Source organism: Cibotium barometz, chromosome 44, assembly GCF_041138505.1.
Source record: "Cibotium barometz isolate CiBa-2024 chromosome 44, ASM4113850v1, whole genome shotgun sequence".
Lineage (NCBI taxonomy): Eukaryota > Viridiplantae > Streptophyta > Polypodiopsida > Cyatheales > Cibotiaceae > Cibotium > Cibotium barometz.
This window is the reverse complement of record NC_141089.1, coordinates 32838339-33126696: the sequence shown is the minus strand read 5'-3', so window position 1 is coordinate 33126696 and position 288358 is coordinate 32838339. Positions and strand designations below refer to the sequence as shown.

The 288358-nt window shown below is 43.5% G+C and overlaps 2 protein-coding genes and 1 pseudogene across 4 annotated transcripts; 2 read left to right on the top strand and 1 right to left on the bottom strand.

Annotated features, from left to right (window-relative positions):
• Positions 1–59952: 59952 nt before the first annotated feature.
• On the bottom strand, positions 59953–260934 carry LOC147613227 (Pseudouridine synthase family protein). 3 transcript variants are annotated; one of them, XM_086782493.1, is made up of 8 exons: positions 260791–260934; positions 260478–260711; positions 206828–206863; positions 188657–188769; positions 169905–170053; positions 163888–164032; positions 118394–118807; positions 59953–61028 (listed from the first exon to the last, which is right to left on the bottom strand). In XM_086782493.1, exons 1-8 carry the CDS (start codon positions 260825–260827, stop codon positions 60567–60569), a joined length of 1590 nt encoding a protein of 529 aa, XP_086638619.1. In that variant the 5' UTR covers positions 260828–260934; the 3' UTR covers positions 59953–60566. The 3 variants fall into 3 exon arrangements, with proteins under 3 accessions (XP_086638619.1, XP_086638621.1, XP_086638620.1); XM_086782494.1 differs by having other exon boundaries at positions 60743–61028; positions 118447–118807; XM_086782495.1 differs by lacking the exon at positions 118394–118807.
• On the top strand, positions 95350–96591 carry LOC147613229 (uncharacterized; annotated as a pseudogene).
• LOC147613228 (uncharacterized) lies at positions 104736–108614 on the top strand. The gene has a single exon (XM_086782496.1). It carries the CDS (start codon positions 107769–107771, stop codon positions 108288–108290), a length of 522 nt encoding a protein of 173 aa, XP_086638622.1. The 5' UTR covers positions 104736–107768; the 3' UTR covers positions 108291–108614.
• Positions 260935–288358: the final 27424 nt, after the last annotated feature.

Sequence of the window (288358 nt, the reverse complement as noted above, 5' to 3'; positions counted from 1 at the left end):
TTCTTGCTTTGATGTGTTTCTCTCTCTCTCACACACACACACACCCCTTTCCCATGTTTTGGTTTGCTCTAGCTGTAAGCTGGCACAGCTCAGTACTCAAGTATGGAATAGCTAGTTTGGCCAGAGCCAGGAGGCACCTATACTACTCTCTTGGTTTTTCAGATTAGATATTTTCATATCCATAGGCAACTGCATCTGTTGGCATATTTAGCAATCAAATTGCTAGCAAATTGAAGAGCTATTTGTGTGTGCCAAGTCAAAATCTGTTTGCATGTGTCTGGTTTTGCTTGATTTGGTCCTGTCGTCCTCAGCGTTTGGTTGATGTGCCGTTTATGAGGTAATCTTTGGAGACCATATTATAAGAAACGGACCAAGGAAAAAGTGCAGTTACACTATATTTTTGGCCATGCATGGAGAGATGAGATGAACATTATGATGAAATTGTGAGCTGCAAATGAGTTGCTCCAGTAGTTTCTTCTTGCAGCTCCTATCACATGATGAGTGCTGCTGTGCTGCTGAGGTCAACTTGTGGGCCACCGATGCTGTATTGTCATGTGGATTGTTAATCATTTAGTGTTGTATCTAGGCTTGCATCTGTGATGAGCAGTGTGAATAAGATTGCAAGCTAATCAGTGGAAGAGAGGCATGTTCTCGCAGTGAGAATAAGAGTAACTAAAAAGAAATAATGCTTTTTTGTAAGAGGGCAAATTTATGCAAGTTCAAGAAGATCTCTTTCTGTGGTTTCTTCAGTGACTAGGTCTTGATGCGAAAGTGTGACTATTTTTGTAGCGTGGACATTCCTTGGATTTATTTGCGTGGCGTGATTTATCTACAAATTTTGCCATAAGGGATTGGCCTCTCTAATGCAGAAGCTCTGAAGGTGAGAGTATGCCGAATAAGTGTAGGCTGGACAAAGTAATTCCAGCATTAGTGTAGCTCTCAAAAAGGAGAACAGAGTTCAAAGCAGAAGTGTATGACAAACCTGAATGGCCTTGTGTGACTTAAAAGTATGGGGATGGGTAAAATTTTAGTTGGCCATGCCTCAGCCAGAGTGTTGTCCTTTTTGACACGAGCATCCATCCATCCATCCTGGCACTTTGATGCCACGTGGACATGACTGTCTAGGACAAGTGCAAACCTAAGGCAGGCCACCAAGCATTTTGTGAGCCCCTGGCCCCCTGTCCAGGGACGAGTCACTAGCGGCCCCACCTTTGTAACCCACTAGCGGTATGAAATGATGTACGAGTCTCTTGGACACTTATTAGATGCTTGTCAGGTGTCCGTGTCTACTAGGTATGTAGGACCTAGGCAGGAAGGAGTCTTTTGTAGAGTGTGAACTTCGGTCCCAGGAACACATCTTAGAAGATCATCAAAATTGCAGCCCTCAAGCACATGATCTTTGGCTGTGCTGTCCTACAGCCTGTAATGAAAAAGATAGACATATTTGAGGTAATCCAATTCACTCCAGATTCTGCCCTATTCTTATACTCATTCTTTATTGCAACAATCAAACCAATTTCAAATTTTCCTCCGAAAGGCACTACGTAGGTCACTGTGTGACCAATGTAATAATAGACACGGAGAGCTCAAATGTCCATGGCCAAGATGTCCACCTCACGTGGCAGTCGCCGGTGCCTCCTATGGTGTCAGAGGATGTCTTGAATCTGGAGTTTGAAGGGTGGAAGATCTGAATCTTTGAGGGCAAGGGTGTCTAACTCTATGGAAGGAGGTTGCCGGATCTCTGTCTTCACAGGTGCGCGCAGGTAAGGCATCTTGAAATCGATCACAGGGTGAGTGTATCCCATATCCTCCATGTGGCTAGTAGTGTCTGGGCAGGGAGAGATGCGCAGACATCAAGAGACATCGATGCAAACATACACACACAAAGGATAGTACAGCAAGAGACTTCAACCAGGACTCCATCACACACCTCTTCAACCCCTAGGAACAGATAGAGCTGATAGTACCCACCTCTAGTAACCACATCTAGTAAGTACATCCCCAAGCTTCTCTAATCACTATAGTGCATCACCCGAGCAAGAGGGCCCTTTATCTCATAATACACTAGGCATCTAAACAAGTTACGTTCCTTTTGGCTGTCTCTCTCCACTCAATTATAGCCAGTATATCCACCTCCAATCCTACTCTCCCAAGCCTAGTCCCCCCAGAGAGAAGTTCCATACTTCATGGCAAGTCTGATGAGTATGTCAGAGAGCCACTTGGGTTTTTAGAAATGGGTAGTCTCTTTGGTACATCCCAAGGCTAATCAAGATTAAGAACTTCAAGTTAGGTTAACCATAGCTAGGGGTTAGGTATCTAAGTGGGGGTTAGTACTTGGTAGCTTTTATGAGACATGTGCTATATTTGGCTCTTGGTTTATAGGAGGCCTATGTAAGTGACTTTATGAGTTAATTTGAGGGAGAGCTCCTCAGACCTAGACTCGACGCCTTGAGACTACTCCGTGCTTACATCCAATAGATGTGTACTTGTGGTATGGGGCACTAGGGACTTTGCACGTGGAGCCATGTCTCAGATATGCTACTAGCCCCATGTGTGCTGGGGGGGTGCACCTAAATGGCTCTGTGGTTGGACGGTGAGCTAGCTATGACAGTGTCTATGTGTGTATCGTTTTTATGCTTAATCAAGGGTCCATTAGCATGGGGACTTTACATTAGTATCATAGCCAAACCTGCTAGAATTAAGCTGGGAACACTCCAAAAGGAGAGGAGAAAATCCATTGCGTGGATCTTCTGAGTTCAAAGTTGTGGGCTACTTTTTAGTTTCCAAGGCCCGGTGGTATGGGACACCTATGATGAAAGACAGAGCAAAGTTAGAGGTGAGCAAAGAAGACACTAGACTCGACGCCTTGAGACTACTCCGTGCTTACATCCAATAGATGTGTACTTGTGGTATGGGGCGCTAGGGACTTTGCACGTGGAGCGCCATGTGTGCGGGGGGGGGGGTGCACCTAAATGGCTCTGTGGTTGGACGGTGAGCTAGATATGACAGTGTCTATGTGTGTATCGTTTTTATGCTTAATCAAGGGTCCATTAGCATGGGGACTTTACATTGGTATCATAGCCAAACCTGTTAGAATTAAGCTGGGAACACTCCAAAAGGAGAGGAGAAAATCCATTGCGTGGATCTTCTGAGTTCAAAGTTGTGGGCTACTTTTTAGTTTCCAAGGCCCGATGGTATGGGACACTTATGATGAAAGACAGAGCAAAGTTAGAGGTGAGCGAAGAAGACACTATGGTTAGGTATGCTCAGGTGGTTCTTGAAATAGATGCATATCTATCAAAAAAGCAAGAGCTTTTTGTCATGTTTGTGTGTTTTCTTGTTCTTTGACACTTCCGGTATGCATATTTTTGAGGGTAACACCTTGGGCCTTGGACGTTTTCTTGCATAGGAGGCTTTAACACTATTTTGTTGAGCCATATAGAGGGCTAGTTGTGCGTGGGAGTTTATGCTCTTGGGACTCTACTATGTGCTTTTTTTGTGTATGGCTATGAATAGTAGTACCTCCATATGAAACCAGAAAATGACTTTGGGAAGGTAACCCTAATGCATATACTGTGGCATCTGTTAAGAGAGAAAGGTGCATGGAAGAGAGAAAAAGGTGTGAACTGTAGCATGCTGAGAATGCTTTTAGACTATCGTACAACACTGCTTGCTGTACACACACAAGCATAAAGGCCTGCACACGTGTGTGTATACCGGGCGGCCAACAAGGCTGAATCTGGCTGGAGCATGGGTGCATGGGCACACTACAAGGATACATTACTTTTTATTTATTAAAAAAAAGCATGTGCATGTGTTAATGGCTTTTCTGCTAAAAAAGAGGAAAAGAAAGTTGAGAATTGGGTGCCTTATTATTTTGGTGATGCTTGCCTTCATGCTTGATGCGTGTGCTAAAAGTCGACCTCTCTGAGTTGTGCTTGTAGTAAAAGGTAAAGCTTAAGTGCTCTATCGACTCAAAGTGACCATCTTTAACTTTTGTTAACCACCTTGGTTAACATCATTTTTCAAGCGTGGGTATGCTTCTTGTAATCTATCATTATGTAACCACGCAAAGCGCTTATTTAGAAAAGATATATGGGATGAGCAAGCTTACGACTTGTCTAATGTCGGTCGTAGGGATGAGCTAGATATACATAGAGCTAGGAAGCCAATTGTGGGCCCCCAATTGTAAATGGGCGACTGGGCATTGTAAAAAATAAGCTCATGTATATAAAGGATTTTATGGAATATGAAAAGGAACAATCCCATTTGTCACAATTGAGTCTTGCTCTCTCTCTCTCACTCTCTCTTGTGTTTATGGTTGCATGATTGTGTTTGTGAATGCTTGCTTGCTTGATTGTGGTGTATGGATGGAGTTAGTCTAGCTTCTATTCTTTTCTCCCTTCTCTTGTCTTTCCAAGATCCCTCTTGCATGCACATTGGCATTGACTGGAGGTAGAGCTCTTCATAGCTCCCTTCTTCCTTGCTCATTACCTAGCTTGTGGATCTCCATTTAAGTGACACAAGTGGAGGTGGAGTGAGCCCCTAGCGGCCTCACATATGGGAGTTAACTTTCATAAGGGTTGGCTAAATGCAAGTCTATGAATCGACTTTTGCATGGAATCATTCTCTTCTTCTTTCCCTCTCTTGTGCAAGGTAGTATGTTTTGGTTAACATCTTTGTTTCCGTTGTCGGGGGTGAGCATTTAGCTTAGAGTCCTCCATACATTTCACTTGCTAGGACCATCACATTACTTGGTCAGAGTGCAAATCCACCGGTGGTTGCATGTTGGATGTGTTTGTTTGCTTGTTGTTTGATTTTGTTTACTCTTACCATGGAGCAATGGAGATCAATGGAGCATAAGGAGCGTCGAAGTCTTTATTAGATGCGGGAGACACAAGTAGGTGCTTGAACTTTGCTCTTGAGATTCATGCAATTTTGGTTTTGCTCAACATTTGTTAAGTTTTACATAATTATCTTAATCCTCTAATTAATCTCAATTAATTAGGTTTTTCTTAGGCATTCTAGGCATCATTGAGTAGGGCTCTAGCCTCTTACAGAAAGAAAAACTCAAAAAAACATATGGGAAACAGGTGGTTGCTCATGTTCCAAGAGTTTGATTTTGACATTTTACTACGGCCAGGAAAACGTCACATCATGGAAAATCATCTCTCTCGCATCGACTTCGGCCAAAAGTAAATATCACGTCATGGCAGATCATCTCTCTCTCGCATTGACTTGATGTTGCGGCCACCATAGGTATTGATGATCTTGCTCTGATAGTGTTCTATTTAAAGTGGATGCTACCCTAGACTAGTACGAGAATGTTCTTGCCTTGCTTTCTACAGGCCAATTTCCACCTGGTGCACAAGTCCTAATAAGGACAAATAGAGGCTTCTGGTGAAGAGAAAACCATTCTAGCTGAAATGGAGTGATCATAAAGTTGAGATATGTTCTTGCCTTGCTTTCTACAGGCCAATTTCCACCTGGTTGCACAAGTTCTAAGGACAAACAGAGGCTTCTGGTAAAGAGTAGACCATTCTAGCTGAAATGGAGTGATCATAAAGCTATGATATGGATTAATATAAGATTAAAGAGATAATCTCATACAAAGAACCATGATGCCTAAGTGAGTTAACCTCTCACCAAGAGGATGGAAATAGTCTTCGATAAGCCAAAAGTTCCAAGAACATATAAATTTCCAACAGAGAAAATGTCCAAAGATCATAAAAGGTCATAAAATTCATAAAGGGCCCCTTATATACTTGATCCCATGACCATGGTTCGAAACCTAATCTAAAAGTTATTGCTCCATTACAAACCATCCCCTCCTATGACTATTTCGTCCTCGAAATCGAAGGGTGGTCATGCACAAAAGACAAACATAAAGGCTATATACAAAAAGCCCAACACATGACCAAGTGTCACCATCGCAGAACCAATATCAATACATGAATCCCATGATTCCCGAGGTCAAATGGAAAAGATAAAGGACCCCAGTCGTCGTCGATGATGAGGCTAGTAGGGTAACCTCTAGGATCAAATGGAAAAGATATGAGTGTCGCTCCGAAGATGAGGTAATCCATACAACAGTGACTGCATAGATGAAATGTAAATCCAAGCCATGTAGACTCCAAAGCAATGGCTCTCGAACCACTTGGATTGAATGGAAAAGGTAGAGAGCTAATGTCAATGATGCGACTGGCCAATCCTCCCGAATCAAATGGATAGCCACCCATGTCGATGATGTAGCTCGCTATATATCCGCTTGGGTCAAATAGATAGCCAAAGTGTAGACCATCCAACCATGGAACAAATGTGTGACCACCTGGATCGAGAAGGAAGTATCCAAGGTGAAGTGGCCATGAGAAATGCCACCATCAAATCCATGGGCCAAATAACTACTCGGGTGAAGATCTGGATGCGAAGCATGTAAATCCACATAATGCGGCACATAATCAAATACAACACACCCCCCAAATGACATATACTGCATCCAAAAGTAATTGTCCTAGCTCCAAAGAAAATAGGATCATGTCAACACCCGTAGGAGCCAAAAGAACATATCTCAAGGTTGGCATCATGCGAGGGTAAGAGTGAACCAATGCCATCATCCCATGTAGCAAGCATCACACGAAAAATCAAAGACATGATCCAATGCATCAATAGGTATATGCATGAGTGAAACCATGCATCATCTCCTAAGTGTGTAAAACCCTCTATGTGTGTATGATGATCTAGGATAACAGTATGATCATCAGCATCATCATAGTCATCAATCACACTGAAAGATGAGGAGGTATCCCCATATGAAAGAGAAATGGTATCATATCCTAAATCATCATCTATGACATCCCCAAGGTCTCCAAGGTCATCCTAATAAACATGGTCTAACTCCATCAATGATGCCCATATGTGATCTACATCCCATGACAAATCTATCTCCAACAATATAGGATTTAAGGATATGGCTAGATAAAATGCAATTCTCTCAAGATCTATGTCATATGATCTACTATGGATATGATCAACGTGCATAATCCTACTACGATGTCTCACCTCAATGGAACCATCATCCCATGTAAGCTTGCATCACCACGAAAAATCAAAGACATGATCCAATACATCAATAGGTATATGGGCATGAGCGAAACCATGCATCATCTCCTCATGTGTAAAATCCTCTATGTGTGTATGATGATCCAGGATAACAGTATGATCATCAGCATCATCATAGTCATCAATCACACTAAAAGATGAGGAGGTATCCCCATATGAAAGATAAATGGTATCATATCCTAAATCATCATCTATGGCATCCCCAAGGTCTCCAAGGTCATCCTAATAAACATGGTCTAACTCCATCAATGATGCCCATATGTGATCTACATCCCATGACAAATTTGTCTCCAACAATATAGGATTTAAGGAGATGGCTAGATCAAAAACAATTATTCTCTCAAAATATATGTCATATGATCTACTATGGATATGATCAACATGCATAATCCTAATATGATGTCTCACCTCAATGGAATCATTATCACTCTCATGCACTATCCGTGACTGCTCAACAAACACATGAACTCTATCCACACGAATGCTGCCAGGAATGCTATGAATACTAGGAGTAGTGGTCGTATCAACGATATCTCCATAAATAAAAATCCTAGAAGAATAGTTTGACATATCTAACACTAAGAACTCATGTCTATGCTCATAGGTGTCTCTGTCACTCGTATGCGGAGTATCACTAACCCCAAGTGTGCTAATGGGTATACTAATCCCAAATGTGCTCATGGATGAATCATTAATAAATGCACACTATCCTCTAGAATGTCACCACCACAATCAACTAAAGTGTCCACATGATCCATAGGAAAGAAGATGGGCATAGAAGCGTCGATGCTTGGTGTGCTCACTGTTATCTTTGTCCTCAAGATCATGCCCACATAATCTAACTCACACACATCACTATCACATACATCATCATCATGTGCATATGTGTAAGTGGCATCATGTGCATGTATATCATTATGATCATGTGCATGTGTGTGCATCAGTGTCATCATGTGTGTGTGTACAATACATCATCATGTGTATGAGTGTACAATATATTATGGGTATGTGTATGAGGTACATCATCATCATCATCCGCATCATAATATAATGAATGGATCGGTCTATGTAAGTGGGAATCAATAGGACGATGGATAGTAGATGTCGTGGATGAGTCATAGAAACTATCGAGGCCCATGTGAACAACACTGTGATGGTGGCATATGTGTAAGCATGCACCACACATGTCTTGGAAGGACTCCACCATGACTCATAGGATGCTCCCGATGAATAACAATCATGATCTTCATTTGCTATGTAGCCATCCATATCAACATGTATATCATCAACATGGCTACACATTGTCCATTCATATCAAAACTTATCATAAGTCATGCCTTTGGTGAACTCATAAGGCAATCTCACCCATATCCTGAGACATCTCCACAATGCATCAAAATCCATAGTTGTGTGTACGCACCAAAACACAATTCACAACAAGTTTGAACACACCTCTTAAACGCAAGGAGTATAGGACGTATGACCCACGATGTGTGAACAAACCCAACTAATACTCAACATGAATCAATGTGTACTCCATGTGAAAGAATCCCCAAATGTGTGAATCACCGCCAAGAACACTGACAGTGTGTAAACACTCCTCATCAAACACCACACGTGTGAATAATCCCAAAATGTATGAAGGTACGTGAAACACGATGCATAAACAAGCCCAACAATCATCAAGCACGTGATCACCCTGAAAACAAACACAACCGTGTAAACAAGACCCACAATGCGCAAAAGCATGTGAACAGGCCCAAGATGCATGTACAAACTCACAAAAATACCCAAAAGTGTGCTCGAGTGTGTAAAAACCCAACAAAAATCCCAATGATGCAGGTTGCATGCGAAACACCCCTAAGACCCAAGTAAATGTGTTGTGGACCAAAAAGGTGAAGAGTCCAAAGGAGAGTGTGAACAATTCAAAAGGAGAGAGTCCTCAAGTGTAAAAATGTCACAATACTCACAATAGCTAGAGAGCTGTGAACTCTTGGAAGCTCGATGATGGCGGCCAGTTTTGTCTTCTCTCCCTTCTCACTGTGGCAGCTAGTTTTGTCTTCTCCCCCTTCTCACTGTGGGCGGCCAGTTTTGTGCTTGAGTTGGCCGAGCCTTCTGAGAAGGCTGTGAAGCTATTTTGTTGTTGTTGTTGTGTGTGTACGCTCCCTCTCGTAGCCTTACCCGCCAATGATGGTTAAACGTGTGTGCTGGCTGTGAACAGCTTCGTGAGGCAACTGCACGCTAAGCCTTGCAAAACGGCTATGAGGCGCTCTGTAACTTGTGCTGAAGATCTGCCTTGTTGATCTGAGAAGAATTGCTGTCAAGCTACGCTCTAAGAGGTGAACGCACGCTGATGTTGCTTTGCTACGAGTGTACCCAAAAAGATGGCCGTTGTAGATGCTTCCACCCACGAAGATGGAGGTAGACAGCCTAAACCTGCTGGCTCGGGATAGATTGCCAGATCATCGAAAAAAAGTGTGTCCCGCTCCACTGCTGGCAGTGGAGCCCGTTTCCCGTGGGTAATTACACCAAGGTAGACCATCACAGTCAAGGAGTTTCTCGTTCACAACCAGTTTGCTTATTTTCTCTCCTCAGTCGATTCTATCATCTCCTCTGATTTTGGCGATCCTCTTATTTTCGCAGTTAAGGAGTTTCTCGTTCATAACCAATGCACACAGTTGAGGAGTTTCACGTTCATAACCAGTTTTTAGGTCATGTAGTGGAATATATACCTTTTCATAACATGGCAAGGGTCACCTATATAGTCATTTTTTAATGAATATGTGCAAGAAGAAGGTTCCAGATGCAAATAAACATTCAATGGCTTTATTTCCTAAAAGAGTTGTTATTAGGGAAAAATGAGAAATAAACACATTAAAAAATGACGATCTCAATATAATTCCAAAGGTTGATACATGGAATTAATGTTGGTGAGATATTGGTCTTGCTAGCTAGTTACAAACTGATTTCCATCTAATGCGGACACCTTGTCGGACAAATCTCATTTCATATCTTCTTTCATGTATTGAGGAGATAGGTAGTATGTCTATTTGACATACATATCTATTACAAGGTGTTTAATTTTCTCTTACACACCATATTGAAGTACTTAAGTTAAATATATAGTGTAACCAAAATTGACCCAAATGTGGACACTTAACCTAAAATAATTCTTTACATACTCCTCTATAACAATCAAAGTACTAATATAATAACTATTTGCCACTTAGCAATACATGTTATCTTAAATTATTAAGATTAAGATATAAGATGCATATATGTATATTATATATAGGTATTAAGCATGCCACGTAGGTTTCACACCAACCTCTAAACATAGGGTTGCTTTAAATCCTAATAAGTTGTCCTTTAACAATTTGTTATTTGCATATAATTGATACCATAGTCTTGGAAAACATGTTTTTAAGTCACTTGATAAGGATTCCATGAAAGCCGAGTCTCCAAGTCTATATCTCTTGTATTGTACCATCGAGGCGTAACATAGAGTAGTGGATATTGTTGGCTATGTGCACATTGAGGCGTAACATAGAGTAGTGGATATTGTTGGCTATGTGTACATTGGGTAAATCAACTTTATAAATCCATAGGCTACGCAAGTTTGCTTGCCATGTCAAGTTTTCCTGTATAACAAATTGTGTGTATAGAAAAGCTTCTCCATGCAATGGTGTTTCACACATGAGTCCAAGCTTTTCCTATGTATGTATGCAAGATTTTCTTATGCGAAAAACAAAGTGTTAACAATATAACTCCAAACAATGTAATAGACAAACAATTGTTAAAATTACAGCAATGTGATGAGCTATGGTGGATCAAATGCTAGAATCAACATCGTTAACAAAGAGATTAGACGATAATTAATATGTGATTATTAGTGAGTAATTAATTGATAGCTTAATGTAGGCATGGATAATCAAAAACCAGCAAGTTCTCATTAGGCCAATGCCTCAATTTATAGAGTTTACATCCAAGCATCTAATCCCACTGATTTCTCCTTGATTCACTCCATCTCTTTTGCTTGATTCTCTCCACCTCTCCCAGAATATCACCACACCTCCTAAATCTCCTCATGCTACCCTTTATTCTCTCCCAGTAGATTCTTCTCACCTTTTCACAGGTTCTCTCACATTTATAGATTCTCTTTTACAGCCTCTAGCCGAGGGCTTGTTCCCGCACACACCCTCCTATTCACTTGTATATTTCAACACCTCCCCTCAAGTGAATACTCCTAGCACACTTGGACCCTATACCAAGTTTCCCTCTTACTTGATAGTCCGCGACCAGTGCCTCAAGTCCCTAAACTCATAGTCCTTGACACTCTCTCTCTCTATGTGTCCAAGGCTACTATAAGTGCCCGTGACCTTGACTAAAGTGCTCACACATACATCTACCACATGGCCTACATCATCGGTGGCTCAAATATGGTTTGTCTGAAGGGAGAGAGAGAGCTCCTCCATTGGCTGGGGGTGCAGAGGTTAGTTGAAAAAGAGGTGAAAATATTAATTTTCTACTAATCCTAATTAGCCAAGTCATTATAGCAAGATAATGGGCTCACAAATTGATGGATTCTAGGCTAGGCTCTGATACCATGTTAAAATTATAGCAATTTGATGAGCTATGGTGGATCAAATGCCAGAATCAACATCATTAACAAAGAGATTAGATGATAATGAACACATGATTAGTGAGGCTGATAGCTTAATGTAGGCATGGATAATAAAAAACCAGCAAGTTCTCATTAGGCTAATGCCTCAATTTATAGAGTTTACATCCAAGCATATAATCCCACTGATTTCTCCTTGATTCACTCCACCTCTTTTGCTTGATTCTCTCCACCTCTCTGAGAATATCTCCACACCTCCTAAATCTCCTCATGCTACCCTTTATTCTCTCCCAGTAGATTCTTCTCACCTTTTCACAGGTTCTCTCACATTTACAGATTCTCTTTTACAGCCTCTAGCTAAGGGCTTGTTCCCGCACACACCCTATTCACTTATATATTTCAACAACAATTGCATCTTGATTGTTAAGTGGTTGTTAACCAAAGAGAGTAGATCCATTTCCATTGATCACTAGGATCCAAACAAAAGAGTAGATGTGTTAAATAGTATTAGTATTGCAAAAAGTCAATAATTACTCAATCCAGTAATGGATACACTTCAAGAATACATTGTTGCATGGATGCAAAGCCCACTACCATAATTTGATTAATGTGAACCATCATGTGTGGTGTCAAGCATAGTTGTTTGCGGGACGCGTACTCAGCACAGGCATGAAAAGTACCGAACGGTGCAAAACGAGCAGTGCGAAACTGTTCCGAAATGTTTTTGACGTCGGTGGACGTTTCGGTCTAGCGAAACGAACATACCATCATACCATTTCGTACCATACGTCAGCAAAACGGACATGACAAAAAATGCCTGTTTTTTATCATTTTTTTATTGCATGTTTTTTTTCCGTTTTTTCGCGCATGTCTGTCGTTTGTTGTAGCCATTTTTTCGTGTGCCATGGATGATGGGCCACATGGCCTTGGCCCTTGGATCCCTTTAGGGCCTAGGCTTTCACCTCCATGCTAGTCTCTAGAGCCTTGGCTCTTGTCTCTCCCTCTCATCATTCAAGGCTCAAGCTCAAGCTCTCTCAAGCTCTCTCTCTCTCTCTCTCTCTCTCTCTCTCTCTCTCTCTCTCTCTCTCAAGGCTCTATCTATCTCCCAAGCTCTCAAGCTCTATCTATCTCCCAAGCTCTCAAGCTCTCTCTCTCTCTTAAGGCTCTATCTTTCTCCCAAGCTCTCAAGCTCTCTCTCTCTCTCAAGGCTCTATCTATATCCCAAGCTCTCTCTCTCTCTCTCTCTCTCTCTCTCTCTCTCTCTCTCTCTCTCTCTCTCTCTCTCAAGCTCTCTTAAGCTCAAGCTCTCAAGCTCTCTCTGTCTCTCAAGGCCTACTATTACCTAGGCTCTATCTATCTCTCTCTCAAGCTCTCTTTCCCTGACAAGCTCTCTCTCTCTCTTTAGACTTTGCCACTTTGGCAATGAGGTCTAGAGGAAAGGAAAAGCATGAGACTTTTGCCTTATACACCACCACCAGTGAGAAACCTACCGAAAATTCGGGGTCATGGAAATGGACGTGTAACTTTTGCGGGAAGGGTTACACAAGTAGCGTCACAAGGCTCCTTACACGTGTCCAAGCTTGGTGGGGAAGTGGCGCCGTGCAAGGAGATTCCCCAAGAAATTGCGGATGGTATAGTGAAGAAGTACTTGCTCATCCACAACCGAGCAAAGGTGGACGTGGGGGAGCTTCCATGTTTGGTACCTCCACATCCGTGACTCCTTTGCCCATCCCATCCGGCTCCGGCTCTATCTCAGGCGGGGTTCCAATTTCCAATTAAAGAGGCCAAGGGAGGAGAGCTCTCCGGTTTTGAGGCAAACCACCATTGGTGCAAACATCAACAACCTCACCTATGTGAAGGCGAAGGTGAAAGCCGCGAATGAAGGGATTGCACGCACGGTGATAGATTGCACTCTCTCCTTCAATGTGCTCAAGGTTCCACAATGGCACAAAATGGTGAAGGCCATTGCGGAGGTGGGGCCATCCCATGGTGAATGGCATGGTATCACCTACCATGAGATGCGCAGCACCGCGCTTGATGATGAGAGGCAAAGGATCAATGACAAACTCACACCCGTGCGGGAAGGATGGGCGAAGTATGGTTGCTCTATCCTCTCCAATGGATGGAGTGATTGGAAGACGAGAGGTATCATGAACATCCTTGTTTCATGTGCTCTTGGCACATACTTCTTATGTGTCGTGGATACCGGAAGGGCAAATGGCAAAAAACATCGGGGGACTTTATCTATCCTCACATCCGGCAAGCCATCATAGAGGTATGTACTATGTTCTATGTTCAAGCTTCTAACTTCTAAGAATGTCATTGCATTTGTCAAATTGCCATTGTGTTACTTGTAGGTCGAACATGAAAATGTCATTCAAGTTATCCACCCACAGACAATGCATCCAATTGCCGCAAAATGGGGCGCTTGGTACAGGCGGGGTTCCCATCCTTTATATGGACTCCTTGTGCCTCCCATTGTCTAGACCTACTCATGGAGGATGTGGGGAAGCTAGAGTGGTGCTCGCTATGTTTCGCGAGCAAAGCGACTTGGAGCTTAAGAAGCCCTCTTCCACGCGGTTTGCCTGTATGCGGCTTCTCTTGGAGCGGCTATATGACATGCAACTGAAGCTCCAGATGACCGTGGTCTCCTCAGATTTTGTCGGATGACTAAGGGAGGAGTTGGTGACTAGTGCAGACGAGGCCTGAGCCGTTCAACGGCTATGCATGAGAGAGTCCTTTTGGCGCGAGGTGTGTGCCATTGTCATTAGTGACTCCCTTGTATAGGGTTTTGTGCATGGTGTGTGCCATTGTCATTACTGACTCCCTTGTATAGGGTTTTGCACATGGCCGACATGGAGGGCTCCACATTGGGGCTCTACTCACCCACTTCATGGTGGCGAGAGGCTCTAGCGGAGATTCGTGCGACCATCGTGCTTGATGAGGAGGACCCGGACACTCCTATGGAGTGGATTAGGTAATCCATGTCCCATGTTTTCAAATCTCGTTTTCACATCTCTTTCTCGTTCCTTAAAGACTTAACCTTAAAGTGAAATTTTTGCATTCTAGGGATCCCACCGAGCCTCCACTCACTCTGCGACGCGATTCGATCGTGGCGCTTGTGGAGAGAGGAGGTGGCGATGGATGCATAGACCTATCCATGGTCTTGCGGCCTTGTTGCATCCTGCGCTTACAAAGTACCAAGGCTCTTCGCCGATGAGGAGCTACTTTCCGATCGGGATGCCTACTTGCCAAGGATACTTCCCATGCACGAGCAAAGAGACTTCCTCCAAGAGCTCATTCAGTATAATGATCAGAGAGGGGAGCCGCTTTCACGAACCCACTTTGCTCGAGTAGGGAGTCAATGGTCCAGCCACTTTTTTGGTGGAAGTCATTTGGTTATCAAATGGCTCACGTACAAAAAGTGGCTTTGAGAGTCTTGTCATAGGTGACTATTCAATATATGGTGTATACTATAGTCTCTAGAGTCCTAACTACTAACTAGTTCTTACATTCTAATTTCTAACTCTCTTATGGAATATATGGTGTATACTCTAGTCTCTAGAGTCGTAACTACTAACTAGTTTTGCGCATGGCCGACATGGAGGGCTCCACATTGGGGCTACTCACCCACTTCATGGCGAGAGGCTCTAGCGGAGATTCGTGCAACCACCGTGCTTGATGAGGAGGACCCCGACACTCCTATGGAGTGGATTAGGTAAACCCATGTCCCATGTTTTCAAATCTCGTTTTCACATCTCTTTCTCGTTCCTTAAAGACTTAACCTTAAAGTGAAATTTTTGCATTCTAGGGATCCCACCGAGCCTCCACTCACTCCGCGACACGATTCGATCGTGGCACTTGTGGAGAGGAGGTGGCGATGGATGCGTAGACCTATCCATGGTCTTGCGGCCTTGTTGCATCCTGCTTACAAAGTACCAAGGCTCTTTGCGCCGATGAGGAGCTACTTTTCGATCGAGATGCCTACTTGCCAAGGATACTTCCCATGCAGGACAAGCAAAGAGACTTCCTCCAAGAGCTCATTCGGTATAATGATCAGAGGGGAGCCGCTTTCACGAACCCACTTTGCTCGAGTAGGGAGTCAATGGTCCAGCCACTTTTTTGGTGGGAGTCATTTGGTTATCAAATGGCTCTTGTACAAAAAGTGGCTTTGAGAGTCTCGTCTCACAGGTGACTATTGAATATATGGTGTATACTCTAGTCAACCCATTGAACCCCAACTCAAACCCCAAAAGCTTTGTCGCTCTCTGCGTGCAAAGCACGCAACAAGACGTTAGCACTTGCAAAGAAAGAAGCCAAAAAATTTGATAGAAGAGGAAAGCGCGAAAGCAGAAGAGACTAAACAAGTCCCCAAACACTTCAGAACCTTTAAGAGCTCATTCGGTATAATGATCAGAGGGGAGCCGCTTTCACGAACCCACTTTGCTTGAGTAGGGAGTCAATGGTCCAGCCACTTGGAAGAAACCAAAATCATCTCTCTCCTCACTGAATTCTAGGATTGCTTTGCCTGGAAGTACACAGATATGAAGGGTGTACCTCCCGAAGTAGTCAAACACACCATTCCTATGGTTGATGGAGTGAGACCACCGGTCAAGCAAAGAGCTTACCCTATGAATCCAAAGTTCTCCAAGATGGTCTGAGAAGAAATTGATCAACTCGTAGACACCAGATTCATCTATGAAATTGAGCACACGGAATGGGTATCACCCATAGTGATAGTGTCCAAAAAGAACGGAAAGGTGCAAGTGTGCGTGGACCTCAAAAATGTTAATGCCGCCACTATACGGGATCACTATCCTTTACCCTTCACAAAGCACGTGCTCAAAAGAGTTGCAGGAAAGGAAGCCTATAGCTTTTTGAATGGATTCTCTGGATACAATCAAGTATTGATGATCGATCCCAAAGATCAATCAAAATAGCCTTTGCCTACTACTGAGTGGAGAACTTATGCATACCGTGTCATGCCTTTTGGGCTAACCAATGCCCCCGGCACCTTCCAGTGTCTGATGTGCATAGCCTACAAGGAGTATGTACGAAAATTCCTTGAGGTTCTTATGGATGACCTCTATGTTAATTCCACGTGGAAAGCACACCTTGAATGTTTATAGAAGGTGCTAGAAAGATGTAGGCTCTACCATATTTCCTTGAACCCTCTCAAATGCTAGTTTTAGGTTCAGCATTATGGAGTCATCCTAGGACATATAGTCTCCAAACAAGGAATCTCCACCACTGATGACACACAGCAAGGTGTGGCTCATCCTTGAGCTGCCACCACCAACCAACTTTAAGGGAGTCCAGCGCTTCATGGGATACGTTGGCTATTATTGGCATTTCATTTTCATGTATGTCGATATATCTCACCCCCTTTACAAACTCCTAATCCTCTTTGAGTGAACATAGGAATGTCAACAGGCGTATACCACCCTAAAGAAAGCCTTGGCAAGTGCTCCTATTTTGAGGTTCCCCAACTAGGACATCATATTTTATGTCCACATTGACACCTCCGCCTTTTCAGTTGTGCTAGCCCAACCCGGTGAACAGAAGATGGATTTCCCCATCAGGTTTGCCAGCCAGCCAACTCAATGAAATTATACCACCACTGAGAGGGAAGGGTTAGCCATGGTTTACAGGATCAAAAAGTTTCACCATTATCTTCTGGCAACCAAATTTATCTTCTTTGTAGACCATCAAGCTCTTCTATATCTGGTAAACAAACCGTGCACAGCCGGAAGAAGCACCCGATGGTTGTCGATCTTGCTTGAATTTAACTTCACTGTAACAGTGCGAAAGGGCTCACAACACGTCTTGGCAGAACATATGTCTCGCATTCCTAACGGGCGAGCCACCGGTGGGAGTTGATGACGATTTACCACACGCTGCCTTGTTCCAACTATGCTTAATTCTGGAATGGGGAGAGGAGGTTACACACTTCCTGGCCAATGGCCTACCAGTTGACCCACTCCTTAACAAAGACCGTGCACAGTGCCTCATTAAACAGGCGGCCCCTACCAATTGTTTGCAGGCCAACTCTACAAGGCAAGGGAAAGACAAAATTATATGATGATGTGTCCGAGAAGATGAATATGTCTTCCTTTTAGAACAAGCTCACTCTGCCTGTGCTGGGGGGCACTTTGCAGCAAATGTCACTGTACGCAAAGTCCTCACAATAGGGCTATAGTGGCCCACCTTGATGGTCGATGCAACAGAGTATGTCAAGCGGTGTGATGAATGCCAATGAGCGATAATTCCACGCTTTAAGGATAGAATGCCCCTTGAACACCATTGTGTCCTTGCAACCGTTTGAAAAATGGGACATTGATGGCATAGAACCCATTAGTCCCATGGCTTGATACACTCAAGCTCGATACATCACAGCTACTCGGACTATTGCACAAAATGGGTCAAAAAGCAAGGGCTACCCACACAAGGCTGATGCACAATCTACTGCAAAATTCCTGTATGAGTCAGTGATCACTCGCTTCTTCGGATGCCCTCTTGAGATCGTGAGCGACAATGGCACACACTTCATTAATGAGGTGATACAATTAATGAGGTGATACAATTCTTGGTGAACTTCTAATTAATTTTAGAGAATTAAAAATTGAAAAATGGTCAGTCATACAAAACAAAGGAGGTTATGGTAAAATTTTCTAAAATTGTGAAAAATAAGTTTTACTTTTTTTTTCAAAAAGAGTAATTCCCATCGTATATGTATTCTTAAAGTGTTAATTCTCATCCTAGGTATAAGAAAATGCATACTAAAAATATTTTATTAAAAAAGTGTTACTTTCTTTAGAATTAAATTCTATGCATAGAAGGAAGTATATTGAAATTGTTATTTTGATTATAAAAGTGTTATTTTCACCATAAATGATTTTTATGCATAAATGGATGCATAAAAGAAATTCTTTTATATTAAAAGAATGATTTTTATCATAAATGATTTGTATGCATAAACATATGCATAAAAGATAATTTTTATATTAAAAGTGTGATTTTCATCATAAATGATTTTTATGCATAAATGGATGCATAAAAGAAATTATTTTATAATAAAAGAGTGATTTTTATCATAAATGATTTGTATGCATAAACATATGCATAAAAGATTTTTTTTATATTAAAAGAGTTATTTTCATCATAAATGATTTGTATGCATAAACATATGCATAAAAGATATTTTTTATATTAGTGATTTTCATCATAAATGGATTTTATGCATAAATTAGATGCATAAAAGAAATTGTTTTCTTTATAAAAGTGTGGCTTTCATCAGAATTGAATTTATACATAAATAGATGCATAAAAGAAAGTTTTTATTTTAAAAGAATTATTTTTCATTGGATTTAGTTTTTATGCATGGGAAGATGCATAAGAAAAATTCTTTTATTCTAAAAGTGTAATTCCTACTAAATTGGATTTATGCATGGAAAGATGCATAAAGAATTTATTTTAATCCAAAAGTGTTATTCTCATCAAATTTGATTTTATGGATAGAAGGATGCATAAAGAAATCCATTTTTATTTCAAAAGAGTTATTTTCATCAATTTTGATTTTATGCATAAATAGATGCATAAAGAATTTTATTTTTAATTCAAAAGAGTTATTTTCATCAATTTTGATTTTATGCATAAATAGATGCATAAAGAATTTTATTTTTAATTCAAAAGAGTTATTTTCATCAATTTTGATTTTATGCCTAAATAGATGCATAAAGAATTTTATTTTTAATTCAAAAGAGTTATTTTCATCAATTTTGATTTTATGCATAAATAGAGGCATAAAGAATTTTATTTTTAATTCAAAAGAGTTATTTTCATCAATTTTGATTTTATGCATAGATAGATACATAAAAGATTTATTTTTATTTCGAAAGTATTATTTTCATTGAAATTGAATTTATGCATAGATAGATACATAAAAGATTTATTTTTATTTTGAAAGTGTTATTCTCATAAAAATAGAATTTATGCATAGTAAAATGCATAAAAGGTTTATTTTTAATTCGAAAGTGTTATTTTTCTTAAAATTGAATTTATGCCTAAATAAATGCATAAAAGGAATTTTAGAAAAGTGTTATTCCTACTAAAGTTGTCTTTATGTCTAATTAGACGCGTAAAGAATCTTTATATCAAAAAATTAAAATTCTCTTACATTCTATAAATAGATGTGATGAGATGTGATAGGAATCAGATATAATGGATGGAAGTGATATGAATCAGATAAATGAAAATGGATGAATGGATGTGAGGTCCTGTGAATTAGGATATGAAGGAATGTGATGGCATGTGAATCGTGATATGAGTGAATGATAAGGGATGTGAATGAATGACGACATGTGAATCGGATGTGAATGGATGATGTGGTTTGATATATGAATGATGTAGATTAATGTAGATTGATGTATGGATGATGTGGTTTGATGTGTAAATGATGTGGATTGATGTAGATTGATGTATGGATGATGTGGTTTGATGTGTGAATGATGTAGATTAATGTAGATTGATGTGGTTTGATGTGTGAATGATGTAGATTAATGTAGATTGATGTATGGATGTTGTGGTTTGATGTGTGAATGATGTGGGTTGATGTAGATGGATGAATGGATGATGTGGATGTGGATAAATGAATGTGGATGTGGATGTGGATGAATGAATGTGGATGCGAAAATGTATGTGTGGATGTATGAATGTGAATGGGGATGTGGATGTATGGATGTGGATATGCATGTATGAATGTGGATGTGAAAATGGTGGATGTATGGATGTGGATGTGGATGTGGAAATGGATGTATGGATGTGGATGTATGATCTGGATGTGGATGTATGGATGTGGATATGGACATGTATGTATGAATGCAGATGTGAAAGTGGATGTATGGATGTGGATGTACGAATGTGGATGTGTATGTGGAATAATGAATGCGAATGTGTGCAAAATGATGTGACGTCGATATGAGTAAATGGATGAGATGTGATGATATGTGAATTGGGATGTGAATAAATGATATGTGATGTGAATGAATCTGATGTGATGAGATGGAAAATGATGTGATTGGATGAGAATGAGTACACATATGAATGGAATGTGGAATAAGTAATGTGGGCTGATGAGGGATAATGTAGAAAGACGAGAGTTCATTATAGAAACTGTATTTGTGACCTGTTTGTAAATGATTGTTTTATGTCAAGAATGCTGGGGAAGCATCTTGACCATCTTGTGATTAAGGTCGTGGAGACCTAACTGATAAAGTTGCAACAGCTAACGGCGGAGAGTCAACGGAGGACGTCTCGTGTAGCATGGTCGGCCGAGGTCTTGACTAGCCTCGGTTTGATTTAAATGGTGAGCTTCCGCTCTACGGTGGATGAGGGACCAAGGAAGCGGCCTATGAGTGAAGCGCTAGGTGACCTGCGAAGGATCCTAGAGGGTGCTGACCATACGGTGCTCGGGCTCTGGGTCGCCGAAGATACCCACACGTGCGTCGGGGAAGATATTGGATCAAGGAGTAAGAGTTGTTTTCTGAATTCGGGTGTGGATCTAGTTGATTGACCTTGCTGGTCCTCAACGGATGAGTCCATGACTCTTTTATATGGATCTGTTGGTTGATCTTGCTGATCTTCCACGGAGATTCCATTTTGTTATGTGAATATATTATCGGTTACTATGAGCTAGGAACTATCGAAAAGGCCCCTATGTGAACAGGTGGTGAGCGTTCTGGTTGCCAATGATGCCATAAGTACACCGATGAAGGAATGATTGGAAATAAGGATTCAACCAGAGATTTTGAGGATTGTGATCAGTGACACAATGGTTTCATTAAAGGATTGTTTTAAAGGATTGTTTTAAAGATAGCTGATGTGCTGAGAAAAAAAGGCAATTTCATATTGGGTGTGTAAGTGGTGTGACTAGTTTTATGTTTGCATGAACATCCGGCTAGGGGGCCTGGGAACTCTTTTCCCTGGTACCCGGGACAAAACCTAACCAAATTCCTAATTGGATCCCATCACTACAGTGGTTGGGCGGTCGGTTAACCCATGGGACTGATGGGCTGGACTGATGGATCCGTAAATCGAGACTCAATTTCTGTTTAGTTCAATAGATGAAGTAAATCCAGGACAAAAATTGTTCTATGGAAAAGAATCAACGGTTGTGCCTCTCAATGAGGAAAAAAGCGTTGGTCTCTATGATCCAAGTACAGTCTTTTTCCCTGATCTGATTATGGGACTTACGTGTTCGGTCATATGAGCTCAGTTAGTTAAGGCTTTTGACTACGTTTTTAGGGAAAAGTTATCCTGGTGGAATCGCCCGTACTTTCCGGGCAAAGGAAGTTTTTCCAGGTTCGCTTTTGGAAAATCGATGGATTAGTCTCTTGTCCGGATATCCGTGGTGGGTGAGGCCCCGAGTGTGGGACCCTGCCCCGCGTAAGAAGTGCTACTTTCGCTGCTAGCACCCCTGAATTTGTTGCGTGGTGGGGACAAGGATCTTACAGTTGGTATCAGAGCAATTTGGCTAATGAGGATCAACCGAGAAGCCAAATATATCAATAACACTTTCAAAATAAAAATAAATCTTTTATGCATCTTTCTATGCATAAAATCAAAATTGATGAAAATAACTCTTTTGAATTAAAAATAAAATTCTTTATGCCTCTATTTATGCATAAAATCAAAATTGATGAAAATAACTCTTTTGAATTAAAAATAAAATTCTTTATGCATCTATTTAGGCATAAAATCAAAATTGATGAAAATAACTCTTTTGAATTAAAAATAAAATTCTTTATGCATCTATTTATGCATAAAATCAAAATTGATGAAAATAACTCTTTTGAATTAAAAATAAAATTCTTTATGCATCTATTTATGCATAAAATCAAAATTGATGAAAATAACACTTTCGAATTAAAAATAAAATTCTTTATGCATCAATTTATGCATAAAATCAAAATTGACAAAAATAACTCTTTTGAAATAAAAATGGATTTCTTTATGCATCCTTCTATGCATAAAATCAAATTTGATGAGAATAACACTTTTGGATTAAAATAAATTCTTTATGCATCTTTCCATGCATAAATCCAATTTAGTAGGAATTACACTTTTAGAATAAAAGAATTTCTCTTATGCATCTTCCCATGCATAAAAACTAATCCATTGAAAATAAATTCTTTTAAAATAAAAACGTTCTTTTATGCATCTATTTATGCATAAATTCAATTCTGATGAAAGTCGCACTTTTATAAAAAAAACAATTTCTTTTATGCATCTAATTTATGCATAAAATCCATTTATGATGAAAATCACTCTTTTAATATATAAAAAAATCTTATATGCATATGTTTATGCATACAAATCATTTATGATGAAAATCACTCTTTTAATATTAAAAAAATCTTTTATGCATACAAATCATTTATGATAAAAATCACTCTTTTAATATAAAAGAATTTCTTTTATGCATAAAAATCATTTATGATGAAAATCACACTTATAATATAAAAATTATCTTTTATGCATATGTTTATGCATACAAATCATTTATGATGAAAATCACTCTTTTAATATAAAAGAAATTCCTTTATGCATCCATTTATGCATAAAAATCATTTATGATTAAAATAACACTTTTATAATCAAAATAACAATTTCAATATGCTTCCTTCTATGCATAGAATTTAATTCTAAAGAAAGTAACACTTTTTTAATAAAAAAAAATTTATTATGCATTTTCTTATACCTAGGATGAAAATTAACACTTTAAGAATACATATACGATGGGAATTACTCTTTTTCAAAAAAAAAAGTAAAACTTATTTTTCATAATTTTAGAAAATTTTGCCATAACCTCCTTTGTATGATTGACCATTTTTTAATTTTTAATTCTCTAAAATTAATTAGAAGTTCACCAAGAGTATTTAAATCATTCTAATGTAAACATTTTCTACTTATCAAAGAGAAACATTATGAAAAACTTGATTTTATCCATTAATCATTCATCTAGGATAAAGAATGGTTGGATTTACTAAAGAAGAGAGAGGAATGCCTTTTTTCAATGAGGCATAACATCATAATCATTTTAGAGAAGATAAAAATCATAAAAAAACATAAAATAAAATAGAAAAGAGAAGAATCTCCAACTTACAAGGAGAATTTGAGAGCTTTCCTTTGGCTTGATGGTTTGAGGGATCTACTCTTGTTTGAAACAAGAGTGGCCACCAATCTTTAGAAGAGGGAAGGTCAAAAACTAATGAATTATGAGTAAATTCACAGTTTTTGGCTCTTGGGAGAAGCAGGGTAACAGTGCAAAAACACTATTAAGCTTCAACAAAGGGGGAGGCTTCTATTTATAGGAAAAAGTGAGCCTCTAACCAAGCAAACTGATTCTAGAATTTTCCAGATCAGTTTGGTAAATTTTTGACCATTTTTAGGTCAGTTTAGCTCACTTTTTGGATCTAGTCGAAACAGGAGAGAGGAGAGATAAAAATATCTCATTATTTGGGAGTTTAAAACTCTCCGCCACATGTGAAATAGGTGCCTCCTTCATGAGGGAAATTCCCCCATACTGAGGTGTCAAAAATGCATCGTTTCTTCTAAATATCTCTCTTTTTTAACTAATAACCTTGTCCTTAGTCAACTCTTCATCTTATGTGAGTATTTACTCATTTTTGGGGGGATTTTCTTTATTTCTTCCATTTATCTCCTCCACACATTTGGATGAATCTTATTGGCCCATAGAAACCTTAATTTAAAATTTCAAAAAAATCTTGACCCTCAGGATAAGGCCTCTTGAACATATTATACTTGATTTCTAATGCACCTTCTGAAAATCTTTTTGAACTTCTATTTCGGGGGAACTTATTTTAATAAGAAGAGATATTTTTCCATCCAAAAATATTTAAAAATTGAATTACCACTCTCTAAAAGATTTTCTCTCTCTAGGCCAAAACTGGTAGAAATAAGATCTTTTATATTTCTGAAGAGGGATTTGACTACAGGGGAAGATACTGGACATCCTGAGAGGCTGGGGAGGAATCTTACATTCTACCCCACTTAAAAAAGGTGAGATGTTCTCATCTCGCAGGTGGAGTATGATCTCTTTCATCTTCTTCTTCTTCTTCAATCACTTCCAGCGTTACTACCTTGGAAGTGGACAGCCGATCCTCTATTCTGAGGTGGAGGTCTTGCATTACCTTGGATTGAAATTGCAGGTTGGATAGAGGGTCTATCTCTGGGATTTCTCTGATTTTAGCGGATAGAACCCTGATTACTCTGGACAGAAGGGGCTGGAGTCTGGAATCTTGATCCCTGATTTTCCTGCCCTGAAAACCTTGATCCAAAAGGAGTTGGGCAATCCATGCTGCGATGTCCAAACCCTTGACAGTTATAGCATTTTACTCTCTTGTTCAAGGATGGAACTTCTGAAGTTGAAATCCAGGGGATTGAGTTTCGGGAAAAGGACATTTCTTCCATTCTAGAACTTCCCATATCTTGGGTTTGACCCTGATATCTCTTAGGCGGAGGAAGGTTGGAATCACCTTCTGGGAATAAAAACCTTTTGAAAGGTGATGGTGTTGGCTTTGGCGGGACTTTGACATCAAAGGCCTTGGCGAAATCCTTCGCCATCCGAACTGCTTCGGCCATGGAAACTGGCTTGGCATTCTTCACCAGGATATTTGAAGGTCCGTTCAGTCCCCGAATGAACCTGGCCATCAGCTGTTCTTCATCCAACGGAGGCGAGTATTTGAGGAGGAGGACGAATGCTTGGTGATATGCTTCAATAGTTCTACTCCCATGGGTTAACTCTAAGAATTCGTTCATCTTTGTTTCTAAAAAGCCGGGAGGACAGAACCTCGTCCTTAGGTAAATTTTAAGGTCAGTCCAGGTTTGGGTATTTCGGTCGAGACGGTTTGTCTCACAGTGGTTTCTCCATGCCACTCTAGCTGACTCCACTATCTTTAGCCTTGCAAGAGCCATTTTGCTCTTCTCATTGTACCCGGTGACATCGAAGTATTCTTCCATTGATTCGATCCACTTCTCCACAGCCTCGTCCAAGTTTTTCCCTTCTCCCTTGAAAGGTCTAGGCTACGAACTATGAAGAGTTTTACAAACATCCAGGTCGAGCTCTTCTTCATCGAGTTTTACGAACATCCAAGTCAAGTTTTACGAACATCCAGGTCGAGCTCTTCTTCATCGAGTTGGGGGTTAACATTTCTACCACGACGACCTCGATCCATGTTCCTATCAATACGAAAATTCTTGTTAAGTCTCTTTATTTATGATTCAATCCGATTTTTGATTCAACTGATTCCGGGGTTCTCTAAATAGGTCGGCTCCCCATACAGTCAAGGGATAAAGATACTCATATAGAACGCATTATCAGTTAACAATTCATTCAGAATTATCTCATTCATATCTTTAACACAATAATGGTCCATCAGATTGAATTTTTCTATCTAAACAATCCTCCATGGGGATTTCAAATTTTTAGATTTTTAATTTATCAACCCTTAACTTGATCCACTGATCAAAAGTAAACAGTAGTAATCTGCCAGCACAATCCACTAATCTCATAGTGATTTGCTAAAGTCATTAACATCATTCTAGCTACGAACATTATCACAGGGACTCGTCCCATTCATCCTCATTGTGGTTTTGCTCGGCTTATTACAAGAATCATCATTTTTCAATCAAAATCTAAATCAATTCATCAGTTCACATTCAGAATTTAAAAATCATATCAACCACATTCGAATTCATCATTTGGATAGCATTAATGCTTATAATTTTAAGTCTTAGATTTACTCGCATATACTGCCAGTAAAGAGCTGCAGTTATACCCTCGGTATATACGGGTAGTCATGGTTCTTGGAACTATAAGGTAAATACCATCATGTCTAGGCCTCAAGCAAGTTAGGGATCCCATACAATTGTGGTACTTCCATCTGAAGACCCAATTACCAATTACGAATTTCAGTTTGAATATCAAATTGTATGAATTTTATCACACAATTACACCCTTTTAGCTTCTTGATGCATAGTAAAATGCATAAAAGGTTTATTTTTAATTCGAAAGTGTTATTTTCCTTAAAATTGAATTTATGCCTAAATAAATGCATAAAAGGATTTTTAGAAAAGTGTTATTTCTACTAAAGTTGTCTTTATGCCTAATTAGATGCGTAAAGAATCTTTATATCAAAAAATTAGAATTCTCTTACATTTTATAAATAGATGTGATGAGATGTGATAGGAATCAGATAGATGTAAATGGATGGATGGAAGTTATATGAATTAGATAAATAGAAATGGATGAATGGATGTGATGTCCTGCGAATTAGGATGTGAAGGAATGTGATGGCATGTGAATCATGATATGAGTGAATGATAAGGGATGTGAATGAATGATGGCATGTGAATCGGATGTGAATGGATGATGTGGTTTGATGTATGAATGATGTAGATTAATGTAGATTAATTTATGGATGATGTGGTTTGATGTGTGAATGATGTAGATTGATGTATGGATGATGTGGTTTGATGTGTGAATGATGTAGATTAATGTAGATTGATGTATGGATGATGTGGTTTGATGTGTGAATGATGTGGGTTGATGTAGATGGATAAATGGATGATGTGGATGTATGAATGTGGATGTGGATGTGGATGTGGATGAATGAATGTGGATGATGTGTGGATGTATGAATGTGAATGGGGATGTGGATGTATGAATGTGGATGTGGATATGCATGTATGAATGTGGATGTGGATATACATGTATGAATGTGGATGTGAAAATGGATGTATGGATGTGGATGTGGATGTGAAAATGGATGTATGGATGTGGATATGGACATGTATGTATGAATGCGGATGTGAAAGTGGATGTATGGATGTGGATGTGGTACGAATGTGGATGTGTATGTGGAATAATGAATGCGAATGTGTATGTGAAATGATGTGACGTCGATATGAGTAAATGTGTATGTGAAATGATGTGACGTCGATATGAGTAAATGGATGAGATGTGATGACATGTGAATTGGGATGTGAATAAATGATATGTGATGTGAATGAATCTGATGTGATGAGATGGAAAATGATGTGATTGGATGAGAATGAGTACACATATGAATGGAATGTGGAATAAGTAATGTGGGCTGATGAGGGATAATGTAGAAAGATGAGAGTTCATTATAGAAACTGTATTTGTGACCTGTTTGTAAATGATTATTTTATGTCAAGAATGCTGGGGAAGCATCTTGATCGTCTTGTGATTAAGGTCGTGGAGACCTAATTGATAAAGTTACAACAGCTCACAAAGAGTCAACGGAGGACGTCTCGCGTAGCATGGTCGGCCGAGGTTTTGACCAGCCTCGGTTTGATTTAAATGGTGAGCTTCCAGTACGGTGGATGAGGGACCAAGGAAGCGGCCTATGAGTGAAGCGCTAGGTGACCTCTGCGCGAAGGATCCTAGAGGGTGCTGAACATACGGTGCTAGGACTCTGGGTCGCCAAAGATACCCACACGTGCATCGGGGAAGATATTGGATCAAGGAGTAAGAGTTGTTTTCTGAATTCGGGTGTGGATCTAGTTGATTGACCTTGTTGGTCCTCAATGGATGAGTCCATGACTCTTTTATATGGATTTGTTGGTTGATCTTGCTGATCTTCCACGGAGATTCCATTTTGTTATGTGAGTATATTGCCGGTTACTATGAGCTAGGAACTATCAAAAAGGCCCCTGAGTGAACAGGTGGTGAGCGTTCTGGTTGCTAATGATGCCATAAGTACACCGATGAAGGAATGATTGAAAATAAGGATTCAACCAGAGATTTTGAGGATTGTGATCAGTGACACAATGGTTTCATTAAAGATAGCTGATGCTGAGAAAAAAAGGCAATTTCATATTGGGTGTGTAAGTGGTGTGACTAGTTTTATGTTTGCATGAGCATCCGGCTAGGGGGCCTGGGAACTCTTTTCCCTGGTACCCGGGACAAAACCTAACCAAATTCCTAATTGGATCCCATCACTACAGTGATTGGGCGGTTGGCTAACCCATGGGACTGATGGGCTGGACTGATGGATCCGTAAATCGAGACTCAATTTCTGTTTAGTTCGATAGATGAAGTAAATCCCTGACAAAAATTGTTCTATGGAAAAGAATCAACGGCTGTGCCTCTCAATGAGGAAAAAAGCGTTGGTCTCTATGTTCCAAGTACAGTCTTTTTCCCTGATCTGATTATGGGACTTACGGGTTCGGTCATATGAGCTCAGTTAGTTAAGGCTTTTGACTACGTTAGGAAAAAGTTATCCTGGAGGAATCGCCTGTGCTTTTCGGGCAAAGGATGTTTTTTCCGGTTCGGTTTTGGAAAAATCGATGGATTAGTCTCTTGTCCGGATATCCATGGGTGAGGCCCCAAGTGTGGGACCCTGCCCCGTGCAAGAAGTGCTACTTTTGCTGCTAGCACCCTTGAATTTGTTGCGCGGTGGGGACAGGGATCTTACAGTTGGTATCAGAGCAATTTGGCTAATGAGGATCAACCGAGAAGCCAAACATGTCAGAACTTTATCAAGAAGCTAAAAGGGTGTAATTGTGTGATAAAATTCATACAATTTGATATTCAAACTGAAATTCGTAATTGGTAATTGGGTCTTCAGATGAAAGTACCACAATTGTATGGGGTCCCTGACTTGCTTGAGGCCTAGACATGATGGTATTTACCTTATAGTTCCAAGAATCATGACTACCTGTATATACCGAGGGTATAACTGCAGCTCTTTACTGGCAGTATATACGAGTAAATCTAAGATGGAAGTACCACAATTGTATGGGGTCCCTGACTTGCTTGAGGCCTAGACATGATGGTATTTACCTTATAGTTCCAAGAATCATGACTACCTGTATATACCGAGGGTATAACTGCAGCTCTTTATTGGCAGTATATACGAGTAAATCTAAGACTTGAAATTATAAGCATTAATGCTCTCCAGATGATGAATTCGAATGTGGTTGATATGATTTTTAAATTCTGGTTGTGAACTGATGAATTGATTTGGATTCTGATTGAAAAATGATGATTCCTAAAATTTGGTTGAAATGTAATAACCTGAGCAAAACCACAATGAGGATGAATGGGACGAGTCCCTGTGATAATGTTCGTAGCTAGAATGACGTTAATGACTTCAGCAAATCACTACGAGATTAGTGGATTGTGCTGGCAGATTACTACTGCTAACTTTTGATCAATGGATCAAGTTAAGGGTTTATAAATTAAAAATCTGAAAATTTGAAATCCCCATGGAGGATTGTTTAGATAGAAAAATTCAATCTGATGGACCATTATTGTGTTAAAGATATGAATGAGATAATTCTGAATGAATTGTTAACTGATAATGCGTTCTATATGAGTATCTTTATCCCTTGACTCTGTGGGGAGCCGACCTATTTAGAGAACCCCGGAATCAGTTGAATAAAAAATCGGATTGAATCATAAATAAAGAGACTTAACAAGAATTTTCGTATTGATAGGAACATGGATCGAGGTCGTCGTGGTAGAAATGTTAACCCCGAACTCGATGAAGAAGAGCTCGACCTGGATGTTCATAAAACTCGACCTGGATGTTCGTAAAACTCGATGAAGAAGAGCTCGACCTGGATGTTCGTAAAACTCTTCATAGTTCGCAACCTGGACCTTTCAAGGGAGAAGGGAAAAACTTGGAAGAGGCTATGGAGAAGTGGATCGAATCAATGGAAGAATACTTCGATGTCACTGGGTATAATGAGAAGAGCAAAATGGCTCTTGCAAGGCTAAAGATAGTGGAGTCAGCTAGAGTGGCATGGAGAAACCACTACGAGACAAACCGTCTCGACCGAAAACCTGGATTGATCTCAAAATTTACCTAAGGACGAGGTTCTGTCCTCCCGACTTTTTAGAAACAAAGATGAACGAATTCTTAGAGTTAACCCAGGGGAGTAGAACTATTGAAGCATATCACCAAGCATTCGCCCTCTTCCTCAAATACTTGCCTCCGCTGGATGAAGAAGAGCTGATGGCCAGGTTCATTCGAGGACTGAACGAACCTTCAAATATCCTGGTGAAGAATGCCAAGCCAGTTTCCATGGCCGAAGCAGTTCGGATGGCGAAGGATTTCACCAAGGCCTTTGATGTCAAAGTCCCGCGGCGGCCAAAGCCAGCACCATGACCTTTCAAAAGGTTTTATTCCCAGAAGGTGATTCCAACCTTCCTCCGCCTAAGAGATATCAGGGTCAAACCCAAGATATGGGAAGTTTCAGAATGGAAGAAATGTCCTTTTCTCGAAACTCAATCCCCTGGATTTCGACTTCAGAAGTTCCACCCTTGAACAAGAGAGTGAAATGCTATAACTGTCAAGGGTTTGGACATCGTAGCATGGATTGTCCAACTCCTTTTGGATCAAGGTTTTTAGGGCAGGAAAATCAGGGATCAAGATTCCAGACTCCAGCCCCTTCCATCCAGAGTAATCAGGGTTCTATCCACCAAAATCAGAGAAATCCCAGAGGTAGACCCTCTATCCAACCTGCAGTTTCAATCCAAGGTAATACAAGACATCCACCTCAGAATAGAGGAAGTCAAAGAGAGTTGTTCCCAAATCGGCCGTCCACTTTCAAGGCAGTAACGCTGGAAGTGATTGAAGAAGAAGAAGAAGATGAAAGAGATCATACTCCACCTGCGAGATGAGGATATCTCGCCTTTTTTAAGTGGGATAGAATGTAAGATTCCTCCCCAGCCTCTCAGGATGTCCAGTATCTTCCCCTGTAGTCAAATCCCTCTTCAGAAATATAAAAGATCTTGTTTCTATCAGTTTTGGCCTAAAGAGAGAAAATCTTCTAGAGAGTGGTAATTCAATTTTTAAATATTTTTGGATGGAAAAATATCTCTTCTTATTAAAATAAGTTCCCCCAAATAGAAGTTCAAAAAGATTTTCAGAAGGTGCATTAGAAATCAAGTATAATATGTTCAAGAGGCCTTATCTTGAGGGTCAAGATTTTTTTAAAATTTTAAATTAAGGTTCCTATGGGCCAATAAGATTCATCCAAATGTGTGGAGGAGATAAATGGAAGAAATAAAGAAAATCCCCCCAAAAATGAGTAAATACTCACATAAGAGGAAGAGTTGACTAAGGACAAGGTTATTAGTTAAAAAAGAGAGATATTTAGAAGAAATGATGCATTTTTGATACCTCAGTATGGGGGAATTCCCCTCATGAAGGAGGTGCCTATTTCACATGTGGGGGAGAGTTTTAAACTCCCAAATAATGAAATATTTTTATCTCTCCTCTCTCCTGTTTCAACTAGATCCAAAAAGTGAGCTAAACTTACTTAAAAATGGTCAAAAATTGACCAAACTGATCTGGAAAATTCTAGAATCAGTTTGCTTGGTTAGAGGCTCACTTTTTCCTATAAATAGAAGCCTCCCCCTTTGTTGAAGCTTAATAGTGTTTTTGCACTGTTACCCTGCTTCTCCCAAGAGCCAAAAACTGTGAATTTACTCATAATCCATTAGTTTTTGACCTTCCCTCTTCTAGAGATTGGTGGCCACTCTTGTTTCAAACAAGAGTAGATCCCTCAAACCATCAAGCCAAAGGAAAGCTCTCAAATTCCCCTTGTAAGTTGGAGATTCTTCTCTTTTCTATTTTATTTTATGTTTTTTTATGATTTTTGTCTTCTCTAAAATGATTATGATGTTATGCCTCATTGAAAAAAGGCATTCCCCTCTCTTCTTTAGTAAATCCAACCATTCTTTATCCTAGATGAATGATTAATGGATAAAATCAAGTTTTTCATAATGTTTCTCTTTGATAAGTAGAAAATGTTTACATTAGAATGATTTAAATACTCTTGGTGAACTTCTAATTAATTTTAGAGAATTAAAAATTAAAAAATGGTCAATCATAAAAAGGAGGTTATGGCAAAATTTTCTAAAATTGTGAAAAATAAGTTTTACTTTTTTCCCCAAAAAGAGTAATTCCCATCGTATATGTATTCTTAAAGTGTTAATTTTCATCCTAGGTATAAGAAAATTCATACTAAAAATATTTTATTAAAAAAGTGTTACTTTCTTTAGAATTAAATTCTATGCATAGAAGGAAGCATATTGAAATTGTTATTTTGATTATAAAAGTGTTATTTTCATCATAAATGATTTTTATGCATAAAGGAAATTCTTTTATATTAAAAAATTGATTTTCATCATAAATGATTTGTATGCATAAACATATGCATAAAAGATAATTTTTATATTAAAAGTGTGATTTTCATCATAAATGATTTTTATGCATAAATGGATGCATAAAAGAAATTCTTTTATATTAAAAGAGTTATTTTTATCATAAATGATTTGTATGCATAAACATATGCATAAAAGATTTTCTTAATATTAAGAGAGTGATTTTCATCATAAATGATTTGTATACATAAACATATGCATAAAAGATTTTTTTTATATTAAAAGAGTGATTTTCATCATAAATGGATTTTATGCATAAATTAGACGTATTTTTTTTAAAAGTGTGACTTTCATCAGAATTGAATTTATGCATAAATAGATGCATAAAAGAAAGTTTTTATTTTAAAAGAATTATTTTTCATTGGATTTAGTTTTTATGCGTGGGGAGATGCATAAGAGAAATTCTTTTATTCTAAAAGTGTAATTCCTACTAAATTGGATTTATGCATGGAAAGATGCATAAAGAATTTATTTTAATCCAAAAGTGTTATTCTCATCAAATTTGATTTTATGCATAGAAGGATGCATAAAGAAATCCATTTTTATTTCAAAAGAGTTATTTTCATCAATTTTGATTTTATGCATAAATAGATGCATAAAGAATTTTATTTTTAATTCAAAAGAGTTATTTTCATCAATTTTGATTTTATGCATAAATAGATGCATAAAGAATTTTATTTTTAATTCAAAAGAGTTATTTTTATCAATTTTGATTTTATGCCTAAATAGATGCATAAAGAATTTTATTTTTAATTCAAAAGAGTTATTTTCATCAATTTTGATTTTATGCATAAATAGAGACATAAAGAATTTTATTTTTAATTCAAAAGAGTTATTTTCCTCTATTTTGATTTTATGCATAGAAAGATGCATAAAAGATTTATTTTTATTTTGAAAGTATTATTTTCATTGAAATTGAATTTATGCATAGATAGATACATGAAAGATTTATTTTTATTTTGAAAGTGTTATTCTCATAAAAATAGAATTTATGCATAGTAAAATGCATAAAAGGTTTATTTTTAATTCGAAAGTGTTATTTTTCTTAAAATTAAATTTATGCCTAAATAAATGCATAAAAGGATTTTTAGAAAAGTGTTATTCCTACTAAAGTTGTCTTTATGCCTAATTAGACGTGTAAAGAATCTTTATATCAAAAAATTAGAATTCTCTTATATTCTGTAAATAGATGTGATGAGATGTGATAGGAATCAGATAGATGTAAATGGATGGATGGAATTGATATGAATCAGATAAATGAAAATGGATGAATGGATGTGATGTCCTGCGAATTAGGATGTGAAGGAATGTGATGGCATGTGAATCGTGATATGAGTGAATGATAAGGGATGTGAATGAATGACGGCATGTGAATCGGATGTGAATGGATGATGTGGTTTGATGTATGAATGATGTAGATTAATGTAGATTGATGTATGGATGATGTGGTTTGATGTGTGAATGATGTGGATTGATGTAGATTGATGTATGGATGATGTGGTTTGATGTGTGAATGATGTAGATTAATGTAGATTGATGTATGGATGATGTGGTTTGATGTGTGAATGATGTAGATTAATGTAGATTGATGTATGGATGTTGTGGTTTGATGTGTGAATGATGTGGGTTGATGTAGATGGATGAATGGATGATGTGGATGTGGATGTGGATGTGGATGAATGAATGTGGATGTGGAAATGGATGTGTGGATGTATGAATGTGAATGGGGATGTGGATGTATGAATGTGGATGTGGATATGCATGTATGAATGTGGATGTGAAAATGGATGTATGGATGTGGATGTATGGATCTGGATATGGATATGTATGTATGAATTCTTTTAAATAGATGCATAAAGAATTTTATTTTTAATTCAAAAGAGTTATTTTCATCAATTTTGATTTTATGCATAAATAGATGCATAAAGAAATTTATTTTTAATTCAAAAGAGTTATTTTCATCAATTTCGATTTTATGCCTAAATAGATGCATAAAGAATTATGCAAGACCTCCACCTCAGAATAGAGGAAGTCAAAGAGAGTTGTTCCCAAATCGGCCGTCCACTTCCAAGGCAGTAACGCTGGAAGTGATTGAAGAAGAAGAAGAAGATGAAAGAGATCATACTCCACCTGCGAGATGAGGACATCTCGCCTTTTTTAAGTGGGGTAGAATGTAAGATTCCTCCCCAGCCTCTCAGGATGTCCAGTATCTTCCCCTGTAGTCAAATCCCTCTTCAAAAATATAAAAGATCTTGTTTCTACCAGTTTTGGCCTAGAGAGAGAAAATCTTCTAGAGAAAGGTAATTCAGTTTTTAAATATTTTTGGATGGAAAAATATCTCTTCTTATTAAAATAAGTTTCCCCGAAACAGAAGTTCAAAAAGATTTTCAGAAGGTGCATTAGAAATCAAGTATAATCTATTCAAGAGGCCTTATCCTGAGGGTCAAGATTTTTTCAAAATTTTAAATTAAGGTTCCTATGGGCCAATAAGATTCATCCAAATGTGTGGAGGAGATAAATGAAAGAAATAAAGAAAATCCCCCCAAAAATGAGTAAATACTCACATAAGATGAAGAGTTGACTAAGGACAAGGTTATTAGTTAAAAAAGAGAGATATTTAGAAGAAATGATGCATTTTTGACACCTCAATATGGGGGAATTTCCCTCATGAAGGAGGCGCCTATTTCACATGTGGGGGAGAGTTTTAAACTACCAAATAATGAGATATTTTTATCTCTCCTCTCTCCTATTTCAACTAGATCCAAAAGTGAGCTAAACTGACCTAAAAATGGTCAAAAATTGACCAAACTGATCTGCAAAATTCTAGAATCAGTTTGCTTGGTTAGAGGCTCACTTTTTCCTATAAATAGAAGCCTCCCCCTTTGTTGAAGCTTAATAGTGTTTTTGCACTGTTACCCTGCTTCTCCCAAGAGCCAAAAACTGTGAATTTACTCATAATTCATTAGTTTTTGACCTTCCCTCTTCTAAAGATTGGTGGCCACTCTTGTTTCAAACAAGAGTAGATCCCTCAAACCATCAAGCCAAAGGAAAGCTCTCAAATTCCCCTTGTAAGTTGGAGATTCTTCTCTTTTCTATTTCATTTTATGTTTTTTTTATGATTTTTGTCTTCTCTAAAATGATTATGATGTTATGCCTCATTGAAAAAAGGCATTCCCTTCTAAGACCTCCACCTCAGAATAGAGGAAGTCAAAGAGAGTTGTTCCCAAATCGGCTATCCACTTCCAAGGCAGTAACGCTGGAAGTGATTGAAGAAGAAGAAGAAGATGAAAGAGATCATACTCCACCTGCAAGATGAGGACATCTCGCCTTTTTTAAGTGGGGTAGAATGTAAGATTCCTCCCCAGCCTCTCAGGATGTCCAGTATCTTCCCCTGTAGTCAAATCCCTCTTCAGAAATATAAAACATCTTGTTTTTACCAGTTTTGACCTAGAGAGAGAAAATCTTCTAGAGAGTGGAAATTCAATTTTTAAATATTTTTGGATGAAAAAATATCTATTCTTATTAAAATAAGTTCCCCCGAAACAGAAGTTCAAAAAGATTTTTAGAAGGTGCATTAGAAATCAAGTATAATATGTTCAAGAGGCCTTATCTTGAGGGTCAAGATTTTTTTGAAATTTTAAATTAAGGTTCCTATGGGACAATAAGATTCATCCAAATGTGTGGAGGAGATAAATGAAAGAAATAAAGAAAATCCCCCCAAAAATGAGTAAATACTCACATAAGATGAAGAGTTGACTAAGGACAAGGTTATTAGTTAAAAAAGAGAGATATTTAGAAGAAACAATGCATTTTTGACACCTCAGTATGGGGGAATTCCCCTCATGAACGAGGCGCTTATTTCACATGTGGGGGAGAGTTTTAAACTCCCAAATAATGAGATATTTTTATCTCTCCTCTCTCCTGTTTCAACTAGATCCAAAAAGTGAGCTAAACTGACCTAATAAAAATGGTCAAAAGTTGACCAAACTGATCTGGAAAATTCTAGAATCAGTTTGCTTGGTTAGAGGCTCACTTTTTCCTATAAATAGAAGCCTCCCCCTTTGTTGAAGCTTAATAGTGTTTTTGCACTGTTATCCTGCTTCTCCCAAGAGCCAAAAACTGTGAATTTACTTATAATTCATTAGTTTTTGACCTTCCCTCTTCTAAAGATTGGTGGCCACTCTTGTTTCAAACAAGAGTAGATCCCTCAAACCATCAAGCCAAAGGAAAGCTCTCAAATTCTCCTTGTAAGTTGGAGATTCTTCTCTTTTCTATTTCATTTTATGTTTTTTTATGATTTTTGTCTTCTCTAAAATGATTATGATGTTATACCTCATTGAAAAAAGGCATTCCCGTCTCTTCTTTAGTAAATCCAACCATTCTTTATCCTAGATGAATGATTAATGGATAAAATCAAGTTTTTCATAATGTTTCTCTTTGATAAGTAGAAAATGTTTACATTAGAATGATTTAAATACTCTTGGTGAACTTCTAATTAATTTTAGAGAATTAAAAATTAAAAAATGGTCAATCATACAAGGGAGGTTATGGCAAAATTTTCTAAAATTGTGAAAAATAAGTTTTACTTTTTTTTTTAAAAAAAAGAGTAATTCCCATCGTATATGTATTCTTAAAGTGTTAATTTTCATCCTAGGTATAAGAAAATGCATACTAAAAATATTTTATTAAAAAAGTGTTACTCTCTTTAGAATTAAATTCTATGCATAGAAGGAAGCATATTGAAATTGTTATTTTGATTATAAAAGTGTTATTTCCATCATAAATGATTTCTATGCATAAATGGATGCATAAAAGAAATTATTTTATATTAAAAGAGTGATTTTCATCATAAATGATTTGTATGCATAAACATATGCATAAAATATAATTTTTATATTTAAAGTGTGATTTTCATCATAAATGATTTTTATGCATAAAATGGATGCATAAAAGAAATTCTTTTATATTAAAAGAGTGTTTTTTATCATAAATGATTTGTATGCATAAACATATGCATAAAAGATTTTTTTAATATTAAAAGAGTGATTTTCATCATAAATAATTTGTATGCATAAACATATGCAGAAAAGATTTTTTTAATATTAAAAGAGTGATTTTCATCATAAATGATTTGTATGCATAAACATATACATAAAAGATTTTTTTATATTAAAAGAGTGATTTTCATTATAAATGGATTTTATGCATAAGTTAGATGCATAAAAGAAGCTGTTTTTTTATAAAAGTGTGACTTTCATCAGAATTTAATTTATTAGATGCATAAAAGAAAGTTTTTATTTTAAAAGAATTATTTTTCATTGGATTTAGTTTTTATGCATGGGAAGATGCATAAGAGAAATTCTTTTATTCTAAAAGTGTAATTTCTACTAAATTGGATTTATGCATGGAAAGATGCATAAAGAATTTATTTTAATCCAAAAGTGTTATTCTCATGAAATTTGATTTTATGCATAGAAGGATGCATAAAGAAATCCATTTTTATTTCAAAAGAGTTATTTTTATCAATTTTGATTTTATGCATAAATAGATGCATAAAGAATTTTATTTTTAATTCAAAAGAGTTATTTTCATCAATTTTGATTTTATGCATAAATAGATGCATAAAGAATTTTATTTTTAATTCAAAAGAGTTATTTTCATCAATTATGATTTTATGCCTAAATAGATGCATAAAGAATTTTATTTTTAATTCAAAAGAGTTATTTTCATCAATTTTGATTTTATGCATAAATAGAGGCATAAAAAATTTTATTTTTAATTCAAAAGAGATATTTTCATCAATTTCAATTTTATGCATAAAAAGATGCATAAAAGATTTATTTTTATTTTGAAAGTATTATTTTCATTGAAATTGAATTTATGCATAGATAGATACATAAAAGATTTATTTTTATTTTGAAAGTGTTATTATCATAAAAATAGAATTTATGCATAGTAAAATGCATAAAAGGTTTATTTTTAATTCGAAAGTGTTATTTTCCTTAAAATTGAATTTATGCCTAAATAAATGCATAAAAGGATTTTTAGAAAAGTGTTATTCCTACTAAAGTTATCTTTATGCCTAATTAGACACGTAAAGAATCTTTATATCAAAAAATTAGAATTCTCTTACATTCTATAAATAGATGTGATGAGATGTGATAGGAATCAGATAGATGTAAATGGATGGATAGAAGTGATATGAATCAGATAAATGAAAATGGATGAATAGATGCGATGTCCTACGAATTAGGATGTGAAGGAATGTGATGGCATGTGAATCGTGATATGAGTGAATGATAAGGGATGTGAATGAATGATGGCATGTGAATCGGATGTGAATGGATGATGTGGTTTGATGTATGAATGATGTAGATTAATGTAGATTGATGTATGGATGATGTGGTTTGATGTGTGAATGATGTGAATTGATGTAGATTGATGTATGGATGATGTGGTTTGATGTGTGAATGATGTAGATTAATGTAGATTGATGTATGGATGATATGGTTTGATGTGTGAATGATGTAGATTAATGTAGATTGATGTATGGATGATGTGGTTTGATGTGTGAATGATGTGGGATGTGTGAATGTATGAATGTGAATGGGGATGTGGATGTATGAATGTGGATGTGAAAATGGATGTATGGATGTGGATGTGGATGTGGAAATGGATGTATGGATGTGGATGTGGATGTGGATGTGGATGTATGGATGTGGATATGGACATGTATGTATGGATGTGGATGTATGGATGTGGATATGGACATGTATGTATGAATGCAGATTTGGAAGTGAATGTATGGATGTGGATGTACGAATGTGGAATAATGAATGCGAATGTGTATGTGAAATGATGTGACGTCGATATGAGTAAATGGATGAGATGTGATGACATGTGAATTGGGATGTGAATAAATGATATGTGATGTGATGTGAATGAATGATATGTGATGTGAATGAATCTGATGTGATGAGATGGAAAATGATGTGATTGGATGAGAATGAGTACACATATGAATGGAATGTGGAATAAGTAATGTGGGCTGATGAGGGATAATGTGGAAAGACGAGAGTTCATTATAGAAACTGTATTTGTGACCTATTTGTAAATGAGTGTTTTATGTCAAGAATGCTGGGGAAGCATCTTGACCGTCTTATGATTAAGGTCGTGGAGACCTAACTGATAAAGTTGCAACAGCTGACGGAGAGTCAACGGAGGACGTCTCGTGTAGCATGGTCGGCCGAGGTCTTGACCAGCCTCGGTCCAGCCTCGGTTTAAATGGTGAGCTTCTGGTACGGTGGATGAGGGACCAAGGAAGCGGCCTATGAGTGAAGCGCTAGGTGACCTGTGAAGGATCCTAGAGGGTGCTGACCATACGGTGCTCGGGCTCTTGGTCGCCGAAGATACCCACACGTGCATCGGGGAAGATATTGGATCAAGGAGTCAGAGTTGTTTTCTGAATTCGGGTGTGGATCTGGTTGTTGACCTTGCTGGTCCTCAACGGATGAGTCCATGACTCTTTTATATGGATCTGTTGGTTGATCTTGCTGATCTTTCACCGAGACTCCATTTTATTATGTGAATATATTGCTGGTTACTATGAGCTAGGAACTATCAAAAAGGTCCCTGAGTGAACAGGTTTGGTGAGTGTTCTGGTTGCCAATGATGCCATAAGTACACCAATGAAGGAATGATTGGAAATAAGGATTCAACCAGAGATTTTGAGGATTGTGATCAGTGACAAAATGGTTTCATTAAAGGATTGTTTTAATGATAGCTGATGCTGAGAAAAAAAGACAATTTCATATTGGGTGTGTAAGTGGTGTGACTAGTTTTATGTTTGCATGAACATCCAACTAGGGGGCCTGGGAACACTTTTCCCTGGTACCCGGGACAAAACCTAACCAAATTCCTAATTGGATCCCATCACTACAGTGGTTGGGCGGTTGGCTAACCCATGGGACTGGATGGGGTTAGGCTGGACTGATGGATCCGTAAATCGAGACTCAATTTCTGTTTAGTTCAATAGATGAAGTAAATCCCGGAAAAGAATCAACGACTGTGCTTCTCAATGAGGAAAAAAGCATTGGTCTCTATGATCCAAGTACAGTCTTTTTCCTTGAACTGATTATGGGACTTACGGGTTCGGTCAGATGAGCTCAGTTAGTTAAGGCTTTTGACTACGTTAGGGAAAAGTTATCTTGGTGGAATCGCCCGTGCTTTCCGGGCAAAGGAAGTTTTTCCGGGTTCGGTTTTGGAAAAACTGATGGATTAGTCTCTTGTCCGGATATCCGTGGGCGAGGCCCCGAGTATGGGACCCTGCCCCACGCAAGAAGTGCTACTTTCGCTGCTAGCACCCCTGAATTTGTTGCGCGGTGGGGACAGGGATCTTACACAACCACACTCCCCACTACACTGTCCACAGCCTTATGAAAAACAATCATAAGGTGGAGCAAAAGCTCCTTTATTACACAAGGACTTGCTCTACAGAGCTATAGCAGATCCAATTATTATCGCCCACCTAGAACAGATTGGGCTCAGCGGGCTGCCCATCTTGGAACCTTGGGGCCCTGATCTCTTCAATTGCCTCTATTTCACCAAAACCTACGGCGCAAATGTTGCCACTGGATTAGTGCTAGATGCTACATGCCAGACCCAAACTGTCCTCTTAAGTCTCGACGTGGTCCATGAAGCCCTGCACCTCCCAAGGATGGACTAGCCATACATGCGCTTGACCAATGCCACATGTCTGACTTGCGGCACCTACCAAGGCACCACTACCAAGGACGGGGTGGAGTAGGCTTGGTGGTGGTGCCTTGGTAGGTGCCGCGAGGAAGAGCTTGTCATGCTGGCTAGGGCCATGTCCTTTCTGCTAACCAGCCTCTCTACACTGGCCAGGGTCCACTGAGGCACACTCGTCTGATCAGAGTATCTGCATCATAAAGAGCTTCACTCCATATGTGCCAACCCACAGGGAAATCTCGTGACCACGTCCCTGATCATCGAAGTGCTTTACCACGCTGCAAGATGGGATGAACTGCCCATGGCCATTCAGCTGGAGGGGCTAGATGCAGTGCCAGTCTCTCTCCATCCCCCTAATTTCAATCCCACCTCTCCACCCCCAAAGCGCCATCACCCAAACCCAAAGATGCAAGAGCAAGTTCCACCCCAATGCGGCCCAGGCCCAAACACAGACGAACTTGCCGCTGAAGCCCACCACAAGGCTGCTGAAGGAAGTGTAACGAAAGGCATTTTTTGAACAGAACCTATACAAAACCCCACCACCTGTAGTCTCCTCTCCATTTCCCCTTCATTACTCCAAAGCTGGCCCATCTTCCCCCACCTTATCTCATAGAAATACATTGGAAACCCTCCGCCGTTGGGCGCGCACGGGGAGTTTCCACTCATGATGCCTATTTTGAAGGCATCCGTTCATCACATGGGGAAGTGCCAGACTTTGCCCAGGGCTTCTCCCACTTGGCCCACGAGCTTATTAGTCAGATGATGGACTGCATGTATAGGCAGCAATAGCTGGCAACAATAGATGTTGCTTGCAAAGGCCTAGGAGTAGTAGAGCCAAGAAGCTCTATACAATGCCACCATTGCAAATATCAACCTCCAACAACAAGCCCTAGAGGATAGAGACAGACCTTGTCCCAACGCCCTCTCCTCCCTCTCGGGGATTCAAAGAAAGCTGCACGTGACCCAGGAAGGCCCAGGAAACAGAGCAACAAGCACTACATGACTGGTCCCTTGCCCAGGCCACAGCACAGGACCTCTGCCAAAGAGCCACCCAAGCCGAAGAAACCCTCACAAATAACAAGCCCTAGAGGATAGAGAGCAGACCTTGTCCAATGCCCTCTCCTCCCTCTCGGGGATTCAAAGATAGCTACACGCGACCTAGGAAGGCCCAGGAAATAGAGCAACAAGCATTGCATGACCGGTCCCTTGCCTAGGCCACAACACAGGACCTCTGCCAAAGAGCCGCCCAAGCCGAAGAAACCCTCACAAAGACCAACCTCGACTTCCAGCAATACCGTGAGGTCACAGAGGAGGCCCTCCACCAAAAAACCACCCGATTGGAACCTGTAGAAGCTCGGACAACCCAACCCCCACCCACCCCATCTGGCCTTGTCCCAGTGGTGGCGGTCAAAAGAAAAGTCAACGTGTTGACGGGCAATCGCCAACATAACTTCCCCTCCTTGCCATTCCTCCCCAGAAACCATCCCAAATCCTTGAGCTAAATTTTCAAACCATCCACCTTAACTTACTCCAACATCATATATTCATCAATGAACCCCTATCAAGCCACCTTCTCCTATATCCTAACCAAACTCCCACCTCATAGCATCTCCCTCCTATCAACCCTCTTCTTTTAGGGACAGCTAGCTTTCGCCCACCCCACCATCTTTTTTGACCTCCCTGCCCATCCTTTCCAAGCAAATCTTATGAGCTGGGCCTATCTCCTTTGCTACGGCCCAACAAACCGAACCAATTGACCTCAGCGTCCCCGATGGGCTATGCCCTTACCCTCACTCCCCCCCAAGAAGAGCCAAGGCCCTTTGATTCATACATCGCACAAGTTGGGAAATAATCTATGTAGCCTACAAATCCCTCCTGTATGCTATGAGCTCTTGCCTTGTTCAGGTGTGAGGGTCTCTTTGTCTCTATTAACAAGATAGACAACTTTTGCAGGTTGTTTAAATTGGAGATGGGAAAGAAGAGGGTGGACAACTATTTCCAAGAGTTTAAAGACCTGGTGAACCATTGTAAGGCCCTTGAGGAGCCTCACGTGTTGGTTTACATGTTATACTTGTTCGGCCTTCCATTGGATCTTCAAAATGAGGTTCTTCAGAATCATATTCACTCACTCAATGACATATAGATATGCCAAGAATTTTGATAATACCCTTGCAGTCAATGTTACAACCCTATGGAGCTCCTAAACATGAAACACAAGTGATTAGTACAAATCCCCTAAGAGGGGTGCATGCCATCTCATCTCCCAACCATAGGTTCTATGCGTAACACCCTTGAGCTAGAGGCTAAGGTCTCACTCCCACAGGTCCATGCTAGTCTACCCAATAGAGAGAAGCCTTCAACATCCCCATCAATGCTTTGCCACACGCATGGCTGGAGTCTTGGTCGGAACTCTGACCAATAGTGAGGTTATAAAAACAATGACCCATGTTTCACTTATATAGTGTTCACTGCTATTATAAATAACCATCCAATTATAAATAGCTAGTACACATGGGTTAACTAATAATACACTTAGCCACCCGTATTACCTTGCTTTGTCCTAATCTGTGGGCTCCCCTGTTAGATTAATGGCCTAATCTAACCTTGAGGATTAGCACTAGGTACATAACATATTTCCCCTCCTCAGACGATTCCACTCTAAGAAACAAAATCTATCTACTAAGAAAGAAAACTAGGAAACCTATGTGGTAAACTAGCAAAAACTGAGTGTTACAACCCCAAGTCAAAGACGTTCCTAGTCTTGGAATCAAATAGGGGAAACTCAAACTGCATTTGACAATTGACTCCATAATGTGGCTCACCATTCATGCACTTTCCACTTATAACTCTACCATAAGAACTGACTAAGCCACTATACCTATAACTATCTCGGTGGAACTAAAGACAGGCCAACTCAAACTAGAGTCGGAGAAACATAACAATCCCTCAATCCAACTCCCAATGAATTAGATAATCTGACATCACATAGATAATTGTTGTAGCCAATCACGTTATCCATCTATTAAGTTTGGGTAATTCCTCGTACCCAAGGGATATAAAAAGTACCTTTCCTCTCTGAGAAAACCACAACATTATTAGATATCTCAACACTCGCATTCATAAATGACCTCTCAAAGTGTTCATAAATGACATTTGAACACTCCCATTCATAAATTATCACTAAAAGTGTTCCTATCAAGACTAGAACACCCATGATATAACTCTCTTTTTTTACCATATCCTCTTCCAAATGCATAACTGTGGAATCGATTATATAGTATATCAATTTTTTTCTAGGACTATTTACACCTAAAACTAGGACTATTTACAATTTTTTTCTAGGACTATTTACACCTAAAACTACATCTTCAAGTTTTAGTTCTTAAGGGAAATTGGGTAGGCACCTGTACTAAGACGTAACCTATTCAATATTATCATAGGCATATCTTGAACAATCAAATGATCTCTCGATGCTGAACATGTGCAATGTTCCACGAAAATTAATTTGTCCTAACTAATCAAATGATCTCTCGGTGCTGATGAACATGTGCAATGTTCCACCAAAACTAATTTATCCTGACCAATCAAATGATCTCTCGGTGTGCTGAACATGTGCAATGTTCCACTAAAACTGATTTATCCTCTCTACTGCTTGACAAATTGAGAGGAATCCCAATAACTTTAATTTTTGAGAAACCCTAAATTCCTCAAGAAATTGATGAAGTTTTACACACATAAGCATGGATTAGGGATAATAGAGTAAACTTGATCCCATTATGAAAGAAATTTGTCTTAATTTGATGAGACTACCTAAAAGTCCCAATTTCTTTACCAAAAATCAAGAAACTTCAAGAAATTCAAATGCACTTGTATGTTTCCATGAGCAATTCTTGGATAGGTGAATGAGAGTGTAGAGAAGCCTATGATAATGAAGGAGGGAACCCTAATTTTTGGAAGAAGGCAAGAAACCTAGCTTCCCATGCCCCAAACTTGAAGATCTAGCATGTATGAGTAGAGAGAGTTGTGGATGACAAGAAACATTCATTAATTTTTTAAACATTATGGAGAGAAATCCTTATTTTAGAGCAAACCATAAATCACCAAAACCAGCCCCAAATGAAGCATTGAAGATATCAAGATGAAGCTTACATGAAGATAGGAAATTTACATGTCTTGTGCAGTGATTTAGCAAGTAGTTAGCTCCCCATATTCTTCTCAACATGGCATGCTGTGGGTAGCTCTAATGGTGCAAAATTGTCACCCTTCTGTGGCCAAGAAGGATCTTCTTGAAGAGGATAATCCATGGCTTCATTATTGGTAGAGAAATAGAAGTGTAATGTGTAGCAGAGAGCCAACTTTCAAGGTTTCCATGAACTCTTCAAAGGGGAAAAAGGGGAAGAAGTAGGATACCCACTCTTTCTCATTTTTTTGAAAGTGGGAAAAAAACGTTTTTCCTACTCCCTTTCACCAAAAATTTACTTAAAAACATAGTATAACAGTCCTTTTCTACCCAAAAATGAATCTGACATCCATATCTTGCAAGATTACACTCAATCTTGGCTAAAAATCAAGAAAATAGTGAATTTTTCAAGAAAATCAAGAAAACCGGAAAATGTGTGCACTTATCCCAAGAATTTGTGGAAAAAACATGTGAAATCACTCAATTTTTTGTTACTTTCTCCTTGCCCTAGATCAAATCAAAGCTCTCATACCAATGTAAGCAAAGTACGCAAAATATAAAAATTACACAAAGTCCATAAATCCATAGCATGTGCATAGCTTCAACAAGATAGAATAAAAGGTATGGGTTTAAGATATACCGAAAAAAAATATATGATAATCCACACATGAAGGATCATGAGCCAGCTCCCATGAAAGCTCCAAGGTAGTACTCATGTGTACTCCAATGTGTACTCCAAGAACGACCATAGTCCAATTACAAAAAAATGAACCAAAAGTACTAACTATGAGCCCATGGCTTTATTTATAGTTGCCACCTAAAAATACTTATTATTCTTTTTACAATCTTAGCATTTAAAATATGCCTTCATTCTAAGTTGTGAGAATGTTTGGTCTTAAATCCACCACATCATAGTTTAACGTTGAAATTGCATTGACAAGCATAAAGTACAATTTCACAAAAGAGGTTAAAGACCTAGGTATCAATATTCAATCCTATGAGGACAACCGAGATTTCCTTGTAGCACCTTTATATAAGGAGTAGATGTGATCTTAGGTATGCCTTGGCATCATCAGTATAATCCACGAATAGATTATGATACTCATGAGATGTGGATTCAAAAATATGGTAAGTCTAGCTGCCTTAAAAGCCAAAAAGATGGTAAGTCCATTTGTCTTAAAAGAAGATGGTAAGTCCATTTGTCTTATAATCCACAAATGGATTACGATATACTCATGAGATGTCGGGTCAAAATAATGGTAAGTCCATTTGTCTTAAAGCCAAAATGAAAGAGAATTATTTCCTTTTCTTAGCCATATGCAAGCAAAGAGAGATTTGAGAAAGCAAGAGAAAACCTATTTTGTGCTAGTTAATACGGTCACTGTTTCAGAGAGACAACACCAACTAACCCTTCTCACCATCTATTTCTTTCCAAGTTCTTAGATGAACCACATGCCTAGCTCTATACCTGAGGATCACAAGATTGAGATATTTCTAGGTAATTCTTTACCTTGCAAAGCACCATATAGAGTGAATATGATTGAGGAAAAGGAAATCCAAAAGTAGGTAGAGAAGCTTTTAGCAAGAGGATTAATATGACCTACTAGTTCACCATATGGAGCACCTGTGCTTTTGCTGAAAAAGAAGGATGGTACATATCGTATGTGTATTGACTACCGTGCATTGAACAAAATTACGATGAACAACAAATATCCTATCCCTAGAGTTGATGATTTATTATACAAATTGAGGGGAGCTAGGGTATTTAGTAAAATTAACCTTAAAACTACATATCACCAAGTAAGAATGGCTGAGGAAGATGTGTATAAGACTACTTTTAGGACATAGACCAGTCATTATGAGTTCTTGTTTCAATGTTCTTGCAACTTTTAGTTGTATGATGAATTGGATCTTTCTCAAGAATCAAAATTTTATGATCATATTCTTTGATGATATTTTAGTCTTTAGCAAAAATGTTGAAGAGCATGAAAAATATTTGGAGTTAGTATTCTCTCTTCTAAAAGAAAACCAACTCTCTAGAGTTGTTTCTTTCAAGATCGGATTGAGTATTTGGGCCACATTGTTTCTACAAAAGGAATCCAAGTTGATCCTAAAAAAATTGAGAGTATTGTTACTTGGCCTCAACATTGTAACATACACAATGTTCGATCATACTTGGGGATTTATGTAGCTACTATAGGAAATTCGTAAAGAATTTTGCATATCCACTTGCCACTCCTAAAGAAAACTAAAACCTTGCATTGGTCTAAGTGACAAGAGAACTCTTTTCAAGCTTTGAAAGAAGCTCTCATAAATGCAGCTATGTTACAACAACTACCTAACTTTGATAGAGATTTCTTTGTAGTTATAATAGATGCTAATGGACATGAAATTGGGGTAGTTCTCATGCAAGCCGGACACCCTATAACCTATGAGAGCCGCAAGTTAAAGCCAACAAAGAGTAGTACTTATGATAAAGAGTTGACTATTGTCGTGCATATTCTAAACACTATTTTATGGGATTAGAATCTATAATACCCTATATTTAAGAAATTACAACATGGTGTTAGTGAATGAGTTTCCTTATAAAGTGGCCTTCTATGGTATCATGGGAAGGTGTATTTGGTTCCTAACTCTTCATACAAGGAAAGGATGATGTAATAGATGCATTATTCACCACTATAGGGTCACTTGGGTCTACAAAGGAAAGGGGGATGTAAGAGATGCATTATTCACCACTATAGGGTCACTTGGCTCTACAAAACCTATGACAAGGTGAGGAAAATATTTTATTAGAGAGGCTTATGGAGGGATATATGTGACTATGTTTCTAAATGCTTACCTTGCCAACAAAACAAGGACTCTACTCATAGGCCAAGTGGTCTACTTCAGCCCTTTCCTATTCCACAAGGTAAAGGGACTCATATATCTATGGACTTTATCAATCGACTTGCCTCTTATAAGGCATGGATTGAATTCCATTTTTGTGGTGGTGGATAGGCTTATCAAGGCAGCTCACTTCATTCCAACATTCATGGAGAATTTATTCAAGCTACATGGGATGCCTCAATTTATGGAGAATGTATTCAAGCTACATGGGATGCCTCAATTTATGGAGAATGTATTTAAGCTACATGGGATGCCTCAACAAATAGTAAGTGATTGAAACACTAAGTTCATGGGTACTTTTTGGAAGAGTTTGTTTGAAGGGATGAATACCAAGCTTACTCCAAGCACCACCTATCACCCTCGAACCAATGCTCAAACCAACTTGGACAAACAGAGAGTGTTAACAAGTGGTTTGAGACATAGTTGAGGCATTATTTCTATGACAAAAAATCACTTGGTATGTGGCTTTACTTGGTTGAGTTTTGTTATAACACTATCTCTCACTCAAGCATTATTAGTATGTCATTGTTTGAGACTCTACATTTGCAACCTTCAAACAAGATTAGGCCAACCTTCATACAAAGAAAGAGTTGGAGAGAATGCAAGTGTTGATGCAAATAATGCAAGGACAATATGAAGAATGCCCAAGAGAGGATGAAGTCTTATGCCAATGTGCATAGGAGGCATGAGGAGTTCAAAGAAGGGGATTATGCCTTCTTGAGATTTCCCAAGTCAAGACCTTCTTCTCTCAAGTGTGGACTAACGCAACAAATTAGCACATAGATTTTATGAGTCTTTATGGGTTCTTAAGAGAGTGGGAGAGGTGACTTATAAACTCCAATTACCTAACACCATGCCTAGGGAGAGATTCAAGATGCACTGGAAAAGGTAGTGGGAAGAAGGCATAAGGTTTTGAGGAACCTTACCACCATTGAAGAATTTCTCATCAAATGGATGGGTTTGCCCGAAGATGATTCTACATGGAAGCCTTTAGCTTACGTGCATGAGCATGGGCTTATTCTTGATGATCTTAGGTGATTTTTGTGCATTTACAGGAAATTATAGGTTGCTGAAATTTTTGAGATTCCATTTTTGGGGGCTTTCACACCCACATTTAGGATTCTTATCATAGTAGAATGGTTGGTTATGATGGGTGGTGTGTATACATATGCAGGTTTTAGCTCTTTTTACACTCACATGGACAGTTACATCTCGATTTCCAACCATGCTGGATTTTTTGAGATTCAAAATTTTGAAGGCTTTTTTGCACCCACATGTGGGATGCTTATCATAGAGCGGAATGGTTGATTATAATGGGTGGTATATACATATATAGTTTTTAGCTCTTACACTCATATATGGACTATTACATGTGGATTTCCAACCATGTTTTAGGGTTTTGTATGTATGGAGAGATCATGTGTATGTTTTAGGGTTTTGTATGTATGGAGAGATCATGTGTATGTTTTATACTTTTATTTAGGCATTGTTTTGGATTGTGTGTAGGAAATTACAGACCAAGAAGAGTTCATGGAGGAACATATCTCGGAAGCTTGGAAAGACATGCTCATGTATTTTGAAGGAAAGAAGCTCATTTTCATTGATGGTTGCCATAATCATTGTATATAGCTATGGTGTTTCATTCGATGTTGCCAAAGTATTGGAATAACAAGGCTATGGTGATTTATTGGTAGCTTATTTGGTGATTTTGAGGACAAAATCTTGTGGGAAGGGATGGATTATAATGAAGGGATATTTTAAATGCCAAGAGTGTAAATAGGATAATAGGCATTATAAGGTGGCAACTATAAATAAAGCCAATGGGCTCATGGTTAGTACTTTTGTAATTGGACTATGGTCGTTTTTAGAGTATATATGAGTACTAGCTTTGGGATTTCACAAGAGCTGGCTCATGATCCTCATGTGTAGACGCATGCAAAACGATCTTAGAAAATTTACTTAATTAGTCGCATTATTATAACTACTAGTTAGGATTAAGATCATTAATCTTATTCCATCAAGTCCAAAAAATAACAAAAATCATTATAAACCAAGCCAAACCAACTCTCGCGTAGAGGACAGGGCCCACAGTCCCACATAAAAAGACATGAGTCTTGATACGTGAGCTTATAGACGTAAGCCTAGATATCACGTGAGCCACGAGTTTAAACATGTGAGCTGTGAGCCTAGACATGTGAGCCATGAGCCTGTAGATGTGAGTCTGGAGGTATGTATATAGTACGACCCAATTATTACTATCTTAAAGACTCATACGACCCATGTTGTAATGAAGGGATATTTTAAATGCCGGATATATAAGCCATGAGTCTAGACACATGAGCCGCGAGTTTAAACACATGAGCTGTGAGCCTAAACATGTGAGCCGTGAGCCTGGAGATGTGAGTCTGGAGGTATGTATATCTAATATTTTATGGACCAATTATTACTATCTTAAAGACTCTTATGAACATAATGAAGGGATATTTTAAATGCCAAGATTTTAAATATAATAATAGGCATTATTAGGTGGTAACTATAAATAGAGCCATGGGCTTATGATTAGGACTTTTGGATTGTTTTTGTAATTGACTATAGTCATTTATGGAGTACACATGAGTACTACCTTTGGCTCATGATCCTTCATATGTGGATTATCACATGGCTTCCTTGGGTTAGACCTATATGTTATGTGGATTATCACATGGCTTCCTTGGGTATAGCTTAGACCTATACGTTATAGCTTTTATCTTCATCTTGTTGATATTATGCATGTGCCATGGATTTATAGAGTTTACATATTTTTTCCATTTTGTGTGATTTCTATAATTTCTTGGTTTTCTTGTAAATACCTTGCTTACATTGGTATCAAAGCCTTGATTTGATCAAGGGAAAGGAGAAAGTGACAAAAATTTGAGCGATTTTACAAGTTTTTTCCGTATATTCTTGAATCTATGCACACATTTTTTTGCCTTCTTGCTTTTCTTGAAAAATGTTGCACTATTTTCTTGATTTTGGCCAAGATTGAGTGTAACCTTTACAAGATATAGTGTGCGACTCGTTTTTGGGGAGAAAAGTCTTACACTATGGTTTAAGTAAATTTTGGAGAAAAGGAAGAGGGAAAATCATTTTTAAAATTTTTACTTTTAGTTTTTTTTTAAAATGAGGAAAAGTGAGTTTCCTTTCTTCCCCTTTTTCCCCCTTTGAAGCTTCTGATGGAAACCTTGAATGTTTGCTCTCTACTGCACATTATACCTCTGAACCATTCTCTTCAAGAGCTCTTCAGTGAGCTCAGTCTTGGCCATGGATGGGAGGCAAAAATGCATCGTTAGACTACACATTGTACCTCTCTTTCTTTACCAATATTGAAGCCATGAACCATTCTCTCTATTCAATGAGCTCAGTTATAATGGAAAAAAGTTTAGTTCTATTAGCCCTAATCAATGCTTATATTTGCAAAATTCCATCAATTTCTTACAAAATTTAGGATTAGGATTTCAAGGATTCCTTTCAATAAGCTTTCCATATGAGCATCTCTCATAGTCTAAATGCACTTAATCCATGTTTATGTGTTAAAGCTTTCATGATTAAAAGATGAGCATCTCTCATAGTGTAAATGCACTTAATCCATGTTTACGTATTAAAGCTTTCATCATTTTCGTGGGAAAATTAGGTCTTCTCATAAATTAGCATTTTTGAATTTTTTGTTCATGATTTTCTTGCTAAGATTGTTCACATGCTTCATTACATCTATGCCTTGAGTATTGTAGGAAAGTTGTGAAAGGCCTTGTTTAATGTAATTTTAAATTGGTGGGAGAAGAGGAGATTGTTTTAGGGTTTTTTTATCAATTCTTTTTGCATTGGTTGAATCTTCTCCATGGCCAACAAGCGAAAGGCGAGGCCAAGAAAGGTTTCCCACTCCATGGAAGACATGGAGGTTGAGGGAATGCAAAATCAATAGCAAATCACCATGGAGGACAATATGGATGCATTAGAAGAGCATGGTGATGCTATGGGATAAGCATCAAGAGAGCATGATAAAGAAGTTTATGTGGGAAGTGCTAAAAAGTCTTCTTCTCATGAGGCTAATCATCTTCCAACCAATGCTTATTCACATCCTTATGGATAAGCTGGACTCCCTCAATCAGAGCATTCAAGCCATGAGGTGTCAACATTTCTAATGAAATGTGTCAACATTTCTAATGAAATGCTTATTCACATCCTTATGGATAAGTTGGACTCCCTCAATCAAAGCATTCAAGCCATGAGGTGTCAACATTTCATTAAAAGCATTCAAGCCATGAGGTGTCAACATTTCTAATGAAATGTTGACATTCTAATGAAACACTTATTCACATCCTTATGGATAAGTTGGACTCCCTCAATCAAAGCATTCAAACCATGAGGTGTCAACATCACTACAAAGTTTGATGTAATGAAGAGCAAGATGAGGCTCAACCTACTCATAGGGAACAAGGGATCTTTCTCATGAGGCTACCATGAGGCTACTCTACATGTTGGATGCAAGAACGTCTCATGTGGGAGTTTCAAAGAGTGTTCCAATTGAGCCCAGTCCTTCACATTTGTATGGGAGGCCATACAATGCTCCTAATAAATAAATCTGTTGGCAATGGTTTTGGTGAAGCCAAGAGGGTAGTTGCAATGCACACAAACTCAATGTATAGAGGCCAAATAATGCTGCAAATGAATCTACAAGCAACGGTTTTGGTGAAGCCAAGAGGGTTGCAACCCATGCCAACTCAAATAAGCGCATACATGTGGAAGAAGATGCTTATGGGAATGATGCCATGAAATCCAATGATGCCACGGTTTTGGTGAAGCCAAGAGGGTTGCAACCCATGCCAACTCAAATAACCCCATACATGTGGAAGATGCTTATGGGAATGATGCCATGAAATGCAATGAGTATATGCACATGCAAAGGGTCACCTAAGGACATTGAATGGAGCTTCACCCTTATATCAAGAGAGAATACAAGGATTTTGCCCAATTTCTATCATCCTAGAATCTCAATGGCAAAAGCATAAACCTCCCAACAAGGATGACAACACTCCAAAGGTTCTCTTCCAACAACACTCCAAAGGACAGGGTCTCACTCTCCAAATTCAAGTGAAATGGATCCGCCCATAATGAATTTTAAGAGTGGACTATAAAGATGAACACCTATTTTCAGCTTTACCCAAAGAGTGAAGAGGGTAAGGTTCAATTTGCATCACTGCACATGGAGGATTATGCTCATCAATGGTGGAGGCACTATTGGTGCTTGATAGGTACATGGAACAATGGTATGGGCTTGCACAAAAGGGTGAGATAGTGAAAGACCACATCAAGAACTTCATGAAGCTTTCCATGTATAGGGAGGGACTGAATGAAGGCATGAGATTGAGGAAATTCATTCATGGATTGGACCCTCTCATCAAGGTGGATGTCTTAGCCCAAACTCCACCTTCTTTGAATGAAGAAATAAGGCTTGCAGAGGTTTATGAGCCCAAGTACAAGAGGTCTCAACCATTCTAGCTAATAAGAGCTTCCAAAAGCCATCTACTACCACATGGAACAATGGGAAAAGCTCTTTTTCCACATAAACCTCTTCCATATCCAAGTTCCCAACAGTGTTGTATGGGACTAGACACCCAAGGGTAGGCAACTCTCACTATGTTTTACATGTGGGAAGGATGAGGATGATGATGTGGTAATGATGCTTATGTGGATTTCTATGAAGAGGTGAAAGAGTCTATTTCTATGGAGAACCATGAGTTTCCATTTGATTCGGGTGGCAAATCAATCCATGTATATTCTATATTGCATGAAGTGCTCCACAAACACATGAAAAACCTTATCCCAATCATGTTCTTGTAGCATTGGAGCTAGTGGTAATATGAGCTTCAAATAATGAAAAACTTTGGTATATACTTTTGCCAATTCTTAAACTGCATCCTAATTATGAGCGAGTAGAGCAAAAAAATCCTTATCAGCTAAAAATCATGGGAGCTTGATGTGCCACTAGATATGCCCCAAAACTAGCTAAATTTATTTTGATTTTGTGGAGCCAACATGTTCTTGATGACTTTCACCTTCTTGATATCCATTGATATGCTTATTTTGGACATCACATGTCCCATTGATATATCAATCCACTTTACACTTCTCCAAGCATTTGGATAATCACTCTAGGTGCTCTCTATCACTTCAAAGAATACTTGCATACAATTTATGAGAAATTCATAAAAAATATCTTAGACCATACTTGAAAAGTGATATGAGCATTTTTCAACCTAAAGGTCCCTATTCACTCACAATATATGTTTTATCACTATCTTTAGGAGGCATTATAACTTGATTGTATCCTCTAAACGCATCCAAGAATGAAAACATCTCATGTGCAACAACATTTAATTTACTATTCTTCTTTGTAACAATCATAATGGTAGACAATAAATTCACTTTATCTGGATAAAACCCACTTTCAAAAGCCTAATTTCCTCCTTCACTTGGCATAATTCAAATTCATCCAATAACTTCATGGTCAACTTGATGCTAATAAAACTTCATATCTACACCTTTAATATCTTTATAGCTCTAAGCAAAAGTGTCCACATAGGATTTTAGTAAATCGTGAAGTTTTTGTTGAAAACTGCCACCTTTGGAATTGCAGCATCCCAATCTAGGTGACGTAACTTAAACTTAAACTTGCTTATAGGAATAATAAAAATTTGGTGATTCTTTTAAATTTTTTTAAAAGTAAGAACTACACTATCACCTTTGGAATTACATCATGATATGGTATTGGTTGTATTTTAGTCTTCTTATTGTGATCCAAATCTTTGATATATGAGGTTGAATTTCCACCGTCAACCTCAATTGAACCAATTTCCACAATTTGCCTCAATTGAATTAACTCCACAATTTGCTTCAATTGAACCAACTTCCAAACAACCTAAGTGCAATATTTGGAATGGAAACCAAACACAATAATTTATCGAAAGTCATGTTTAGCTTCATCTCCTTGAGATTATCCCACGGATCATATTATGTTGTTGGTTGCTTGGATGTATCCTTCTATCCATTGATCAGATAAATTGCTTGGATAAATAGCTTTAACAAACATCAAGAACAGCCAAATGTGTAATCCAACACCATCTCCACTTGTATCTGCATCGTCCTTCTTTCTTTCATTTCTGGAACGGTTAATACTAATTTCCACTACCACAAGTTCCCCCTTAAGATTGAGAAAACCAGACTTCTTGGAGATTTCTTGGACCTTCCCTAGCTACTACATCCCTAACACACTTTTGATCTATGCTAATAAAAGGAAATACCCTACATTGGATAGGACATTCTATACGTTGATTTTTATAGGATTGATGATAGCATTGGTGAATAACAAACACGTCGAGAGTTAATGAAAATATATATTACATAGACAACTACGAACACACATCAAGATACACAAAGAACTCACAAAAAGAAATGTATTGCATTACTCAAAGATTAAGTGCTTAGGTAAAGCATTACATGAGAACATATACTAGAAAAAAAGATAACTACTACTAATATAATGATGAGTCACATGTCGTGTCTATTGGAATGCCAAATAGTTATAGGTATTATTAGCATTATCAGTAATATAACTAAGGGTTATTATTAGATAGAGTATCCACATGAATAGCCAATAGCTGCTAGAATTTATCACTTATGTAATCTACTTCCCACAATGTCTTCCATGGTGGATATGTAAGGAAGGGATCTAGTGAGAGATAAGAAAGATGCACTCATTATACATGGAGTACACACATGTCTACTCATCATAGAGAGTAGCCACCTAAATACGAAAAGTTTGCCATGAACTAGCCATGAAAGCTTATAGAAGCTCCAAGAAAGGTAATGTGTATAATGTCAAAAGATTAAAAGGTTGCAATAATCCTAAGGACTGGTGTTCGAAGGCCCATCAAAAGTCACAATAATCCTAAGGAATGGTGTCCCAAGGCCCATATGCCCAATTCTCCATGTGTAAATGTGCCCTAGATCCTAAGGGACTAGGCCCATCCCCTATGTGCATCCTAAAATTACTTCATTTCAAACCATCCCCTCCTACAATGATTTTGTCCTTGAAATCGAAAGATGATTGTGTACAAACAAATGTATACAAGAGGCTATTACAAAAGCTAAAAATCGATTCCCACGAGTAGGCATTGATGCTGCGGTCAAACAGAAGACGAAAATGCCAAACACAAGTCACGCCAAAGTCACATGACCCCCGGGTTCAAATGAAAAGGATGGTGGAATACTATTGAAGATTAGATTAACTATGTAACCTCTTGGATCAAAGGGAACATCTTGAGATCAATGTAGTAATAGCCCCCAGATTGAAGGGAAAGCTCGCAAACCCATCCTCACGAGACGACTATAGCATGAATCTGGCATCCAAGGTATCCACTGAATAAACTCATTGGGTTAACACAGTGTCAGAATGTCGAGTGGTCTTGGCACAAAAGAATCACTGTGTAGGAGATGTGTCACAAATGTGTATCCAAAAGACATGCCAGATGTGAACAACATTGCAATAGTGACTTATGTGTAAGCGTGCACCACAAATGTCCTCCAAGGACTCAATCTTATCACGCCATGACTCATGGAATGCTCCTCTCGAGTGAAAATTGTGATCATCATCTACTATGTAGCCATGCACATCAACCATCTCAAAATTCTTGATAAGTCATGCCCATGGTGAATACATGTGACAATGTCACCCACATCTTGAGACACCCTCATGATGCATAAAAATCCATGGGTTGGATAAGATGTGGCAAGACAAGTAAAAAGGCTAGGTGCAAGGATAGGTGTGAAGAAGAGTAGACAAAGGCCAATGTGAATAGACGAATTGGTCTATCGTTATGAGTGTGAAAAGGGGAGTTAAAATCCTAAGAGTTAAAGATATAAGGGGTCTTCGGTGAAGTGACATAACACTTTCCATCTTTTTCTCCCTCTCCCTTCCTCTCAACTTGAGTGATAGCAAACGTAGCTTAGAGCTTGAAGCTCAATGATGGCCAAAGTTATATGATGTTCTTTTGTTGAAGTTCACAAAGTTTATGCATTCTTTTTATAAAAATTGCTCTATTAGTGTTACGTGTGCAGATCTCCAAGGAGCTAGAGTTAGGTTGAGGTTTGACTGGGTAGTTGGTTATCACACTTGTCTCACACACTAGATCAAAGAACACCATGTGTGCGACTTCCCGGGCAAAACACCACCACCTCATTAAGTGCATCCGATGGGCACAATCCGCTCAAAAGAAGCAGGGAGACTCCCACCTTGCCGTCGATCAGCTCCTCCTTCGCCTCCTTGAAGACTCCCAAATCAATGACTGCTTGAAAGAGGCGGGTTCTCCACTCCAAGGGTGAAGGCCGAGATCGAGAAGATGCAAGGGAACAATCAAAAGGTGAAAAGTGCTTTTCAAGGGATACTAACTTTCACACCCCATTGAAAACGTACGACACAGATCTTGTGGAGCAGGCGTGACGCCCCGCAGCCCCCCCCCCCCCCCGGGTGTCACGCCCCGCAGCCCCCCCCGGAGCCGTGCCGTCACGCCCCGCAGCCCCCCCCCCCCCCCCCCCCCCCCCGCGCGGTGCCGTGCCGTGCCGTGACGCCCCGCAGCCCCCCCCCCCCCCCCCCCCGCGGCCGTCACACCCCGCAGCCCCCCCCGGAGCCGTGCCGTGATGCCCCGCAGCCCCCCCCCCCGCCCCCCTGCGGTGCCGTCACGCCTTGCCCCCCCCCCCCCCTTGGGATTTCTATCCGGAGGGGTGTGGTGCTCTCGGGGTGTGCTAGCCCGCGCCGAAAAGTTTGCCTCTATATGGGTGGTGGTGCTTGCTTGAGACGGGAACGGGGCGGACCGCGGAGCGGGGGAAGGGTGAGGTGAGGCGTTTGGTCCCCGCACTGCTGTGAAGCTTGACCGTTATCGGCAAAGACGATGAGATCCACAAAGTCATCCACATCCTTTCCAAGAAGAGGAAGAACACCCTCTTCTCCCTGTCATGGCAGAAGCCCTTCTTTGCAAGAAATGTGCAACAAGCATAGGCACATCCTCACACTAGATCCTGTACCTTCAGTTGATGCATGTTCTGCTCTAACTTCCACGATTGTTGAGCAAAGTATATCTCACGTACCCAACTCTATAGCTTCCATGTCATCGTTTTGATCTCCCTCACGCATGGTTAAGAAGCTATCTTTCCTAGATCACATACATCTTCTTCTCCCTTTCAGCCTATGCACAAGCCTTTTGGATTTGAATGAAAATCTCTGCCACAACAAGTCGATGGCATCTTGAAGCTTCAGCTTTCTTCTTCCTGTATTGTGTAATGTTGACGTTTGTGTTCCTGTTTTCCAAATTGTTACTGACACTTATGTGCAAGTAAGGAACCCCAAGCACTAGTTCTGCACACACCAGTGGGTTTTAGGTAGATTTTGGGGTGCCTCAATGGCACCCCATTTGACCGGGCCCACAGCCGGTAGCTAGCCCCCGCCCGCAGGTGTAGGCGCCTATGTATAGACACCGGGCTATATACATGTGCAAACACGAGTTGGTCATGGTTGTGCCATAGTGGAGTTGGTAAGGCACATGCTTGGGATGAGGAAGGTACTAGGTTCGAATCCCACCTCCCACATGTCTATACATGCGACGTCTAGACATGTGTCTGTACATATGTTCGTAACATTTTGCACGGACCAATGTTTGGACATGGCACTTGGACTAAGAAAAATTTCCAAGTCCCAAAGCTGGATGACCGGCTACCGGGGTCAACGGGGTGCCCCATATTGAGGCACCCCGAAATTTACCTAGAGCCACACCAGTGCACTGGTACTTACACAAGGATGGTTGTGTTGGACACCCAACATGGTTGTACAAATGTAACTACTATTGTTTTGATGTTGCTAAGTCTTAATCTTCCATTTACCTGTGTTAAGACATTGTTGTAGCTTTGCAATGAATATCATAGGTGAAGATATCACCAAGATTAACACTAATCACATTGATTAGCACTAACCATCGCTGTTAACCACTTTCTTGATATAAATGACAATCATCAAATTGTTGCATATTTTGTCACTAATCACCTTGATTAAGCCCCAAACTTGATTAATCTCTGCATAAACCGCTAGTTTTCCAACAGTTTTGCCTGTGTGCAACCTTTCCATGCTTCTTTGCAAGAAAATTAGCAAGAAGTGCAGAAAGGATGAAAGATTGAACACTTCCTCATTTAGAACATTCTCACACAAAATTGATAGTCACATATGTGAGCCACCAAGTTATACCATGTAGATTGCTGCTGTTGCTGCTAAATTTACACGGCAAAATCAACAGTAAATTTTCCTCTATAACTATTATGCTGTACAAGTTTTCCTGCAGTAGTTCATGTGTGATCCTGATGCTTTTTAGATCAAATCAATGGGCCTCATACAAGAAATTATGTTGGAACTGACACTGGAAATCCACCCATAGAAAGGCCAGTAGCTTCACAAGAGTAAGGCCCACTTGGAATTTTGCTCTGCTTAGCAGTAACAAACCTGTCAACTCAGCTTTCATATGTTTAAATATCAATTGGCCGACCACCAGAATGATAAAATATGTTGGCATAGAACCACCCCACAATGCAAGTCCATCATGCAGTCTCTGTTTTCATTTCAGATAAAGAACCTGAGTATAGGTTCAACCTCAACAAAACGCATCTTGAGTATCTTCTAATTCCATTCTCTGAGCTGTTTTACGTTTTGAGACTTCTAGCCACCACTCACTGCATGCCTTTCTCACAGTATCCATCTCTGCTTCAGGAATCCTTCCACACTCAAGTATCTCAAGCCAGTTACTCCAAACTTCATTGGTGTCTTGCAGTAGAGTAACCATGTGTGGCAACAACACAGTCAGCCAGAATTCCTCCTTTCTTTCAAGGACCCTTGCAGACATTTTAAGCTTTGGTAGATCATCAAAATTTTTGGTACCCTTAGGTTGGGTCAAATTACTCCGGAAAGGATAAAATTCATTGCTTGCTAAGAAGAGTCCTTCTGAAGGAGCAAGAGGGAGTACCACCCGACATGGGCGTGACAAAGACAAAGGTATTATATCTGACGGAAGCACTTCTCTCATGATAGCAACAGCTGTTCCCACCATTTTTCTTATCTGCAATAAACATGCACACATTAACATTTATGATAAACTAGGTGCAAAAGGCTAAAGAACAAGAAATCACAAGTAATGTATTTGCAATTGTGGGACATTTCTTTTAAGTGTTGACAATTTTCTACATAGGTCAGCATGCCAATTATTTCTCCATAGATAACGAGCACACAACCGTAGAGAGCAGATTCAACCAAAATGCAAGTTTTATCACCACGACCAGGTGCATCATGACTTTCTTTTTGGGGGACAGGGTGCCAAGCCCCTCATGTTAATGATAATGATGATGTGCTGCTGATGATGACGATGGGGGACAGGGTGCCAAGCCCCTCATGTTAATGATAATGATGATGTGCTGCTGCTGATGATGACGACGGGGTGGACACTATCATCCTTCCTGCCTGGACTATTGACACTGACCTTCTACTTTAACTGACTTTGGCTTTAACTGATATTTTTATTTGAACACTTTCACTCGTGATCTCCACTTCCTGAAGAATTGAGCATCTATTCCAATGCTGTCCCCATGCCTGCTTTTCCCTTACCCTTAACACAACGGTGGGTCACCTGCCGGAACTGATCATGCCTGTTGCTATGCTGATCTGAGAGCTTACTGATGTACTGGTTTTGCATACATATCCTCAAGGGATGCTTCCCCTAGCTTCGCTTGTTTGCAGACCACTCCATCTGCTACCCTGTTGCATTCTTCTGCTAGAACTGTGCACCTTCCTTGAGACTATGCTTAGTGGGCGGAGCCTGAATGCTCAGATACCAATGTTGCATGCGCGGAAGCCTTTGTTGTACTGATCCACAGCCCTAAGCCTGATTAAGAGCATGATGCTGATTAAACATGATTAAGACAGACGAGAGAGAAGGTGAGAGAGATATTGGTGTCAGGGATTTCTTGTATTTATATTGTACAAAAAGGTGGCTTAATGAATGTACATGGTCAGGCCCTTGGTCAGCTCCAAAGGGGTGACTTCTGGCCCCTTTACATGATGATGAATGATGAAAAATGACTTGCCTTTTTCTGAATAATGATTGATGCTTATATATGATGTTGAGGACCAGGTCGGCCAGCTACCCTTGCTGTCGGGCGGAATGTTGGACAAATAATCATGACTTTTCTTTACTTTAAAGCTGCGCTTATGCTTTTGCATGTCCCACTGTATGACCATTGCCTAGGCCCTAGCTGCCTGTTGCTTGGGCATCACTGCTGGCTGCCGGGCAGCCGGGGGGCCAGGGAGAGAGAGTTCATGGGTGCATGAGTTACAAAATCTCAAAAAAACAACTAAAGAGTGGTGTTATCAACACTTCAACTAGCCCAACTACAGACCATCAATCTACTCCAAACATGCAAGCAGTAGGACAACGATGCTGATGCTTATCTTCAATTCCACACACACCAGTATGATACTAAATATTGTGTTCTTGCTGAAAGGAGTGTTCAAATTGATTTTCCAACATGCAAAAATTTATCCTTCTCTAAATATTTGGACCTACTGGACAACCAGTGAATTTAAAGATTGTATCAGCCTAAACATCCACTTTACACTAAACTTTGAACAAAGGGTTCTACAAGGTTCAGTCAATATCTGACCTGGTTATCCAAAAGACACCCACAATTTACCTTGTCATATCATATCATTTGTTTTTTCATATCATATCATTTGGTTTTTCAAGGATTGTCTGTGATCTTGTCATTTTCCAAACAAGCAACCAGACCTCTCTAATAAGGATGCCAATAGAAAATAACACTGAAGTTTTGAATAGATCAATTTAAAAAACAATGGAAATCCTTGATATTATTTTGTGCTATGGGTCCATTTTTGAATGCACAAAGATTGATTTTTTGTTTAAAAATGTCAATTATAGAGGTTGCAGATCCAAAACTAGCTATGGCTGATCAAGCATCATAACTGATCTGAGCAATGGCTGAGCACGGGTCTCAATGACCTTCGTCTAATGTGTGCATAGGCTAGGCAAACAAGAAGCATGTATTCCTCCATCTTGATCTCTGTAGGGCATAAAGGATGCAACGTCTATTCTATCATGTTTGACCTACCTGAAGCTCAAGCCTCAACCTGAAGATGATGGGATCAGGTGCAAATCAAGGTGATTGTACGTGTAGCCTGTGGAGGGCTTGATGCATGTGTGAATGCACTTGCCTAGCTCGCCTGAAGGTTGCATATCCAAAACCAGCTATGGCTGATCAAGCATCATAACTGCTGCTTTAAGCCTGAGCAAACAAGGAGCATGTATTCCTCCGTCTCGATCTCCTGTAGGTCATTGAAACCGGCCTTCAGAAATTTGACGGGCGGTGGAACAAACACTCGCACACAAAACACTTCATCACCCATGAGAACCTAGAAAAGGAAAACTAACAGGGGAGCTAGAATGCTCCTGCAAATAGTACAAGGACACCGATTGGCCCCAAAACGCAGTGGCACCGATTGGCCCCAAAATGCAGTGGCGTCCCTTGCGGTATTTCTTTACTTGATCAAATAAGAGTACAAAGTACAACTTGTCGAATCCTTTACCAATAGGATCCCTTTTAGCTTTTCACCCAGGACTTTCCAAATAAGATCTCTCGCTATTACAGCAAAGCATTCCATAGAGAAGGCACATTTGTACGACACCTCCCTGCTTGAAAAGGTCTTCTCCATCTCAACCATGGATCCCCACGAACCCTTTCCCAAATAGCAGTAGGGCTGTACCAAACCATATGTCCTTTCTATAGTCACAGCTTGCGTGTAACCTCGAGAAAACTAGAACCTGTTCACATGAATCCAAAGACATGCTTCCCATCTCAAGCCAAAGACCTGTATCTAATAAACCATAGACCTATATCCATAAACTATAGGCCTGTATCCTCGATACCAAAGTCCCGTTTCTTCTCAAAAGACCAATGTCTTGTTTCCATGACAGATAAATCCACATATGCACCATTGATCATGATGCCAAAAATCCAGAGAGAGATAGATAGAGGACGTGTCAAGCAATCCCTGAATACACATCGGTCCAAGACGAAGAGTAACACACATCTCTTCCAAGAACATCATCCTGTGCATCTTAATTGATCCTCTGTATCCAAATCTCATAAACAAAGCCTGCTTGTGAAGAGAGAGAGAGAGAGAGACTCCTTGGCTGTTAGCCCCTCGGTGCCTCCTTCAGCTCGCCTTCTTCCAAGAGAGATAAAGTGAGACCCACGCTGACTGCTTCCACACATGCAGCCAGCCACCTGGCGTAGAGAGCCTCCCATCTGACACTCGTCTGGCTGCCCAACTATCTGGAGAGAAATTCCTGCTTGATGCCTGCCTGGCTGTAGCCCATAGATGTAGTCGCCTGGTCGATCAGGAAGCTTATGATGCATGTCAGGAGGTTGTGGAGAGTACAGAGGAAAATCTGAATATTTCGTCCCTGTTTGTACAACTGCTGGACATGAATGTCTCAGCAGAAGTAGGGGGTTGCTAAATATGTGTGGACAAAATAGGAGTTGGTAATGTGTACATACGTGTGCATGGCGTGTGTGAAGTTTTGCTTTTGAGAGCATTGCCAAGTGTACAGAGTAAATGGTTTTGATGTGAGCATGTACAGGCCTGTCCGGACGTGGTCTACTGTGGTTGGCTGGAGATGGTTTCAGCTCCTCGGTCGTCTGAATTGTGTACACATCCAAGGATGAGTGGGCACTAGCAGGTTTTATTTGAAGGTATATCATCAGCACCTTGTCATCGCCCAGCAGCAGCAACTTCCGACAGTAGCACCCGACGACGGCGGCGGCAACAACAGCACCCAGCGGCCAACGGCAGCAGCCAACAGTGGCATTAGTATGTCAGCAACAGCAACAGCATCAACACGGCGGCAGCAGCATCAGCGGCAGCGGCGGCGGTAGTACCTCGCGGTGGCAACGGTACCTGGCGACGGCTGTACCCGGCAGCAGCAATACCCATGCAGCAGCACCACCATGCGCCACGCCATGGCCACACTTCCAATCCATCACCTTTCGCTCTTTTTAAAGAGGTGATGTGCTTTTTCTCCAAAAACGCTGAAGGCAACTTGGCAAAAACGCATGCCTCAAAAAAAATAATAATAATATTATTATTTTTATTTTTATATCATCAAAGGTTTTAAAAACCTTAAAACTTTTAAAGTTCCTTTTTGTCTCCTTTCACACTTGGGCTGGCCTCCAACATGGGTTTCCTTTTCACATCTAACTGATGCATGTCCACACTGTGCGTCCCGTGCCCACTTGCTCGTTGTCCAGAGGGAAAAACACAGGGTCGTAACATACCCCCCTCTTGAAAAATAGTAAGCGTCCTCGATTGCACTCAATAACATAGTAAGGCATCCAATGAAGAAAGAGTCCCCATATGACTAAAGCAATGCCCCTCCAGTGCATCTGGGTGATGAAACAATCATCCTGAACAATAAGGCCACACTGTCACGTTGAAGTGACAAACAACTCTTGCTTGTTCCTTTAGAACCTGTAGCAAAAAGTCTAAAATCAAGTGGAAACACATAATCTGTGTTAGCCAAAAACAAAACCATGCATCATTCTACATATGACAAACATATGCATGACACAGCAAACAATGTGCTCCTCAAGATGCTCTACCCACTCCACAATAACAGTCTCAGGGTTGCTTGCAAGCCTTACACCCATGTATATCCCGCAGGACCCACGACTGATAGTACAACATGAGCATATGAAAGCACTCAATGCATCTAAACTATACATCCACGAAGTACTTTCCACATATGTCCCTTTTGATGCTTTACACACTCTACACATGGCCATCCCGCAGGAGCCACACTCAGTGATACATCCACGAACATAATAAAGTACTTGATGTATCATATCAACATACATGCATCTCATCCTGACACATCCAGAGTATTGCCCAATGTATTCTCAAGGGTACCAGGATCCAACGGCACCAGAATACCATAATATCTCGGAAAGTGTATGCATACATGCACAAATAGAGTTCAATCCATATATCAATGAACCAAACCAACTCTAGGACTGCTCGCAAGACTTATGCCCTCCATAGAGTCTCGAAGTGTTAGCTTAGGTTGCTGCAAACTTTGAGCTCAACCAAACCATGCCATTCCAAATGAGACCAACTCCACAAATAGTATCATCTCAATATCCAATTGACCGTTCCTCTGGTCAAGAATAGCCAAAACCATATGACAAAGATCAATGTCCCAATCTTCCTTAGTCATACTTTAGTTCCAAAGGCGAAAACTATCCACAGTTGTAGTTATAGTTCATGGTGCAGCCGACTGTGAACCATACCCAACTTTACCATCTCATGTGACTAGTACACAATATCATAGAAGTCCCATAAGCAGATGTACTGTTAGCCTCAGTACCTCGGGTGAATACAAAGATGTCACCAAGCGACTCCTAGATGAAAAACTGAGCCTGTCTATAACAAGGGAGCGGAGGTGCTACCCCCCTCTTTGAGCATCAGGCAATGCTCTCCAGACCCATGCTCTGCTGAACTTGAATGAGCCGTCGCCAGAGTCAACTCCAACTCAAAGGCATCAAGATAAAGCTGCAATACCTGAGGTAAATCTGCTGAGTCACCCTCCTCCATCCACTTCGCATCCATCGGTGAATAGTTCTTTAAACTTCACAAGATAGCGATGGGAAACTTTACCTTGTACCTTTCTTTCTTATGTGCCAGTATCTGCTCTGGAATAAGAACCTCATCAAGTAACTCTGCTTCCAACTGAGCCTCACCTGATACATCCTCCACAGGCACCCAAAACCTGCTTGCACTCCACTTAAATGGTAAGCATAAGTTCCAATGAAGCATAGTAGATCACCACTGCTAGACATAGAAAGAAGCTGCCTTACGAACCCCATGAAGCCTCTGTGAAGATACCACTGGTGACAAAGTGTCAAAAGCCATAGCCTTCAATCCATCTTTTGCACCATAACACTTCAACTGCTTCTTGTTCCTGGCTGACTATTTCCTGTCCTTGGTGTCTTTTCTCCTAAACTTCATCTTCAGCTTTTGCTCTTCACCTCATATAGGCAAAGACACACAATCCTGCATTGTCTCCTATACTTCCTTTTCACTTTGCTCATGTAGAAGCTGTGACAACCACCGGCTCGCCTCCTTGAGAAAGTCGACGATATCCCAGCAATGGAACCATGAAACTAGCCTTTAGAAATCTGACGGGCGGTGGAACAAACACTCGCACACAAAACACTTCATCACCCATGAGAACCTGGAAAAGGAAAACAAACAGGGGAGCTAGAATGCTCCTGCAAATAGTACAAGGACACCGATTGGCCCCAAAACGTAGTGGCGCCCCTTGCGGTATTTCTTTACTTGATCAAATAAGAGTACAAAGTACAACTTGTCGAATCCTTTACCAATAGGATCCCTTTTAGCTTTTCACCCAAGACTTTCCAAATAAGATCTCTCGCTATTACAGCAAAGCATTCCATAGAGAAGGCACATCTGTACGACACCTCATTGCTTGAAAAGGTCTTCTCCATCTCAACCATGGATCCCCACGAACCCTTTCCCAAACAGCAGTAGGGCTGTACCAAACCATATGTCCTTTCTATAGTCACAGCCTGCGTGTAACCTCGAGAAAACTAGAACCTGTTCACATGAATCCAAAGACATGCTTCCCATCTCAAACCAAAGACCTGTATCTGATAAACCATAGACCTGTATCCATAAACTATGGGCCTGTATCCTCGATACTAAAGTCCCGTTTCTTCTCCAAAGACCAATGTCCTGTTTCCATGACAGATAAATCCACATATGCACCATTGATCATGATGCCAAAAATCCAGAGAGAGATAGATAGAGGACGTGTCAAGCAATCCCTGAATACACATCGGTCCAAGACGAAGAGCAACACACATCTCTTCCAAGAACATCATCCTGTGCATCTTAACTTGATCCTCTGTATCCAAATCTCATCAAAAAAGCCTGCTTGCCAAGAGAGAGAGAGAGAGAGACTCCTTGGTTGTTAGCCCCTCGGTGCCTCCTTCAGCTTGCCTTCTTCCAAGAGAGATAAAGTGAGACCCACGCTGACTGCTTCGACACATGCACCCACCTGCCGTAGAGAGCCTCCCATCTGACACTCGTCTGGTTGCCCAACTATCTGCAGAGAAATTCCTGCTTGATGCCTGCCTGGTTGTAGCCCATAGATGTAGTCGCCTGGTCGCTTTTTACTTGGTAGTAGCCCATGCTCAACTACCTAATCACCTGCCTGGCTGCCCATGCGCAGCAGTGCCCTGCTATAGGCCATGTGCATCAGCACCTTGTCAGCACCCAGCAACAGCAACTTCCAGGAGTAGCACCCGATGGCGGCGGCAGCAACAACACCCAGCGGCCAACAGTGGCATTAGTATGTCAGCAGCAGCATCAGCACAGCGGCAGTAACATCAATGCCGGCGGCGGCGGCGGTACCCGGCAACAATACCCATGCAGCAGCGCCACCATGTGCCACGCCATGGCCACACTTCCAATCCACCACCTTTTGCTCGTGCTTTTTCTCCAGAAACGCTAAAAGCAACTTAGCAAAAACGCTTGCCTCAAGAAATATATATATATATATATATATATATATATATATTATTTTTTTGTATCATCAAAGGTTTTAAAAACCTCATAACTTTTAAAGTTCCTTTTTGTCCCCTTTCACACTTGGGCTGGCCTCCAACATGGGTTTTCTTTTCACATCTAACTGATGCATGTCCACACTGTGCGTCGTGTGCCCGTGCCCGTGCCCGTTGTCCGATGGAAAAACACAGGGTCGTAACAGTCGTAAAGGATGCATAGTCTATTATTTCATGTTTGACCTTCCCAAAGCTCAAGCCTCAATGTCATGATGATGGGATCGGGAGCAAATCAAGGCAATTGTATGTGTAGCCTGTGGAGGGCTTGATCTCTGGATGTGTGAGTGCACTTGCCTAGCTTGCAAGTTCTTGGTTTTTAGGGGCAAGTACATTAGCATCCTGCATCCTATCTTTCAAACCATGTCTATATGTTATGAACCCATCTTGACGCAAGAAATTTGCTTTTATTTCTCTTTTATGGTTTGAGTCAACTTCCCATGCAAGTTTGGCAATATCTTATTGGCCACGAGCTTCACTTTTTTGTGCTATAAGGGTACACGCTTTATATGACATATTGGCCACAAGCTTCACTTTTGTGCTACAACGGCACACGCTTTATAAGACATATACTTGCAATGGAATTCCTCAAGTTTCTAACAAGAAGAGAGAATATGGGGTGGTGGTTTTGACCCCCATAAAGGTCTTCTAATTCTTCTGCCTAATTTTGTATGTTAGCATTCATGCCACCTGTACTACAATGGGGCCCAAGTATTTAAAGTGCTCAACTACTTCAATTGCTTGTCCAAGGCAAGTGATCAGTAGGCACTTTTTGAACTGTTTTGTTATAGAAATTATCCAAGATATTAATCAACTTTTGCATTCTTTTGAATGAAAGCAAACAGAACCACATCATCCGCATACATGAGTAACGGAGGTGCATATTGCCCCAGTTGAGGTCCATTGATAATTTCCTCTTGTGCAAAGATTCCCCTCTTCCCCGCGCCACTACACACACAAGAAAAGGTCCTTCATTAATCATAGAAGAAACGTCCGTGGAAAGCGAACTACAAAACAGCCCCAAACCAGAGCCTGATCCCTTGCAAGAGGTATGGTGAAGAAAAAAGAGAGGGGCCTCCCTCTCCAGCTGGCCGCTCTTGGAGGGAGGCTACATCGGGGGTGGGGGAGGAAAAAGCCACACTGAAGTGCCAGATCAGACCGTGACACCACCCTCTCTACTGGGGAAAGGACCCAGACTCCCAAGTGCGTAGAAAGGCAGCATGACGGTGCTGCATCCGCTCCTCCGAGTCGCCTGTGAGGCACTCCCACTGTCCTTGCAGGGTGTGGATGTTGTCTAGCCAAATAGAGCAATTCACCTTCACACACCACCCTCTTTGCCTGCCAGATATATGCCAAGCGGTAATACTTGTCTTTGGGACTCCAGTTCCCAGTCCATGAGTAACCTTTCGAAGGTGAGAGCTATCCCAGAGCCTGTGCCAATAATCTAGAAGAATATCATGGATTACACCCTGGGCCTGCCAATGTGCCGCAGCAGCTGGGGTACCGTCTAGTGCTTACAAGAGAATGCGCCAGCCCAGGCGGGCCGAGAACTGCAAGAAGGGGATGCTTCGGGCCTCTGGACAGCAAGTCAGGTCTACTCAATGACACTCTTCTAGATTTCACTGAAGGCACATCGGATCATGGATTACCTTCATAGGGGAATGGTCAATATGCCACCGGCGGTCATGGAAACCCACAATCCTAACCCATTGGGGTATGAAGGTAGTTCTCTTAAAGGTTTGCTCCTGTAAGTAATCGTCCCCCACCACGAAGGGAAGGGGGGGTAAATCCTCCTGGCTGTCACCTATGGACTCCACTAAGCCCCTGGAGTGGCGCACTCCCATGGACTCCACCTTCCAATTTTGTGTCGGTATCCTCCTTGCAACATGGTGTTGCCTCGGCAATCTCCTCATGTTCACCTTCAATGCAGTCCCAGTAATCTTTTCCCATCAGGAAATTTGTCAGTCTAAACCTCCAAGCATGGAAGTTGTTCTTGTCAAGCTTCTCTGCAACAATTTGGTTTATTTCATCATTCGACATCCTGTCTGCAACACAAATTTACTAAAAACAGCACTCTTGTTTTACCTGCACAAACTATTGTATTTTCTGCAGCGGTACTATAATGCACCCAAACTGTCACAACCAGTGACCTCAATTTGCATACATACACCCAATGCCAATTTAAGATCTCTTTGCAGTACACACAGTGTCTGCACAACCAATCGCCCTTCCTGCAGTTCCAAAAACAGAGTTCTGTAGATAATTGAAACTTACCCGCAATGCCCGTGAACACCTGCGAACTGAAAAACGGAGGTCTGGACGTGCCCGAAACGTATTTTCAGCCCGAAAATTTTGTCCAACGGACACGGACACTATAGCTGCCTTGTAGCTCTGCTCCCGCGAAGAAAGCTCCTCAATCGGAGTTCGTTTGTCGGTGCCTTCCAAAGAGCTCCCGACAAGGGTGTAGTAGCCAACACAAAGGGAGAAGAGTAGATGAAGCTCTTACCCTCGTACCGCTTCCTGTCCTTTTCTTGCTTGCCGCTCAGCCCTTAGCATGAACCTGGCTCTGATACCATGAAAAGATGTAGGGGAGAGGAGAGCTTGACCTCTTGCAAGCACACATACACTCACACAAACCCTAGAAGAGAACACACAAGGTGAGAGACTGAGAATTTTTCTTCTTCTTCACACAACAAAAGAGGTTGTGGCAGTCATAAAGGATCCTCCTCATCTCTGCACTGTCTAGCATGCAAACTCTATCGTATCGGAACAACAATGCGTTCCGAATAAGATATTGACCTCCAACCACCTTGATAAGTGGAAGGATCCTTGAGTTCTCGTAGCTCCCTGCGTGGACCTACTGCCAAAACCAACCAAAATACCTATCGGCAGGGAATTATAAAGGTCAGCCTGAATCTTGTTGAAACTCAAAAGATTCACCTCCCCAATCTGACTCAATGCATCTACCACCATGTTCAAGCTAGCCTTTTGATACCGAATTTCTATTTTAAAATCGTGCATCACCTCTGCCCACCGTGCCTCCTTCCCCCTCAACTCAGGTCTATCACGTAAATACTTGATTATGACTCATGGTTGGTCAAGACAACAAATTTGGATCCATACAAATAATGTCTCCAAATTTTTAATGAGTGAATAACCACTTATAACTTTTTCTCTTGAGTTGACCTAAGTATCATCAAGCTTTTTGCTTTCAAAAGCCACAAGTCGGCCCTCCTGGAATAAGGTGTCCCTAGTCGCAAAATCACTAGCGTCAGTCTTAGACATGAATGATTTGCCAAGACCCGATATGGCTAGAACTGGTGCATCTCTTAGTATGAACTTGATCCTTTTAAAAGCTTGATCAAGCTTCTCATTCCAGGTAATAGGAGTGTTAGAACTTTCGTCCATGTCCTTTGAGGAGCTTAGAAAGGAAACGGTTTCGTCTGAATACTCCCTCACTGACTTTTTAAGGAAGACACCGAATCCTAAAAATGAACGAAACTGTCTGATAGTCCGAGGTACTAGCCAATCCAAAACCTTCTAGATCCACTCAAGATCTATGCTCATCCCATCTATAGAAATTCCATGACCTAGGTATGTGATTTCCTTGCAAAAGAATTCATCCTTGGAGATTTTCGCATATCGTCGTTCACGCCTTTGAATCCCCACGACATGCCTGAGGTGCTCTACATACTCCTCCAAAGAAAGGCTATATATCAAAATATCATCTAAGAATACCACAACGAATTTTCCTAAAGAATCCCAAAAGAGATTGTCCATCATCTGCTGAAAAGTAGTAGGAGCATTCGTGAGCCCGAAAGGTAATACGAGAAACTCGTAATGACCATATTTGGTTTAAAAACCTGTCTTAAAGACATCCTCCTCGGCTATCCAGATTTGATGATAATCTCTACAAAGATCAATCTTCACAAAATACTTGGCTCCTTTAAGCCTATCAATTAGATCGTCCACTCTAGGAAGGGGATATCTATTCTTGATTGTAGCTTTGTTCAACTTTTTATAGTTGACACGCATACTCCAAGTTCCATCTTCTTTATGCTTCAAAAGCATTGGAGCTTCCCAAGGGGATTTACTATGACAAATTTGTCCCATCATAAGATATTTCGACAACTAGTAGGCAATCTCGTCCTTGTACTCACGGGTTGAGACCATGGAATCAACTCAATCCTATAGTCAACCGCCGATTGGGCGGTAATCCATGAGGTAACTCTGCAGGGAAAACATCAGCGAACTTTACTGTAATGTTTTCTAACTCTCGTGTCTCCCAAATATCTCTCACTCGATTTCAAATCAGAAGTAACATGAGATGAAAGAGGATCAAGAACACATTGAAACACTTCCTAATCAAAATACGAACTCTGTATAATATTATGGAGTTCTACAGAGTTTACAGGAGTAGAGAGTGGGACTCCAAAATCACCCTTGAGACTAAGTAGAGCATCCTCCAATACAAAAGGCAACGTATGATCCTTCCAGTTTACATGGACATCATGGCTATGAACCATTCTTTACCTATAATAATGGCTACAGTCACATCAACAAAAAATCTAGTCTATCCAAATAACTCTGGATAGATATAGGTAACTGGGTCACACATTTGTTCGAGATCTGTCTATGCCCCACCGCCAAGTTTACACGGTAAACGTCATCACTTGGCCAAGTCTCCACTCCCAACTTTTGCACCAATTTGGCATTAATAAAATTGTGAGTGCTACTAGGATCAAAAAGAATGTGTAGAGTTTTCCCCAACACTAATCCATACATGAGTATGAGATCGTTGGGCCCGAAAATTGCCATATTAAAGTTGCAATCCATGCAAGAACTATGATCAAGAATTGTGGTATGAACGGAAGCAATCTTAGGGTTACCTGTAATCTCGGTCAAATGAGCTCCCTTGAGCTTCTGCTTTTTCTATGCTTGAAGGCAGCTCCCTTTCCAATGGCTTGGGCCACAAGTAAAGCACTGACCCTCCCAAATGTTCCGGAGGTTCTCATCAATCCTCTGACTCTTCTTGGAATTGGGTTGATCCAAAGTGTGGGTCTTATTCTGAGTTGTGGGAACCTTAACAAACCTAAACTTATGTTTATGCGGTTTGGAGTTGCTTGAGCTTTTCTGCGTTGAGGAACATTCTTCTTACTCTTGTTAGCAATTGTTTCTTCATTATCTTTGGAAAACAGATAGCATCCTCGAGTGTTTTGCAACGATTGTTCCTCACCTGCAATTTTTGATCAAGGGACAATCCCCGCATAAAAAACCGAGCAAGGTGATTGCATCCATATGCGTTGTTGTCACCTGCAACTCTCTAAACTTGTGCAAAAAGGTGTCAAAGTCCCAAGACAACTTCACCACTTGAGCTACCACCTCGTTGGCGTGTGAATAGTCTCGTAGGCTAGTGTTTCTGTAGTAAGCAGTGATATCATGGCATATGCCAAGTGTCATTGTTTAATGTGTTTGAATGAGTCAAAAGATAAGGTTGTTTTCCTATAAAAGCATGTACATGGCGAATCTTCAACATCAATCAAATCTCTAATCATTCAGTTGTGCAACACAGTCTCTCTTTAGAGCATTGTCTTCTCTCTCTAACTCTGTCTCTCTACAGCTCACTTCTCTCTCTCTACACCATGGAGTTCCATCCACCTTAGCTGTGTAAGAAACCTAAACCTAACCCTAACCCTAATTTGCTGACAACTTCTGCTGGAGTTTTTGTATCTCGCTGTCAAAATAAGCTTTCTCAACTACCACTATCTCCTCCTCTTCCACCATGCTGGTATGGTGGCCAAACTCAGGATCATGGCGAGGTTCCCCAACATCTACCCTTGTATCTTCCCGTTCCCACTCATGGTCTGATAAATCATTGGTAAAGGAGAGGTGCGGGGGTATCACCATGGGTGTGAGAGATGGAAGAGAGAAAAAAGCAAGGGTGTATCTGTGTCACTGCCAAAAACATGGAGATGAACATGTGCTGATTCTGAATTTTCAGAAAAGCAAGGGAAGAAAAGTTTCAACCGTAGGTTAAAAGCTTGGGAATAGTGCATAAAATCACTTACTAGAAGTTTCCAGAGCTCTATGTACAAGAAGAGAGGTGCGTACTTTGTTCCACACCGAACATGGGAGACCCTCAAGGTGAGATAATTAAAGTACTATGTGCTCTTTTAAATAGGTGACAGCCTAAGCTTTTAAAAAAAAACTTAAAAGGCTTTTTCTTTTTAAAAATATGGGCGCCCCTTTCTACAACTCTCTAATAGTGGCCTCTTAACCTTGTTCTAGAAGTTTTTTTTTAATTTTAAAAGCAGCATGCTTTCTGTTTATGGTTACTTATAGCAACTCTCCTAAAAATACCAGGGCATGCTTTTCTCTCCTGGCAGCCTGCAACTCTCCTAAAAATACCAGGGCATGCTTTTCTCTCCTGGCAGCCTGCAACTCTCCTAAAAATACCAAGGCACGCTTTTCTCTCCAGCGCCCAGGACTTTCTGGTGCTCTCGGTCTCTGTCAGCACAAGGCCCGGTTTTGCATGAAAGTGATGATGAAAGTGAGGTGCATATACGGTTTCCCTCTTGGGTAAGTGGCAATGGCCTTCATGAAGAGCCTGCCAGCACATTCAAGCCCTTGCCAAGATGGTTGGATAATGCAGGACCAGATTTGGGACAAATACCTCGCGAGTTCACAGAAATTCAGTTATTTTTGTCTCTCTCCCCGCTTGATTTGGTAGATATGATTGTGGATGAGACTAATCACTATGCAAATGAGAAGAGAAACAAAGTGTTGGAGAGCTCTAACTCGACTCGCAGATGGGTACCTCTTGATAGACACTCGTTCTTACGCTTTTTAGGCGTTTCTCTTGGCATGGCTTTGCAATTTATGCATATGTGCATGTGCCAAATGAGTTGCGTACTGGCAGAAAAATATGTGTTTATTGGGTATTCCCTTGAGCAAAAGAGATATAGATGCTATAATCCTGCTACACGTGAATTGAGGGTAAGCAGGGGTGTTGTATTTGATAATGGTATGCTACTAAAAAAGATGTTGTTGGGACTGATGTAAGTAGAAACGTGGTTGCACAGAATGCAAGTCAGCAATCACAATCATTGAGTGGACCAGGAGAGTCCTCATCCATCGGTTCTGTTGATGGCCCATGGAGTGGCAAGTTGCATCATAATACCAGAACTGAAAATGTAGTTCGTACATCACATAAAGGCAAAGAGAAACTCGTGTTGAGTCCCCTGGTATGCCTGATATTTCTACAAGGCATTCTCTTGTTGATGGAGAGTCTAGTGGCTCGGAGATGAGCCTTGATGAGGAGCTTGGGATTCCAACAATGAGGACACCTGGTGTGAAGAAGGCTACGGAAGCCATGAATCCAAAGTTACGAAGATCTGGAAGAGTCAAAAACCCTGTGCAGAGGTTGACTCATGATGGTTATGTGGCACATCATTATGCTTATATGCATTGTATGGAATGAGACTTGGGATTTGGTGCCATTGCCTGAAGGCAAGAAAGCTATTGGTTGTATGTGGGTGTATAAGGTGAAACATAACAGTGATGGTAGCATAAGCAGGTAGAAGGCTAGATTGGTAGCCAGAGAATATGCGCAGACACATGGGATTGATTATGAGGAGACATTTGCCCTGCTTGCAAAGATGGCAACTATGAGAGCTGTGATTGCGGTGGCTGTAGCTAAAGGCAGGTTTTCACATCAGATGGATGTAAAAAATGCGTTCTTGCATGGTGACTTACAAGAAGTGTATATGGATCAGCCACCTGGTTTTGAGAATACAGGTCACCCGGAGTACATATGTAAGCTTCGTAACGCCTTGTATGGGCTAAAGCAAGTTCCATGAGCATGGCATGACAAGATTCCAAAGTATTTTGTCACTATTGGTTTTCATATGGTGACTTGCAACAAGAAGAAGTGTATATGGATTAGCCACCTGGTTTTGAGAATACAGGTCACCCGGAGTACGTATGTAAGCTTCGTACGGCCTTGTATGGGCTGAAGCAAGCTCCATGAGCATGGCATGACAAGATTACTAAGTATTTTGTCACTATTGGTTTTCATAAGGCAGATGTAGATTACTCTTTGTATGTGCGCAAGAGTGATAAGGGTATTGTGATCATCACCATCTATGTAGATGATCTTATTGTTGGGAGTGTCACTTGGATGAGATTGAGCATGTGAAAAGTCTTCTTAAAAGGAAGTTTGGGATAAAGGATTTAGGAGATCTACGCTACCTTTTGGGAATTGAGGTCATTCACACACCTGATGGTATTTGGCTATCACAGAGATAGTATGTATTGGATACGTTGTCCAAGTATGGGATGGGTGATTGTAAGTCAATCTTGGTGCCATTAGATCAAAATGGCAAGCTTAGTGCAGATGCAGGTTATGTGTTGAAGGATCCCACTATGTACAAGAAGATTGTGAAGAGTTTGATTTATGTTACGATCAGCAGGTCAGATTTGAGTTACACTGTTGGCTTAGAGAGCCAGTTTATGCAGGTTCCACGCAAACCGCGTCTTGACAGTGTGCGACGCACACTTCGGTATTTGAGGGCCACTATTGATTATGCATTGTTTTATGCAGTAGATGCAGCTTGAGCAGGTAGCATCTCAGACAATAGATCTACCAGTGGATTTATGTTTTCATTGGGGAGTGCTGCTGTGACATGGAGCTGCAAGAAGTAGCCCACAATTGCCTTGTCGAGTACATAGGAGCTACGGTGGCAGCGTGTGAGATAGCTTGGTTACGCAATCTTCTTGCTGATTTGGGGTTGCATGTGGAGAGAAAGGTTATCATATATTGTGACAATCTTAGCAGTATACAATTGGCGAGGAACCCAGTTTTCCATGCACGAACGAAACACATTGAGGTACATTACCACTTTATCAGGGAGAGAGTCTCGGCAGGCGACATCGACTTGACCTACGTCAGCACATAGGATCAGGTCGCTGAAATCTTCGCGAAGGCCTTGGGAGCTGAGAAGCTCCACAAATTTCAAGATATGCTTGGAGTTCATGAGCTGGCGTTGAGCTTGAGGGAGAGTGTTGAGATGTCAAGCTCAACATGAGCTGACACTCACGAGGCGCCTACTTGACCGTTCGACATTTACATCACTGGTGGGTTTGGTAGGGTGGCACCGATATATCTTTGCCGAAGATTCTACAGCTGGACTACACCGACTAGTCCACACCTACCCACTCCACTTAGCGTGTTCACATTATGGACCTCTTGTATATACTCTATTATGTGTGTTAGTCACTTTATCTTCTTTGTAGACCTCTTTTATTATGTGAAGAAGAAGAATTTTCAGCCTCACCTTCTGTGTTCTCTTCTAGGGTTAGTGTGAGTGTGTGTGCTTGCAAGAGCTCAAGCTCTCTTCTCCCCTGCATCTTTTCATGGAGATCCCTTATAGAAAATGGCAGAGTATTTCCATGGACTTTATCACTTGTTTACCATACACTTGCAGAGGACATGATGCCATTTGGGTGGTGGTAGACAGATTGACAAAAATGACAATATTTTTTACCCACAAAGAAAACAGTAACAACTCCTGAACTGGCACAACAGTTTGTTGAGGAGCTTTTCTTACCTTGTGACATAGTGAGTGATGAGACTAGAAGTTTGCAGCTACTCTTCCAGAGATTGGAAAACAAGCTAAGTTTGAGTTCCTCTGATCATCCTCAATCTGACGGCAGACGGAGAGGATGAATCAGGTTTTGGAGGATATGCTTCGTGCATGTCTACAGAGACCATCAGATTGGGAGAGGTACATCTTGATGGTTGAGTTTGCCCCCATAACAGTGCTAAGCATGCAACAACTAGCTATTGTCTGTTTATGGTGATGTACGGAACCAACCTAGATCTCTGGTAGCTATGGGACTTAAGGGTATTCAGAATGATGCAGCTAGGGACTTCTTGGCAGTGTAGGAGATGTTAGCCAGAGCTAGAGATTCTACTAAGAGTGCTCAGGATAAAGCATGGTTTTATACTAATAGGCAACATTCGCCGAGGGAGTTATCCAAGGGAATGCTGGTGTATTTGCAGATACAAAGAGTTCAGAGACGTTACAGATGGGGAAGTTATCCCCTTAGTTACCGTGGACCTTTCCAAATCCTTAGAAAGGTAGCCTATAGACTAGAACTGCCCCATAATGTGAAAGTTCATCCAATCTTTCATGTTAGTAGACTAAAAGAGATGCTAGGAGCGGAGGATAGCATTGTGACTCTAAGGAGCTTGTTGAGGTAGAGGACTTGTCCTATGTTCCACATGAACTAGAAGCTGTGATTGATTTCAAGGAAAGGCAACTTAGGAATAAGTTGATCCCTGAGTATAAAATTAAGTGGAAAGATAGGGTAGAGGAGGGATGTATCTGCTCCACTTTGTGCGTGTTCTTCATGAGGCTATGAATGGCATGGCCGTTGACCCGCTTCATAAGTGCTTCGCCTGGATGACCTCGGATTGGCAGGTCTAATCCACCAAGGTTAGGGAGCCCTGGGATTAGGAGATAGCAGGCAGATACAGTGGGCTAAGATTCTGAATTAATAAACTAGGCTACTCGCTATCTATAGCATGCTATAGCTATTTATAGCAACAGCTATCACTGTATATATAAGTAATGCCTTGGGTTATTATTCGTGTGTGTCAGTTGTGTGGTGCACTTCTGAGGAGTCTGTGCTTGGACCAGAGTTTCTACTCTTGCTATGGACATGGGAGATCAAAAATAGTCTTGCCGAGGGCTTTTGTGGATAAGCGTTGGTAGTATGGGATGCCAGTTTTGTCTGGCATGTATCTCTAGAGTAGGACCTTAGCCCCTCGATCAGGGGTGGATCAAAGTACTAATAATCCTAAGGTTGGGTGGTGCTCCCCTTCTATTTGGTTTTCTCTAATCTTGTATTGGATTGTGTTTAGGAGATCTTGAACATAGGGTGAGGGAGATGGATCCACTTCGACTTCCTTGACTTGCACTACAGTCATCCCAATAGACAGCAGCCGGAGGAGAGCATTCATCTTCGTATGGCACAGTACTCACCTGGTTTCAAGCACACGGATTACACATGGACTGGGTCCCTCCATTTCAGTATGATCCAGATTCCCAATACATTAGGCTTACACATGAGGACACGAACGGGGTGATCTCATCGTTTCTTGAGATTCACAACAGATGGTTTCATACAAAGACCAAGTTATCTCGATGCCTTCATGTCCCATGTCAGCCATTGGCCAACTTAGGGTATCATCCCATACACTGAGGATAGAGACTGGCACAGCTTCGCAGACACCCAGAGAGGACACGACATGTAGACTCTGTCAGACAGGTGTTGAGTCGGAGGAGCACTATGTTTGCCAGTGCCGAGTCTACTATGAGATCAGAGGGAGATTTCACTATCTATCCAGAGAGAGCTTTGGACCCTTATCCCAGATCATGGAGTACCCAGATCAAGGTGCCTTGGACTCTTCAAACTGGAGCTCAACCAACACAAAGAGTCACTACTCAGAGAATCTCGCCCCCAACAATCCTCCTCTCAGTTTACCATCACTAGTTTTTTCTAGCCTAGAGGGGTGGATAGGAAGGCACCAGAGCCCATCACATTGGGTACGAGAGCCTATAGCACAATGCCCCTGGCAGCAAGCCATGCGAGTCATCAGATTAGGCACGCACACTCCACAGAGCTATACACCCACGTCCCGTCAGACCCTGACCACCCCCAGCCCATCAGCCCTAGATTCAAGAGATCTTGGCCCGCCATAGAGTAACCTCATCCTTACGGTAGACCATTGACATCTCTAGCCTTCTTGTATCACCCATAATGGACATCCTGAAGGAAGGAACTTGACTCGGCTCGCTGAAGCTCCCGCACTCCCCCCCCCCCCCCCCCTTGCTCGCGCTGCCTGCACGCCTTTCCCCTCACCCACCCACGCGCCCCCCTTTCCCGCTTGCTTTTGCGCCACCCCTCCGCCTGGCTCTCTCGCGCTGAAGCCCGCCCCCATCTTCTCGCCATCGCGCCCCCCTCCCCTCTTCAGCGCCCCGTCCCCCCCCTCCGCCAGCCCTCGCTTTCCCCCCTCCTCTCCTTTCACACTGCTGCCCCCCCCCCCCCCCCCCCCCAGGTTTTTCCCCCCCTCCGCCAGCCCTCTTTTTCCCCCTTCCTCTCCTTTCTTCGCCGCCTTAACCCCCCCCCCTCCCCTTCCTTTTTTTCTGGTTTTTCCGCCCCCAGGGGGTTCTTTCCTTTTTGTTTAACCTTCCGCCTTCCCCCTCCGCCCTTTGTGTGCAGCTAGGTTCTTGCAAGTCTCTCCGCATTCGCTCCGCCTTCGCCCTAGCTTCAGACTCTGATGGAGGCTCCTCCCCCCCCGCCTCAGAGGGACTCTTCCGCAGCCTCCTCGACCGCCCCTGAGGATACCCCCATCAGGCTTTCTCTTTCGCCAGAAGAGGAAGCGAGCCTCGCCGCAGAGGTGGAACGCCTCCAGGCACATTCCACCATCTACCGTATAGTCGGCACTCGCCCCAGCGGAGGAGAGATCCGGGATCTTCTCCAGGCCCGCCTTCTGCAGATGTGGGCAAGATCCTGGACGTTCAGCTACTGGGCCGTGGACACTACCAGATCGAGTTCGAGACTGCCCAGAGCGTGGCCCAGGTCCTAGCCATGAGTCCCCTTGACATCAGGGGCCCTCGGGCATTCTTCAGACCTTGGCAGCATGGCTTTGACCCAGCAGCGGCCGAGTAGGGAGAGCGCCTTTTCCATGTTACAGTTTGCTTCCCTGGACTCCGCCGCGAGTACCTTTCGCTCCTTTCGAGGCTAGGAGCACTGGTGGGCTCGGTGCTCGAGACTGGCCCACTGCAGCTTCAGTGGTGGCTAGAGCAGCTGGGCTACCTTCGGTCAGAGTTTTGGTTCCTGACATCTCTTCCCTTCCGAAGGTCATTCAGCTACCTCAGATAGGGGGGGGATGCATTGATCAGAGAGTGGAGTTCTCTGGGCTCCCGAACCAGTGCTTTATTTGCAGACAGGTCGGCCACCTAGCCAAGGCCTGCCCTCGTAGGAGACCCCAACCTGTACCGTAGCAGCAGGCCCCTGATGGCCCGCCCACAGATGCGGCTCGGCAGGCAGCCTCCAGGACACCTGCTCAGCCCACAGAGACCTCGGAGTGGCAGCCTGGACAGGGGCGCCGTCGAGGGAGACAGCCCCAGCAGCACGCCCAGAGACCGATGCAACAGCAGCCACAGTCTCAGCATCACTGGGTTCCCGTGAGGAACAGCTTTGCTCCCCTCCAGGAGGAGACCCCAGCGCCGACTGAGGACCAGGAGATGCCAGCACCCCCTCCTTTGCCCCCCACCCCCACCCCCCCTCCCCCGTCCCCCCCCTTCCGCCTCGCTTCCACCTTCACCTCCTCCCGTCCCCGCTTTGGTTTCGGCACCGGCTCCTTTCCCACCCCCTTCTCCCCCCCCTCCTCGCCTCTGCTACTCGGGAGGCCCTGGCAGTCCCTTGGCGTTCACCTGCACTCCGGAGGGCTTTGAGCACCGACCTTGCTCGAGCACCGCAGAGGAGACTTACCATGCTGATTCGGGATTCACGGATATCCTCTATCCGCAGTCGGCTGAGTCGTCTCGACACTACACAACGCTCGGAGGCTTTTGATTACTCCTTCACACGGCTTTTTGGAGCAGAGGGCCCCCATGAGCCAGCACCCATCAGAGTGCATGTAGTGATACCTCCGGCCCGTGGGGAGGAGGCACTTGATTCAGCGGTGGCCTTCTCATTCCCTCTCTGTGGCCCATGCGACCGGGAGTGCACTGTGGAGCTCGCTCTTAGCACTTTGAAGACTCAGGCAGTTGAGTTTTCTCACCATGTGAGCGATCTGGAGGTGACAGATGTGATAGGCCGACTATGGGAGTTGGCTCATTTTTTCATTGATCCCGAGAGTGTGGATGCCTCAGGGATTCGACATTTGGTCGTTCGCATAGTGGCAGACTTAGCACGGGACCCTGGATATGTATGCATACACGAGGGTGCTCTGTCTGAGCCGGAGGCAGTCGCCATGGCCGACTGATCCGAGATTCTTGCAGCACACCGGTGTTGGGGTAAAGGCATTATGCCCACCCTTATAGTGTGTACAAGCCCATAAGTTATAGTACATAGTACACTTAGTACTTTTAATGTACTAAGTGCACTATGTGTACTAGTGCAATATACATGTGTGATAGGGGAGTCACACACTCATGCCTCATGAGTTGACTTATCCCCACAACTCTCTCTCTCTCTCTCTCTCCCTTGTTCTTCTCTGTGTATGTCTCCCATGAATGAACTCTAACCCTAATTCTGTTTTCTCCCCATCAACTGGTATCAGAGCTAGTTATTTTTCTAGGGTTTTGTCACTGCAGAGAACAGGCGCGTGCTGCATCAGAACTTGTCGCTGGTCGCCCTTGTGCAGCGCTGGTTACTGGTCGACTGTGTGACCAGTCGCAGACAGGTGGGTTGAGAGAGCAGCCAGCAGCGTGGACTGCCCCAGCTGCCCAGCAGCCAAGCGAGGGCTGCCCAGCAGCCAGGCGGGCTGCCCACTGGCGCTAAGCGGGTAGCTCTACAAAGCGAGCACAACGTAATCACTGGAGCGAAGAAACGCTAGGCGAAGTGTTGGGCGGACAAGCTGACGGGCGGAACAGAACGGACGCTCACTGGCGGGCGTTGAACCATTAGCGACCTGTGCTAGGCGAAGTGCTGGGCGGACAGGCTGACGGGCGGAACAGAACGGACCTGTCTCGTTTTGCGATTGCAGCCCATTCAATGCTGATCGCTGCCCAAACTGCAGCGCTAACCAGCCTGTAGTGCTGCCCAGGCAGCCAGCGTTACCCTGGCTGCTGCCCAACTGGGCTGCCATGCAGCCAGCACAGCTGGAGCAGCAGCGCCCGCAGCAGCAGCAGCAGCAGCACTAGGCGCAGCCAGCGCCTGCAAAGCAACGTGCAGCAACAGCCAGGCGCCGCCGTACAGCACAGCAGCAGCAGCAGAATCCGTATTGCAGGCAGTCCAAATACCACGCCCCCCTCCTGCAACAGAAATCAATCTGCAAATCTCAGAGAAATTCAAAATTTCATAGGTATTTGCCTCTAATTTTTGCAAATTTCTTATCAATTAAATCAATTGAGCAGGTACAGGTGCCCAATTGCTCAACTTTTTGAGCAAAATTGGCAAAATTGGGTGACATTGGTCACAATCAGGATAAATTTGCAGGAAATTGGTCAAATCAGGATCAATTTGCAGGAAATTGGATGTCGAAATTTGGGGCTTTTGATGTAATTGTGCAATTAAGCACTCATACATGCTGTATGATGTGAAAAATCGCACATTTGGGCAAAATTGCAGCAAATTGCAGCAAATTGCAGTGCAAATCAAGGGGCTTTTGTGCCGATTTGGTTGATTTGCATGCAGGCAATCGCATTTGATGCTGTGGATAATGTGTTGATGCCTTACAAGCACTCAATGTGCCTGTAAATCAAGGGGCTTTCATGTATTTGATGTATATGTGGCCAGGGGGAAGCATCGTGAACACTCTGGATGCCTTCATGTGCGTCAATGTACCATGTATGATCAGAAATTGATCTTAAATCAAGGGGCTTTTCAAGTTCGTATGCTTGTTGAGCTTGGCAAAGCAGCAGGCAAGACATTTATGCCTTGAATCCTCAAAAATCAGCTTGCAGTCAAGGGGCTTTTGCCCAATTTCTGTTCGGGACTGTTGTATGCAGTGTACAGGACTGTAAAAGTCTGATTTTCACTCATTTGGACAGCCAGGAGAGCACTTATTGCTATTGTACCTACTGGTACAGATTTGGCACAGCTTTGTGCATGTTTTGGCATGGCTGTACACTGTTTTGAGTGACCAAAAGGTTCAATTTCAGCTGCTGAACTTGCCGGTACAGGTTTGGTACATCATTGGTCAGCACTTGGTACTGCTGTACTGTACTTTGGAAGGGCAAAAGAGCACATTTAAGGTGCTGTCCAAAATCTGCAGCAACCAGATTTTGGTGTTTTCATCACAAAAAGTGGGAGAAAAGTTGCATTCTTGCTTCCGCATTGGGAGATAAAGCTTGGGAGAACATTTGTGAGCACTTTGTGTGCTTAGGGTGCAGTGTTTGCACATCTTGGGTGCAGTGTTTGCACATTTGCAGGGAGTCAGGCATTGACAGGTTGCATTTTGCTATGGCAACCACAGGTGAGAGCTCTTCATTGCTTCACATCAAGAAGCTTGAAGGCTCGCATAACTATGATATTTGGCAAACCCAGTGCTACAATGTGTTGCTCCAGAAAAAGCAGCACAAGCCTATCAAAGAAAGGGGTGTGATTCCCGCTTCTCTTACTGCTGAAGAGTGGGAAGATATGGATGAGCTGGCAAGATCTACTATCATGTTGTCTGTGTCAGACTCATTACTTTTCAGCATTCGTGAAGAGAAGACAACTTGTATGCCCAACAAAGTGCCTCAAGCAAAGTGTATTGGTTGAAGAAACTCATAGGCCTTCAGATGAAGGAAGGGGCGTCTATGACAGCCCATTTAAATGAGTTTAATGGTATTGTCAGCCAAGTCATTAATCAAAAGTTGGCAATGGACGATGAGTTCAAAGCCACTTTTTTGTTATGCACTTTGCCAGAGAGTTGGGACACATTCAGGACAGCCACTAGTAATTCGCATGCTATGCTGTCATATGCAGATGTTGAGGGTGCTCTTCTTCAAGAAGAGATGAACAGGAAAAACAACTCTGTTGGAAAGTCCAATGCAATGAATGCACGTGGGAGATCCCAGCAAAGGGGGAAAAGCCAAGAAAGGGGAAGGAGCAAGTCTCGCTCCAAAAAGGATTTGGAATGCCATTATTGTGGCAAAAAGGGACACATCAAAAAGCAATGCTACAAATGGAAAAATGATCAAAAAGAAAAGGGAAAAGGCAAAGACAAAGAGAAGGATGAAGCCAAAGATGTAAAGCCAAAGGGCAAAAGTGGAGTCAAGATTGAAGAAATCAATGTGTCACATGCAGGTGGCAGTGAGGATGAGGTCCTATTTACTTCTTCACTTGATGCCCATTCACTTCTTACAGGTGGTCATGGTATGCACTCATGGATCATTGATTCAGGTGCCTCCTTTCATGTCACAGGTTGCAGAGACTTGTTTGTCAGGTATACTGCTGGCAATGAAGGAGTGGTTTATTTGGGTGATAACCATGCATGCAAGATTCTTGGCAGAGGTGATGTGAGGCTTGTATTTTCAGATGGCTCACAACTTATGCTCCATGATGTCAGGCATGTGCTTGAGATCAAGAAGAATCTGCTTTCTACTGGACAGCTTGATGATGCTGATTATGTTACCACATTTGGTAGTGGAAAGTGGAAAATTAGTAAGGGCTCACTGGTTGTTGCCAGAGGCTCTAAGGTGGACACTCTTTATTTTATGCATGCAGGTGTTTGTCACCATGCTAATGTAAATGCAACCGAGCTGCCGGAAATTTCTATGTGGCATAGCCGGTTGGGACAGATGAGTGTCAAGGGAATGGAGCAATTGTCTCGTTTGGGTTACTTGCCTTCTCTAAAGTTTTCAAGTTTTCAGTTTTGTGAGCATTGTATATATGGTAGGCAACTACAGTGCCCCCACAAGAAAGCTCTTGGACAGAAAGATGCTCAGTTAGAGCTTGTGCATACAGATGTATGTGAGATGCCTCAGCTTTCTTTGGGAGGGGCAAAATACTTTGTGTCTTTTATTGATGATGCCACACGCAAGGTGTGGGTTTATCCTCTTCGTTTGAAGAGTGATACATTCTCAGTGTTTCAGAAGTTTGTTGCTCTTGTTGAGAATCAAATTGGCAAAACACTGAAGGCTTTGCGTTCCGACAATGGTGGAGAGTATACGTCCAAACAGTTTCAGGACTTTTGTGATGCTAAAGGCATCAAGAGGGAGCTCTCTACTCCTTATGATCCTCCACAAAACAGGACAGCAGAGAGGATGAACAGGACCATTCAGGAGAAGGTCCGTTCTATGTTGTCACATGCTGCATTACCTCATGGTTTTTGGGCTGAAGCTGTTATGACAGCCGTTCACCTTATAAATAGGTCACCTAACACGAGGCTTGGTGGGAAAGTGCCAGAGGAAGTATGGACAGGGAAGCCTCCGTCATACAAGCACTTGAGAGTGTTTGGTTGCGTTGCGTACGTGCACATACGCAGGGAAATGCGCACCAAACTTGATCCCAAGTCTCACAAATGCATATTCCTAGGATATGGTGACAGAGGTGAAATGGGGTATAGACTTTGGGATCCCATGAATAGAAAGATCATACGCAGCAATGATGTCATTTTTGATGAAACATGCATGTATAAGGAGCCTGCAAGGCAACAGGAGCCTGGCAGAGTCATCTTTGATGATGATGGACATCATGGACAACAACCAAGGGCTGTAAATCAGCCATTACAGCAGGAAAACCAGCCCTTAAATGGTGCTGAAAATGGTCCAAATGGACAGCCAGAGATGGCAGAAGATATCCCTATGGATATACCACAGTTAGAGGATATACCGGGCATTATATTTCAGCCTTATGGCATGGAACAGGAGCCACCAATGGGTGATATGCAGGCTGGACAGCAACCTGCAAATGATGGTCATTGGGTACGGAGGTCCACTAGACCCTCCAGAGCCCCTGACAGGTTTGTTCCAGGGGTTGACTACTTGATGCTCACTGACTGTGGGGAGCCCTCATGTTACAAAGAGGCTTTACAGAGGGCAGACAAGGCTCTATGGGAGCGTGCCATGAAGTCAGAGATGGATTCTCTGCATAAAAATGAAACATGGAAGTTGGTGCATTTGCCTGCAGGCAAGAAGGTTTTGCCATGCAAGTGGGTTTACAGGCTCAAAGTTGCACCAGATGCAAAGCCAAGATACAAAGCCAGGTTAGTGGCTAAGGGCTTTAAGCAGGAATATGGTGTGGACTTTGAGGAGATCTTCTCTCCAGTGGTCAAAATGACCACACTTAGAGCTGTATTAGCTTTGGTTGCACATGATGATCTGGACTTGATTCAGATGGATGTGAAGACTGCTTTTCTTCACGGTGATCTCCATGAGGAGATATATATGCAGCAGCCAGAGGGTTATGCAGTGAGTGGAAAGGAGAAGCTTGTATGCAAGCTGAAAAAGAGTCTTTATGGGCTCAAACAGGCACCAAGGGAATGGTATCATAAATTTGATACATTCATGAAATCTCAGAAATTCAGGAGAAGTGACATAGATCACTGCTTGTACACCAAGAAAGCTTTGGATGGCAGTCTATTGATTCTCATTTTGTATGTTGATGATATGTTGATTGCCGGGAAATCTCGTAAAGAGATGGATGCATTGAAAAAGAGGCTGCATGAAACCTTTGATATGAAGGATTTGGGTGATGCAAATCACATCTTGGGTATGCGGATACTTCGGGACAGAAATCAGCATGTGTTGTATTTGTCTCAGAAGGAATACATTGGCAAAGTTTTGCAGAGGTTCAATATGGACGGGGGGAAGAAAGCTAGTACTCCTTTGCCTCCATATGTGAAACTCAGTGCTATGGACAGCCCACAGTCGGATAGTGACAGGGCTGATATGGCCAAGATTCCGTATGCTTCAGCTGGTGGCAGTCTCATGTATGCCATGGTTGCTACTAGGCCGGACATTGCATTTGCAGTGGGAGTGGTTTCTAGATACATGGCCAACCCTGGCAAGAAGCATTGGGAAGCAGTGAAAGGTGTCATGAGATACCTGAAGGGCACACAGGATTTGTGCATTTGCTTTGGCAAACAGGATGCATTAGTGCATGGTTACACGGATTCGGATTATGCCGGTCATCCAGATAACCGGAAGTCTACTACCAGTTATGTGTTTACATTCACAGGAGGTGCTGTGTCATGGATATCCAGGATGCAGAAGTGCACAGCCTTATCTACTACAGAGGCCGAGTATATTGCAGCCACAGAGGCTTGCAAGGAGGCATTATGGCTATCTCGGTTAGTGGTTGATTTGGGTTATACAGGGGATATTCCATTGTTGCATTGTGACAGTCAGAGTGCCATTCAGTTGGCAAAGAACCCTGTTTTTCATGCAAAGACGAAGCATGTGGATGTGAAGTATCACTTCATCAGAGAGGTGATAGAGAACAAGCAAATTCAGCTTGTTAAGATTCACACGGATGACAACCCGGCTGATCTGTTGACGAAGAGTTTGCCTCCGGAGCGGTTTGCTCATTGCAGACACTTGATGGGCATTGGATGAGGCCAGTTTCAGCCTTGATATGGCCTTGTATATTATCATGTACATGCTGATTTTTTCTTTTCCTTTACTTAAGGGCACTTTGCCTTTAAGTGGGAGGTTGTTGGGATAAAGGCATTATGCCCACCCTTATAGTGTGTACAAGCCCATAAGTTATAGTACATAGTACACTTAGTACTTTTAATGTACTAAGTGCACTATGTGTACTAGTGCAATATACATGTGTGATAGGGGAGTCACACACTCATGCCTCATGAGTTGACTTATCCCCACAACTCTCTCTCTCTCTCTCTCTCTCCCTTGTTCTTCTCTGTGTATGTCTCCCATGAATGAACTCTAACCCTAATTCTGTTTTCTCCCCATCAACCGGGTGGGCAGATTCGTAGCCGCTCGGATGGGGACTATTCCCCATGCAAGCCGCTTGCGAAGGCCCGCCGTACGGCTGAGACAGCATCCACCTGTCACCATTTGGCCACCCGAATGGTTCACTTTTGCTTTCACACTATGTACATATTGGATTGGTGTCCATGGCTTATGGAATGTGCCTATGCATGTGATTGACACGTGTCATGCTGTATAGTTGGATATGATATTCCGCTGGGACTTGATGTTATCATGCCCGGAATATCTGGAGAACTTGGCTTTCCGCTGGGACTTGTGCCTTTGTGTACATGCCCAGAAACGCCTGGAGGACTTGGCTTTCCGCTGGGACTTGTGCCTTTGTGTACATGCTCGGAAACGCCTGGAGGATTGGCTTTCCACTGGGTCTCGTATCGCATATACTTGCCTGGAAATGCCTGGTCTTATATGGTTTCATGAACGGAAAATGTCCTTCAATGTCCTATCCAGTGCTTCATATGCATACCTATGCATCATTATTGCATAGCATCTTTATGTGCTTGCCTGCAAATGAAATTGCATGCTGTTTTCATGCCTGCATGACCTATGTGTAGTTCCGGGTTAGGGAACGCCCGCCCGTGAACCGTGCGTGTGAAATTGTCTGCTGACATGGTTGTGTGGCATGTGAACAGGTGGTAAGTATTTCCCAATCTAGGCTCAAATAGCCCTTAGGACTTAGCCAATATTTATAAGTGAGTGCGTTCCCATTTCATTAAAGTTTGGGCGCCCAAAAGTCACTTATAAATTATGACCGCTTCCAAGTTCACACTCACTGAAGTCCCGAGGCGGACAAGACTCAATGTCCAGGACCTGATCCTCCCCTTTTACTCATAAATGGGCATCTCCCCATGTCCCTTCACCTGATTGGATCCCAATTCACTTACTTATTAAGAGAAATTGCAGCCCATGTTGCATGTGTTGTGCATGTACATTTTCAGCCGGCAATGGCATTTGACATACATTTTGACCTGTGCCATAAATATTGTATCCTTCATGGGCTACATGAGGTATTCCGCGTATCTCTCATGCCACTCATGCCTTCGAGTGTGCTCGTGAGGGAGAAGCTATGGCTGAAAATGTATCAATGCATGTTGAGGGGCCAGCCATGCCTCATGCTTACAGGGCACATGTATCTATGCCTTATGCATCACCTTTTGGTCCAAAAATGATGCCAGTTACAGGGGCTGTCCCAATGGACAAACATGGCAGAAAACATGTTGAGATACACACACATGCATCAAAGTCTCGTGACTTTAAAGCTGGAGACAAATCTGTGAAGTTTGACACATATCATGGGGAATATGATGCATCAAAGGCACTTGCTTTTATTGCCCAGTTTGATATTGCTTTCAGTGAGATGAGGATTTCACTCAGAAATCCATGATCCGGCATGTAAGCATGTTCATGAAAGGCACTGCTGCCCATTGGTGGCTCACGGAGAAGCTCTCACCGAATCCTGTTAGATCATGGGAAGAGTTCAAGGAGAGGTTCTATGCTCAATTCTTGCCTCCCAATGCATTGAATGAGATAACAATGAAGTGGGATTGGGTAAAGTAAAATGAGGGGGAATCAGTAAATGCATATGTACAAAAGTTTTGGAAAGTGCTCTTGGAGGTGTCTCCATTTATGCATGTCACCGAGGCGGAAAGGAAGAGAAGGTTTCAATCGGGATTGCAACCCGTGTACAAAGCAGGATTACAAATGTATCCTGGTCATACCTTACACCAATTAATCGCAGCCGCCACCGCACACCGAGCAATTGGAACTCAAATTGAGTCGATCCAATAAGGCTAAACCCTCATTTCAAGGCAAAGAGAGGGCTGTCCAAAACCTGCAAAATGATGGACAGCCACCTAAAGGGGACCAAAACCAAGCCAAATCAGGTCCAAAAGCTGAAAATAAGTTTGCTAAAAAGCGCCCTTATAAGCTGGCAAACTTTGGTCTTAGTGCTGAGAAGGAGGAGCAATATATGCGTGAAGGCAAATGCTTTACTTGTGGCAGCACTGAGCACATGGCAAGAGCATGCCCAAATAAGAAGAACCAAGCTGAAAATGCTAATGTACCAAAGTCTAATGTGCATATGGTTCCGGATGTGCAGGGCAACACTGCACATGATAGCAAAGATAGGGTTGTATGTAAAGCTTGGGGACAGCTCAAAGATCAGCCCGCTTTGTTCATGTTTGATGATTGTGCATCTGAAAATTTCATATCCACTCAGATGGCAGCTGCTGTGGGTATTGAAGTGGAGGACATGGGTCCTCAAATTGAAGCAGGGGCTGCCTTTGTTGGTAGAGAAGTGCAGGTCATGCCTATTTTTGGCAAGTTGCGCATACACATTCAAGGCTATGTGGATCATGAGGATTTTCTTGTGGCGCCTTTGAATGGCTGTGATGTATTGCTTGGAAAGCCTTGGCATACATGTATTGATCGGTGCAAGGCTTACAAGACTAACAGGATCACCTTCATGCATAAACGCCGAGAACATGTAATTGATGCTGGTGAAGAGGGTGATACCATTCCCCTTGTATCTCATGTACAAATTAAGAAAGTAATGAAAAAGAGTATTTTTGCGTACTTGATTTTTGTACGAGATCCTGTTGAGGAAAATGATGTACATGTAAACACTCTTTGTAATGATAGGCTCAAATTTTTTCAAGAGCACAATGATTGTTTTGCTGATGAGTTACCACTTGTACGACCGGAAGATCATCGCATTGATCTTGTGCCGGGTAGCTCACCACTTAATAGGCCAGCCTATCGTGTAAGTGCATCCCAAAAAGAGGAGATCATGAAGCAAGTAAATGAGCTTCTTGAGAAGGGTTTGGCTCAGCTAAGCTCTTCCCCATATTGTTCACCCGTCCTCTTAGTTCAAAAGAAGGATCGATCCTTTCGTATGTGTGGATTATAGAGCTTTGAATAAGCTTACCATCAAGAATCGGTTTCCGATTCCATGCATAGACGACATCCTTGACAAGTTGGATGGATCGGCATGCTTTAGCCGAATTGATCTCAAGAGTGGATATCATCAAGTGCGTGTAGTGCCTGAGGATGTACACAAAACTGCTTTCAGGACAGCATTTGGGCTTTATGAGTATCTTGTTATGCCTTTTGGTCTTACAAATGCCCCGGCTACATTCAATAGAATGATGGATCGCATATTCCGTGGGTACAGGAAATTTACAGGTGTCTTCTTTGATGACATCCTAGTCTTCTCGAAGACCGAAGAAGAGCATAAAGCTCATTTGGCTATAGTTTTTGAAGAGCTCCATAAGCATAAACTCTTCATAAATGCAAAGAAGAGTGAGTTCTTCTTGTCAGAGATACATTATCTTGGGCATATTGTGTCCAAAGATGGAGTGTGGATGGATCCTGCAAAGATTGACGCAATTCGAAATTGGCCCGAATTGAGTTCGGTGCATGAAATCCGTAGTTTTCTTGGATTATGCTCTTACTACCGCAGGTTCATTCGGCACTTTGCATTGATTGCTTCTCCTTTGCATGATTTGACAAAGAAGAAGGCCGTGTTCAAATGGACTAATGTAGATAGAGATGCATTCCTCAAATTGAAAGATGCAACTACTCATGGTCCAGTATTGATCGTTCCGGATTTGCAAAAGCCTTTTTGTGTGGAATGTGATGCATCTGGAAATTGCATAGGGACTGTCCTTAATCAAGAGGGACATGCCGTGGCTTATGAGAGTCGTAGATTGCATGATGCAGAGCTATCTCTTGGCATTTATGAGAAATGATGCAGAGCTATCTCTTGGCATTTATGAGAAAGAGCTCTTGGCTGTAATTCATGCACTTACTATATGGAAACATTACCTTCTTGGGGCTGATTTCACTGTGAAGACAGATCACCAGAGTTTGACGTATTTTCTTACTCAAACTAAATTGTCAGAGAAGCATATGAGGATGGCCAATTTCCTCTCTATGTTTCATTTTCAGATCTTGCGCACCCCGGGAAAGAAGAATGTAGTGGCCGATGCATTGTTACGAAAGCCGTATAAAGCAGCTATCTCGGTTGCCTCTCATGGGGACTTGTCTACCATGCGTGATTTGTATCATGCGGATGCTGATTTTGCCACTATTTGGGCTGATTTGATGGCTGGTCATGCACATGCCTCATATGTGATCAAAGAGGGTTATCTCATGAAAGATAATTGCCCTATGTGTGGTGTCTGACATGAGGCAACAGGTTTTGGATGAGTGCCATGCTCCTCCATATGCTGGTCATCGAGGCATAATGCCTACTACGCACATGATTGAGCGGTATTTCTTTTGGCCAGGTATGCAGAAGGACAGAGAGGCACATGTACGTGCATGTATCACCTGTCAAAAGCTCAAATTTGATAGGCAAAAGGCACCAGGTTTGCTTCAACCATTGCCTATTCCCACGCAGCCATGGGAAAGTATTACAATGGATTTCATTATGGACTTGCCACGTACCCAACAGGGTAATGATGCAATTTGGACAATTGTGGACAGGTTTAGCAAGCAAGCTCATTTCTTGCCGGTCAAAAAGACCATCAAAGCTGAGCTTATGGTTAAAATATATCTTGCATAAGTGTTCAAACATCATGGAATGCCGAAGTCCATTGTGGGAGATAGAGATCCCAGGACTACAAGTCTCTTTTGGCGCGCCTTATTTGATAATATGGGCACCAAATTGGACTTCTCATCAGCTTATCACCCTCAAACGGATGGGCAAAGTGAGGCTGCAAATTCAGCCGTGTTGGATCTCTTGAAATGTTATGTGTCGGATCAGAAGTCTTCTTGGGAGAAGTACTTACCGCTTGTGGAATTTGCATACAACAACACGGTGCATGCATCTACGGGAAAGGCCCCATTTGAGATTGTTTATGGTAAGGTGGTTTTGCCACCCATCCTTCGCACAAAGGATGAGATATTTGCAGCTGATGAGTATGTAAGAGACTTGGATATTGCTTTTGCTCAGGTGCGGACAACCATTGCAAGGTCACAAGACAAGCATAAAAAGGCTGCCGACAAGCATAGAAGGCAATTGGATGTTAAAGAGAATGATTGGGTATTGCTGAAATTTGAGAAAGCAAGACTTGCAAAGAGGCCTGGCAAAGAGGGTGCATATCCTAAGCTTGCAACCAGGTACTATGGGCCTTTTCGAGTGATCGAGAAGATCAATGAAGTGGCTTTTAGATTGGCATTACCTAGTCATTGGCACATACACAATGCTTTTCATGTGAGTCTCCTTCGCAAGTATGTAGGGCCGGAGCCCAGTGAAATGGTCATTGAGGATCCACCAGAAGTGGATGAGCTTGAGGAGATCTTGCAACCAGAGCACATTGTGTATCACAAGGAACGCAAGCTTGCTGCAGGCAAAGTTGTGAGGCGTTACCTTGTGAAGTTTAAGAACTATCTTCCCATTGATGCTAAATGGGTAGATGAAGAGTTCTTTGGAGATTGCCCGCAGTTACTACAGGCATATTTGGATGCATTTCAGTTGCAGACAACTGTTTAGAAGCGGGGGGGAATGTCACCATTTGGCCACCCAAATGGTTCACTCTTGCTTTCACACTATGTACATATTGGATTGGTGTCCATGGCTTATGGAATGTGCCTATGCATGTGATTGACACGTGTCATGCTGTATAGTTGGATATGATATTCCGCTGGGACTTGATGTTATCATGCCCGGAATATCTGGAGGACTTGGCTTTCCGCTGGGACTTGTGCCTTTGCGTACATGCCCGGAAACGCCCGGAGGACTTGGCTTTCCGCTGGACTTGTGCCTTTGTGTACATGCTCGGAAACGCCGGGAGGATTGGCTTTCCACTGGGTCTGGTTTCATGAACGGAAATTGCTCATGCCAATGCTGCATTGCATAGCATCTTTATGTGCTTGCCTGCAAATGAAATTGCATGCTATTTTCATGCCTGCATGACCTATGTGTAGTTCCGAGCTAGGTAACGCCCGCCCGTGAACCGTGCGTGTGAAATTGTCTGCTGACATGGTTGTGTGGCATGTGAACAAGTGGTAAGTATTTCCCAATCTAGGCTCAAATAGCCCTTAGGACTTAGCCAATATTTATAGGTGAGTGCGTTCCCATTTCATTAAAATTTGGGCGCCCAAAAGTCACTTATAAATTATAACCGCTTCCAAGTTCACACTCACTGAAGTCCCGAGGCGGACAAGACTCAATGTCCAGGACCTGATCCTCCCCTTTTACTCATAAATGGGCATCTCTCCATGTCCCTTCACCTGATTGGAACCCAATTCACTTACTTATTAAGAGAAATTCGTGTTTTCTCTTCATGAGGATTTTTGGAGGCTGAAAACTCTGTTTTTCCACCATTTCTCTCCATTTCCAAGCTCTCCATAGCCATACCCAACTTGCTAGGGTGTTTTCCAAGCTTCCAAGAGTGTTTCCAAGTGTATTGATTAGCATTGTGTTCAACCAAGTTACAGCACCTCAGCAGGTCATCCATGAGGATCATCTCATGGAATGTACAGGGCCTTGGCGGTGCACATTATATACGTTATCCTGGTTGCTTGAGGCAGGAGCTTCAGAGATGCCTAGTTGGGGGCAGTATTGATATTTTGATGATGTAGGAGCACCATGTGGGTGAGAGAAGGATCCGGAGATATGGTTCGGTGATGCCTGGTAGATGGGAGACCTTTTGGTCTACAAGGTTTGGCCCCTCGGGTGGGCAAGGAGGAGTATGTATGGTCATTGCGGATGTATGGCGGCAGGCCATTGTGGATTGCGGGATCATTGTGCCTGGTAAAGCACAGTATGTCATTCTGAGGACGCATGATGAGCTCTTTGGCGTGCTCAATGTCTATGCGTCCAACCATGCTAGTGCCAGAGCAGAGTTCTGGACCCAGGTTACGGATGCATTGCCAAAGGCCGCACATTGGTGTGTCGGGGGGGACTTCAACATGCTTGAGGACCCGGCCGATAGGGTGGGAGGCAGTCATGTTACAGTGCACGGTACGGAGCTTGCAGCTTGGGAGCGATTTTGCATGACACTGAGGATCACTGATGCATGGCAGCATGAGGCCTTCTCCTGCTCTCAAGACAGTCTTAGTTTCTCTCGGTCGGATCGCCGAGACAGGGAGGGACTAATCTATCACGGATTGATCGCTTTTATGTAGGCGACAGGTTAGGGGAGCGAGGGGGCTCCGTTGGCATTCTCGCTGGCACCTCTTTTTCAGACCATGCGCCAGTTATTTTGACACTTGAGGAGAGCACACGGGAGACCAGCTTGCAGTTGAGGATCCCAGAGAGGGTACTTACCGATCCTAGTCTCGCTGAGGACATTGAGAGGATATGGCATGATAGTCAGAGCTTGACCAGGATGCAGCAGGCCAGTGTGCCCAGGGACTCATCGAGCTCAGTTTTTTTTTGCACGCTGCAGCCTTGACACGGCTGGGAGAGGCTCGCGAGTGGGAGTGTCGGCTGAGACGTAGCCTTGCTTCGCTTCAGCGCCTTCAGAAGCAGCAGCCTACATGTGAGTGGGTGGCGTCCCAGCTGAGCCATGCACGCCAGGAGGTTAGAGAGGCAGAGGAGCAGAGACATGAGTTTTACTATCACCGCTAGGCCTCTCAGTGGACGCAGCTTGGTGATAGAGTGACTGGGGAGTTTTTTGAGATTACTGGGCCCCGCCATGCTCGAGCAGGAGTCCGCCAGCTTGGGAGGCCGGACGGATCCGTAGCTACTGAGCCAGAGGAGATCAAAGCCATTGCCACTGGGTTCTATAGAGACCTGCTTGCAGCGGAGCCAGCCACTGAGGCTCGGGATGCTTGCAGACAGACTGTGTGGGCCCATGTGCAGAGGAGGGTCACAGATCGTATGCGTACAGTTTTGGGTGAGCCTCTCTCAGAGGTTGAGCTTGCTGAGGCCTTGAGGGCCCTTCCACGCCATAGTTGCCCAGGGGAGGACGGATTGACGCCTGCCTTTTTTATGCGCTATTGGGACCTTTTGGGGCCACCCCTCCGCAGGGGCTTTCAGTATGTTTTGGACACTGGGGTGATGCCACAGAGTTTTTCAGAGGGCTTGATCTTTCTTATCCCCAAGGGGGGAGGAGTATCAGATGATATTCGGCATTGGAGACCTATTACGATCCTCAATACTGTCTACAAGGTCTTAGCAAAGGCCTTGAGTTTGAGGATCCAACCCTTCCTGGGGGAGTTGATTCATGCTACCCAGACAGGATTCGTCAAGGAGCGTAGTATCCTTGACAACATTCTCACCTTCTGGGAGGCGACGGCCCGAGCTAGATTTCTTGGTGAGGACTTGGTCGTGATGCTTCTCGATTTTGAGAAGGCATACGATAGAGTCGATTGGGGTTTCTTAGAGGGCACTATGCTTCGCCTGGGCTTTGAGCCAGGTTGGATTCGAGGGGTTGCGGCTCTATATTTCACAGCTCGTAGCCAGGTGCTGATTGCAGGAGGACGGGGGCCGAGTTTTGAGTTGCCCAGATCAGTCCGTCAGGGGTGTCCTCTCGCCCGGTTTCTTTTTCTCTTCTTTGCTGAGGCTATGAGCATGTATCTAACGGCAGAGGAGGTTGGTTTGAGAGGACTCCAGCTCCCAGTCCGGGGGGAGGACCTGCTCGATGCTGAGTTTGCTGATGACACGGGTTTATTTTTGCATGGCCAGGAGGCCAATCTTCAGCGGGCCGAGCAGTCGCTACAGGTTTTTAGTGCAGCTTCGGGAGCATTGATCAATTGGCGCAAGACAGTGGCCTTTTGGATCAGTAGCGCTCCCACTCCGGCATGGAGCCCAGACCCGGGTTTTAGATGGATTCCTCCTGGCACAGCAGTGCGGTATTTGGGTTGCCAGATTGGACTTGATTTGTCACCTGAGTAGCAGATCGCCCCGCTTCTTCTGAGCATTCAGAAGAAGCTTTTGTATTGGAGTACAGCTCGGCTATCCTTGGCTGGGAGGGTGGTGGTGACAAATCAGGTGCTTTTAGCGACCATGTGGTACATCACGTCTTGCTGGATCTTCTCGAGCTCTTGCATCAGCCAGGTACAGAGGCTGATCAGGAACTTCCTTTGGTCTGGGCGGGATGGTCAGCCAGCCCGGGCAAAGGTTGCTTGGGCAGTTATTACACTTCCGTTGGCCCAGGGAGGCTTGGGTATTATAGATCCAGTTGATCTGAGTAGAGCCTTATTGGGGAAGCTTATTGTTCGGGGGCTGCTTCCAGGCGCTGAGCCTTGGAAAGAGCTTTTGCAGCGGTTGCAGGCTCGGGCTCCCCCAACAGGGGGCACTTGGGCACCAGAGATACGATGGATCTTCATAGAGATGAGGAGAACAGGCCTCAGTAGAGGATGGGAGGACAGATTTGCCTTGAGCATCCTGAGAGCTTGGGAGGTGCTGAGACTGGGGCTCTCTCAGAGACCTCCTTCTTGTGATGAGGAGCGGGCCAGACAGCCGCTCATCTGGAGCCCATTGGTTCGCACAGAGCAAGGTCATATGCTGGGTTCTCGACCTCGTCTAGCCTGGGGAGCATTGGCGGCAGGCCCAGCATGTAGTTTTGGAGACTGGCAGGCCTTCTGCAGTCTCCCAGAGGAGATCCAGGTGGAGAGGCTGAGTCACTTCAGAGGGGGGTTGATTATGAGGGATGACATTCAAGAGGCACTCACAGAGGAGTGGTTCACGTCTCTCGAGCCCGTGGCCCCACGGTGGATGGGAGCCTTTACTCAGTTGGAGATCCTGATTGCTGTCAGAGCTTGCACTGAGGATGGCAGATGCCTCTACTATGAGATCCAGGATGAGGGCAGGCTTCAGAGAGTTGAGGTGGAGTCGCCTTTGGTTGCAGAGTGCATCTTTCAGAGGATACGGGTGGTGGCCGCCGCTTCTCGGAAGTGGCATATTGACCCAGACCCTGCAGATGTGGACTCTGATTGGCGCATATGGGCATATGCAGCGCGCCCCTTGGCCCGGCTCCAGTGGGACCCAGGTGAGTACGAGTGGCATGATCCTTATGCATCCCTTGAGGTCACAGAGATCACCTTTTTCCAGTATACTGTTCGGTTGGGGCGACATATTTTGACGGCGAGGAGGATGGTCTCTCCAACTGCATCGGGGCACTGGCGGCTACAGGGACTCTCTCAGGAGTTCCTGGAGGATTTTTGGACCAGGATCTGGGCTAGTCGACAGGCACGCAGGATCTCGACTTTCCAGTGGCTGGTCGCCCCACAGGGGCTCTGCAGTTGGCACCTGGCTTGTCTACAGCGGTCTTCTGGCGGCCTGCATCCGATGCGGCCACCCTAGGGAGACACAGAGACATTGCCTATGGGACTGTCCTCAGGCGCAGCAGATTTGGCTGCGGATGCTATGCATTCTGGTCCCCCTTTCTCCAGAGGGTATGTATACGTGGGGTGCCGCTGCTTGGTCGACTTCGTCAGGGCCTGCTATGGGCTATGAGACGGAGCAAGACAGCCAGGCCATCAGATTCATTAGGGGCCAACCTCGCCTTGTTCCTTCACCGGACTTCTCGTCCGCCGGCTGGACACAGGAGAGGGATCTACAATGGGAGCTCCTCAACAGCCTTACCATATGGTTCACCTGGAGGGCCCGGTGCTTCAGGGCCTTTGAGGGGAGACTGGAGCCACCAGCAGAGGTTGTTCGAGGGATCTGGCAGGAGTTGATCCACACCCTGCGAGGACAGTATGACCGCATCCGGGGCGACGGATGAGGCGATCTTGCGGCGCTGGGCCTTTCACACCACTTGGCGGAGCGGCCCCTTCTATACCCTACACGCAGGGTCCCCCCCGTTGGCACTACAGGCCACCTGTTTGGCTTTTCCCCCTCCTATTGTATGATATAGCCTCTCAGTTCTTTGTACCGATACTTGTACTTTTCAGCACCTAGGGAGAGTCTCCCTGGCTGCCTTGCTTTGTTCTCTGCTGCTCTGTTTTCTTATGAGCAGAGAGGATCTTTTGTAGCCCTACGGGCGTTCTTTTATATAACTAATGAAAGGATCTTTTCTCGGAAAAAAAAATGGACATCCTGAAAGTTGATGGACACTATGTACACATCATTTTCGTCTTATAGACCCATTGGGTCTTTTGAAGACATTACTCTCTCTCTCTCTCTCTCTCTGTAACACCACGCCACAGTGGGCTAGGCGATCAGCTCCCACATTTACATATGGGCAGGAGATTGTGGAGTATACAGATGCATATACATATCTTGGGGTAGTATTCAGTGGGCCAGTGTTTTCGATGAGGAGAGCAACAGAGACTAGATTGACTAGAGCACATGCAGCCCTGGGTGGTTTGGAGAGGATGTGTTCGCAGGTTCAGTTTCAGGAACCGAACGAAACTTTGGCTTTTTGACACTCTAGTGACATCAGCTATGCTTTATGGAGTGCAGATATGGGGACCTTCAGTGGGCCATCACAGCGCAGGCGGATGGAGAGGTATGGAGAGGCCTTTGGTATCTATGATTGCTAGGATTATTAGAGCCAAGGCCGTGGTACCTCATGAGATTATTCGAGCAGAGCTGGCGGCTGTCCCTCTGGTGATTGAGGCTCTTACGAGATCAGTCTCCTACATACATGGCTTGTGGGATCTCCCCCGAGATAGATATGCACGCCTCGCCCTTGAGTCCTCCCGACAATTAGCTTTACAGGGAGACACGGCTTGTTGGTATGGACAGATGACATCTTGGTTCCAGGCACATGGTTTTAGCATGGACAGATTGCCTCCCTTCCAGTATTCTCTGGATGCACCCTCTCTGACTCTCACACGGACAGAGATAACCAGACTCATCCGTCACGATTTAGTTCAGCTGGACATTAGGAGGACATGGATACAGCCGACTGAGGAGCTGGGAATGAAGATGGCTTTCTACAAAGTGCATTTTCTTCGGCTCTCACAGCAGATGGTTTTGTGATCAGACCCAGTTACATGGATGTACACTTGTCTCATGCAGTACGATGTGCTATTGGTCAGATTCGCACATCCTCACACCAGCTTGAGATTGAGATTGGCCGATATAGAGGTATACCAGCTGAGGCCAGGATATGCCGAGTATGCCATGGGGAGCCAGAGACAGCAGAGCTGCATTATATATGCCATTGTACTGCATTCTACGACATACGTGGTCGTTTCCACTGTAAGAGGGTTTTGGACCACTTTCCAGAGTCATGGGGTACCAGGGTGTAGTAAGTATGTACACTCTAACAATGAATGGTGTAACTTAAAAAGGACAGTTTTCTGATTTTCTATATGAGTAGTGTTTGGGATTGTTCTTGCTTGAGCTGCGGAGATATAGAGATAGCCTGCTTAGGCGCACAGAGAGCCAGACTTTGAGGCACATTACAGACTTCTTTAGTCCAGTCATCACTGCGCCAGATGGACCACAGCAGCAGCAGGACATGGATACCGCCCACACCAACGGTACACTGATTGATCGTGCGATTGAGCTTGGGTGGTCCATACGCCCACGACTACGGAGGAGGGCATCCCAGCATAGACGGAGGTTGCAGCAGCGGATTCGGATTATTCTTGCGAGATATGCGGGACACCCAGTCAGGGTGCTGACCACAGAGGATATTGAGGAGATCCGCCAGCGTTCGATGCGGCACATATTATGAGATGGAGGCACCTCCATAGTGTACCCCCCCGTCCCATATGATATTGTATCCCCTCATTGTACTCCACTCACCTCCATAGCGTACCAAACCCCCCCCCCCCACTATATTCACACCCTATAAGGGTTTTTGTTTACCTTCCAGTTCCAGTTTCATTTTCTAGGTGCCAGTAGTATCATCTTTATTTTTCATTTTTTGGTTTTTTATCCAGACATTGTATCAGATCCACCATGATGTAACTTTTTGGTCTCATAGGTCATTATGGCCTTTTGAAGACGTTAATATAACATTTCATTTCATTTCATTTTCTCTCTCTCTCTCTCTCTCTCTCTCTCTCTTGCGAGGCAGACAGAGGTTGCAGCGGCGGATTCGGATTATTCTTGCAAGACATGCGGGACACCCAGTCAGGGTGCTAACCACACAGGATATTGAGGAGATCCGCCAGTGTCTGATGCGGCACATATTATGAGATGGAGGCACCTCCATAGTGTACCCCCCCGTCCCACATGATATTGTATCCCCTCACTGTACTCCACTCACCTCCATAGCGTAACCCCCCCCTCACTATATTCACACCCTATAAGGGTTTCTCTTTACCTTCCAGTTCCAGTTTCATTTTCTAGGTGCCAGTAGTATCATCTTTATTTTTTCATTTTCTGGTTTTTTATCCAGACATTGTATCAGATCCACCATGATGTAACTTTTTGGTCTCATAGGTCATTATGGCCTTTTGAAGACATTTCTCTCTCTCGCGCACGCACGTGCGTGCCCAGTATCGTGTGAGCCTCCACCCCTAGCCTCTGCCTCGCACGCCGCTTGCTCTGTCCGTGTCCCGCACCGCCCTCCCCCCCCACCCCTTTCTCCCTTGGGCTTGTAAGCCATTATGAGGACCAGAGATGCTTGGACCTGTACCTACTCGAGCTTTGCCGTCACCGGGGGACCATGCTCAGACGACACTCAGGGAGCTAGAGCCAGCAGGATGCCTCTTAGACATTAATACCCCCACGCCACAAAGTACCACCCAAGCTTCACAGGGTCTAAGAAATCATTAACCGGGATCATTTGGCCCCACGCACCCATGGCATCACTAGTGAGAGAGAGTGATGCCTCTTACGAGTCAACCGCCCCCACTCTAGGCCTTCCGCTCATCATCTGCCGATCCATGACATACTCCGCCGCAATGGAGAGGCCACTCCACATGCAAGGGACACCATTGCAACTCTATGCTCAATTATGGAGGGCGATGTTACTATCATGGGATGAGGAGATCCAAGACACATTCCCCAAGTATCTCTATCTATCTTGCTCTAGGATTTTCAGTACGACATGTACATGGGAGGCTCGGGTAGTACACCTGTATCCTTTCGGCAGCTAGTCTTTACTTTTTTCGTTTTGTCTTAACATCCAGTTTACTCATGGGTCACATGTAACAGCTTTTTGGTCTCACAAGCCCTTAGTTGTTTTGACAATGTTAATAGAAATTTCTTTCTTTTCATGTCTCTAACATCCACTTATTCAGGCCCTTGCTCAGGCCCCCAAGGCAGCAACATAATCCTCTCTCTCTCTGAATGGGGCTCTGAAACTGTACCCACCTGCTCGAACCTAGATCCTCGTCCAAGTAGATTTTCTCCCCCTTCAAGACTATCCTAGTATCTAAAAATGCTTGGCGACTCCCAAGTCCAGGAAACAAAGGACAACTGGACATGGTCGGGTGGTATCTTTTCTTACATCCACAAATGGGGAACCTTCCACCTTCAGTTTCTTTGCTAGTTCCAAAGCATCTGCCTTGGGTGAGCTACCCTCTGCCATACCTGTGATGCGAATGTGTAAGGCCTTAGTCTCCATCTGTTTCTCTTCTTTGAGTGTCTTGTGTATAATGTTCCTCTTCTCTTCCACTATGATGGGTGGGGCGGAGGCTCGATATTTCCTGACCACTGCTGTACCGCTTCATGTTTTACTACGTCGGCCCATCCCTGCACAAGTTCTTCTTTTGTTCCTACCATACTCTTTTGAATCTTTGCCTACACTCTTGGTAAGCTCTTCCATGTGTGTGAGTTCCCCCTTCTCCTTGATAGCGTTGGCATTCTTTGAGCTCGTATGTGAGACATTCCACTTGCACTTTCAGTCGGCTCACCTCACTGGAGAGTTCCTCAACCTGTAAGGTGTGGGCTTCCTTCATTTCCCCCAATGCTTTCTCAGAGGAGTCCTCTTGGATCCCCATTATGTCGTCCCAGATTGCCTTAAGGCCATATTTGAGTAGTGAGCCCAGAACTGGTTTATCCGTGCATGCATTCAGGTGAGTTTCCATTTGACCACAGGATCGAGCACGGTGGATTATATTATGGGACCCCCCAAGCTTGCTTCACTCATCTCCGAGTTCACCATCCCCACATGCCCTCTTGGAGCTGATCACACCTCTCTCTCCTTCTCCATTGCCTGTACACCACCCAACCCACCGACACCCCACCCACCTCCCACCATATCAAAATCCACTTCACACATGATATATGCCAACAACATTGATCATGGTTTGGTAGATATGGACCCATCAGTTCCCCTTGCCACCCTCACCTCCCAACTCACCAACACCATGCATTCTGCAGCCATAGCCAGCTTTCCATACACCCCCCGCTCCAATGCTAAGCCTTGGATGGGTACCATACCCTAGAAAGGTTGGTACAATGACAAGTGCCGCACCACATGTGCTTGTATCAAGTGAGAGGTAGTGACTGGTCAAGTCCTTGAGCGTGATGCTCAAAGGATTAACGGCTCTCTAAATCGCTGCAAGAAACGAGCATATGTGATAAAGCAATACTGAGAGATATACCAACTCTTCTTGAGCAGCAACTCTGAGGAGGCCTGGCATAGGTTGAGGGAACGACACCCACCCACACCCATCACAAATTCTCACATCTGGCACACTTATGCACATTCACTTTACCATATTCCCAATCAGCCCCCACTCCCACTCCCACACCCACCTGAACCTTTCCCCACTACATCCACTTTCTTCACATCAACCATGGTGGAAAAGGCCATCTGGAAACTCCAAAACGGCCGCTCTCAGGATCATGAAGGGATTAGATTGAAGCACCTATCACATGCCTTGCGCCCCTCTTGGCTTACATGTTTAACATGGCACTGACAAAAGCTTTCCCCACACTTGGTCATCACACATAATCTCACCCATACACAAAGCTGGGGACACTATGGAGCCCGATAATAACACGACCATCATGATTGACCATAGCTTGGCCAAGCTATATGGGTCCATGCTGTGGAGATAGCGCTCAGCTCATTGATAGAGAGAAAGAGGCATAGAGCACAAGAACACACAAGGTTCAGGCGGACCTTCTCCACCCTGGATCACATCTTCACACTCAGGAGCCTCATTGAGCAGGCCAAGGCTGATGGCTGACGCCTCTACTGTTGCTTTGTGGATTTCTGCAAAGCTGTGGTACGGTGCCACGTGGTCGCCTACTACAGTGCGTACAGATCCTTGGAGTTCCTTCAGACATGATTTGGGGCATTATTGCTTTATACGAGTCAGTGGTTGGGAGCGTAAGATGCCTTGGAGGACTCTCAAAGGAGATATCTAGTACTATTGGGATGAAACAGGGTTGCCCGCTATCCCCCACCCTCTTCGGGCTATACATTGACGGTATCACATACTTGAGTGACAGAGGAGGAGGTGGAGGGGCATCCCTAGAAGCCATACTTGTGTCTATTCCCTTATATGCTGATGATATAGTGCTTATTACAGACTCACAAGAGGGACTACAGAAGCACGTGGATGCCCTACAGGACTTCTGTTTGCAAAGGGGCTTGTCAGCTAACCTTGTCTTCTATACTTCCCTTAGTGCAAGGAAACATACAGAGATCACCTACATGGGCAGCCAGGTGGAGGTAGCAAACTCATATGTCTACTTGGGGGTCACTTTCACAAGCTCTGGCAAACGCTTCTCCATGAGACAGGTATCACAGGACAGATTGACTACGGGATACGCTGCACTTGCCCTTCTAGAAAGACAGTGCCACCAGACACACTTCCCAGAGCCCATGACGAAGGGCTTGCTTTTTGACGCACTAGTGACTCCAGCGATTATGTATGCATCCCCATTTTGGGCATGAGCAGCAAATTGGCAACGCATAGAGCGTCCACAGATTTTGATGCTATCCAGATTCATATGTGCCAAACCATCTGTCCCTCGCCATATCATTCAAGCAGAGTTTGCTACAACACCTATGGTGGTAGAGGATACTAGCCATGGATTCGTCACGATTACCATACCTGGCACTATAGTCTTCTCGGGCGATAGCGGAGAGAGGGATGCATCCATCCTGGTATGCTTCTGTCCTCACAAGGTTCACCACACATGGACTACAGATAAGTAGACTACCCCTATTTCAGTATGGCCCAGACTCCCCCTATACCAAGCTCACACACATGGATAGAAACTGGGTAGTTCGATGTGACTTGAGTCATGGTGTGCTTTCTACAAAATCACGGCAATGGGAATTGATATCTATGGGCTTGTAGTAGAGTCTGAGAAGCATTATATTTGTTAGTACCCATTGTATTATGAGATCAGGGGGACATTCCATTGCCTATTTAGAGAGGGTTTTGGGTCATTATCTCCGGTTATATGGAGTATCCAAATCAGTGTTGTTCCTGTTGGAGATCCGACAACACAGAGAGTTACTATTCAGAGATCCTCAACCGTAACACCCCCATCTCAGTCTACCATCAACAATTTTTTCCGCCACAGGAGGAGGACACTCAGACAAATGAGGCCACTATTGGCATATATGATATGAGTTATGCCACATCTGATATGAGTAGTGCCACATGTAAACATGGCTAACCAAGGGCACTTTTCTCCTTTTGGGTTTTTCCCCTTGAATATTAGGTGTGAAAGGACACGACATGTATGGTCTTTTGATATTGTGGAGTCAACTCTCTTTGCTCCACATATTTGAATCTCATCTTTCTTTGAGCATCAATCGCCATCTCTCTCTCCCTCTCTTGAGAGGGCTTGCTGCTGTGTGCATCTCTTGTGTCTCTATTTTCCATGCAACCCTAATCCAACAGTGGTATCAAAGCGAGGTTCCCCTTCCCTACATGCGCTGGTCCGTACCTCTCTGCAATTCCGTCCGCGAGGAGCAACTCCGTCGACTATGCACTTCCGTTGCCTGCCCGTATGTCGCCTTCCGCATTCCGTCCGTGCGTGTGCCACTTTTGGCCAAAGATTTGGGTCAAGTTTCCGTCACCGTGCAGGTTCCGTTGCCCAACCGTGAACGTTCCGTCTAGTCGCCGTCTTCCACGCCGTGCCGTCGCTTGCTGTGCCCGTCATTGACTTCACCCGACGCTTTCTACGCTACACCGCCTACAGTAGCTCAGTCCAACGATGCCCAAGCGATGGCTATGATTGCTTTGTCAATAAAGCAATCAATCATACCGCATATTCGGTCTTGTAGGACCTCACGGCGAGCTTGCGATGTACTTGAAACCATGTATCAAGCACAGAATGAGACCAAGGTTGCATTTCTCAAGAAAGAGCTTGAGAACTTGGACATGAATGAAGGTGATAGTATGGCTGATCATCTTACGAAGATCCACGACCTTCGCGAGTAGCTGCTCAATATTGATGAGGTCATTTCCGAAACGGAGTTGGTTTCTAGGACACTATTATCTTTGCTAGAAACCTACTTGAACTTCCACGCATCGCTCACTCTATCTATACGGGGTAACCCTAAACCAATCTTGTTTGAAGAGTTGGTTGGTTTGTTGCTACAGGAGGAGTAGAATCAGAAGAACAAATCTTCCAGTATGCGTGGTGATGGGACTTTTGCTGCCCAAGACAAGGACAAGGAAAAAGCCAAACATAGTTTTCAACCAAAGGATTCGGGACAGCCTTCACAAAAGGGTAAAAATGATACAGGTAAGCCCAAGAAGAAGGAAAAATGTCACTACTGCAAGAAGCCAGGTCATTACTTGAAAGAGTGCAAAAAGAGGCTTGCAAAGGAGAAGAAAAAGGAAAGCGGCATGGCTGAAGATTATTCTTCATCACCTGTAGGGAAAGATGATGCATCAGTAAATCTTGTGCAGGATGAGTCTGGACTTTCATTACTTGCAGTTATGATGCATCATTGGAGCATGTCTCTCAGTGTCAATGAAAGACACTACACATGGTACTCTGACAGTGGTGCTTTTAAACACATTACCTCAAGGAGGGATTTGTTTAAGAAACTTATGGCTATCCCTAAAGGCAAGCGGGTAACATGTGCAAACAATTCTTCTTCTCTAGTTCAGGGTGTTGGTGAGGGATGTATTGTATGTGCCAAGGATTAAGAAGAACTTGTTGTCCGTCTCCTCTTTTGCTAAAAGAGGATATGCAATGAGCTTTGAGGACGACAGATGCTCAGTGAAAGACCGTGAAGGTGGCTATGCATTGGTCACTTCCGGCACATTGTACCATGGGTTATATTAGCTTGACAGGTTTGACAGGAGAGAGCATGATGCTCATGTGGTTACCACTCTTACACCTGCCATGCATGAGGCAAAATTGTGGCATGCCAGGTTTAGGCATGTGAATTATGGCAGTTTGATGCTATTGCAAAGGCATAAAATGGTTTAGGATATGCCTCATGTAGAGCTGCCACCAAAACATGTATGTGAAGGATGCATATTGGGTAAGATGCAGCCACAGAAATGCATTCCCAAAAGATGGATCGACAAGGGCTGGCTGGAAATTACAGCTGTGATGTGTGTGGTCCTATGCAGACACCATCTTTTGGAAAGCATCTATACTTTGTAACCTTTATCGATGACTACTCCAGATTTGCTAGGGTGTATCCCTTGAGGGCAAAATCTGATGTATTTGCATGTTTTCAACATTTTGTGGCACAAGCTAAAAATCAAACAGGTTGCAAAGTGCAGACCCTCCGTACAGATCGAGGAGGAAACACATGTCCATTGCTTTCAAATCATTTATGGCAGAAGAAGGCATAAACATTCAATGCACGATGCCATATTCTCCTCGGCAAAATGGTGTTGCTGAAAGAAAGAACAGGTCTTTGATGGAAATCGCTAGATGCATGGTTAAAGGCAAAGGATTGCCTCACAAATTTTGGATGGAGGCAATAATGTGTGCTACACATGTGTTGAATGGATGCCCTACCAAAGCATTGAAAACCATCACGCCATATGAGGCCTGGCATGAAAGAAAACCTAAAGTTGATCACTTTAGAGTTCTTGGATGTATACCATATGCACATGTACCTCAGCAGTTGAGAGGTAAGCTTGATGACAAAGCAGCTAAGTACATATTTGTGGGTTATAGCAGTGGTAGTAAAGGCTACCATCTCTTTAATCCTTCCACACAAAGGATTTTGGACAGCAGAGATGTTGTATTTGCTGAAAATTCAGACCAGCGATTGGCTGAATTTTTTGGACAGCCACCTTCAGGCCCACATAACATGTTTGAAGGACGACTCCCATTGGGAATTGATGGCACAACAGATCAGCCATCAACTTTGCCTAATGGACAGCATTTAGGTGCTCAATCAGCCCATAAATGAGCTCATTACACCTCAAAATGTGGAGGAAGCAGTGGAGCAAGAGCGGACAGCAACGGAAGAGGCTAGAGTTGTGCCTCGTTGGCTGCTCCGTACTTTACAGGAAAGCAAACTTTCAGCTCCACTTGGTAGCAGCACTCGGGCTAGTTCACGTAATGTAAGCGAACACGCAGATGTTGCTTGCATGAGTACACTTTGTGATGTAGATGAGCCAAATTCATTTGAAGAGGCTCATGAGGATGAGCATTGGATGCAAGCCATGCAAAATGAGATGGATTCCATAAAAACAACACTTGGGATTTGGTTGATTTGCCTATTGGCAAGAAGCCTATTGGCACAAAGTGGTTTACAAGTTGAAAAGAAAGTCTGATGGTACCATTGGCAAGTACAAGGCCAGGCTAGTGGCGAAAGGATATGCCCAACAAAAGGGCATTGATTATGATGAGACTTTCACACTTACTTCTTGTATGGCCATAGTTAGATGTGTTGTTGCATTGGCTGCCCATCATGGATGGAAAGTGCATCAATTGGATTTTGCCTATGGGCGGATAAATAAGCGCCTATAGGCGGTGAAAATTGGTAACTATGTTCATCGATCTTTATGGAAGGTGCTGAAGTGACGTGAACCTGCGCTGCTGCCCCCGCCTGCCCTCTGTTACCTCCGCCTACTTCTTTGCTGCTCCCGCCTGCCTCTGCTGCCTTCGCTTGCCCTTCTGCAACCTCCCTTCGCTTGCCCAACTTCTTCCCTTCGCTAGCCTTTCAGTCCTGCCTGCCCTTCAGCTGCCCCCGCTAGCCCCTCTGCTGCCCCCTGCTTGCCTTCGCGTGCCCCTTTTGCTGCCCCCGCCAGCAGCCCTTTTGCTGCCCCGCCTGCCCTTCAGCTACTTCGTCAGCCCTTTTGCTGCCCCCCGCTTGCCTTCGCCTGCCCCTTTTGCTGCCCCCGCCAGCCCCCCTTTTGCTGCCCTACCTCCCCCTTTGCTGCCCGCCCCCTGCCTTCTTCGATCCCCGCCTACCCCTCTGCTGCCCCCGCCTGCCCCTTTGCCCTTGCTTCCCCAGCTGCTCCTCGCCTTTGCCCCCCTTCCTCTGCTCCTGTTTTCCTAGCAAGTCGCTGGGAGTTTTTTCGAGGATAGGCATACCTCTGCAGGTCATTGCTCTCCCAGGCCATGAGGATACAGATTTCCTCATTTTTTCTATCATGCCTGGTGGGAGATTGAGGAGATGTAGTATGGACGAGATCATACCAAATACTAGGCTTAGTCCAATGAGGATTGTTGGTCGCTCGGGGAAGCACTGGTTCATTGCTCCTCAGATAGTGATTCATGGCTCTTGGTGTTTGTGGCTATATGGTGGCAGTCCTATTAGATATCTTCAGTGGGATCCAGGAGAGTGGGAGTGGATTGATGCCTTCGATCCTTTGAAAAGCCTTCCTTTTTTCAGTTTCACTGTTCGGGTGCCAGGCTTCTCCTCACACGACACATGCATAGGATCCCTACTCTCAGGCCTCATCGGGAGAGCTATGATATTTCTCCAGTGATACAGCGTAGATATTGGCATAGACTTTGGCATTCATACAAAAGGAGCCAAATCTCTCATTTCTTTTGCTTATTCTTACATGGTGGTCTCCCCACCAATCAGTGGAGATCAGTTTTCGGTGTAGCACCTTCCTGTCCTAGATGTGCGGCAGATTCTGAGTCCGTATAACATTGTCTGTGGGGATGCAGCATTGCACAGCAGATTTGGGGTCATGTAGCCCAACTTATGGGCAAATTGAGTAGCCATGCATGTTACTTGGAGGGCAGTTGCTTGGCTCTCCCAGTCCGGTCCGCAACTTTTTTATGAGGGCAGTCGTACAGATTCTATTTTTTTCATTCGTAGAGGTATTGCCCAGCATGGATTATTGCAGGATCTTCCTCACTCTGATTATACACCCCCTAGACAGAGGATTGACACCAGTTGGGAGATTATTGCCAGTATTACAGCATGGCACATCTGGAGAGCTAGATGCACGGAGGCTATTGAGGGTGTCCAGATTTTTGGCTCTCAGTGCATTAGTACTATATGGGGTGATATCATCCACACTCTTATGGCTACCTCGCATTCAGGGGCCCTCTCGTTCTGCGCAGGCGAAGCGTGTGATATTTATGCGCGAATGGGACCATGGCATCTTCTTTTCTTCGAGTACCACAGGTCTTACATGGCATCATGATGCTCCTCAGTGGTTGAAATCACCTTACATATTGGGGTGATTCTATTCTCTTCCGGCTTATAGCTGTGATTGTTGTATGTTTTTCTCATACTTAATAGAAGTCTCTTTCTGGAAAAAAAAAAAAGTGCATCAGTTGGACATAAAATCAGCTTTTCTCAATGGGGATTTGCACAAAGAAGTGTATGTAAATCAGCCCATTGTTTTTGTGATGCATGGTCATGAAAACAAAGTATGCAAGCTTTGAAAATCACTTTATGGTCTCAAACAAGCTCCTCGAGCTTGAAGATACAACTTATTTGACCATCTAGGGATTTCGCAATAGTCCAACGGAGAGCACCCTCTATGTGAAAGAGGATCATGGCACTTTGATTATGCTCATTCTTTATGTGGATGACATGTTGCTAACTGGGAATGACATGGATAAAATTTCAGCATTCAAAGCTGAATTGCAAACGTCATTTGAGATGACAAATTTGGGATTGTTACATTATTATTTGGGCATACAATTTGTGTAGACTTATGTGGAGATTTATGTACACCAATCAAAGTACATTCAAAAGTCGTTGCACAAATTTGGCTTTCAAGATTGTAAGCCCATCTCTACTCCGATGGAGCCAAGGCTGAAATTGAGCAAGTATGATGTTGGAGAGCCTTTTGATATGAGTGTTTACAGCCAGGCTGTGGGCTGCCTCATATACTTATGGAACACACGCCCGGATATTCAGTTTGGGGTTTCCCAGTGCAGGAAATTTATGCACAGCCCAAGTACAAAGTATTGGCAAGCAGTCAAGCAGATCTTCTGCTATCTTTAGGGCTCCCTGGATCTTGCATTGGTATATCCAAGGGGGGCATCTTGCAGTTACATGCTTACAGTGATTCAGATTGGGCTGGTGACTATGATACACAGCAATCCACCAGTGGGAATAGTTTCTTTTTGGGGCATTCATGCATTTCATAGTTGAGTAAAAAGAAACCCACTGCCACATCTACTTGTGAGGCTGAGTACACGGCAGGCTTTACAGTCACAGTAGATTGTGTATGGCTGAGGAGATTGATGATTGATCTTCGTGAGTGTTAGCAGACACCCACCACCATACTAACAGTCAAAGTGCTATAGCCGTGGCACGAAACCCACTGTTCCTCCCGGCACGTACTAAGCACATAGAGGTTCATTATCACTATGTCAAGGAGAGGATTCATGCAAGGGAGATCTCATTATCTTACTGCTCTACACACGACAATGTTGCAGATCTGTTCACGAAGACATTGCCTCGAGAGAAGTTTGAAGCTTTCCACAAAGCTTTAGGTTTACTCTCCTATAGAGAGTGATCTGCTCACACCTTGTACAGGTTCACATTGCCACTACAGGGGGGAGTTATTAGCATATATGCTATGAGTTATGCCACATATGATATGAGTAGTGCCACATGTGAACATGGGCTAAACCAAGGGCACTTTTCTCCCTTTGGGTTCTTCTCCTTGGATATTAGGTGTGAAAGGACACCACATGTATGGTCTTTTGATATTGTGAAGTCAACTCTCTTTGTTCCACACATTTGTATCTCATCTTTCTTTGAGCATCGATCACCATCTCTCTCTCCCTCTCTTGAGAGAGCTTGCTGCAGTGTGCATCTCTTGTGTCTCTGTTTTCTGTGCAACCCTAATTTTGTGTCTTTGTTTTCTTTGCAACCCTAATCCAACAACCACTGCAGTACCACCAACGAGGGGCCACCGTCTCACCCCTCGACTGGAGTAACCCTGCCTCGTGTCACCACACTTCAGAGCGGCAAACGGCCTCACCCTCCTTGAGCACCCTAAGCTCATCAGCCCCAGATTGATGAGATTTTGGTGGCTCCTGTTTCCAAGTATTCCACTGCTTCTCCAATCACATTTGTGTTTCATTGTGGCCCATTTCTTACCAAAGCTCCTCACTTGAGGTGGATCTGAAGGAGTCAAACCTTTTTAACTGTGCGAGAACTTTGCCAAGTGCTGGTCATTTGCTGGGATCGAAGGCTTGGTAGGTTTGAGGTGTGGTTTGATACATTGCAATTGACTATATTGTCATTTCTAACAATTAGTCTAGATCGGGTTCGCATTAAAGGTCCCTGGTGTTTTAGAATCTAGCCTGAGAATTGTTTTAGACGAGCTTTTTTTTTTAAAAAGTCATAGTAGTCTTTTTTTGTGTGCTGCTAGTTTCACATGTCTAGGTCTAGACTCACCGCTCACGGCTCACGCCTATAGGTTTATGTGTCTAAGCTCACGTTTGTAGGCTAGAGTCTGCAGGTTCACGTGTCCAGGCTCACGGCTCAACCTTCTTGCTCCCCTTCCACCTCCATTCTCTCCTCCCTCTCTCTTCCCATCTTGCCTTGCCACAACTCGAACTTTGCCCCCACCGAGCATCTGTAGCTGCTACCTCGTCCCAGCTTCTCCTTAGCCCTGCAAATCTAAGAATCCTCGTTACCCCCTTGCCGATGTTGGACATCTTTTATGGACCCCTACCACACATCGATGGATAGCTCCCTCTCCACACTCACACCCCCGTATTCTCTATCCACGATGATGAGGATGGTGATCCTCCATGATGACGATGACAATGATGATACATACACATCTACATTTACCTAGGGACTAGTGTTAGTTCTTTTTTTGTTATGTTGTCTTTTTATCCATGATGAGATTCCCTCGACACGTTGTACACCTTTTGTCTCATAGACTCGTTAGGTCTTTTTGCAAGACGTTAATATACCTCCTCCTCCTCCTCCTCTCTCTCTCGTTAGGTCTTTTTGCAAGACGTTAATATACCTCCTCCTCCTCCTCCTCCTCCTCCTCCTCCTCTCTCTCTCTCTCTCTCTCTCTCTCTCTCTCTCTCTCTCTCTCTCTCCCCCTTATATTGTTTGTATATGGGCTCCACCGATCCATGATGATTCACAGTTGTATCCAGACACATGCACACTTTTTCTTTTGTTTCTTTTCTTCCGATGACCGGAAGAACACAGTTGTATTATTTTTTGTCTCATAGACCGACTTTGGCCTCTCGTAGACGTTCATATATCTTTCTTTCTTTCTTTCTTTCTTTCTCTCTCTCTCTCTCTCTCTGTGGTGTGAGCCTTCGCCACTAGCCTCTACTCACGTGCCACCTGCTCTATCCGTGTTTACACCCCCACCCCCCCCTTTTTCTCCCCGTGTCTCTTCTGTCCATGCTACAGAGAGTTACAGAGAGGAACTCTTGGTCCTGAAGGTGATCGAGGAGAAGCGAGAGGAGTGATCCATGTCCAAGGCTTTCTCCCTAGAGATTGCGGAGGCAAATGCCAAGCTCCAAGCCGAGCTCGCTGAAGCAAAAAAGCCACTGGAAAAAGGGGTGGAAAAAGTACAAGCCACCAAGGAAGTAGTGGCAGACGAGGAGGAGGCACTAAAAGAAAGGCTCGCAGCAGCTACTTCAAGCTTAGTGAAGGAGGTAAAGAAATAAAGAAACATACACCAATGGATGAAAGCAAGGGATCATGGTGGACACTCTTCAAGAAGACAAAAGAAGGCAGCGCAAGGCCCTCAATGTGAGGGTCATGGGTCTCCCAGTGGGAGCATCACCTCAAGAAGACATGCAAAAACTATGTGGAATAATGAGGATAAGTGAGGTTCCACAGTCCACCATACATAGATGCTTGGAGGGTGGACAAGGAGACATCCAAAGAAAAGCCTCTTATCGTGAAGTTTCGGGATGCACAAAAAAAAGAGGGATATCATGCAGAAAAGGAGAGAGCTCAAGAAGGTCAAGGTGTATCTTGAAGATGACCTTACACCAATCCAGATGGGGGCAACACATGGCCTCACCATTTACAACCGTCTCACTAGATCGTCATCCCCTAGGGGACTGACTTGCTTTCCACACAAAGGCGGATCAAGTACCATTGATTATTTAATGGGCACACTAGGTTTGATACCAGATATCCTAACCTTTCAGATCCCACCCAAACCCTTGGGGGCTGATCATGTTTGCCACCATAGCCGGCTCCTTCCCAAAGAATCACTATACCAAAGTCCATTTTGATCATGATGCAGATGTGGTTTATGGCTCCAACCTTTACTATCACCTCTCAAACATAGACCTTATCGAAGTGAGAAGCTGGAGACCTTCGAAAAAGGAGAGGCAAAGCACGATGGCCTCGTTCGGGAATGACAGAGCGGCCATGGAGTCCTCCTGGGGGTATAAGACCAGAGAATGCTGAAACTTGCCACCAATAAAATATCCCTGAAAGCTGTAAGCACCAGACCAGGGAAAGGAGGAAAGGGAGGGGGGGGTGGGGGGCGATGGAGCTGGGGCAGAAAAGCAGCTGGTCAGGGTAGGGATGTGGCGAAGAGGAACAGGGCAGAAAAGGCACTAAAAGAATGGGAGGTAAAGGAGCTGGGAGGCGTACAGGCAGGAAAGGAGGCAGCGCTAGGGAAGGCGAGGAGGCGGACAGGAGGGCACGGCTGCGCAAGAAGGAAGAGGAGAGCACAGATGGGAGACGCCACAAGGGGAGGCGACGGGAAGGCAAGAGGCGGAAAGCTCTGGCAGGCACCACAGGGGAGGCAGAAAGGAGGATCGGGACAAGGACTGCATGCGGAGGGGGAGTAGGTGGGCGGCAGCAAGTGTGATGCGAGAAAGCGCAGGGGAAGGGGGAGCTGCGCATAGGTTCTTGGGGCAAAGATGAAGGCCCGAGGGGGGGTGGGGGGGTTTGGTTTCAAACAGAGGCGATGGCGAGGAGGGGTGCTAGGAGCGCAAGGGGAAGAGCTCCAGCTTCAGCTCGTGGCATATCTTTTAATGTCTCACGCGCACCTTTCTTCAAAGAAACGGTGGCTGAGATTGCATCATTTCATCCTACATATCACCCACCCTCGTATGATGCATTGCGCAAAAAGTTGCTGCAAGATGAGGTTAATAGCATAAATGAGGCCATTGTTCCTATGAAGGAGAACTGGAGCATTTATGGCGTCTCAATCATGGCAGATGGGTTGAGTGACATTCATAGCCACTCTTTGGTGGGTGTGCTTGCAACATTCAGAGGCAAGCATCTTTTCATCAGCTCCACAGAGTGTGATGTGCGTCAAAAAATGGCACTTGTGCTTTGTGAAATGTGGAGTGAGGCCATTGAATATGTGGCCCCCCACAATGTCGTGCAATTGTCACTGACCTTGAGTGCACAAACAAAGCTGCTGGTGCATTACTAGGGGCAAAGTATCCTCCTATATCACTCAGAGTCCATGCATAGCATATTGTTTAAATAACTTGTTAAAGGACATAAAAAATTGGCATGGGCTAAAGAGGTCATTACCTTTGTTACATGGCACTTCTCCAGCCATGCACTTTATCACAAGTTTGCCACAAATTAGCTGCTAAAATACTCGGATACACGCTTAGCATACAACTTGCTTATTCTTCGACGTCTCTACAGCAAGAGACTTGTCACACCGACCCTCCTGTTATTACGGAGCTCCAATTTGGGGGCCCAGCAACATACATCACAGATCTCAGAGAGGGATGGATGAGGGATAGAGGCAAACAGAGCGACCACTGATTATGATAATTGCCCGCATGATTCAGAGCAAATCATCGGTACCACATGAGAGTGCTCGGGCTGAGCTGGGTGCCGCACCAGTAGTGACCGAGGCCCTATTCTAGGCAGTTACCTTTTTATAGCGGCTATGGGAGCTCCCTCCGTAGAGGTACTCCCGACTGGCATTGACCTCATCCATACAGTTGGCAGAGGATGGAGATACTCATTGCTGGTATGCTCGGATGAGATCATGGTTCGACCTACATGGTTTGCGGATAGAGGCACTACCACCCTTTCAGTACAGCCTAGATTGTCCATTTTGGATCTAACCCGCTCAGAGCAGCACCGCGTGATTAGGATGGATATCATCAGAGTGGACAAAGAGAGGACATGGACTAGTCCCCTTGAGCCCTTAGGCACGAAAATGGCTCATTACAAGAGCCATTTTCTACCTCTCTCACGTGGCGTACTTTTCAATCTCATTTAGTTCTTACAACAGTAAGACAATCAGTTTATTGTACTTATAGTTTCATTTAGTTGTTCTCTTTGATGAGACACCAACTTCAGATGTACTCTCAGTTTTGGTCTCATAGGCCGTTATGGCCTCTTAGAGACGTTAATATATCATTTCAGTTCTCTCTCTCTCTCTCTCTCTCTCTCTCTCTCTCTCTCTTGGGATGTATTAGGGTGATATGAGAGCTCTCTACTCATGTACCTAGATCAGATTTTATAGTTCAATATTTGTTATCTTTCTTTATTACTATTTTTTACCCAGGATGATGTACCTCATGGATATGATTAACCTTTTGGTCTCATAGGTCATTTTGGCCTTTTAAAGACGTTAATACAACTTTCTTTCTCTCACACACACACACACACAAACATGCGTGCGTGCGTGAGGACGGGCGGGCGAAACAACGCTAATAGAACTTTCTTTCTTTCTTTTCAAGTCTCTATTTTGCAGTTATTCTTTGATCAGATGTACTCATTTTTACTCTCATAAACCCTTTGGGTCTTTCTAGACGTTAATACAATATTTCTTTCTTTCTCTGCCATGTCACATATTCCCTCAATACACTGCCCTACAAACACACACCCCGCACAAACACACATGAACCATGCACACAATTATTAGATGCATACCTGATGAAGCATAAATGATTCTCCGTGTACAGTCAATTTTAGAAAGCACAAACCTTCATAGGTCTCCAACTCTCCACATGTAAAAGAGAAAATCTTTCTGAAATGGGCACTGAAAATCTTATCAGCCCTGTCAAGCTCGTGAAGCCACCGAATTTTGGGAGGTGCAAAAAAAGCTTCAGTAGCTGCATGTTTTATGAAGCTTGGAGTGGAAGTAAGCAATGAAGGAGTTTGTGGGTTGCTTGCCAAGGTCTCAAAATGCGATTCATCATCACCAGAATCAGAATCAAGTTCTGAAGAGGACAAGTTCTTTTCCTTTTCAATAGCAACAGCCTTCGTTAGCTCACTCTCACTAAAGAGAGCAACTTTTTTCCGGTAATGTGAACGCACAGTGTAATTATGATAAGGAAATCGGCCCTGCAATGTAATGTTAGCATTTAGCTTCTCATACCATTTTGAAAATTTCTTTTAACCCTTTTGTCCATCTGTATAATAAGAAATTTTGTGTAGTGTCAAGAATAAATTAAGCACCATTAACTGTTTACTGCAAAAGATGTTGTGCATTTGTTAATGGTTAGTGAGTTAATCTTGATTGTTGGTATCAACAACATAATTATGCAAGTAAATGGGTTTACAAGAGAAACGCTAGAAAATTAAAAAAATAACAACGCAAGCAAGCTAAAAGAACTTCAATGTCTTTCAAGCAAGGGCAATATTTAATAGCCATACACCTCACAAGTATGCTTACAAAAACCTGTCAAGGTGTGCAATTCTCACACCATCATGAAACCACGTAGCTCTAGCTTCTAGGTAGTCCAGCAAAAAATAAATTCTTCAACATCAAAAGCAATGAAAAGGACAAAGAATGATTCCCCACAACTAGACTCTTCAACACAATTATCACATCTTTTGGCATGTCATGCCCTTTACAATTGTATCACGTCTCAACATACTTTAAACTTCCTTTTGTCCCTTCTTTACTTCATTTCTCTAACTTGAAATATTTTATCCTAACCCCAATTCCACCTTTCTCTGGTGATCACTTCCAACTTTTAGCTTGTACCCCCTAAATATTTTTCCAAAATAAATTCGCAAGCTCCACTCTCCATCTCGAAATCTAAGATGAAACAAAGGCGTATCCAAAATGCGTTATAAGGAAACATGCTACTATGATAGCATGCAAGAACTCAGCAACAAATGCCATGCAACATTTGCAATGATCCTAGGCTAGACTACATAGGTGAAGGCATCTGAAAAATCAAGTATAGGTCATACCATCAACGCTGTGTATATCACACATCTGCTTATCATGTCTCCCTTGCGTAACATCTCTAGTACTGTAACCTACCACCAATCCAGCTCTAAAATAAACCTCATTTGTTGTGATCCTAGGCTAGAGTCCACATGAGACAAAGACATCTCGAAAAATCAAGTATAAGTGATACCATCAATGCTGTGTATATCACACATCTGTATATAATGTATCCCTTTCATAACATCTCTGGTACTATAATCTAGTACCGATCATACTCCATAAGATAAACCTCAATCTAGGTCTATAAAGAGATCTCTACTCTACAGAACCCAAATTTGCACCTTGTAATCACCAGAAAACCTAGTGCACCTCAAGGAAAATATGGCACAACGGCCCATCCTCACCATGCTGACGACAATAAGTTATCCATGGTCACAAAGACACCTCATCAGTATAATCTTCTCGACAAAAGTCAAGACATGCTTCCCTCGTGAGTCAAACTCATTAGAAAATAACTACTCACATGAACCTACACTGAAAATGTAAGATTCCTCCCCAGCCTCTCAAGATGTCCAGCATCTTTCCGTGTAATCAAAGAAAGTAGGTGACTTAGCCTATGAGCTTCTTCTGCCTCCTCATCTCAAGGTTCATAATGTATTTCATGTAAGCCTTATAAAGAAATATGTGCCAAGCCCAAATCATATGCTCGATGATGAAATCCTAACCTCTTCAACCCAAGGACAGATGGAACTCCAACCTGAAGAAATTCTCGATGTTCGAGAAAAGATTCTCATGAACAGAATTCTCAGAGAATTATTAGTAAAATGGAAGTTCTATCCTTTTGAAGATGCCTCCTGGGAGAATAAAGCCGATCAGTTGCGGGATTACCCCAGTTTGCGAGATGAGGACATCTCGCATTTTTCAAGTGGGAGAGAATGTAAGATTTCTCCCCAGCCTCTCAAGATGTCCAGCATCTTCCCGTGTAATCAAATCCCGTATAAAAGATCTTGTTTCTAACTGTTTTAGCCTAGAAAGAGAAAATATTCTAGAGAGAGAATATTCAGATTTTTAATATTTTTGGATAGAAAAATATCTCATCTTATTTAAATGAATTCCCCTGAAACAAAAATTCAAAAAGAACTTTCCAATGTGCAATTGGAATTAATTGGAATTGGGTATAAAGGACCTTAGCCTAAGGGTCTAGATTTTCAGAAATTTTTAGATTATGGTCCAATTAAGGCTTTTGTGGGCCAATAGAATCAATCCATGTGTGGGGAGGAGATAAATCCAATTTATAAAAAAAATTACCCAAAAATGAGTAAATGCTCACATAAGATGAAGAGTTGAATAAGGACAAGGCTAATAGTTAAAAAAGGGAAGAGATATTTAGAAGTAAATACTCACATAAGATGAAGAGTTGAATAAGGACAAGGCTAATAGTTAAAAAAAGGGAAGATATTTAGAAGTAAATACTCACATAAGATGAAGAGTTAAATAAGGACAAGACTAATAGTTAAAAAAGGGAGATATTTAGAAGTAATGATGCATTTTTGACACCTCTGCATGGGGAATTCCCCTCATGAAGAGGACACCTATTTCACATGCTTGAATGAGTTTTAAACTCCCAAATAATGAGATATTTTCATCTCTCCTCTCTCCTGTTTCAACTAGATCCAAAAAGTGACCAAAACTGACCCAAAAATGATCAAAAATTGACCAAACTAATCTGAAAAATTCTAGAATCAGTTGGCTTAGTTAGAGGCTCACTTTTTCCTATAAATAGAAGCCCTCTCCTTTGTTGAAACTTAATAGTGTTTATGCTCTATTACTCTACTCCACCCAAGCCAAGAATTGTGAATTCATTAATAATTCACTAGTTTTTGACATTTCCCTCTTCCAAAGATTGGTGGCCACTCTTGTTCAAACAAGAGTTGAACCCTCAAACCATCAAGCCAAAGGAAAGCTATCAAAGTCATTAGTAAGTTGGTGATTCTTCTTTTCTTTCATTTATTTTATGAATTTTTATGGTTTTAAATGGTTTTTATGCTTTATGTCTTCTCTATAATATTAGGCCTCATTACAAAAAGGCATTTCCCTCTCTTCTCTAGTAAAACCAACCTTTCTCTATCCTAGGTAAATGGTTAATTGATTAATGTCAAGTTTTTATAAATGTTGTTTCAATTAAATGGACAAATGTTTACTTTAGGATAATTTCAATACTTTTGGTGCACTTTTAATTAGTAAGAAATTTGAAAAATGATCAGCCATACAAAGGAGGTTATGGCGAATTTTTTTAGAAATTATTAAGATAAAATTCATCTTTTATTTTCCTAAAAGAGTAATCCTTATGGTTTCTATATTCTAAAAATCATTTTTCATGCATAGAAGTATGCATAAAGGATAAATTTTTTATATCAAAAGTGTTACTTTTATCATTTTTTATTTTTCATGCATAGAAGTATACATAAAGGATAAATTTTTATATCAAAAGTGTTACTTTTATCAATTTTTATTTTCATGCATAGAAGTATGCATAAAAAATAAATTTTTATATCAAAAGTGTTACTTTTATCAATTTTATTTTCATGCATAGAAGTATGCATAAAGGATAAATTTTTATATCAAAAGTGTTACTTTTATCAATTTTTATTTTCATGCATAGAAGTATGCATAAAGGATAAATTTTTATATCAAAAGTGTTACTTTTATCATATTTGATTTTAATGCATAGAAGTATGCATAAAAGATAAATTTTTATTATAAAAGTGTTACTTTTATCATATTGATTTTAATGCATAGAAGTATGCATAAAAGATAAATTTTTATTATAAAAGTGTTACTTTTATCATAATTGATTTAATACATAGAAGTATGCATAAAAGATAATTTTTGAGATAAATGAATATTCCTCAAGAAATCCATGTTTTTGAAATCTGTAAACAAATATCCGTCGTAAGAAATTTAGAAAAAGAGAAATTGAGATAGTACCTTTCGAGAAAGATAATTTAGGAAGATCTTTTCCAGATCTAAACTCTGATTCAGACTATTGACCAAGACCAAATTCCTTCATCAGTTTCAATCAATGAAGAAGTGCCCAGTTCAGGGAAAATGTACTCCAAATCACCCCGAATCTGAAACTAAGTTAAGATTTGTGATTTTGATCTGAGGATCAAGTTAACAGAATTCGAGGAATTCTGTTTGGAATTGAAAACTGGATCTAGAAGTATTGAGATACGGATTTACGATATACTCATGGTATTCAAACGAAAATCAATACTGTAAACTTGCATAGAAACCCTGCCTTCTTAAAAGACTGTCTTACGCCAGAATGCTGGAGGGAGGATTTGGCATATATGTTTATCTAAGGGAAGTTCGGTTGCAACAGCTGGCGGGGAGTGTTCGAGGGACAGCTCACGCGGCAAAACCTGCCGAGGTCTTGACCAACCTCGGTATGGTTAAAATGGTGCGCTTCCGGTACGATGGACGAGGGCGGACGAAGGGAGTGAAGTGCCAGGACACCTAAGGAGGATCCTGGAGGGTTCTGACCAGGCGATGCACGGGCTCGAGGTGCCGAGGACATCCATGCGTATGCCGAGGAAGATATTATATGATGGACCTATGTTTTTTGTAATCTATCACTGGATCTCGTTGTTGACTCGCTGGTCTCAACGGAGAGTCCAGAGTGATATTGTTTTTGTTGAGAAACAAAGACTCAATGGAAATTTTGAAGTATGACATGTATAACCCGTAAATTGTTTATCAAGGATTGTTTTTATTAAAGTTTTAATAAAGAGGAGTGTGTGCGTATCTGTTTTCTAAAGCTAAAGTTAAGAAAGGCAATTCAATTATGGGTGGGTAAGTACTTGTTTGGTTCCACCAATTCCAGTGGCAGGGTAGTGGCTAACTCATGGGCCGGATGGAGTTAGGCTGGAATCAGTGGAGTTTTAATAATCAAACTAAAAAATCTTAGGATTACGCTAAGATTCGAGTAGTTAGACGATTCCCTGATAAATTTTTCAAATAAGTGGATCAACGGCTGTGCCTGATCTTAATCAGGAAAAAAACGTTGATTTTACTAAAATGATCAAAATTATCAGCGATAGTTTCCTTCTATCTGATTTTATCAGATAGAAGGATAGCTTAGATTTAGATCTCGTTAGAAAAACTCGTTAAGAAAAAAAAAATCAAAAAGGTGGAATCGTCCCCGCTTTCCGGGCATGGGAATTTTTCCCGGTTTCGGTTTTCGGAGTGACCACCAGCCTAGTCTCGTGCCCGGATATTCGAGGGCGAGGCCCCGAGTGAGAAACCCTGCCTCGCGCATAAGGGGGCTTCTTCCATTGTCAGCTACCGGGAGACCGGTGCGCTCGAGGGAGCAGAGGGATCTCACAGAAAAGATGACTAAATAAACCGTCTCCCTGAGATCTTGTGCACTACATCCAAGAAATATGCTCAATCATATACATGATCTAAGGTTACTATTGGTAACTCAAAATAGGCAAGATCAATGATCGTGCACGAACATAATAAGTAACTACAAGTAGTCACAATTCTAGTCATTAGCACTCAATTGTATCACACACACACACACACACATTGAAATCGAAGCAAATGCCTCATGAAATTCCTTTCTTGAGGCTTCCTAATTCGCGTATATCTATCCAGGACTAACCAATGTTATTCTTGGATGCACAAAGGAACTCTCCATCATGACAACCCTGCCACAAAATTAAGATTAGATAAGTGCATAGTATACATAGCACTATCAAAGTCATGCTATCGATCCTTTGCATCCTCTCTTGACTCACACCAAGTAGCCTGCAATCACTAGGATCCCCACCAAAGACGTGGGTTCCCACTTTGCAACATACGGGCAACCCACTTTGCAACATACGGGTCACGGAATAAACACCAAAAGTTCATCCGCATTCAAGAGTTCACCTAAAGAAACTCAAAAATGTAATACCAACGGTTATGTGTGAATGTTCCTCGGCACCGTCTTGTCAACAACAAGCTCGTCAACACTTAAATATGAACTAGCAATAGTGCACTAAAAGTACACAAACTACTCAAGGTAATACTACAAAGATAGAAACTACTCAGCACACCACCATTGGGGCCACAAATGGGTTGAACACCCCCCCCTCCTCAATATTGTTGTATATTATTGGAATATTTAACCTGTGTACAGAATTCCAGGGGCTTTCCAGCCAAATTTCCATCCAATGCAAATAATGAATACATGTAACCCAAACAAGTATGTGTTGGTGTAGATTGTCGATACTAGACTCGTAAAAAAAGAGTCAAAGTAACCTGCCCACCAGCCTCATATACTTGGAGCTGAGTGAGCGTGTATCTGAAGTTTTGAGACCACGCATGAACAAGCACTCTCATACTAGAGCCTGGTTCACTCAACTCACAGAGACTGTAACCTCTGGTACATAGAAAGTCTTCGGGGTATGGGTACATAGATAGGTACTCACATAGCACCAAGTATACCACCAGGCACTCAGTACTCATGTAACTACTTGGCCTCCAAGCTCTTTTCACATGATGAATCTCATGCCCAGACACTTGGAAAGGTTGGACACATGGGAACAGGGATCCTTCGGTTGACACAGGAAAAAAGAACACCATCATTGGTCAAAAAGCAAGAAAAAGCAAAAAAGTCAAACTATGTTGACCAAAAGTGGAAGGCACCATTGGAAAGGGGACATCGAACTGGATCAAAAAGTTAAAAGCCGCTCTTTCAAAAGGCAGATCTAGGGCCAAAATGCAAGGCCCTGAAGATTGTAAAAGCACAAATCAAGAACTTTGACTGTTATTAATATTTAATAAAACAAAAGCAAAGAGGCGAAGTAAAAGCAAAGAGGCAAAGTAAAAGCAAGAAAATAAAACGAGGCAAAGAAAAAGCAAGGCAAGGCAAAAGCATGGACCCCCGTGAACTATATAAGAAGCTTGTACCTCCACGGTGAAGCACAGAGAAATTTTTGGAGCTGATACCTTGGTGGAGATAAACCTTGTGAAGAGCAAGAGAACCTTCCCTCTCTACTTCCTCACGCCACCCATCTCCACCACCACCGCCGACGGCAGCCACCCTTGCAACGCCGACCTCCGCACCTACTCCACCTCCCTGCGCCACCAATGCGCCGCCCTGAAACCACCACCAACAGCTACCGACAGTGCCTCTATGTATGCCGCCGCCCTGTTTCTGCACAGCACTGCCTTCTACTTGCTACTCCGCCTAGCTCAGCCACCAATGCGCCGCCCTGCTCTTCACCTCCATGTGCGCTTGCGCCGCTGTCGTGTGTCGTGAGCCACCTCTCAGCTGCCACCTACAGCTGCCTCTGTTGCTATCGGCACCAGACGCCGCCTACACTACTTCAGCCAACAGCACCAGCAACCGCTTGTGCCACCCTGTGCAGCACTGTGCCGCCCAGCCAGTGTCATCTCGGTACAGTCGCGGCCATCACCATCATTGTGCAGCCGTTGCCTCCACCAAAGCAGCGCCGCCGCTGAGCTTCTGCCTCCTTTGTGAAGAAAAGTTTTGAATTATTATTGGTGCAACTTTTTCGCCTTGCCAATACCTTGGGTACTTGATTTTTCTAAGCCTCCTATTGAGTACAGAGCTCTTGTCGGAATTTGTGAGCATCACACTTGGTTCCAACATTTGATTTTGGTACTAGCCCGGTGTGTAAGACTTTTCTGAGTCATCCTCATGGTGAGCTCGGCATCACATATCTTGTGCCTCGACATCAACTTCAGCCTGACCTCGACATCGGCACTTTGTTTGATATTGTATTCATTTGTTGTATTGGTCCTAGCTTGGAAAAGCCCGTGGATTGGTCCTGAAATAAATTCCTGAAGAGGGGGGGGGCTTGTTCCCCGCTCAGCGTGGTGTACTGTGTGAAATCCTTATACCCATCTTTCTCACCCCTTCTCTCTCTCTATCTATATCTCTTGTACACGTGGTTGAATCTAGCACTACACGTTCCGTCAGGCTTACAACTCAACAAGTACACGGGTGTCGATGCACGTACTCGAACAGGTACACGGGAGTGATAGCAAGTACTTAAACTAGTACTCCAATAGGTGTAGATGCAGTAAATTCCTAGAACCTTTAAATAGGAGGTCTTCCTGAGCACAAAATTGGCTCAGTGGGAAGCCTAAAATGGGATCCCTAACAATGGGTTCCACGTCTTGGTCACACTACGGACAACACGAGGCCTAGCCTCCTGTAAGTGACACCAATCCAGGTTTTAGTATGGGTGACACGAAGTTCCCTGGCCTCCCGTACCTTGGCACGAAACAGGAAAAGTCCACTCGGGCGGCCAAATGATGACACAAGGTTACCTTGGCAACACCAGCCAAAGAAGGCTCTTTGGTCTCCCAAGTCAATGGTCTCTACAATAAATTCTTATTTATAGATCAGGGGTTTTACCAACAAGGAAATCACCCACCTAAAATTGGATTCACTCAAATTTCCAGAACACTAATCTATCAGATATCATGTACCAGATGGGACCCAAGATATATGTCTCGAGGGTCTGTATCTCCATCTGAACCTCCCAAGAGATCAACCACTCTTGGGTCCCCTCCCTCAGATCACCCGTGCAATGGTCCAGATCTACTCCTTCAGATCAGTGTACCATGAGTCCGGATAATCAAGGACTCTGGTCCAAGTTATTCAGCTAAGGCATTATGAGCGCATATAAATCAAGAAGCGATCAAGAAATCTGCTTCTCCCTACATACTGAGACAATTCTCATTCCACGGATGGTTTCCTGTCATGGTTGTGTATAGGCCACAAAACCTTGATGAGGGAAAATAGCCCAGAGGTCTCTAGAAGGAATCATGAAGGAAAAATCAAAATTATTCCACTCCAAAAAACGGACATCTACTCAAATCAAGTCACTCCCCAAACAATCACTCCATAAAGTATGACGGCAAAAGGTAAACGCCTTGCCCGATGAGAAAAGGGTTTGGTGGGGCAGGGAAGCACAATATATCCTATAGAAGCAAACCAAGCTTCCCCATTGGCCTATGCTATAAAACATAATGTCTGCCAATGCTTGCTTTCCCCCTATGTCTGCTCCATCTACCCCATAGGTGCCTGAGGAGTGAAAGAAGGTGCAATAGTAAATAAGTCCTCCCGTCGTGACCACAAGTGCCGACCCCAAGTGCCTATCTTACATCCTGGCCAAGTTCCCTAGCACTGATCTGCTCTTTCTCATGATCAAAAAGATCATCTAAGAAAGTAAGGGAGGTAATCTTTGCCATGGAAGGAGAAAAGAGATCCTTCTGCTACTAGAATGTCATGATAAAATACATGTTGATTCTAGAAATCACAAAAAAATGGGAGAAACAAATACACTTTACGTGTGAAAATCTGAGAATAATGGTGAGGAAAAAACTTACCCCTGGAGCGTGCACAGAGGAGGTTTGCAAAATCTGCCTCCTAGCGCTTTTGTCCCATGCTTGAACGAAGGAGTCAACCTCTAGCTTTTTTCGGAAAATAAAAAACACCCAGACTTCTTTTTTCACGCCTCTCTTCTAGAACCCCAAAAATGGAAAAAGTTGACTTATTTAGAAGGTTTCTAAAAAATAGCACAGATGCTTTCGGTTTTTTTTTTTTTTTTAAGAAACACTTCCAAAATGGCAACACACAATTTCTCCTCCCAGTGGCCCGCTCAGTCAATGCATGCAAGCCTGCTGTCTATACTTGCATACACCTGTGGATATTGGATGCTGCCTTGACCGCTTATCTGTTGGCCGCACTTGGCTTGCTTTTTTGTTTGCCGCCCTTGTCTCTCTTCCCCTCGCTGCCTGTTGCGAAATGCTGCCCTGCTGCAGCTTCGTAGAAAGCTAGTTTCTCATGCTTTTCTTTGCATGATAACCAATATGCTGCCCACATGTTTACAAAGCATTTCAAGGGTATCATCTGAGTACATAATCGCAGCCCTGCATGGAGTTAAACCAGAGGGAAAACTGGGGTTCCATAAGGGTCTTCTGCACATTCCTACAGGCATGATTCTCCTTGTTCCCCTCTCACAGAATCCATGTAACCTAGCATGTCAGCAGAACCCTAAACATCATAAGCTTTCTCTTGGGATGAAAAGTTAGGCATGGCATAGAGAGAGAGAAATTCAAAAACGAGTATGCATCAAATCAGCCTTAGTAAAGAAGCAAAAGAAGAAAAAGATCTATTAACGTCTTGTAAAGAATGAAGGGAGCTAAAGAAGCTCAGCTGAAACAATTAGGGTTTCATGTGGGAGACACACACAGAGAAGAAGGGAGAGAGAGAGAGAGAGAAAGACATGTGGGGATAAGTCAACTCACAAAGTATGAGTGTGTGACTCCCCTATCACACATGTATATTTGCACTAGTACACATAGTGCACTTAGTACATTAAAAGTACTAAGTGTACTATGTACTATAAAACTTATGGGCTTGTACACACTATAAGGATGGGCATAATGCCTTTACCCCAACAACCTCCCACTTAAAGGCAAAGTGCCCTTAAATGAAGGAAAAGAAAAATCAACATGTACATGATAATATACAAGGCCATATCAAAGCTGAAACTGGCCTCATCCAATGCCCATCAAGTGTCTACAATGAGCAAACCGCTCTGGAGGCAAACTCTTTGTCAACACATCAGCCGGGTTGTCATCCGTATGAATCTTGACAAGCTGAATCAGCTTGTTCTCTATCACCTCTCTGATGAAGTGATACTTCACATCCACATGCTTCGTCTTTGCATGAAAGACAAGGTTCTTTGCCAACTGGATGGCACTCTGACTATCACAATGCAACAATGGAATATCTCCTGTATAACCCAAATCAACCACTAACCGAGATAGCCATAATGCCTCCTTGCAAGCCTCTGTGGCTGCAATATACTCGGCCTCTGTAGTAGATAAGGCAGTGCACTTCTGCATCCTGGATATCCATGACACAGCACCTCCTGTGAATGTAAACACATAAGCGGTAGTAGACTTCCGGTTATCTGGATGACCGGCATAATCCGAATCCGTGTAACCATGCACTAATGCATCCTGTTTGCCAAAGCAAATGCACATATCTTGTGTGCCCTTCAGGCATCTCATGACACCTTTCACTGCTCCCAATGCTTCTTGCCAGGGTTGGCCATGTATCTAGTAACCACTCCCACTGCAAATGCAATTTCCGGCCTGGTAGCAACCATGGCATACATGAGACTGCCGCAAGCTGAAGCATACGGAATCTTGGCCATATCAGCCCTGTCACTATCCGACTGTGGGCTATTCATAGCACTGAGTTTCACATATGGAGGCAAAGGAGTACTAGTCTTCTTCCCCCCTTCCATATTGAACCTCTGCAAAACTTTGCCAATGTATTCCTTCTGAGACAAATACAACACATGCTGATTTCTGTCACGAAGTATCCGCATACCCAAAATGTGATTTGCATCACCCAAATCCTTCATATCAAAGGTCTGATGCAGCCTCTTCTTCAAGGCATCCATCTCTTTACGAGATTTCCCTACAATCAACATATCATCAACATATAAGATGAGGATCAATAGACTGCCATCCAAAGCTTTCTTGGTGTATAAGCAGTGATCTATGTCACTCCTCTTGAAATCCTGGGATTTCATGAATGTATCAAATTTATGATACCATTCCCTTGGTGCCTGTTTGAGCCCATAAAGACTCTTTTTCAGCTTGCATACAAGCTTCTCCTTTCCATTCACTGCATAACCCTCTGGCTGTTGCATATATATCTCCTCATGGAGATCACCGTGAAGAAAAGCAGTCTTCACATCCATCTGAATCAAATCCAGATCATCATGAGCAACCAAAGCTAATACAGCTCTAAGTGTGGTCATTTTGACCACTGGAGAGAAGATCTCATCAAAGTCCACACCATATTCCTGCTTGAAGCCCTTAGCCACTAGCCTGGCTTTGTATCTTGGCTTTGCATCAGGTGAAACTTTGAGCCTGTAAACCCACTTGCACGGCAAAACCTTCTTGCCTGTAGGCAAATGCACCAACTTCCATGTTCCATTTTTGTGCAGAGAATCCATCTTTGACTTCATAGCACGCTCTCAAAGAGCCTTGTCTGCCCTCTGTAAAGCCTCCTTATAACAAGAGGGCTCCCCACAGTCAGTAAGCATCAAGTAGTCAACCCCTGGAACAAACCTGTCAAGGGGTCTAGAGGGTCTTGTGGACCTCCGTACCCATTGACCATCATTTGCAGGTTGCTGTCCAGCCTGCATATCACCTATTGGTGGCTCCTGTTCCATGCCATAAGGTTGAAAGATCATGCCCGGTATCTCCTCTAACTGTGGGATATCCATAGGGATATCTTCTGCCATCTCTGGCTGTCCATTTGGACCATTTTCAGCACCATTTAAGGGCTGGTTTTCTTGCTGTAATGGCTGATTTACAGCCCTTGTTTGTTGTCCATGATGTCCATCATCATCAAAGATGACTCTGCCAGGCTCCTGTTGCCTTGCAGGCTCCTTATACATGCATGTTTCATCAAAAATGACATCATTGCTGCGTATAATCTTTCTATTCACTGGATCCCAAAGCCTATACCCCATTTCACCTCTGTCACCATATCCTAGGAATATGCATTTGTGAGACTTAGGATCAAGTTTGGTGCGTATTTCCCTGCGTATGTGCACGTACGCAACGCAACCAAACACTCTCAAGTGCTTGTAGGACCGAGGCTTCCCTGTCCATACTTCCTCTGGCACTTTCCCACCAAGCCTCGTGTTAAGTGACCTGTTTATAAGATGAACGGCTGTCTCATACCAGCTTCAGCCCAAAAACCATGAGGTAACGCAGCATGTGACAACATAGAACGGACCTTCTCCTGAATGGTCCTGTTCATCCTCTCTGCTGTCCCGTTTTGTGGAGGATCATAAGGAGAAGAGAGCTCCCTGTTGATGCCTTTAGCATCACAAAAGTTCTGAAACTGTTTGGACATATACTCTCCACCATTGTCGGAACGCAAAGCCTTCAGTGTTTTGCGAGTTTGATTCTCAACATGAGCAACAAACTTCTCAAACACTGAGAATGTATCACTCTTCAAATGAAGAGGATAAATCCACACCTTGCGTGTGGCATCATCAATAAAAGACAAAATATTTTGCCCCTCCCAAAGAAAGCTGAGGCATCTCACATACATCTGTATGCACAAGCTCTAACTGAGCATCTTTCTGTCCAAGAGCTTTCTTGTGGGGGCTCTGGAGTTGCCTGCCATATATACAATGCTCACAAAACTGAAAACTTGAGAACTTTAGAGAAGGCAAGTAACCAAAACGAGACAATTGCTCCATTCCTTTGACACTCATGTGTCCCAACCGGCTATGCCACATAGAGATTTCCGGCAGCTCGGTTGCATTTACATTAGCATGGTGACAAACATTAGCATGCATCAAGTAAAGAGTGTCCACCTTAGAGCCTCTGGCAACAACCAGTGAGCCCTTACCAATCTTCCACTTTCCACCACCAAATGTGGTAACATAACCAGCATCATCAAGCTGTCCAGTAGAAAACGGGTTCTTCTTGATCTCAGGCACATGCCTGACATCATGGAGCATAAGCTGTGAGCCATCTAAAAACACAAGCCTCACATCACCTCTGCAAAGAATCTGGCATGCATGGTTGTCACCCAAATAAACTACTCCTTCATTGCCAGCAGTATACCTGACAAACAAGTCTCTGCAACCTGTGACATGAAAGGAGGCATCTATCAATGATCCACGAGTGCATACCATGACCATCTCCTGCATGGAGTGAATGGGCATCAAGTGAAGACATGAATAGGACTTCATCCTCACTGTCACCTGCATGTGACACATTGACTTTTTCAATCTTGACTCCACTTTTGCCCTTTGGCTTTGCATCTTTGGCTTCATCTTTGTCTTTGTCTTTGCCTTTGCCCTTTTCCTTTTGATCATTCTTCCATTTGTAGCATTGCTTTTTGAAATGTCCCTTCTTGCCACAATAATGGCATTCCAAGTCCTTTTGTAGCGGGACTTGCTCCTTCCCCGTTCTTGGCTTTTACCCCTTTGCTGGGATCTCCCACGTGCATTCATTGCATTGGACTTTCCAACAGAGTTGTTCTTCCTGTTCATCTCCTCTTGAAGGAGAGCACCCTCCACATCTGCATATGACAGCATAGCATTTGAGTTGCTAGTGGTTGTCCTGAATGTGTCCCAACTCTCTGGCAAAGTGCATAAGAGAAAGGTGGCTTTGAACTCATCGTCCATTGCCAACTTTTGATTGATGACCTGGCTGATAACACCATTAAACTCATTTAGATGGGCTGTCATAGACGCCCCTTTCTTCATTTGAAGACCTATGAGTTTCTTCAACCAATACACTTTGCTTGAGGCACTTTGCTGGGCATACAAGTCCTGCAATCTTTGCCACATTCCCCAGGCTGTCTTCTCTTCACGTATGCTGAAAAGTAAAGAGTCTGACGACACAGACAACATGATGGTGGATCTTGCCAGCTCATCCATATCTTCCCATTCTTCAGCAGTAAGAGAAGCGGGCATTACACCCCTTTCTTTGATGGGCTTGTGTTGCTTCTTCTGGAGCAACACATTATAGCACTGGGTTTACCAAATGTCATAATTATGTGAGCCTTCAAGCTTCTTGATGTGAAGCAATGAAGAGCTCTCACCTGTGGTTGCCATAGCAATATGCAACCTTTGACACAGTCAATGCCTGACTCACTGCAAGATGTGCAAACACTGCACTAAAGCACACAAAGTGCTCACAGTTGTTCTCCCGTTTATCTCCCACTGCGGAAGCACAAATGCAACTCTCCTCCCACTGAATGTGATAAAATCACCAAAATCTGGTTGCTGCAGATTTATGACAGCACCTTAGATGTGCTCTGTTCCCCTTCCAAAATACTGTACAACAGTACTAAGTGCTCACCAATGATGTACCAAATCTGTACCGGCAAGTACAACAGCTGAAAATGAGCCTTTTCCTCACTCAAATCAATGTATAGCCATGCCAAAACTTGTACAAAGTTGTACCAAATCTGTACCAGCAAGTACAGTAGCAATAAATGCTCTCCTGGCTGTCCAAATGAGTGAAAATCAGACCCTGACAGTCCCCACCACTGCATACAACAGTCCCGGACAGAAATTGGACAAAAGCACCTTGACTGCAAGTGGATTTCTGAGGGTTCAAGGCATAAAAGTTTTCCCTGCTGCTTTGCCAAGCTCAACAAGCACAAAATCTTGAAAAGCCCCTTGATTCAAGATCAATTTCTGATCATGAATGGTACATTAATGCACATGAAGGCATCCAGAGTCTTCACAATGCTTCCCCCTGGCCACATATACATCCAACACATAAAAGCCCCTTGATTTACTGGCACATTGAGTGCTTGACAGACATCAACACATTGCCCAAAGCATCAAATGCCAGTGCCTGCATGCAAAAGAACCCAATTGGCACAAAAGCCCTTTGATTTGCACTCCAATTTCCTGCAATTTTGCCCCGAATGTGAGATTGCTAACATCATACAGCATGTATGAATGCCCAATGGCACAATTACATCAAAAGCCCCAAATGTTAACACCCAATTTCCTGCCAATCGACCCGGAATGTGACCAATGTAACCCAATGTTACCAATTGTGCTCAAATCTGAGCCATTTGGACCTGTACCTGCTCAATTGATGAAAATGGACATGCAAATCCCAAAAAATTGAAGCAAATACCTCGTACAAATTTAGTAGGCGAGATTTGCTAACGGGCTTGCAGCTAGTTGCTGACGTGACGGGAGCATCGTTGAAGGGCAACAGACAACGAGCTCCTCAGGCGAGCTACATAAAGTATGTGCAAACGGGAGCATTTGTGTGCAGACGGACCGCTCTGTGGACTGCAGCTGGTTGGAGCTTCTATACACAGAAGCCTAAGCTGGTTCGCCTATCTACATATGGAAGCAGCATGCGGACGTTGGCATGGTGGTGGAGGGGACAACGACGGGAGCTAAGCCTGCATGAGGGGAGTTGCGCTATCAAGGTCGGCGACGATGGAACGGAGTTTCTCCCGCACGGCGCCCGAGTTGCGCTATCAAGGTCGCCGACGATGGAACGGAGTTTCTCTCGCACGGCGCCCGACACCTCCAGCTGCGCGCGAAACTCCTCAAAGTGGGCTGAGCGCTCCCGTTGTGGCTGCAGCACCGACTACTGGCTGGGCAGCGTGGCTCTCCCCACACTAGTGCTGCTCTCAGAGAGGTGATAGATCACTGGGGCTGAGCGGACGAGCGGCAGGATTTCACAAGCAAACACAAGCAAGTCCCTCCAGAGCACATAAGGTGCATACAGGTCCAACCACAATAGCTCGAAGGCGGGCAGGTCCAAGCAGTCCAGCAGGCAATTCCCTCTAGGAGAGACCAGCCCTGATACCAGTTGAAGGGAGCTAAAGAAGCTCAGCTGAAACAATTAGGGTTTCATGTGGGAGACACACATAGAGAAGAAGGAAGAGAGAGAGAGAGAGAAAGACATGTGGGGATAAGTCAACTCACAAAGTATGAGTGTGTGACTCCCCTATCACACATGTATATTTGCACTAGTACACATAGTGCACTTAGTACATTAAAACTACTAAGTGTACTATGTACTATAAAACTTATGGGCTTGTACACACTATAACGGTGGGCATAATGCCTTTACCCCAACAAAGAACCAACACATCTATGAGACAAAAGGTGTACAATGTGTCCATGGAATCTCATCATGGAAAAAAAACACAACATAACAAACAAAAAAAAACTAACACTAATTCCTAGGTATTTATGTAGATATGTATGGATCATCATTGTCATCCTCAATAGGGAGGATCACCATCCTCATCATCATGGATACAAAGGGGATGGAGAGGATACAGGGGGGTGAGTGTTGAGGGAGCTATCCATCAATGAACCTGGTTTTTGCGACTCCATGGAAAGAAAAACATAAGCTTATTGAGACCGTCCGGCCATCATGATACCTTCCGCATTTAGGTCGCTCTAATACCAAGCATTACAACCCCAAACATCTCCTAAACAAAAGACAATTGATTAGAACAAATCTCCTAAGAGAGGTGCATGCTAGCTCACCTCCCAATCGTAGGTTCTATGCTTCAAACCACCCCCGAGTAACGGGTAAGGTTTGTCTGACTCCCACAGATCCACGCCGACCTGCCCCATAGAGACCTTCAATATGCCGGTCTATGCTTTGCAAATTGTCACATGTGTTGTAACGAGCCTCCTACTTTGTTCTTCAAATTGATCATTGTCTTGCTCAAAACTGTTCCATACGTAAGTTGGTAATTATCAAATAGCTCATGAAGTATGAATTGTGATTTGTTTATCTTTTCAGTAGCTAATTAAACTAGAATGCTCATTTCTATTTATGGGTGGGCATTGGCCAAAACGCCGCAAGTTTTCAGTCAAGTGGTCATAGACCAAATGCCCACATGATTGGATTAGCACTCGGGTGGTCAAATTGACCAAAACGCCTAGATGAGTGATGAGTGGTTTTGAAGGCGAAACTAGATGCTCAAATCATTTCAACAAACCATGAATGCATGAATCTTTACAACGAAGCCTTCTTGGATCTGAAGCATGCACCTCCTAGAATCTAGGAGAGTTGCTATTTTTGGCACACTCGATGGAAATTCTGTTCGCATCAATACCTCCGTATTTTCGCAAGGATCAAGAGTTACTGAAGCACCTTTGTCAAATTCTTTATCAGTTGGGATATTTTTAGCATAGAAGATTATGGACGAATCACCTCTTAAATTAAGACATGTGGAATCTAGAACAAGCTTAGTGTCCCTACACTTGTCATTTCACCCTACACTTGTCAATTAACGTAGCCACTTGTCATTTGAAGCTTATTCTTTCCATTCTAGAGCATTGAAGCCTCAAACCTAAGAAATGAAGTACTCCCTCATCATTGGGAGAACACAATTCTCATCTATCGTAAGGATTTAGGCACTTTGTGCCCATGGTTTGATTCAATAAATTCCTATAAAGAGGGAGGGGCCTATTCCCCTCTCAGTGAGGTCTCGTTTCTCTTTTCTTTGAATCCTACTTGCTGTGTGATTGTTGATTAAGTGGATTTGCTACAAGTAGTTCTTTAATTTTGTCACTTTCACTTATCCATGTATCAGAGCTAAGTCTTCTCTCGTGAGAACTTTCCCGCGGTGACAATTTTTTGCCAGCCCACAGATTACATTCACCAAGTCAGGAGAAGGAGAGAAGAGTATTCATCAACAGTCTGGAGGTTCTCAGCGTGCATCAAATTTTAAGGAGAGAGAAACATTTATTCCTCATAAGGTTCTAAGACATTTTGCATTATCCCCACAAATAGAGTACCTATTTTAGATCCCGGACTTATCAAAGATTATGGATTGGGCGGCAAAGAATGTGAGCACACACGGCATCCCACGCATTCCGATTGTCTGTGAAGCATTCGAGCACATTGATAGAACATGACCAGAGTTTAGTGAAGAACCCTGTCACTTAAAACTTGGTGTTGGTCTCGATGGAATCAATCCATTTTCGCATAATCAACAAAATGGTCAACTTGGCCGGTAGTATGAAAAATTCAAAGGTACAAAGAGCTCGAAGTAGATCCACAGATTCAAGATTTGATGGAGAGAAGAGCTAAATCCAGAGCTGAAGCTAAAGTTTTTGAAGACTTTCTTACTAAGAAAGCTGCTACAATTGATGGTGTTGTTGCAGCGAAAGCATACCTCAACATGAAAGGAGTCTCTATTTCAGAAAAGTAAAAGACCATGAAATTTACTTCACCCACCACCATCAAAGGAGTTAGTCAAGCTGTAACCTCGAATAATACCCAAGCCGCCTCATCTTGTCCTAAAATCCTCACAAGGACAAGAAGAAAGCCAAAGAACCACAAATGTCCATGGTGACTGATTTGCCTAAGGCTGTTATGGCGAAAGGAGGTAGCAGTTTATGAAGTAACTTCACAAGTAGCTGCCAAGCAGGAGTTCAAGCCCGGAGAAAAGGGCGTCAAGTTTGATACTTTTTATGGTAGGAGAGATTCTCAAAAAGATGTTTCTTTCATTAGCCAAGTCAATGCTCCTTTTGGTGGTGATGTCACAATCCTCCAGAGATCTATGCCATGTGGAAGGATTTCCTGGAGCATGATGGATTCACTCATGTAAGAGTTGGTGACTTTAATGAGTGATTAGAGTTGGTGACTTTAAGTCAGTAAGAAGAGTTGGTGACTGTGACTACTGTAGTTATGCATTCATGCAAGGGTTGGTGACCCTAATGTCTACATAAACTCATGAAAGAGTTGGTGACTCTGTTTAGTGAGTACGTTAACTCATGGAACGGTTGGTGATCTTGGTGAGTAAGGTTGGCTCATGCAATGGCAATGGCTCTAGTGAGTACAGCATTTGGATCCAGCATGGGTGGTGCCCATGGTCGCGAAAGTTTGTGTGTACAAGATGGCAAGTTGGGAGATTTAATCCAAATCATCGCACACAAGCATTTGCATGTGAAGTGCACTTGCATGTGTGACTTGTTTTGTTTGTCTCGACATTGCATGGTATTTTGCATGTGAATGTCCACAGGCATCGAGGACACATGGACACCCGTGGACGCACTTGTGCACACTTGTTTGGGACTAAGGCGGTGAATTTTATGTGTTTTGCAAGTGGTAAGTGTGCACACTCAATCTTATTTAATTATTATTTCTTTGTTTACTAAAGTCTATGGTTGCAGGATGTGTATGTGATTTATGATGTCTGTGGTAGATGTATTCATTCATGCTCATGTTGTGATGGATGTTGAATGTATGCTGTGATTTGAGCCATTGGTTTTCTGTAGTACACGTGCACGCCTTGTGACATTGGTATCAGAGCAAGGTTTCTTTCTTTGCTTGAGAAAGGACAATTTTTACGCATACCGAATTTTTCTTGGCTAAGCATACAGAAGACATAACATGAGCACTCAAGCTGAGGCTCCGGGGCAAGAGAGGGCACATGCTGAGGGATCTATTGGAATTGCATATACAGGTCTTGTTGATGTAAGGTCTGAGTTGGAGGCCTTGAGGCGCAAAGTTAGACGATACCATGATGAGACTATGCAGTGGAGATCTTTGAGAAAGGATCCAGATGTGCAAAAAGTCTGGAGTACAAAAAGGAAAATGTATCCAGATGTGCAAAAAGTCTGGAGTACAAAAAGGAAAATGTATCCAGATGATGCAACCTTTGAGGGCATGGCAACAGAGATGGGATATAAAGATCCTCGTGAATTGGCCAAGTCTTATCTAAGAGGACAAAGGGATGCATCCGAGGACTCCGGCGGAAGAAAGTGTCTCACCCGGAAGCACATGCAGATTCTGATGATTCAGAAGCGGCCATATCTCATCCTCATCAAACTGCTCCACGCCGAGAGCGTTCTCATCATGCTAATTCCACCCGATCTACGAGTGCTACTCGGGATAGTGGAAAGAGAGCTCGACATGAGTCTCCTATGGCTAAAATTGATGGACATGGCAGATCTCATTCAAAGAAGAAAGCCAAAGAGCTTAAGTCAGGGGATAAGGACATCAAATTTGAGAACTTCTTTGGGAAGCTGGAAGTTACCAAAGCTCTTGCTTTTATTCAGCAATTTGAGACAGCTTTTTGCTATGAAGACTTCTCTGAGAAGTCTAAACTCAGACATGTGGGTATGCATCTAAGCGATGCAGCTAGTGATTGGTGGATGGTAAAACTCTTGGACCATAGTGTTGCTCGCACATGGGCTGAATTCAAAACTCAGTTTTATGATCGATTCTTAGCACCAAATTTTGCTAAAAATGTGCACAAAGAGTGGGATTGGCTGAAATAGGAAGAAGAGGAGTTGGTGTAGACTTAAATTGCCAAATATTGGAAGATACTGCTGGAAATTACCCCTTTCATGACACTCTCTGATGATGAGAAGAAAAGAAAGTTTGAGTCTAGGTTGCATCTGCAAACCCTTCAGCAGTTACACATTCGGCTACTGTGGCAGAGACGTTGCACATCAAACTTGATAAATCTAAGCCAATTTCAGATTCTTTCAAGGCCAAAAAGAGGGCTGGTTTTGACCAGAAAGAAGTCAGACAGTCCTTAAAAAGTGATCAGAAAGATGCCCAGGGTACAAAGGAACGTCCATTCAAGAAGCCGTGGGGTATAGTCACAGGGGATGGAGGGGACGGACCCTTCGAACGGGGGGACGCCGTCCCGGGAACACTGTAGGACGCGGACGGACAGGGACGGACGGACATCCCCAACTGGGCATCCCTCACAAGGGATGGCGTTCCGGGGACAGATCCAAGAGAGGACGGTTGTGGGGGACGGCTGCATGGGAACGCCGCAGGTTACTGTTTGGGCAATAGTCACATTTTTTACCTTTTTTTTGGCTCTTTGGGAGGGGCTTTTCATGGGCCTTTACGGAATGCCTTGGCATGCTCGTATGGAGCCAAAGAAATCATACAAAGAAAAGAGGATCTCATTTATGCATAGAGGTAAAGAGATTGTTATAGATGTTGGTACTCTAGGAAGTACCATACCTATTGTTAGTCATGTGCAGGTGTACGGGTTAGTAAGGTAATAAAGAAAGCTGCTTGCTCTTACTTTGTTTTTGTAAGAGAGAGTGTTGAGCATGAAAGAGTGAATGTTGATCAACTAACTCGAGAGCGAGTAGAGTTCTTGCATCGTTATAGTGATTGTTTTCGTGTTGTGTTTCCTAGTGAATTACTGCCTAAGCGTCCTGAAGATCACCGTATTGATGTGATACTTGGCAGCACACCGCCCAACCGACCTCCATAAAGGGTAAGTGCTAGCCAGTAATAAGAAGAGATTATGGTGAGAGTAAATGACTTGCTTGAAAACGGATTAATACAACCTAGCTCATCTCTTTATTGCTCACCTGTGTTATTGGTGCAAAAGAAAGATAGAACATACGGGATGTGCGTCGATTATCATACCCTTAACAAGGTCACAATAAAGAACAGGCTCCCTATCCCGTGCATTGATGACATTCTTGACAAGTTGGAAGGAGCAGCTTGTTTTAGCCGAATTACTACTATAAAATTTAAGTGGCAGCACAAGATGTATATAAAACTACTTTCCGAATGTAGTTTGGGCTTTATGAGTTCTTGGTAGTGCCGTTTGGACTTACCAACGCACCAGCCACGTTCAATCGGATGATGGATAGGATTTTCAAAAAGCATGGACAGTTTACTGGAACCTTCTTTGATGATCTCATTGTGTTTTCCAAAGATGAGGAACAACACAGCGAGCACTTGGCTATTGTGTTCGCAGAGCTTCGTAGTCACAAGCTCTACATAAATGGTAAGAAGAGGATTTTTTTATTTTTTTTAAATGGGATCGCGAATGACCGTGTAGCTCCCCGAACTCTGCCATGCGCCCCTCCGGCTCTGTGCCTGTGTCGCCCCATCCTTCCTCCGCCTCCCATTTGTCCTCCACCGCTATTCGCCCCTGCCTCTGCCCGCCATCATTCCTCCGCCTCATCCCTCTGTGCAGCGCATCCTTGCGCCGCCTCCCATCCTTCCTCCTCTGCAGTTCGCCCCTGCCTCTGCCTCCCCTCATTCCTCCGCCTCATCCCTCTGCGCAGTTCATCCCTTCGCCTGTGTGTCCAGTTCCCCTCCCCTTGCTTCCCGTTTCTTTTTGCTTTTCCCGTTTCCACCCTCCCTCCCTTTCCTTCGCCTCCTTGCCTGCCTCTTCCCCTTGGTTCGGATTGCTCCTCATCTGGGTTCAAGTCGGCCTTCTTCAATAATTAGCATCATGGCTAATCATTCTCCCTCGGCCGAGCGAACCATTGTCTTTTCCAAAGCCGAGCTCGCGGTCCTCTTCGCTGAAATCGAGAAAGACTCCAAAATGACCCTCATTCTTGCCAGAATCTCTAGATCTCACCCTTCCCGTCTCCAGGCTCAGGATTGGGTCCTGGCGGCTCTGCCTTCCGACCTCACTCCACACTTTCGAGATGTAAGGTTGCTTGGAAGAGGTTTCTTCCAAGTGGATTTTGATCATGAGGACGCAGCCTCAGAGGTTTTGAAGGGCAGCCCTTTGCCATTGGGCCTGAGAAAGGTTTTTTTTATTCCCTACTCCAGCTATATTGACCTTGTTGAGGAAGACCGGAACCGTTTCCCGATTACTCTCAGATTCCCAGGTCTTCCTCGCGCATAATTGCCTATGCTAGAGGCCATCGGGTCTGCCTTTGGGTTGGTTCTCTAAGTGACCCCCCTCCACGCTTTGCCGACATCTTCTGCCCAGGTGGTCACTACCTCGGCGTATGCTGTCCCCAAGGTCATGGTTCTTGCCCGTGATTGTGAGCTCTTTGAGGACTATGTTTTGCTTCCGGGCCCTAGTGGTCCTTGGAGCAACGTATGGAGATTGCAGGTAACCCCGATAAGTGCCGGGTTTGTCACAAACAGGGTCACTTTGCTCGAGATTGCCCTTGGGCTCGGGGTCGCAGGAGGCCTTGCAAGCGTGCTTCTCAGGCGCCACCTCCATTGGATCCTTCCCGTCCTACAGTCCGCTAGGTGTGGCGAGCTGTCTCGCACGCCCACCCCCTTGGTGCGATTGATGGGAAGACCACCTCGGATCTTGTACCTCAGATAGATGATGTTTCTGGGCAGAGGGATGTATCGGCTCATGCATCTTTGCAGGGAGATGATATATCAGAGATTTTGTTGAGTCCTCTCTACTTAGAGGGGGCGATATGTAGGATGTTCAGCGTAGTGGGGATAATGTATTGCAAGATTTTCATCATGATGCCATTGCCGTTGATGCCCCGCAGGGCGCACAGGTTTCTCGTACATATGTAGATACTGTGCAGGGCCTCGAACAAGAGAATGTCGCTGGACTTTGCCTCGTGAATTATCCCATCCTCCAACATTATGAGAGGCATCCTGACACTGCCCATCGTCTTCTTAGATCGGGGGTCAAACCCTCTTCTCTTCCATAAGAATCGTCTCATGGAATGTTCAACGCCTTGGAGGGCTTCCCATCCCTGGTAGTAAGCACCTTCTGAAGGACCAGCTTCACCCTGGTGTTACAAGAGGGTCTATGAATATACTTTTGTTGCAGGAACACAAATTGGATAGATCTTAGTGTGGCAAAACTAGTAAGATGCTTTTTGGCCACACCTTCTGGTCCTCAGCTATTGGGACTAGAGAGGGGGGGTGTTTGCATTTCAATGGCAACATCTATTATGCCTCATGTTATTGGGCACAGTGTAATCATCCCTGCTAGAGCGCAGTGGATCTTGATCATGCATGAGGGTCAGAAATTGGCAATCTTGAATATCTATGCACCTAACGTGAGAGGTGAAAGGGTGGCCTTTTGGGACACCATTACAAATGTCATTCCCCAGGTTGATCATTGGATAGTGGGAGGAGACCTCAATATGGTTGAGCAACCTTCTGACAAGAAGGGTGGACGCGAAAGGGGTTTACACCCTTTGGAGCGAGCCTCATGGGAGAGGTTCACGCTCTCTTTCTTTGGCAGGGATTGCTAGACTGAGAATGACTTCCAGAGAAGGCCAAATTCCTTATCTTTCTCTTGGCATAACCGCAGGAGCGGGGATGACAGCATCTTTGCACGTCTGGAGAGATTTTATGTGGATGATTGGTCCCTGGACAGAGGAGGCACCATTGCTAATATGCCTGGCACCACCAAATCCGATCATTGCCCCGTCGTTTTGTGTCTCAGGGAGCCTGGGGCTCGCTCGACCTCTCCCCGTGTCCGTATCCCTGACTCTCTTTATCTAGATGCTGACATCTCCCTTGAGATCAGAGAGAGATGGAGATCATGGACGGTCCTGATCCTCCTCATAATATTGCGCTGGCTCTTGAGAGGACCAAAAGAAGAAGGAGACTCTAGACAAAGAGAGCTATTAGGCGTAGGATTGCTACTCTTTAGAGGGAACATGAAAAGCATCCACATGCGTCTTGGATTACAAACCTCTTGACCTCAGTTAGAGCAAAGCTGCAGTTGGCCATGGACAGGAGGGCTGAGTTCGTGTTTCATGCGAACGAGGCTTTTTGGACTCAGATGGGTGGCAGATGTAACAAAGAGTTTCTTTCAGCACACAGGCCTTCCCATAGCAGGGATTCTGTGAGGTATTTGCAGGATTCACAGGGTGAGGTTCAGATTGAGCTTGATAAGGTAAGGGGTATTGCTTCAGATTTTTATCGGTCTTTGTTGACTGCAGAGATGCCCTCTCCTCCGCGAGATGTGGCACGGCAAAAAGTTTGGAAGTGCATGTCCAGGTAATTACAGATGCTATGTGTTCTTCCCTGGATGCCCCTTTCTCGAAGGATGAATTCCTTCACCCACTGCATGCTCTTTCCAGTGGTTCCTGCCCAGGGGATGATGGTCTTTCTCCCGCCTTCTTTATTCTTTTTTGGGATCATATTGGAGATGTTATCACTGTTTCCCTTCAGTAAATTTTGTTGTCGGGTATGATGCCGCCATACCTCACGGAAGGGCTGATGCACCTTATCCCCAAGAGTGGGGACAAGACTGACATCAAGCAATGGAGGCCTATCACTCTCCTTGGATCTGCATATAAGATCTTAGCTAAAGCCTTGAGTATAAGGTTGCAGCCGATTCTCCAAAGGACTATCCATGATACACAGAATGGGTTCCAACAAGGAAGGAGTATATTTGATAACATCTTTTCCTTCTGGGAAGTTGTCGAGTGGGCAAAGTCTAGTCAGCAACCTCTTGCCATTCTTTTGCTTGATTTTGAAAAACCTTATGACAGAGTGGATTGGGATTTTTTGGAGGGCACTATGGCACATATGGGGTTTTCGGACTTCCCAAAACTGGATCAGAGGGGTGTCTTGCCTATACAGGGAGGCTCATAGCACTGTTTTAGCTTGTAGGGGGCAAGGCGAGCGTTTTCAAATTTCCCGTTCGGTGAGGCAGGGTTGTCCCCTCACCCCTGTATTGTACCTCATTGTAGCTGAGGCTATGAGCAGGTTTCTTCAGGTTGCCCCTGGTGTTGTGGGTCTCAGGCTGCCTTTATGCACGGAGAAAGAGTTTCTGGACTCTGAGTTAGCAGATGATACGGCGGCGTTCCTTGAGGCTTCACATGCTTGTTTATGTGCTTTCCGGACAGCCTTGGAGGCCTTTTGTTTGGCAAGAGGAGCTACTATCAATTGGCATAAATCAGTTGGTTTTTGGATCAATGGTTCTCCTCTTGCAGATTGGGATACAGATGTTGGTTTTAGTTGGATTGAGAGAGGATGCTCTGCCAATAGATACCTTGGTTGTCGTTAAAAGAAAACTTCATCACTGGAGTAGGAGGAAGCTCGACTTGGCCTCCAGAGCTTTGGTGGTTAACCAAGTTTTCCTAGCCACGGCTTGGTTTATTGCTTCGTGCTAGATTTTTCATAAGGGCTACATTGGCCAGCTTCGTCGCCTTATTCGGAAAATTCTTTGGTCGGGGCTTGATGGAAATGCACACACTAGGGCCACAGTTGCTTCGGAAACCATTATCAGGCCTAAGCAGGACGGGGGATTGAATATCATTGACCTTGAGGTACAATGTAAGGCTTTGCTCTGTAAGCTTGTTGTTAGGGGCTTTCTTCCGGGCACTGAGCCGTGGAAGGACTTTGTCATGCAGCAGATCACGAAGTGTGTTCCTCTTCGCGGAGGTGATTGGACTCTCGCCTGATGCTTTTTTTTTCCGTATGCAGTTCACCGCTCCCCTTCGTCCCCCTAGTTAGGTCTCTCCTACGGGCCTGGGACTGCCTGAGGAGTATTTTGGTACACATCCCCCCGCATTCAGCGGAGGAAGTTAACTAGCAGCCCATTCTGTGGAATGATTTAATCTTAGATGTGCATGGTAGGCCTCTTGGGGCGGCTATGCATATTCTTTGGGCTGGCTGGGAGACCCTATGCCCCACAGGGCTGGCTTGGAAGAGGTTTCAGAGCCTTACCGAGGTGCAGAGACTGGATTTCACGCAGCATTTGAGAGGCTCTAGCCGAAGGATTGCACAGATTGATGCAGCCATTCCCAACCAGTGGATTACTGGATCTTTTTTGGAAGGTCGTCATCATTCTTGGTTTGGGGTTTTCTCTAGGACAGGTGTTCCTCTTCAAGTTATGGGTATCTCCTTGCCTAGGGAGGATGATGTACCAGTCTTTTTTTCTGTACAGGATGGATGGCAACTGGACAGATGTGCTGTGCAGGACCTTATTGAGGGCCCCCAAATTCGTCCAGTAAGAGTTGTTGGCAGATTAGGGTAGCACGTCTTTGTTGACCCGAATCCCCCCCCCCCCCCCCCCCCCCCCCAGGGATGACCACATAAGAGTGTTAGCCTTTGGTTGTATGGAGGCTGCCCTATCAGACATTTGCATTGGGACCTCGGTGAGTGGGAGTGGACGGATGCTTGTAACCCTTTGAAAAGCATGCCTTTTTTCAGTTACACGGTGCAGAATGCCAGACATCTTATCTTGGGACACATTCATAGTGTCCTACTCTTAGACCCCATTGGGAGTCTTACGGCATTTCGATTGACATTCAGAGGGTGGCATTCTTATAGGAAGCCACAAATTTCCTCCATCTGGGTTTCCCTTCATGGTGGTCTGGCCATCTATCAGTGGAGGTCTGTTACTGGTGCTTGCCTAGCATGCCCTAGATGTGCAGGAGTTTCGAAGTCAGTTTACCATTGTTTATGGGAATGCAGGGAAGAACAGAGAGTTTAGTTTGCGATTGCACACCTCTTTGGTAGGATTAAGAGGGATGCTATCATTTCTTTTGGTTCTATCATTTGGTTGACATAGTCTCGGCCTCAGCTGAGGTTCGAGGGGACTGATAGGAGCTTGGCCATTAAGGTTAGGCAAGGAGTTGCTCGGCAGTGTTGTCTTCAGGATTTGCCACTTTCACACTTTGTCCCTCCGGCACAGAGGTTAGACAGTTCTTGGGAGATTATTGCTAGCATCTCAGCCTCGAATATCTGGAAGGCTAGATGCACTAAGCCCATTGAGGGTACTCCCGTTCTTATTTCTCAATGTCTTTGCAGGATTTGGAGTGATATTATTCACACCATTATGGCTACCTGGGCCAGAATCCAGGGATCTTCGAGGGCTGTGGAGAGGAAGTGCGGCCAGTTTATGAGAGAGCCCATTGGTATCTTTTTCACATCCTCCAATTCGGGACCCTATTGGCAACACTGGGCTCTTGATAGGTTGAGATCTCTGCCTTGCTTGGTGTGATATCTCCATTTTGTAAAAATTTTCATACTTAATATAAGTCTCCTTTCTGGAAAAACAAAATGGTAAGAAGAGTCAATTCTTCTTATCGGAAATTCACTATCTCGGTCACATTGTATCAAAGGAAAGAATACACATGGACCCAATCAAATTACAAGCAAGAGAGCATTTTGCAGTGATGGTAAACTACATGAATACCAAGATCAGCTCTCATGTGGTCTATCTTAGATATTCAAACAAAAGTTTGGCGCCTTCTAGTCACCTTGGTTACTTATTTAGGAAAGATAGGAACCATGGGAAGGGACTGTAAATGTTTATTCAACAAAACGAGAGTAGTAGGGTTATAATATCTATACCCTTTCTGCTCCAAAGCATAACCAATGAAGATGCATTTCTCTGTCTTGGGATCCAACCATGTTCTCACTTCATCAGAAACATGCATGTATGCAATACACCCAAACACTTTCAAGTGAGACACATTTGGATTTATGCTTGTAAACGTCTGTTCAGGTGTCATACGATTTTCTGGTCCTAGTAAAAGGTTTTATTAATTGAAAAGCCATAGTTTCTATTCAAAGCAAGAATGCATTCTTTACATCCATCTGATGTAAAGACCATTGCTTTGACGCAGCCACTGCTGTCACAACTCTCACTGTTGCCATCTTGGCAACTGGGCTGAAAGTTTCCTCATAATCAATGCCATATGTCTGCGCATATCCTTTGGCTACCAATCTAGCCTTGTACCTGTTTATGCTTCCATCACTGTTATGTTTAACTTTGTACACCCACTTGCATCCAATGGCTTTCTTGCCTTCAGGCAATTGCACTAAGTCCCAAGTTTCATTTCCATATAGTGCATCCATCTCCTCATCCATAGCTTTCTCCCAACACACATTTCCAACAGCCTCATCAATGCATGTGGGCTCAACAACCTGCACAATCTTTGCCATATATGCATAGTGATGTGCCACATAACCATCATAGGTAAATCTCTGCATAGGATTTTTCACTCTCCCAGATCTTCGCAGCTTTTCATTCATGCCTTCCATAGCCTTCTTTACACCAGGTGTTCTCATAGCTGGGATCCCAAGCTCCTCATCAAGGCTCATATCTGAGCCACTAGACTCTCCATCAACATGAGAATGCCATGCAGAAATGTCAGGCATACCAAGGGGCTCAAACACTTTCTCTTTTCCTTTACGTGATGTACTAATCACATTTGCAGGACTGGTATTATGACGCAGTCTGCCACTCCATGGTCTATCAACAGACCCACTAGATGAGGACTCTCCTGGTCCACTCAAAGACTGTGATTGCTGACCTGCATTCTGTGCAACCACACTTCCACTCACATCAGCCCCAATAGCTTCTTTTTCAGCAGCATACCAGCTGCTCATCTCATCAAAGACAACATCCCTACTTACCCTCAACTCACGTGTAGCAGGGTTATAACACCGGTATCCCTTTTGCTCAAGGGAATATCCAATAAACACACATTTTTCAGCTTTCGGATCCAGCTTAGTTCTCATCTCATCTGGCACATGCACATATGCAATGCATCCAAAGACTTTCAGATGAGACAAATCTGGTTTTCTGCCAGTAAACCTCTCCTCTGGAGTGCATGAAATTCTAAGTTTTCTAGGATTATGCTCGTATTACCGATGCTTCATTAAGCACTTTGCTGAAATTGCTTCGCCATTACATGATCTCACCAAGAAAACGACAGCTTTTCAATGGGGTGATGTACAAGAGAAGGCTTTTCATGGTTTAAAACAAGCCATCGTGTCTCGACCGGTTTTGCTTGTGCCAGATTTGCACAAGCCATTCTCTGTTGAATGTGATGCTTATGGAGATTGTTTTGGTGCCGTATTAAACCAAGGACATGTTGTTGCATACGAAAGCCGTCGATTGCAACATGCGGAACTTCACTTGCAGGCTGTGGCCATGTTTTTGTCCAGTTTTTATGTTTTATGCAAAGTGATGATGGATATGTGTTAAGGCTGTGGCCATGTTTAAAGGTTTTAATATGCATTGATGGTATCAACAAGTGTGTCAAAGGCCCTAGTCTCCCGAGCACTCCTGCGAGTCACATTCAGTAAGCAAGCGCATTTCATTCCAATGCGAGAGACCATAAAGCCAGAGCATACGGCCAAGATATTTTTTGGCCTAAATCTTCAAGCATCATGGCATGCCAAAGACAATTGTGGGGGATCGTGATCCTCACACAACTAGTCTCTTTTGGAACGCACTATTTGATTATATGGAAACAAAGCAGAATTTCTCTTCGACATATCATCCAACAGACAGATGGACAGTGTGAAATTGCAAATTCAGCAGTGCTTGATTTGCTGAAACTTATGTTTTTGACTACGAATCAGACTGGGAGAAGTATTTACCACTTGTTGAGTTTGCCTAAAACAATACAGTGCATACTTCTACGGGTAAGGTACCCTTGGAAATTGTGTGAATGGCAAAGTAGGTTTTGCCTCCTATACTACGCACCAAGCATGAAATATTTGCAGCAGATGAGTATGTTAGGGATCCCAAGACAAGCATAAGAAAGTTGCAGATAAACATCAGAAAGAGTTGCAGTTCAAGGAGGGTGATTGGGTTTTATTGAAATTCCAAAAAGCTCGCCTCTGTAAGAAGACAGGCAAACAGAAAATGTACCTCAAGCTATCTTGCAGGTATTATGGGCCATTCCAGATCTTGGAGAAGATCAATGAGGTAGCTTTTCGATTGGTGTTACCAAATCATTGGTAGATGCATAATGCCTTTCATGTCAGTCTCTTGAAACCATATGTTGGTCCACATCCTTTGGAACCGGTAGTGGACGATCAACCGGAGATTGATGAATTGGAAGATATCTTGCACCCTGAGCAGATTGTCTTCCACAAGGAACGAAAAGTGCCTCGTGGCAAGCTTGTTCGTAGATATCTGGTTAAATTCAAAAACTACCCCGCACTTGTTGCAAAGGGGGTTGATGAAGAATACTTTAAGGACTACCCGGATCTCCTTATAGCATATATGAAAAAAATTTACAAAATGGAGATTTCACACCAAGTAAGGTGGAGATCTCAACCAATCAGGAGCCCTGTGCTGCCAATAGGGTCCCGACTGAGAGGACGTGAAAAAGATACCAATGTCCCACTGTCTCATAAACTGGCTGCGCTTCCTCTCCGCAGCCCTCGAAGATCCCTGGATTCTGGCCCAAGTAGCCATGATGCTGTGAATAATATCGCTCCAAATCCTACAAAGGCACTGAGAAACAAGAACGGGAGTACCCTCAATGGCCTCGGTGCATCTAGCCTTCCAGATATTCCAGGCTAAGATGCTAGCAATAATCTCCCAAGAGCTGTCTAACCTCTCTGACGAAGGGACAAAGTGTGAAAGTGACAAATCCTGAACCAACACTGCCGAGCAACTCCTTGCCTAGCCATAATGGCCAAGCTCCTATCAGTCCCCTCGAATCTCAGCTAAGGCCCAGACTGTGTCAACCAAATGATAGAACCTAAAGAAATGATAGCAACCCTCTTAGTCCTAACCAGGGGGGATGAAGAGGAGCGGTGAACTGCATCCGAAAAAATAAAGCGTAAGCTGAGAGTTGAGTCACCTTTGCAAAGATGCATCAACTGACACATCCCTCTAACCAGAAACATCATCTATCTGTACATGATCCGAGGCCTTCCCATCAATCGCACCAGGGGGGCGGGCGTGAGAGACAGCTCGGCACACCTGGCGGACTGAAGGACAGGAAGGAACCAAGGGAGGTGGCGCCTGAGAAGCACGCTTACGAGGCCTCCTGCGCGCAACCTTGAGCCGGAGGACAATCTCGAGCAAAGTGACCCTGTTGGTGACAAACCCGGCACTGATCGGGTTTACCTGCAATCTCCATACGTTGCTTCAGAGGGCCACAAGGGCCCAGAAGCAAAACATAGTCCTCAAAGAGCTCAATGTCACGGGCAAGAACCATGACCCTGGCGACAGCATCCGCCGAGGCGGTGACCACCTGGGCAGAAGATGTCGACAAGGCGTGAAGTGGGGGCACTTGAAGAACAAGCCCAAAGGCAGATCCGATGGCCTCTAACATAGGCCAACATGCGCAAGGAAGACCTGGGAATCTGAGAGTAATCGGAAAACGGTTCGGGTCTTCCTCAACAGGGTCAAAATAGCTGGAGTAGGGAAGAAAGAATATCTTCCTCGGGCCCAATGGCATAGGGCTGCCCTTCAAAACCTCTGAGGCTGCGTCGTCAGAATCAAAATCCACTTGGAAGAAACCTCTTCCAAGCAACCTGACATCTTGAAAGTGAAGAGCTAGGTCGGAGGGCAGAGCCGCCAGGACCCAATCCCGAGCCTAGAGACGGGACGGGTGAGATCCAAAGATTTTGGCAATGAGGGTCGTTTTGGAGTCTTTCTCTATTTCGACGTAGAGGACCGCAAGCTCGGCTTCGGAAAAAACAATGGTTCACCCGGCCGAGGGAGAATTATTAGCCATGATGCTAATCGAAGAGAAAGGCCGACTTAACCCGGATGAGAAGCAATCCGAACCAAGGGGAAGAGGTAGGCAAGGAGGCAGAGGAAAGGAAGGGAGGGTGGAAAAGGGAAAAGCAAAAAGGAAAGGGAAGCATGGGGGAGATGGCTGGACGCAAAGGCGAAGAAGGGCGGGGGAAGGGCAACACAACAGGGCTGCGCAGCGGGAAGAGGCGGAGGAAGGAGGGGAGGCGAAACAGTGCAAACTGGACGGCGAAGAAGGGCGGGTAGAGGCAGGGGCGAATGGCGATGGAGGAAGTATGGGAGGCGGAGTGTGGATGGGGGCGAAGCAGGCACAAAGGCGGAGGGGCGCAGCGATGGAGGAAGGAAGGGAGGCGGAGGAAGGAGGGGGCGAAGCAGCCACAGAGGCGGAGGGGCGCAGGTCAGGGTTCGAGGAGCTAGGCGGTCCTCTACTGAGATCTGAGTAAGCCCCCTATATGGACGCTCTTCAATTGAGGACAACTGATTAGAAACCGAGGGGGATGTCACAATCCTCCAAAGATCTCTGCTATGCGGAATGATTTCCTGGAGCATGATGGATTCACTCATGTAAGAGTTAGTGACTTTAATAAGTGACTAGAGTTGGTGGCTCTAAGTCAGTAAGAAGAGTTGGTGACTCTAAGTTGGTAAGAAGAGTTGGTGACTCTTGACTACTATAGTTATGCATTCATGCAAGGGTTGGTGACCCTAGTGTCTGCATAAACTCATGAAAGAGTTGGAGACTCTGTTCAATGAGTATGTTAACTCATGGAAGGGTTGGTGATCGTGGTGAGTTAGTTGGGCTCATGCAAGGACGATGGCTCTAGTGTGTACAGCATTTGGATCCAACATGGGTGGTGCCCATGGTCGCGACAGTTTTTGTGTACAAGATGGCAAGTTGGCAGATTTAATCCAAATCATCGCGCACGAGCATTTGCCTATGAAGTGCACTTGCATGTGTGACTTGTTTTGTTTGGATCCAGCATGGGTGGTGCCCCATGGTCGCGACAGTTTTTGTGTACAAGATGGCAACTGGACATTGCATGGTATTTTGCCTCTGAATGTCCACAAGCATCGAGGACGCGTGGATACCCCGTCGACGCACTTCTGCACACCTGTTTGGGACTAAGGCGGTGAATTTTATGTGTTTTGCAAGTGGTAAGTGTGGACACTGGACCTTATTTAATTATTATTCTTTGTTTACTAAAGTCTATGGTTGCAGGATGTGTATGTGATTTGTGATGTCTGTGACAAATGTATTGATTCATGCTCATGTTGTGATGGATGTTGAATGTATGTTATGATTTGAGGCATTGGTTTTCTATATTACACATGCCCGCCTTGTGACAAGTGAAGATTATTTAGAATCAAGATAGCAAGAATGCACTTGAAGGATGTTGCCTTGAATTGGTGGCTCAAGATTGTCCATGAAGAGAAAGAACCGAAGACATGGAAGGAGTTCAAGGAGATGTTCAATAAGAAGTTTTTACCTTTATCCTTCAAAGCTAATGTGCAGCAAGAATGGGATGAATTGAAGCAAAAGCAAGGGGAGAATGTCGAAACTTATATCAATAAGCTTGTTGCAACCTCTCTCAAATCCACATCGCTCAATGAAATTTCTTTTATCCATGGCTTACATCCAACGCTTCGACGGACGGTCAAGATAACAAAACCGAACACCTTGGAAGCAGCTCAAGATACAGCCATAGAAGCAAAAGGATTGCATATGCCTTGGACAATTGGGAAGTCTTACAAACAAGAGTCCCAAAAGAAGAAGGCCAAGGTGTTTGACCAAAATAAGTCAGAAGAACAAGTGCAGAAGCGGAAGAATGGTAGTAAACCACCTCTACTATCTAGAAGGAAGCTGTCGTATCAACAACGGGCAAAATATCCCAAGGAAGGAAAACTCTTCGACTATGGAGAAAAAGGACATGTGGCTAGACAATGCCCAGTAAGCCAAAGAAGAAGAATCAACCGCCAAAATCACCTCAGGTGAATGCTCTCCTTAAAGAACTCGTGCAACTACATGATACTTCTTCAGAGAAGAGGAAGGTGTTTATGGCTTGGGGTGAGGTTGCCAATCAACCTATTCTTATCCACTTTGATACTCGTGCTACTCACCATTATATCCATCCTTGGATCATTAAAGCTCTCAAACTACCTACGGAGAGGTTTGACACTCCGAAGACATCAGGTGTTGGCTTTGAAGGGATACGATCTTAGATCACTCCAATCCTTGGGAAACTTACGATTGAGATAGGGGAGTATGTACATCATGAGAATTTTGTTATGGGTAATCTCAGCAATTGTGATGTTGTACTTGGTATGCCTTGGCATAGGAGAGTTGATCTAGCCATTGATTGCGACTGAAGCAAGTTTAGGTTCCCTTTCAAAGGCAAGAATGTATCTTCTAATGTGAGAGTTGAAGTTTCCAAAGCAATGAAATCGTCTGATTCCTCGTACTTGCTTTTTGTAAAACACTCTAAAAGTAAAGGGTTTGAGCCTAAAGAGTCCCTCTCTAGTTTGGAAGAGGATTGATTTCTTCAAGAGGCATGAAGATTGTTTTTCAAATTCTTTACCAAATAAACTACCACCAGAGACGCCAGAAGATCATCAGATCGGGAGTTCCGGCCACCTTACCGCGTAAGCGTAGCCCAGTAGGAGGAGATTATGACGCAAGTAAAAGAGTTATTGGAAAAGGGTTTGATTAGGCCTAGCTTTTCACCCTTTTGCTCTCCAGTATTGTTAGTCCAAAAGAACAATGGGTCTTGGCGCATTTGCATGGAATCTCATAGTAGTTAGGGGGTTGTTTGAAACGGGTTTCCTAAAAGTTTCAAACGCGTTTCAAACGGGTTTCGTAAATCAGCCCGAAGTTTCCTACAAGTTTCCTACGTACAGGTTTTTGCATGTACAAAACCTCAAATATATATTGTATAAAATACGTAAAAATAACACTAAATGTATAGAATAAATGGAAACATCAATTTGAAGCCTATAGTCTATAGTCTTTGAATCACAAATAACAAAAACCATATAATCATCCATCATCAATGTCAAACCATACATGACATTGTCACACTACATAGGTTAAAACTTGAGCTACACTTTTTTGCCTCAATTGATAAATGGCACAAATTTATCTAAGGCTATGATGAAGTGGGTGATTGAGTTGTAGGAATTTACTTTCTCATTCTTGGTGGAAGAGAGTACCAGGGCTACCTTAGCTGATCTACTGACATATAAGGAGAGTCCTCTTCTTATAATGTCACATCCATGATCATACATGAATCATGACGAATCAATAGTCATGGCCCAATGCCCATAAACAATACATAATAAATCATGATAAGCCACATGGCCCATGGACAATGGCTCAGGCTCTTGACTCTCAGCCTAGCTAGTAGCTAGTCCTGCAAGTCCTCAATCTCCTCATCCTCATCATCGTCAGACTCAGACTCACGGTTAGAATCTGAATGAGATGTGGAGGAAGACTCAGCTGCTGCACTGGAACTAGCACCTGCTGCTGTAGATGAATGTGCACGACTAACACGTGCAGGTACTGTGACCTCCTCATATAGCATGGCATAAATGTCACGCTTCTCTCAAGGAATCTCTGGGACTTCTTTCACTTTCTCAATGTCGATTTTATCAACATTGACTTGGCGAGGCTTGATGGGATTGCCTACCTACTCAATTAGGCGGAGGTTGTAATGACAAAATACCAACCGCTCTAATTGAACAGTGGACAACCAATTCCTTTTCTTTGTATGGAAGAGGGCCCAAGTGCTCCAATTCCTCTCGCAAGGACCCGAGCTACAATCCTGTGATAGGACTCGAATGGCGAGGGATTTCTGTCATAATTCATGCAACAAAAGAAGTTGAAGCCCTTATTAGAATTTAGAAATAACTTATAAGTATACTACAAGTGGATTCTTATGCAAGATTCAAGAACCAAGAGTCAAGACTCACCAAGTTAGGGGTGTTGATGCCATATTTCTCCCACCATGACACTGGTTGTAGCTGTGTCTCCCGCATTTTGGCCGTCACTGAACCAAATTTAAAGCTACCATTTCGGAAAATAAGTAGCTCATTCTCCAGCTGTCTTAGCAAGTCCACATCCCCTCCTGTGTATCTCTCGATGTACTGCTGCCATCCATCCTCAACCTCCTCATTATTGTATTGCTCCTCATTTCTCCAAAGAGGATGCAATATGTGGCCAACTGCATGGATTGGTCTATGAAACCAATCCCATCGTGTGTTCCACACGGCTCAAATGTCCTGAACCCTTAAAAAACAGCCATGAAATGTATACAGTATAGTGTCATAGACATGATATTATACAAGATTGAAGAATCAAAGAGACTAAGAGTGCATGCATAATACAGCATACCTCTCTATTGATGATAAGACAGTGCAGCGGTTCAAAGCTTCACCAATTCTATCCATGAACCTTGTATAGGAGTCCCAAAGTGCTACCCTCCATGTCCGTGACACGAAGAACACTATAAATAGGCTGAATGGCCTTTATGAGAGCTTCAGCCTCTTGCCACCAAGTGTCTCTCATGACAACACGTACAAATGCAATGCCTTGGGACTATCACGATCATCCCAAGCCACCCACTCCCTGGAAACCATTGTGCGTAGGAGTCCATGGCGGACTCTCCCCAGCCTCTCAACCACAATGAATGTGTATGCAAATCTAGTGGTAGAAGGTTCGAGAAGCTCTAAGTCACTGTGTGCCCGATACATAGCAAGCACCTTTGGCCTCTATCACAAACTTTGCCATCATGCGCATGGTTGTTAGAGGCGACAGAGGCATTAGGTATGGTACGTGCCTCGAAAGACTCGTATTTTTTAGAGACGTTAGAGGCGTCTGTTATATATATATATGTATATATATATATATATTATTGATAGATAGATATATAGTGAAAGTTGAGAGAGAGAGAGAGAGAGAGAGAGAGAGATTAGAGTGTATATGTATGAGCCTTCAGGGAGGGAGAGAGAGGGTGTGTATGAGAGAGGGAGAGAGAGTGTGTGTGTGAAAGAAAGAAATCTGTATTAAACGTCTACAAAAGGCCAAAATGACCTATGAGACCAAAATAGTCCATCCTCATCATTTGCATACATCATCAAGATTCAAGGGTACAAAGTACAATGAAATGAGCTGAAATGAACCGGTAGAGTATAGAGATAGCTCCAAAAGTGGGTATAAAAAACATCATCATCCTAGTGTGTTTGAAGTTTTAACTTTGAACTTTGGGTCTGGAGAAAGGCTTAAGGGAGGGAGGGAGAGAATGAGGGAGAGAGTGTGTAAGAGGGGCTGCCTTGGGTCCTTAAAGCCCCCGTCTAAAGACTCAAGCCAGCGAAAAAAAAAAAGTGGACGCCTCGATCAGGCAGTCGTACGCCTCGTAACAACTATGATCATGGAAGAGGTCTCAAAGATGTCTGACACCCAGAGGCGCGCCTCGTAACAACTATGATCATGCGAGAGGTCTCAAAGATGTCTAACACCCAACCTATCTTTGCCACATCCTCGATGAGGAGGTCCAAGCTATGAGCAGCACATGGAGTCCAAAGAATGGCAGGAAACTCCTCCTCAAGCATCCTTCCCATGGAGACACAGTTTGAGCCATTATCAGTGATCAACTACACTATATTCTGTGGCCCAATCTCCATGACAGCCTCTCGAATGTGTCGCCAAATGTACTCACCTGTCACCACTATGCCTGCCATGTATGCATCTATGGCACGCAAGATAATTGTGCCCTTGCATGATGAGACAAGGATGTTATAAACATTCCTTTTTCTAACATCCAACCATCCATCACATAGAAGAGTGCATCCATACTTTTTCCATGTTTCCTTGAGAGGCTCTACCTCCATCTCCACAGCTTGTCTCTCCCTTTTGAGCTCCCGTGTGCGCAAGGCTGCATAAGAGGGCCCCTCCCACTCACATCCTATGCAGCTAATTGCCCTCATGGCCTTTTTCCATCATGCGGTGCGCACAATATTGAAAGACAAAGCACATTGTATGAAGAGCTTTGTTAGCTCTCCGGTGGCCTCTTGCTTTGCCTGCATCTGTAGATTGGCTTTGATGCTCCCTCTTTGCAAGGCCTTGGCAATGGGGATGGGAGTCCTTTGTGCCCGTGGTGCAAAGCTACCTTCTGAAACCTTTTGTTTCTTGGATACACTTGTACTACCTGTAGTTAACACATCCACATCTTCCTCATCTTCATTCCTCTCCTTTTCTGTCGGTAACTTCATTTGGCCTAATAATTTGGCTCTCTTCCACTCTTGTAATGATGCCTTGATAGCATCCGAAACAAGTGGACAAGAGCTAACTCCCTTCCCTGCTAAACCTGTGAAATGGGCCTTAACCCGGTCTATGCTGCCACCGGACTGCAACCACAATACTTGCACTGCCATTTGGAAGCACCTCCACCCTTGTAGGAGGCCGATTCGATCACATGGGTCCACATATCATCTCTTGTGCGAGGCATTTTGTTGAAGGAGTGTGCTTGCAGAGAAACCCCCAATTTTCAAACCACTTCAATTGACAAAAATCAGCCATGTAATGGATTACATAGCTACTTAAGACCCTTGGGCAAAGTCTAAGGCAAACGTTGGACACTTAATGGGGTCTCTGTGAAGAAAACCCCCATTTTGTAGCATCTCCATCTTGCCCCAAATTGGCTAAAATTAGCAAGCAGGATTGATACAAAACACACCTGGTTGTAGGCATGCGACCCGAGGGAGGAAACATGGAGGTTTGGGGCAGGCCGGGCAGCGCTTGTATTTGATGTTGAGGATGAGGGAAAAGCCGCACACGGAAACCAGAGAATAAATTATCCAAAGACTCGCCTGATGTTGACGTGGGATTTTGGGGAAAAAAAATGTTATAAAACTTGTGTGAAAGAAACGTGTTTCCTACAAGGAAACGTTTCCACGTTTCTTTCCTTGTAGGAAACGCGTTTCCTAACTACTATGGTGTGGATTATAGAGCCCTCAACAAGATTACTATAAAGAACAAGTTCCCCATACCTAGGATTGATGATATCCTAGACAGGTTGGATGGATCCAAAGTGTTTAGCAGGATAGACTTGAAGAGTGGCTATCATCAAATTAGGATTGCTCCAGAGGATGTGCACAAAACAACGTTCAAGGCTACCTTTGGGCTATCTGAATTTCTTGTGTTACCCTTTGGTCTCACCAATGCCCTTGCCACATTCAACTGGATGATGGATAGAATATTCAGACCCCATCCACAGGTACTTTCTTTGATGATACCTTGGTACATTCTAAAGATAAGGAAGAGCATAAAAGCATTTGGATGTTGTTTTCCAAGAATTGAGAAAGTACAAGCTTAATGCAAATAGCAAGAAGAGTGAGTTCTTCCTGTCACAAATTTACTATTTGGGCCATATAGTGTCCAAAGATGGGATTCGGATGGATCCTGACAAGGTCAAGGCTATTATGGAATGGCCAGAGTCAAACAGTGTGCATGAGATTAGAAGCTTTTTGGGACTATGCTCTTACTACAGAAGGTTCATCAAGTGGTTTGCAGTGGTTGCCGGACCATTGCATGTTCTAAATAAGAAAGTAGTGGAGTTTAGGTGGGCCAAGATGGCTGTTTATTGTAGAATGTATCACGACCCTATGAATTTGTACAAGCGTATGGGCATGGTGGTTAACATGCAAGACACAAGTGTGCAGGACATTTATTGAATGTTTACACTTTCCCGCTTTGTTCAGGGGTAGCACATAAGCGGGGCAAGGGTGACATTAGGAATTATTAAAGTATTAAAGTCCCTTTCATAACCCATGGGGGGAGGACAATGGTTTGGAGGGGACAAAGGGTTAAAAACCCAATAAAATAAAAGAACCCCTTTTTGGGGAGCATCGTGGCCCATTTGGGGGGTTACGTTATTTTTGCTGGACTTTCTCTTTTTGGGAAAATCGAGCTGCAGTTGCACGTCTTTTTTTTTCACGCTTTGGGAAAAAAAATAAGTTGGCGGGCAGTTTTGCAAGTGGCGCACAGTGGATGAACAGCACGTGGGGGCTCTTTCTCTCTCTGGATGGAGTCAGTTGCTGCTGCACGGCGGCTGGGCTGCAAGAAACGGAGGGCTGAACAGGCCGTCGGGCAGGACTGTCTATCTCTCTCTCTCTTGTTAAGAGTCGGGCAGCCACAGGGCTCTTCCGTTCAACAAAAGGTCGGCAAGCTGAACTGCCTTGTCTCTCTCTCTTGCTGCGAGGAGACGGGGCTGGACTGAGCACGCTTTCTCTCTTTTGCGTGGATGCAAGTGAGCTGGCTGCAGGAGGCGCACAGCAGAACTGCAGGATGGCTTCTCACGCATTCTCTCTTTTCCTCTTTCTTCCGGCTCGTGGGTTGTTCGGGAGTGCTACTCCTGGTCTCTTGTGAGAGGAGGGATTTGCAGCCTAAGAGGGCAGAAACAGGAGTAAATTTAGCATGTTTTTGGGAAGAGTTTACGGGCTATGTATGGCTGTGTTTTTGGCTATGTGCATGGGCCAGTTAGATGCGTATTCAAGGCCTCATGGTGTATTATCTTGGCTGATTAGCGGTGAATAACAGTGTGGTGTTTTGGGGAACAGGGCTATGTGAAAACCTCTATGCTAAAAGGTCCAGAGGATTGGCAGATTGGACATGCATATGTATGGCCATGATGTATTCAGTTAAACTCTTCCATTGAATTTGAATAAAGAAATACCGAAAGGGGTGCCAAGCTTTGGGGCCAACAGGTGTTGTTGTTCTTTTTGTGTAGTAGCACTCTAGCTCCCTTTTATTTGTCTTATTTGTTGGATTACAATTGTGTTTGGGTGACTGCTAGTCTACCGCACTTAAAAGCATCGTAGATGGGCCAACTATTTGGCACAATTCCTGGAAAAGAAAATAAGGCAATTGACGCTTTGTCAAGAAGACCCCAGATACATGCTGTCTCCATAATCTATCATACAGATTTCAGTGTTATGAGAGATATGTATGCTTATGATGATGATTTTCAGCTCGTGTGGGACAAATTGCAACATGGTGAAATAGTGACTTCTTATGCCATCAAGGATGGATTTCTCTTAATGCAACACAAGTTATGTGTGAAAGAGGATTTCACGTCTAAAGTGATGGAGGAATGTCATGCTCCTCCTTATATGACTCATTGTGGTATTTTAGCCACAACTCAGCCCTTGGAGATATATTTCTTGTGGCCAAGTATGAGAAGAGATCTTGAGCAGTTATATTAGGAAATGCTTGAATTATCAAAGGGTCAAGTTTGATAGACAGAAACCAGCTCGACTTCTGCAACCACTGCCAATTCCCAACCAACCTTGGGAGAGTATTGCTATGGATTTCATTTTCATTTGCGATATGGACCATCATTGACAAGTTTAGCAAGCAGGCCCATTTTATTCTAGTGAAGCAAACTATCAAGGCTAGGCATATGGCTAAGTTCTTGATCCAACAAATCCTTAAGCATCAACGATTGCCACAATCCATTGTGGAAGACAGAGATCGGAGAGCTACAAATCTTTTGTGGAGGGCTCTCATTGATACCATAGGTAGTACGAGCCCATATAAGTGACGAGTGGTTTCGAAGGCGAAACCAAATGCTCAAATCATTTGAGCAAACCATGAATAGGTAAATCTTACAACAACGAAGCCTTCTTGGACCTAAAGGATGCAACTGCTAGAATCTAGGAGAGTTGCTATTTTTGGCAGACTGCAGTGGAAATTTTGTTTGATTCAAAACCTCCGAATTTTCGCAAGGATCAAGAGTTACTAAAGCACCTTTGTCAAATTCTTTGGGATATTTTTAGCATAGAAGGTTATGGAAGAATCACCTCTTAAATTAAGACATGTGACATCTAGAATGAGACAAGTGTCCCTAAGTCATTTCACCTTACACTTGTCAATTTAGCTTAACACTTGTCAATTAAAGTAGCCACTTGTCATTTGGAGCTTATTCTTTCCATTCTAGAGCATTGAAGCCTCAAACCTATAAATTGGAGCACTCCCTCTTCATTGGGATAGCACAGTTCTCATCTATTGTAAAGATTCAGGCACGTTGTGCCAATGGTTTGATTCAATACATTCCTGCAAAGGAGAAGGGGCTTGTTCCCCTCTCAGTGAGATCTCGTTTCTTTTTTCTCTGAATCCTACTTTCTTTCATTATTTGTGATTGTTGATTAAGTGGATTTGTTACAAGTAGTTCTTCAATTTTGTCACTTTCACATGCCCCTACGTTACATGCGTAGCTGGAGTCTTAGTCGAACTCTGACCAATAGTGAAGTTATGACAATAATAGCCCATCTTTCACTTATATAGTGCCCACTGCTACTATAAATAACCATCCTATTATAAATAGCCAGTACGATTTATTAATAATAACCTTAGCCACCCGTATTAGCTTGCTTTATCCTAATCCCAGGGCTCCCCTAACCTTGCTAGATTAGGTCGCTAATCTTGAGGATTAGCACTAGGTATATATCAGTTAATAAACATCAATGACTTTATCCCGGATATTGACATTCATGTCAAATCCTTACCTTTCTTGACCACTTTCTTTAAATCATGTAAGAACTCCCACATATGGATTATCAACATACATAATTGGATTTATTAAATATTACTTCAATGATTTGGATGTATGTTCTTTCATGATTGATGGAATTCAAGATTAGCAAATAAAAAGCGTATCTTTGCAAAAGACTTTTTAAAGGTGGATTGGATTCCTCCCTATATTGGATTACTGGATTGTGCATTCAGCATATGAAGTTCTCCTAAACGTACCCAAAAGCATCTTTTCAATTTTTGCAGTTCGACATTACCAATGGTAATGTACTAATTACAGCACTCTCCAAGACTTGTACAATAGCTTTTTAAGAATAAAACCCCTTACACTTACATTGCTACTTCATTTGATACTTTTTACCGTAAATGGAAAAAACCAGTTACAAGATTCAACCTGGTCATATTTTTCCTGAAGCTTGAAAAAGATTCAACAATAACCAATGATGGGTATTAAATAGTTTCTTTATTAAATGTGGTGATGTATGGAGACAAGTTAAAGGGATTCTTATGAGGTTTTCTTGTTCCCCCATCTGCTACAATCTCTATTTCTTCTGGTATGAATTCTCATTCATCATGAGATTAATAATATTGAAAAGGACACCTCCTAGCACGTTTTCAATTTTTTTTCGGATTCATAGATGCTATTGGAGTATTCAATAACTCATCCATTAGGCAATTTCTTTATCCAAATGCTAAGAGAAGCCATGAAAACCATATGTGGATCTATCCTCTATCCTTTGAAGCAATAGAAGAATTACCAAATCCATTCTTTTTTTGAATCTATTTATATAGATCGAGGAGGATGGCCAAGTCTTCCTTACAAAATTTGACAAGACCAAGAAACTACCATGATACATTCTCCTCAACTCGAACCGACCTGTCATATAAAGAGATTCTCTCTTATATATCTGCACACCGCCTAGGAATAGGGTAGGTACCACTTCGCTTTTCTACTATCACCCTACACTGCACCACGTGCTAGAAAAATTGGGCATGGATTTGATTCACCTACCAGGTGTAATTAAACCAATCCAATGCTTATAAATATTACCTATTTATTATAAGCATAATAAGATTTTTCTAAAGTTTTTTATTCTTCTTCTTCTTCTTCTTCTTCTTCTCTTTGCCTATCATCTCCTAACCTACAAATTGCCAATATATAGTCACGAGGGGTTGCATTGATCAAGCGGGGTCGCCAGCCAACAATCCAACAATTCAATTCCTTGATCAGCACCTATAAATATTAGGGTGAGGTCGACTTAAAAGAAAACACTATCTGCGTTGCTGAACTTCTACGCATTGCACTCTAGAGTTGTTGGATGCCCGGGCTTCTCTCACTGATTACTTGCATGCAGGCCTTGATGCTGTGCTCGATTGTGCACCACAGTAATACAAGCTTTTTGAGGTATGTATATGCATGAATATGTTTCGTTTTTTCTATATCATCTTTTGCTTGTATGTATGCCTTAAATGAACGAATCTCAATAGGATTTCTTGAAGAGTATCATAGTCATTTGTAGGATATTTATCATGTCTTCATTATACTGAGGCTCCTGTACGTCTTTTAAATAGTCTTTGAAGGCCTTACTTGAGGAGGAGGAGTAGGAGGAGGGGTATCATCATTGAACAACTTAACGTTTTTGATAAACTTCATTTCATGGTGCTAACAAAGACCATTTACAAGGACATTAAGGCTATACCTACTCCTTGGCTTACTAATAATTAGGTATAGACTCTTACTACGGTTTTCCATTGAAAGGAATTATCATTTAGACCCACGGATCGTGTGTGTGTGTGTGTGTGTGTGTGTGTGTGTGTGAGAGAGAGAGAGAGAGAGAGAGAGAGAGAGAGAGCGCACAAGTTTCTTGTTTCGATAAAAAGACGAACAATACCTCAAGTGAAGATAGAATAGTCCGAAATTTAACAATGCGCTGCTGTACTTCTTCTGCACGAGTATATTGTGTGATGCCCACTGCTATAGCAGGAAGAAGATAGTGATATGTGCGACTACAGCAGCCCCTCCTTGGATCAAAAGATCTGAAAATCCAAAGTTGGGCACCTTAGAGTGCATTCACTGAATCTACTTTGCTAGAACTTTGAAAACAAATCTCCCAATAAAAAAACAAAACAACGAATGGCTTTCCAACAAAACACAAATATATAAAAGATAGGAAAATTCGTGTTTTTGTGCGCACCGAAAGAATTATTTTCTTACCTGCACCCAAACGTAAATTGCTTAGAAAGTTGCAATGAGTCTCAAATCTCACAGGTGAACCCAAAGCTTACTAGCATGTAAAATCAAAAAGCAATAACGTAGGTTCCAAAGAACAACAAAACAACTAACAGAGAAGTGGCTTGGTCGGAATTGCTAGGACATTAGGAAAGGCGTCCGGATGGATCGGAATGCAATTCAGGGCAAGTTTGGGTGGTGCAGAATTGACAGAAAAATATAAAATGTTAAAATCATGGTCCATTGAGCTGTTGAGCTGTCTGCAAAATCATGGCATAGCCTGGACAACTCTATTGTGATGGAGCAAGGATCCCTTTTAGGCAGTTGTCCACCTTTTTGCAGATTTTGACTAGCTTTGTCCCATGTTAATGTTATTCTTTCATTGCATCCATTTCACATTAAGTTGCTCGGAAGCCAAAAGCTGAATATATGAGGAGTTGTAAAGTTTGATTTAGGTAGATTTCAAGCCCATTTGGAACATGGGTTGAAAACCCAACTCAAGATTTTTTTTTTCTTCTCCTCTTCATTAATTCTCATGAAGGGAATCACCTCGAGCAATACCTTCCAAAACTTTTCTAGATGGATTTCCCATAATTCTCACTCAACCAATCCCACCTTTTGTGTATGTTCTTTGAAAAATTCGAAGGCACAAACTCAGCATAAAACTTGCTTTTAAATTCAGCCCATGTAGTGATGGTGTTGTTGGAAAGCTTCTACGCCAATCACCATAGGGCAGCAATAGCTTTCATGTACATTCCTACACGTCTAAGATTTGATTTTTTTGAGAACTCTCCCTCATGAAAAGCAAACTCAAACTGGGAGATAAAAGATAAGGCTTTGCTAGAGTCATAGTCACCATGATAGTTCTCAAACTTCACGGATTTGTCTCATGCCTTGAATTCTCTAATCCTCTTCCAGTGTGATGAGTAGCCTCTTTGTCAATCTCAGCTCTCCTCTTGCCTTTATCTACATGAGAAGTAAAACGCTCTTGTTCCATCCTCGTAGACTCCGAAAAATAAGTTGGATCCCTGTGATGAGTACCTAGGAGTGAAGAGGCATAGCTATGCGATGGAGTATCACAAGTAGTAGAGGAAGGGCAAGAGGTTACTAACACCTCTTTTCTCTCAAGGCGAATGGTAGAGTTGAGCTTTGCAGAGAAGGTCCTCCAAGAGGATTCAGACGAGGTCGCTTCTTGAACATAAGATCACGCTCCCTTCCCTCCAATACATCACCATTGTTTATAAGAAAAGAAAGCTCCATCTCTCTTGGCTTCACACCCAATTCCATTGCAACCGTTTCCATGGCATCATTGACAAAATCTGGCAAACTCTTCAATTGGGCATCCTTCTCACTGTGATATGCAGCGGAAGTCTTTGTATTGGGAGATCCTGTCACACAAATGCTCACACCGTCTTCTGTATCCTGAGTTTCGTGAGTTTAGCAATCCACTTTAATACTTCAAACTTTAAAGAGATGAGAGAGAGAGATATGAGAACTGTACACCAGATTCGGTCCCAAATTACCCACTGAAGGGCCCCCTATCCCGATAATGAGATAGTATTTGCTTTATTACTTTAGAGAGAATGATTGTGGCCTGTAGATAAGCCAAACACAAGATCTCGGAGGATCGGAAGCCTGGCTGAACTGTACACGGCTGTAGAAACACCTCAATGAACTGATCTCGAGCTTATGCACTCTTCCCAAGGGCATGAGGAAGGGCTGCACACCTGAGGCTGAGAAAAGAAGGCGGTGGACTGTTCTAAGCTATGTTAGAATGCTATAAATAATTATGAATGATAGAATACCTTTACCAGATGACTGGTGTATGCCTAGATGATGCACTAAATGCTGGATACTGATGTATACTGGTGAATCAAGGCTGAAACTGCTGGGAATCTACAAATGCAGACTGTAGGGCTGAATACTGTTGTGAGACTAATGCTGGACTGAAATGCAGGGCTTTATGGCTGATGCTGGATAGAAACGTCAGCAGACTGTAGGGCTATTGTAGATCTGTAAACGCAGACTGTAGGGGACTGAACTGCATGCGGCTGGTTTATATGCAGAAAACGCAGGTGTGTTTGCTGATTCAGGCCTGTAGATGTACTGTTTGGCTGCGCTTATGATTGTAGGGACTGCTGAACTGCATGCGTTGGAGAACCAGGGCTGGCTGAAGCAAACTCAAGTACTCCAAGGGCTGGATGAGACTAGTCTAGTGCTGAAGGCAAGGGTACTCCTAGGGCTGAGGAGGAAAGCTCTTAGCACACTGAAGACTGAATTCTGGGATGTTCTAAATGATGCACAAGCATATGAATGCATATTATGCAGGATACAGAGTGCTTTCTGATGCAAACCCTAAGGCTTCTACTGACTCTACATGCATGAATGATTCTCTCCAAGTGGGTTAAGGGACTTGACTGACTGACTAACCCGCTAAGGCTGAGGAATGACCTATGTAGCTCGTGCCTGACTTATCCTGGACTGAGAATGTACAATGGGGTCACGGCGTATGACAAATATCATCCTACTGGGTTGTAATAATGTACAAATGTTGCACTGATGATGATGAACAAGTTTGTCACCATGCACTGAGTGCAGAGTGCATGTGACATTCCCTCCTGCTTAGTTTCCGGCAGGTTCATGGCTTCCATGTAGTCCGCCAACAACTAGGGGTACTCCTGGAAGAGCTCCTCGTCTAGCCATACAGCTTCGTGGGTACCTCGATCTTGGAATTTGGTATAGAAGTGACGTATCCGTCGACTGGAACCATGCTTCCATCGATGAAGAAGAATCTGCTCGGGCTCAATAACTTCTGCTTCGTCTACCACGTCTGGCTGCTGTTCATCTGAAACATCAAACACTTCTGGACCAACATATGGTTTTAGCCAAGAAACATGGAAAATATCATGCATTGTCCAACTGGTAGGCAACTTTAACTTCATGGAGACATCACTTAACTTCTTAACTATTGGAAAAGGGCTAAAACTACGGAATGAAAGCTTGGGACAAGGTTTGCCCACTTGTTTCAATCTTTGTTTCATGATATGCAAATAGACCCAATCCCCTTTCCTTGAAGTGGACGTCTCGTCTAGACTTATTTGCTTGTCTGCTATATGCTTCCTGAGCTTTGGTCAAGCGGTCCTTGACTGACTCAATGATCTCGGAAAATGCTTCCGTGGTTTTAGTAGCCTCTAAAGATGGAGACACCATTCTCGTCAAAAGAGAAGAAAAACGACGACCAAAGGCTGCTTCATATGGAGTCTGTCCGACATTGGATGAATGAGTGTCGTTCAAGATAGCTTGGACCAATGGAAGATAATGTTCCCATTTGGACTCCTGGTCATGACAGTATTACTTGAGAACATCAAAGGCCAACTGGTTATAAATTTCTGTTTGGCCATCTGTCTGCGGATGGAATGCACTAGACAACTCCAACTTAGTTCCGAAGTTTTCAAATACTGCTCTCCAGAAATGCGAGGTAAACTTGGAATCACTATCTGATGTTATGGTGCTAGGCAAACCACAAACTGGATACCAATGCTTGAGAAACAGACGGGCTACGTCCTCCGTTGGGGCCGTACCCAAACCTTAGCCCGACATGTGAAATCTCATTTTTCATGACACGTGAGTAAACACTTTAAACCTTATATAGATTAGAAATTTCAAGCTTTTTCTAAATGAAAAGACCAAACGATCTAAAAAAGATTGAAGCATTTTTTAAATAGTTCAAAATGTAATACCCATTAAAACTTGGGGTAAAATGACAACACTGATTTTAAATAGTTGCCTTGGGAGCCAATGAGGTGATAGATCAAGTGGTGAAGGTGTTTGCCTAGGACCAAGAGGTCCCGGGTTCAAAACCCCCCTTGGTGCTTCCTCGGCCGCATCACCTACGGGTGGATAAATAAGCGCCTACGGGTGGCAGCCGTCTACTACGGACGGTGAAATTTGGTAACTATGGGAGGATCTTGGGCCAAAGGCCAGTTGAAAAAAAACATAGTTGCCTTGGGAACCTTGGACTGGAGGACTCATGGATGCCATGGCACAGTTGTGGGAAAAATCCGTTCCAACCCTTTGGAACACACATACACCATTTCCCATCCCTGCCATTCCTGTTTTCGTTCCCCAGTTCACATTGTTATTGTTTCATGATTGCGTATATATTTTTACATCATGGCATTCCATTTCCATTCCATAGCCCTATTTTGTACTACATTTGCGTTCCCATTCCTCGTTCCATGCAACTATGTGCCATAGTGAAGCTTTAAAGGCTGGAAACTTTAAGTCATGCAGTTGCTATAGTGTGTAGAGCGGAATCTTCATTGGCAACTTAATTTTATCTAAAATGATTGCCCCTATATTTTCTCTTTAATCCCCATCTTAAGCGAATTTCTAAACTATGCACGCGACTTTGATCCACAAGACCTCAATTGTTGGAAACTGGGCTGTATTTTGATATCCTATGTCGTTTACCTTGAGTACGATATATACTCATACAGATATCTAGCAAGAGTTATCTTTTGGCTATGCAAACGCTAACTTGCAGCTAGTGAATATGTTCACGCAGAAAGAGCAGATGTGTTTCTCTCTCCAGTAATCAAGTTTCATGTCTTCGTCACTTTGATATTCTAATATCATAGTTATTGGGGAACGTCGTTCCCCCTCTAGGGAACAGGGGAACGCCGTTCCCCAGTCCTGGACGTTCCAAAACATTCAGGAACGTTCCCCCACAAGCAACGGCCAGGGGGAAACGTTCCGAAACATTCCCCTTGGTAACAGGCCTAGAAACCCTTTATAAAAGGGCAAAATGTTTTAAAAAATGAATTTTTCCTCTATTTTTTCCACTCAACTATGCATACATAACATAAATTTTCAAAGTTTTAGCCCTACTTAAAATTCATCATTTTAAATAACCATTTAAAGATATCCATTAGTTTTGTTTGCTGACATGGCATTCCCCCGTTCCCGTTCCTGTTCTTGGGGTTCAAAACGTTCCCGTTCCCAAGGGCCAAAACGTTCCCCCCTTCCCGTTTTCTGGTAACTATGTAGAATCCTATGTCCTTTACCTTGAGTAACATATATACTTATACAGTCATTTCGCAACTCTCCGGTAACCAAGTGCTATGTCTTCGTCACTTTGTACTAATGCATAGTTTGGCAAAAGGATACAGAGCAAAATCCTACAGTCTGCAGTTAGGTATGTCGGACTCAAGAACATGCACATACTACCAGCTTGGCAGTCAGAGGCATCAGTCAACAGCTGCATTTTCAATTTGCTTCACTCAGAAGCATAGGAGACCGTGTCGAGCCCTCTCAGCCAATGGTAGCAAGGCATAGGACATATCTGATATACGAGGCTGAACCCAGAAAGGTGATACACCAGATGAAAGACAAAAGAAAGTGTATCGACCATCTTCAAGTGCTAAAACTTTGAATGTGACTCTAATGAAGTTTACAAGCTGCAAAAAGGTATTATATTCATAATCTAGCTTTGAGCCATCAAACCTATGACTGCAAGTTGGAGCAACAGCATTGAAACAATCGATGTAGGGACGATACAGAAAAAAACCAACAGCATTGAAACAATCAATCTAGCTTTGAGCCATCAAACCTATGACTGCAAGTTAGAGCAGCAGCATTGAAACAATCAATGTAGGAAGGATACAGAAAAAAACTAACTTGTTAACTGGTACAATACCAAATATCTGTATGGTATTTGGAAGATACTGATTTATTCTGTCTGCAACGTCAACTCCATCCTCGCCATTTCCCCGTGTCCCTTGCTCGACCTCCATCTTGAAGGAAATAACTGTCGACAAAGAGTGTACCTGAAGGAGACCATCATGAAAAAAATAACCCTAGCTGCAATATGCATCCGGGATCTTTGAACCATAGCCGTTCCAATAATTTGGTGCAAGAAACCCTCTTGTTAAGAAAATAATTAGCACAATAATCCCAAATTAAAGAAGTTTGCAAACAAACTTAATCTTTTGCAGATATAGCTTTTATTAAGTACGAGAGATGGTACAACCAATAGTAATAAGTATATAAATAAAATATGTGAGTACGTCAATCATGGCTGAGCCAATCAATTTTGCCGGACTTTACCAGACCAGCCTGTACAGAAGTAAGACAATGGTATCCGAGGAGAAAATGGGCTGTACCCTTTTCTGCCTTTCTTTTAAATATTGGTTCCAGACACCTCTAACAATGTGATCAATGTCTGCCCAAAACGAACCAGAAATTTTGGAAGAGAACAAGGCATGCACTCAATAACTCGTACACATCTCACCTTCCAGACATGCCATGCAGCTATGCTGGCTTTCATCAATCTACCATGCTGTGTAAAAAATTATTGGACTTTGAAGCATGGCCACGGTCAGCGCTCACGGAGCAGCACAGAAGCGGACAGCAGCCATACACGCACAGGCGGCCTCAGACGTGGCCGGCCCCCCCCTTCTCTCCTTGAACCCATGCATACCACTATAAAGGTGAAGCCTGGAGGGTTAGGAAGGGCCACGGGCTTATAGCCCTTATATATCATGGTCAAGAACCATCGTATGCGCATGTAGAATTATTGCTTACACATGGCAGCCAGGTGGCAAGACAGAACCGCCGACACCCCCCTTTCGTCCAACACGGCTGAAGCCATTTTTGGCTTACGACAGAGGCACTACTAGCACGCTCGATTACTGATTACGATGGCAGTTATGATGGCCATGCTGGATGCCCATAGGTCTTAAACTTAGTTGGGCTTACAATGCTCCTTACAATGTCAGATGTTGACATGGCCCCTTTTCTTTTGCTTGTATCAGCGGCAGGCCAGCAGCGTGCAACGCAGAAGGGGTGAGGGGAAAGATAAGGCTACTACGCTCATCGGGCTCGGGTTGTCTGACAACCGTGGATTTCACCAAGAGCTCAAAGGAGGTATGGGACAACTTGTTTGGTAATAAATCGTTAACCTCAGAGTCTTCCTTGAGCAAAAAAAAAAATCTACTTCAAAACTTTTGAGCAATCTAGGCTCTATAATACAATTCCTCTCTAGCTTGGAAGTTGCAGTGGATGAAAATGATGAAATTTGTTCTTCTATCAAGTAAAGAAGAGGTTACAAAATTCTGTGAAACCTTGATTGTACTAAGGGTGGTTTGGGAAATGACTTATGATGTGATGATTGCAGTCCACATACATGAAGACCACTGCAAACAGCAATCTGAGATTTCCTTTGAGTCAGATAGGATCGTGTTCACAAAGAGAAAAGGAAAAATAACTATCACATGCAATTTATGCAAGATCCTCAGACATCATGAAGATGGCCAAAGAGCAAAAGAAGATGCATGCAAACCTGGTGTGTGGGTCATGGGTTCTCTAACCACGTGGTCTCCCAAAATTGATGTGTGAATGTGTCAACCTTTCCTTGTATGTGTGTATTCCATCTTTGTAATAAGCCTTGAATCTTATAAAAGGCTCCATCATTCCTGCATAGCCCTGTTTAGATCTAAAGGGGGGGGTGTTGAAAGCAAGCCTTAAATTTGAATACAAATGTTGATTGCATGTAAACAGCCTCTTAGTAAGTGTTTGTGTGTTTGTGTGTAAACCACCTCTTAAAGGGGCACATAATATCTAGATATTTTATGTGGACTGATCTAAGCAATGATGTCAGCAATAGTGCCATGTGTCAACTCCATGTGAGTGTGACTTAGTCAAAAGATAACCCCCATGGGCTATAAAAATGTACTCACTCCTAGTACTTTCATATCATAGCAATCACATCAATATAGTACTTGAGTTTTGTGCAATCATTGTCTTGTTCTCTCTTTCACTCGACCATGGCTGCTCCACTGTTTCAGCCACCAAAGCTGAACCCTAACCCTAACCCTAAAATATCAACATGGTTTCAAAGCAAGACTCTTTCCTTCTCTCTCTATTGCCTTCTTCCCCTGTTGCCCGCCATGTTCTTCTGTTGTCGCCCTTCTTCAAATACCTAGCTTAGTTTAGCCAAGCCCTCAGCTCAACCAAGCACATGACGACTAGATGCCAGAACGAGATTTGTATATGGGAGAGGCAACGATGCCAAATGACCCATTGGACGGCAACGATGCCAGAACAAGATTTGTATATGGGAGGCTACGATCCGAGATGACCCATTGACGGCAAGTATGCCAAATATCTTGGTTTTTGGCAGTCATTGTTGTGACCAGATGGTCCAGATGACTGTATTGGATTTCGCAGTCAGGCGGTCATTGCGACCAAATGGCCCAAATGACTTTATTGGATTTCGCAGTTGGGCAGTCGTTCCGACCAGATGGCCCAGATGATTGTATTGGATTTCATAGTCAATCGCTCAATGGGACCAGATGGCCCAGATGACTACTAATGAATTCTTGGTTGGACCTTTAAGATCATTGGAGGATATATAATGCTTTCCATGACAGTTTATGAAAACCATAAAAAGGAGGATCCTATATTGAGGGATCCACCAGGGGTGAAAGAGCCAGAGCAGATTGAGTTTCATTCCGTGAGAAAAAGAGGAAGGCAGTGGTCAGAAAGTTCCTCTTGGAATTTGAGAATTATTCGCTGTTGGTTGTGAAATGGATGCCAGAGAAGTACTTCAAGGACTATCCAAATATATTACGAGCTTATGAGGAAGTGGCTCATCCGGACATATTTGAAATACAGGTATATCGACGTCTTGCGATCAAGACAGATTCAAGAGAGGGAGGAATTGTATCTCTAGCCCTCTTCATCATATATATATATATATATATATACATATATATGTATATATGTATATATATATGTATGTATGTATATATGTATATATATACATATATATGTATATATGTATATATATATATATATATATATATATATATATATATATATATATATATATATATATATATATATATGTATGTATGTATGTATGTATGTATGTATGTATGTATGTATGTATGTATATGTACATATGTATATATGTATATATGTATATATATATATGTATATCTATATATATATGTATATATGTATATCTGTATCAGGCTTACTTCGTATGAAAGGTACGATACGGTACGGTACGATAAAATACGGTACTAATTGGTACCTTAAAATTTTTGAGGTACGGTACGATATTAGTACGTTTTTTTTTTTAATACTTCCTAAACTTAAAAATTGTAGACAAGAAGTTACAAAATAGTAGGACCATGAACATAATGTCATCATGCCATTAGAGTACAAAATTGGTACAGAAGGATAGGCCAATAACTCATGGCATGGGCGACCGCCAACATGCGTACATACATGACACTACATACTACAATACATCATCAATGGGCTAGAACGAGATAGATGCCCAATGCCTAGAGAGCTATAACATATCAAAAGTCTACATCATCACCAACATCTGCATGATCATCAACATGATCACTACTAGAGTGTCCATCAAGAGAGTTCTCTGAAGAGGACTCTTCGAAGGTGGACGAGACACTCTGGGGATCATTCTCGCTAAGTAGGTTGCCGTCATCATCAAACAAGGACTCTCTAGGCAGTGGGGTATCATCATGAGGGGGCAATGGAATATCATCATGAAGGCGGGGATTGGAGCTCGAGGATCCCCGCCTCACATATGTGCGAAGGCCACCCTCTGCCGATGTCGAAGGCGGAGGCCTATGAACTCCAACTGCTCGGTCCCGTCCATGCTGACTCCTCGTGCTGCGAGTATCTGCTGCCACAAGCTCACTATAGAGCTCCATGAAGATTGCCTCCTCCTCCTCATCAGGTTGTTGATTGACACTTGCAAAGTTTTCACTCGTCAACGTGAAAGTGTCAACATTGACCTACACATTAAGGCACAAAAGTTAGTCTGTACACAAAACTTAAAAGTTATGAGTCATGACAAGTTAGAGTCTAGACTTGTCACTTACCTGCTTGGGACTACCCATACTAAGAAGGCCCTGCATCATGGGCAAGTTAGTGCGGCAGTAGACCAACCGCTCCAACTGTCGTGTGCTCAGTCGATTGCGTATCCTCGTGTGGCCGCTTCATCATGTGCCGATGGTGGTGCTAGTGGTGGTGCCGGTGCGTGTGTTGATGATGCTCCTCTACTTGAATTTGAGCCGCCGCTCATCTTCCACGAAATGTCATCGGCAATGCTTTGCGGAATCTCCTTGCATGGGGCAACTTGTCCCCCAATCTTTGAAAGGTGCTGGAGAAGCCTTGTTGCACCACTGGTGTATGACTTGCCGCAATATCGGCATGTCCAATGATGGGAGTTGGACTTCTTGGTGTCCTTCTCCACATCGAGGCAATGCAAATCAAAAGCCTCATGCTTCTCCCGAGGCATGATGGATAAGACAAGGGCTAAAGCGTGGAGTAGAGGAGAGAGCGTAGAGTAGATGAAGTATGGGAAGAGCTTGGAGGAAGAGAACTTGGAGTAGAGGCTCAAGTGGGATGGAAGGAGCTTGGAGGAGGGTGGAGGAGGGTGGAGGGGAGGCTTGGAGTAGAGGCTTGGTCCTTGAGGCTTGGAGTAGATGGAGGGTGGTGGAGGAGAGGCTTGGAGTAGATGGAGGAGAGGCTTGGTCCTTGAGGCTTTTATAGAAGGACTCAGGAGAGATGCCCATTTTGAAAGGAAAACAGCCAAGAAAACGGGCAGAAAACGATCAGAAAAAACGGGCAGAAAAACGGCTATTTCCAACGGGCAGAAACAGGGCAAAATCGTACCCGACCGTACGGATACGTACGCTACCGTATGGAACGAATCGTACGTACGATCTGATCTGTACGACGTACGAAACTAAGCATGATCTGTATATATATATATATATGTATATAAATATATATTGGACTGGAATTGACCATTATTTTGCTAATATAATGGTTACTTGGACATGCTCTAGTTTGGGTGGTAGCGATGCCCGATTGCCCAAGGAGCAAAATTAGTATATGGGAGGCAATGATGCCAGATGACCCATTGATGGCAACGATGCCAGAACGAGATTTGTACATGGGAGGCAACGATGCCAGAACGAGATTTGTATATGGGAGGCAACAATGAAAGGTCCATATACCATCATTCCCTGACTTTGGCAATCCAAAGATAAAATCCATAGCAATACTCTCCCATAGAACATTCAATGGGTGCAATAATCCTACCAGTGTTTGTTAATCAATCTTGACCTTCTGACAAACCAAACATTCTTGAATCATAAAGTTCAATGTACTTTCTCATAGTAGGCCAATAGAAGTAGCTCTCCAAAGCTTGAAGTGTAGTCAAGGTGTCTCTATGCCCCATGTAGGAAGGACCGTGACACTCTTCCATTACCTTGGCCTGAATTCTCCGTGTGTCACACGTAACCTGGGTTTGCATTATAAGAAAATTCTACTTGATAAAATAAAAAGTCACCAAATCTCTAATTTGCAATCTGTTCCAAAACATGGTAGCATAAGGATCCTTCATCAAAGTGAAATCCATATGTACCCCATAGAAACCACATGGCTCAGGGGTCTCCGAGATAATGCATCTGCTTCCTTGTTGTCTTTCACATTCATAGGCCACAACATGGCCTGCTTGGTTCAAGACTACTCCAATGCAATCTTATCATGTTCAACCACAAAAAGGTTGAACATGATAACCAACACCAGTCCTTTGCTAGCATAAAGTCTTAATGCTTCAAAAGGGTTCTATTTCAGCTTTGGTTCACAAAGATTCCACAACTTTATTTGTCAAAACACACAATGGGCTAAGCACCACTGCAAACCATTCATCGAACTTCCTGGCATGATGTCAATCTGATGATCTTTTGATCTCTCCGGCTTCTTTGCCTTCCGTTCCCTTACCTGTCCTGAGGAAACTGCATCTAAGAGAACAGGCCTAGGAGTAGCTTCCTTGTCTCCTCCATGAAAAATAATGTGGGTAGCTCTAGATCCTTTTGCAATGGTGACTCCTTTGGCCCCAATTGAGGCCGACACAAGAGAGTGGCAAACCCTACCCAGAGGCGGGACCATCGGTCCACGTCGAGAGCCAAGCCGTGTTGGCGGCATGTTGGGCTAGCAGGATCCAGGAGGATACCGTTGTGTCAGAGAACCGTTTTGAGAAGTTATCTTAGTAGCCCCTAGATGGTGATGGCTCCCCCTCTATTCTTTCAAGGGAACACCCCCCTTCCTTTTCTAGAGACTATTACCTCATCAGAACCCCCCTCCACGTTTTCAGCCTTCTGTAGGGATCGCTGACCCTCCAAAGCATGCAATGGGCCCGGCCTCGCAGCCATCTCCTCCCCCGAACCCTTCTACCCACATCAACCCCCCCCCCACCTCTCCAGAGCACTCCTGCCGCCTTCCTATTGTGTCTAACCCAGAGCGGCAACGGCCGGCCAGCTCTGTTCGCTGCTTAATTTGTCATTTTTCGGAGCTGGTAGAGATGCCCATCGCTGCCCCTCCGATCCGGGCTCTCCCTCCGGAGTTCCCAGGCGGCCCCCCCACCAGGGTACATACAGCAAGTCGACTGTAGTTTTTTTCCAATGCCTCCCCATTGATGGCGTTGGCATGTTCAAGGAGACGGTGGCTCCCATCCGCATTTGTGTCATGCTATTCCGCTCCATGATGTCCACCCCAAAGAGTGGAGCGATGATCTTCTCTTCCCCTTGAGTGCAGCACAAGGGACAGACTCGAGCACGGAGTAAGTGTCCACCGCTATACAAGGACAGACCATTGACCTTTCGCATGTGGTCAACTCAAGCACCATTGTCACTGGATGGGCTCAGTGGGTGACCATCATAGGAGAGGATTGTGTCGGCTTCCTGAATGTCTACGCACCGAACATGGCAGTAGGCAACAGAGTCACCTTCTAGAGTACGGTTCATCGGTCCTTGCCGCAGGCAAATTTTAAGTGTATGGGTGGGGACTTTAACATGCTAGAGTCGACCGATAACAGATTCGGTGGTGGCATGGCTACCATATCAGGTACGGAGTACTCAGCTTGGGAGCAATTGATTTTGGCTCTGAGGGGACAGGACCATTGGCATCTTCTAGAGTTTGGCCGTAGTCTCGAGAGTCTTTCTCCAGATTTGACAGGAGGAATACCGGCCCCAACCTATCGAGACTCAATCGGTTCTATGTTGACAAGTGCGCTTGTGGGCGTGGCGGCATGATTGGCATTTTGGCTAACACTACAATTTTCGACCATGCACTGGTTATTCTCACCCGAGATCAACCCTGGAGACAGGACAGACAGGTGAGTACCCAGTTCCACATAGCTTCATTCGGGACCCAAAGATCTTCAGCAGGATAAAGGGGATTTGGGAGAGGCTTGATTTTCACTCAGAAGCAGTCGCCGTAGAAGCCCTGGATGGAGGTCTTGGCAAGACTAGTAGTCTTTTACAGGAGGCAACGCAGAGAAGATTGGCTAGCTTCCGAGAGCAGCAGAGGAGTATTCGCACGGGTCTTGCCTCTCTACAGCGGCTCCAAGAGAGTGCACGAGATAGTCCGTGAATTGAGGGTCAACCGGTTGGCGCCACCCATACAGAGCTCAGATCCATAGAGGAGCACCGGCGGGGGGAGTAAAAAAACCATGCCACAGCCTCTTTTAGACACGGGCGCGAGACAGCGTCATTGGAGATTTCTTTGAGATTGCAAGCCCACATAGACGGACAAAGAGGATCTGCAGGTTGAGGAGCCCAGATGGATCCATTGTTACAGACTCCCCTCATATGAGAGCCATTGCCACAAATTTCCTGAGCACTCTTCTCACCGGTGTTGGATGCGAATGAGCAGGTGTCGCGGCACACAAGAGAGGTGGTCCCTCACGCTCTCAAGACTTTCCTCCTCACCCCCTTCACATCTGAGGAGTCGGCAGAGGCTATAACGACGTTACCGAGGGGCCATCTTCCAGCCTCTTTATTTCTACGGCATTGGGATGTCATGGAAGGTGGCCTCAAGTCTACCTTCAATGAGATAATGGTTACAAGAGCCATGCTCGAGAGGTTGTCGAAGGGTTTGATCCACTTGATACCCACGGAGGGTGGTGAGACAGATTGGAGATACGATAGTGGAGACCCATCACCCTCTTAGGGACTACCTACAAAATTCTGGCCAAGGCCATCAGCCACCAGAGATTGCAGCCCTTTCTCCCCAACTTGATTCATCATACACAGACCACTGTCGTTCAAGATCAAAGTATTCTGGACAACATCTTAACCTACTGAGAGGCAATCATGTCGGCTAGGATGCAACAGCATGATCACAAAGCCTCGCTGATTAGGGTGTTGAGACACGATGGGAGACATCCATCCTGACCCCAAGCTACCATCACTCAGTTCTTCCGACCACAAGAGGACGAGCCATGGATAGCCTCATCAAGCCAAACATTCTCAAGTGCTTGACACGCCAGACCCCACTTTGGTGTGACTCTAGACCGGGCCACGGTACTACAACGAGCCCGACGTCCCAGACTCCTTCAACCTCGCCAGCAACAAACACATCGGCACCAGCATGGGGAGATCTTGGAGAGGTACAAAACCACCTTCCCACGTCCCAGGGATCTATAGGGCCTTCTACAGGCTAACCCCATGCTCGATATCCTTGATGGCCCCCTCCCCCTACCAGGGGGTTAGCTCCATACGTTGTTTAATGATGATGGTCCCACTATGTATCATATGGCTCGGATTTGACATTCCTAGCTCATAGTTCTAGTTTTTTGTTTTCTTTTGTACCATGATGAGATTATATGGCACTATTGTATCACTTTTTGTCTCATACACCCACTGGGTCTTTTCAAGACGTTTAATATAACTCTCTCTATAAGCCGAGCGGGGCGTGCAGTGACAAACCCAACCACGTGTCCAAGAAATAAAGATATATATAGAGAGAGCGGAGAGATAGAAGGGAATAGGGATATTGCTCAGTACACCACATTGAGCGGAGAACAAGCCCCGCCACCTTTCAGGAATTTATTCAAGAACAATCCACGGGTACACTAGCCAGGATCAATACAATCAAAGAATACAAAACAAACAGATATGCTGATGTAGGATATCCAAATCAATGTCGATGTCGCAAGATCTCTGATGCCAGGCACACCACGAGGATGACCCACAAGTATCTCTCACCGCGCTAGTACCAGATCCAACATCCAAATCAAAATCCAATGAATCCAAGACAAATCCGGATCAAGTCTAAGTCCAAAATCCAAGTTCAAATCCAAATCCAAGTCCAAATTCCATGTCCAAGTTCCATGTTCATGTCTAAGCTTCATGCCCAAGCTATATGTCCAAGTTCCATGTTTATGTCCAAGCTTCATGTCCAAGCTATATGTCCAAGTTCCATGCCCAAGTTCCATGTTCATTTCCAAGTTCCATGCCCAAGCTATATGTCCAAGTCCAAATAACTCCGACCTCATACACGAGGTATAGAGGAGATGTGTATAGTTGACGAAGTATTTGTTGTCCAAACTTTATATTCTGTTGTCCAATCCGGAATAGAGACAACCCACAAGAAAGCTTGCAGCACAGAGATGGATGCACCCAGACAAGTCTATGGCAGCCACCAGGTGGTACAAAGCTATGGTAGGCATAGACGGTGCTGAGAGGTACAGGCAACATTGACGGCTGTATGGTACAGCCAGATGGCACAAAAGCAGCACGTCCAAGCGGCAAAGCTTCAAATGCAACGCACAACAGATTTAGGCAACAGGGGTTCAGATGGCAACGCACGATAGGCAAGAGCAGTAGGGGGTATAGGCAGCGACCAAGTGGCTGCTCTGGCCCTGAAGGCGGCTCGTGAGACTGAAGGCAGCAATGCTGGTCAGCGCACAGCCACTGTTGGCGCAAAGGGCTGGTAGTATTTCTGTCTGGCGGCATTGAGGGTTGGCTGATGGAGCAAGCAACAGCAACAGCACTTGAGTGGCTGAGACAGGGCATACTGGTGGCTGGCGGCTGTAGTGGCTACGCAATACAGCCAGGAGTTGGAGGCGGATGCAGTGGCAGAGGTGCTGGCGGAGGCACACAATGCTCACAGCTCCAACAGTACATATGGTGGCGACGGGGGGCTGCAGCAGCAGTTCACAAGCGGTGCATAAATGATAGGAGGTTGGTGGCGGTAGAAGAGACTCCACGTTTCTTGATGATGAAGATGGCGATGAGCTTCTTCATTCTACGATGGAGGCCACCCCCTTGATGTTGACGATGAAGGAAAATCCCTAGCCTTGTTCAACGATCTTCATGTCTTGTCCTTGATGATCTTCAAGCTCTTGATGAAGCTCCTTCAATCTTAATGATCTCGTTCATGGTACTACAAGAGAAGTCCAATCCTTTTTATACTTGTAAGAGACCCTGCTTTTTGCCAAAAAGCCTTCATGCTTTTGCTTTGCCTTTTTATGCTTTGCTTTTCCTTTTTTGCCTTTGCTTTTGCTCTTTTTACTTTAATTAATAAAATATTACTCAACTTTTGGTGCTTTTCTTTTCTGGCTTTAAGGCCTTGCTTTTTGGCCTTAGAGCTGCTTTTTGAGAAAGCACCTTTTAGCTTTTTGGTCCAGCTCAGTCTTCTCCTTCCAATGGTGCCCTAGGCTCGCGGTCAATCTTGCTTTTTCCTGCTTTTTGACCAAGATGGTGCTTTTTCTTAATCAAACCTTATGGACCCTGTCCCCATGTCTTCTTCCACCTTTATGGTGTCCGGGCATGGATTTCATCATGTGAAATAGACCTAGGAGGGCCAAATAGTTACACTCTCTCTCAACTTGTGCACAGCTGGTGCACATGTTGTAAGTATCAACGCGTTTGTCACGGTCTTTCCCTTGGTAATTTCGGGAGGAGTATTTTCCAAGAAGCATGCAACCTTCTCTAAGGGCTACTCCAGACATCATAGGACACAATGACCCGCACCTATGGGGAGCACTTCCTGGACCTTGGCAAAGCTCACGGACTAGCCATCTACAATGGCTTACCCATTATAGATGGCCCTTCGCTTAGCCCGATGGCCCGGCTCCAGCTCTTTCAAATGCTACCCCTTCGCACATAGCCCCAGTATAGTGGACTACTTGATGGGCTCCCTCTCCTTGATACCACTCATCTCGAACTTCACCATCTCGCCTCGCCCTATTGGAGTCGCAGTCAACCATGCATATCTAGCCTTCTCCCTCACATTCCAGTACACCACCCAGCCCCTGTTCTATAACACTACCACCATCCGAGATACCACTTGTAAGCCTAGTAGGGCATGTCATTACAGATTTAACCACGTATCCAAGTGATATAAATAAACAAAGAAGATAGAGAAGGGTAGAGAGAAGGGATAGGGGATTTTGCATAGTACACCACAGTGAGCGGGAAACAGGCCCCGATCCCTTTCAAGAATTTATTCAGGAACAATCCATGGGCACGCTGGCCAAAATCAATACAACAATGAATACAAAAGCAAACAAATATGCCGATGTACAAACCCAAGTTGATGTCCATGTCAAGGCACAAGATCTCTGATGCACGGGGATGACCCACAAGAATCACTTCCCGGTCTAGTACCAAATCCAATATCCAAATCCAAATCCAAGTTCAAGTCCAAATCCCTTGTCCTGTAGTCGAAGTACACAGGAGATATGAAGAAAAGGCGAAGCTTATGATGACCAGCTGCAAAACTCTATTGCCCAATCTGGAGTAAACGCAGCCCGCAAGAAGTCGTTTGGTGGAGAATGAACCAAGTTGGGTCCTGGAGGTAGCACTGTATGTTCAGTTAGTGGCCCAATATAGCACGTGGCGCAGCCCAAAGGGAGAAAAGGGGGGGGGGGTGGTAGTGATCAAGTGGTGGTGCTATATAGGGCACGCGGCAGGTGGCCCACAAGCACTAAAGTGACAGCAAGTGGCAGCAACAGCAGCTGACGGTGCTCGCGGTGGCTGGCTGGCAACGTTGCTGGCAGCAAGCGTAAAGGCACAGTCGGCAACATTCAAAGGCGCGAAGGTGGCACTAGCAACGGAACAGGTGCGACAATAGGGGTGTGGCAGCAGGCGGTGCTGGCTGGTTACAAGTGTTCAACATGACAGCTGCACAAGAGACATCATGGAGGCGGCCAGGTGTTGGAAGCGGCTGGCGCAAACAAACTGAAGGCGGCACACGGCTCCAGCGGCAAAGATGCAGCTGTACAGCAGATCGATGAAGGGAAAACCAACCAATCGGCAAAGATGAAATCCATGTTCAAGGATGATGTTGATGAAAGGGCCTAACTATGTCGATGAGGTTGATGCAAAGATTTTATCTTCAAGGATGAGGATGGAGATGATGATCTTCACTCTCAATGATCTTGTTCCTGGGGCTACAAGAGAGGTTCGAGCCTTTTTATACTTGAGGAGAACCCTGCTTTTTGCCAAAAGAAATGCTTTTGCTTTCCTTCTTTTACTTTGCTTTTACTCTCACCATGCTCCTGTGGAAAAAGGAAGGGTGGAGGGGATGAGGTTCTAGTGGGTCACGGAGGGATGCCATATGTGGGGTGAGGTGTTCGGAGTCGGTGGGCGGTGGTCCTAGAAGATCCTCCAAGCGTGCTTGTAATCTTGTCCCAAGAATAGCTGGTATTGTTCGTGCTCAAGCTTGGCTAGGTGGCCTTGCTTCTTCCTCCTTATCGGACATCGCAAGACCGCTTGTACCTGTCGGTGAGGCAGGCTCGGGTCTCACAATTACTCCTCGTCATACCAACTATTCTATGGGATAGTTCCACAAGGTGGTATGGGGTGGCTCTGGTATGTGGGAAGGCGGTTGTGGGGCGAATGTGTGTAGGGTGGTTGCGAGCTGTGTGGTGAGCTCATCAAGTGTGATGTGGGGGTTAAGGTCACAGAGGGTGTGGTAACTGTGGTGGGGGTAGATGGGAGAGTTCCCTCTAGTGAAGTAGTGTAACTATTTGGCCCTCCTAGCTCTATTTCACATGATGGAACCCTTGCTCGGACACTTGACAAGTGGAAGAAGGAATGGGGACAGGGACCATAAGGTTTGCTCAAGAAAAAGCAAGAGTCTTGGTCAAAAAGCAAGGAAAGAAAAAAGTCAAACTGGGTTGATCGCGAGCAAGGGACACCACTGGCAAGAGGAGACTGAGTCGGACCAAAAAGCTTAAAGCCGCTTTTTCAAAAAGCAGCTCCAAGGCCAAAAGAAGAGCCCCGAAGTTAGAAAAGCAAATTTAAAGAACTTTTGACAAAAGTTGAGTAATATTGTATCATTAAAAAGCAAAAAGGGAAAAGCAAAGATAGGCAGGATGCACAATGGGAGAGCATAGGATGACGGTGGACTAGTCGGCTGAGAACTTCTCTCATGAAAGGGACATGCTGGTCCCACTCTTGGTTCACATGTTTAACAGGGCCTTATGCGAGGACTTCCCCACTAGTTGGTCCTCCAACACCATTGTGCCCATTTTGAAGGCAGCTGATCCCCCATGGACCATAGCAATTACAGGACTATCATGATTGGTCATACTTTGGCCAAGATCTATGGGTCAATTTCGGAGCATGAGTTGAGCAAGTGGGCCGAGGAGCAGACTCTGAGCACTAGGGCAGGCAGGTTTCAAGAGACGGCACTCCACATTGAACCATATCTTCACACTACGGGCAATCATTGAGGGGAGAACCCTGGGGCATCAGATATACTGCTGCTTTGTGGATTTCCGCAAGGCTTTTGATACCATCCCACGAGCTATAGATTGATGAGGAGATTGCAGGATATTGGGGTACCAGCAGAGATGGTTTGGGGGATTCTCGCACTCTATGAATCTGTCACTCGCAAAGTATGGGCCCAAGGGAGAGACTCGGATTATACATAGCAATATCGGGGTGAACCAAGCCTGCCCCCTATCTGCCACTCTATTCACGCTATACATTGATGAGATATCTAACTGCATAGATAGACAGAAAGGACCAAGAGCATGACTGGTAGGAGTCTTGATCCCGATCCTACTATATGCAGATGACATTGTCCTTATATCTGACTCGTCGGAGGGGTTGCAGAGGCACTAGATGCATTACAGGCCTTTTGCGAGAACCGCGACTTCACTGTGAACCTTGGGAAGACCAAGGTTGTGATCTTTAACAGTACCCCACAGTGGATAGACAATACTTACAATGGGGAGGCCATGAAGCATGTCACTGTTCACATCATATGTATAGCTTGGGATCACTTTTTCTAGACCGAAGTTCTCTATGCCGAAGGCAGCTGACGCCAGATTGGCATGTGGCTATGCAACCTTGGCTCACTAGAGAGGCAGTGCTCACAAATACAGTTCCAGGAGCCGAGGACGAAACTTTGGCTATTTGACACGCTAGTCACACCTACACTATTGTATGAACCTCCCATCTGGGGCCAGCCTATACCACACGAGGAGATGGAGGGGGGAAACTATGGCTATTTGACACACTAGTCACACCTACACTATTGTATGGAGCTCCCATCTAGGGGCCCAGCCTATACCACAGGAGGAGATGGCGGGGGGAAACCCGCTGAGACAGATATGGAGGATGCATATGATGGATGGAAGCTGATGGAGAGGCCCTTTGGTTAGGATGATCTCATGCATGATTAGGAGTAAGCCATCACTGCCACACGAGATTGTGTGGGCAGAGATGGGGGCTGCAACGATAGTGACAGAGGCTCTACTCTAGACAGTGACACACAGTGCTAGTCTACGCAGGTGAGCACTTGGTTCAGTATACATGGCATGCAGATGGAAGCACTCCCGCCTTTTTAGTACAACATACAGGCACCCTCCTTTGATCTCAACGGGCTATTAGGAAGGACATTGTTAGATCGGATACTTAGAGGACCTGTCGCGCACCCACTCAGCTGTTGGGGACGAAGATGGCCTTCTACAGAGATCACCTTCTTCACTTGACAGAGGATAGCTTTATCATACACCCACGCTACATGAACGCACATCTGTCATTTGGAATGAGAGCTATCCGCACCTCATCCCACCAGTTGAGAGTGGAGACAGCCAAATATGGGCCCGGGATGGCTGCACCAGAGGATAAGATGTGTCGACTTTGCCATGCAGAAGCCGAGACAGTGAAGCACTGCATATGCTGATGTCCGATATACTATAAGATCTCCAAGATCATGGACTTCCCGAATCAAAGATGCCTAGGGATCTTCCTTCTCGAACTTCACAAACATAGGGAGTCACTATTGCAGCCCAAACCAGCATCACCTATCTGAGGACCAGCGCAAAGAGCTCTCACTGATTTCTTCCAGACCAGAGCTCCAAGTGCACACCCACCCACCCTAGCTGGACCCAAAGGAGTGACACTGGACAGAGCTCCAAGTGCACACCCACCCTAGCTGGACCCAAAGGAGTGACACTGGACAGAGCCATCGAGCTATGCAGAGGTCAGCAACCATTCAGCCCCTGAGATCATCTTCCTTGCTTGACACAGGATGGTTTCATCATACGCCCGCGCTGCATGGACACACATCTGTCAATTGGGGTGCCATTTGCGATTGGACAAATCCGCACCTCATCCCTACACTTGAGAGTGGAGACAGCCAGATATGGGCCAGGGGTACTTGCACCAGAGGATAGGATATGCCAGCTTTGTCATACAGAGGCTGAGACAGAGGCCCATTATATATGCCGATGCCCGGTATATTATGAGATCAAGGGGAGGTTCCACCACCTCTTTCAAGAGGATTTGGACCACGTTCCAAGATCATAGATTTCCCAGACCAGAGATACCTAAGGCTCTTCCTCTTGGAGCTCCGTAAACACAGGAATTCCTTATTGCGGCCCAAACTAGCTACACCCACTCGAGGACCAGCACAAAGAGCTCTCACTAACTTCTTCCACACTAGAGCTCCAAGAGCATATCCACCCACTACACTCGACCTCCAGGTTGATGGAGGAACCCGTCCGAGAGGAGTGACACTAGACAGAGCCATCGAGCTAAGCAGAGCCTGACGCCCCAGACCCAGTGGCCACTTTCTCCCGTCAGCTCAGCTTTACTACATTGGGTACCATGATGCAATGCACTATGCAGGATAATTTAGGGTGCTGTGAGAGCTTGACACTCTTTATATTGGGATCAGTTTTGGCATTTCAGCTCTTGTTCCTTTCTTTTATTTTTAGTACCCATGATGATGTATTCCATGCGCATGATGTAATCTTTCGGTCTCATAGGTCATTTCGGCCTTTTGTAGACGTTAATATAACATTACATTTCATTTCATTTCATTTCTCTCTCTCTCTCGACTGGCAGAGCAGCACGGATCCCCCGAGAGGAGAGGGTATGCAGATTGTGCAGAGAGGAGGTGGAGAGTGAGGAGCATTATGTATGCAAATGCAAAGCATATACATCCATTAGAGAGAGATATCCCATTTTATTCAGAGAGCCACATTCCCTACGCCAGCTCTTTGAGGCAACAAACCAGCGCATACTGGGGAGATTCATTCTAGACACACAGCATCACAGAGAGACATTCATTACACGCTCAGACAGCTCCAGAGGGGGGACGACAGACACAGATTACTACATTTTTTCAGAGATCCACCCCACTCCCGGCCCCTACACGAGCAGAGACACTCAGAGCCCGCAGGAGACAAAGGACACCTGGCTTTTGGACACCACGCCTATACCAGAGAGAGATGACAGAGATCAGAGCTCAGTTTCACAAAGAGGGTGCGGAGCGACTGGCTCGCTTCAGAGCAAACCCAGGCATGTTCTTCAAGGAGCTGTGGACACCCCCCTCATTGATGTATACCATTTTATACCCCCAGTATGGTACAGGATGGAGCTAGCCAGGTTGCGTATCATGACTGTATACTCCATGCATGTAGCTTTGCATTCTCCTAGTAGTAGAGCTCCATCCCCTCCCCCACTCATCATACTTATTGCACACCCAGATTCAGCTCTTTAGTTCAGTACTTTTTCATTTTGTTGGGATGACAGAGGATACCCCACACAAGTACACTGATTTGTCTCATAGGCCGAGTTTGGTCTTTTGGAAAACGTTAATAAAATCTTTCTTTCTTTCTTTCTCTGGTTAATGCACCTCAATAATTGCACAGTTAACTCACTAATTGAGGTAAGAGGCGTCCGCATGTAACACCTTGCACTTGGGTGCCACGTGGACACTCAATGTGGTCCCGAGAGTTGTTCTTCATCATTGAGTTATCCTTCATCATTGAGTTATCCTTCATCTTCATTGCTGTCATCCAGTCTAGGTCAGCTTGCACACCCACAAGCCTAGTGTGTGACACCTCTACCATGAGAGCACAACAGACAAGGTAGGAGCCATCCTGATTATGCTCATGTGTCCTCCTTAGCCTGCTGCAGAATCATGCCTTTCATTGCCTTTCTTGCACACCAATTAAGGATGGAGACTTCAATATTCACAGCATTAGCCCAAAAGGCACGGGGAAACCCACTCACATTGAGCATGCTCCAAGCCAACTCACAAATTGCAGGTTCTTGTGCTCTGTGATTCCATCGACCAAGCATTGGTGTTCGATCTCATGCTCCTTGCAGTGGACAATGAAAACCTGTGACATGAATTCTCCATCTTTGACTAAGCCAGCCACCTTGAAAGTAGTGTATGTTTATTTGTGGACTGTTGTAAGCCATTTTTTGAATTTCTAAAATAAGCGACTTTTCTTGGTGGTAGTATTCCCCTATAAATGTGAAATAAGGTCCTTGGTGAGTCTTCATTTTCTCTCATAGGGAAGCGCACCGGTGTTGCTTGCCCTTCATACAAGCTTCACAAACCCCTGGGTTATCATGACTAAGAGGTAGGCCTGCGGCTAACTTGTCCCTCTGCATCTCCCCAAGAGTAGCGACTCAAGAGCCCAAACCCTTATGTGACAGCTTGCTAGGCCCTACATTTGCGTGTGTTGAGTAAGTAAAGACCTTCAAAAGGTCTTTGTGGATCTGATGCCTCTAGCAACCACCTTGTTGATGCTGTCCAAGATGACAGCACCCTTTAATAAAAGTGAACCTTGCAAGCTGGTTTGGTGTGCCTTAACCAGATTGTACATCTTCTAGTACTGTGCACTTAGCCGTCACATCATCTCCTGTTAGCACAGTTCCATTCAATACTTGTACTTCATCCCCCTGCTCCATTGGGCAGGTAAAGCACTATGCATTCCATTCTGTATCCATTCTTGAAAAGGTTCCAACTCAAACATCATGGGAACTGGAATTTCACGTTTTATCTTGATTAATTAATGGGCATATCAAATTTAGAAGTCTTTGGAAAAAAGCATTAATGGACACATATGGCATGTTATGTGTCCACGAGCTTAACCGTTGTATTTCTTGAGATTACTTCTCTATAATGTATACACATGACCATGTGTTATTATGTATAATAAAATCAATAATTTAAAACAATGTACAAATCCATTTTAGCCTGAGAATATTAGCTCTCATCTAGAATATAATTTGCCGAAGCTAGATTGAAATAAGAAGAAAAGACAGTGAGATTACTACCCCTTTATCTGTGCGACTGCTGCGCATCCAGCGGATCTTCTCAAGGGAGCCAAAATTACTTTCAAGAATTCCTCCAGCCCTAAAGATGGCTTTCTCCAGCTCTTGTTCGATTGCTATAGTGAAACAAAAAGTAAGAACGGATAGCAGAAGTTAACATCATGGAATTTGCAACTGAAGCACAGATAATAAAAAGATGAACCATGGCTTTGCACTTTTCAAAAATGTGACACAAACTGGACCTGAATAAACCATGGCTCTCATTAGTGCACACCCTTTTGTTTAGCTCGATGATTTCAAAGACCATCAAAGTCTGTTGCACTTCTTTTCAATCACAAAACCCTGACACTTTACCTCTTCAAATAGACATTCTCAATCAAAAGAGACATTTTCCGGATCATACTTCTTTGACCAACACCTTCAGATCTCAGTGTACTTCACCTATTAAGATCTGTCAACCACCCCTAGCCTTAACGTGCTGAAAGTGCAATAAAGTTAAAAGTTTTGGAACATCAACCATACATATAGGGGGGACAATGCCAAAATTAGGGCAAAATGGCAAAGTTTTGGCAATATCTGCAGACTTGGGGAAAATCGGCAATATAAGGGGAACAAAAGGAGGGGAGAAGAAGGAAAGAGGAAAGAAGCTGAGGACACCGCTCACAAACTGCAAATTTGCAAATACAGGCTACAAATCTATGCTCGCATTTGCAACAATGGCAACAATTTCCTTTTCCTACATCAGAGAGGAAAACAAGTCAAACCGGCCAAAAAGTTTTTCTTCAAAAAAACAGGCATGTTCCAGTGAGGTTTCAAATTTATTTGGGAAAATTTGGGCTAGAAACGATTGTCCCCTTTGGTTCCTTCAAAAGTCATTTTTTGTATGGTCTATATGGAAGTCTCTTTTTTTTTTTAAGTCATTTTTTTGTGACTATGAGCTCCTCCTTTGGGCCTTGAAACCCCTGTTAGGTAGCTGTCCAGCCTTTTGCATGATTGGGAAAGCCTTGTCCAAGCCTTTGTGCATGAATGCATCCATCCTAGAATAGATGACACATCAGCCCTCAGAAAGCGTGATTTTACAGTACACGATGTGGTTTTGACACGTCACCAACAAGAAAATTGGGATGCAGGTACAGCGATCAAAGTAAACGGTTGAATCAGGCCGATTTTCATGACGAATTCTGTATGATAATGCCATTTGGTCTAACAAATACCCTAACATTGTTCAACAATTGATAATGCTGCATATATTTAAATATAATTATGCATATCCTTTCTTTTTTGAGTAGCCTAGAGGTGCAAAAAACAACAGCAAGGATCTTTCTCACCAGGCCTTCTTTGTGAGGTGGCAGCACGGCTTCAACTCGACGTCCAATCCTCTGGCTGGGGTCTCAAGCTTTCCTGTTGACTGTCTGCCTCAAGTTCATGACCATCAAGGTAACTGGGAATAATTTTTGCCTTTAGTTCCAACTGTGTTGAACGACTCTTTTTCTTTAGCTATTGGCATGACTCTATACTAGGCAGCAGTTGGAAGACCGTTCCAGTCTTTTTTGACCACGACGTCGTCCTCAGTGCCTGAAGCTAATAGGTTGACGGAGTCTTACCAAGAGATTTTGGAGTCTGTGGAAGACACATTGGCTGAAGTGCAAGAGGCGTATACTCGATAGGCCAACAAGGACAAAAGAGAGGTGGCAGCACGGCTGCAACTCGACGTCCGATCCTCTGGCTGGGGTCTCAGGCTTTCCTGTTGACTATCTGCTTTCCAAGCCTCAAGTTCATGACCATCAAGGTAACTGGGAATAATTTTTGCCTTTAGTTCAAGCTGTGTTGAATGACTCTTTTTCTTTAGCTATTGGTAGAACTCTATACAAGGCAACATTTGGAAGACCGTTCCAGTCTTTTTTGACCACGACGTCGTCCTCAGTGCCTGAAGCTAATAGGTTGACGGAGTCTTACCAAGAGATTTTGGAGTCTGTGGAAGACACGTTGGCTGAAGTGCAAGAGGCCTATACTCGATAGGCCAACAAGAACAAAAGAGAGGTGGCAGCACGGCTTCAACTCGACGTCCGATCCTCTGGCTGGGGTCTCAGGCTTTCCTGTTGACTGTCTACTTTCCAAGCCTCAGGTTCATGATCATCAAGGTAACTGGGAATAATTTTTGCCTTTAGTTCAACCTATGTTGAATGACTCTTTTTCTTTAGCTATTGGCAGGACTCTATACGAGGCAGCATTTGGAAGACCGTTCCAATCTTTTTTGACCACGACGTCGTCCTCAATGCCTCAAGCTAATAGGTTGACGGAGTCTTACCAAGAGATTTTGGAGTCTGTGGAAGACACGTTGGCTTAAGTGCAAGAGGCCTGTACTACTCGATAGGCCAACAAGGACAAAACAGATGTGGTTTTCTCAAGAAGATATTGGACATATCTACGGGTAATGAAGCGAAGGTTGAAATAAGTGGACAAGCAATGCCCAAAGTTATCGTTTTGCTTCGGACCCTTCCCCATTCCCTTACCCCCATCCTTCTATCAGTTACCAAGAGAACCACCAAATGGCTATAAGTACAATCCCTCCCCAGAGGGAACGCCAGTCAAGATAAACAAAGGGGAGGATGCACTTCTCCTCCGACTGGCTACTCTAGGAGGAGAAGGCTATCTCATACAATGGGGGGAATGGAAAATAGCCACACAAGTGGTCTGTAATGCCAAGTGGACTCACCGTCACTATCTGTAAGAAAGGGACCATGCCGCCAGATCCTGAGGAAGGCCTCCCGACGGTTCCTCATGCGGAATAAGCCGCCCTAAAGCTGCCCCCACTAACCACGGAGGGTAAGAGTGATATCGAGCCAAATGCTCTCCGCTAGCGGGGTAAGGGTGCCTTCGATGGCTTCGCTACATCGAGCTCTCCATATATGCCAAACGGCTATACTACTGTAAATCTCCCATATCTGGCAAGAACCTGGGGTCCAACGATCAATAGGCGGAGCTGGAACTGGCACAATGGAAATACGAAGGTGAGAGACCTGAAGGGCTAGTCCCCCACCTTCCTCCTCATACGGCATGATGATCTTGGCCTCAATGGCCCGAGCAACAGTCCCGCATGTAACAATACGGGCGACTGCCCAATTCGTAGTGAAAATGCGTAGGATCCTCTACCAGACTTGTTGGGCCTTTGGGCAATCCCAAAGACAGTGACGCTAAGACTCCTAGGGATGGCCACACCTCTGACATAATGCTAGTCTACCCCCAATGGCCAACCAGGTCCCAACTGCTAGGCTCCTATGTGCCAGCTGCTCCCACATGCAAAGAGTGATCTTATATGGCTGACAGCCGCTTGCAAAAATCTACGAGAAAATGCAGCAGAAGGCCGTGGGACTGCCAATGTTCCACAGCAAGGAAGGGGGTACCAAGCGACTCCTCTCTGTCCTTTGGATCCTGCCATGTCCACTCTCCCAAGTCCCACTCCAAACTCGTAATAGGCCGGCCCTCCCACATCCATAACCGCCATGGCCTCTCTCTAGCCACCTTAGCCAATGGAGGGTCGATGTGCCACTCAGTGCGTGAAAACCAATCACCCTCGTTGCAAGGTGCATCCCTTGAAGTCCTTTAAGGGGGTCTCCAGTCTCTCTAGTCTGCCACGAAGCCTAATACAGAAGGTGAGTAGAGCAAAGAATTCGTCCATGCCATGATTTGCCAGAGGTATACCATGCCTAGTGAGCACTCTCAGCTACTGCAGAGGAGAAGCATCCGATATTGAGACCAACCACTCTGGAGGGATGGTCGATGTTGAGCCTAAGTCGGTCTCTGCCCTGATCCCAAGCAGGCCTCTCTCTTCAGCCTCTAGCATAGCTGTCTGAATGCAAGCCAATCTCCGAGTGACCTAGCGGGGCCCGTACTCAAGGCTTCCCATAATACATATGGGCGATGAAACCGATCCCGTCAAGTGGGAAAGACTCCGTTGGACATCCACACGCTTAATAGCACAACTTTAAAACCACAAATATGAAATGGACAACTTAAAACAACTTGAAATTTAAATGAACAGAAATGGAAAGATGGACACCAGCACTGGGGCCGGAACGGGCCGACCCCCCCCTCAATATATGATATATTTATTGGGAGTATTTAATGAATACAATGCTCCATGGGTTCTGAGAACCAGATAATGTCCATGTACATATGAAAACAGTACCAAACAAGTAGGCTCGGATTTCGATGAAGAAACTCGAAGCAGAACGACCACTAGTGTGGCCCAATCGCTACGGTCCTGTGCTTTCACTGGACTCCGCGGAGAGCGCCTCACTGGTGTTCCGAGACCACGCACAAACAGGCGCTCTCGTACTAACGCCTGGCTCTCCCGATCTCAGCACCTTTGGACCGAGGTTCGCCAATACAGCTTGGACAACCCGGCACCGAACAGGTGTTGGCCGAGCGGGATGAATCTTTTATCAGATTTAAACATATAATACTTTACTCAAATCTGAAATTCACTTACTTGTAGATGGTTGATAGAAAAACCCATACTCGAAGTATGAAGAAGCCTCCCAGGAGAGGCGAAGTTCCTTTGATGAAGACTCAGTCGCCTCGTGGTGAACCACCAAGGCAGGTACCACCGTAAAAGAAAACCACAGCCGCCTGCTGTGCGAGAATAGGTATCCACTTGCAAGGGCGGATAGAGACCTGGCTTGTATGGAGAAGCAACCTGCTATAAGGAAAGATGCCGCCTGGCTACAACAAGTGCAGCCACCTTATAGAATGTACAGCCTCCTGTATGGAGAAGGGATCGCCTGCTTGGGAGAGGGGTGGGCGCCTGCAGGAGAAGAGGAGTAACCCACGGAAGCTGGTCACACAGTCGCCTGCAGCAAGAAAGGCAACGTAGCCTTGCTAGAGATAAAACATACACAGCCGCCTGTAAAGAGTTTGGCGCAGGCAGCAGCAGCATAAGCACCCCCCTGCAGAATTCAACGCAGCCACCAGCAATAATATTCAGCCGCCTCAAAGAAACATGCGCAGCCTGTGTGTAGCACACCTGCAGTCTGTGCTGGCCGCCTGTAGGAAAAGAGGCGCAGCCTGTCAGTAGTAGCTGCCTGTGGAAAACATGCGCAGCAGTTTCATGGCCGCCTGGGGAGTATGCGCTGCTATTCTGTAGGAGATGGCAGCCGATTCTCACGTAAGATGAAGCGATGGGTGATGGATCAACGCCAGGTAGATGCGATGGCTTCAACGCTTGAAGGGGACTCTTTTTTTTAATAAAATTGAAAGTGGAGTTAACCTTGGTCATACCCACGTTTGCATGTGGGGAATTAGTGGGGGTAGGTGACCATGCCCACCCCCACACTCACTTAAAAGTGAGGCTCCCCACCTTGGCCCCAAAGTGGGTGCCCAAAGGGGGTGCCCACTTTTAAATAAGTGTGAACCCCTAACCTTATAAATCAAAGGGTTAGAATATAAAACATTAAAACAACATGTACCATATACTTACCACCTGTTCACATGCACTGAAACTTGTCAGAATACAGGGCAAACTTCACGACTCACTGGCAGGCGTCCCCGCTCAGTAAGTAACACGTCAGGCAGGCAAACACACAAATACATGTCATGCGAAAACAGTTTCAAGCATGCAAATCATGTGTGCATGTGCAAAAAGTAACATGGACATATCTCCCGTTCATGGAACATGTACAAAATATCTGTCGGCACAAAACTGGCACGACATAAAAACATAAAATCCTGGTCTTCCTATGGAGTGACAGTCCCATAGGTAAGACACAGTTCCAGGCACGAGTTTCCCTAGGTGTGACAGTCCCATAGGTAAAACACGGCACGAATACTGGCTCTTCCATGGCGTGACAGTCCCATGGATCGAACACAGTCCAGGTCATACACGGGTGGCACTGATCTGGCTCCCGTCCATACGACACCATCCTGCTAACACACGGGTGGCACCAGTCTGGCTCCCGTCCATGTCAGCAAAATACTGGCCTCTTCACATGAGACACCGGCCTGGCCTCAAGTGAACGAGACGCAAAAACTAGGAATGGACCAAATGGTCGGCCAATTGGTGACACCCCCCCGGGCTTCTAAAGAGTTGACCTCAACTGAAAAGCCTCAAGATATGCCTGCAACAACTGCGGATAATCTGCAAAATAATCCTCATTTACCCATTTGGCATCAATAGGCAAATAATTCTTAAACTTCACAAGGTATCTCCTGGAAAGCTTTCCTGCAGGTAGCTTTCTCTCCTTGTGAAAAACAATCTGTTCTGGCTGGAGGATCTCCTCAAGCTCTTCAATTTCTGGCGGATCTTCTGTGACAGGCTCATCAGGATCTGGCCCCACATATTTCCGAAATAGACTCACATGAAAAGCATTGTGAATCTTCCAATGACTAGGTAAAGCAAGCCTGTAGGACACTTCATTGATCTTCTGAATCACCTTGAAGGGTCCATAATAGCGAGGAGAAAGCTTAGGATATGATCCTTCTCGTCCTGGCCTCTTCCGAAGCCTAGCCTTCTCAAATTTCAGCAATACCCAATCACCTTCTTTGACTTCCATGTCCCTTCTATGCTTGTCAGCAGCCTTTTTATGCTTATCCTGAGATCTTGCAATGGCTGTCCGCACCTGACCAAAGGCAACATCCAAGTCACGAACATATTCATCAGCTGCAAAAATCTCATCCTTTGTTCGAAGGATGGGTGGCAAGACCACTCTGCCATAAATAATCTCAAACGGAGCCTTTCCTGTGGAAGCATGGATTGTATTGTTGTAGGCAAACTCAACAAGTGGAAGATACTTCTCCCATGCACTCTTTTGATCTGCTACATAACACTTCAACAAATCCAACACAGCTGAATTTGCAGCTTCACTTTGGCCATCCGTTTGGGGATGATAAGCTGATGAAAACTCAAGCTTAGTACCCATATTATCAAACAAAGCCCTCCAAAATAGGCTTGTAGTCCAGGGATCTCTATCCCCAACAATGGATTTAGGCATACCATGATGCTTGAAAATATTAGCAAGAAAAAGCTTTACCATATGATCAGCTTTAATGGTTTTCTTGACGGGCAAGAAGTGAGCTTGCTTGCTAAACCTGTCCACAATAGTCCAAATAGCATCATTCCCATGCTAGGATCTAGGCAAATCCATAATAAAATCCATCGTGATACTTTCCCAAGGTTGCGAGGGAATAGGCAATGGCTGAAGCAAACCTGGAGGCTTTTGCCTATCAAATATCACCTTTTGGCAAGTGATACATGCACGCACATAAGCCTCAATGTCTTTACGCATGCTTGGCCAAAAGAAATACCTCTGAATCATGCGAGTAGTAGGCATAATACCTCTATGACCAGCATAAGGTGGAGCGTGACATTCGTCCATAACCTTTGGACGCAAATCCTTCACCACACATAGGCAATTATCCTTCATGAGATAACCCTCATTGATAACATAAGAGGCATGTGAGTGACCAGCCATCAAATCAGTCCATATATGGCAAAAATCAGCATCCAAATGATACAAATCTCTCATAGCAGATAGATCTCCATGAGAGGCCACTGAGACTGCAGCAATATAAGGCCTCCTAGATAGTGCATCGGCCACAACATTTTTCTTTCCTGGAGTATGCACAATCTGAAAATGAAACATGGAAAGAAAATTTGCCATTCTCATCTGCTTCTCTGAAAGCTTGGTTTGAGATAGAAAGTATCTCAAGCTTTGATGATCTGTCTTGACTACAAATTCAGCCCCAAGAAGGTAGTGTTTCCAAATCTTTAAGGCGTGAATTACAGCCAAGAGCTCTTTCTCATAGATATCCATATGAAGCTCAGCATCATGCAAACGACGGCTCTCGTATGCAACTGCATGCCCTTCTTGATTTAGGACAGCTCCTATGCAATCACCACAAGCATCACATTCAACCACGAATGACTTGTGCAAATCAGGAACAATCAATACTGGACCACATATAATAGCATGCTTGAGCTGCAAGAAAGCATCCTGTTCCTTTGAAGTCCATTTGAAAGCAGTTTTCTTCTTCGTGAGATCATGTAGAGGAGTGGCAATCATAGCAAAATGCCTTATGAAACGCCTGTAGTACGAACATAATCCCAGAAAACTACGTACTTGATGTACGTTTTGCAATTCGGGCCAATTCCGAATAGTCTCTATCTTTGCAGGATCCATTGTAACTCCATCCTTGGATACAATATGTCCCAGATAATGAATCTCTGAAAGGAAAAACTCACTTTTCTTGGCATTGACGAAAAGTTTATGCTTCCGCAACTCTTCGAACACTGTGACCAAATGAGTTCTGTGTTCCTGCTCATTCTTGGAGAAAACCAAGATATCATCAAAGAAGACTCCTGTAAACTTGCGATGGGGTCGGAATATCCTATCCATCATACGATTAAAAGTAGCAGGAGCATTGGTGAGACCAAAAGGCATTACCAAGAATTCATATAATCCGAAGGCTGTCCTCAATGCAGTCTTATGGACATCTTGTGGCACCACGCGTATCTGGTGATAACCACTCTTCAAATCAAGTCTGCTAAAGCAAGCTGAGCCATCAAGCTTATCCAAGATATCATCAATACGTGGAATAGGAAATCTGTTCTTGATGGTAAGCTTGTTCAAAGCTCTATAGTCTACACACATACGGAATGATCCGTCCTTCTTTTGAACAAGAAGCACAGGAGAGCAGTAAGGTGAGGAACTGGGCTGAACCAAACCTTTCTCTAAAAGCTCGTTTACCTGCTTCATAATTTCTTCTTGTTGTGCAGCACTCACTCGGTATGCGGGTTTGTTAGGAGGAGAACTACCTGGCACAAGATCTATGCGATGATCTTCGGGCCTTTGGGGAGGTAATTCACCTGGCAACGAGTCAGCAAAACAGTCGTTGAATGCATTAAGAAAATTCAGCCTATCATTAGACATAGCATCCACATTTTGTTGATTTGGCACAAGACTATCACGCACAAAAACCAAGTACGCTGAAAGACTCTTTTTCATTGCTTTATTAATTTGGATGTGTGATACAACTGGGATGGAATCCCCTTCTTTGCCGTCTTTGCGGGGCTCAAGCCTATGGTGCCATGGCTTGCCCAACAATACATCACATCCATTCACAGGAGCAACTAGAAAATGCTCATTATCAAGATAGCCCTGTATATGGATACGCAACTTCCCAATCAAAGGGGTAACCTGCACCTCTTTACCAATAAATGCAGCTTCGGCTTCAATCTGAGGTCCCATGTTTTCAACCTCAATACCCAATGCAGCTGCCATTTGCATAGAGATGAAATTGTCAGTTGCACAGTCATCAAACATGAAGAGTGCGGGCTGATCCTTGATTTGCCCCCAAGCCTTGCAAACCATACGCTCTTTTGCATCATGACCTGTATTACCTTGCACATCAGGAACTGCATGAACATTTGCTTTGGTGTGCTTGTCCTCGTGCTTTGGTTTGCGATCTGGGCATTGTCGGAACATGTGGTCTTTGCTACCACAAGAAAAGCATTTTCCATCCTTAGCATATTGCTCTCTTTGCTCCGGAGTTAATCCAAATTTGTTCTTTCTTGGGCCCTGTTCTTTTGATGTGTTATTTTCAGCTTTACCACCCTTGTAAGGCTCCCGGAAGTTCTTTTTAGGTGGCTGTCCACCCTTTTGCTGATTTGGGACAGCCTTGTCCTTCCCCTTAGAACCTCCTTGATCTTGCTTGATCTTGAGCACCAATTGCTCTGTAGCAAGGGCAGAAGCTGTGAGTTGTTGCAACGTATGTTTTGGGTGCAATTCAATACCCGATCTATATGCAGGTTGCAATCCAGAACGAAACTTCCTCTTTCTTTCATCCTCTGAGATTAGCATGAAGGGAGTCACTTCCAGCAACACTTTCCAAAATTTGTTAACATACTGTTGCACACTCTCATTATCTTTTTGTTCCAGCCTGTCCCACTTTTGAGTGAGAGTTTGATCCGCATTGGGTGGCAAGAACTGAGCATAAAATCTATCTTTGAATTCCTTCCAAGTAGAGATGGGATCCTTGGTGATCTTTTCAGTGATCCACCAATGGGCAGCAGTCCCTTTTAGAAACATGCTAGCATGGCGCACCTTCGACTTTTCTGTAAAGTCCTCATCGCTAAAAGCAATGTCGAACTGTGCCACAAACGCTAACACCTTAGAAGCATCATGTTCACCATGAAAGACATCAAATTTGACAGATTTATCACCTGCTTTGAACTCCTTGAGCTTCCTGGCATGAGGCTCATGGTCCTCTCTTTTTCTTTTTCCCTTATCCAACGGGGTAGCCCTGTCTGCATGGGCTCCATGGGCCGTCATAGAAGCTTCATGGGGCACGGTGGCATGTGCTCCACGAACTCGAAGCTCAGATGCATGTGACTTACCTGCATATGGCATGGTCTCTCCATGAGACAACTCAGAAGGCAAAATTTTTCTGGAAGTAGACCTGTCACCATGAGATACATGTCTGGCATGCATGTGACTTTCGTGCCCTCCATGAGCACTGGCATACATATATCTGTCAGGCTTAGTGCCTTGTGGAGAGGATGCATGTCGAGAGGTGACAGGCGATCCCCGTGCATGTGACCACTAGAAAGCCGGACCAAAAGATTCAAGATCAGAGGCTGACAAAACCGCTCCTTGGAGGCTACAGGAGCTAACTGTTGAAGGCCTGCCTAAGATGATCCCAAGCACGCAAGATATTGGCTCCAAATCTGTCCTCAAATGCTGGGGCTAAAGCCACATGGCCACATTTCTGTGAAGATCCATCTCGTGCTCTGGGGCCAAGGGCCCCCAGGGTCGGAGTGCGGGAAAAGATCCTATCGCAAGAGGAAGTCCTTCCAAGGTTCACCATCTGGAAGAAGACCACGAACAAACAACTTGCCCTATAGGGCACGGCTCTGAATGGAGGGGTCAATGATGCCCAAGGCCCCTCGCCATCGCGGCTGAATGATCACTCTCCAGGCCACATTGGCCCTAGCCGGTCTTCCATCGCTACCATCCCATAGGCAGTTCCGGATCAAACATTGAACCTGACCTATACATGACCACGAGAAAGACCGGCATGAGGTAATGTACCACATGGTGCAAGAAGAACCTCATTCGCCACCACCATAGTTTCCAGGCGTTTCATGAAACGTGTTTCAAAAACGTTCCATACATTTTCTAGAAGTTTCAAAAACGTTTCATACAAAAAGGTGGGGTACAGGCCTCAAAATTTATATACAGGTTTATAATATGTTAAAAATATGTTGCCTTCCCTGCAAAACAATATTAAACATGCATCATTTACACATTAAAACATGTTTACAAACTAAAACTAAAGAATCTGGGTGACCCAGTTACACTGGGCACCCAATTGAGTCACTAACCAATTGGCAACATCAAGAATCAAGATCTGGATTTCATCATCAATAATGGCAACTACTCAATAATGGCACTCAAAGTGATCACAAAAAGTTTGAATCCTAAGCTGATACAAAAAAAGTAAACTGAAGCCTAAAATACACAAAGTAAAGCATGCTGAAGCCTGAAAGATGCAATCATGCATGAATGATGACAAATAGTAAACTAGAGGAGCTTGATAGTCCCAAAGACTAGAGTCCTCAATATGGAGTGTGGGCACTGCCAACTAGGCACTCAATCCTCAACATCCTCGATGTCCTCATCAGTACTCTCCTCGGTAGACTCAATGTCACTCTCAGAAGAGAGTGATGCTGGCTTAGCTGCCGCACTCGTCTCAGCTGCTGCACTAGTAGTAGCACCTTTTGATAATGCTACTGTAGATGTTCGTGTGCCATGAGCAAGAGCCATCAACTCTTCATACAACATGGCATATATGTCGCGCTCCTCGTGAGGAATCTCTAGGACATCTTTCATCTTCTCAATGTCGATTTTATCGACATTGACCTGACGAGGCTCTATCGGATTGCCCGACTGCTCAATTAGGCGGAGATTGCAAAGGCAATACACCAACCACTCCAACTGAGCCGTAGACAACCTGTTCCTCTTCTTTGCATGGAAGAGGGCCCATGTGCTCTAGTTCCTCTCAGCAGGACCCGAACTGCAATCCTGTGAGAGGACTCGAATGGCGAGACGTTTCTACCATTAAAATACAGAAGCTTTGTAAGTACAGGGTACTAAAGTCTAAGTATAATCATCATTGATCAATGTATTATGTAAATAACAGACTTGTCTTTTAGAGTTGTACTCACCAAGTGAGGGCTACTAATCCCATACTTCTCCCACCATGAGACTGGCTAAAGCTGTCTCTCGCATGCATGCACCAAATGCGTGGCTGGCATTCTGATACATTAGCCGCTCATCCTCCAAGCATCTCATGAGCTCCACGTCTCCTCCTATCCATTTCTAAATGTAATCTTGCCATCCATCTTCCAACTCTTCATTAATATACTGGGCCTCACTACACCAGAGGGTGCAATATGTGGGCAACCACATGGATTGGTCTATGGAACCAATCCCACCGGTCATTCCAAACCTCTCGAATGTCCTCAACCTTGAAAATTAGCCATGAATGATCAAAGCTATTAGCTCACTCCTACAGGCTACGATAGATCATAGTACGATACAACTTACAAGTTACAACAAGAAGGCAACTAGTTGGAAGTTCAGTACTTCTCATATGTCAAGCGAGTGCATCGGTTAAGAGCCTCTCCAATCCGGTCCATGAACTCGTACAAGAGTGTTGCCCTCCATGTCAGTGATGCGAAGAACACTATAGATTGGTTGAAGAGCTCTCAATAAAGCCTCTACCTCCTTCCACCAATCTTCTTGCATCACTCTACATGCAAAAGCAACTGCCTTCGGGTGCTCATGGTCCTCCCAGCTCATCCACTTTCGACTAACCACTGTGCGCATGAGTCCCTGTCCGACTCTCACTACCCTCTCAACCACAATGAACATATATGCAAACCTGGCTTGTGAGGGCTTTAAAAGCTCAAGGTCACCATTGGTACGAAACATTGCCAAGACCTTGGGCCTCTTGGTAACAAACTTCACCAAGCTACGCGCAGTGTCAAAGATGTCAGCAATCCACCTAATCTTGGCAAGATCTTCAATGAGCAAGTCTAGGCTATGGGATGCACATGGAGTCCATACAATCTGCCAGAACTCATCCTCTAGCATCCGTCCCATAGAGACACAGTTGCTACCATTATCAGTGACCACTTGCACTATGTTTTGTGGGCCTATCTCCATGATAGCCTCGCGGAGGTGTGACCATATAAATGCTCCTGTCACCAGTGTCCCAGGCATAGATGCATCAATGGCACGCAAAAACATAGTGCCCTTGCAAGAGGACACCAAAATATTGTACACATTCCTCTTGCGTATATCTGACCACCTGTCACATAACAATGTGCAACCATACTTGCTCCAAGTGGCTTTTAATGGCTCCATCTCCACCTCCATTGCTTGTTGCTCTCTTCTGAGCTCTTTAGTGCGCAAGCTCTCATAGGAGGGTCCCTCCCAGTCACATGCAATGCGGCTCATTGCCCTCATGGCCTTTTTCCATCGTGGTGTGCGCACAATGTGAAAAGACAAAGCACATTGGATGAAAAGCCTCGTGAGTTCCCTAGTTGCATCCTTAATTGCCTGCTTTTGCATGCTTGCTTGAATGCTTGCTCTCTTTACTATTTAGACAGGCTTTGGGTGCTGCGGGCAAAGAGGTTCGTGTTGCCGTGGGAGTGGAACTACCAGCACCCCTAAATCCTGCTTGGCTCTGTGCATCTTCCTCTGAACCCAACCGTGTTCTCTTTGATGCCTCACATGTATCCTCACTAACCTCAATATCCTCAAGCACAAGCCCACGACCGCCTCCTGCCAGTTGCTGTCTTTTCCATTCTTGTAGCTCGGCTTTGATGTTTGCAGGCACAAGTTTGCATGCACCAATGTCTTCCCCAGTTAAACCTGTGCAATGGGCCTAAACACGGATTATGGACCCTCCTGAGCGAAGCCCGCAAAAATTGCATTTCCACTTTTGTGTGCCTGAACCACCATATTTAGATACGGGAGTGACATGGGCCCACATGGCATCCTTAGTGCGAGGGCTGGATTGGCACCCTAGCATAAAAACCCCCAAATTTCAAAATCTGTGTATTTTTTACAAAATCGAAGAAAAAAAGCACAAATTAGCACAACCAACCTGAGAGTTGGCGGGCACGGAACCTCGAAAGTGCGGGAGGAGCTCGTAGGAGCTGATTTGTGCAAGGCAGAAGCTCCTTCAATCAATTTCCTAGTCGCCTGTAGTAGACGTTTTTTCGAAAAAAGTGCTCTCTGGATAGAAAACGTTGAAAAACGTAGGTTTTCCCAGGCAGCATGAAAGAAACGCGTTTCATTCCAATGAAACGTTTCGTTTCATTCAGATGGAATGAAACGCGTTTCATTGCAACACTAGCCACCACTACCTAGCTAGCTAGGGAAAGCCTGGCTGAACTCCAGTATAACAGCTTCTTCCGAATGCTTAGAAGAAGGGGGGTGAGCTGCTGCTCAGGGGAGATGTCAATGCCAACCTGATAACGAACTGGACTTCCCCTCGGGATCTACTGAAAAACCTCAACTGGGCGCCAAGTCGGGGCAGGCGATGCCAACCCAAAATCAATATGACTTGTGCCAATTAATATGTGCACACTGGATGCATGACAAAAAATCTCAATCGCATCGGCGAGTCTTTGGAGGTTCCCCTCGGCCCCCGACAGGTATGTTGTGTCGTCGGTGAACTCGAAATCAAGAAGCTCCTCTTGCACTCGGATGGGGAGCTACAGTCCCTGGAGTCTGGTCTCATGGGCGGAGAGAAAACTGCTCATGGCCTCAACGATGAATATGAAAAGATAAGGTGCTAGGGGGCACCCCTGGCGGACTGAGCATGAAAGCAGAAATCTGTCACCTCTAGCACCCTGAATAGGAACCTAGCTATAAGAAGCTGAGTAAAGTCCCTATACACCTCGGACCCACTCCTCCAAGAAAGCCATCTTGCACATTGTCCCTTCCAGAAAGCCCCAATCTACTCGTCATAGGCTTTCTCAAAATGGAGAAGGAGCACAATCATATCCTACCGAAGTCTGCAGGCATCCTGGCCGATGCGGTCGCCTCTTGAGTGAAAAGCCAGCCTTTCCCAAATCCCCTCTATATGTTGCATGCGCGGAAGCCTTGCTATACTATCCACAGCCCTAAGCCTGATAAACAACATTGATGCTAATTAACACATGATTAAGACAGAGGAGAGAGAAGAAGAGAGAGATTGGGTGTCAAGTTTTTCTTGTATTTAATATGGTACAAAAAGGTTACATGAGTGCTTGTACATGACTTAGGCCTACGGTCAGCCCCATAGGCGTGACCTTGGCCCTTCTACATATCTTCTATTGATGACTAAGAATGATGGAATGACTAAATGACTGAATGACTCTACTGAATTATGACTTATGCATATATACTTTGGTGGGACACTAGTCAGCTAGCTAAAATGTTGTCGACCTGTTTGTGTGGACAAGAATTTTACCCAAAATCATGTAATGTTGCTGCACTTATTAATTGTACTACCCACACCTGCTGCCGCCTTCTATAGCTCTGGCCGCATGCATGCACAAGACCTATTGCCAACCGACAGATGATTGCTGCCAGCCGACAGGCCTCCATGCAATCCCATGATGATGCTAATAATGATGTGATGCTCCTGATGTTGATGACACTCATACACACACAGATACGGAATCGTTTGAGCACCATGCAATTAGAGCCGCTTGTATATTGCTGTGCTACCATGCGCATGGTGGAGAAGATGCATGACATGGAGATCTCCAAACAAGTAGAGATCTCCACAGTTCAAAGTTCGATTCATGATTCATAGCATGTCATGAGTGATGAGTCGTGACTAACAATTTATAAATATTTGCTTTCAGGTGAATGTCGATGAGTTCATATTGGTAAACTCAATTCCACAACTTTGTATTCATGGATTCATCAGTTTGAAGCTACTTTGCTACTGGTAGGAAGTTAGCCATAGAGAAGGTGGTGTTAGCTAGCTGCTACATCGCAGGGAAGCCATCTATTGGTGGACTCATTGGACCCACGCCAATTTGAATTATCGAGTTGCTGCCTCCTATGCCTGGGACCAATTTGTCGTTGCCCTCAAGAAGCGGTTTCTACTGCCCATTATCTTGAGCGACTCCAGGAGTATCAAGGATCGTGCCAAAAATGCGCTGCCAAACCTCCAGTTTGCAAATAAAGTCATTCACATGGCTTTACAATCACAGAAATCAGACGAGGACAAACAAGGTCGATTCCCCTACGGTTTGGACACACAAATCTGTGGGATGTGCGCATGTTTGAATCCCAAACTTTTGATCGGGCACTTTCGCTTATGCAAAGAGCCGAGATGAAATACAACGGCGGAAAACCAAAGACCTCCTAGCCCAGAGTAGCCAAGGCAGCTACTACCACTGGCAAGGGCCAAAACCAGACCCAATGAGGGTCTACCCCATCTCTCTTCTCTCTCCTACCATCTCTCTCCCTTCACTCTTTTGTCTCTCTCTCCATCTCTTTCCTACCATCTCTCTCTCCCTTCACTATGTTCTCTCTCACTCCATCTCTTTCCATGGCCCTCTCCCACCCTCCTCTCTCTCTACTACCATCTCTCTATCTCTCCCTCTCTTCTCTCTACCATCTCTTTCTCTTAGATTCTTTCTCTCTTCTCTCTACCAGTCAGGGTGCTGACCTCAGAGGATATTGAGGAGATCCGCCAGCGTCCGATGCGGCACATATTATGAGATGGAGGCACCTCCATAGTGTACCCCCCCGTCCCACATGATATTGTATCCCCTCACTGTACTCCACTCACCTCCATAGTGTACCCCCCTCCTCACTATATTCACACCCTATAAGGGTTTCTGTTTACCTTCCAGTTCCAGTTTCATTTTCTAGCTGCCAGTAGTATCATCTTTATTTTTCATTTTCTGGTTTTTTATCCAGACATTGTATCAGATCCACCATGATGTAACTTTTTGGTCTCATAGGTCATTATGGCCTTTTGAAGACGTTAATATAACATTTCATTTCATTTCATTTCTCTCTCTTGTCTCTTGTCTCCTTCTCTCTCACCCTTCCTCCCTCCTTGTCTTCGGCACCCTTAACCCTCTCCCCTCTTCTATGTCATTAGTAGTCTATCACTGTCTCTCCCTTTCCAATCTACCCTGGGAGCCTCTCGCCCCAAGAACTCGAACAATGGACCTCGCCTCAAAAGGCTTTGGTTGGCAAGACAGGTGCTAAGTTCAGTTCCGAAGAGCACGAACAATACAAGAAGAAAGGCAATTTTTCTTTTGTTATACAAAAGGACATACTTCTAAGGAGGCATATGCCCTAAGAAGACCCCTGCTCAGACCACCATCTGGGCCTCGATAGTAATAACAATAATAATAGCTAAATCAAATTAAAAAGGGTTCAGATTTGCATTTACCACCTGCAAACCCATATAAAACCACATGTTTTCCCGAACATAGTCAAACACACGCATCCTTGAGATTCCCAACCATCCCTCAGTCCCATAGCCATTCACAGGCAGTAAATCATTTCCCAATGATCAAATACGCAGTGTGAACGCATAAACATATGTCAAGGACAACCTCCCATCTTTTAAGCTCCCCACCCCCCCCCCCCCCCCACAGGATCGCGCATTGCGTATCTTGAGCACCCACAGAAAATTTGCCTTCAGGCAGGACTCACTTTCCAGTGAGCACACATGATGCGCCTACAGGGGAAGAAAAAAATTTACTACTAGAAGGATTTACCACCCTGAAAAAAAAAACACAGGAAACCACAGCACGTAACGAATCCATGAGAATACCCCATTGTGGATATTAACCAATCCACAAGAAAACCTAGCATGGATACATGGGGAAACCCCAGTGTACATTGATAAACACCTTAGGGGAGACCTCTGTGTAGCAAAAATGCCCAGCTATGGGTTAACCCCAGAGTAGCAGCAATCCAAACTCTATGAGAAGCTCTCATAGCCATAATCCAAGAGGAATAATGTCCAGCTGGTGACACTCTATGCTCTCTATGTCATTAATACACAGGTGAAACCAAAGCAGGCACAAACTACTACTACAAAATTTTCACTGGAGAAAAATGTAAAAAAAAGTGTACTTACTTTGTCCAGCTGCTGTAGATCGCTGAATTTGAAGACCTATAGAAAAAGGAAAAGTTAGCCACTTGAAAGAAGTCAACGTACATACTTTTACTTTAATCAGAATAAGAGACTTCAACAATGCCAAAAACACACATTGTGATCAAAGTTAAGTATACGTATCTTAATGCATTAGCAAGTGATTGTGATTTATCAGTGTGTGTGTGGGTGTGTGTGTGTGTGAGAAAGAGTGTGTGTGTGTGTGATCGCGAATCTGTGGAAAGTCTGGAGTCTGCAACGCCGCCTACTCCCTGTGCAGCGCCCCCTTCTGGCTGCTGTCCTTCACTGCCCACTGCTTTACAGTGCTGGCTCTTGTCATCCCTCGCTGTCTCTGCAGTGTTGGTTGTGCTCTTCACGTCTGCTGCCTCTCCAACGTCAAATATCCTACCTCCTCCCGCCAGTAGCTGTCTCTGCAGTTTCTTGCGTGTCCTTACGTCTGTCTCCTGCTGTTCGTTAAACCTACCTTTTCTCTTCTTTCCGGGTGCGGCTGTGTGTGTGTGTGTGTGTGTGTGTGTGTGTGTGTGTGTGTGTGTGTGCGCACCCTCTTTTTGCCCTCTTTCACATACTCGTGTGGTGTGTATATTCTGTGTAAGCAGTCTCCCTTTTATGTCTACGTCTTCGGAGCGGATTTTCTCCTACAAACGTAGGAAAGACATGGGAATCCGGGTAGATGAAGATGGCCGATGTTTGCATGAGAGTGTGTCAGAAGAATTTGCTCAAGCAAGGAAGAGTCCCTTGCCAAACCTGAAATTTCAGATTCCAACGCAAAATCTCATGGACCTAATGAAGCAGTACAAGCAAGGAAGACATGGGAGGGTCCCTTGCCAAACCTGAAATTTCAGATTCCAACGCAGGATCTCATGGACCTAATGAAGCAGTATAAGCAAAATTCAGTCATTTTGTTTTTCCCTGGCAAGATGCCTTCCGCCCAAGATGTGGCTCAGTGGATAGTCTCCGTCTTGAAAAAACATGCTGTGCAAGGAGTTTTCTTTGGTGCTCGGGAGGTTTGCTTTCGGACAATGATGCAAGAAATCAGCTATTGGAGATATCTCATCTTATGTTCAACACACAGATGGTGCATGTGGTGCCTTGGTCGCTCACGAGGGATTTCCAAAGTTCGATAAGACATAAATGCCCGGTATGGGTCGACGTTGTCAGCTTCCCCCGCACATGGAAACAATTGCTTCCTCGAATCACGGCAGGATTGGGGAAAGTAGTTTGCACCCCCCCCCCCCCCCCCCCCCCCCCCCCCAGAATGAATGGAAACATGAATCGATTTTGCATCTTGTGGGAGACTCACAAACCCACCCTTCCAGGCATTGTCATTGACTCAGGGGACCCTGTGATAGGAGAAAGGCCTTTCAAATTAAAATGGGGAAAATTTGTAGGCGCGTGTTTCCAATGTGGGAAATTTGGACATGTGCAGTCAGAATGTCCCGAACTGCAATTGCAACCACCTCCCTTGGCTATCCCTAAAGGCCAGATCTTGTCACAACAAGGCACAATATCCATCAGAAGGGTAAATCGCCACATGTTACACAAACTCAAAACAATGTAAATTAAAAGGCAAAGGAAAGCAAGTCTTAGTATCTCAACCAGTACCTCTGGCATCTACCTCGAAACAAAAGGGCAAAATGCAGGTCTCAGAGGCTTCGGAGGGTTGGACCTTGCCAAAAAAGCCTCTTAAAGCAAAGCGACCGATAATTGAAAGAAACTATATGGTTCCTACATCTACTGGCAAGCAGCCAAATGTCTATGTGAACCAGGGAGATGATGGTACACCCATTGCTAATGATTGGGCAAAAATTGCAAAAGGCATAGATTAGGATGTCCTCACAATTTCAGGACAGCAATCCTATCTTGAGGAGCATTCTGATGCTTACTTTCAAGATGATCTTGGTAATGATGTTTTGGATCCGAGTGACATTCCCATGAACACTACGTGACGTCCTATAATTACACTTTCATGGACTCGTACATACTCTACATTGTATATACATGATTTGACCAATCAAATAAATGACATATAATGTCCGTGGGTTATGCAAACCCAAAAAATGGTGACTTTTACGGTTGTATGTTGCTAGCATGAAGCCAAATGTGATATCTTTGCAAGAGCACAATCAACATGAATTTACTAGTCAATTGGGTTACTTTGCGGGATATAGTATTTTTTATGCGAGCACAGGGGACTACTCCGGTGTGCTTATCATGGTCCGCAATGAACCACACCCAACTCTTGCATTCAATGATCCAGTTGGACGCTGGTTGGTTGTACAATTTTTGTTGCATGGGGAAATTTTTGAGTTTACTACAGTCTATGCACACACAACGTCAGCCCAGCGGGCTGCCTTATGGGCTGAAATTAGAGCTTATCCATGGTTGCACAATGCCTTTTATCTGTGGTGATTTCAATAATGCGCCCTTGTTGGGAGATAATTCCTCAGGGCACTCACATATGCTAGCTTTGGAAAAGGTTGCTTGGGCAAACATGTTTGATGAAATACATTCACTAGATTTATGGCCACATGTCAGACAAGGGATGCCTGGTTACACTTTCTCACATTCAACCATATTTTCTTACCATGCATTGCAACTATCAGATCATGTTCCGCTATGGATGGGTCTCTATTTTGGACTGCCAATAAATGATATGCCCTTATATATAACAAACGGCTCTCTTACATGACGGCTTCCAACAAATGGTGAAGGATATCATCCCTTCACTAGCCGCTCAGATGTTTCAAAATCCAGATGTTGCATGGTATAGATTTGTGACCCGCATGAAAGCTGTTATTCAAGATTATGGCAAAAGTTTTTTGTATGAACAAAGGTAAATGGTAACAAAAGCCAAAGTCAAATGGTATGAACAAAGGTAAATAGTAACAAAAGCCAAAGTCAAATGTCAGGTCTTGCAAGAAGTAGCTAATGCACGCCCATTACAACCTACTGAGGAAGAATCTCTTTGTAATGCTAAAGAACAACTGGCTACAAATGACAAGAGAAAACTAGAAAAATGGAAAGTGAGAGCAAGGGAGAAATGCTTGTGAGATAAGGGTTGCTCCTCTAAACAATTCTTCCGAAAGCTTCATCATGCCCGACAAAAAGATAACATTAAGAGGGTTAAAATGGACACAGGAAGATGTGTTGAAATATGCACCAAACACATCCCTAGAAGGATGGGGCCAAATGGACCATGTACATGTGAAAGAGACCAAATCACTTAGCTTGTGGGTGAAGCTTCTCTAGCACGTAGTTTTGTGTTTAGCCACTTGTTTTGATGAAACCACTAGGTGGTATTGAGTTGTATGGAATCTATAAAAGGGCACTTGCCTATGAAATAATCAATCAACTATTTTGCCCAATATTGTTTTCTCTCTTGTGTGTACACAACCAATCTACTATTTCTTACTTATCATGTGTTTTAACTTAGCTCTAGTCTTTGATCCACCATAGCCAACTTGCACATGCTTTTCAATATTTCAACATGGTATCTTAACTTTATGCAAAGTCTTATGACCCAACTTGCAAGCATCTCACTAAAGGTGGATAAAGATATTGCCATTACAGTGCTACGCAAGTCATTGCCCCCCAATTTCGACAACATTGTGACAACTTTGACCAATATGCCTATCACAAAGCTTGTTGATGTTGAAGCTTCTCCTTTTGGAGGAGGAGCAAAAGCTGAAGTTCAAAGCAAAAGAGGACACCTTGTCCACACTTCACCAAATGTAGTGGCTCTCTACACATCAAACAAAGGCTACAAAGGAAAGGCTAAGTACAACTCTTCAATCATTTGTGGTTTTTGTCACAAACCTCGACACATTGAGAAAGATTGTTTCTTTCGGAAGAAGGCTCAAAAGGCCTACATTATGCATGAAGAGTATGGAAATCAAGAAGAAGAGCATGGAGAACCAAAGGAGAACAACAAGAGGCATCACGAAGCCCTCACAATGCATAGTGAATACCTTCTCTAGATCATGTCTTGGGCCCGGCCCCAAACTCTTAATGCCCAACTTTACATAAGTGTTGTAAATCTTTGTAAATCAGCCATTAAACCTCTAGCCCAACTACTCCTAACTAGCCTCAAGCTAAAATTGCCATCCTAAACTTGTGTGGTCATGGTAAGCAATCATAGTAAGAGGAAAATCATCTAGCATGGATGTTAGATAAGCATAAGTTGTGGTGAGTCATCAAAGGTTAGCAATACCATTGTAATGATTATGTGTTTGAAGGGGGGTGTTGAAATATGCACCAAACACATCCTTAGAAGGATGGAGCCAAATGGACAATGTGCATGTGAAAGAGACCAGATCACTTAGCTTGTGGATGAAGCTTCTCTAGCACATAGTTTTGTGTTTAACCACTTGTTTTAATGAAACCACTAGGTGGTATTGAGTTGTATGGAATCTATAAAAGGAAACTTGCCTATGAAGTGATCAATCAACTATTTTGCCCAATATTGGTTCATGTACTTCCAATACTATCCGTGGATGATGCGCATACTATGGAAAAGCCTTTTGTTGAAGCAGAATTACAGCACGCTTTGCATAACATGAGGAGATGGAAATCCCTTGGTTGGGATGGACTAATCGTGGAATTCTTCGTGTAATTTTGGGACCAATTGAAAGTGCTATTGCTATATATGATAAATCTTGTATAGGAAAATTGGGAATTGCCTTCCTCCAGGAAAGACGGAATGTTAAAACTCTTTCCAAAAAAGGGCTTGTGTGAGTCTTTTGCATATTGGAGACCCATCACACTCATGCCAGTGGCATACAAATTGGTTGCAAAAATGCTGGTTAACCGCCCCAAGGGCTTCTCTCTCTATACGGAATTGCATCTAGCACAATATGGGTTTGTGCCTCGCAGACACATTACAAACAACATTGCGAATGCATACATTGACATTGAGTATGCTAAATACACAAAACAACATGTGGTTCTAATGCAAATAGATATTGAAAAGGCCTTTGATACAATCCAATGGAACTTTGTGGCAAAAACCATGCGTCGTAAGAGCAATATTGTTTATTGGCTTTATCAAGAAAGCCGGGCATTGGGCATTGTGGAAAGAGAACTCATAGAGGCATGGAGCTTAGACAAATCGGTGCGCCAAGGTTGCTCCTTGAGTGCATTACTATATGCCATTGTCACACACCGACTGCTTTTACGCATGGTGGACTAAACATCCTCAACATACATATACATATCCTTGCACAGAAAGCCACTCTGTTGTCAAATTTTGTAGCACCGCAGCAGCCTTGGTCATGGATGCTTGTGTTAGAATGAGATCCTCGGGCTCTAGTGACTAGACTACTACACACTAGGAGGTCATGTTTGGTTGTTTTGTTGGAAAGATACCCGGCTGCCCATACAACACACACATTATTCAAGATTGGAAGAAAGTATTACAACATGTGACATGGAATGGCCGTGACATGGTTCAAGGGAATTCACCAAGGGCTGAAAGCATACATTGGACTGTGGCTCTTGCACGCCCATTGGCTTTCACACAGCCAAGAACAGCTTTCTTCTTGGCAAAAAATGGCATAATTGAGATCCATGATGTGGTGGACCAAGCTCGAAACATTAAGTCCTTCCCTATGGCTCGAAGTAATTTTATGCATTATAGACCTTTGTGGATATTTGGAGTGCTGACAATTGCGCTCCAGCCTTAAGTTGCGTTCTTCTCCTTGGTAAGGTTCTAGGTTCTGTGGACAATTTGGACCAGCCAAAACTGATTCTTGTTCGGATAGCATATGTCAGACACCTTCTCCTTCTTCATGCTCTTCTTGCGATAGACACTACATTGTCGTTATGCGAGCCAGGATGTTGATTTGCAGACTCTCACTTTTCTTTGACTGTTTCTGAGGAACTCAAGTATGGGTCCTTTTCACACTCACCATTGTACAGTGTATATTTCTTCGTGGGTTTTCACCTCGCACTGAGGTTTCCCTACCATCTGCTCTCTATTATTCGACCAAGACCTGGTAGTAACAATCTGCAAGAGAGAACGTAGGACAAGAGAACACTAAATAGGATATGTGATCATGGAGTCCTGCTACTTGCTTCCATAATTAACCATTGAAGCTTATCAATTGCAAGTAGAGTTGATGACAGCAAAAGTCTTCATGATGGAAGCGTCTAGAGTAGTGAAATCTTCAATCTATCACGATACTTCACGACAAAAGTCCTCAAGAGGATAAGGGAACCCTAGGAAAGCTTCCCCTATGGTTCAACTTGAGAAAGGAATGCTGAAATCAGGGCAGCCAAAACACCAGAAATTACAGCAAAAGAAAGGACTGTTTTTCTGAATTTCAATCATCGGAAATGTGTAGGGGAGTGAATACCACGTGGAAACACACTTGGAAGCTTGGAAAACACACTAGCAAGTTTGGATATGGAGTTGGGAAGGAGAAAGTGCAGAAAATACAGCCAAAGAGGCTCATGAAGGGAGGCGCCTACTTCTATAGAGAGAGGGAAGAGAGATGATGAGTTTCCACCCTGGGTGTTAGGCAAAGAGGACAAGTGACTTGTGGTGCAAGCTGGGATAGACACATGGTTGGTTGATCTCTTTGAATAAAAAGGATAAGGTCTGTGCGGTGGGCATTGAGTTTTGTCCACCACGGGACATCAATGTGTGCGAACACAGAGCTAATCATAATTTATAAGTGAGTTTTGGTCACCCAAAACTTAATAAAGTGTGTGCACACTCACTTATAAAGTAGTGCTAGTTTCGAAGGCTATGTTTTGACCAATACTTACCACTTGTCACATGCCACAACCATGTTAGAAGACAGTTTCCTACGCACGGTTCATGGGCGGGCATCCCCTTACCCGGAACTGCACATTGATCAAGCAAGCATGAAAACAATATGCAAAATCGATTGCAAGCAAGTACATAAAGATGCTATACAATGCAGCATTGGTATGGACAATCCCCCTTCATGACACTATACCAAAATAGAAGTGTTCCAGGCAAGTACACGAGGTAACAAACCCAATGGACACCAATTCTCCAAGCATTTCTAAGCATGTACACACAGGCACAAGTCCCAACAACGGAACGCCAAGTCCACGGTATCACATGAGTGGCATCAATCTTCGGCATATGCAACTACCATGGATGCCAGTCCAATGTACATACATAATGAGAAAGCATGGGTGGACGAGTTGGGTGGCCAAATAGTGACATCCCTCCCACAGTTATCCACAACAGAAAAGCATCCAAATATGTCTAAAGCAAGCGCGGGCAATCTCTAAAGAACTCATCATCTACCCATTTAGCATCAATGGGAAGATAGCTCTTGAACTTCAAAAGGTGACGCCTGACAACTTTTTCCTGTAGGCAAGCTTGCGTTCCTTGTGATACACAATCTGTTCTGGCTGCAAAATCTCTCAAGCTCATCCACTTCTGGTGGATCCTCAATGACTCGTTCACTAGGCTCTTGCCCTATATACTTGCGAAGGAGACTCACATGAAGAGCATTGTGTATAAGCCAATGACTAGGCAATGCCAACCTGAAAGCCACTTCATTGATCTTCTCGATCACTCAAAAGGCCCATAGTACCCGGTTGCAAGCTTAGGGTATGAACCCTCCCATCCTCTTTGCAAGTCTTGCTTTCTCAAATTTCAGTAATACCCAATCATTCTCTTTGACATCAAATTGCCTTCTATACTTGTCGCCAACCTTTTTATGTTTGCTTGTGACCTTGCAATGGTTGCCTACACCTGAGCAAAGGCAATACCCAAGTCTCTTACATACTCATCAGCTACAAATATCTCATCCTTTGTGCTGGGTGGCAAAACCACCTTACCATAAACAATCTCAAATGGGACCTTTCCCATAGATGCATGTTGTAAGCCCAACGGGGTGTGTCGTGACAGATTCAACCACGTGTCCAAGAGATAAAGAAATAGAGACAGAAGGGAATAGGGATCTTGTACAATACACCACACTTAGCCGAGAACAGACCCCGTCCCTTTCAAGAATTTACTTAGGAACAATCCACGAGCAAGCTGGCTAGGATCAATACAACAATGAATACAAAAGCAAACAAATATGTCGGTGTAGAAACCCAAGGAGTCAATGTCGAGGCACGAGATGTCTAATACCGAGCACACCACGGGGATGACCCACAAGAATCTCTCACCGGGCTAGTACTAGATCACATATGCAAATCCAAATCCAAGTCCAAGTTCAAATCCAAGTCCAAGTCGGGGCCCTCAGATATCAATGATCAGCACGTGTACTTTCCTTGCAAGCTGTAACTATTTGGCCCTCTGAGCTCTATTTCACACGATGGAACCCTTGCCCGGACACCGTACAGGTGGAAGGCGGCATGGGGATAGGAACCATAAGGTTTGCTCAAGAAAAAGCACCAGTCTTGGTCAAAAAACAAGAAAAAGAAAAAAGTCAAACTAGGTTCACCGCCCGTGAGCCAAGGGCACCATTGGAAAGAGGAGACTGAGCCGGACCAAAAAGCTAAAAGCCGCTTTTTCAAAAAGCAACTCCAAGAGCAAGGCCTTGAAGTCAAAAAAGCAAAGCACAACTACTTTATTAAAAGATCGACTTTACAAACTGAAGCGCTGCCTTCAATCCATCATCATCAACACCAAGAAGTCTTCTCTACACTGAACGGATTTCCCTACTGTTGACATAGCTGTCGGCTGTGGCTGTACAGATGTCGTACCTGCTGTGTGTGAACCTGTTGCACCTACTCAGCCTTGCCATACAGCTGCTTCGTCTCTGCCGTCCAGCTGTGTGCCTGTCTACACCACTGCAAGCACTGTCCGTACTGAAGTTCCAGCACCAGCCTCTACTGTACTTGATGTTGGTGATACTGAACAGGTGGGCTGAACCCTGAAGCTGCCTGGCCATACTGTATCTACAGCAAAAACAGCAAAAACCTAACCCTAAAATGACTGCTGGTCGAACAGTGTGCCACACAGAGGCATGTTTTGCTGATTAGAGGCCGCCATATTCCTATGCTCACTGCCGGTGGGAGCCATGCCATGTACCTGCTGTTGGTGATTGTCTTCTAGCCGATTTCTACACCCAGAGCATCTGCATGGTATTGCTATCCATCAAAGAGTGCCGGACAATTGGTTACCTTCTTCCCTCACTACTGTTTGGAAGACCTCTCGGCTGGACAAGTCTTCTACATCAGAAGGACGCCATATCTACACCATACTTCTTCTTGAGAGCCTCGGTGATTCTTGGATTGCGCGAAAGACACTTGAAGGTTGCCATCTTTCTTGGCATTCACCCGAAGACTGGTTGAGTGTAGTGTGTCAGGACCATGGAGCATATACTTGGAATATATGGATGTACTGGGAACATATAGATATACTTGGAACATATGGATGTACTGGGAACATATAGATATACTTGGAACATATGGATGTACTTGGAAAAATATGGATATGCTTGGAACACTTTCAATCCACAGTTGAGGACAATTGCAATGTAAGAGGGAGGGAATGTAACTATTTGGCCCTCCTAGATTTATTTCACATGATAGAACCATTGCCCGGACACTAGACAGGTGGAAGAAGGCATGGGGATAGGGACCGTAAGGTTTACTCAAGAAAAAGCACCAGTCTTGGTCAAAAAGCAAGAAAAAGCATAAAGTCAAACTGGGTTAAACACGAGCCAAGGGCACCACTGGCAAGAGGAACCACTCGCGAGAGGAGACTGAGCCGGACCAAAAAGCTAAAAGCGGCTTTTTCAAAAAGCAACTCCAGGGCCGAAAAGCAAGGCCCTGAAGGTAGAAGAGTAAAGTTGAAGAACTTTGACAAAAGTGAGTAATGTTTTATTATAAAGGAGAAAGCGAAGGGAAAAAGGCAAAAGCAAAAGCTTGGTTAAGCTATTGGCAAAAAACAAAGACCTCTTCAAGTATAAAAAGGCTTGAACCTCTCTTGTACCATCATGAAAGAGATCGTGGAGTGTGTGAAGACCATCTTCATCGTTATCATCATCATCATCAAGCTTTTGAAAAGCACCCTCTTTCTGTGCAACCTGCACCTGTGCGCACTGCTTGCCTCCGCCAGAACCTTTGCCTTCTCCTAGCGGGTTTTCAAGGCTGGTCGCTTGTGTAAGCCCAGCGGGACAGATTCAACCATGTGTCCAAGAGATAAAGATATATAGAGAGAGGGGGGGGAGAGAGAGAGAGAGAGAGGTATTAACGTCCGTAGAATGCAACACGAGGGCATATACGACCAACGGTGGGACTTGAACTCGGGTGGATCATGGCCTTTATAAGGGCCAGTACACATTACACCACACTGAGCGGGGAACGGGTCCCGTCCCCTTTCAGGAATCTATTCAAGAACAATCCACGGGCACACTGGCCAGGATCAATACAACAATGAATACAAAAACAAACAAAATATGTCGATGTAGTATATCCAAGTCGATGTCAATGTCGATGTCAAGGCATGAGATATCTGATGCCAAGCACACCATGGGAATGACCCACAGGAATCTCTCACGAGGCTAGTACCAGGTCCAAAGTCCAAGTCCAAGTCCAAGTCCAAGTCCAAGTCCAAATCCAAATCCAAATCCAAATCCAAGTCCAAGTCCAAGTCCAAGTCCAAATCCAAGTCCAAGTTCTAAGTCCAAGTCCAAGTCCAAATCCAAGTTCCAAGTCCAAAGGTCTCGAGACTTATAGCAATACTCACAATTGTTATCTATAGTTGACAAGTGTTTGATGTCTAGTCAAAAGAATGGATACCCAATCCTGCAGAAGATACGACATCCGGCGAGTAAGGTCCACAAATGGCGGCAATCCAAAAGAGTGTTGCTGGCTGGAGCTAACCAACAAGTATCGGTCTCCAAAAAATCCAACACACTCCACATCTCCAATGGGCTCCATCTGTTCCAAGTATATCCATATGTGCCCAGTACATCCATATATTCCAAGTATATATCCATATGTGCCCAGTACGTCCATATATTCCAAGTATATCCATATGTGCCCAGTACGTCCATATGTTCCAAGTATATCTGTAACTCGCGGCGGCGGGTGCCCGGGGGAATAGGGCCTTTGACACACTTGTTGATACCATCAATGCATATTAAAACATTTAAACATGGCCACAGCCTTAACACATATCCATCATCACTTTGCATAAAACATAAAGCTGGACAAAACATCCACAAATGCTGAAAATGGAGCTTGCACGTGTGACACCGCATAGAGGCCGGAATGGGCCGACCCCCCCCTTGGAGTATTTTATTACCCAAGGAGAATAATATCATGTACAAGCTTTGAGGGCCTTACTCTCCCCACGGGAGATGCCGGATTATCCAAATACAAATGCCATAACACAGCCCAACACGAGGCAACCAAGCCGGAACATAGGCTGTAGAAATGCCCAGCCAACAATATAATCCATATACCTCCGTGTGGGTACTGATTCTTCCCCAAAAACCACGGGTCTTCATGCAATAGAGAGGGTACAGCAAGTACAACTCTCCATTCAGTCGGTACAGCAGGTACAATGGCTGGTACAGCCGGTACAGTGGCTGGAACAGCAAGTACAGTGGTTGGTACAGCCGGTACGGTGGCTGGTACAGTAGGTACAACAAGTACAGAAGCTGGTACAGCCAATACAATGGGTGGTACAGCAAGTACAGAAGCTGGTACAGCCAGTACAAGGGCTGGTACAGCAAGTACAACAAGTACAAATGCTGGTACAACAAGTACAATGGCTAGAAATCATAATAAATGATTAAATACCCTTGCCTTCAGTATTTCTTCGCGATGGAAGCCTCCAAAACAGTCCCCAACAGCCGGTATTCTTCATGGGCAGCCTTCAAGTGAGAGAGAAAGAGAGTAGCCATCATTAGGGCAACCTGTAACGGTGGTAGAGGCTAGTGTGGAGCAAGAGAGCCTCCATGAATGAAGAGAGAGGGCTCCAATTTATAGATTTGGGCCTCCCATGAGCTAAAATGGCAAGAGAAGGTTACGATGACAAGTGGAGAGCCACACAATAGCGGAAGTGACAAGTGTGAGGCCACTTGTCTCACTTTGATCCTTTTTCTAACAAGTGTCAGGCCACTTGTCTCACTTTGGTCCACTTTCTTGCCACATGTCCCAATCTAAGAGATGGGTCCTTTCATAATCTTTACCTCTAAAAATATCCCAACTGGTAGACATTCTGTCATAGGCACTTTGCCAACTCTTGGTATCTGCTCAATTCCAGATGTAATGACACGAACAGAATTTCCATCGGAGTCGGGCCAAAAATAGCAACTCTCCTAAATTTTAGGAGTGTGGTCCTTTGTATTCTAGGATAATCCCCCATTCCCAAAGCTTGTACTTTCCAAATATTCAGACATCCTGGAGTCCACCAGACCCCTTTCAGACTGGGAAATGTCCAGGCTGGTGACATCCTCCCCATGTCCCAAAGAAATGGGCGAGACTAAATAAGTCTCCATAATACCAATATCAAAATCATGTCCCAAGATAAATGGGCGAGACAAAAACAGTCCCATAAGTCCAGATATCATAATCATGTCCCAAGTAAATGGGCGAGACAAATCAGTCCCATAAGTCCAGATATCATAATCCATGTCCCAAGTAAATGGGCGAGACAAAACAGTCCCATAAGTCCAGATATCATAATCCATGTCCCAAGTAAATGGGTGAGACAAAATAAGTCTCCTGCCAATAAGGCATCGGTCCACATGACCCTTGGCATAGACATAAGTCCTGTGCCAACCAGGTATCATGTCCACTTTACCACTTGCACTCCGTGTTGGTACTCTGACCACATAGCTTCACGGGCATCCATTGCCAAATCCTCCATGCCAATGCATATGAAATTCAGCATTTAGAAAACAATGGTATGTCGATGTAGATCACCAAGGAGCTGCCTTGATGCCCGGCCCGACTTCAGTGCCCATATTCTCTACCATTGGCTCTATGTTCTACCAAGCAAGGTAGCAACATCTTGAAGAGCACTTAGGACAAGAGAAATACTACACAGGGCGGCTAAACAAGGAGTCCCGAAAACAATCACTCGCAGGCATAGATAACCTGGTGTTCCATACGCATTTCTGCTACACATAGTTTATAGGCATTTCGGCCACCAATAGTTTGTAGGCATTTCGGCTACCAACTCACACTACCCTCTCAAGTGCCCATGTTCCCTTCCATCTGCTCTCTATTGTTCCACCCACACATGGTAGAAACAATCTTCAAGAGAGCACATAGGACAAGAGAACACTACACAGGGTATGTTGTGCTTGTCACTACCCTTTGAAGTGCCCATGTTCCCTTCCATCTGCTCTCTATTGTTCCACCCTCACATGGTAGAAACAATCTTCAAGAGAGCACGTAGGACAAGAGAACACTACACAGGGTATGTGAATCATGAGTTTCATAAGTCCAATGCATCCCAAATAAAGGGAGCCAAAAGGAATAATCCATCCCTTGGAGTAGAGGTGGACTTTATCCATAAAAGCATCATATCCATGAGATATCCAAATATTTCTTCTCTATAAACTGGGACAGATTCGTCCATAATCTTGACCAAGAAAGAAATCTCCATAGATATAATCCATCCCAATAAAGGGAGCCATGAAAAGAATTCATCCCATTAAAGGGAGCCATAAACAATGTTTCCCTGAAACCATCTCAAGACAAACAACAACACCTTTCTCCTTGCATAGCTATACAAGGGTTAGTGAACATCAAAAACACTTCATAGCAAAAGCACTAACTTTGCAAACTCAAAGTATACTTAGCTTTTCTTTGCCAGGTTGGTCATGAAGCCAAAAGAAATATCTCGTCACCATATCCTTAAGATATCCTGAGATATATCTCCATATAGCTTGCCTGTAAGCTTGATAATATAATCCACAATATCCATATGGAAAGAGTGCTAAACGTGTGCACATAAAGCCAACTCCATACTTCCAAGATAAATTTTGTGAATTCATAAATCCTTAGACCAAGCTGTCTATTGCTCATGCTCTTGCTTCATAGGCTCTGAAGTGGCTGGCCATGCTTAATATAGCAATGATGGTAAGTGTGGTCCCCACTCGAGATCTTTTCTCTTCCTTATTGATAGAAGGAAGCCTCCGCTTCCAAGAAAGCCTATGCTCTGATACCAATGTAACTCGCGACGGCGGGTGCCCGGGGGACTAGGGCCTTTGACACACTTGTTGATACCATCAATGCATATTAAAACATTTAAACATGGCCACAGCCTTAACACATATCCATCATCACTTTGCATAAAACATAAAGCTGGACAAAACATCCACAAATGCTGAAAATGGAGCTTGCACGTGTGACACCGCATAGAGGCCGGAATGGGCCGACCCCCCCCTTGGAGTATTTTATTACCCAAGGAGAATAATATCATGTACAAGCTTTGAGGGCCTTACTCTCCCCACGGGAGATGCCGGATTATCCAAATACAAATGCCATAACACAGCCCAACACGAGGCAACCAAGCCGGAACATAGGCTGTAGAAATGCCCAGCCAACAATATAATCCATATACCTCCGTGTGGGTACTGATTCTTCCCCAAAAACCACGGGTCTTCATGCAATAGAGAGGGTACAACAAGTACAACTCTCCATTCAGTCGGTACAGCAGGTACAATGGCTGGTACAGCCGGTACAGTGGTTGGAACAGCAAGTACAGTGGTTGGTACAGCCGGTACGGTGGCTGGTACAGTAGGTACAACAAGTACAGAAGCTAGTACAGCCGGTACAATGGATGGTACAACAAGTACAGAAGCTGGTACAGCCAGTACAAGGGCTGGTACAACAAGTACAACAAGTACAAATGCTGGTACAACAAGTACAATGGCTAGAAATCATAATAAATGATTAAATACCCTTGCCTTCAGTATTTCTTCGCGATGGAAGCCTCCAAAACAGTCCCCAACAGCCGGTATTCTTCATGGGCAGCCTTCAAGTGAGAGAGAAAGAGAGTAGCCATCATTAGGGCAACCTGTAACGGTGGTAGAGGCTAGTGTGGAGCAAGAGAGCCTCCATGAATGAAGAGAGAGGGCTCCAATTTATAGATTTGGGCCTCCCATGAGCTAAAATGGCAAGAGAAGGTTACGATGACAAGTGGAGAGCCACACAATAGCTGAAGTGACAAGTGTGAGGCCACTTGTCTCACTTTGATCCTTTTTCTAACAAGTGTCAGGCCACTTGTCTCACTTTGGTCCACTTTCTTGCCACATGTCCCAATCTAAGAGATGGGTCCTTTCATAATCTTTACCTCTAAAAATATCCCAACTGGTAGACATTCTGTCATAGGCACTTTGCCAACTCTTGGTATCTACTCAATTCCAGATGTAATGACGCGAACAGAATTTCCATCGGAGTCGGGCCAAAAATAGCAACTCTCCTAAATTTTAGGAGTGTGGTCCTTTGTATTCTAGGATAATCCCCCATTCCCAAAGCTTGTACTTTCCAAATATTCAGACATCCTGGAGTCCACCAGACCCCTTTCAGACTGGGAAATGTCCAGGCTGGTGACAATATCCATATGTTCCCAGTAATAGCCCTCTCTGGTGAGCTTGTGCATTTGGTCTTTCCCATGTCTGTGGTGTCATCTGCGCATCTGGCAAATCTCAATGCCTTTTATTCAACCAATGGCTTTATTCTTGATGGTACTTCTTCATGGCCTATCACATGTGTTAGATAAAATAAATGCATACTTACCTTCTACAAAAACTAGACAGAAGCTAGTCAACAAACAAGTATGCATTATTCGCGTCTACCAGGTATTCCAAGTACTAGCCCAAGTAGTCTGGAGCCCAGTGGACTATCACATGCCATAAATCCATGCATTGTCCGCACATCAAAAATAGCACACAAAGTCAAAGAAATTCAAACATACATCAGTATGCACTGCACAAGTAAAGATTCTCCTGTCATGGATTGTCCTATCTGGTTTCATCGCAAACCATGCTGAGCTATATGGCTCCCTACGGAAACCACTCAGACTATTGCTCAAGGCCATTTGGTCACTAGGACCGCCCGAGAGTTCATCAATAGTCATCTAGGCATCTGGTTGCATTGACCGCTCAACTATGAAATTCAATACAATCATCTGGGCCATCTGGTCATAATGATCGCCCGACTATGAAATCCAATACAGTCATCTGGGGCCATCTCGTCGCATTGACCGCCCAACTATGAAATCGAATACAGTCATCAGGCCCATCTGGTCATAATGACCGCCCAACTGTGAAATCCAATCCAATCATCTAGGCCATCTAGTCGCAATGACCGCCTGACTGTGAAGTTCAAGATATCTGGCATCATTGCCATCCAATTGGTCATCTAGCATCGTTGCCACCCAAATACAAATCTTACTCCTTGGGCTATTGGGCATCGTTCCCACCCAAACTAGAGCATGTCCAAGTAACCATTATATAAGTAGAATAGTGATTAATTCCAGTCCAATATATATACAATGAAGAGGGCTAGGGATACAATCCCTCCCTCTTGAATCTGTTGTGATTGCAAGGCGTCTATATCTGTACTTCAAATATATCTGGACCAACCACTTCCTCATAAGCTCGTAGTATATCTGGATAGTCCTTGAAGTTCTTCTCTGGCATCCAATAGCAAATAATTTCTCGAATTCTAAGAGGAACTTTCTGACCACTATCTTTCCTCTTTTTTCTCACAAAACGAAACTCAATCTATTCTGGCTCTTCCACCCCTGGTAGATCCTTCAATACACGCTCCTCTGGGAATAACCCTGTACATGGTTCCAATAAACCGTCAAGGAAGGCATTATGTGTCCTCCAATGATCTAAAAGGTCCAACCAATAACATACATTGTTGATCTTCTTGGTATCCTGTAATGGTCCATATACCATCATTCCCATTTCCAGACTATGGCAATCCAAAGATAAAATCCATAGCAATACTCTCCCATTGAACATTCAAAGTGTGCAATAATCCTGCTAGCTTTTGTCGGTCAAACTTGACCATGTGACAAAACCAAACATTCTTGAACATAAAACTTAATGTTCTTTCTGCTAGCCCATAGTAGCAGCTTCTCCCAAGCTTGAGTTGTAGACACTTTTGTCTTCAACTCCTTTGTTACAAAAAAACAAGTTTTCTTCATAAAAGAGTCTTTCTTGATGACAAGAAAAGTCACAAAATTTCCATTCTACAATCTGTTTCAATACAATCCTTGAAATCCTCATCTAAGACTTTCATAGGCCATAACATGGCCCTCATGGTACAAGACTGCTCTAATGCAATCTTCTCTTGACAAACTTCTTGGCAGGATGTCAATCCGATGATCCTTCGATCTGTCTGGCTTCTTGCTTTGGCTTGTTAAGATAATTTGCAACCAAGTGTCCCTTCTTTCCACATTGGAAACACTTCCCTTCTTTCGCATATTCCTCAAGTTGCTTGAGGGACAATTTCCTTCAGAAGAGTGGAGGTCGTCCTCACTCATATCCATCTTCTCTTGAGATTCGGCTTTTGATGGAGCGATTCAATCTTTAAACTTCTTCCTTCGAGATGAATCCCGATCCAAGGCATGTACAAGGCCTTGGCTTGCAAACCTTTGTCTTGGGCTTCTTCCAACCATGTATAAGCTTCGGTTGCAATCCATTCGTAAACTTACGCATTTCCATATTAGTGGAATAGGAGAATAATAGGTAAACTTCAAAGAAACTACTGAAAAGTTGTTAAGGTATGTTGCCACATTCTCACCAACTTTCTGCTTTACCTCATCCCATTCCTTCTGCACATCTGCTTCAAAATTTGCGGGTAGAAACTCCTTGTTGAACATAGTCTTAAAGTCGGTCCACGTCTTCGGCTCGGTCGCTTCTGGTACTACTTTATAACCACCAATTCAGTGTGGCATTTGTCACGAGTAAAGGAGGGGACCTGGAACGATAATAGACCAACACTTAAATACCAAACAGACCATGATAACACAGCGGAAGAACCATAAATAATACCATAACACAGCACTGAGCCGGAACGGCCGGCCCCCCATAGGAACTTCTTTATTTACATAGAAGCTTTTACAAGATACCAAGGTGCGGGTGCATACAACACCGGATTTTCCATAAAACTGCCCGGTACAAAGCCCAAAACAACCCTGAACTCCGTGCCAAATCAGCCCCAAAAACAGAGCCTCAAATCAGCCCCAGAAGAGAGACTCAAATCAGCCCCAAAACGGCTCCATAAACAGTCCATAAATCAGCCCAAAAATGAGTTGACCAGCCTTGTCACGCTCTAGGAGAAAGCAAACAGCCATGTGGCTGCCCTAGAAAAAATCGACCAGCTCTATGGCTGCCCTGGAAGAAGTCGACCAGTTCTATGGCTGTCCTGGAAGAAGTCGACCAACTCTCTGGCTGTCCTAGAAGGAGTCGACCAGCTCTAAAGAAGGTATGGAGCAAGTCGGCCAGCAGAGGAGAGAGAAGAAGACTCCAATATGCTCAAGAGGGATCTACATCCTCAAAACAGTCCCAAGCCTTGCTTTTACAGAGTCGACTAGCTCAATAATAGCTATGCTTTTCCTTTTGGCCCAAAATAGCTGAACTTGCCCAAAAATATCAGCTTTATGCTTTTCTTGGCTTGTACTCCAAGTTTGAGCCCAAAAATATCAACTTTTATGCTTTTCTTGGCTTGTACTCCAAGTTTTAGCCCAAAAATATCAACTTTTATGCTTTTCCTAGCTTGTAGGCCAAATTTCAAGTAGGCGCCTCCTTTTGTCCACCTGTAGATGCCCAAAGTAATAATATGTCCAGCCTGTCTTTAATGATATGTGAACACACCGACTTATAAACATTATAAGTCACTTTGATGAATAAAATCCCATGCTACTCATGCTGTGTGGCCATCTTTCAGGCCAAACTTTGCCGATAGATGCTCCAGTTTTCTTCTGTGGAAAATCCCCGTTCGCACCTTGGCTTTGCTCAGTGTGTGAAACAAGGGACCAAATGGTGACATCCCCTCCGTCTTATAAAGCAGTTGTCTACAACTATATAAACCTGATACCACACTGAGATATCCTTCAAGAATAGCAGATGCACTGTCAATCCATATTTCAGCCATAAATCCAAATCCACGATCAAGAGTCGAGGGAGACCAAGGGCCTCGAGAAGAAAACAACTACGAAGCCAACCCAGAACATCAAGGAGGGATCCAAGGCCGCCAATCTGTCTCCCATGAGACTGCGGCCATGACATCGGCAGAATACCGAGATTTTCAAAAGTTCAGACAGTATCTTCAAGATAAAGAGTTCCTAGCTTGGAGAGCCAAGAAGGAACAAGACTACATAAGAGCTCAAATGTTCAAAGACTTTATCAAAGACCAAGCCACTGAAGCTGACGGTGTGGAAGCCGCCAAAGCATACTTACGAGCTAAAGGGGTTACCATTGGAGAGGAACCCAAAGCTACCCGATCTATCACTCATGGAGGACAGAGAGAAGTTGCCCCTAAACCCGCTCTATCTGACGCAGCTTCCTCAGACCAAGCAAAAGAGAAAAAGGCAAAGGAGCCTTCAATCGACAAAGTGGACTTCAAGCCAGGAGAGAAAAGCGTAAAGTTTGATACCTTCTATGGGAAGCGGGACAAGCCATATGACCCGTACGCATGCCCAAGCCATATGGTTCACCAGGGCAACTACCCTTCCATGAAACCATACATGCTTGCCAAGGTTTCCCCTTCCACGAGGCTTCACTCACCAGGGCAACTACCCTTCCATGAGTTCATGCGACACTCACCAGGGTTACCACCCTTCCATGAATAAATCCATCCACAATTGGCGCAGACACGAAGGTCACCGCGAAACGTTTCACTATCGAAACAAAACGATGCTGAAACGATTTATTTTGGAACAAAACGTTTCAACACCAGGTAGGTGGACAATGAAACGTTGGACCGAAATGATCATATACATAAAATGTGACGGTACTGGCCAATAGTTATAAGATGATATTAGCATATTTATCATCGGTAAACAAAGAAGACATACAAAAGAGAAGAGAAAAGAACAAATAGGATGAAAGAAGAAAAGAGAGAGAATTATAAAAGCTAAAAGGCACACAAAATCACAACCCTTTTCCCCACATAAAACGATATGGTTTCAATGTGCACATGAAACGTCTCAACACTGAAATGTGAAATGAGTTTCAAAGCCACCGAAACGAGTTTCATGGTGACCATGGCAGACACAGTCCCTTGCCAACAAGATGTTAGATCACATGACTCTTGAGCGTAGACATAAGTCCCCTGCCAACAAGGCATCATGTCCACTCTACCACATGCACTTCGTGTTCGTACTCAGAGCATACACTTTGGAGGAGAGAGAGACTCAAATTCACTCTACCACATGCATTCCGTGTTGGTACTCCGACCACACACCTTGGAGGAGAGATGGGCTCAAGTTCACTCTACCACGTGCACCCCGTGGTGGTATTTTCATGACAGACCTGGAGAGAGAGGTGGGCTGAAGTGTAGAACATAAGATGAAAATGAGTCACAAGCATAAATATCCTGGTTCTCCATAAACATGTGTGCGCGACAGATACTTTTACAGTCATTTCAGCCAATAGAAATCCATAGAAAATCCTCGATCCATGAGATATCCATGAGTTCCATATGTCCACTGCATCCCAAATAAAGAGAGCCAAAAACATACTCAAAGCAAAAGGGAGCCAAAAAACTGTGTATAAATTCAGCCAGTAATAACCATATAGATGAGTCGAACCATCCTATATGTATAAATTCTCGAGTAAAGATATGCCAGAAACTCTGTCAAAAGTCCTCGGTCATATCCGTAAAAGAAACCATATAAACTAGGCTTTTCAACCATGATATTTACCTAGAACAGTTCAAGGCAAACAAACAACACACAATTCTCCTTGTAGATGTATACTAGGGTTAAGTGTCTAAAAACGCTTACAATAACTTGCAAAAAGTAGCAACTTTGCAAAACTCAAAGTATACTTAGCTTTTTCTTTGCCAAGTTCGTCATGAAGCCAAAAGAAATTTATCCTTATCATACACATAAGGTATCTTGAGATATAGCTCCATATAGCTTGCTCGTAAACTTGATTTATAATCCACAATAGTCCATATGAAAAGAGTTTTGAACACGGGCACATAAAACCAACTCCATATTCCGAGGATAAAATCTGTGAATCCATAAATCCTTAGACCAAGCTATCTATTGCTCATGCTCATGACTGCTTCCATAAGCTCAATAGCAAAACTGTTGGTTAGTGTAGTCCCCACTTCTGATCTTTTCTCTTTCTCATTGTTAAAAGGAAGCCTCTGCTTATGAGAAAGCCCATGCCCTGATACCACTGTCACCGAAATCGAGGACCCAGAACAATAATAGACCAACACTTCAAATAGCAGACAGAGCATGAAGACAGCGAAAAACCTCTTAGCTTGTACTCCAAGTTTGAGCCCAAAAATATCCACTTTTATGCTTTCTTGGCTTGTACTCCAAGTTTTAGCCCAAAAATAACAACTTTTATGCTTTTCCTGGCTTGTAGGCCAAGTTTCAAGTAGGCATCTCCTTTTGTCCACTTGTAGATGCCCAAAATATTAATATGTCCAGCTTGTCTTTAATGATATGTGAACACACCGACTTACAAAAATTATAAGTCACTTTGATGAATAAAATCCCATGCTACTCATGTTGTGTGGCCATCTTTCAGGCCGAACTTTGCCGATAGATGTTTATGTTTTCTTCCATGGAAAATCCCCGTTCACACCTTGGCACTGCTCAGTGTGTGAAACAAAGATCAAGACTGGTGAAGGGTCCAAATGGTGACAGCATCCTCCAAATGCATGCAACCATTCAAAGCTTTGACTTTTCGGAGTAGTCGTCTCCTCGAAAAGTGGCATCAAATTGCTTGACAAAAGATAATGCTTTTTGTGTATCCCTCTTTCCATGAAAAGCATCAAACTTGACGCTTTTCTCTCCCGGCTTGAAGTCGATCTTATCGGTTGATGTAGGCTCCTTTGCCTTCCTTTCACTTGCCTGTCCTAAAGAAGCTGCATCTGAGAAAACAGGCCTGGGAATTGCCTCCCTGTTTCCTCCACGAGAAATAGACCAGGTAGCTCTAGATCCTTGGAGATAGAACTCTCTGAAATAGCTTGAATGGCTGAAAAGCAACCTTGAGGCATAAAAGCAATCTGCTTTTCGCGATAGAACTCACCGAAGGATATGGAAAACACCCTTGGTCCACAAAAGCAACCTACTTTCCATGACCAAACAGTCCAAGACATCTCTAAATCCACTTGTCCAATAGCAGGCAAACCCTATATTAGCTCTGGGATGGAAAGCACCATAAAAGCACACGATAAACCTTGTTTTTCTTATATACCTGCTGTCCAACTCTGTATTCCCTGTTTTCAGCACCCAGGCAGCCCATAGAATCAACAATGATATCTGGAAACTTGTAAAAACATGCGACCAACCTATGTAGGCGTGCACGCTGCCATAGGCCTCTATTTACAGCTCTGTCCACCCTGTGGGTCAGTGCTTCAATCAAACACAGCATGTTAAAAGGATGCTTTTCAGCCCGGGAGCCTCAAATATCAACGATCAACACGTGTGATTTTCTTGAAAGCGATCACCCTTGAAAACTTGCTAGGAGAACGCTGCAGATGGTCTTCACACACTCCACGATCTGCTTCATGATGCTAAAAGAGAGGTTCAAGCCTTTTTATACTTGAAGAGGGCTCTACTTTTTACCAAAAGCTTAACCAAGCTTTTGCTTTTGCCTTTTTCCCTTTGCTTTCCACTTTATAATAAAATATTACTCACTTTTGACAAAGTTCTTTAACTTTGCTTTTCTAACTTCAAGGCCTTGCTTTTCAGCCTTGGAGCTGCTTTTTGAAAAAGCGGCATTTAGCTTTTTGGTCCGGCTCAGTCTCCTCCTGCCAATGGTGCCCCTAGCTCGCAGTCAACCCAGTTTGACTTTTTGCTTTCTAACCATTGACTGTTGCTTTTTCTTGAGCAAACCTTACGGTTCCTGTCCCCACGCCTTCTTCCACCTCTCTGGTGTCCGGGCAAGGGTTCTATCATGTGAAATAGAGCTAGGAGGGCCAATAGTTACACATGCAGCGTGTTGTTGTATGCAAATTCCACAAGTAGTTAACTAATTCTCCCAAGAAGACTTTTGATCCGCCACATAACATTTCAAAAGATCCAACACAGCTGAATTTCCAACCTTACTTTGCCCATCTGTTTGAGGATGATAAGGTGATGAGAAGTCCAATTTGGTGCCCATATTATCAAATAAGGCCCGCCAAAAGAGACTTGAAGTCCTGGGATCTCTATCCCCGACAATGGACTTCGGCATTCCATGATACTTGAACACTTGGCAAGATATATTTTAACCGTATGCTCAGCTTTGATGGTCTTCTTGACTGGCAAGAAGTGAGCTTGCTTGCTAAACCTGTCCACAATTGTCCAAATAGCATCATTACCCTACTCATTGTAATACATTTCCATGGCTGCGCGAGAATAGGCAATGGCTAAAGCAATGACAAGTGATACATGCACGCACATGTGCCTCTTATGTCCCTCCGCATACTTGGCCAAAAGAAATACCGCTCGATCATGTGTGTAGTAGGCATTATGCCTCTATAACCAGCAAATGAAGGAGCATGGCACTCATCCAAAACCTTTTGCCTCATGTCAGGCACCACACATAGGCATTTATCTTTCATAAGATAACTCTCTTTAATCATATATGAGGCATGTGCATGACTAGTCAAATCAGCCCAAATAGCGCAAAATCAGCATCCATATGATACAAATGCCTCTGAACCAAACGAAATAGCTACTACATATAAGGCTTTCATGACAATGCATTTATCACTACATTCTTCTTTCCTGGGCTGTGCAAGATTTGAAAATGAAACATAGAGAGGAAATTGACCATCCTCATATGCTTCTCTAACAATTTTGTTTGGGTAAGAAAATAGCTCAAACTTTGGTGATCTATCTTCACAGTGAAATCAGCCCCAAGAACGTAATGCTTCCATATGGTTAATGCATGAATTACAACCAAGAGCTCTTTCTCATAAATGCAAAGAGAGAGCTTTGCATCATGCAATCTACAGCTTGTAGGCATATGCTCACTTATGACAGTACTACGTGTGAACAAGGCTTAACCAAGGACACTTTTTCCCATGCGGTTTTTTCCCTTGGATATCAAGTATGAAAGGACACTCTATCCATATAACTTTTGTACATCTATATTATATGGATGTGACTCACATGCAAGGGTTGACTTGCATTTTGTGATCACCACACATTTTGTGTCTAGCTCTCTCTCTCTCTCTCTCTTTTGTGTGAACTTCTTCTCCCTGCATCTAACCCTAATCTGCAGGAAGCATTGCTGTGTGTGAGTGTGTGAGTCCCCCAACAAGTGGTACCAAAGCTCGGTTGCAACCCTCTGGAGGTTCAGTTACCAACGCCTCCGGTGACCTCCTGACTTCCGTCGCTGCACAGTCTGTCAATCTATTCTGTCGCTGCACAGGCGGATGCGGGTTCCATCCGTTGTGCCGGCTCTCTTCTTTGTCGCCTCTGCTCCGCCCGTTGGGCGGCCCTCGACCCTTTTTCGCCTCCTGGAGCAGCGGCGCTAGTGCGCAGAGCTCCGCCTCCACCCAACCATCAAGTGGTGCTGTCACCACAGCAGGCAGCCACTGGCAGAGCTCAACCACCTTTGTGGCTTATGTGGCACCCGCTAGAAACTCCACTTTTTTTGGACCTTATTTCCCCGTTGCCATCCCAGCTCCATCCACGCCGCCAGCTTTTGAGATGTATCGGTGTAAGAACCTTCCCTTCAGTCTCTTGTAATCATCTCCCTCTCAGAAATGGAAAAAGATCTTGTTTTATCCTGTTTTGGCCTTGAGAGAGAAAATATCTAGAGAGAGAGAATTCAAAATTGAGATATTTTTTAATACAAAAATTCTCCTAATGTCTAAGATGAATTCCCCTGAAACAGAAGTTCGAAATGAACTTTCCAATGTGTATTGGGAATTAATTAAATATGTGTATAAGAGACCTTAGCCTAAGGGTCCACATTTTCAAAAAAAATTGGATTAAGGTCCAAATAAGGTTCCAAAGGACCAATAGGATTAATCCAAGTGTTGAGATGAGATAAATACAATGAATAAAAGAAAATAGCCCAAAAATAAGTAAAAGCTCACATAAGATGAATAGTTGACTAAGTACATGGTTTATTAGTTAAAAACTAAGGTATATTAATAAAAAAAATAAGATATTTAGGTGAAATGATACATTTTTGACACCTTGGTAAGGAGAGGAAGACACTTGAGGTAGGCACCTTTTTTATCATGATTGTTTGGCTTTTTTAATTCAAAAAAATCAACATATTTCATCTCTTCTCTCTCCTGGTGCAAACTAGCTCAAAAAGGGAGCCAAACTGATCCAAATTGAGTCAAACTGAAGCTGAAAACCTCTAGAACCACTTGGACTTGGTTAATGACCTCCCTCACCTATAAATAGACCCTCATTTCTTTGTATTTTTATATTGGAGCATTACCATGCTACTATTCTCTCTAAATTCGCTTATTTCTATTATCTCTCTAATTTTCCTCTTCTCTTGAAAGCTTTGGAGCTTCTCTCTCCTCCAACCTCTCTTGGAGATTACTCTCTCTTGGTGACCAAGGACTTGCTTGGGGCTTCACTAAAGCTCTTCTTTCTTGAAGATTACTCTTTCTCCTTGGTGGCCAAGCCTCTTCCATGAGAGCTACACCATTTTTGCAAGGTAAAGAATCAAGCAAACCAAGGGTAAGCCTAAACAATGTTGTTTCTGCTCTCTTTTTAATGTTATTCTTCTTCCCAACCTCCCTCATGCCTGGGAAGCATTCTATTTTGTGATTTTTCTCTTAAAACCATGCTTTTCTTAATTATGATGAATTGATGTTTATGTTTAAGCTTAGGTTTATACATAAACTAATTCTTAGGTTAAAAGTGTGATTTTAACCATTTTCAATTTATAGAAATTACGGAGAAGTTATGGCAAAATTTTCTTATTAGAAAATGAAGATTTATACATAAATAATTTTATTCTAAAAGAGGAACTTTCAGTATTATCATTTCATAGAAAATGTGGAGAAGCTATGGCAAAATTTATAACCTTAGAAAATGAATTTATGCATAATAATTTTTATACTAAAAGTGAAATTTTAATCATTATCATTACATAGAAAATGCGAGGAAGTTATGGTAAAATTTATATCATTAGAAAATAAATCTATGCAAAATAAATTTTATGTTAAAAGAACATTATTCAATAGTCAGAAAAATAAAGAAGGTTATGCACAAATTTTATAGAATCATTGAATGAATGTGAATGGATGTGAAATGATGAGAATGGATATGAATGGATATGAAAGCATATGAATAGATGTGAATGGATGTGAAATGGATGTGAATGGATGTGAAATGATGTGAATGGATGTGAATGGATGTGAATGGATGTGGGATAATGTGATTGGATGAGAGTTAATGTGGGATAATGTGATTGGATGAGAGTTGATATGGGAATGATGTGATTGGATGTGAGTTGATGTCAAATCCCCAAGAATCTCCTCGTAGAACGCTCCTGGTTCGAGACTCGAAACCTGCAAACAAACAAATAAACAAGAAGGGGATACAAGCCTGACTCACCTCCCAACCACGACAGCCGTGGGCAAGCCCACAGTCTTGGCTGTCTCCACCGAGCCACGAGCTGAGCTAACTAGGTTGACGTACTGACCAATCTCCACCTCGCGACGTCCCATGCCGCCACGAAGCTACCCTCGCGAGCCTCGAGACTGCTGCCGGCCTCAACTGCATAAAGCAGGTGTACGTCTGCACTAGATCCAGACTCCAGACCATAGAGCTCTCACAAATCTCGCGAGACTATATAACTAATGACTAACCTTGGCCACCCTTTTATAGGCTCTTGGCCGGTCATCGGGCGTCCACACTTGGACGCCCACCCGTCCATACTTGGGTGCCCGCCCGTTAGTCTATCCCTAACTCAGCTCGCCAATTAGCCTACCTAGCTCCAAGCTTCCCCAAACCTCGAAGCTAGTCTTGTGTGCGTATAGCACACGGTAGATACACACTGTGCACATGACATACTCCCCTTCCTCTAAGAGCTCACTCCTAAGCTCACAAAAGCCAGGGTAATCTCTCTGAAGAGTAGTCAATGTCTCCCATGTAGTGTCCTCCTCAACACGATCCTTCCACTTAATCTTGTATTTCGTGATAAGCGTATTACGCAATCTTCTTTCACGAAATCCAAGAATCTTTTCAGGTGCATGTGGAACAAATGTCATGTCCTCGACATCTATGATTTCTTGAGGAGTAACTAACTGGTCTGTTCCACCTACGTTCGCTCAAGTGGCCTGCGCCTGGGCTTGGCCGCCTAGCTGCATAGGCCTAGGCGCCTGGCTACGTAGGCCTAGGCGCCTACCAGCAGGGCCGGCTGCCAGCCTGGCCGCCTGCGTAGGCCTAGCTGCTTACATGCCTGCCCGCCTACAACTTCCGGTAGCCCACGTCCAGCACACCAACGCCCGCCAGCGTTCACCCCCCTCGCTCGCTCTCTCTCTCTCTCTCGCGTTCAACAAAAAGCAAACATGCTTTTTTTTTCTGTTTTCTCTCAACAATTCGTGCGACTGCACAAGCATCTTCAGCCTTCTTCTTGCAAAGCAAAACAACCCTACCATCTACCTACACCCTCATCACGGATTTCTTTGATGAAAAAGCACATACTATCTGAAAAAACAGCACCATGCATAAACAAAATAGCAAGCTTCTTGAACACATACCTTTCTTCGACCTCATCTTCTCTACCTACCGACTTGCTCATTCACGAGGCATGCTCTGATACCACTGTCAAATCCCCAAAGGATCTCCTCGTAGAACGCTCCTGGTTCGAGACTCGAAACCTGCAAACAAACAAATAAACAAGAAGGGAATGCAAGCCTAACTCACCTGCCAACCACGACAGCCCCCGTGGGCAAGCCCACAGTCTTGGCTGTCCCCACCGAGCCACGAGCTGAGCTAACTAGGTTGACGTACCGACCAATCTCCACCTCGCGACGTCCCATACCGCCACGAAGCTACCCTCGCGGGCCTCGAGACTGCTGCCGGCCTCGGCTACGTAAAGCAGGTGCACGTCTGCACTAGATCCAGGCTCCAGACCATAGAGCTCTCACAAATCTCGCGAGACTCTATATGACTAATGACTAACCTTGGCCACCCTTTTATAGGCTCTTGGCCGGTCATCGGGCGTCCACACTTGGACGCCCGCCCGTTAGTCTATCCCTAACTCAGCTCGCCAATCAACCTGCCTAGCTCCAAGCTTCCCCAAACCTCGAAGCTAGTCTTGTGTGCGTATAGCACACGGTAGATACACACTGTGCACATGACAGTTGATGTGGAAATAATGTGATTGGATGTGAGTTGATGTGGTTATGATGTGATGTGATATGGAGGATTGATGTAGAAAAATGTGGGAAGATGAGAAATGATGAGGAATAATGTGAAAGGATGTGAAAGGATGTGGAATGATGAGAAATAATGTGAAAGGATGTGGAGTGATGAGGAAAGATAAGAATTTTGTTGGAACTGAATTTGTATGTAAAACCTGTTTTTTAAAGATTGTTTTATGTCAAGAATGTTGGGAAAGCATTTTGACTATCGTGGGGACCCAAGTGAAAAAGTTTGCAACAGTTAGTAATTTCTATGTGTGCAATTGAGAGTGCATCTGTGTAAAATGAAGGAAAATCTACGGAGCAGGTATCGCGAGCTCCCCGAACCCTGAATCGCTCCCCTCCGCCTCTGTTCCTCTGCCATTGCTTCCTTCCTCCATCGCTTCGCCCCTTCTTCCTCCATCGTTTCCTTCCTCCTTCGCTGCCTGAATCGCTCCCCTCCGCCTTTGATCCTTTCTCCGCCTCTGTTCCTCTGCCTTCACTTCCTCCATCGCTGCGCCCCTCCTCCCTCCTCCGTTTCCTTCCCCCTTCGCTGCACCCATCCGCCTCTCCTCCTGCTTCGCCCCCCCATCCTCCTCCGCCTCCCCTCCTTGCCTCTGCCCGCCCTAATTCGCCTCTTCCTTCCCCTCTGTTCACCCCTACCCCTGCCCGCCTTTCTTCGCCCTCCTGTTGATCGTTTCGCCTCCCCTCCTCTCAACGCCTCTCCTCCTTCCTCCGCCTCTTCCCTCTGTGCAGCCCTGTTGTGCTGCCCTTCCCCTGCCCCTCTTCGCCTTTGTGTCCAGCCATCTCCCCCTTGCTTCTCTTTCCTTTTTGCTTTTCCCTTTTCCACCCTCCTTTCCTTTCCTCCGCCTCAACGCCTTCCTCTTCCCCTTGGTTCAGATTGCTCCTCATCCCGGTTCAAGTCGGCCTTTTTCTTCGATTAGCATCATGGCTAATCATTCTCCCTCGGCCGGGTGAACCATTGTATTTTCCGAAGCCGAGGTCCGCGGTCCTCTACGCCGAAATAGAGAAAGACTCCAAAACGACCCTCATTGCCAGAATCTTTGGATCTCAACCATCCCGTCTCCAGGCTCGGGATTGGGTCCTGGCGGCTCTGCCCTCCGACCTCGCTCTACACTTTCGAGATGTCAGGTTGCTTGGAAGAGGTTTCTTCCAAGTGGATTTTGATTCTGAGGACGCAACCTCAGAGGTTTTGAAGGGCAGCCCTTTGCCATTGGGACCGAGGAAGATATTCTTTCTTCCCTACTCCAGCTATTTTGATCCTGTTGAGGAAGACCGGAACCGTTTCCCGATTACTCTCAGATTCCCAGGTCTTCCTCGCGCATATTGGCCTATGTTAGAGGCCATCGGGTCTGCCTTTGGGCTTGTTCTTCAAGTGCCCCCCCTTCACGCCTTGCCGACATCTTCTGCCCAGCTAGTCACTGCCTCGGCGGATGTTGTGCCCAAGGTCATGGTTCTTGCCCTTGAGCTCTTTGAGGACTATGTTTTGCTTCCGGGCCCTTGTGGCCCTTTGAAGCAACGTATGGAGATTGTAGGTAAACCCAATCAGTGCCGGGTTTGTCACCAACAGGGTCACTTTACTCGAGATTGTCCTCGGGCTCGAGGTCGCAGGAGGCCTCATAAGCCTGCCTCTCAAGCGCCAACTCCCTTGGTTCCTTCCTGTCCTTTAGTCCGCCACGTGTGGCGAGCTCTCTCTCACGCCCGCCCCCTGGTGCGATTGATGGGAAGGCTTCCTCGGATCATGTACAGATAGATGATGTTTCTGGTCAGAGGGATGTGTCAGCTGATGCATCTTTGCAGAGAGATGATATCTTAGATCAGGATGACTTTGTGGAGTCCTCTCTACTTGGTGGCATCTTTGGCTCACTCCCACTTGTACTCCCTTGGAAAAATGGGAAAAAATGGGAAAAAAATACTTGGAGTGAGGAAAAATGATAAAACACCTACACAGGGCGGGCACACCCACAACAGAGGCCCTTGTGTATAAAAATAGACAGGAGATGACTCCTAACACCCCTATCATCTTTCCAAGACTTTAGAGGGCGAGCTAGAAAAGCAATTATTTGAGCTCCTCCGAGTCGGATTCGTTCAGCCTTCTTCCTCACCATTTGCTGCACCCATCCTATTTGTCCAAAAAAGGAGGACAAGTCTGCACGCCTTTGTGTCAACTACAGGGCATTAAACAAACTCACCATTAAGAATAAGTTTCCTATGCCAAGGATTGAGTACATTTTGGGATGTTTAAACGGTGCAAAATTTTTCACTAAGATCGACCTCAAGAGTGGTTACCATGAGGTCCGCATTTTTGAAGCTAACATTCCAAAAACAGCTTTCCGGACAAAGCGTGGTCACTACGAGTTCGTAGTCATGCCTTTTGGGCTTACCAATGCACCCACAACCTTCAATAAAATAATGTCCAAGATTTTCGCAGTCCTCATTGGTAAGTGTATTTTCATATTTCTTGATGACATACTTGTCTTCTCAGCCACTGTGGAGCAGCATGAGAAAGACGTGGAGAAAGTCTTGCAACTTTTGCGAGATAATGAGTTCTACATAAACGCGAAAAAGTCTATCTTCAGCGTTACCGAGGTTCAATACTTGGGCTATATCATCGGTTCCGATGGGATTCGATTGGACCCCTTAAAGGTTCAAGAGATCTTGGATTGGGACATCCCTCAAACCGCCCAAGAGATCCATTCTTTCGTAGGTCTTTGCCAAGCCTACAGCACTCATGTTCACCATTTTCCAACCTTGCAGTACCTCTCACCGACTTGCTCAAGGGAGTGAAGACTTGTAGACAAAAAGTCACAGTCACAGGCAAGGTGTTACGACCCTGTGTTTTTCCCTCTAGACAACAAGCAGGTGGACACGGGATGGACAAGTGTGAACATGCATCAAGTTTGGGTATGAAAAGGAAACTCATAAATAGTGGCCAGCCCAAGTGTGAAAGGGGACAAAAGGGAATTTTAAAGTTATAAGGTTTTTAAAACTTTGATGCTTAAAATATTATTATTATATTTTGAAAAAGCATGCGTTTTTAATCTTGCTTTTGGCGTTTTTGAGAAAGCGCATCACCTTCTTATAAAGAGAAGGGAGGCGAGCTGAAGAGGCAGGTTGACACATGGATCACCATTGATCGTCGCCGTGTGTAGTCGTCAAGGTGGTCGCCGTATGGAATCAGCTCCGCTACGCATGGGCTATAGGCGGCGGGTGGCGCTGCTGCACGTATGGCTACAGGCAGCGGGTGGTGCTGCTGCGCAGGAGCCAGGCGACTTCTGCTCTGCTGCTGATGCCACCGCCAGGAGAGATGCTGCTCCTGCTGATGCCACTGCCAGGAGATGCTGCTGCCACCGCAAGGAGCCACTGTTGGCCGCTGCTGCTGCTGCTGCTACTGCTACTGCTGCTACAGCTGCCAGGTGATGCTGCTACTGCCGCTGGTTGCTGCTGGGCGCTGTCAAGTGGGCTGTGAACAGCTCTGGGCGCCAGATGGATTGCTGCCAACACATGGATTGCCGGGTGATGCTGCTACTGCTGCCACTGGTTGCTGCTGGGCGCTGTCAAGTGGGCTGTGAACAGCTCTGGGCGCCAGATGGATTGCTGCCAGCACATGGATATCAAGAGTGCTATATGCAAAGGCTGCCAACATCCAACGACCAGATAGGTGGGCAGCCAGGCAAGCGATCAGTTAGGTGGACAGCCAGTTGGGCACTCAGATAGACGCCAGGTGTGGGAAAGCAGTGCAGAGGATGAGCACACAGCAATGAAATTGGCCAGGTACTCGTGGTCGTGGCGCAAGTTACTTGCATGTGACAGCCAGGTGGACGATTTCGTGCATCATGGAGCAGATCGCATCGCTAAGGCATCTCCACAGCCAGACTAGACAAGCTTAGACCAGCATGATGGAAGCGGGTCTATGGGTTTTTGGCATCGTGATTGGATGGTGCATATGAGGATTTATCTGTCATGGAAACAGGACATTGGTCTTTCGAGAAGAAACAGGACTTTGGTAACGAGGAAACAGGCCTATGGTTTATGGGATACAGGTCTCTGGTTTATCAGATACAGGTCTTTGGTTTCGTGTGGAAAGCATGTCTCTAGATTCATGTGAACAGGTTCTAGTTTTCTCGAGGTTACATGCAGGCTATGACTATAGGAAGGACATATGGTTTGGTACAGCCCTGCTGTTGTTTGGGAAAGGGTTTGTGGGATCCATGATAGCAATGGAGAAGACCTTTTCAAGCAGGGAGATATTGTACAGGTGTGCCTTCCCTATGGAATGCTTTGCTGTAGTAACGAGAGTTCTTATTGGGAAAAGTCCTAGGTGAAAAGCTAAAAGGGATCCTATTGGTAAAGGATTCGACAAATTGTACTTTGTACTCATATCTGATCAAGTAAAGAAATACCGCAAGGGGCGCCACTGCGTTTTGGGGCCAATCGGTGTCCTTGTACTATTTGCAACAGCACTCTAACTCCCCTGTTTGTTTTCCTTTTCCAGATTCTCATGGGTGATGAAGTGTTTTGTGTGCGAGTGTTTGTTTCACCGCCCGTCAAGTTTTCTGAAGGCCGGTTTCACAAGGCGCTTGATGCATTCCATGGACTCCAAAAAACAGCCTCAAAAGCACCTAGTTAGCATCTTGGGATGAACCTTTTGAGGTCACTATCGAAGTCACAGTCACAGGCAAGGCGCTTGATGCATTCCATGCACTGCAGAAAGCAACCTCAGAAGCGCCTGTTTTGAAGTTAGCATCTTGCGATAAACCTTTTGAGGTCATTATCGATGCCAACAATGTAGCCATAGGTGCAGTTCTCCAACAGGACAATAGAACCGTGGCCTACTACAGTAGAAAGTTGGATATCGTCGAAAAAAATTATTCGATTTATAACAAAGAGCTTTTTGGGTGTGATCACAGCGCTCAAAACATTGGAAGCCTTTCCTTTATGGATAGGTTTTCACAATCAAAACAGACCACCAAGCACTTAAGTGGCTTCAAACCATGCCAAGTGCCGAGTGGAGTGATCGGCAAGCCAGATGGAGTCAGCTCTTCCAACAATTTGGAGGAATGATCGAGTACATCCCTGGTAAGCATAACCCAATCGCAGATGCTCTTAGTCGAAAGGCCAGCATCCAGGCAATGCAAGAGTCTATCATTCTCGAAATCACTGGGAAAGACTTAGATAGCATGAAAGACCACTATGTCGACTCCCCTGAGTTTGATACTCAATATAATTTGACCCTCACGTCTAAGCCTGGCCATTATTCAATACAGAACGGTTGGTTGTTCTACAAGAACCGCCTCTGTGTCATTTGGGAAAAGCGTGTAGCTCTTCTTCATGATGCCCATGACTCCTTAGTTGGAGGACATAGAGGTATCAACAGTACCCTCGAGAAATTGGAACGGTCCTTTTATTGGCCAAAAATGAGGCGTGATGTATAGTTACATGTTCAAGCCTGTAAGATTTGTCAAAAAGTTAAGGTTCCACGTACAAAGAAGGCTCGGTTACATCAACCTTTGCCTATCCTGGACGGACCTTTCATCGACATTTCTATAGACTTTGTAGGGCCTCTAACAACATCCACCGAATCTAGTAACACTCAGTGTTTTACCATTGTGGATCGCTTCAGTAAGTTATACATGCTCATCCCATGCAAGCATACGGCCACAGCGGAGGACGTAGCCCGCCTTTTTCTCAAGCATTGGCACCCCATTTGTGGTTTGCCTATCACCATTACATCAGACAGGCATGGTTGTCGCGATACGAAAATACGATACCGTACGGGAATTTTTGGTACGATATGAAATTTTCGGATACCGTACAATAAAATACGGTTTTTATTTTTTACACTTAAACCTACAGAACTTCAAGCTTGAATGTGAGGGAAGGTTGGGAGGGAAGGAGTCTACACTGCTTGAGGAACCAGAACATGGATATGTGTCTCTCCCAATTGGATCTCCCGATTGTCTCCAAAAAAGAACCTGGATGGGTAATGCAATACCAAAGGTCTCCCAGTGTAGCGTTTATGACTAAGGGACCGTCCTTGCACAAATACGAGCAGTGCATCTAGGGTGATAGGTTTAGGGACTCCTCTCTAGATCAAAATGGCCATGTCCAAATCTTCTCCCTCGTACATAGCTTGAGAATCTAACTGTCTAGCCTACCTATACTAGGGATCTCCAAGTGATGTAGCAAGATTCTCTCATCCTACCAATCAAGTGTACACTACCAGTCTACCTCGCCAGATTTTTTAGGTCTCTCAACAACCCCATATGGAATACTGAGTGGACACGAAAGTTGCGGAGTATTGCGAGCATTTGGGATCTTCGTTAAGCAGGGTTTATATATTTTTTTAAAGCATTTTATATATTTTTTTAAAGCATTTGGATTTTTTTTCCCCAAGGAAAAAAAAAACTCGTACCATACGATACCGTACAGTATCGTGCTGTACAGTATCGTACCGTACGAACCGTACGGCACGAACCCATTCGTACCGGTACGAGAAACAACTATGCAGACAGGATTCCAAGTTTACCTCGCATTTTTGGGAACCAAGTTACAGTTGTCTAGTGCATTCCATCCACAAACAAACAACCAGATAGAAATCTATAACCAGTTGGCCTTTGATGTTCTCAAGTCATATTGTCATGACCAGCAGTCCAAATGGGACCATTATCTTCCATTGGTCCAAGATATCTTGAACGATACTCATTCATCCAGTGTCGGACGGTCTCCGTATGAGGCAGCCTTTGGTCGCCGTTTCTCTTCTCTTTTGACGAGAATGGTGTCTCCATCTCTTGAGGCTAACAAAACGACGAAAGCATTTTCCGAAATCATTGAGTCAGTTAAAGAGCGCTTGACCAAAGCCTAGGAAGCTTATAGCAAACAGGCAAATAAGTCTAGACGAGATGTCCACTTCAAGGTGTTGGGGTAAAGGCGTTATGCCCACCCTTATAGTGTGTACAAGCCCATAAGTTATAGTACATAGTACACTTAGTACTTTTAATGTACTAAGTGCACTATGTGTACTAGTGCAATATACATGTGTGATAGGGGAGTCACACACTCATGCTTTTGATGAGTTGACTTATCCCCACAACTCTCTCTCTCTCTCTCTCCCTTGCTTCTCTGTGTATGTCTCCCATGAATGAACTCTAAACCCTAATTCTAGTTTTCTCCCCATCAACTGGTATCAGAGCCGGTGCCCTTTGAATCTCTTTGCTGCATAGCTCTCGTTTTACACAGCGCATTAGCCAATCACAGCGCCAGGCGTCGAGCGTGGAGCGAACAGCAGCAAGGCGTCAGTCGACAGCATAGGATGGCTGGCTACGAGGGGAACCCAGGCGGCAGCTTTGGTCGACTAGGTGTTGACAATCAAAGCTACGCGTAGTTAGCCACAAGGCGTCTACACGCTTAGCGCGAAGGAAAAGTTGCGAGCTTTAGCCACAGGCGCAGCCAATTAAACTCGTAGCGCTACTAGGTGGAGGCGGCAAAGGCTTTGTTCGTCGGCTGGCTACTAGGCGACGTCGGTGGCGGGTGTCCATACTCAGGCGATGAACCAGTCGCTCGCAGGTAGTCGAGCGAACATGTCTATGAGTCAGCACACGCTATGAGTCAGCACACGCAGGCGAAGGCGGCGGTGAACGAACACGTGACCGGCAGCAAGAAGCCACCAATCGAAGGAAAAGGTTGTGCTGCATCCACCCGTGGGCGTCCCAGCGGAGAGGCCTCCTCTTCCCCATCGCGTCTTAACACAGGGCTTCAGCCATTTGTATATAGGGTGGGCCTCAGTAGTATACAACTGTAGGCACATCAGCAAGGATCACCTGCAAAAAACCTGCACAGCAGCTCCTTCAATTGCCCATTTCTGCAAAAGCAGCACCAGCATCAGAAATTCAGCCTGCAAATCTCAGAGAAATTCAGAAATTACAAGGAAATTGGTCAAATCAGGATCAATTTGCAAGAAATTGGATGTCGAAATTTGGGGCTTTTGATGTAATTGTGCAATTAAGCACTCATACATGCAGTATGATGTGAAAAATCGCACATTTGGGCAAAATTGCAGCAAATTGCAGTGCAAATCAAGGGGCTTTTGTGCCGATTTGGTTGATTTGCATGCAGGCAATCGCATTTGATGCTGTGGATAATGTGTTGATGCCTTACAAGCACTCAATGTGCCTGTAAATCAAGGGGCTTTCATGTATTGGATGTATATGTGGCCAGGGGGAAGCATCGTGAACACTCTGGATGCCTTCATGTGCGTCAATGTACCATGTATGATCAAAAATTGATCTTAAATCAAGGGGCTTTTCAAGTTTGTATGCTTGTTGAGCTTGGCAAAGCAGCAGGCAAGACATTTATGCCTTGAATCCTCAAAAATCAGCTTGTAGTCAAGGGGCTTTTGCCCAATTTCTGTTCGGGACTGTTGCATGCAGTGTTCGAGACTGTAAAAGTCTGATTTTCACTCATTTGGACAGCCAGGAGAGCATTTATTGCTATTGTACCTGCTGGTACAGATTTGGCACAGCTTTGTGCATGTTTTGGCATGGCTGTACACTGTTTTGAGTGACCAAAAGGTTCAATTTCAGCTGCTGTACTTGCCGGGACAGGTTTGGTACATCATTGGTGAGCACTTGGTACTGCTGTACAGTACTTTGGAAGGGCAAAAGAGCACATTTAAGGTGCTGTCCAAAATCTGCAGCAACCAGATTTTGGTGTTTTCATCACAAAAAGTGGGAGAAAAGTTGCATTCTTGCTTCCGCAGTGGGAGATAAAGCTTGGGAGAAAAACTGTGAGCACTTTGTGTGCTTTTGGTGCAGTGTTTGCACATTTTGCAGGGAGTCAGGCATTGACAGGTTGCATTTTGCTATGGCAACCACAGGTGAGAGCTCTTCATTGCTTCACATCAAGAAGCTTGAAGGCTCGCATAATTATGATATTTGGCAAACCCAGTGCTACAATGTGTTGCTCCAGAAAAAGCAGCACAAGCCTATCAAAGAAAGGGGTGTGATGCCCGCTTCTCTTACAGCTGAAGAGTGGGAAGATATGGATGAGCTGGCAAGATCTACTATCATGTTGTCTGTGTCAGACTCATTACTTTTCAGCATTCGTGAAGAGAAGACAGCTTGGGGAATGTGGCAGAGATTGCAGGACTTGTATGCCCAACAAAGTGCCTCAAGCAAAGTGTATTGGTTGAAGAAACTCATAGGTCTTCAGATGAAGGAAGGGGCATCTATGACAGCCCACCTAAATGAGTTTAATGGTATTGTCAGCCAGGTCATCAATCAAAAGTTGGCAATGGACGATGAGTTCAAAGCCACTTTTTTGTTATGCACTTTGCCAGAGAGTTGGGACACATTCAGGACAGCCACTAGCAATTCGAATGCTATGCTGTCATATGCAGATGTTGAGGGTGCTCTTCTTCAAGAAGAGATGAACAGGAAAAACAACTCTGTTGGAAAGTCCAATGCAATGAATGCACGTGGTAGATCCCAGCAAAGGGGTAAAAGCCAAGAACGGGGAAGGAGCAAGTCTCGCTCCAAAAAGGATTTGGAATGCCATTATTGTGGCAAGAAGGGACACATCAAAAAGCAATGCTACAAATGGAAAAATGATCAAAAGGAAAAGGGAAAAGGCAAAGACAAAGAGAAAGATGAAGCCAAAGATGTAAAGCCAAAGGGCAAAAGTGGAGTCAAGATCGAAGAAATCAATGTGTCACATGCAGGTGGCAGTGAGGATGAGGTCCTCTTTACGTCTTCACTTGATGCCCATTCACTTCTTACAGGTGGTCATGGTATGCACTCATAGATCATTGATTCAGGTGCCTCCTTTCATGTCACAGGTTGCAGAGACTTGTTTGTCAGGTACACTGCTGGCAATGAAGGAGTGGTTTATTTGGGTGATAACCATGCATGCAAAATTCTTGGCAGAGGTGATGTGAGGCTTGTATTTTCAGATGGCTCACAGCTTATGCTCCATGATGTCAGGCATGTGCCTGAGATCAAGAAGAATCTGCTTTCTACTGGACAGCTTGATGATGCTGATTATGTTACCACATTTGGTAGTGGAAAGTGGAAAATTAGTAAGGGCTCACTGGTTGTTGCCAGAGGCTCTAAGGTGGACACTCTTTATTTCATGCATGCAGGTGTTTGTCACCATGCTAATGTAAATGCAACCGAGCTGCCGGAAATCTCTATGTGGCATAGCCGGTTGGGACACATGAGTGTCAAAGGAATGGAGCAATTGTCTCGTTTGGGTTACTTGCCTTCTCTAAAGTTTTCAAGTTTTCAATTTTGTGAGCATTGTATATATGGTAGGCAACTACAGTGCCCCCACAAGAAAGCTCTTGGACAGAAAGATGCTCAGTTAGAGCTTGTGCATACAGATGTATGTGAGATGCCTCAGCTTTCTTTGGGAGGGGCAAAATATTTTGTGTCTTTTATAGATGATGCCACACGCAAGGTGTGGGTTTATCCTCTTCGTTTGAAGAGTGATACATTCTCAGTGTTTGAGAAGTTTGTTGCTCTTGTTGAGAATCAAACTGGCAAAACACTGAAGGCTTTGCGTTCCGACAATGGTGGAGAGTATACGTCCAAACAGTTTCAGGACTTTTGTGATGCTAAAGGCATCAAGAGGGAGCTCTCTACTCCTTATGATCCTCCACAAAACGGGACAGCAGAGAGGATGAACAGGACCATACAGGAGAAGGTCCGTTCTATGTTGTCACATGCTGCATTACCTCATGGTTTTTGGGCTGAAGCTGTTATGACAGCCGTTCACCTTATAAACAGGTCACCTAACACGAGGCTTGGTGGGAAAGTGCCAGAAGAAGTATGGACAGGGAAGCCTCCGTCATACAAGCACTTGAGAGTGTTTGGTTGCGTTGCGTACGTGCACATACGCAGGGAAATGCGCACCAAACTTGATCGTAAGTCTCATAAATGCATATTCCTAGGATATGGTGACAGAGGTGAAATGGGGTATAGACTTTGGGATCCCATGAATAGAAAGATCATACGCAGCAATGATGTCATTTTTGATGAAACATGCATGTATAAGGAGCCTGCAAGGCAACAGGAGCCTGGCAGAGTCATCTTTGATGATGATGGACATCATGGACAACAACAAAGGGCTGTAAATCAGCCATTACAGCAGGAAAACCAGCCCTTAAATGGTGCTGAAAATGGTCCAAATGGACAGCCAGAGATGGCAGAAGATATCCCTATGGATATACCACAGTTGGAGGAGATACCGGGCATGATTTTTCAGCCTTATGGCATGGAACAGGAGCCACCAATGGGTGATATGCAGGCTGGACAGCAACCTGCAAATGATGGTCATTGGGTACGGAGGTCCACTAGACCCTCCAGAGTCCCTGACAGGTTTGTTCCAGGGGTTGACTACTTGATGCTCACTGACTGTGGGGAGCCCTCATGTTATAAAGAGGCTTTACAGAGGGCAGACAAGGCTCTATGGGAGCGTGCCATGAAGTCAGAGATGGATTCTCTGCATAAAAATGGAACTTGGATGTTGGTGCCTTTGCCTGCAGGCAAGAAGGTTTTGCCATGCAAGTGGGTATACAGGCTCAAAGTTGCATCAGATGCAAAGCCAAGATACAAAGCCAGGTTAGTGGCTAAGGGCTTCAAGCAGGAATATGGTGTGGACTTTGATGAGATCTTCTCTCCAGTGGTCAAAATGACCACACTTAGAGTTGTGTTGGCTTTGGTTGCGCATGATGATCTGGACTTGATCCAGATGGATGTGAAGACTGCTTTTCTTCACGGTGATCTCCATGAGGAGATATATATGCAGCAGCCAGAGGGTTATGCAGTAAGTGGAAAGGAGAAGCTTGTATGCAAGCTGAAAAAGAGTCTTTATGGGCTCAAACAGGCACCAAGAGAATGGTATCATAAATTTGATACATTCATGAAATCACAGAAATTCAGGAGAAGTGACATAGATCACTGCTTGTACACCAAGAAAGCTTTGGATGGCAGTCTATTGATTCTCATTTTGTATGTTGATGATATGTTGATTGCCGGGAAATCTCGTAAAGAGATGGATGCCTTGAAGAAGAGGCTGCATGAGACCTTTGATATGAAGGATTTGGGTGATGCAAATCACATCTTGGGTATGCGGATACTTCGGGACAGAAATCAGCATGTGTTGTATTTGTCTCAGAAGGAATACATTGGCAAAGTCTTGCAGAGGTTCAATATGGACGGGGGGAAGAAGGCTAGTACTCCTTTGCCTCCATATGTGAAACTCAGTGCTATGGACAGCCCACAGTCAGATAGAGACAGGGCTGATATGGCCAAGATTCCGTATGCTTCAGCTTGTGGCAGTCTCATGTATGCCATGGTTGCTACTAGGCCGGACATTGCATTTGCAGTGGGAGTGGTTTCTAGATACATGGCCAACCCTGGCAAGAAGCATTGGGAAGCAGTGAAAGGTGTCATGAGATACCTGAAGGGCACACAGGATTTGTGCATTTGCTTTGGCAAACAGGATGCATTAGTGCATGGTTACACGGATTCGGATTATGCCGGTCATCCAGATAACCGGAAGTCTACTACCGGTTATGTATTTACATTCACAGGAGGTGCTGTGTCATGGATATCCAGGATGCAGAAGTGCATTGCCTTATCTACTACAGAGGCCGAGTATATTGCAGCCACAGAGGCTTGCAAGGAGGCATTATGGCTATCTCGGTTAGTGGTTGATTTGGGTTATACAGGGGATATTCCATTGTTGCATTGTGACAGTCAGAGTGCCATTCAGTTGGCAAAGAACCCTGTTTTTCATGCAAAGACGAAGCATGTGGATGTGAAGTATCACTTCATCAGAGAGGTGATAGAGAACAAGCAAATTCAGCTTGTTAAGATTCATACGGATGACAATCCGGCTGATCTGTTGACGAAGAGTTTGCCTTCGGAGCGGTTTGCTCATTGCAGACACTTGATGGGCATTGGATGAGGCCAGTTTCAGCCTTGATATGGCCTTGTATATTATCATGTACATGCTGATTTTTCTTTTCCTTTACTTAAGGGCACTTTGCCTTTAAGTGGGAGGTTGTTGGGGTAAAGGCGTTATGCCCACCCTTATAGTGTGTACAAGCCCATAAGTTATAGTACATAGTACACTTAGTACTTTTAATGTACTAAGTGCACTATGTGTACTAGTGCAATATACATGTGTGATAGGGGAGTCACACACTCATGCTTTTGATGAGTTGACTTATCCCCACAACTCTCTCTCTCTCTCTCTCCCTTGCTTCTCTGTGTATGTCTCCCATGAATGAACTCTAAACCCTAATTCAGTTTTCTCCCCTTCACAAGGAAGGGGATTGGGTCTATTTGTGCATCAAAAAACAAAGATTGAAACAAGTGGGCAAATGCTGTCCCAAGCTTTCTTTTCGTAGTTTTGGACCCTTTCCTATAGTTAAAAAGATGAGTGATATCTCCATGAAGTTAAAGTTGCCTAAAAATTGGACGATGCATGATGTTTCCAATGTTTCTTGGCTAAAACCATATGTTGGACCAAAAGTCTTTGATGTTTCAAATAAACAGCAACCAGACGTGGTAGACGAATCAGAAGTCATTGAGCCTGAGCAGATCCTTCTTCATCGTTGGAAGCATGGTTTCAATCGAAGACTCCGTCAGTTCTATACGAAGTTCTTAGATCGAGGTACCCATGAAGCCGTTTGGCTAGACAAGGAGTTCTTTCAAGAGTACCCCCAGTTGTTGACGGACTACTTGGAAGCCATAAACCTGCCGCCAAGCTAAGCAAGAGGAAATGTCGCATGTACTCTGCACTAGAGTGCATGGTGACAAGATGGCTCATCATCATCAGGGCAACATTGTTCAGTATTAGAACCCTTTAGGATTGATATTTGTCATACGTCGTGACCCCATTGTAATCCTCAGTCCAGGATATGTCAAGCACAAGCTACGTAGGTCATTCCTCAACCTTAGTGAGTCAGTCAGTCAGTCTAAGTCCCTTAACCCACTTGGAGAGAATCATTCATGCATATAGATATGTCAGAGAAGCCTTAGAGTTTGCATCAGGACATGTGTGCATTTCAGCATAGCATTCATCCCATATGCACGTAGGCCATCTAGCCCATTACATAAGCATCAGATCTTTATCATGTAACTTTCCCATATTTTGTAGTATTTATTTATCATTTTCCACCATTTAATACCATCATTAACCATTATTATTCATTATATTCAGTCATGTAGCTTTAGGGAACCAATCGGCCAGCCGTACAGCCAAGCACTTCAGCGTTTTCAGCAAGCATTGCATCCTGCAGCACCCAGGAGCATCAATGCAAGAGCATTCAGCCTCCAACAAGAAAACGCAGCAGTCCATAGCATTCAGCATCCAGGGAACCTTGCGTTTTCTGCTTGCAACCAGTTTTCAGCATTCGTATCATCATCGTTTTGCTACAGCACTTCGGTGAAGGTAACCCACATGCATTTATTCATTTACAGCATTCATACATAGCCTAGAACAGTCCCAAACAGTCCATATCTCAGCCTCAGATTTGCAGCCTTCCTACATTCCATTGGGAAGAGTGCATAGGCTCGAGATCGGTCATCATTGGTGCTTCTACAGCCGTGTACAGTTCAGCTCGACTCTTGGTCTTTCAAAGATCTTGTGTTTGGCTTATTGTCAGTCCAAAGTCATTCTCTTCAAAGTAATAAAAGCAAAGGGGGCCCTTCAGTGGGTAATTTGAGACCCCATACGGGTGTACAGTTCTCTCTCTCTCTCTCTCTCTCTCTCTCTCTCTCTCTCTCTCAATCTCTTAAAGTGTGAAGTCATAAAAGTGGATTGCTAAACTCGCGAAACTTAGGATACAGAAGGCGGTGTGAGACTTGTGTGACAGGATCCTTAATTACGAATGTTACAAAGGCTGATGGCGAAGGTGTAGATGTGGCTGCTACGGTTGCTACTGTGGAAGTGGATGCTTTGGCAGACTTTTCAGCCTACAAGTTAGTGCAATCTTTCTTTCCGTGTTCCACAGTCTCACAAAAGAAACAATGGTTCTCTGTCCTGTACCGTGTCTATTCATCCATCTGGAGATAACCTCCAGTGATGCCCTCCTTAGCTTTTTCCTCAGGAGTTTCTTGGGCATAGAATCCTTCCTATTGCCCGATTGACCCTGAGAGTTTTTCTTTTAGCCCTTTTGGTCTTTGTTGTTCTAAGCCCCCTTACCCTGGGTAGATGACTACTATTGGGGCTTAGGAGAAGACTCTACCTGCTTGGGCTTACCTTCGTTCAACATCCTTCCTCATTCTGAGCGAGGGTCAGTGCCCGTGCATAAGTCTGAGGCTCAAAATTCCTAACTAGGTACCTAATGTTAGTGTCTAAACCTCGAATAAATTGCTTGAGATTATCTTCTTCCGATATGCCCAACTGTTGGGCCATTGTAATGACCTTGATGGAATAGGTCAAAACAGGGGAACCTCCCTGAGTGCGTTTGTAAAACTCGTCCTCAAGATTGGTCATGTACTGTGGTGGAAGAAAACGGGCTTTGAGGCCAGCCACAAAGTTAGTCCAATCAAATTGGAATTGGCCTCTGTGTGAAGTTGTGGCCAATGCTACCACCAAGTAACAGCTTCCCCAGTGAGTTGGGGTGCTACTGTCACGTGCACACCAGTCAGGTGTACAGTGACATGGCATCATTAGCATCATCAGATTCATCAGATATTTTACCAGCATTTATCAGGCATTATTCAGGTATTTTATGCATTTTAATAGGCATTATTGGGGCAGCCGACTACCATTTATGGTATTTTATTAGCATGTTATGGGAGATATGAACTAGCCGACTGCAGCCCATCTGGCCGACCAGCCCTCTCACCCATATAAATACAGGCGCCTCTCCATTCAGCATAGCAAGTTCAGCAGAGCAAGCGCATCCTCATCTGGATCAACAACGTTTCAGGCTCATCATCAGCAGTAGTTGCAGTTAACGCATCACTCTCAGCATCATCTACAGTTAACGCATCATCATCGGCAGTATAGTCAGCTAACGCATCACCATCAGCCATCATCATCAGCAAAACGCAGCCAGTTCAGCCCTACAGGTCTGCGTTTCATCATCCCATCAGCATTCAGCATCTGTTCCCAAAGCTCCCTTCAGCGTTTCCTTCCCAGGAGACAAGGGAAAGAGTGGACAGCAGTTCATCCCACATATTCAGCATATAGGCAGCATATTCAGCAGTACAGATCCATTTGGATCTCATTGTAACCGCATTCATTCATTTAATATAGCTGCACTGCATTGACACATATCTGTTTGTCTCTTAAACATCATTAAGTGCAGTTAAGTGTAGACTAAGGTTGTGTTTACGACGGTCAAAGACCCCACATGTCACATTGGTATCAGAGCGTTACAGGGTAACCAGCCTTAGAGCATGTTCAGTTCATCAGTCATTCAGTCAGTCATCATTTTTATCGCTTCCGCACAGTTAAACCCAGTTCTCAAAATTTTGCAAGCCACCCTTAGGGATTTTCCCTTAGGTCTGCATCAGTAACCCATCCATCTGCATTCTTGCACAGCATATAGGGTTGCACATGGTTTGCATAGCAGTCATCTTAGCAGTCATCTTCGCAGTCAGTCCTGCATACATGTTACCCATGAACTCTCAGGGAAGAATAACATCCATCATCAAAGGAGCACATAAGTTTGGACTTCAACTGGCAGCAGCAGGGGGTTTCTCTTCCACAGAAGACGGAAGTTTGCTCCAACATCGCCTCAGGAGGTTCAGAGCTTCAGGTACGACGGAGATGGTAGGTGAAAGGTTTCCAGGAACAGGTCAGGGGTGACTTAGGTAGTTGCCATTCAGTTCCCACAATACATAGAGTCTTGGCTCAAAGGATTTCACTCCTACAGACGGCCTCAGTCCCGGCAGCAGAAGACAGAAGGGGGCAGTGGTTCGGAGGAGAAGGATCGCAGAAGAGTCGAAGGTTGCCAGGTTTATCACCCAGCAACAGTTTAGCAGCGGGGAATGTCACGTGCACACCAGTCAGGTGTACAGTGACATGGCATCATTATGGCATCATTAGCATCATCAGATTCATCAGATATTTTACCAGCATTTATCAGGCATTATTCAGGTATTTTATCCATTTTAATAGGCATTATTGGGGCAGCCGACTACCATTTATGGTATTTTATTAGCATGTTATGGGAGATATGAACTGGCCGACTGCAGCCCATCTGGCCGACCAGCCCTCTCACCCATATAAATACAGGCGCCTCTCCATTCAGCATAGCAAGTTCAACAGAGCAAGCGCATCCTCATCTGGATCAGCAACGTTTCAGGCTCATCATCAGCAGTAGTTGCAGTTAACGCATCACTCTCAGCATCATCTACAGTTAACGCATCATCATCGGCAGTATAGTCAGCTAACGCATCACCATCAGCCATCATCATCAGCAAAACGCAGCCAGTTCAGCCCTACAGGTCTGCCTTTCATCATCCCATCAGCATTCAGCATCTGTTCCCAAAGCTCCCTTCAGCGTTTCCTTCCCAGGAGACAAGGGAAAGAGTGGACAGCAGTTCATCCCACATATTCAGCATATAGGCAGCATATTCAGCAGTACAGATCCATTTGGATCTCATTGTAACCGCATTCATTCATTTAATATAGCTGCACTGCATTGACACATATCTGTTTGTCTCTTAAACATCATTAAGTGCAGTTAAGTGTAGACTAAGGTTGTGTTTACGACGGTCAAAGACCCCACATGTCACAGCTGCTACATGGACTTTCTCTTGTGGATCTGTAATTTTAGCTAAAGGAAAATGTGCTTCAAATTGATGAATAAATTGAGTAACAGCAGCATGATCACACTTACCATCATACTTACTAAAATTTGGAGAGGTTTGTATGATGGTGGTGTAGGGGCGGTGGAGGACGAGATATTCGGAGCCGTCTTGGGGAAGGGATGCCAGAATCTGAATCTGTGTCATCGTATGCTGATAATGGATTTGCATAGCCTCCCAATTGAGTCTTTGTTGAAACTCTCGGTCGGCGGCTTCTCGATGGCGCTCGTCTTCCTCATATTTGCGTGTGGCTTCCTTATCTCGTCGTTCCTCCGCACCTCTCTGTTCTTCTCTATTTTTTTGTTCTTCTGCTTTCTTCTTGCTTCTTCACGTCTATCTTCGTCTTTTGTTCTTTGGTCCTCCATAGTGAAGAACATATGTGCCAGATCTGAGATGCCTTTTGTGGGCTTCTCTTTTTCTGCAACGGGGTAGGTTGCATCTTCAGAAAATTTATTTGCTCCATCATTATTCTCAAGAGCTCTTCTATGCTTGGCAGAAGCGTACTTTCTATTGGTGTGTTGCGTTGGAAGCTTTGTGCCTCCAAAACTTCCTTCTGGCTTTCTTCTTGATGGGATTTCTCTCCCGACATGGTGGAGGCTTGGATGTTTTTTCCAGACTGCAATATTACCATCCACCGGATGCTCTTACTTCTTTAGGAAGCTGAGTTGGGTCACCAATTTGATGCTCTAATGCGTCAATTTTTTATATGTACAAGAGTTTTTTTTTTCATAGGCTGTTTATATTTTTAAAGAGGTTGTGTCAATCATTTTTAAAGAGGTATAGTGGCCAAGTTTGTGGACTTGGACATGAAGCATATGCCTTTTGAAACTTATTTACAAAGTTTTAGGGAGTTGCAATCTCAGGTGGGGCCATATGGATGTTATGACTTTATGCAGCTTTGCTTCACCATAATTTGTGTATGTGTTGAAATACACTTTATAGCGGCATGTGGGATGGAGACTATGTACCATGGTCTAATATGTTGCTCTTGTTCTTCCTCTAAAGTTTCCACATATCCCATGCAAGAAATTAGTGTGCATTGCATGTTCTTTCCTTCTCTCCCAACTCTTAAGAGGATTAGATCATAAGCTCGAGGTGAGGAATAACCATAGCAAAACACTAGAGGATGCCATCCAATATGCTAGGATTTATGACTAGAGGATGCCATCCAGTATACTAGGATTTATGAGGACACAGTGGCTAGCCAGACTCAAAAGAATGTCTCTCAAAAACCTCTGAGCAAGCTTCCAAGCGTAAACGAAAGTTTAAGTCTGAGAAGGCTCCACACAACCAAACCCAAACTTTGGGTGAACCCAATCCGAAGAAGGATCAGAAGCACCAACAAACCCTTCAAAACATTAGGGAAGGTAGGTGTTTCACTTGCGGTCAAAAAGGACATTTGAAGGCAAATTATCCAAAGAGCAAGGGAGCTCATTTAATCGAAGTTACAAGTAACCCTTAGATTTCTTCTGTTGATACTATTATTTTAGAGCAAAGTACTTGCATGGACTGTATTTTCAACATGGCAATCTTCAGTCCTAACAACTTAATATGTATGTATGGGTTAATGTTAGGGGAGACAGTGCACATCCGTTTTGACCCTGGTAGCACTCACAACTTCATTAATGCTAAACTTGTGCAGAAGCTGGACATGAAGATGCAACCAAGTGATCACGTGTATCATGTGAATGGACAGATCTCAGACAAGTGTGTGTCTTAGTTGAAGTACGCAGGGTTAGGTTATGGCGGGTGGAAGACCACCATGGTGGAGATATGACAGGGAGACAGAGAAAGTGAGAGATGTGACAAGCTCAAGACATGAAAGAGAGATTGCACAACTCAATGTACTCATTAAATAGATATGATAGTTCACCAAGTACAACCATGTAGGCTCATCTACATGACATCATTGCTTATGTCAATGTAGGTATAAAATATCTAGATATTAAGTGAACCAACTTAAGAGCGGGTTCACACACATTAGGACACTCAGCATTATAGAGGTTTTCTAGCACAATGTCTCTTGGATCTTCTTCGTCACCCGAGACTATCTCCCAAACTCCCTCTCAAATCAGTTAAAGCTGCATTTTGGTCTGCCAAGTAGGGAACCCAGTGCTAGAGAACCTGTCTATTGTTGCTCATATTGATAGGGCCATGATATTGAGTAGATTTTTTATAAGAACCCCAAATTTATGTTGTTGTAGGAGTTGTGATTTGAGTTCTCTGATTTTTTAGAAAAGCCCTATTTTTTTTGCTTTGCTGCTACCATTAGTTTTGACATAGATGCAAAGGTTCAGAAAAGCCAAAATTTACTAGCGAGTTGTCAACTTCGCAGCAGCAGGTATAGTGGCCACTAGTTCGTAACAATGATGAAGTCGGGCCATCCTCTTCAAAGCAGTAACAGCAGTAATGAACTACTCTTGTTAGCTCGTATATGCTCACATGCTATACGAGCTAACAAGAGGAGGGCCAGGCAGACAGGAAGGAGAGGTGGAAGGATGGCTACGAGCAAACAACGCACGCGAGAGGCGCGAGCGGAAAAAAAAAAACAAGCAAGATGGCACGCGGAAAAAAATGCACAGCTGGGGGCAAAGAAGGGGGTTGGCCCAACAAGGGCTTGCAGTAATGAACTCTAGAGCAAGGACCATATGCTCACGTGCTATACGAGTTGAGAAAGAGGAGGGCTAGGCAGACAAGAACGAGAGGCGGAAGGATGGCTACGAGTAAACAGCGCAGGTGCGCAGGCGAGAGGCGCGAGCGGAAAAAAAACGAGCAGGATGGCACGCAGAAAAGTGCGAAGCTGGGGGCGAAAAAGGGGGTTGGCCCAACAGGGGCTTGTGCTAGCTAGCGCCGCCTAGAAGGCGGGCGGCTCAACAAGGAAGCTTGCCCCCCCCCGATCCGCCCAGCCAACTGAGATGGTGGTGCTCAACTTAGCCCCGTCGGCACCCTATCATGGGGTCTACCAAGTTGGGCGGTGAAAATGGGCAGAACCTGGCTAAAATGGTGGCGCGAAGGGAATAGGCGGATCCTCGCCGAATGGTGGCGTGAAGCAAACAATAGCTCCGACGAGGCTCTGATACCAGTTGAAGTGCACAAGGTTAGGTTATGGGGGGTGGAAGACCACCATGGTGGAGATGACGGGCAAAGAGAGATGTGACAAGCTGTCATGTGCATCATAGATGCCATGGACATTCTCAGGGCTAGATCCAGAAAAGGCAACCAGATAAAGAAACTAGAACCAGGATGATAGAGCACAGATCACCTTTGGCAGTGAAGACTGGAGACAGGCGTGGAGAGCAAACTGAAGACCAGATGGCTGTCGGCTGCAAGAAAAGGTTGCTGGCTGCACACAAGGTGGTCAGCTACACACTGGAGTGGTCGGCTGTACCAGAAGACAAGGCGACTGTAAAGCGCATGCATTAACTCCAGTCGGGCTGCGTTAAAAGGATAATAATAAAGTTATGACTGGCCGACCAGCAATCGGCCAGTTCCCCATAGATTTCAAGGGCTATAAATAGCCCAAGTGCTCATTGCTTTAGTCATTCTCTCCCTCTAGGGGATTGGATCATTAGGGGACAGATTTTGGTGTGTTACCACCTTTTATGTAAGGCAGCCCATGGCTGCAGATTTAGGTACCTTTTTGTACCATAGAATATACTGAATTTTCTAGCACCTCTTTCTCTCTCTACTCTCTCTCTATACCTGCGTTTTTGCATCAGAAGGTTTCCAAGAGTGTTTAGGGCTGAAAGAAGACTCCCAGAGCTTCCACATGTTACACAAGCTCAAGACATGAAAGAGAAATTGTGCCACTGAATGTATTGATTTGATAGATATGATAGTTCACCAAGTACAATGCTTTTATAGCCATGTAGGCTCATCTACATGACATCATTGCTTATGTCAATGTAGATATAAAATATCTAGATATTAAGTGACCACTTTAAGAGTGGTTTCACACACACTAGCACACTTAGTCTTTATGGAGGCTGTTCACACATAGAAGCTTCGACATCCCAAAATCAGTTACCGATATCTATTCAAAGTTATATAGAGTCCCTAGATTTTTTTATTATGAATCTAGATCAAGCCAATGTTATACTAGGGAAGGAATGGCCTTATAGCCATGACGTCCTTGTAGATTGGCAGGGTCATATTTTGCCCTTTGTAATGGAAGATGCTCCACCATGTTTAAAGGGTGATTTTGTGGTCCCACCCTCTATTTTGTAACTCAACAAGACTTCACGATATAATAGAATATTTTGTTGTGAAGTATTTCAATCTGTTTTCCCTTTCATCTAATGTTAATTGTGGTTAATAACAGTTAAGTTTGATGTTTGGGGAGACATTGGTTTGGGAAGCATCAATGCGAGTTTCCACAGGTGTTTTCTTTGTTGAGTTGGGTAATGGTCTTCCGATTGGGCGGTTGGTTGATCATGAGATTGCTTGGATTCCAGCGTCTCAGTTTGTGAGCATTGCATCTTACGGAGTGAGCCAGGCGGGGAAGGACGACATTGTCTAATAGTAGTTAGAATATCTCAGGATTTTTTGGAATAAATTCGCAAGGTATATCTTCTTGGGGGAGCTCCATTAGGACGAGAACTATTGGTTGTGTGGATATGTGAATTATTTCACTATTTTCCCACGTGTTTACCAGTAAGTTGGAACACGACATGGGGTGGAGGATGGTTGCACCAAGGCCTAGTTTGGGAAAGAATTGATCACCTTGACTCGGCTTTAAAGCCTCGAGGAAATTTTGTATGGTGTGTATCCTAGTGGTATAAGACGCTAGGATCTACAACAGGTAGAGTTTCTGGGTATGTCCATATTTTCTAAGCTTTCTATGCTCTATCCTTATAGGGGATAGTTACCCTATGCTAGATAGAGTTTACACAAGACTTTGACAAGGAAATTGAGAGGGTAATCTTGATGGGGTTGCTAGGATTGGGAGGGTGATTTGATGATACCTTAAGAGGGCTATGTCGGACCGATGGGCATTTCATTCACTACTGGCAGTAGGTAAGTAGGGAGCTCCAACTGTTTTTGGACCAAGACCCCGACGGGGGTCATTCCACCAGTTAGGTGGTAGGTAGTCGGTACTATTTTTGGGACTCGTTATTGTTACAGGATGATAGAGACTGTGTGCCGGATTGTGCTAGGATTAGGGGAGAAATTTCTTATGTCGCGACACTCCTACAGCAGGTCATCCAGAGATTCGACAAATTTGTGCTTTTCTCTAATCATCCTCAATCTCTTGGGCAAACAGAGAGGGTGGATCAGGGTTTAGAGGTTATGCTTAGTACATACGGCTCCAAGTGACCATTTTATTGGGGTCAAGTTTGCCTACGATAATTGTTATCCCCTAGGTACAAAAAATACCAGATGTGTAGCTAGAAGACAGTTGTCTCAACGATAAGTCTCGAGGATCAGCAACTTCAGTTGAGCTAGTGCCTTGATGCATGGCTATGTGGATTTGTTAGACAGGTATAAACCTCATTTTGGAGACACTTAATGCAAGTAGCTTAGATTTTCTTTCATTTATTTCCAAGAGTGGAAATGTCCTACGTGGGGAGGAATGTTATGTACCTAGCGCTAACCCTTCGGGTTAGGGGCTACTAATCTAGCAACATTCGAAGAGCCGTGGGATTAGGAAAAGCACGCAAATTCAGGTGGCTAAGGTTCAAATTTAATAAAGCCAAGGTTATTGGCTATTTTTGACTGGACTATTTTTTATAGCAACAATAAGCACTAGATAAGTCAGTCTCAGGTAATTATTAATTCAATGTGGTCTGGATATGGACCAAGAGGCTTACTCATGCCATGGACATGGCGAATCACATGCACTCTTGCCAAGGGCCCTTGTGGATAGGCATTCGTGGTATGGGATGCTAGGGCTGATTGGCATGGAGCTGTGGGAGTCCCCAAGCTCGGGGGAGGTTTGCTAACGCAAACCTACGATTGGGTGGTGAGCTTGCGTGGACGCTTCTTTGTTGTTGTACTAATCTTGTTTTGGCCTATGTATTAGAGATGATCTTGGAGGGACTGTACACTCAGTATCTTCAAAGACGCATGTCACATACGATTCTGCGATGAGGATTGCCATTGGTCAGTTTTGAGGGTATCCTCCCACCGCCTCAAGATTGATGCTGGGAGAGCTGAGGGTGCCCCACAGTAGGCCCAAATATGCAAGTTATGCAGGACTAGGGAGATTGAGACAAACGAGCATTACTATGGAGATGCCTAGTCTACTATGATATACAGAGGACATTTCATTGCCTATTTTGAGGTGGTTTTGGCCTCCTCTTCTGGGTGATGCAATATAGAGATCAGAGGTGTTTGAGATTGTACTTGATGGAGCTTCATTGTCATCGGGAGACTCTAGTGAGGCAGCACTCACGAAGACATGATGAGCTGAACACTTCACATACCTTCATCAAAAACGTTTTTGGTTCCCATCAGGCAATCACGACGCCCACCACCCAGACGTGTCCAAAGGAGAGCACAGACGGTGCAACCGAGCCCGCGACCCTCGCACCTGGGGAGTAACCAAAGAGGGCACAATCTCCACAGAGACCCCGATGTCCTCGCCCCCAAAGATCTAGGCCCTCCACCTGCCAACTGCAGATAGACAACATCCTCAAGGCTCAGATGCTATAGAGATGTTCCGCCACTAGGTGGGCATTGCTGCACTGTACACCATTAAGGAGGAGGATGAGCTTGACTCTCTTTTTGTATCCATGGGCTCATATAGTACATGGGCCTGTTTTATTCTCTGGCAGTTGCGCACAGACCCAGCTAATCTCCACACTGTTGTTCATCACACCTCTCTCCCATGCTGTTGCAGTAGCAACCCACATTCAAACCTGCAATCTCCATTCTCAGGGTAGTGTTGTTGTGTTTACATGCCACTTTCTTGAGTTGGGCTTTCAGTGAGGAAAACTCAGGTGACATATTAATCCTAAAGCACTCACACTAGAAGTTTCATGTTCTAGCAAAATGGACACATCGTAACAGTTGAGGCACTTCCCATTATATGAGTAATTGAGATGTCGTAGGCATTCTTATGTTTTTATCAAGCAAACCAGCACACTTATACTTTGGCCTCCCCCAGAGCTTGTCATGCTTTGCCGTAAAAGATTGTTTGCTGCCTATTCTTACTTTTGAGCTTCTATGGTTCTACAAATAAGAAGTCCACAAAGTTGCACGCCTGTGCATTCAAGAGTGATACCACATTTTGTAAGGCATCTTGAGCAGAGAAGAGTTGTTGGAATGGTAAGGCTTACCTTTGTAGTGGGTACCAACGTAACCGACCCACATGGCAACCTTCCGTTTGATGCTCTTCGAAGCAAGTGATGGCTTGGAATCGACTTGAGGGTCTGCTGCAAAGGAGCTCACAACCCTGCAGCTATTGCTTCTCAAAGGACCAGAGTTGATGTCGTCCTTTCGCTTTCTGAACAAGTACCCGTGGAAGGAGGTCGAGAAAGTAGACGCATACTGCAATTGCAATCCAAGACTGCCTAACAAGCACACAAACAAACAAGTGCGTTGGTGGTAGACTTCTTTCCTGTATTTGTTACCGCTAAAAGAACAACCAACCTCCTGTACAGGCGACTTGAAACTTGGAAAGATCCATCTTCCCACGCCCCGCACTTACTTATTCTGCCCAGCCCTGAAGCTTTTGAGAGAGAGTTTATAGCTCTGATGCTTTTTTAGTATTTGAAAATTTTATTGGCTCTATTCTTTGTAGAAGAGAAAAAACCAATAAAACCATACATATTTTTTTATTTGTGATGACAAAAATTCCCATATATGGAATCAAAATTCCCATGATAACTTTCTTTTCAAATAGTATTTAAGTAAAAATCGTAAATTTTATGTTGCAACCCAAGGGCACTTCACCGCCTCTCTATATTATCCTAAGGAAGAGTTTCACAACCCAATCACTTGGCAAGAATTTGAAAATTCTAAAAGAAGAGGAGGAGATTTGAAAAGGTTTGGGTATTTTCAAAAAAAAGAGGAGGAGATTTGAGAAGGTTTGAGTGGAGTTTGATTTTGGAAGCCTCAAAAGACATACTAGTTCCCAACCCAACTGGTTACTCTCCCTATTTTTGTAGTCATCCCTTACAATGAAACGATAAATGGGCGTCAGGGTTAAATTCTTGTCCGAATCTATTTATTGTTAAAAATTTAATTGGCTATAAACATGTATTTATTATAGTATGAAGGCTCAAACAACCTACAGCCTCTGCGTGCGAAACCACTCTGAGTATCAAAGAGAGACTGTCCTCCCTCCTCCGAGCACGCACGGGGTTTTCCTGCATCCAAGGGAAAGAGGGAGGGAGAGAATGGGAGAGAGGTGCAACCATTCCAGCTCCTCCTCCCACGCATGTCTCCCTCCCCTTCCCCATCTTTTCCATCAAATGTCTGCTAACGCGCCTCTTGCGGAGGGAGGGGGGAGAAAGATAGAGACAGTTGCGAGCGAGAGAGAGAGAGAGAGAGAGGACTTGTGTACCCACTGTAAGAAAGAGTTGCCAGTGTGGACAATTAGAGAAGCCTCCCCCATTAAATTGTATAGACAAGCGAGAGAGAGAGAGGGGTTTCCATTTTAACATAAGTCTGGCCCCTATTTATTTTGATTAATAATTCAAGCTCATAAAACTAATAATCAGTCTTCGCATAACTTCAAACAAACAAGAGAGGTGATTATTATTGTTTTTTAGTAAGTCAAAAGTCATTTTGAATCATCAAAATCTAGCAATTGACAATGGAGCAATCCATCATAAAAAAACATTTCATAAACTACACAAAATTAAATCAAAACAAATCTTAAAAATTCAGAGTAAAAATTAAAAATCTAACAATTGACAATGGCATAAAAACATTTCGTAAACTACACAAAATTCAAATTTAAAAATTTTAAAGTAAAATTAAAAACTAGTTGAAGTCAAATTTGAATAATAACTAATAATGATTAAATCATATCTCAAAAACTATGAAGTATTCTTTGTCTTGATTCTTTCTCTTGTCCTCTCCCTTGCCCTCAAACCCCAATTATTATTTTTGTTGCGTTTAATTAATTTAGGCAATATAATCCATCATAAGGCTTTCAAGGGTTTAATTTTAATTTATTTTGTGAAATTAAAACTAGTAAAAATTTCTTCTATATTTCTTTATCGAGGAGCTTCCACGTGGTAGAGCAAGGGCGTGGTAGCTCCTCAACTCCCCTTTCTCGAGCATGAGGGGGAGCATGCCTTTGTCTGACCATGCACAAGTGGAGAAGACACGACCTACCCAGCTGAAGAAGAGAAGCCTATCTGGAGAAGATGTGCCTGAACATGTGTAATAGACGTTGACAACAACCATGCCAGAAGAGCTCAGCCTACATGCTGAGATCCTACACATGCATGCACACACAATGAGAGAGAGAGAGAGAGAGAGAGAGAGAGAGAATGTGTATGTTACATGTGATGTGTACTCTCTCTCTACTGTGTCATTGTATTTAGCTCAGTATCATGGGTTAAATATATGTTTACATGGATTTAGGTTGTTGTGCTTATGCTTGAATGTCATGAACCTATAGCATACATGTAAATGGGCCCATGGGTAAAACACTATAAATAGGGCCTTGGACACATGGATAGAACCTTTTGTCATTTTACTAATCTTGGACATTCCATTGTACCTTTGGCTCCTACTATGGAGATGGCCATCTATGGTCAAGGCTCATGGCTAGCTTTCAAGCCATCCTCTTGGTGAGAGGTTAACACACTTAGGCCATTATGTATCTTTCTCTTTACTACATACACATATGGATTCTCTCTCTTGTTCATCTTTGCCTATGATGCTTGGAAATACTAATTTCATGTGTAATGGATGCTAGAATTCATCTTTCATGTGTTTGATTTCATCTTTAACTCTAGATCCATTCCATTTGATATCAGAGCCTTGATTTTGATCCACTTTCAAGGTTTTTGGTGCATGACATTGGTATTTCTTGATGGATTTCTGAAATTTTTGGGTTTCTTGAGATTTTTGGGCTTAATCTTGATTAATTTTTCATTAATCTTGTGGAATAGTGGAGTTGAGGCTTGCTTTCATGGTTTTTTAAGTGATTTTGGGGAGATTTATTCAATTTGGACCAAATTTTGGAGCCCTTAACCAAAATTTGGGGCGGGTAGACCAAAATTGAGAAAATTTTGAATTAATCACTCTGTTAATGACGATTATGAAATTGTGCTTCTTCCTCAATCTTTCCATCACTTGCTCCTGATTCTTGCACTGTTTTGATTCAATTTTGTGGGGCTTTTGTTGAGCACACTGAGAGGATCATGGGGAGTACCAAATTGATGGGAAATTTCTAAAAATTTTCACACGTTTTTTTTCCTCTTCCTCATCTTCTTGCCAAAACTCTAGATCTCAACCTCCATTGCTCATGCACAAAGGGCTGTTGAAGCAATAGTGCAAGAAACCCCCCCCTCAGACGACATTCGCACAGAATACTGCAGCTCTTGAGAAGCTTTGAAAGGGATTCATTTGCATGGCATTTTCGGCAGCGTTCTTCTCCATTTTCAGTCCATCGTGCACAAATTCAACAGCTCCTGAGAAGATTGAAGTGGCGATGGCATTTTCGCCTTCTTCTCCCATTGTTCGGCTGCGTTTTTGGCTGCCATAGCTACGAATCATGGCATTTTCACCTTCATCTCCCTATTTTCTACATCATAGCTACGTTTTCAGTTGTCTTCGCTACTTATCACTGCCGTTTTCGCCTTCCAGCCCTTGAGAAGCTCAGCAAAAGGGCAGCTCAATAAATAAATACAGTGGGGATTCACATGCTTGGCCGCCATCGCTGCTTCAGTTTCTTCCAATCAGCGTACGCAGAGCTATTTTCGATTACATTACTATGCCATTTCGTGCTCCATGGCTTTGGATGAAGGGGCTGGCCAGAGATTTGCTTGATACGATGGCTTCATCAACTAGCTTGATGTGCATTAATTGGTAAGAGGCCTTCCAAGTTTCCAATCAATTTCATTGAAGAATCAAGGATTGTCATCCATTTAAAACCTAATCATGCACATGATGGTGAGCTTCTTGCCATTGAGGAGCAACTAGGTTGCAATGAATAATGGATAATTGCAATTCCATGGTTGTAATGATGCCATCTCCATGAACTATTGAAGGGAGATTGAAGCATTTAGACACATTACATCCCATTGGTGATGTCTATGCTTCTATTGGCATAACCTATGTTGGTCTTATTCATACTATGGGACATGCATATGAGATGGTGTAGAGATTGACTCACATGCTCTTGATGGTTATGATGGATGTGATTCTATGCAAACTCACATACTCTTGATGGTTATGATGGATGTGATTCTATGCATTGGAAGGATTATGGAACTCATGAATGAGCTCTTGACACCAATCTTGCATTGATATGATACATATTCTCATATCTTTAAGTATTGCAAAGGGTATTGGATGCCATTGAGCCACTTATAGCCATCTCAATGCTATGAGGAGTCACATGGAGTGCGGGCACGCATAAGAGATTGTGGATTGAGCTATTGATCTTGCTTACCCTCACATGCTATTGTTGCGGTGATTGGAATTGAGTGGTTTTGTTGGATGGAGGGAATATTCTTGGATTTGATTGAAAAGCATGAGTACATACTCTTTGGGTGTAATAATGAATGAGTTGTAAAAGGGCATGAGTCATGCCATGTGGTTGTAAGTAATCTTCCTTGCTTTTACATTCAAGCAAAGCACACTACCACAGCATAATTGCTCTCACAACTTTCCATTCCTAGCATCTAGTATATTGTGAGGGTACCTCGGGCATTGGAGAAAAGGCCTGAGGGGAGCATGGCTTGAATCCACCATGCCGTGAGTGCCGTGGTAAAGTGGTACGGTGGAGGATTAGGTACTTGGAGGTAAAGACATGGCCCCAACTTGTGCCTAGAATCGGACTAGGTATAGGAGGGTGGGCAGAGCTTGGCCAGGAGATTAGCAAGCTTCGTCGTGCTTCATTGAAGACATTGGTACATGTATTGCAGTGATCCACTTGGGTTGTGCATGGATTTGATGCGTATTGGATGAGGCAAACATTGGGGCAATGTGTTATGCAGTTTATGCAAGATGCCAATGAATGTTGATGCTGAAATTTCATGCTTACGAGATTGAGATTTAGTTCCTAATATACAAAGGAGACCATGCCGAAATTTCGCAAAAGCCTATGCATGGTTGGAGTTATGGGCATTGGTGAGCACATTTTATGAGCTTTTGGATGCCAATGGAGTATTGGATGCTTGAACAAGTGAATTGGGACAAGCAAGAAGCCATTGGTCACTAAGAAGGACACTTGGGCAAGATTATGTAGAATTGTCAAAACCCTAATTCAGTCAAAATCCTTTACGAGTGAATTAAAGGTGATTACACAAGCCCTTAGTACTTCCTTAGATCTACCCAACAAGCCCTTAACCTTCGAAATTCGATATTCCTTCAAGGTGAAAATTAGGATTTTACCAGGATTGATAAACCCTAATTCAGTCCACATGGAGTTTATGGTCTCATAGATCTAATCACATAGGCTCGTAGAACTCATCAAGGGATTCGATTTGAGCAAGAAAGTTTTGAATTCCGATTTCTCTAGCTTAAGATATAGCCAAAATACTATTTCAACCTATAACCCTGAGAACCCTAAAACAGAGAGTAGTAGCACACTTCAAATCTTTTGGGTCTTTCCATAAAGGTTTAGAGTATCTCATTAGCTCTCTATCAAGCTATAGATCAAGCTATAGATCTCTATCAAGCTATAGATCTCTTTAATCCGACAACCCTACCCCAATCTATCGCCAAATTTCCAAAAACAGGGATTTGATGGCACCAAAACCCAAGGGACGACCGAGGCACAATGCATTGGCTTCCGAGGAAGTAAAAGGGGAGGAGACAATGGAGCATGGCATTTTGGATGTGCCGGAGGAAACTTTTGGGCAAGCTTCAAGAGAAGTGGAGGAAGAAATGAATGTTGAGAGTGCCCCCAAGTATACCCCGCAATCCTAACACTCCGTCTCCAATGATGCCCTCCTATAAATACTAATGGAAATCAATGCAAAGATGGATACTATGGCTACAAAGGTGGAGGTCAATGATAAACTTGACACTATGACTACAAGGATGGAAGCTTTGGAAGAGAAGGTCGCTCGACCAATGAGTCAACATCCATATGATAGTGGTCATGGTGGTCAACATGAAGACAAGCAACATTTTGAGACAGCTTTTGAAGGCCGAAGGAAAGGCAAACAACCAATGATGCAAGAGGCTTCTCCTAAGTTGACACATGAGCATTCCACCAAGAATGTTTCTTTTGGGTTCATGGGAAGCTCGAAGACCTTCTATGATGAGGGAGACAAAGCCTACTTCATTTCAAGCGGGTTCTTCTCAAATGAATGAAAGGCAACATGCACCTATATTCAAACATGTGGAGTCCAATGTTGGGGATCCTAGAAGAGTACCTTCGTAGCCCAAAGTAAATCAATACTCCATGATTGAAGAAGAGGTGTATGATGTGGATGTACATGATTGGGAACATATGTCGTTCATCGAGAAGCAAAGAGAAGCTCATGATAGGTGGATGGAAATGCCACACTTTCTCAAGAGAGAGTACAAGGATTTTGAACAATTTTTTGGGTCATATGTGCAAATGCAAAAGTACAAGCCTTCACACCATCATGAGAATGCATCATCTACCGCATCTAAGGATGTGAAAGACAAGATCTCTCTCTCCAAGTTCAAGGGTGATGGATCAGCCCCAATTGAGTTGGAGGAGTGGATGAACAAGTTGGATACATACTTTCAGCTCTACCCAAAGAGTGAAAGGGGTAAAGTGCAGTTTGCATCCTTACATTTGGAAGATTATGCACATCAATGGTGCAGACATATGATTAAGGAAGGAACTATGCCACACACTTGGGAAGAATTGAAGCGAGAAATGAATATGTCATTTGTTTCGTCTCCTTTGGTTCTTGATCGATACCATGAGCAATGGTATGAACTCACACAAAAGGGGATGCTGGTTAGAGAGTACATCAAGAAGTTTATGAAGCTCTCTATGTTCATGGGGACGGGCTCAATGAAGGCATGAGATTGAATAAGTTTGTGCATGGTCTAGATTGATACATCAAGGTGGATGTTTCGACACAAAGACCTAGCACTATCAAAGAGGCTATGAGGTTGGCGGAGCTATATGAACCGAAGTATAGGATATTTTAGCCCAATGCAACCACTCATAAGCCATTCAATGCTTCTTCTAATTTTGGGAAGAGTGTGTCTTCTACCACATCCACTTACACTCCCAAACTTCCATCATCTTTTGGAAGTGGGCATACCATGAATGAAGTTCATAATGATGCTATAAGAAGAGCAGTGGGTTCATCAAGAAGTCTCCTCAACCCTTCAAAAAGACTCAAAGGATGGATGATCCTAAGATTGAGAAATTGAGGAGGAAAGGTCTTTGTTTCAAATGTAAAGAGAAGTGGTCACCCGGGCATATTTGCAAGTCAAAGAAAGTGGTGGGGCTACTATGATTATCATGGATGAGGATGATGACTCCAAACCATCTCATGACATGGAAGAGTTTCAAGATTGCAATGAAGAGGGACATAGGGAGGATTTGAAGGATCGCTCTTTTGTTAAAGAAGAGGATGAGTTTCCTTTTGACCCCGGTGGAAGGAATCGTGCATGCATTGTGGGAGATGATATGCCCAAAAGTGCAAACTATCAGAAAATGCAGCTCATGTATGTTCCATTTCACAAGAGCTTTTGGCGGGTTGCAAGAGCCCAAATACTTTGAGATTGATGGGAACCATCAATGGGAGAGTTGCACACATTTTGGTGGATTCCGAGAGTACTCATAGCTCCATCAACTCTCTCAAACTATCTCCAAAAGGAGCTACCCATAACATTTCAAGTGTAAGTCGCAAATGGAGACAATGAGAAAGCTAGTTTGGTTTGCCCTTCAACAAGAGTGATTTTGTCCTCTTCATACGCTTGGGAAGGTGATTTGGTGGTCTTGGACATGGGACCCATTGATGTGATTATGAGATGTGATTGGTTAGCCTCTCTTGGTGATTTCCACATGAACCTCCAACAAGGTGTTATGAGCTTTTCACATGATGGACAGCAAGTGGTATTGGCTGTAAATGCACCAAAAGGGCTTTATTTAATCAATCCAAAGCGGCTTAAGAAGGAACTCAAGGCTTTTGGCACGATCTATGTGTTGCATGTCACTCAAGGGAGGATGGATGGTAACGGACAGCACAAGGATTATGATGACATTTTCCAAGTGCCAAAGAGTTTGCCCTACACTCCGAGGAAGGACAATGTAGTAGCGGATGCATTGTCTAGAATGTGGGTTTGCACTATGACATCAATTATGGAAGTGTATAGTGAATGGATCAAAGAGATTCAAGAGAAGTATCTTGTCAACATGAGTGCTGTCCATATTAACAAAAAATTACAGCAAGGAGATCGTGAAGAATTTCCTCATTTATAAGCTTCGGAAGGATAAGGTGTATTTGGTTCCTACCTCATCTTACATTCCCAAGGTGCTTCACGAGATGCATTCTTCACCGCTTTCGGGTCATCTTGGTGTACTCAAGACATTTGACAAAGTGAGCAAAAGCTTTTATTGGAAAGGCATGTGGAGAGATGTAAAGAAGTTTGTTTTGGAATGTGTGTCATGCCAAAGGAATAAGGATAGTCACCAATTTCCAAGTGGTTTACTCCATCCTTTGCCTATTTTGGATGGGAAATGGACTCACATTTCTATGGACTTCATCACAGGTCTAAGCATGGATGGAATCGAGTCTTTGTGGTGCTGGATAGACTCACCAAATCAGCCCATTTCATTGCTTCCAAGACTATATATGGAGCCTCTCACATTGCCAAGCAATTTATGGAGCATGTATTCAAGATACATGGTTTTCCACTCAATATAGTTTGGGATTGAGATACCAAGTGGCATGTTTAGCATGTGGAGAATGGGCATTACATGAGGATAACATATGCTATAATTTCTAGACAGATTTGCTGTAATTTCTGGACAACGGGTTGGATCCATTGTTGGGGCCATCATTCTACTCCAACACACTTGGAAGATCATTATTATGATACAAGGCAAAGATGTGGGACTCATTTGGTTGAGGTTATGCATCAATTTGCAGCCCATTTTATGGAGATTTCATGAAGTATTTTCAAGGATCTTCACTGACAACAAGGCTGCCATAACAGTCTCACATGATTGCATTGGAGAAGAAGTTTGCGGGTTTTATTACATTTGGGTTTCTTCTTCCAAATGTACTTCAAGAGCATTTTTGGAAACCTCTTTACTTCTCAAAGATTCAAATTGCGGCCACACTTGAAGTGTAAATATCTTGTATGATTTTGAGGACAAAATCTTTGGGAAGGGATGGTTTGTCATGAACCTATAGCATACATGTAAATGGGCCCATGGGTAAAACATTATAAATAGGGCCTTGGGCACACGGATAGAACCTTTTGTCATTTTACTAATCTTGGACATTCCATTGTACCTTTGGCTCCTACTATATGGAGATGGCCATCTATGGTCAAGGCTCATGGCTAGCTTTCAAGCCATTCTCTTGGTGAGAGGTTAACACACTTAGGCCATTGTGTATCTTTCTCTTTGCTACATACACATATGGATTCTCTCTCTTGTTCATCTTTGGCTATGATGCTTGGAAATACTAATTTCATGTGTAATGGATGCTAGAATTCATCTTTCATGTGTTTGATTTCATCTTTAATGTGTTTGATTTCATGTGTAATGGATGCTAGAATTCATCTTTCATGTGTTTGATTTCATCTTGAACTCTAGATCCATTCCATTGAACTATACGAGTGGTGATAGTTGATTTGTTGAGTGAGTCCAAATAATTCCATATCCACATGATAGGAGTTGGTTGCGAGTGAATCCAATTACCTGCTACCACATGTTAGTATTTTTTTGTTGAGAGATTGTAATCTAATTATGATTGTGACCTAACATTGTGGATTACATGAGTATGAGGATGACGATGATGGGCATTAGACGTGAACACTTACCTAGGAGTCTATATTACATGTGTGCCACCATTTTGATTTGTTATGGTTAGGCCCATTGTATAATTGTTGGGCAATGGATCATGCTACTTTGATACCTTAGACATTGTATAATTGTTGGGCTTGGGTCATGTTATTTTGATACCTCAGACATCGGACAAAAGTTACTTTTTGTAAAAGAACAGCCCAATTTTGGAAAAGTACTCTATTAATGCCTCCAAGCACAATAATATGATTAAAATATCACGTGCAGGAGAAGGAGCCACAAATGTCGCGTGGGAGGGGTGGGAGACATTGCACCCAATTTTGTGTATTTGGTTATTATCTTTTGTGTTTGCTCTATGTGTTTATGCTTGGTGGAAGGTTTGAGGTTCCATTCATAGTCTTTGAATTCTTCTATTTATTTGATTGATATGGGCAAGGCAAATCTCCGTGTATGAGAGATCCTTTGACACTAGTATCAGAGCACAGTTAAATTCAAGGGATGCATAGAATAGATTCATGCATGTAATAAAAATGGAGCACATGCATGGAATCGGTTCATCAAGAAGGACACAAAAATGCCCCCAAAAAAAACATGTGACTATGAGAAAAGCTCCAACTCCATCTCCTTGGCTCCAAACGGTGCTGCTGCACACTTCTCTACATTGAGTTTAAGAAAGAGTTAAATCACTCTTAGCTAAAAGGCTAAACAAGCTAAAGATTTAGTACTAAAAAAAAGACTTTAAAAAGTGGTCTTTTCACATTCTTTTGGCCCTACATACTCAACCTTGGACATATCTAAGAGGAGGTTCCTATGTAAATCCTCAAGCACTAGCAAATACACTAAAACTGTCCCAGATTTCTACATTTTTAGCCCAATCACAAATTTCAATAAGCTACCAAGATGTCCACAATAAAATTTAAAAATTCTTAAGATGATTGAATTTCATGTGCCACATGGATTCTTGTACATGAAGATTTGTGGGTATGTTTTGTCATCAAATATAGTCCGAATTTATATAACTTGAGCGGGATTGACAACTTGAGCTGGGCTATTTATCTTTTGCAAACTATGAGTTATAGATAAGGAATTTTTACTACTTATTTTATTACTATTTTCATATTTACAAAATCTTTTCCCCTACTTCTTTAAAATCTTATCGTGGGTGGTGGATCACCCTACCCACTATCCAAGAGCAATTGGACATACTTCAAGCTCAATTATTGAGTGAGACCTAGAGAAGATATGGAAAGACAAGTTTCATACGTAAAAGGAAAAAACAAGTATCTTTAGGATCTAATTCTTCATACTCCGAGGAGGATCGTATTCGTAATAGGGGACAATGTGGGCTAAAGCTCAAGAGTCCAAGAAGGAGAGTAAGCAAGAAGGACGCAGGGTTGGCTGCCCGGCACACTACGAGAGTGGTGGCTCTACTCTAGGCAGTATGTCTTAGAGTCTTGAGCTCACACAGAACACAAGAACACTTGAACAACCCTGAACATAGAGACAAAACAAATGCGAAGAAAGCTAAATCGCTTGTATTACTTCCACATGCTGTTACAACTCCTCACTGCCCTGTGCACACCTAGCAGTGATCACAGTGAGATGGAGGTTGTGCCATCTTCTGAACCACTTTTAATGACTACTCCGCTGTCCCCTTTGCCAATTTTCGTGGTCTTCTTTTCGCGAGTGTCTAGTTGCGTGCGCTTGTTCCAGGACATTCTTTTGAGATGAACTTTTACATGTCCCTGGTTTTGTGAGGTCGATGCCTCTGCAGCGTGAGCTATGGCCCTTTGTCTATTCTGTAGTCTGTTCATCACTGTGTTGAGAGGGACCGTAAAGATGACGTCATCTCTTACACTCAGTAAGTTAATGCTGCTGTTGCTGCTGGGATAAGCTTCAAGAGATTTTCCTATTGTGCTTGCTCTCAGCCGGGTAGTCCTTATACATGTGGTCAATTCTGCACACAACGCATAAAGGGGTTAGTGTGGAAGCACTTATGGAAGTATTTGCCATCCCTTTTTTGATTGGACACTTAGCTACCCGGTGAGGTCCTGCACAATCGTAACATTGCATGGGTGGCCGTTTAGCCACAGTGCTCATGTCTTGTCCCCAACCGTGGAGTTGGGGTGGTTAGGTATATATAGTCTAGTCACCCTCCATTATATAGTGGCTTAAAATCTGGGAGGGTGGACGCTTGGTTCAAGAGGCTTGTAAGTGGATCAATCCTTCAGTGACTTCCCCCTTATCCCCTTCTTCGAAAATTTCCATCAAGGTTAGATGACGAATAGGTGTGACTCGTGGTGGTAACGAGGGTTGAGGTGGGAGTATTGGGGGCAGTAAGGGCATCTCTGGTACCTTAAGGATTCCTCTTTGGGCCACTTCTTGACCTGGTTGAGGTGCGTTATGAAGTGCAGGTGCTGGCAAGGCCAACGGTTGCTTAGGGTTTGCTATAGCAAGGCTTGAGGCAGGGACTTGACCAACCCTTTTTTGATAGCAATTTGTAATTTCATGACTGCCCCATCTTTGGGAGTATGTGTAGTAGAGGGTGGGATGGAGTTACATATGTGGACACTCTGTGCTAGTATGGTTAGCTTGACAAATCGAGCACCACACTAGCTCCCTCTTGGGGTAGAGATGAGGTTGACCAACTCGATCCCGGTTGGCCGGTTCTCCACCAGTGTTGGGTCATTTGCTACATTAATGCAGCGGCTAGCTATTTAACTTGTTGTCTTGAGGTGGAATCCTTGCTTTTTCCCTCAGATCTGGCACTAGTTTTTAAAATGAGGCCTTAGATGTGCCCTCGTGAAGTTCTCAAAAATGCATTCCCTTGAAGTTATCCTCAAAGTCCATAGCACTCCTGCAGCATTGCTAGAAGGAGGTATGGGCCAGGACATACAAAGAATTATGTAAGGGTACGTCATCTAGGCTTTCCTGAACTCTCCCAATTAGCCTTTCATCGGAGAACTTGTCTCTAGCACTACAAAGAGTGTGGAGATACCTTACCTTGCTAATGTAGTCCCGGATGATTTCACCATCCTTTTGTTTGACATTGTGTGATTGCTCAACGAGACTCCATCGGGTTCCCTAACGGGAGTATCCAACCTTGAAGGCCTCTTTCAAGGCTCTAAAGGTGGCCTTATCTTTTGTCTTTAAGGACCTAAACCATTGGCCAACTTTTCCATCTAGAGTGAGGCCAAAGATACTCACCTTAACTTGGTCATCCACATGGCTGAATGCTTCACAGCTCTGGGTCTAAGTACGGTATGGATTCTCCAATCCCATCATTCTTGCTAATCAGTTTAGAGATGTTAGCGGGTTTGTTCCTCCTGTCTAGGCCCTTATGCAAGCTGAGCTGGTGTTGGGGGTGTGATGCTGGCAGCTACCCCCTCCCTATTTCCATGGCTATCCTTAACATGTCAGGGGTTAAATAGGTGGGGGGGAGTCGCCGGGTGGATAATAGACCATTGGGGGTCCTTAACATGTCAGGGGTTAAATAGGTGGGGGGGGAGCTGTGGCCGGGTGGATAATAGACCATTGGGGGTCCTTGTCCCAAGGGCCATGGGAGGATTGGGATGTGCTTCATATGGCCCCATATGGTATCCTGGGTATGCTCCCCAAGGCGGGTATTGCTAGTGCATTAGTGCCCTAGGTTGATATGACAGGGCCGAGTAGGCCCTCTCTCTCTGGTAGGATGTCTCAGTCCCTTGGAGAGCTGGTTCTTGTCTTGGGTTTAGCACTGGTCTCTAGGCTTGGTATGAATCGACCATTCTTGAGACGGGCATGGCACTCCAGACCAGTGGATGAGTCTGAGTTTGGTTACTTTCACTTTACCCTATCTCCATTCTAGGATCTAGAAGAGGCGTGGGCTCTCTTTTAGGTTGGTTTTCCATACCTCTATCCCTGGGATGTGGCTTGTCTGACTATGCATTTCCCAAGATAAATCTTTGGAGTCTCGAAGCAAGGCTTCTTTGTGAATGGGTAGGGGACATTGGGTCTTGCTTCCAGGACAAGTGGTCTATCGATGCACTGGTCCTCCTATCTCTAGGTCAGGAGTAACTCATCCTGTGCTGGGATGATCCTCACTCTCACTGGTGTTGTTAAAGACTAACACCGTTTGGCTCCAAGCTATGTTGACCGATGGGTCTAATCTTATGAGCGAGGGAGCGTCAAGAGAATTTATATCGTCGAATAAAGGGTTGTTTTGCACCAATTTTCCCGAGCGTAAGTGCATGAATGTGTGGAATAGTAGTGCTAGACGCCCCTGTGGAGTCTCTCTGTTTATTTTTTTTTGGGAATGGTACGGCCGTACACTTTTAAGAGGATACGAGTGTATGCTTAGATAAGGACACGAGCATACGCTTCCTGGCAAGGGAATGGAACGGGCGTGGCAAAGATGACACGGGCGTACGCTTCCAAGAAGACATAGGCATGGCTACAGGAAGGAACAGACGTGCGCTTGTGGAAAATGAAGGAACGGACATACACTCCAAAGGGTACGAGCGTACGCTTACAAAAATAGAAGACGTGGCCGTTGCAGAAAAGAAGGAATAGGCATAGCAAAGACGACACGAGCGTACGCGCAGAAGGGAATGGAATGGGCGCGGCTTTAGGGAACGAACGGACGTACGCTCTAGAGTGTCGGGCATACACTTTAAATGGTATGGGCCGGGGTCCACACCTGAATACTGTCGACGACGACAGGCTAGGAACAAGAACAACAAAGAGTGCTTATGGAAGAGTGCAATCTCATACCCGATCAAGGAATTTGATAAGGTTTCGCAAGACACTTCAACATATACCTGACGTTAGCAAGGCCCAAGGTTTCTGCCTCGTACGCTCATCAGTTTTCAAAGAGATCATTAATGGTGCAGGTGATGTGATAGCCGCCCATGTTAGTAGGGTAGGAAGGGCAGTGGCCGCTAGGGCTGGAAGCTCCCTGCAGAAGCAGGATTTGGGGTTTGTTGGTGATGAAATTGGCAAAATCCCTTTAGAGAGTAACACTCTTTATCTTCATGCCTACCCTTCTCGCACGAGGAGTATTACCATCTCCTCGGGCGCACTGATTGACGGTGTGCCTAGAAGACTAGCATATGGCCCACCACAGTCCTTTCTTAGTCTCTTACTCTAGGTCTTCAATTCTTGAATATCTTTTTTACCTAAAGCAAGGTGCTCTCTTTATTTTGGGACTTATGACTTGGTTATAGAGCCTCTAGTTATTTCTTTAGCTGAGTCACCAGGTCATCAAGTGATGTGGCTGGAGAAGGTACCAAGCTCACCTCACGTTCAAACATTGGGCATGCATTCTCCACTTGAGAAGCTAGCTCTTGGAACTTTAGCAAAGGTGGTTGGTGCTGGCCTACTTTCTTGGATCTTCTATTGGTGGGTGGTCCTAGGTAAGGCCTATGTCACCCATTGACGTACCATAAAATCATTAAGGTAAGTTAATTAGGCGGGCCACCATCATTGTGGTCAGTGTCATAAGTTTTGACACTCTCTCCCCTGGTATAGCAATTGCAACTTCCCTAGCTCCTAGAGAAGGTGGTCCTTATAGTTGTCAGGAGATGACGGAAGGTGTTCTTCAGGGTGGCCTTTGCAAAGTGGTTACTTGGAAATTAGCTGAACCACTTGTCTGTAGAGCCTTATATAGTGGATAGAAAGAGTACCAAGGCATCCTCCCAATTAAGGCCTTGGTTCTTACAAATAGAGATAAACCACCGAATGTGGTCATTTATATCTTCAGTGGAGGATCCTTTTGTTAAATTTGTAGCAATGTGATGAGCTATGGTGGATCAAATGCTAGAATCAACATCATTAGAAAAGAGATTAGATGATAATTAAGATGTGATTAGTGAGCAATTAATTGATAGCTTAATATGTAGGCATGGATAATAAAAAACCAGCAAATTCTCATTAGGCCAATGCCTCAATATATAGGGTTTACATCCAAGCATCTAATCCCACTGATCTCTCCTTGATTCACTCCACCTCTTTTGCTTGATTCTCTCCACCTCTTCCCAGAATATCTCCACACCTCCTAAATCTTCTCATGCTACCCTTTATTCTCTCCCAGTAGATACTTCTCACCTTTTCACAGCTTCTCACTCATTTACAGATTCTCTTTTACAGCCTCATGCTAAGGGCTTGTTCCCGCACACACCCTATTCACTTGTATATTTCAACACCTCCCCTCAAGTGAATAATCCTAGCACACCTGGACCCTATACCAAGTTTCCCTCTTACTTGGTAGTCCACGACCACTACCTCAAGTCCCTTAACTCATAGTCCTTGACACACTCTCTCTCTCTATGTGTCCAAGGCTACTACAAGTGCCCGTGACCTTGCCTAAAGTGCTCACACATACATCTACCACATGGCCTACATCATCAGTGGCTTAGAGGTGGTTTTACACACACACACACACACACACACACACTCTCTCTCTCAGAAAAGATGATCTGACTCCACTTCCTCTTAGGAGCCTCCATGAAGTTTGTCGATGTCATTCCTTCTCCATTGGGTTTGCTGTAGCAGTGGCTTAGAGGTGGTTTTACTCTGTTGTGGGGAAGGTTACATTGGGTTGTGGGGTTTCTCTCTCTCTCTCTCTCTCTCTCTCTCTCTCTCTCTCTCTCTCTCTCTCTCAGAAAAGATGATCTGACTCCACTTCCTTCTTAGGAGCCTCCATGAAGTTTGCCAATGTCATTCCTTCTCCACTGGGTTTGCTGTAGCAGTCTCTTGACATGTGTCCTGGCTTTCCACAGTTGTGGTGGCAAGTGAAGATCCTTCGTCCTACTCTGCCTCTTCCTCGTCCTCGTCCTCAAGAGAATCCTCCTCGGGTGAAGAATGTTTTTTCTTCTCCAGTTGTTGAGTCCAGCCATTTCTTCTCTTTGACCCTCGTCTCTTGCTCTAGTAGAGCTCCTTCTATCTCGTGCAGCTTCAATTCAGGTACATTCTTTAATGTTGCTACAATGTTTTCATATTCACCTTTGTCCACACTCTTCAGAAGCACTGCTAGTGCCTCATCATCTTCTACCTTTTTGCCAATGGGTGCCAGTTGTTGCTTAATGCTTTTATATTTGTTCAAGTGTGTGATTAAGGTTCACTTTCCTTCATATCCAGTTTGTAGAATTGCATTAACAGATTTCTCTTTAAATTTTTTGCTTGAGTGCCAAATAATTTATTGAGTTCATCCCATGCATCTTTTGCCCATTGTATCCCTGTGATGTGATGAATGATTTCATTATTTAAACTGAGTGCGATAAGTCCTAATGCTTTCTCATTCCTACTCTTCCACTCATTTTTCTCACTCACCTCTGGGCATTCATCTCTTCCTTCACAAATCTATACTGAATGGTTGGAGTATCAAACCATCTCCGAGTTGCAATATGAAGTTATAGGGATCTGTATCAGATACCCAATGCCTAATTTGAATCCTCAATTGCACCAAAATACAGTGATTAGCACTGATTAATCACTGATTAGCAAAAAAATCCTCTGTTTTGTGTGCAGAAAACAAAGTATGTGGGGAGTCCAAATCTGGGGCCTTATAGTTCAAATGAGCTCAACCCCTTTCAAGGCCATCAATAGCAGTTAGTCTAGTAGAGGATTAAGTCAAGAAACATAAGATTTGACCAAACATTGAATGCTTAATCTCTGTTTTACCAAAGTCACCTACAGATTTGATGGAGAGCTTGGATCTAACTGTAGACTTGATGAAATCAAAAACTGTCTTCACCAGCTTGTAGAGCACCCTTGAAAACCCCTGGGGCTAAGAGGAATTAGACCCATTGTATTTCGTGTAGACAAGATCTCCATTTCCCTTTAGAAAAAAGGTGCCTGAAAAAACCCAAAAATCTGCAACTCTGCGCAGCGGTTTGCTGATTTGTCTTGATGGGTTGAAGCTTGGGGCTTGTGGCTATGTGTGGCTAAAGGCTTGAAGCCTATTGTTAAGCCTGGAGGGAGATAAAGCCCCTCCACTAGCTGGGGGTACAGAAGCTCTTTGAAAGAAGAGGTAAAAAAACTTGATTATCTACTAATCTTGATTAGCTATGTGATTAGCAAGATAATGGGCTCATAAATTTGATGGATTCTAAGCTAGGCTCTGATACTATGTTAAAGTTGCAGCAATGTGATCTACACCTCCTAAATCTTCTCATGCTACCCTTTATTCTCTCCTAGTAGATACTTCTCACCTTTTCACAGCTTCTCACTCATTTACAGATTGTCTTTTACAGCCTCTTGCTAAGGGCTTGTTCTCGCACACATCCTATTCACTTGTATATTTCAACACCTTTAAAGGTTGGAAGCTTGACATTGATTTGGCCCAACACCGTGGAAAGGGGTTCCATAGCAAGAGGATTGGTTGGACCAGGAGAGTTGGGTTGGCCTCCTTAAACATTGTTACAAAAGGTGGGAAGACAAGAGCAAGTTGGGCACAGCACAAGGTGACTGTATTATGAACGATATGAGAGATGAATGAACCACCAAGTACAATACCCTTTTATAGGCATTAAACCCTATCTTTTGAATCTAAGTAAGAGGTTATTCACACCTAGAGTGTTCACACCAAGTTGGCTATAAACCTAATGACCAGATGCCCGTATCCCTAATGTCACATGGTGTTAAAACCCTAAAGATCTCTCTAGCTAATCACTATGCATAAACATGCATAAACCAGGCATAAACTCATCCACCCGACCACCCCTGAGTGCCCAAGGGTGCACACAAATACAATGATGTACCACATACCTTACCTTGGTGTCCCATACCACCAAGAGATATGACTTCACTCCAACAGCACATAGCTCTAGCATGGAATGAGAAGAGGGTAGATACAATGCTCTACACAAGAGAACATCCCTTGAGAGTGCCCCATGTCCCTATTATATAGAAGGGACCTCAAGTGACTCTTGACTCTCCATTTCCATGTGTGACCCTTGGTTGCCTGACCCTAACCTTAACCCAAGGTTAGACCTAACCCTTGCCCCACTAGAGCATGTTCCCATGCTCCTATGCTCACATGCCTAGGGCTAGTATATGCACATATAATGTGCATATAACATACTTCCCCTCTCTCAAAACATTTCACTCTTACAATGAAAAGAAGGAAAACTGCGCTGAACGTTCTCAACTAACTCCCAAGTCGAATCCTCAATTTTCCTATCTTTTCACTTGATTTTAATCTCAAGGATTAAGCGACTACGAAGTTTCCTTTCCCTGAATTCAAGTACCTTTTTAGGTTCATGTGGAACGTAAGACAAATCTTTGACTTCAATGAGTTCTTGAGGAGTAACTATGTTATCCTCACCTTGTAGCTTCTCTTTCAGTCTACTGACATGAAAGACTGGATGAAATTTGACATGTGGAGGTAGTTTTATTTTATACATAACCGTGCCAATCCGACTTATAACTTGGAATGGACCACAATATCTAGGAGATAATTTTGAGCATTTTCCTGTTGAGACAAAGTCTGAGAATCTTTAGGAACTTTCAAATAAACTAACACTCTTGGCTCAAAACACCGAGGTGAGCATTCCCTATCAGCATAAAACCGTGCTCTATCCTGAGCACTCTTGATAGAATCCTGAGCTTGGGTCAGCATTTCCTGCATATGACGCAAGAAATGCATCAAGCTCAATGTCCTTAAGACCAACATTAACAGGTGCCCTGGGTTGATACCCATAAATAAGCATAAACGGACTATAACTAGTAGCCGTATGTACTACATTTTCCCCTAAGACTGAATCATATAAGTTAGAAGTAATTTCCATGAAGCAAAGTGTAGCTTCTCATTCCACTCAATCAGAGAATTAGACTTCTTATTTTACCCTGAAGAAGGTTAGTAAAAGGCATTGTCAACTTCGAACAATCCTTGACAGATTTTTGAAGAAATACTACAAAACCTAAGAAAGATCTTAACTGCTTGACCGTATGCGGAACTGGCCATTCCAAAACCTTTTGGATTTGATCCAAATCTATACTTATTTCATCTCGAGAGATCTTATGATCCAAGTATAACAATTCCTTTTTGAAGAAATTACACTTAGATAACTTACAATACAGTTTCTCCTTCCCGACCCTTCATAGAACCTCTTTAAGACGATCCTCATGCTCAACCAAAGTTTTACTGTATATCAAAATATCAACTAAGAAATATATCACTCATCATCTATTAGAAAGTTGCTGGTGCATTAGTGAGACCAAAGGGTAACACTAAAAATTCATAAGAGCCATAGCGTGTCCTAAAAGCGATTTTAGGAACATCTTCCTCTGGATTACGGATTTGATTGATAACTGGTTCGCAAATCAAACTTTGTGAAATACTTAGCTCCTTGCAACCTATCAATAAGATTGTGTGATCTAGGCAATGGGTCTTTATTCTTGATTGTAACCTTGTTAAGACGTTTGTAAAATCAATACACATCCGCTAGGTACTTTGATCTTTTTTCTTAACCAGGAGAACTGGTGCACCCCAAGGAGACTTACTTGGTCTAATCTGACCCATCCTCAAGCATTCAGCTAGTTGCTTTTCTACCTCGCCTTTCTTAGTCTCACTAAGCCGATATGGAGGAATACTAAAACAGGTTCTGCACCCGGCACTAGCTCAATTTTATGATCCACCTCTCGTTTAGGAGGTAATCCATGAGGTAACTCATCAGGAAATACATCCTGAAATTTGCTCTTAATGAAATTTAACACTTTACTTTTCCAAACATCCAAAGAAATAGTGTTTACATCAAAATGAATATTTGAAGACACTGGATCCATAACCAATTGGAAAGTTCATAGTTAAAAATATTTTCCATTAACTCAAGCTCGTTAATAAAAGTTTCCTTGGGTACAACAATGTTTCCCTTAAGAGTAACAAGGTTTCCATTGTGATGGAAAGACATCAAATGTTTGACCCAATCAACAGAAAAATCCTTATTTTTTCGATAAAACCATTTCATCCCTAAAATGATGTCTATAGGACCCAAGCTCATGACATGAAAATCAAGTCTATCTGAGTACAACTGGATGTCTAATGGTAGTTTTGACACCTTCTTGTCCCAGAATTGGACTTGTCCTCCAGCCATCCCCTGACCTTGTACATGTGATCATTCTGTGTGGTTTCCAGCTTCATCCTCTGTACCAAATGTTATCAATAAAATTATGAGTACTACCAAGATTAAACAAAATATGAACTTGATGTCCATTTATTGATCCATAAACACGAAATAATTCATTTGGATCAAAAACATCTTTACTGGAATTACAATCTGAACATTGGCTTCCTTCAAGATGTGTAATATTAACTTCAAAAAAATTACCTTGAAGTTCTGTAATGTGCACAAATTTCTTTGGTATGAACTTCTTCGGTGCCGCCTTTTGTAGCTCCATTTAAAAAGGACATAATTTCTTTGTATGTCCCTTTTCCTTGCATTTGAAACATGTGATAGTATCCTTACTCACAAATTTCTACTTCTTGCTGGCGTTGTCAGAATTTTTTGGTTTTGGTGTGAAAAATTTTCTTTTTTGTCCACTATTTGAAAAAGTGAACATGGATTTCTTTTTTGCATTAGACGATGGTTTTGAATTGTTGGCACCGACCATAGTCTTATGAAAGACCTGAGCTGCCTGAATAGCATCCTCAACCGTTTTGACCTTGCATTTTTTTACCTTGTCCTGATAGTCACGAGCTAGACCATTGATGAAAATCCCACACAAGGTATGATCATTAGACTTGGCTTTGGTAGCCAGTTGTCTAAACTTCTGCACATAATTGTCAAAAGACTGATTTCCCATGCTATTTTTAACAAGCTTGGCAATTATTTCGAATTCATCCTCTAGTTGGACAAACTCTTTTCTGAAAGCTTTCTCGAAACTTTGCCAAGTGGTAAGAATGGAATATTCTTTGAGATCCTTCCACCAAGTTAATGCCTTTCCTTTCAATAACCCCTGTGCCTTCTGCAGCTTTGGCGCATCAATGAATGGATGAAAGGCAAAGTATGTAGTCCACCTATTGAGCCATGTATCTACACATTCGCGAGTCTTCTCCTTTTTCTCACTGCTGCGTACACCTTTGGTGCAAACGACGGAGCAACTGCTTTGGTAGGAGTAGGAGGTGCCGCGCCAAAAGAGCTTTTTACAAAGTCAAGATCTGCATCTTCAGTGACTCCATCTCGTCATGGCATTTGGCAATAGTTGCTTCTAGATGCTCTGTCACTTCCAAAAATTCACTCTTTCCAATAGCCTTCTCTTCTTCAACTTGGAATTTAAGATCTTCCTTACCTGAGTTGGGATGATGACTCATCTCATCGACATTATCATTGACTGAGAAGTCAATATGAGCCATGGTAATAAAGTTCTTAAAAATCATGATTCACTCAAACCAACTTCACTTGCCCACTCTTGACCAAAATGATCTAGCAAATCAATTCGCTAGAACTGCCTGCACATAAAAAAAAAGCTTTAATTAGCATTTGGAATACCGTCTATAATTAATCCAAACGAAAATAACTACAAATACGAGGCACACTCGCATTAATTATATGCGAATAACCCGCATCTATCTAATGTCAGCACGTTAAGAACATACTTCAACACTAAATAACCCTTGAAAATATGAAATTCTCAAGAAAAAAAAATCATGAATTTTCTCTATTTTTTCCTCTTTTTCTAGGGCCTCAAAATTTACTAATTTTGAAATCCACAAAATTCTATCTTATGGCACTCCAAATCTAAAATTTTTCAAAAAATTTTAGCAATAAAATTTACCAAAATACAATTGATATTACAAAATAACCAATTTCTAAGATTTCTAGAATTTGCCTAAGTTTGGTAATTATATTAGAAAATTCACCCCCGAGAATCCCATTGATCACAAAATTTTTCAATTCCGCCCCAAAAATTCTCAAATCCAATCAAAATCTCTAATTTTAATGGAGTTTACTAATTTTCTGGGAAAAAAAAGATTTTTAAAGGAATTCGAATAGTCACACACACCTGAACGGACATGCCACATGCCGATTGACAAACCCGAATATTCCAAAAATTGGGAATAACTTTGTCTAATTTTTCATGATTTTTTTAAAAAAATAAAATTTTTATTGTTCCCCGAACTCATGAGAATACAAACGACCAAAAAATTTTGGAACCCGAATGGTCACCCTAGAATGTAGATAGTCAAGGGTTGCAGAAAATGAAGAGACAAAACTCTAAAATTTGAAAGGTCAAAAAAATTTTGGACCCCAAAGGTCAAAGGGCTCAACATGATTTTTTTAAAAATCATGAATTTGAAGAAAAATTTTCCTCTTTTTTTAAAGCTTTAATTAAAAGCTAATAAAACTTTAATTAAAAGCTAATAAAGATTTAATTAAAAGCTTTAACAAAGCTTTGGAAAGCTTATTATTAGTTTGGGAGAGGCGGAAGCATTCCCTTCCTTTTTCTCTCTCCTTCCTCTCTTCTTTGTTAAACAGAGTGATTATGCCTTAAACATGATTATGAAATATTCAAGTTTAGCCACTAAACATGTGGGTTAATTAGCCATTAAATTTTATTAATCCACCCAAATAAGAGGTATTCCCACGTGGAAGAGATCTTTTGAAGGGAAAATTCAGATTAGAGAGATGGAAAAAATGCCACGCACATGGGAGAGAGCCTGGTGGTTGACCAGTCTTCAAATTTATGACTTTGAGATCCCACACACAGCTAGAAAAGACAATGTGGTGGCCGATGCTCTCTCCAATATGTGGGCATGTACCCTATCTTCTCTTTGGGATGTTTACGAAGATTGGATTATGGAAATACAAGAGGAGTACCTACCTGATCAAGTGGCTGGGCCTATGTTTCAAAAATTATAGCATGGTGTTAGTGATGAGCTTTCTAATTATAAGGTGCATAATTGCCTTCTATGGTATCATGGGAAGATGTATTTGCTTCCTAACTCTTCATATAAGGAAAGGTGTTGCAAGAAATGCATTCTTCTCCACTATCTGGTCATTTGGGTCTCTATAAAACTTATGACAATGTGATACAAGCTTCTATTAGAAAGGCTTGTGGAGAGATGTATATGACTATGTTCCCAAATGCTTACCTTGCTAATAAAACAACGATTTTTACTCGTAAGCGAAGTGGTCTACTTCAACCCTTGCCTATTCCATAAGAAAAATGGACTCGTAAATATATGGACTTCATCTCACTGGCTTGCCTCCTACAAAAGCATGAATGGAATTCCATTTTTATTGTGGTGGATAGTCTTACCAAAGCAGCTCACTTCATTCCAACAAAGACTAAATTTTCAGCTTCTCAATATTCAAGCTACATGGAAAGCCTCAATAAATAGTAAGTAATAGAGACTCTAAGTTCATGGATTTCTTTTTGGAAGAGTTTGTTTGAAGGATTGAACACCAAGCTTACTCCCAGCACCGCCTATCACCCTCAAACTGAGCAAATAGAGAGGGTTAATAAGTGGCTGGAGACATACTTGAGGCATTATTTCCATGGCATACAAACCACTTGGGATGAGTGGCTTTCCTTAGTTGAGTTTTTTTATAATAATAACTCTCACTCAAGCATTGGCATGTCACCTTTTAAGGCTCTTTATGTTTATAAAGTGCATGTGCCATCAATGGTCTTCAAAGAGGATGAGATCAACCCTCATGCAAAGGAGGAGTCGAAGAGAACACAAGGGTTGATGTAACAATGCAAGGATAACATGAAGAAGACTCAAGAGAGGATGAAGTCTTATGCTAATGTGCATGAGGAGTTCAAAGAAGGGGATTATGTCTTCTTGAGATTGCCAATCAAGACCTTCTTCTCCAAAGGGACTCAATAACAAATCGGCGCATAGATTTTCTGGGTCTTTTATGGTCCTTAAGAGGGTAGGAAAGGTGGATTATAAACTCTAACTGCCCAACATCACAAGAATGTATGATGTGTTTCATATATCTACTAATCTCAAGAGGTATGTGGGACAAGACCTCTTCAAGTGTTGGATGACTTACCTCCTTTAGATGAGGAGGGATAGATTTAGTACATACCAAAAAGGGTAGTGGGAAAAAGACAAGGTTTTGAGGAACCCTACCATTGAAGAATTTCTCATCAAATGGAAGGGGTTGCCCAAAGGTTTTGAGGAACCCTATCATTAAAAAAATTCTCATTAAATGGAAGTGGTTGCCCAAAGAATTTCTCATCAAATGGAAGCCTTTAGCTTATGTGCATGAGCATGGCATCAAATGGAAGTGGTTGCCAAAAGAATTTCTCATCAAACGGAAGCCTTTAGCTTATGTGCATGAAGCATGGGCTTATTCTTGAATTGATCTTTGGGTGGTTTTTGTGCATCTGCAGGAAATTACAGGTTGCTAGAATTATAGGAAATTACAATTTGCTAGAATTACAAGAAATTACAATTTGCTAAATTACATGAAATTATAGGCTGCTAGAATTTCTAAGATTCCACCCTTTGGTGGCTTTCACACTCACATTTGGGATGCTTTATCATGGCATAATGTTTGGTTATAATGGGTGGTGTACATATGCAATTTTCAGCTCTCTTTACACTCACATGGACTATACATGTGGATTTCGAGCCATGTTTTGGGATTTTATAATTCTATCACATTCTCTAACCCAATGTACTTAACCACCTTACTCCAGATCTCACATACTATTTTGTTCTCACCCGCTTGCATTTGTTGTGGAATTTATGAGGGCCTCCACTTTTGAATCCATTCAAAATGCAACAAGAACGCCCCTCATGCTGCTGCTGCTGCTGCTGCTGCAAGCACACTTTACTCCATCCATCTTCTTCCATCACAATCGAGTCGGGTCACTGGCAGAAAGTTGAGGTACCGCCTCTACATACAGGTGAATGCCATTTTATTTTGCACGGAATCTGACCGGGCGTTTTTTTCATTAGCCACCAGTACGTCTCCATCTGCTCCCATTCTGCACGGAATTTGATTGGGCATATTTTATCATATTCACACCAACAGAGGCCTCCTCCATCTGCTCCAAATCTAAGCTGTACGAGACTGAGACGGTTGGGAACGTCCACCAGTCGGCCCTCTTAAGGCTCCCGGTTGCTGCCGGTCGCCTTTCACCTAGAAAACAGCCGTTGCCTACTCCGTCTTGGATGTTTGGTAATCGAAGAATGATCTCAACCGCCACGAAATCCTAGCCCCCCACATCGCAATAGCATCTTGAAATCCCATCACCATCAACTTTGGAGACCGATCGTAATCGAGCAAGTCGCATACTTTCGTAGGACAGTCTGATCATACCCTAGCTTCTTTTAGTAGGTTGTTGCTTATCGATTGCAAAGAGGACTTCTATAACTTGCTCATGGCAACATACCATTTTAGCGTACATGAGCTAGAAAGTAAGTTTTCATCTTTCTTTCTTGCTGCATATTATCGCCAATCTATTTGAATACCTTAGCTTAATATATGCACTCACGTCCAATCTATTTGAATACCCTAGCTTCTTACAGTAGACTGTTGCTTGCCAATCATAGAGGAGAGGATGTCTACAACTTGCCCACAACAAGGCAGTGCAAGATACCATCCGAGGATACATGAGCTAAAAAGTAAGTTTTCATCTTTCTTGTTGAATATTCATCTTTCTTGTTGAATATTGCCTCACTCAGGTCCAACCTATTAAAAATGCCTTTTTCTCCTATCTCCTTGCTAGAGTAGGCCATATTTACATATGGTTTTCAAAAGCTTGGTCTTCCCCATTCTAGATATTTCCGGCGATCTTTTTCTCTTTTTGCACTAATAGGATAGGAGATACATGCTATCTTCAATTAAGGTTGGGTGATTAAGGTTTCAAATCTTGTGATTCATCCGAGAGATACGATAGATACACGAGCAAAGGACTTGATAGGATAGGAGAAGCAGTCTAAGGTTGAGAAATTGATGGTTGAGGAGGGACATGCTATCTTCAATTAAGGTTGGATGATGAAGGTTTCTAATCTTGTGATTCATCCGAGAGATACAATAGATACAAGAGCAAAGGACTTGATAGGATAGGAGAAACAGTCTAAGGTTGATAAATTGAGAGTTGTGCCACACCCCAGAGATGTAAGATCAGTAGTTTTTTGCTCGCAAGACAAAATATGGATCGTACTATGGGAGGCTCACTCTTTTCTTCCGGTTGTTGTCCATGCTATTGAAGGCATTCCTGCGTTGTGGCTGCTGGAGTTTTCTGGACTATAGCTGCTTTAGATCCTAGCGTCTCTCAAGCTTGCCATGGGCGTGTCCGATCTCTCTCTCTCTCTCTCTCCCCCCCCCCGGGGTCCCCCTGAGATCTGAAGGATGCTAACAAACTCATAGTAAACTCTTCTTGAGCAAATTCTTGCACCACATAATGAGTTTTTTAATCACGGATATCTTTGTTCCTGAATCCCTTTCCTAGAAACGCCTCCCAAGGCCATTTCCTAGTGTCCATCAAAGATATACCGTGATTCCTCCGGCCCTCCTTCATGCCTACGATAGCAATGTTCACGGATGTAAATTTCGCGATCTCTCTCTCAACTCATCAAAGGTTGGCAAAATATAAGACGCCTGAAATGCTGCCCACAACCTTTTTATGAACGGGAAACAAGCAATATTAAAAGAAATCCCACATAGACTAGCCTGATGTCTCTCGCTCCATCCTCAATTTTGCTTGGTAGGCAAGATGCTTGGGCATTTAAGGATTCCAAGCCCATTACTTTCCACCGAAGCTGTCATGGCTCACTAACACAAGCTGCAACCGGCCCACCACCCACCACAAGACAAGCAGTAACCACATCGACTAACATTTGAAAAGCATAGAGAATAAGGTTCTTGAAAACCCTGGCAATAACGAAGAAATATCATAGCTTCACGGCTAAAATCTGCGTGAACCACGTTACTCATCACATGCTACCCACCTTTCTGTGACAACAGAGAAATGTCTACAATTCCTACTTTTTTAACCAGAGAAGAAAAGCGTGTGATTTTTTAGCTGCCAAATTTCACAAAAAACGCACACAAGCTCATAAGCATACGCAGTGAAAAGGAGGAAATCGAAAAGGCATCTTCATCGGTTCCAAAG

What these genes read in the sequence shown, in the direction of transcription:
- LOC147613227 (XM_086782493.1), bottom strand. Translation starts at nt 260,827, where the DNA reads ATGGATCTTTCCAAGTTTCAAGTCGCCTGTACAGGAG. An exon ending in ATCTACAGCAGCTGGACAAA is followed by an intron (nt 188,770 to 206,827) that starts GTAAGTACACTT and finishes GTTTCACTATAG; the next exon opens with CAATCGAACAAGAGCTGGAG. An exon ending in CTATTCTATCTTCACTTGAG is followed by an intron (nt 118,808 to 163,887) that starts GTATTGTTCGTC and finishes ATTACATTGCAG; the next exon opens with GGCCGATTTCCTTATCATAA.
- LOC147613228 (XM_086782496.1), top strand. Translation starts at nt 107,769, where the DNA reads ATGCGTGGTGATGGGACTTTTGCTGCCCAAGACAAGGACAAGGAAAAA.